A 288,358-nucleotide genomic window follows, 5' to 3' on the forward strand; every position below is an offset into this window, starting at 1 on the left:
AACACTAGAATAAAGTGTTATTCTTTGCCACCCTCTGCAGACTGATTTCCATTATCCCATAATTGATGCCCTTCATGCATTGTGTATTGAACTAAAATTTCCTCAAATCAGAAAAACAGCCCCTCTGTGCTCCCTACAGCAGGTGGAATATTTAAGCATGCCTTACATAAAGTTATGCTCCCTGAACCCATTCTTTCTCTGTTAAACTATAACAAGAAAACACAGTGTCTAAATGGTTAGCACTTCCACCTGGCAGTACTAGGGTCATTGGTTTGAATCCCAACCACAGCACCACCTGCCTGGAGTTTGCATGTGCCTGCATGGGTTCCTGCATGGGTTTCCTCCAGGTACTCTGGTTTTCTCCCACACTCCAAAGACATGCTGGTAAGTTAATTGGCTCCTATCTAAATTGGCCTTAGTATGTGTATGTATGAATGTACGTTAGGGACCTTAGATTGTATGCCCCTTGAGGGTTAGGGACTGATGTGAATGTACAATATATATGTAAAGCACTGCGTAAATTGATGGCGCTATATAAGTTCCTTTAATAAATAATAATAATAAATAGTAGGGAGTAATGAGTAGATCTAACGCATTTCACTTCCAAAATACACTAAAACCTTGATCAGAAGCACCAGAGTTTGATATACGTCACCTACCTATTGTGTAAATGACTACAGATTTACTTTGTAGTTGTGGCATTTGGGAGAAACCAGAACTTTAGATGCAGAGATTATATCTTGGGAGATTTAGGAATTCCCAACCTGTTTTCACCTATTGACATCAATCAAAAATGTTTCCCAAAAACTCTGATTCTAAATACTGTATGTGTTGGTATCCTCCATATAATTGTTTCTAAATGTAGTCTATAGGTTTTGTATTTATGAAGTTGTTGTTGCATACTTGGTGGTCCTGCCAGTTCTCTATGGTTCCTGCTTGAATATGACCATGCCAAGCTGCTGAAGTAGATCTGTTCTGGCTTGGTTAGTTTGCATCTCTGGGTTTGCTGCTCTGACGTATTGGATGCCATGCCATTGCCCAGCATGCCTGTACTATTGTAGTCAGTTTTGCAGCATTATATTGTAAATTTTTTATAGTCTATATACAAATACTTTAAAATGGTTCTAAAGGATGTTTTGCTACCTTCATGCATTCTATGAAGGTAAAAAACCTTCTGTGTGCAGCATCACTCCCAGCCCCCCCTAATACTCACATAAGCCCCTCTCAATCCAGCAAGGTGCACTGGAGTATCGGCTATCCCAGGACTCCCTCTTCTCATTGGCTGAGACAGAAGCGTGAGCCATTGGCTCCCATTGCTGTCAATCACAGCCAGTAAGCCAATGAGAAGAGCAAGGGGGCGGGGCTGAGCCATGGCTCCGTGTGTGAATGGATACACAGAGCAGCGGGTGCCCCCATAGCAAACTGCTTGCTGTGGGGCCACCCGACAGGAGGGCGGGGCCAGGAGAGCCTGCGAGGGACGCAAGAAGAGGAGGATCCAGGCTGCTCTGTGCAAAACCACTGCACACAGCAGGTAAGTATAGATATGTTTGTTATTTTTTCTTTAAAACAAATAAGCCTTTAGAATCAGTTTAGGTGGATTTATCCTTTATACTACAATATATTTATGTTTCCTTTATGTTGGGTACAAAAAACCTACTTTTAGGATCATAGAAAATATATTGGGTTCTGCCACAGATAAACTGAACAAGTGTAATCTGGAATAATGTCCTGCATGTACTTAATCTTATCCATGTGTCATGCTCAGTTCAGTCTCCCTGTCTGTCCCTGCCTATCCTATATGCAGCTCACGTCTACATACTTTGATATACATAATTGATTCATCTCTGCTTCTTTTTAACTTCCAGCTCTGAAGTCTTCCAGTATTTTCACTAGTTCTTTAGCTATATCATGTGCTTCTAAAATGACATTATCTACATGAGATCATCTGCCAGCTTACATTCTGTTTACTTCTCCTTTGAATGTGATCCTACTGGAATTCTGTCTTGTATGGTATCATCACTGTCCTGAAAACACTGGCTTCAATTGTATAATCCACTTATGAATTGATTCTAGGAGTCCCTAGTGCCTTCTGTGAAATAACATTCTTGGTACACAAGTGCTATTCTCAGGAGGGTTCTGGAGTAGGTTTGTCCTGCTACTGATCCTCTTTCTGACAGTGACTTTCCATAAAAAACATGTTTGTACAGCTGTAAAATATTACCACCAACCTGTTAAAGACGTACTCCAGGCTCCAAATATAAAGCCCCATGCTCAGCCCACTATATAAGCCTGAGGTAAGGCAAAATATCAATAAATTAGCAGTGGCTATAGTTTGCATGGAGGTGTTTGGAAGATTTGACCCTGCTTCGTCCACCATAGCATGGAAACATGGGCTCTGTTCTCTCATTGATGGGCAGTTTCCTCCATTCAAGAGACTGTTGGTGTGTGTGAAGGTATTTTGATTGTGCCAAATGGGAAGAAAGGGTCTCTTTTTAGTAGAGAGAAAGCAAACCAAGCTAGCATGTGAGTTTGCCATGATGCTTCCTGTTGGTGCACAGAGACAAGTACTATGCTATTTCAGGAGTCTTGAAGAGATTCTTGTGGACTTAGACTGTTAACCACTTCCAGACCGGACACTTTTACCCCCTTCCTGAACAGGGCAATTTTCAGCTTTCAGCGCTATCACACTTTGAATGACAATTGCGCGGTCATGCAACACTGTACCCAAATGAATTTTTTACAATTTTTTTGAGACAGATAAAGCTTTATTTTGGTGGTATTTATTCACCGCTGAGATTTTTATTTTTTTGCTATGTAAATGAAAATGTCCAAAAATTTTGAAAAAGTGTTTTTTTAATAAAATTTAGCAAATAAATATTATTTTATCATAAATCTTGGCCAAAATGTATTTTGTTATCTTTTTAGTAAAAAAAGAAAAATCCAACTTAGTTTATAACCAAAAATTATAATTTTTAAACATTTTTTTTTACATTTTTATTTTATTTTTTTTTTTTACATACTGTCACCCTAGCAGTACAGTGTCACCATGGTGACACTGTACTACTTGTGGGGGGTGATGAAGATTTTTTTTTTTTGTTATTACACTGATTGCTTTTACACCCATATAGAATGTAAAAGCAATCATCTCTCTTTCTCCCTGTCTGCATTCTTGCAGTCATTGAGAAGTACTGAGTGAGCTGTGATTGGTCACAGCTTGTCACATGGTACAAGGCTGTTGTGAATAGCCTTGTACCATGTGACCTCTGTGATCATTCATAGATTGCACACGTAGTAAGCAATGATGTCAGAAGTGACATCTTGCTTACTACTTTGCAGGTGATCACTGATTGGCCAATCAGTGATCACATGATCGGGACCTCGTACAGAGGTCCCATCCGACGATCGGTGTTTCACTGTGTCCGGAGGACACAGCGGGCACCGGATTGCGGTGCTGCGCGCTCCCAGGGAGCGCGCACAAGCAGGGGGCGGGGAGACCATTTATAAACGGCCACCCAACTCTGCACTGCCACCGTCGGGAAGTGGTTAAACAATAAGAAATGCATCAGTCAGTAATGAACAACTTTATTGCTGCTGTAAGTACCCTATCTGCAGAAGAGATGTTGTGTAATGCATTGAGAAGTCTTCAGTAACACGCAGACCAGTGAATATCCCAGCCTTTTTCAACCAGGGTGCCCAAGCACCCTGGGGTGCCTTTATGCTTCTTCAGGGGTGCTTGGCAATATGCCTACAAATTGGCCAAAAATTGTATACAAGCCAGCAGGTGGAACAAGCCTGCCTTTTAGTATACAAAGCCACAGGTTTTCATTGTGCAATTTTATGACCTTCTAGCTGCCGGCATCCCAACACCTGAAGATGTCATCATCTGCTAAGGAGGATGTCGGGTGCCTGCACGGCATCTTTTTTTCCCCTCTCCTGCCCCTCTATGTCATCACTGGGGTCACATAAGCTGAGTGAGGAAGAGAAATTAAAGGAGAAACATTGGAATTCCAGTCAGTACCAGTGTGCAAAGGTATATTTGCTTTGGAAGAATAAATTACTTCTAACATGGGATGTACTACGTGTGTAGATGCTGCTGCATTATGTAAAACTAGTAGACAAGTTTTTTAGAATGGTATGCTTTGAGATTGTGAAAAGGTGGCATAAATGTAGCCACATCTGAAGAAGGAAAAACATCTAAATTGGCTCTAGACCCCAGGTAGTATTCAGAAACGTTTTGATCTTCTGGGGTTGGATGTGGATTCACCTACAAGACCCAGAGGTAAAGATCAGTTAATGTCTCAGATGCGTTTCCTAGGATCCATTACCCAGAAAAGAGAGAATGAAGCTCAGTGCAATTAACACTTTACAGTTATATCCCACTATCCTTTTTAGTACAAAAGTACAAGGATAATAATGATCACCAGGAAGCTAGAATGTATAGAAGGAAGTCATCAATGGAAGCCTTTGTATTGTATAGCACCGGTTTCCTGTAAAGCAAATGTATCCCAGTCATAAGGCTTTATTTGAAGTATACCTACTGCATATACAATACTTTAATGCATTTCTATGACTGTATGAGAGTTTACTCCTGAGTAGTATATGTAACTAAAGCCTCTCTTAGACAAATGCCCCGTTTCTGTAGGACAGTCTACATGGAATTAAAGTGATACTAAACATGCACTATTTCATTGCCATTTTTTTTTATTTATGTATAAAGATCATGGAGGACATGGAGGAGGAGGAAGGAAGAGGGAGTGTAATTTAGCACTGTGTGAATGCAAGCAAGTGTGACTACAGTAAATAGTCACATGGGCCGCACAAATAAGAAAAAAAGAACAATTGAACAGCTTAGTAGTGATCTGAAACTGGAGCATGCTCCATAGAGGTCAACAGTTGGTCTACGCAATCTCAGGCTGCAGCGGGAACAGAGACAAGGAGGGAGGGACAGTTAACAGCAGGATCAACCAGGATTTTTGGATCTATAGAAAACAAATGCTCTGTTAGATGAGTGAGTATGAACACAATGTAATAAAGTAAGTATTGACAATTTTTGATGATTTGGGTTTATTGACACTTTAAGTAATTTAAATGTAAAATGCATTTTCCTGTGGCAAAACATAGGAATCCTTCTGCATATGAATTGAATAGACCAAAAGCAGAAATACCAGACAAAGAACAGTAACAAATGCAACAATTTGTCTACAAAGAAAAATAATGGCTTACATGGAGGAAAAAGAAAGAATAACTGCTTGAAAGGAGCTTTAATTTCTATGCTTTTTGAATGAAGGATCTCTGACTATGAGCACACAAGTGGCCTAACAACACCACATTGCTTGTATATTTTCTTGCAAAACAAAAGACAATAAGAAAATGTATGTTGGCGGAATGAATAGAAGATGTCAGTGCTGTTCACAAGCGTGCATTTACAAGATGACTCCTCCACCCTCTAGTCTAACTAAATAAATCATTCTAGGAGCTTGGTAATGATTGATTAATATTTGTTTGGAAGAGAGAACATTTAAGAACTTAGAAGTTATCAATTAATGACCTATACACATTACAAGCACTTTATATCTATAAATGTATTGTTTTATATCTTTAGCCCTTACACTCCTGTTTTCGAGAATTCACATTTCCACGCTTGAGATAGATCAGGTATCATTTAGCTCCAATATACAGATAAACTATAACAGAACATACAACCATACTGTAACTCTGGTGCCATCTTGTGATTAATCTTGTAGTTATTATCTAAAAATATCAGTGAGATGTTAAAAGATTCAATCTAGACATGTATTCACCAAAAATCATAAAATGCATTTTACATTCAACTACTATTGATACCTACATTTTGTCTTGATGTCAGTCTCCAAGCAACTCTCCATGTAGCATCACTCAGACTAGGAGAGGGAAGGACAGCTCTCTGGACGTATCATAGCTCATTTGTTTATGCATGCTAGTGTACGTTAGGCTATGGGTTAGATTTACTAAAGGCAAACAGGCTGTTCATTTGCAAAGGAAATTGCACTTTGCAAGGAAATTTTCCCCAAAGCTTAGTGAATGAGAAGTTCTGCTGACTTTCATCATCCAATCATATTAAGCAAAAATACAGGTTTTTTTTCCCATGCACATACACCACATACATTAAGCTCTGTGGAAAATTTCCTTTGCAAAATTAACAGCCTATTTTCCGTTAATACATCTACCCCTTATGACTTGGCTATGGAAACTAAGTAGCCAATATGTAGTCCTGTAGCCACCTGTGTTTTAGTACCATTACCATGATTTTAGTTGTAGGGATTGTTCAGGCAGCTATAAGCATGAGAAAGGATATATATTTTGGGGATATATTTGAGATCATGGTCATAGAGATTATGGGAAGGGAAGGGAATGGCTTTCCATAATATTAACATATTAGGCTGGCCATAAATGGATCGAATCTTGATTGGTCCAGCAGGGACCGGCTGAGATTCGATCCATCTATGGCGGGCAGGTTGTACAGAAGTCGATCCATCGATTGACTTCAGTACAACCAGCCTGTCGGATTTTCTGCATGTTATCACTGCCACCAGTAGTGATCATTGTGTTCTTCTGTCAAGGAAGGCTCCCTGCTGGCAGAACACAATAGAGAAATAGGAGGGATTATCCTATGATAATGATAATCTATGGCTTGCTTTAGACCCTACACTGTACCTTAGTTTGTGGAGCTGCTCTGGCAATTGATAACAATGAATATTTCTGATGCTGAGCTAGTTGACAAGCATAAACTAATAGCCTTCTATCTGAATGATTCAAGAATATCTAGCCCAACGTTTGATTAGACCAACAAGTACAGCACTCGTAGTTCTGCTTTAAAACTCTTAACTCTTAGCTACATGGAAATCCTGTAATTAATTGAGGTCCCCCCATGTAGTGATTGGAAAGGCTACCCCTCTTACCTTGCAAACAACAGCAGAGCCTTAATCTAGAACAGAGAAATATAGGGGTTTTGTATTTGTATTTCATGGTCGTATCGTAATACCACAGAAAAACCATAAACAAATATTATTGCCAATTTTAATGGAGATTTCTTTAAAATGAGCAGACCATTGCAATATCAGATAAACAAGCGTAAATAGGACAATGAGACTTTTAAAATGCAGAAAGTAATCTCCATTGATAGTGTATTTACAGCACATACTGACCTTTGCCTCATCCACTTCTACTTGGTTACTGCACTAATAAGCAACTGTCCGGGCAAGTGAAAGAGATGACCTTGCCCCTGTCAGCTTCCTGACAAATGTAATCACTAGGTCTACTGACAGTTTGATTCAATATACGGGTCAGATTGCAAATGAAACTGTTGACTGGAATTCTGTATCCTTTCCTGGCATTTCTGAGATCAGTGGAGGGAAAAAAAAACCTTACTTTAACCTCAAAGATACTCATTTACGAAGGCGCCTAATCAAATAGAGTGCAATTTAAATCATACCAATTTAAATATTTTGTATAAAATACTAGGGCAAAGGAAGGGTAAAAATGGATATAAGTATTATATATAAATACACACACAAATATATATGAAACTAAACCTATATTCAAAGGATAACTGTACTGTTACGGAAGACAGGCACAGGGAATTTTAAGTAGTAACATAGAATTTTGTAAAGAGAGCCAGGGGACCTTCTCACTGGGTTGATTTAACTAAATGATTTACCTTAATGATAAGAGATTGTTAAAGTGTTATTAAATCCTCAGTTTTTGAAGTACTTTCAGCAACTGATTCAATCGCATACTTTATCTTTTAACCACTTATTGACCGCGTTATAGCTGAATGACGGCTACAGCGCAGTTGTCCAGTTCTGGGAGGGCGTCATATGACATCCTACCAGAATGCCCCCCGCCTTGCACCCTCAGTGCGCATGCCTGGCACTCTCTGTGGTCGCTGTGTCCTTTGGACACAGATGATCACATGACATGGTTAAAAGGCCTTTCACAGTGGCCTTTTACCACATACGTGATCAGCTGTGTCCAATCACAGCCGATCACTGTGTAAATACACTTGCCGGTTATCGCCAGTACTTTCCTCATGCATGTCATGCCGATAACCAGCAATTGTCAAAGGATATTTCTGCGCTGATAATCAGGGCACTGATTATCAGTGTCCTGATTATCAGTGCAGCCCCAAAAGTGCCCAACAGTGCTGCCCATCAGTGTCCAGCAGTAATGCCCATCAGTACCCAACAGTGCTGCCCATCAGTGCTGCCAGTAAGTGCGGCCAGTCAGTACTGCCAGTCAGTGCCCTTCACTGCTGCCTATTAGTGCTCATCAGTGCCGCCTATCAGTGCCCATCATTGCTGCCTATCAGTGCCCATTGTCACGATCGTGGCATCAGACCCCGGACCTTCTCACCAAACTTGTGACCGAAGGACTGGCCAATCGGAAATCGCGATGTGACGTGTGTAACAATACCACACCCAGCTGCACCCTGCGCAGCGCTTTTCCAGCTAATGGACTACAATCTGTGCCTGCAGCCTGAATGCGCTAGTTACTGGGTCTGGTTAATCACACAATTAACGATTCACTGCCACCACCTCCTTTTTGGTACAGAGAAAGAGGAAATTCGGCTTCAGCTATGACACTATAATGGTCGATATAATCGTCTGTATAAAACGGTCATAATACAGGTCTTTTATAAAGAGGGTTAAACAAAAAGTAGCATCTCTTTAAAGGCAGGGATTCATAAATTGCAATTAAAAGCTATAGAACAGTTCAACACTTTCAGAAAGGAAGATTTAATACTAAAAGGTCAAACAGAGTGCAATAAAAATATTTACAGAAAAAAGATGTAACTAAGATATATATATATATATATATATATATACACACACAAAGAACCATAGCACAGCAAAGAGATATCAGAGAGAAAGGGAAGAGTTAAAGTACTTGCCAAAGCCCTGGGTCAGCAGATCCATGTTGCAGAGCAGAAGCGGGATTTGATCTCCATATGTTACGATGGAAAGATAGGAGATCTCTTCAACTTACGTCTTTAGGCCTGCTAGCCTGTTTTTTAAAGTCGCCCAGCAAGGGTGGAGGTTGTGAGTAAATGGACAATACTCCATTTAGGGAGGGATTGGCAGGCGGAACCCAAAATTAGAACCAGCATCTTTCATAATTCATATTCTGGCCTATAATTTCCCAGCTGCACAAGCGACAATCTCTCAGCGGGTATTTTATTATGCAGATAAGTCTAAGGATCATGTAGATATGAATTATGAAATTGTAAGTTACATAGTGTACGAGTTCTATGTTTTGGCTCCCCTGATGATCTGAGGTGGATGAGTCACCCATCAAAATGTTTGTCTGCGCATTGGCCATCTGACAAGGTTCCCGTTTTTTATGTAAGTGTTACATATTTTAAGATATGAAACATAGGGGAAAAACTGATTTTACCAGAAGTTATCTGATCCTGCCACCTACGCTGAGCTAGGTTTTATGAGGTTACAATTCTTTCAATTCCTGGGAGAGCTGCCTTATCTCCTTACGAGGTGTGAAATGTTACAGCTTCTGGGACAGTGAGTCTCCAATTCTCTTAGGACAGCTGAGTTATCCTGGCCTAGGTGAGAAAGGCTACACTTACACAGACTGCTAGGCACCGAACTAGGTGCCTTGGCCTGCCATTGACCCATAACCATTACACACACATCTGGCACTGTGCCTCTCAGGAAGGGAGGGGGAAGGAGAAGGATGAGGGAGAATTGGATACCCTTAGCAAGATGGAGTCTGAAACCAAAATGGTTGAACCGCGTCCATCTCGGATGCGTGTGTTTGCGACACCCATCAGTGTCGAATATCAGTGAAACTTCATCAGTGCCTCCTCATCAATGCCCACCAGTGTTGCCTCATCAGTGCAGCCTATCAGTGCCCATCAATGCTGCCTATCAGAGGAAATTTTTCTGTTTGCAATATTTTATAATAGGAACAAAGAAAAACTTTTATTTTCTTCATTTTTAGTGCAAAAAGTAAAAACCCCAGTGGTGATTAAATACCACCAAAAGAAAGCTCAATTTGTGTGAAAAAAATGATAAAAGTTTCATAAGGGTACAGTGTTGCATAACTGCGCAATTGTCATTCAAAGTGCAACAGCACTGAAAGCTGAAAATTGGCCTGGGCAGGAAGGGGGTAAAAGTGCCCAGTAGGCAAGTGGTTAACTCAAACGCTGGGCTTACTTCTTGTCTGTACTGAAACAAATTGTTGGGATGTTTCTGAGTCATTCACAGGTAGCTCTGTATTTTTATAAATAAATACAAAGTTTCCTCTGACTGGCTGAGGTGGAGAGGTGGTCCGATGCTGTCACATTCTCTACCTCAGCCAATCCTAGGAAGCCTTGTATTCATTGATAAAAAGCTCCCAGGAGCAGGGCCCTCCTAACCCTCTTGTATTGAACTGTATCATTGCTGTATTGTCTCCCGTTATATTGTAAAGCGCTGAGCAAACTGTTGGCGCTATATAAATCCTGTATAATAATAATAATAATAATAACTAGAAAAGCTACAATTTCTGGGGAAATTGTGTGAAGTGTTCTTGTGTTCAGCTCCCACTCTAGCTTTTGTCAGCTCCCACTCTAGTTTTGAACATTCCGCCTTTCATTCCTATGGGACTAATTTCACCACAAAAACGCCGAGATTTTGTGAACCATTAGGCAAAACGTTCCACAAAGTAATAGCACACCAATCGGGAACAATCCACACGTTTCGGTATATTACTGTCTATGTAGTGTAAAAACTGTGGGAGGAGTTAGGGTGGTAAATTTGGCTATAATAATAAGAACATATATGTGAGATAACAGTAAGTGGTCTTGCCATGCAAGAACACTTAATAAAAATACAGAGCTACCAATGAATAGATGGGAGGCACTGACAATTTTATGCTGGCAGCAGGTGGGAAGTCCCAGTACCATTGCCCGCAGCGCTGTATATTGTATGTAGCTGATGGTACATGCAGTTGATACAGTGCTGACAGCAGCTGCATAAGTTAGAAAAGTAAATAATTGACTTGGGCCAGCTTGGAAACCTTGAGTTTGGCTTTTCTTCCTTGCCTATGCTCCTGTTTAAGCTGATGGCATGACCACTGCCCCAGGTCTGCTTTTTCAGGGTGGTTCCTTTCTCTTGCAGCATCCTAGGAGCCACTCTTTCATGGAGGGACTAGAGTTGTGTCTACCTATACTGTATGCATCAATAGAAACACACAGCCTTGTAGGATGACAAGATACTGCCCTGCTCCACCCTCCTCCTCCCCTCTCGTCTCCAAACTAAGAGACTGGCTTGAGACAGCACTATCCATTGTAAACTCTTTCCTGTGAAGATTGGAATTTCAGGGAATCAGCTCTGAGAGAGTAGGAGCCATCAGCCTTGAAAGTTGCAAACTGCAAGCGCTGGGGTAAGAATTGTAACCAATAGTTTACTGGGGGATGTTTACTTTATTGTGCTCAATGTGGTAAGCTAAAACTCAGTGAGGGATAATACTACTTTAATTTAGTAAAGTGAATAAGATGTGTTGTTTATCAACCAGTTATGTACTGCCAAATGTCACTGGCCAAGAAGGTCTTGACTGAACAGATGGCAGAATGGTGAGCTGCAGGTAGACCGAGACCTGCTGTGAAGAAATGTGAGAGACACTCCTGACATAAAAGGACTGGGGGTATATTTGCAGTTTATACAGTGTCTAAGCTTGGGCTCTATTTACCCAAGCCCATTATTCTTTACATTGTAGCTACGTCAACTTTTTTGCTGCAGCACACTGTGTGCACTCCATTTTGTCCCATCATTGAGGTTTCCCACATTCTCCAATTATTAGGTTGCTGAACCTGTACATGTTTCTCTCTCTCTCTCATATATATATATACAGTGTATATATATATATATATATATATATATATATATACATATATATGTGTGTGTGTGTGTGTGTGTGTGTTTTAAATGCGTTAGGTAGCTTGTGTGTTTTAGGTTAAGTGGCTATATTGGTAGAACAATAAAATAAGCAGATTCAGTTAAGCAAATTTAGCAGCAGTCTCTGTACATTTAGCCTTTTATACATTGTCCTCTTTACATAAAATCCATCTACTTAAAACACTATGTGCCCAAGGGAGACCTGTGTTTCTGTTAATTCACTTTACAATATCTATTTTAAAAAGATGAAAGTGCAAGTCACTCACACAACAAAGGATACATTTGTATGTTGTTTCCTGAACTTATATAAAAGGATATGCATACAGGGATATGGTAACATAATTGATTTTTGCTGCAGTGTTTAATTTAAGTGAAATGCTTTGGCGTGCACATTTTAATAACAGAGGGAATATAGATATGTTAGTGTTCAGGAAACTGAGCCTGTTCCTGTCAGGAGGCAATGTGAGATCTGTTTTAGGATTCACCCTCTAGGGTCAATATGAGAAGAGCTTATCACCTCACAGTCTTTAAGCTGCTTTATGCTTCCATGGACACTAAAGGCTTGCACACATGGTATTTGAAGTCCCACTCTTGGGAACCTAAAAATGATCCCTTGCAAAACCTACAAATGATCCCATGCAGTTGGTCTGAGCCTTCATTGCAAGGGTTAATTGCTCACTTAGTTCCAGGGGACTTGCTAAAGTATATTTACTTACCTGATTCTCCACACTGCTAGACTCATCAGTGCAGCATCTTCTCCCCTACAGGTCCTGACATCAATAAGACCAACGTAAGGTCCATAACCTTTCATTGGAAGTGATGACACTGAAGGACAGTCCACTGCCAGAGTGTGGGGGGAGTGCCATCTGCTGGAGGAGCAGAGGATCATGAAGGTTAAATCACTTCTCCTCTCTCTTAGACTCCCCTATTCAATTTCAGATTTCCCAAAGTTGAGCTTGAAAGCAGAACTACATTGGGGGGCATACTTGTACCTTATAGCAATCTTAGGCTGGCCATACATTCTACAATTGTCTTGTACAATTTTCCTTTAGATTTAAAAAAACCATATAATATGAGGTCAACCCTATACACTTTCAATTTGTATGTAGTCAGACAAGCCCTTGCACTTCATAATTGAAGTTAAATCTAAAGGAAATTGAACAAGACAATTGCATAATGTATGGCATGTCTAACATCTAGTTTACCCTATCTAAACACTCCATTGCAACTCCACAACAATACCTGCCATCCTCTGTGAACCTTCTGCCTCCTTTAGCTATAGAATGCCCAATGATGATGCACCATCTCAGTACTGGGCTCAACTCTTCAACTTCCTACAGACTGCTCTATCAAGAAACTTTGCCTACTAGCAATTATATTATATTTGACTTTATTTGTACTTAAAGAAACAATCATTCCTGACCTCCTCCACACACCCTCAAACACCAGGCTAGGCATGGGGTATCAAGTTCAACACCAAAATAGCTTAGAAAAGCTTTGATCTGCAGCACATTAAAATCAAGGTGGCCAGCAGCATTAAGCTGAAACTGTTACTGAAGCATCAGTCACAGCCTTTGAATTCCAAGGTAGTGGACCAACCTGGCAATCTGAACATGTCAACATTGCACATAGAAGTCAACAAGAGCCTGTGTTGATGAGATTTGGGCTGGTATTGATGGGAAAATGCAGCTTACTTTGAGGTGTATTCTGCTTGCACCTCACCTACGTTTTTGATACCCCTGAAATCATTAGCAGTTCATTAACAGATACAACTGACCTTCTTCTAACCTGATCAAACTGCTTTTGCATTCCCATTGACTTGTATGGGGAGAGAAGCAGTTCTGTTGTGAACAAATCCTACCAACACAGGGCCCATATATGTCAAGGAGGCAACATATTAAAGTTGTTGTCTAGAATTTACTTTTTACAAGATATTTCACTGTAAGGTGTTACAATCATAAACAACTTATTAAGAAAATCAAACTTTTTTTGTACAAATAAAAAAACAAAGAAAACCATTCCCAATCTGGAACATGATATTGCTACAGTTTATATTGTAGTGCATGCTAAAATGCATATCAGCTAATACAATTATTCTTCAATTACAATTATAGTTTGCTTTCCTTTAGATTATACTTGAATATATATCTAATGTTATATAATTTTACAGTGGTAAATTATCTGAAGCACTGCATTTCTGATAAGCGTACTTATCATCTACTCACAACAGAGACAGACATTTTTAAAGCCAACATGATAAACAGCAGCTGAAAAACATTAGTATTGAATGTCCCATTTGTATAATTGACTTCTTTAAATCAGGGGTTCAAACATCTTCCCAGAGTCCTGGTTTATTCTTTAGAAAGGCATACCTAGATACTACAGTGTCTCTTTATAATGGATAACGTGTTCCTTAATACGGCTTCCCTTGAAGCACTGGCATCAATAACTACACATCCAGGATTCTCCATTCTTCTGTATGCTTCTTCAACTCTACAAGATAATTGTTGAAAGTACGTTGAGAAAGGTCAAAATGGAAACAGTGGGTACACAATACTCATGATTACTGGCTTAACTTTGTGGGTGGGTGCAGTGTGGTGCGATGGCAATAAAACACACACAGTCCAGGAGCAATTTAAAAAACTTGTACTGAAGTAAAGCAAAGACAGTTCACAACAAACTCTGTGGGAGAAGGTCCAGCCGGGAACACATGAATTCCAACAGCATGTAGTGAAGCATGTTTCATCTGAACTGACAGTGCCTGTTTGGGGGAGCAAAATTCAGTCTGGCTGTCAAGTGTCCAAATGGGAAGATGTCTACAGAAGTTGCAAACCCTACGCTTACCCTCCTCGACTAGAACTTTTCCCTGCCTCCAATACTGTCCCTTATGGATGGGTTACCTGTCCCTACACTACCCACTCACAAATGCACGCCAACCTGGGGACTTAAAAAGACTCAATGGTCACCTGGATGCAGCACAGCCAACCAGAATGCTGCCTCCAGGAACCAGGAAGCCATAGAGAAAACGAGTTGCCCCTGACTTTCTCTCCAGGCTGCATTGCCACTCCAGTCAGGCACCCCCTACAGTGGAGGAAGCTGACTGCACCTGCCTACAACATGCTCATATGAAACTGTTCCAAGCAGTAAATCATAGTGCAGATCTATTTGGTGCCTGCTTACCTTTTGAACCCAGTCAAAATTATTAAGCCCTGATGAAGAGTTTGGACCCAAAATCCACTGGATTTTTTTGCTATGGACCAATTTTATCATTAAAAATGTTGTACTCTTGGAAGTTTGCATCTCTCTTTGGGCTGTATGTGCAGGAAATAAAAAACAGACAGGTTGTAACCCTTCTCTACCCTATCCAAGACTAGAAAAAAAAATGTTTGCAGAGTTGACTCTACTAATACCGAAACAAAAAACATGTAGCGGGATGACTGTAAGTGAAATGAGCCTATTATTGTTCCCTATTAGTGTTTTCACCCACCTTTGGGTGCTCTCATTCTTTCTGGTACATTCTTCATTTAAAATAAATTACAGATCAAAAAAGGAGCGTGGACCCACCTACTATGGTGTGCAAACCTGGAAGATAAATGTAGAAATCTGTCCACGAAAGTCCCCAAGAAATATTAGAAGCTTTAGGAAGTTTAATGCACCAGTGTTTACCAAATACTGAAATATCTTTTGGGGTGGACAAACACTTTACAAAAAGAACTACTGTAAAATGATAGCTAGACTCTGTAAGTGCCAGCTGTTCATTTAAAGCTGAACCCTAGGTGGATATAAAAGACACACATTTAAATAAAGCTCCATATTTTTTAAAGGAGAACTATACTCAAAGCTTCCTTGGCTGTACTTTTCCTATGGATGCAATAGGAACAAGGGTCAGCCGCACACCGGAGGATAGATTAATATAGTGTGTATTTATTGATCCATAGGACACACAAAACACCAGGACATGTATTCATGTCCTGGTGTTTTGTGTGTCCTATGGATCAATAAATACACACTATATTTATCTATCCTCCGATGTGCGGCTGACCCTTCTTCCTATATTCCCTTCTTGCATCGTGTGTGGTGGCGAGACAGAGCCTGCACCTGTTGTGGATTGATCTGGATTGTTTGCCTGAGCGGTATACCTTTGTTCTTTGGCTTCTCCTATGGATCACAGGAGTGCAGTTCATTCTGCACTTCTGTGACCTGTTTTTAGCTAAAGCCCACTGTCCGGTGATGTCACAGAACCGGTCCAGGCATGGACTGGCAGCTGGCTTAATTGCTCAGCCTGAGCTAGCCGCTCCCACCCTCTCCACAGCCCAGTGCTGGAGGGGCAGAGCAGAGAGCAGGTGACAGTCACCGGCTCTCTGTTCACTGAAGACTGAGAACTGAGTGATCAACGGCCTTTGATCTCCCAGTTCTCAGTCTTAGAAGTGCTAGGAGACACATGTAGCATCAGAACGATGCTGCATCCACCTAGGTGAGTTTTTTTTCCTGAAACCCAAACTTCTCTGTTAATACATCCTTAGCAGTGTAAGTTCCTAAATTTGGCTTGTTATCAGCCTCTTGTAGTCCTTGTACAGAATAACTCAGAAAAGTGGAAAGAGAAGTGGCACAAGGAGCCAAGGAGTAGAGCTTTCAAACTGGCTTTCTTTGTAAGAACAAATAAAAACAAAATATAATAGAGACACTGTATTAGGACACCTAGAAGGATGGGACAAAGGATCACTTGTGCTTTGTCCCATCAAAAGCTAAATAATGTAAAAAATTGTTATACTTCTTCTTTAGGGTTTTCCAGGTTCATCTCTAGCATCCTTCTAATCTGCTATAGAGGGTGTTACATTCTTGAAATATGCACTTACTTCTGTCGGAACATACTATTGGCCTCAAGCTCCTTTTCTTCCTGAGTTTCCTGAAGACCCCTCTTGCGAATACGATGGATCCGCTCCTCATCGCTGACAGTCAACAAAATGATGAGGTCAGGTTTAAGGAGATCTTCTGGCCAATGGTAAACAACATGCTGATGGTCCGGCAGATTCTGAAGGTTACCTCCGATTTCTGTGGCTATAGCATAAGCAGCTGTGCTGTGCCAAAATCTAAAAGGATCATAAAGAGATGAGCTGAGCATGAATTAAAGCAGTATTAAGCCCCAAAGCAAACATTTATTATATTGCAGCTTACCAATAATTGCAGTTAGATCCCTATATATTTGGACACAGGCACAATTTTAGATTTTTTCAGGTATTTACCAAAACATATTCAAGCTATAGTTATATAATGGATACGGGCTGAATGTTTACACTCTAAGGTTTAATTTGAGGGTACATCCAAATTGGAGGAATGGTTTAGGAATTACAGCTCTTAACCATTAGCCGCCCGGCCAATGGCCGTTTGGCGGCTTGAAAAGCGCTGCAGCTTTCCGGGTGCACGCTATTTGGCGTGCTCCCGCACATGCGCAGTTTGCGCGGTTGCAGAGCGACGCAGCAGTGCGATCTGTCACCGCCCGTGCACCTCGGACACGGCCGATGACAGATCCGAGTACCGGCTCCCGTTGCCGGTACCATGTGACCTGATGTGACCAATCACAGCAGGTCACATGACAGTTGTATACAATGGATGGCTTCATTCATGATGCCATCCATTGTATACTAGTGCCTAGCTGTGAATGGTCACAGCTAATCACATGCACATGTCATGTGATTAGCTGTGACCAAATCACAGCTAAGCACAAAAAAAAAAAAAAAAAAAAAAAAAGCTGAATGAATCGATTTCATTCAGGTAAATGCTTGCTTATAGCAAAGTAATTCTTTGCTATAAGCAAATTGTGTAAAAAAAAAAAAAAATAAAAAAATACTGATCACTTCCCCAAAGTAGTACAGTGTTACTATGGTAACATTGTACTATTTTGGTCATAGTAAAATATGAAAAAAAATCTTAAAAAAAATAAAAAAAAATGTAATAAAAAATTAAATATAATAAAAAAATAAAAAAAAATTAAAAAAAATATATATATTTTTTTTTTTCATACTGTCACCAGTCAGTGTCGCTGTTCACCGCCATGCCAGTTATATGATGACGCTGTACTGCACTGGTGACAGTATGTAAAAAAAAAAATTGTGAAAAAAATTTTTTTAATTTTTTCATTTTCCGAAAAATTATGACAAAAAAATACAACTTCAAAAAACTCGCCATGCCTCTTATGAAGTACGTCGGACTGTCTACTCTGCAAAATGGGGTCATTTGGGGGATATCTGTACTGTTCTGACATTCTTGGACCTCAAGATATTAGATTGGCTGTCAGTACTTCAGGAATGATCAATATTCAGATCTATACCATAGTTTGTGAACTCTATAACTTTCCTACAAACTAAAAAATACATCCTAATTTGGGTTATTTTCACCAAAGACATGTAGCAGAATACATCTCGGCCTAAATTTATGAAGAACAATTATTTATTTGTAAACTTTTATAACAGAAACAAAGAAAAATGTGTTTTTTTTTCAAAATTTTTGGTCTTTTTTTGTTATTTTAGCAAAAAATAAAAACCCCAGCGGTGATTAAATACCACCAAAAGAAAGCTCTAGTTGTGTGAAGAAAATGATCAAATTTTAGTTTGGGTACAATGTTGTATGACCGCGCAATTGTCATTCAAAGTTTGAGAGCGCTGAAACCTGAAAACTGGCCTGGGCAGGAAGGTGTAAAATTGCACGGTATTGAAACGGTTAAGGGTAGCCATCCCCCTTTTTCAAGGGACCAAAAGTAATTGGACAATTGACTCAAAAGCTGTTTCAAGGCAAGGTGTGGGCTGCTCCATTATTTCTTCATCATTTAAGCAGGTAAAAGGTGTGGAGTTGATTTTAAGTGTGGTATTTGCATTTGGAATCTATTGCTGTGTACCTACTGTACATCATGCATTCAAAGGAGCTGTCCATGCAAGTGAAACAGACCATTGTAAAGCTTAAAAAATGAAACAAATCCATCAGAGAGATAGCAGCAACGTTAGGAGTGTCCAAATCAACAGTTTGGTACATTCTGAGGAAAGAAGAACGCACTGGTGAGCTCAACAACATAAAAAGGCATGGACAGGTCAGCTCACCAGGTGTACAGGGGCTCCCTCTCTGGAGACTAGATACTAGGTTATCTGCAAATTAATCCTCCCCAGGGGAGTTAAAGTAGAGAAATCCCCATAGTGTAGTAAGGCTTGTTTATTAAAGGTAAAAGCATCCAGGTAATGATAACAGGTATTCAGGTAAAGTAGTATAACTCAGAGTTAAAATGACTGTGTGTAGCATAGATAATGGGACTAACCGTCCTGAATCAAAGATGGCCGCCAGAGCTCCACGTTGCTCCGGTGGCGTGACGTCACGGCGTCTTTGGCTCCTCCATTGGCTCCTCCAGAGAGGGAGTCCCTATACACCTGGTGAGCTGATCCGTCCATCCCTTAAAGGGATCTCATTTTATTATGCGTTCCGGTGACTGCGCATTTCTCCCACACCTGATTGCACAAGTACCGAATCTTAGATGAACACAGGATTGCTATTTGCATTAACAGTCACTTTATGAACTATTTAGATTTTAATTTATTTTTACATTTGATTGATTTTGATGCTTTTATACACCTAATTTTAGCGCTGCACTTTATTTTATCTTGAAGAATAGAAAAGCCAGATTAAACTTTGCCAAAAACATCTAAAAAAGCCAGACCAGTTCTGGAAAAGCATTCTTTGGACGGATGAAACTAAAATTAATCTGCACCAGAATGACGGGAAGAAAAAAAGCGTGTAGAAGGCTTGGAACAGCTCATGATCCGAAGCTCACAACGTCATCTGTAAAACATGGTGGAGGCAGTGTGATGGCATGGGCATGCATGGCTTCCACTGGCAATGGGTCATTGGTGTTTATAGATGATGTGACAGAAGACAGAAGCAGCCAGATTAATTCTGCAGTGTTTAGAGATATGCTGTCAGCTCAGATTCATCCAAATGCAGCAAAGTTGATTGGACGACACTTCACAGTATAGATGGACAATGATCCAAAACACACTGCAAAAGCAACCCAGGAGCTTTTGAAGGAAAAGAAGTGGAATATTCTGCAATGGCCGAGTCAATCACCTGATCTCATCCCAATTGAGCATGCACTTCACTTGCTGAAGGCAAAACTAAAGGCAGAAAGACCCACAAACAAACAACAACTGAAGACAGCTGCAGTTAGATCTTGAAAAAGCATCAGAAAGGAGGAAACCCAGTCTTTGGTAATGTCCATGGGTTCCAGACTTCAGGCAGTCATTGCCAGTAAAGGATTCTCAACAAAATATTAAAAATGAACATTTTATTTATGATTATATTCATTTGTCCAATTACTTTTGATCCCTTAAAAAAGAGGGTATGACTACTCTTAAGAGCTGTAATTCCTAAACCCTTCCTCCAATTTGGATGTACATACCCTCAAATTAAACCTGAGGGTGTGCATATGCAGCCCATATCCATTACATAACTATAGCTTGAATATGTTTTGGTAAATACCTGAAAGAAAATCTAAAATTGTGCCTGTGTCCAAATATACTGTATATGGACCAAACTATAGATATGATGGCTGTAATAGTTTCCTTTTTTAAGCTTTCTTTCTTCTATTTTCATCTGGTGATTCAGTCAGTAAGTCTGTTTATCAGACGTTCATGCTCTCCAGCAGAACGTATCAGCTTACATGGATGAGACCATCCACTTACCACTGGCAGGGGTGAATAAAGTGATCAGCTTTTATTTATTAGTGTAAAACCTTTATCCCAAAAGGAAAAAAAATGTTTGTGTTAACTGAATATAAAGTGTGAGATGGAGTTTGGCATCAATTTATTATTTGTGTTTGAATCTGCTAATACATTTAACACTCTCCCCCCCCCCCCCCCCTTCAGATTGACAATGCTGCTGTCTGCGGTGTCCTGTGCTCATTCCTCCAGAGTTATGTCTCACTAATATAAAAGGTGTGTTAGTGGCCAGATCACCAGGTGACAACAGAGGAAAAAAGCGTCCCCTTCTTCTCTTGGTTCTCCTGCCTGTGCTCTCCACTCCCCCTCTTCTGTGAGTGCCAACCAGCCGATATGGGGGCAACTGTGCAGGCATGCTCCCAAGTCAGGCTATGTGCATCTATAGACACACAAAGTGTGACTCAGCCCCGTCCCCTGATCCCCCTCACAAATTTTGATTGACAGAATTAGGAGCCTGTGGTTGCCTCTGTATCCTGTGAGAAGAAGAGGGGAGAGCGTTTCTGCAGATAGGCACAGCTATGGATCGAGAGGGGAGTAAGTGTTCAGGGAGGTGAGGGGGAAATACAACTACTGGAACATGTTTTACCTTAATTCAGGGAATGCATTTAGGTTAAAAAAAGTATTGACTTTAGAACCACTTTAAAGTAATGCCAGTTAAACAGATATTTCTACCTAATGTGTATGGTAACTCCCACAATAAACTTCTCTTGCTTCCTGCTAGTCTGGAAAATACGCAATTAAAGATATACTAAAAACTTAATTAAAAAAAAAAAAATAACAAACTTATCTGCTCTGTGTAGTGGTTTTGCACAGAGCAGTCAGGATCCTCCTCTTCTCAAGTCCCCCACGGCACTCCTGGTCCCTCCCTCCTGTCAGGTGCCCCCACACCAAGCAGCTAGCTACGGGGCACCCGTTGCTTAACTCACATGGAGCCATGGCTAGATCCCGCCCCTAGGCCCCGCCCCACCCCCTCTCTCTTCTCATTGGCTCACTGGCTCTGATTGACAGCAGCGGGAGCCAATGACTCCCGCTGTTGTCTCAGCCAATAAGGACAGGGAGTCCCAGCATAGCTGAGACTCCAGTGCTCATCGCTGGGTCGAGAGGGGGCTTAGGTGAGTATTAGGGGGGTTCTGTAGTCTTTTATCCCTTCCCAGTGCTGGCTCCTGGCCCTCTAAGTGGATCGAAATGCAGGGAGGTGGAGGTTGGCATTCTGATCATGTGACTGCTGTGATTGGCTGTCATGCAAGTATGGCAAGTATGTATTGTGAGTTTTCTGGTACCCGTTCATTACTGCGCTAGGACCGGGCTTTCTGCACAGTAAAGTGCTTACCTTGGGACACATACAGTATATACAGCCAGTTGGCATTAAAGCCCACCCACCAAGAGACCACATGTATATACTGTATATGTGCCAAGTCTGCGGGAAGTGACAATTCATCTCCTCTATAGATACAATTCAGTCACAAATTATTGTCACCCTAGGAAGCGTGTTATCAGAAGGACCACTGGGTGAAAACAAGGGGATAAAAGCCTGAAGAAGAAAACAAATGCTGTCACTATGTTGTAGGACTGGTAAGCTGTGATATACCAAATTTTTTGTCCTTAGGTTTAGAAATGCTTTAAATATTACTCAACCTGTCCACAATCACTGGAGACACTTCAGATGCTTTTGCGATGTCCACTGCTGCAACATAATTACTTAATGCATAGTATGCTCTTTTTATGAGTGATGTCTCTTCGTCAAAGGTTTTCCTCCACCGACTAATGGAATCTGGTGGTGATCTAAGTAGTGCTGCTTTCAGATGTTGTTTCAGAGATTCCGTCAAAGTGGATTTTCCTTAGAGGAAAAGAACATAGGATTATATTTTTTTGGATGGCCAGATCAACACTTAAGCCTAAAGTTGGGTTTTAAAAACACTTGTGTATATCTAGAGCTGTCATATACAGTACATGAGGCTTTGCCATGTTTGTTCATTGCATATTTCCTGTGCAATTCAGTGCAGTGTGATTTTCAGACCATTCATTTGATACGGTACCATACATTCTAGGGCAGGCAAATAGTTGTTTGCAATCTGCGTTTGGGGTTTCGTTAAGAATACACTGATACGACAAAATGCACAACCAGTGCATTTTGAATGCAGTGTGGGCAACGTGAGCGGAATGTGCCTTTCCCACACCACATTCTGGTGTGAAACAAACCATGTATATTCAGTTTTTTAGAATTATGCATCAAAGTCATATGGACTCAGCAATATAAGGTTCAAATAATTACAAGGCTGAAACATTTAAAAAGTGACAGTTATTTTCAGCTGTGTACTCTGAGATTTGACATTAATTGTCACATGACTAAAATAAAGATTCCTATTCATGTGTTAAAGCTTTGTGAATTGGGCCTGTTTCCAATGTATTGAATCATCAATTGGTGGTCATAGCAGAAAAAGCATGAAAAGGGGGGACATAACTGAAATTTGACCATAGCTTTAGTCCTACTTAAGGTCCTTAGACATCCCAAGACAGCAGTGGTTTTTACTAAGACTGGAGAGTGCAAAATCTGGTGCAGTTCTGCATAGAAGCCAATCAGCTTCCAGGTTTTGTTGAACAAGCTGAATTTAGAAGCGGATTGGCTACCATGCACAGCTGCACCAGCTTCTGTGTGTGCCAGTTTTAGTAAATCTCCCCTTATATTTAACAGGATAGCAAAATCCTGAACTACCACACACAATAAAGTGTAAGCTCATTTAACCCTGCCTAACATCTGCCATTTATTTATATGCCACCTTTAAGATACCCCAAAGAAAAATGTATACCACTTGCTAAGGATCACACACTGCCTATATCTCCTGCAAGCCATTCAAAGGGTTATGATGGGAATATGGGAATACATTACAATAGAGGAGACTTTGGGTGGGATTGTTCATGTCCTCTTCACCATCAGGTGATCCTTTTTTGGTTCTGGTGCACGCATTGGACCTTATGAAATAGGTTATTGTGTTAAGACCTGTGTATATGGGCTATTGCTCATGTCAGAACTGTTCTCTCCCCATACAAATTAATGGGAATACAAAAGAAGCTTGAAGCATATTGATGCAGCTTAGAAGAAGGTGAAAGAAATCAACCGCAAGTCAAATGAACCTTTCAATGAAATCTAAGAAGAGTTTACAACTGATCTCAAATACAAGCCCAAATATTGATTTGCAAAGTGCCATCATCCAATCAGATATCATTTCTTGAAGAATTTCAGGAAGCATCATACTGCAGTAATTGTGGAGGTAAGTGTAATGGGCAGTACAGTGGCTAAGTGGTTAGCACTTCCGCATAGCAGCACTGCCTGGAGTTTGCATGTGTGGGTTACCAGCATGGTAGGTTAATTGTGTAGCTCTACCCCCGAAGGAGCTGTTGCACAGCCAGGCAACATGAATTTTCCACCTTGAATTCTCAGTCAATAACCAGTCCTCGGGCTTGTTTTTATGTTTTATTGGGGGAATATAAACTTGGATGGGGATATGGGGTTATTGGATGCCCTAACTGAATTCAACCACAACTTGGAGGATGGCTTCTCTATGTACAACTTGCAGCAAAAATGATCCTAGACTGTATTCCCTACAGAATAATGCAAGTCCTTAATCGATAAGTAGCAAATATCCCATCTGCATTCATGAGCTCTATGTCCCCTTAATAGAAAATAGCAAAGTCCCAACTGTATGCAGGAGTTCTATGTCCCCTTAGTAGAAGTAACAAAGTCCCAACTATATGCACAAGCTGAATGTTTCCTTACTAGAAAATACCAGCACACCAGGCTTCTATGAGAAGAATCCCAGAGCAAGGTATGGATTAAGGTAAGTTGTGGCACTGTCCATTTTTAGACTTGATAAATATTGCATCTGTCTGTCATCTTGATTTGTTGGCTCTGGGGGTGGTAAGTTGAGGTACTCACATTGTTTCTTGAAATCCTGCTTTTCAGACCTCCTGCTGTACAAGTCCTCTTTGGAAAACAGGGTGTCTCCTGGATGAGACTGAAGGGTAGTGAACATCCCTCAGGTCAAACTGCTCATTTCCTCCATTCCCCAGCTTCTGCCTGGAGGCCTCCAGGCCTCATGATCCTCGACTCATAACTCCATGCTCCAACCAACAACGAATGACCTCTACTGTCCAGGTTATTCAATATTTATGGGCAAATTCACCTGCCTCATTAGTCCAGCCTACAGCCAGCTTGGCTCGTTTCCTCCTTGCCCTTGCGTGGTGTATGATCTCCAGTGTGTTCCTGTGTTCAACTCAGTCCGACTGACTTCTCTTCTAATTCCTGTTCCTGATTTTTGGTTCTTGACTACGCTTACTTTTAGTTTCCTGACTCTGGCTCACCTGCTCTGACATCCAAATCCTGGCTTCTGTTTTGATTGTGTTCCTGATCTATGTTATATTTACTTTTTTATAAAAGGTGTGATGTTAACTGTACTTTGTGTCTCTGCATGGTTCATGGTTCATGGTTCCTGACAGATCCCTGCCCACTAGCTTCTAGAAGATTCTGGAAAATTCCAGAACCAGGGAGGAGCGAACAGGGCCTGACCTGCACAGCCCTCCAGCCTGACCTGACCTTGAACACAGATATGCTCACTTTAGCTACTTGTGAACCAAACTAAATTTACCTATGTACACTAGAGGATTCTACAACTGGATTCTGTCTAAACTGATCCTATTATGTGTATGTATGAATGTGAGTTAGGGACCTTAGACTGTAGGTTCCTGTTAGGAAGAGGCTGAGTAGCAGTATGGGGATGAGTCAGCCTGTGAGTGAGACAGGAGTTCACCTCAGGACAGGCTGGGAGGCTCATACAGGTCAGGGCTTCTGGAGCACTTCCGCCCTTCCAGAAACTTAGAGAACTTTCTGGAAGAAAGGGCAGAGGAGGAGAGGAGGCCCAGATTTGCATGTTTGAGGGACCTTGGCCAAACCCCTGGCAGCAGGCTGGGCATGGTGACCAAGGTAACCCTGAAAAGTGGCAGAGCTAGTGCAGCAGGAGTGAGTGGTGGGTGGAAGTTGGAGTGAAGGCTGCAGTGTGGAGTCTGGGGCTACCTACAGGCAGGTGCTGGAGAAGAGGATCTCCATTGTACTACCGTCTCCAAGGGAGGACATCCTGAGCAGTAGGGAGGGAGCCAGACCAGAGAAAGGCCTGAAGGCCGCCACCAACCCATTAATCTATCAGGAGAGGACAGTGTGAGTACTCTTACACCCCCTGGGCCTGATAAGGGGAGAGTGTAATCAGGTGGAAAACCCAACAAGCTTCTCATCTGGGGCTGCTGTGTTGAATTGGCAGTTTATGGGCTCCCTTGTCCAGGAAATACCCTCAGTGCAGCTGGGTGGAGAGAAGAATTTATCTGGAGGTCTGAAGAAGTACACCAGAGAGCTTTAATGCTCTTAAAGGAGAGACTATATTTTTTTGTCCACATCTGTACATAGTTGCTAAGGAGTTTGTCCTCAAGTTTGCAGTTTCCTTGGCAAATCATACATCCCTCAATCCCATCCAAGTTATTAACGTCTTAATAAATTCACAAAACCAAGCTCAAGTACTGTTTACTGACTCGAAGTGCGAAGTGTGGAAGAAAATTTGTGTTGCCTGGCTGTGCAGAGCTTTAGGGGGATCCAAGTGGGGTAGTGCAGAACTGTTCTCATAAAATTGTAACACAAGTATATTTATTATGAAAATCATATGAAGATCGTTTAAAATAGAAGATGAAAACTTCCAACAGTTTTTGTTTGCTGCCTGGTGATAATTTTACCTCAATAGGAAAGAAAATCAGGGCAAATTAAAGTCTAACTCCAGGTTTCTTATGACTTTAAATATTTTGTTTGGACCAGGCTGGTCCAAACAATTTGCTTCAGTAAGACCCCTTTCAAATAGGGCAGATTCTCTTCCAATCAGCTCAAAGATCCCCTACTGATCAGAGCAGAGTTGGCGGATGCCATATCTATGTCTGCTCAGTTTCTGCATAACAGACACAGACAGAGCCCGCTCTGCTTTATGAGCAGTTGGGAGTGAACAGACTCCATTGTCCAGTAACACACAACTATCCTCCAATCTGATCCACCTAAACGGAAGGGGACAGATCTCCTGCTTAGGTTTTTTTTTTTTTTGTGGACTGGATCGGACCTAGAGATAGAGATAGGTGGGTGTAAATGGGCGCAAGTCCATTTACACCTGATTGTCCATAGGAATAACATACAAAATAGAAGGTGCACTGGCCTAGTGCAATATCCTCAAAATGTGGCTTTATTGTGTAAAACGGTAAGTACCCCGTTTCCCCTAAAATAAGACCTACCCCAAAAATAAGACCTAGTTGTGATCGGTGCTTTTTTTCAGCTAGAATATGGCGGAACGCCATTCCACCACCTCCGGCACTGGCCCTGCGCACACCCACATCTACTGTCTCTTATAAACACAGAAGCGTGGCTGAAGTGACAGCACCATCCGCTTCCACAGAACCTACCTACCTCTGTACTCACTGTGGGACAGGGAAGGAACAGATATCTGCGGGTGCAGTATGCAGTGTGTTTAGGGACGGGGCATCTCTTCCTGCAGCCTAATGCATGGAAGCTGATGCCCCAGGGGTGATCACCGGCCAGTGGGGAAGAGGCGGAGTGGTAAGTGCGCTTGGTGCACTGTGTGGGAAGATAGGACCCGAAATGGGGATTACTATAGAGAGAGGCCGGCTGCTGACCACTGTGTTTTGCAAAGGTAGCTAACCATATGAGGGCAGTGGAGGGGGAGGGGGGGATGTGCAAAGGTGAGCTGCAGTCAGGTGTTGCAGAGGTAAATTGAGTCACGTGAGTTGCAGACAGGGTTCATAGGTGAGCTGTGGCTGGGGGGTGCAGAGGTGAGCTGAGTTGCAACCCATCTTTGCACCCCTCAGCCACAGCTGAGCTCTGCACCCCCCAGCCACAGCTCAGCTCTGCACCCCCCGGCCACAGCTCAGCTCTGCACCCCCCGGCCACAGCTCAGCTCTGCATCCCACATCTGCAACTAACCCCTGTGTGGCTCATATCTGCACCCTGTCTGAAACTCACCTGTCAAGTCTCCCCTGCAACACCTGACTGCAGCTCACAACTGTCATAGCCGGCCCTCTCCATAGTAACCCTCATCCACAACTGCCTGCAGCTCACCTCTGCACCACCTGTCCACACCTGGACATTTAAAAAATAAGACCTACCCCGAAAATAAGACCTAGTATGTTTTTTTGGGCCAAAAAAAATATAAGACAGTGTTTTATTTTTGGGGAAACACGGTATTATACTCACAAAATCAGCTAAAAGTACAGGCGAATTGCATGGAAACAGCACAGTTCAATCATATTGTAACAGAACAATGGAATCTCAACAGGCTGACGCATTTTGAGGACTTATCCTCTTCCTCCTCCTCTCACTCTCCCTGATGCATGCATTCTATGCATGAAGGTAAAAAAAAACTGTTTGCAGCAGCTCCCTGCCCCCCCCAATACTTGCCTGAGGCCCATCGCAATCCAGTGATATGCATACGAGCCTTGGGGGGCGAGGCAGAATTGCAGCTCTGAGTGTGAATGGACATGCAGAGCAACAGCTCGGGAGCAAACCTGCTTGGGTGCCCCCATAGCAAGCTGCCTGCTCTGGGGGCACCAGGCAGGAGGAAGGGGCCAGGAGTGCCAACAGGGGACCCAAGAAGAGGAGGATCAGGGCTGCTCTGTGCAAAACCATTGCCTATTACAGATAATATAACATGTTTGTTATTTAAAAAAAAAAAAAAAGAATTGCCTTTAACCACTTGCCGCCCTGCCACTGTAGAAATACGGCAGCAGGGCGGCACAGGCAGGCAAAACCACGTTTTAAAACGTGTGTATTGTAAACAGGTAGGGGGCGCGCGCGAGGCGCGCCGCCGCCCTACCTGTCCCGCCGATCACAGCCGCGGATGTCAGTTGCCGGGTCACAGCCGGTCCTTACCGGCTATTTCCCAGCGATCGGCGGCAATCAGTGACAGAGAGCACAGCTGCAGTAGCTGTGCTTTCTGTCACTTCCCTGACAGCTCCAGGACACGGTGATCGGGACAGAAGAGTTTCACTCTCCCGATCAGCCGTGTCCCCTGCAGTACACACCCCCGCCCCCTAGTAAAACACTTCCCCTCACACAGATAACCCTTCCCTGCAAAATAAACTTAACCCCTTCCTCCCCAGTGCCATTAGTACAGTGTCAGTGGTTTTTTTTTTACACTGATCACTGTATAGGTGTCACTGGGGATGTGGGATGCAGTGACCCCAAGTCAGTACCCCCCCAGTGTCAGAATGTCCGCCGCAGTCCCGCCATAAGTCGCTGATCGCTGCCATAAGTCCCTGATCGCCGCCATAAGTCGCTGATCGCCGCCATTATTAGTATAAAAAAAAAACTAAAAATCCCAGTATCTTTCCCGCCATTTGTAAACGCTATAACTTTCACGTAAACCAATTAATTTACACGTATTGGGTTTTTTTTTTAGCAAAGACATGTTGCAGAATGCATTTTGGCAGAAATTTATGACTAAATTTGATTTTTAAATTTTTTTTTACTGGACATGTTTTATAGCAAAAAGTCCAAAATATTGTTTTTTTTCCTCAAAATTGTCAGCCTTTTTTTTTATAGCGCAAAAAATAAAAACCGCACAGGCAATCAAATACCACCAAAAGAAGGCTCAATTTGTGGGGAAAAAAAAGGATGTAAATTTCATTTATGTACCGTATTGCATGACCGCGCAATTGTCCGTTAAACTAGCGCAGCGCTGTATAGCAAAAAAAAGGCGTAAATTGCAGTATCTATACCATAGTTTGTAGACGCTATAACTTTCACACAAAGCAATTAATATACACTTATTGGGATTTTTTTTACCAAAAACATGTAGCAGAATACATTTTGGCCTAAATTTATAACCAACTTTGAGTTTACTATATATTTTTTATAGCTGAAAGTAAAAAATATTGTTTTTCTTCAAAATTTTTGGCCTTTTTTTGTTTATAGAGTGAAAAATAAAAAGCGCACAGGTGATCAAATACCACCGAAAGAAAGCTCTATTTGTGTGAAAAAAAGAACGTAAATTTCATTTGGGTGCAGCATTGCATGACCGCGCAATTATCAGTTGAATTAGTGCAGCGCCGAGTAGCAAAAAGAGGCCTGGTCATTAAGGGGGGTAAATCCTCAGGAGGGCAAGTGGTTAATAACACTTTAAACAATGTATTGTAATATGTTCTGTTTCATTTACTTCCATTGTGTCATACCTGTGGCATCAAGTCCTTCTATTACAATGACAGGATAGGATCCCTTTTCTGGAATAGTACCAAAATCTATACAGTCTAAAAGTTTTTCAGCTTCTGGGATCACTTTGGCACTCTACAAAGGTAAAAAAAAGTGTTAATTAACATTAATGTTTTTCTGTGTTTTTTTTTTTTACCTTTAAGTTTTACACATGAACAGTAATAAACCTGTATCTTCTATCTCTATTAAGTTCTCCACCTTGGTATGCCAACTCCCACCATCGCACCCAATCTATTTTTTTACCATACCAAATAAAGTGGATGCTATTATATACTTCACTGTTTCACTGCCCACATCAAGCAAGAAGATAATTTAAAGCTGAAGTTTGGATTCCATTTTATTGGATTGTTCAGCTTTGTTAAATCTAAAAAATGTACAGTCAGACTGTAATGTGTATGGTAAGATTAGGGCACCATTCATATCTAATAGTTCTGTAAACGCATGAAAAAAACGTGTCGTACTTGCTGTGCCATTTATTGTTAATGGCATCCTAAATGCACCAAAAAATGTACAAAGTTCAAAAAGATTTGGTGCATTTGTCATTCAAATGAATGGGCTTCCCTATGCCTATAGAACAACCCCCCCCCCCAAAAAAAAAAAACAAAGTGTGACAAATGCACATTCAAGTGACACTTTGGTCTGAATGCAACTTAAAAGTCTAACTCAGGCAGTGTGTATAAAATATGTGCATGTCAGCGTGAATGTGTGATACTGAATCCTGTCTTCTTTGCAATCCAATTCTCTGGCAGTCCACAGAGACAATAAAATAACAATAGATAATGTGCATATTGTATCTCACCTCATGCAGCACAGACAGTACATCTTGCAGGTTGGAAAACACAGCAGAACTTCTCAAAATTTCCACAAATGGAGAAGGCATTGGGCCATTCACTGTTACTACCTCTGACCTGTCCATCTCCTTCACTTGACCATTGACTTCCCAGTGGCTCTGCCAGACCCGGCTCCCTTCTCCTATATAGGTGCACAGTTGGATGTCGTGCTGGTTCTCCCTGAGTAGACTCTCCAATTTATCCTGTAAGTCACAACGATGCTGTGGATCCAGAATTAGGAACCCCCTCTGTAGAGACTCATGAAGGTTTCCCGGAATATATGAGAGGAGTTTTACAACCTGAATCCCAGGCACCATCGCAGACAGTTCTTTTCCTACTGACTTCTGTAGCCTCGCTGCATGTACCCGATGGCTGGTAGTTACACACAGTGAATGAGCATACCCCCCTTGTGCTAGGAATGGCCAGACATTGGAGATCCCACAGGGCACTGAGCTTACAATGTCCTTGGATGTGAAATAGAAGGGAGAACTACAGACAGATTCCACAGCATACAGTCGGGATTTGACTCTGTCCTGACTGGCAGCACTGGCCATCCTTGTGCAGGTTCTCAGCACAGACCTGGTGTGGAGGCAGAGCTGGAGGCAAAGGCTATGAGAGGTTATACAGCCTGCCATCACTCTGGGGAAACTGAAACAGCAGCAGCTTGTTATGGTATTGCTGCAAAGAAGAGAAAGTGAAACTGGGAGCTCAGGGGAGAATAGAAACTAATCCGCACTGCTGCCTGTTTACTGAGCTAGTTTCTGTTTCCTAGGCAGGGCATGGAGAAGGAATGTATGTTGTCAGGAGGAAATATGAGTTATTATTTGAATTTACAGAGACTGTTGAGAAATGCTTTGACTAATGACTTAGTGCTTTTATTATTATGAAGGTGAAAGGTTTGTTCTGTGATATTGAGGCTTTCCGCTTATGCTGCATGGAAGTTTATCGACCCAGAGCAGATATTTAGAGAGCTAGTTTCTGTTTCCTAGGGAGGCCACAGAGAGTATTTATCAGGAGGAAGCAGACATGATACAGCCCAGCCCTGTCCATCACACTGAACTGTTGATGTGGGCAATTGTCACCATGTAGTTGTGTGACTGGCATAATTATATAGGAGACTGAAGGCAATTATTAAAGCAGAATTCCAGGAAAATCATTTTTTGTTTGCCCTTGCAGTGGGGCTGTGCTGGCACTGCACAGGTTAACTGCTCGTTTTATTCTAGGGGAGAGGACAGGGAAGATATACTCACCTTACCTGTCGATCCACCCCTTGGATCGTAAATAGACTGTTCCTAACGTCCACACGCTCAGTGCATACTTCATGGGCAGGAACGTTATACTGCAGAACCATGGGGGAGTGCGATTTGTTTTGTAGGAAAAGCGAGCAGCTGATCCATTGCAGTGGAGTCACAAATAAAAAACAAGTTTGACAGGAGTTCTGCTTTAAGTAAAACAGATTTAGGGATTATTTTCATGGGCATCTAAAACGCTACAATTAGATACCTAAAATATCACCATATCAGTGCAGGCAGAAAAAAAATCCATGATATGCCTATAAATGTAGCGCTCCTTATTACCACAATAACAAAATAATATATCCCTCCTGTGATATAACACACCATAAATTTGAACTAAAAAATCAATTATAACAAGTGACAGTGTTACATAATCAAAATATTGTGACACAAAACAATTTGAAATTTTAAATAATAGTCCCATGAATCAATATAGTCCAATATTAGTGATAAGGTGATCATTAATCATCAATTTGTGACTTTCCGTGAATCCTCCAACTGATAAAGATGTATGCTCACCTCCTTTAATGCCTAAAATTAGGCTATACACACTTGTGGTTCACCCTCCTTGGAACCTGCCAGAATTATTTCTATATAGAATAGTAGTAAGGTCCTTCCTTATGGATTAATGCAGTTATCCTGTGACTATTATTTCAAATTTCAAATTCTTTTGTGTCACAATATTTTGATTATATAACATTGTCACTTGTTATAATTGATTTTTTAGTTCAAATTTATGGTGTGTTATATCACAGGAGGGATATATTATTTTGTTATTGTGGTAATAAGGAGCGCTACATTTATAGGTATATCATTTAATTTGCACAGTTGAAGTTATGTGTTTAATATTGGCGATCCATTGAAGTAATTTAGTAGGTTTGGCTCGCAAGTCACACATATATTTTTTTCACAGAAAAAATCCATGGCAGTGTCAACAGAGCCAGTGCAGCCATTTATAGTGTCCCTGGTCGCTGTCACATCAGTACAGACTCAACAGAGCCAGTGCAGCCATCAATAGTGTCCCCGGTCGCTCTCACATCAGTACAATCTCAACAGAGCCAGTGCAGCCATCAATAGTGTCCCCGGTCGCTGTCACATCAGTACAGACACAACAGAGCCAGTGCAGCCATCAATAGTGTCCCCTGTCGCTGTCACATCAGTACAGACACAACAGAGCCAGTGCAGCCATCAATAGTGTCCCCGGTCGCTGACACAACAGAGCCAGTGCAGCCATCAATAGTGTCCCCGGTCGCTGTCACATCAGTACAGACTCAACAGAGCCAGTGCAGCCATCAATAGTGTCCCCGGTCGCTGTCACATCAGTACAGTCCCAACAGAGCCAGTGCAGCCATCAATAGTGTCCCCGGTCGCTGTCACATCAGTACAGTCCCAACAGAGCCAGTGCAGCCATCAATAGTGTCCCCGGTCGCTGTCACATCAGTACAGTCTCAACAGAGCCAGTGCAGCCATCAATAGCATCCCCCATTGCTGTCAAATCAGTACAGTCTCAACAGAGCCAGTGCAGTCATCAATAGTGTCCCCGGTCGCTGTCACATCAGTACAGACACAACAGAGCCAGTGCAGCCATCAATAGTGTCCCCGGTCGCTGTCACATCAGTACAGACACAACAGAGCCAGTGCAGCCATCAATAGTGTCCCCGGTCGCTGTCACATCAGTACAGACACAACAGAGCCAGTGCAGACATCAATAGTGTCCCCGGTCGCTGTCACATCAGTACAGTCCCAACAGAGCCAGTGCAGCCATCAATAGTGTCCCCGGTCGCTGTAACATCAGTAGTCTCAGCAGAGCCAGTGCAGTCATCAATAGTGTCCCCGGTCGCTGTCACATCAGTACAGACACAACAGAGCCAGGGCAGCCATCAATAGTGTTCCTGATCACTGCCAAACCAGTGCAGTGTTACCTTTGCCTGCTGCCTGGCCCAATCCATTTCCTGTTGACCACAGATGACCCTTCTGTGCATCTCACGTCCTATGTTCCTGTGAGACACCAGTCCCAACCATTCCCTGCAGACACCTGCACTCCTGGAATCACAGGTACTCTTTTGTTCTAGGGCAGCGCAGTGGCTAAATGATTAGCACTTCCAGCTGCCAGTACTAGGCTTGTTGGTTCAAACCCCAACCCTGGCACCACCTGCCGGGAGTTTGCATGTTCTCCAGTTTCCTCCCAGACTCCAAAGACATGCTGGTAGGTTAACCTCTTGCCGACCGCGCATAGCCGAATGACGGCTTCACCGCGGCCGGCCAGTTCTGAGTGGACGTCATATGACGTCCTCCCAGAACGCGCTCTCCCCGGCGATCTCCGTGATCGCTGTGTCCTACGGACACAGCTGATCACGTGATGTGGTGAAAGGCCGATCCCACCGGCCTTTTACCACGTGATCAGCGGTGTCCAATGACACGCTGATCACAGGGAAATGCAAGTGCCGGTTCTCGGCTGCACTTTCCTCACGCTGTCAGATCGTGAGGAAAGTACTGCCGAGAACCGGCAGTTGTCAGAGCGGGGATCGGCACCGATCATCAGGGCACTGATGATCAGTGCCCTGATGATCGGTGCCCAGCAGTGACACCCGCAAGTTCCGCCCAGCAGTGCGCCCACTAGCCCCGCCCACCTGTGCCCAGCAGTGCCCCCACCTGTGCCCAGCAGTGCCCCCACCTGTGCCACTCTGCCTGTGCCCAGAAGTGCCACCTACATGTGCCCAGCAGTGCCACCCACCTGTGCCCACCCACCTGTGCCCACCAGTGCCACCCACCTGTGCCCACCAGTGCCACCCACCTGTGCCCGCCCACCAGTGCCGCCCAGCAGTGCTGCCAGTCAGTGCCACCAGTCAGTGCCCAGGGGTTGTGCCAGTCAGTGCCGCCAGTCAGTGCCCAGAAGTGATGCCAGTCAGTGCCGTCTATCAGTACCCATCATCAGTGTCACCTATCAGTGCCGCCTATCAGTGCTGCATATCAGTGCCGCCTATCCGTGACCCCTAATTAGTGCTGTCTATCAGTGCCGCCTATCCGTGCCACCTCATTAGTACTGCCTATCAGTGCCCTTTAGTGCTGCCTATCAGTGCCCATCAGTGCCGCCTATCAGTGCCCATCAGTGCCGCCTCATCAACGCAAATCAGTGAAGGAGAAAAAATACCTGTTTGAAAAATTTTAAAAAAGAAACAAATAAACTTTTTTTTTTTTTTTCAAATTTTTTGCACATTTTTTAATTTATAGCGCAAAAAGTAAAGCGCCCAGTGGCGATTAAATACCACCAAAAGAAAGCTCTATTTGTGAGAAAAAAATGATCAAAATTTCATTTGGGTACAATGTTGCATGACCGCGCAATTGTCAATCAAAGTGCGGCAGCGCTGAAAGCTGAAAATTGGCCTGGTAAGGAAGGGGGTATAAGTGCCTGGTAGGCAAGTGGTTAATTGGATCCTGTCTAAATTGGCTTTAATATGTGTATGTATGAATGTAAGTTAGGGACCTTAGATTGTACACCCCTTGAGACTGATGTGAATGTACAATATTTATGTAAAAGTGCTGTGTAAATTGACAGTGCTATATAAGTACCATAAATAAATAATGTTCTTCCTTTCTTCAGCCTCCTGTAGTTCCTGGCTAGTGAACATAGTATTCCTGGAGGCATGGATATAGGTATGGGACTACACTAAACTACATTCCTTGAGCACTCTTACAGAGATGAGCATTCATTACACTGCCCTGTTTTTGATACAATGGTGCTTGATTGTTGTGATACACAAGATACAATGTCCAGTACATAATCAGGCCAAACACTGAAAAAGTCTCACACATGTGGTATCCCCATAGCAGAATGCGTTTGGTGTGCAATTAAGTATGCCTGCTCCACGCGTGAGAAAAATCTTATTACATTGACAATTTTGCTTGAAAAAAGATACAATTTAATTTTCTTTTTGCATTTTTCAAAAACGTATTGCAAAAAAATGAAGTCTTGAAAAGGCTCACAACTGTGCCAACAGGCCCAGCAACAGCAAGGGTCAGAAATACCCATTTTCAAAGTGCCCCTGCAAGAGCCTTGAGGCCTAAGGGCTGGTTCACACCAGAGAAATGCAGTCCAGATGTGTTCCGTATGCATTTCTGCTTGAGTGTTTTTGACACGTTTTTGGCGCATTGCAGTGTGTTTTTGATGCGTTTTCCTGCGTGGCTCCAAAATTTTGCTTATGCTGTAACTATGTGATTGCCGATTAAAGGTTTGGACCCTTCACAGAGATCCTTGGTGTGCTGGTGACATTCTTCACACATTGATTTATCTTGGTTCCAGCCAATGGTTGCTACAGCACTCATTTACTCATACAGCCATCCATTGACGCAGGGACGTGTGCATTGGCATAATCCAATTTTGCAGCATTTTTTACATGTTTCAGTGCGTTTCTGTTGCATTCTGGTTCATTTTTCCCCTCTTCAATTTAAATAGGGACATGGGCATTCCAGTAAGTTTTTTGTGCATTCCGGTATGTTTTTGATGAGTTTTACCACGTTCCAGTATAGTTCTGTGCAGGAAAAATGCAGCCTGTTCTACTTTTTTCTGCCTCCTCACACCTGATTTAAACCTCTAATTGCAGTATTACCGTATCACAATCATGTGCAGTACATAGCAATCATGCGTTTTAAACAAGGTGGTGAGGAGGCAAAATATCACCTCCTCACCACCTGTCAAACACACTCAGATCACTTTTCAGAGGAGCAGCAGTGCCTGCTGCACTTGTGAATGAGCCCTTAGTTGCATTTGGCAGTGGCACCCTTAGGGCTCATTCATATGTAAAGTTGGGGGGGGGGTAAATCCCTGCAGGTGAGTTGTGGTTTTACCACCCCAATCGCTACCCCTTTAGCTGCTGAGGCAGCAGCAATATATGTACACAGGCCACAGCAGGAATTAAACCCCCTGTTGCTTTTGGTGGGTGCTACCGCCTATCAATCATTACCCATTCAAGTTAATGGGACCACTCTGCAGGCAACCCACAACTGCATGCTTCTGTGGGGTCCAAGGAGTTAAAGCAGGTGGTGAGAAAGCAACAAGCAACACAACACTGCCTGCTTCAACCCTGTGTTTACTGTACTGCACAAGGTTGCAGGGCATTTGCAGAGCGGCCTCATTCACTTGAATGGGTCATGCTTGGCAGGTGCTACACCCACCAACCATGACAGGGCGTATAATTCCTGATGTGGCTGCGACATGTGTACACACCTGGCCATTGAAGCTAAAGGGTGCGCAGTTGGGATGGGGTGGTAAAAACATGTCTTAACTATGGGGTTTTACCACCCCTCAAAATGCAAATGTAAATGAGCCCTTACTGTTCTGAGCCCCCTATAAGGCTGCTTTCATACTGATGTGCTGCGGTTCACCTGCACTGGGCGTGCAGCGCAGTGCATCTGCGACTTTCCTGAGTTAGCTGCGCTTTGCCATAGACTTTTATATCCTGCAGGTGTGGTGCACTTTCTGAAAGTGCACCAAATTTCCTGCATTCAGGAGTTTTGGTTCACTTTTGTAAATTTAAGCACTAAGTGCAGCAATGCCGCAGGAAAGCTGCAGGTGTGGGTAAACCACAGAGCATCAGTGTGAAAGCAGCCCTATTCTATTATGCCCAGTGTATTGCTTCACACTGACCTGCAGATCTCTTCTTTCCTCTGCTGGCACCACTCTGGAGACCACTAGCAGGGATAAGAGGTGGAGTGCAGTTGGTATCACTCAGCATGGGACAGGAGCCAGAACTACAAAGGAGGCATCGGCTTATGCGGCTCTTGCTCCCTACTACAGCTCCAACTTTACAAGTAGTCCCTCTGCATTGCACTGTTTGATGCTCTGGGATGACAGGTCAGCAAGCCCAGACTGTGATATACCAGTCACCTGACCACGATCTATTTCCTTTGGATTTTTGGAGCAGGGCATAAGGATGGTAGGACTATGTCCTCTTTGAGATAGAAGACTGATACCACCATAGAAAGAAAGGGTGGTCCTGGGTGTAAGATGACCTTGTCTTTGTAAAGTATGAGGAATTGCTTCTTATAAAAGACTGCGATATACCAGTCACCTGACCACGATCTATTTCCTTTGGATTTTTGGAGCAGGGCATAAGGATGGTAGGGCTATGTCCTCTTTGAGATAGAAGACTGATACCACCTTAGAAAGAAAGGGTGGTCCTGGGTGTAAGATGACCTTGTCTTTGTAAAGTATGAGGAATTGCTTCTTATAAAAGAGAGCCACGGACTCAGAGACATGTCTGACAGACTTTATAGAAGCCAAAAATGATACTTTGAAGGAGAGATCCTCTAAAGCAATATCCCTGATGGGTCCAACGTGTGGTTTCTGCAGGGCAGAAAGAACCAAGCTGGGATCTCAAGGCAGCACATTGTGCTGCACGGGGGGCTTAATGAGGGAATGAGCATGCTTGTTCCAGGTTGACAAGATGTTGTGTTGAAGAGTTCTTGAATGAAATTAGGCTAATGATACAATCACGAAGGAGACCACCATGAGGCCTAGAACTCCCATTGAAAATCTCATTGTGGCATGTTTCTTTGATCTCAATTCTTGAGCATGGGATGTGTCCAGGATCATACCCAAGTATTCCAGGCAAAGAGAAGGCTGGAGAACAGATTTTTTTTAGCTGCTCACCAAGCCGTAAGACTGGAGCATTTGAATTGCCCTGTGGATGTTGTTGACCACTGGAAGGGTGATGAGTCCTACAAGAGAAGGTCGTCTAGATAGCCTCTGACCTGGATGCCTTGAGTTCTGAAAAGGGCAACAAAAAAGGTGCTAGGACCTCTTGAATCATATAGGAGCATAGGATAGGCCAAAGGGTAGTGTAACAGCCTGGAAGTGATTGTCTGCTACTGCAAAGCACAGAAATCACTGATGAGGTGGATAAATAGAAACATCTCGGATGCCTATGGATGCCATGTATTCCCCTTGTCTCAGAGAGGCAGATACTGACCTTGCAGATTCTGTGTTAAATCTAAGGAATTTGATGGTATTTTAAGTCCGTAATAGGAAAAATACCTTGTTGGACTTTGTTACGGTGAACATATTTGAATAAAATCATTTTAACATGTCTTGTGGAGGTACTGATTAAACGGGGATGTGTTGGGCCAATACAAAGAGATCAATACTTCACTACAGATCCATTCTGCAAACTGTAATACATTGATCACATTGTGTTTTGATGTACCTGGTTTTGAGGATTTAAAGTGTTATTAAACCCAGGACACTGCATTCACTATATCTGGTCTCCCACGGTGCACAAAACATGGAAATGCAATTATTTTAATAAATATAAACTGCTAAATACCTTTTCTCATCAGCAGTAAATAGCTGTCTTGTGACCTCTATTATTTTCCAGCTGAGCACTGGTAAAAGCTTGTAGGAGGGGTTTTCATGCTGCTCTGACTGTCCTATGAGACTGTTTGACCCCTGACCCTCTGTCTGGCCCTGTGCTGCTAACACAGTACTCACCACCCCCACTGTCCTAGACACTTATTTTTTTCTCTCCTCTATAAAATCGTCTGTGCATTAATATATAGGGTCAAGTTAACTGCTACCATGGGTTCACAGTGAATTTCCAAGAATCGCAAAGTTTGTGAATTGCAGACTTTTGGCTGATCACTGAAGGCTTCCCTTTCGCACAGAATATAAAAAATATGTGTTTTGTAAATATTTCTTACCTTTTTAGCTGTTTGCTTGGGGCAGGCCTTAGGTAGACTGCAAGCTACTTTGAACAATTTGCAATGAGACAAACTCAATCTGTCTCCACTGACAAAGAGTGACATGCTGAGGTTAACTTCATTAGCATACAATGTAGAAGACAGCTTTTGTTCAAATCTAGTTTATAACTAATAATAAGATCTGCCAGCACAGTATAGACGCGGTTAATTTCGGTAATCATTTACTACCCAGTCCCCTATGCATAGGAGAGAAAAACTTCAGCTTTGGGGTTTTCAGAAAAGAGCAAGCAAAATGTAGGCATAGTTGTGCTATGTGAATGTACCAAATAAAGTAGAGGCTATCCCAGTTTGGCTGCAAAAGTGGAAATACATTTATTAATAGATAACCCAGCCCCTTTTCTATAAAAGGGTGGTCTCGCAGCAGTGATTATCAGTAAGTATAGGAACATTTTGAGAGAGCTGACACTTGTAAGTTGGGGTTAACTTATTTCATAGTTATTCATGTAAAGACCCTCCCTTTTCTGACTCTTTTTGTTTAACATTTAAAAATCAACATTTTATGATAGAAAATTACCTAGAACCTGCAAACATTATATATTTTATTTTAGAAGAGGCCCTAGGGAATAAAATGGTGTTTTTTTTAATGCAAATTTTTTGGGAAAAAAATACATTTTCGGGAATTTTAACACAAATACAATATACGGTAATATCCCGATTTTTAGTAAAATCTAAAATATGATGCGATGCCAAGTAAATAAATACCAAACATGTCACACTTTAAAATTGTGCATGCTTGTGACATGGTGCCAAATTAAGGTATTTAAAAATCTCCATAGTCGTCGCTCTATAAGCCTTTGCACACGAGCATGGGGGGACGGGGGTGCTGTAAATTGTTTATTATTTTTTTTTACACTACCCCCTATCAAACCTTCTGCACTCCTCACCTGCACATACTACCCCCTATCAAACCCTCCGCACTCCTCTCCTGCACATACTGCCTCCTATCAAACCCTCCGCACTCCTCTCCTGCACATACTGCCTCCTATCAAACCCTCCATACTCCTCTCCTGCACATACTGCTCCCTATCAAACCCTCCACACTCCCCTCCTGCACATACTGCCTCCTATCAAACCCTCCGCACTCCTCTCCTGCACATACTGCTCCCTATCAAACCCTCCGTACTCCTCTCCTGCACACACTGCCCTCTATCAAACCCTTCGCACTCCTCTCCTGCACATACTGCCTCCTATCAAACCCTGCGTACTCCTCTCCTGCACACACTGCTCCCTATCAAACCCTCCACACTCCTCTCCTGCACATACTTCCTCCTATCAAACCCTCCGTACTCCTCTCCTGCACATACTGCTCCCTATCAAACCCTCCGTACTCCTCTCCTGCACACACTACCCTCTATCAAACCCTCCGCACTCCTCTCCTGCACATACTGCTCCCTATCAAACCCTCCGCACTCCTCTCCTGCACATACTGCTCCCAATCAAACCCTCTGTACTCCTCTCCTGCACATACTGCTCCCTATCAAACCCTCCGTACTCCTCTCCTGCACATACTGCTCCCAATCAAACCCTCCGTACTCCTCTCCTGCACATACTGCTCCCTATCAAACCCTCCGTACTCCTCTCCTGCACACACTACCCTCTATCAAACCATCCGCACTCCTCTCCTGCACATACTGCTCCCTATCAAACCCTCCACACTCGTCTCCTGTACATACTGCTTCCTAGCAAACCCTCCGCACTCCTCTTCTGCATATACTGCCCCCTATCAAACCCTCCATACTCCTCTCCTGCACATTCTGTTCCCTATCAAACCCTCCACACTCCTCTCCTGTACATACTGCTCCCTATCAAACCCTCCGTACTCCTCTCCTGCACATTCTGTTCCCTATCAGACTCTCCACACTCCTCTCCTGCACATTCTGTTTCCTTTCAAACCCTCCACACTCCTCTCCTGCACATACTGCTCCCTATCAAACCCTCCGTACTCCTCTCCTGCACATTCTGCTCCCTATCAAACCCTCCACACTCCTCTCCTGCACATTCTGTTTTCTATCAAACCCTCCGCACTCCTCTCCTGCACATACTGCTTCCTATCAAACCCTCCACACTCCTCTCCTGCACATACTGCTTCCTATCAAACCCTCCACACTCCTCTCCTGCACATACTGCTTCCTATCAAACCCTCTGCACTCCTCTCCTGCACATACTGCTCCCTACCAAACCCTCCGTACTCCTCTCCTGCACATACCCTCTCACATCATACCTTCTGCACTTATCTTCTACATACATTGCCCCACAAACCCTATACACTCCATTACTGCACATACTGCTTACTTAGACACTTCTTTAACAAAAATGCCTAACCTTGGCTGTTCTGTTTTCATAATAAAAATAATAAATTTATTTAAAAAAAATTAAAATAAATTAAGATACATTTTTTATATATATATACATTCCACAAAACACATGAAGAGGAAATTAAGGGCCACCACACACCTGCACAAGACCCATCATACTCAATTCAAAGACAGCACTTTTCAGCGCAGTATGTTTATATTTAATTTCCATTTAAATGTTTGCTAGAAAAACAGATGAAAAAACATCTGACAGGCTTCTTACTAAACTCACATAAAATATGTTCTTGTTAGTAGGTGAATGTGTTATATTCATCATCACTCAGTGCCAGAGTACCTTGCAAAGTTTCACCACTAGAGGTACTAATGAGCAGAAACAAAACTCGGGTGTGTATAGTGCTTGCTGCAGGTTTCTATTCCGTGTTCTGTGAATAGAATGTGAAACTCTCTGACTTGTGATCACCAGCCAGCTGAGACTATATAAACAGTGCAGTTATGAGATCAGCTCAGTTACTCCCTAGCTGTCAGACAGTCACTCTTTAGCTGTCAGATAAAACTCATCCTACAAGATGCTGTCCCTGAGCTTTCTGCCTGTAGTGGAGATACTTGTCTTCATCTGGAAGAATATGAGCTCCCTGCTGCATGGCCTGAAGATGATCTCCTCTAGGTGCTGGTTCCTTGCTGCACCAGAAGCCCCTTCTGTCCCAAGCAGACAGGTCCAGGATCCAGAGAGTGTTATACCCACCAGTGTCAATTATCACTTCACCCGGCAGTGCAACTACAAGTGTGGATTCTGCTTCCACACCGCCAAGACCTCCTTCGTCCTACCGATAGAGGAAGCCAAGAATGGACTGGCCATGCTGAAGGCTGCAGGTACTGGCTACATCTCTTGTTTGCTATGCTAGCTAAAGATTTTGCCATTTCCTATTGGTAAAAAAGTGGATATGTCCATTCCTATAGCCTGGACTGTTCTCCATGGTCCTGAGACAGGTATTACCTATAGCAGTGTTTCTCAACCTTTTTTCAGTAAAGGCACCCTTAAAAATTATGGACAGTCCCAAGGCACCCTTAAAAGTTATGGACAGTCCCAAGGCACCCTTGAAATGTATGGACAGTCCCGAGGCACCCTTAAAAATTATGGACAGTCCCGAGGCACCCTTAAAAATTATGGACAGTCCCGAGGCACCCTTAAAAATTATGGACAGTCCCGAGGCACCCTTTAAAATTATGGGCAGTCCTGAGGCACCCTTAAAAATTATGGACAGTCCCGAGGCACCCTTTAAAATTATGGGCAGTCCTGAGGCACCCTTAAAAATTATGGGCAGTCCTGAGGCACCCTTTAAAATTATGGACATTATGAGGCACCCCATTCTAAAATGGGGTGCCTCAAGGCTGTCCATCATTCTAAAAGGGCACGCCATTCTAAATGTTTTATATAACGCAGCAACATCCACACATATAGGACACCCAACATTATAGGTGATTTATTCTTTCATTTTCTTTTATTTTGTATTCTATTTTATTATATTCTGTTCATTCTATTTGGTTTTCTTTTATCCTATTCTTTCTGAAATTTGAATTTCAGAAAACAGCTATATTCTTTCTATTTTATTCCCTTCTATTTTGTTATATTCTATTATTTTATTTTCTAATCTATACTATTTTTATATTTTCTTCTATTATTTTATTTTCTATTCTATTCTGTTTTATTCTATTCTATTCTTTTCTAAATTAAAAATTCGGAACACGGCTATATTTTTTCTTTTCTATTCTAATCTATTTTGTTTTTTTCTATTCTGTTCTTTTCCTTTCTATTCTGTTCATCCTTTTCTATTCTATTCCTTTATTTTCTATTCTATGCTTTTATTTTCTGTTCTATTCTATTCTGTTTTAATCTATTCTATTCTTTTTGAAATTTGACCTTCTGGAGATGGATATATTCTTTCTATTTTATCCTATTCTATTCTATTCTATTCTATTTTAATGTATTCTATTTTTTCTATTCTATTTTATTCTATTCTATTCTATCCTATCATATTCTTTTATTTTCTATTCTATCCTTTTCTATTCTTTTGCTTTATTTTCTACTCTATTCTTTTCTTTTTCTATTCTATTCTATTCTTTTCAAAATTTGAATTTTGGAAGACAGCTATATTCTAATACACAGTCTTTGAGAGAAATCAGCAATAGCCAGCAATATGTTTACATTTTTGGGGCATGTTAGGGAGTTAAAAAAACGCCCTAAAAATGCCTCTTTCCATTGAAATCAATGGAAAACGCCAGAAAAATTCCTGAAAAGTGTCTCAAAAATGCCTCTGAGAAGTGTTTTTGGTGCAGTTTTTAAGTTACATGTCCTTCAAAAACGCTCAGAAAGCGCTTCAAAAGTGAGATAAAAACGCCTACGCAGCTGATCAGTGTGAAAGTAGCCTTAATATTTTTATTTGGAAATTCAAATCTCCGAATAACAAAAATTTTGTCTGCATTTCGACACACATGTCTACTCATCGTTGTGATTGTGTGGAGAGGTTGAGAACAGCCATGTTTTGGTATTACCTACAGTGCTGCCTAAAGCTGGCCATTTACCAGCAAACGTTTATTTGAACGTTCGTACAGAGATGCAGGAAAATTGTTGGTCAATGTTTATGATAGTACCATTATGGACACAACAAATTTTGTAATTTTCAAAAATTGATTTGGATTGCTATGTCAATATTTTTAAAAAGCCATGGAAATTTCAGCAAATTTAAAAAATTATTCTGAGCTTTGGCATTTTTTACATAGCTACATTGGTCCAGCTTGGCTAATGTAACTATTTAGGCAACCCATTGATTTAATTTATAATTAATTCATATATGTATTAATTCAGTCACTAAATAATATTTTCACTTTTTATTTTTACTTGATTAGATAATTTAATTACACCATAGTAGCTCACAAGAATCACACATATATTTACAGTATCTGACATACCTGACCAATGCCCCTGGAAGCTGGAAATCACTGAAGAAGACAGCGCTACTCCAGAGACCTCCACTTCCTTCAGAGCTCCATGTTTAGCAGCCAGCCTGATGCCTTGTGAACACTGGAGGTCAGCCGTTCAGGCTCCATTTGGAGAATGCTTGCATTTTCTAAATGCATGCAAAACATTCACTGATTAAATGAGGTGGTGAGCGTGACATCACCACCCCACCTCTCCACCTCATCCAATCAAACAATGATTTGCATTTATTCAGGCAAGGCAAAACATTTTCTTAATGGCGCCTATGTCAAGCAGCTGACCTCCTGTGTTTACAATACAGAAGAGCAGTCATTTAAGCAGCAAGGGGGATCACTAGAGTAGCAGTCTCTACTTCAATGTTTTCCAGCTTCCAGGGGAATCAGCCAGGTATGGTATATACATAGTCACATTGATCCAAGTTGTACTTGATCACAGCATGAAAGAGGAGGAGAAGTCACTGCAGCAGGAGAGGCTGTGTGACAGCCAGAGTTGTGTGACTGCTGTGACAAGGGCTGCTGATAGAAACCAGAGGGCCCCATATAGCCAACCTGACTGGGTCCTCCCCCACCAAAAAAAAAAAAACAGGTTACTATGCTTCAGTTATGAATGAACACAGTGAGTGATTGGTACCGGTCACTCATTGTGTTAATTCAGGAAAGGAAAGGGATGATAAATGTGACATATTTACTAGACCTTCCCCCCACTCTCCATCCTGAACAATCCTAATATGTGATTGCAGCTGCTGGTGGTAAGGAGAGGAGGGAAGCCAAGAGCACTGCGGGGGAGGGGGCACACAGAGGGGCCTGGGCAGCAAGGGGAAACATATGGTTCACAGGGAGGGTGATAGGTGCGCTGGGGGGCAGTTACTGGAACTGATCCTCTGTCTGGTTTTCTCTGCAGTAGCTGAAAGCCAGCAGGAGGGAGAGGAGAGGAGAAAAAGCCAGCTTTCAGCTGCTGCAGAGAGGGCCATACAGGGGATCAGTTCTAAAAATTGCCCCCCCCCTGTGCCGATCACCCTCCCTGCCCACATCAAATTCACCCTGCTCCCCCCAGCTGGCCTGGGCCCCGTACAGGAGGACTGGTGGTACCCCTTATCCACAGCCCTGGCTGTGACAGCGGCACCATAGCTGGGCTACAAGCACATCGTATACAAATCATTAGTAATACCTCATCTGGAATACGCAATTCAGTTTTGGGCACCAATTCACAAAGTGTTTATTGCCGGAAGTTATAGTACACCTTTTATAAATGGAGCAGGGGGGCACAAAGGGTGGGCATAGTCAACACTGTTTGATGAGTGCCTGTCACAGGTGAAGCCACTTGTATTAACCCCCGCAGTGCCAGAAGGTCACCGCTGTAGGGCTATCCAGGAGGGTAAAGGATTTCACAGAAAAGGGGCCTCGCCAACAGATAGGACTCATTTTTCAGGTACGTATCATCCCTTGTGCTGATTAAAAAAAAAAAGTCACAAAATTTCAGTTTTATTGGTTTGATTTCTGGTAGCGTGATTGCAAAGCACAGCCAAACAATGAAGCAAACAGGAATTTATTAGTTAATATATGGTCTTTTTAAAGGTATTTAAATACATCTGAATATTATCAGCTTAAAACCATTGCCTCACCTTAAAAAATATGAGCTGCAGCACTTACAGTTTTCTCTTAGTCCCCCTGCAAAGTCCCGCAAATACTTGTTAAGCTTGCTAGTCCATCTAATGCAGCTTTCTATGATTGGGTGTCAATGATGCTGCACTGCTCCTGAATTCAGAGCAGAGTTGTCACTCTCATGTATGCTGTGCTACCTTTTGTCTCTGTATTGGGAATTGTACACACAGACTTTTGTCCAATTCAGAACTGCCCTTCATCAAATATAAGTGATAGGGAGTGCAAAAGTGCATTACGTACGTAAAATCTCAAATGAATTAAAGGTGGAACTCGGAAGCATGTTGAGCTGATCTCAAACCCGAACTAAATGTGTCTATGAAGCTTCATAGATTAGAGGCTTGCTATATGTTTTGTGACTTGACCCCATAAAGCCTCCTTTATGTCTTCCAGGTATGGAGAAGATTAACTTTTCTGGAGGTGAACCATTCTTGCAGGACAGAGGGAACTTTGTTGGAAAGCTGGTGGAGTATTGCAAGAAAGAGCTGAGGTTGCCCAGTGTCAGCATTGTGAGCAATGGCAGTCTGATCACAGAAAAGTGGTTTCAGATTTATGGTGAGTCATATGGACGGTGCTCTAACATGGATTTCTATTGTCGCAGAAAGGATTAATTGTTTCTTTTCTTTATCTTACTATTGTAAAGCTGGCCATACACTTGATGAATATTGTTTGAAAATACTTCAAAATGGTGTCTTCTTAGTTAGAAGCTGATCAACCCATTGCAGTAAAATTTGTTTTGAGCAGAATGTCAACGTTACAAACCCCCAGGCAGGAGAGCAATGCTTAGGAAAATAACTCACAGTTCAATGCAACCAAGATGTGGCTGAGGAGAGGTGCGGGAAGCATCTGTTTCAGAGGGTGAAATGCAGCCTGGCCAGTGTGTCCTTCCTCATCAGGAATCTTTCTCTACTGCTAGTTACCTTTTCTAACAAGCAGGGTCTCTCTCCCTACACTAGCCACTCACAAAATGTGCACTAAAACCTGGGGGCGGGGACTTATATAGACCTTGCTGACCCAACTTGGCCACCAAGAGTCACATGGCCGAAGCGTAGCCAACGGGAACACTTGACCCAGGAAGCCATACAGAAACTGTGTCTCCCCTGGACTTCCTCTCCAGACTTTAGTACCACCCATGTGGTCCCTGAAAACAGCATTTCTGTTGGCTACGCTGCATCCAGGTGACCCGTGGTGGCCACCTTGGTCCTTAGTCCAGTTTTTAGTGCACTTCCACATAGTGGTTAGAGTAGGGAAAGAGCACCTATCTGCAAGGGAAAATACTAGTGGCATGGAAAGATTCCTGAGGAGTAGGGACAGGCAAGGGACTTGCAATCCTGCTATGGAAGCCTCCCCTTTGGGACCTGACCAGCCAGGCTGCATTCCATCCTCTGAAGACAAATGCTGTCGGTGCATCTTTACCCGCTGCATCTTTACCCTCTACATCTCTACATTGCACAGAACTGTGAGTGTTTTCCTGGCGAGGTGTTCTCCCGCTGGTTTGCCTGTTGAGCATTTCCTTCAATACAAGTTCCTGCTCCTGCAACTGGACTCTGTCATTACTTCCTGCACCACACTGCACCTAATACACACTGTTAGCAATTTGTTCATTCGTTGTTTGCTTCTTTTGATCTTTCTCGTCACCTTGGTCAATAACATATGTTGATTTGACCATACTAATGCTTTGAAAATCAGGCTAATGTTCTTAAAATGAAAAACTTTGAACAAACTTCTACTAGCGTATGGCCAGGTTAAAGCCTAGCACCATGTTTTGTTTTTTTTTTAAGACCATTTTTTAATGAGTTTAAAATAGTTAGGACCAAGCTGATCTAAGCAAACTATTTCCTTCACTAAGACATACAGTGGCTGTTGGCACTGTGTGAACAGTATGTATCCTCAGCTACATACAGTATATATTTCTGTGTTCCTGGGGCAGCAAGTCAGGGACTTCCCATCCCATTCCTGGAGCAAAATAGAATCAGGTTGAGCGTTGCTCAACCATTTACAAGGAGCTTTGTATTCTATGAAGGAACACAAAACTTCCTCAGATTGACTGAGGTGGAAATCGTGACCTCATCCGGGCACCCAAAAGTGCCAGAGATTTTAAACCTCTGTACACAGGACCTAGTAAGAGTCCATGTTCATTAGGCCTGTTAATTAATTTAGGAAAAAGCGTGAGCTGAGCTTTAGTATAAGCTAATAAATACATGAACTCTGTCATATTATTTCCCTAAATGGAGATCTGTTTATGTCCCAGGAGAACACCTGGATATCCTTGCTGTGTCCTGTGACAGCTTTGAAGAAGAAGTGAACAAGCTCATTGGTCGGGGACAAGGAAAGAAAAACCATGTGGAGAAACTGATGAAGATCAGAAAATGGTGTCGGGATTATAACGTGGCTTTCAAAATAAATTCTGTCATCAACCATTACAATGTGGATGAGGACATGACAAAGGAGATTGAGATGATAAGCCCAATACGCTGGAAGGTAGGTTACTCTTTTGTTACTCTCAGCTAAAGCTTTGTTCACATATGTGGCCAGGGGGTGGTAAAACCAAGCGTCCGAACACCCATTTTATCACCCATCTGAACACAGACATGCAACTGCTGAAGGCACTACATATGTTGCACCCGCAATCCTGTGCTTCACAGCCATGGCAAAAATGAAACGGCATATCATATTCAGTGGGCATTACCACTGCCAAAAGTGACCCATGTAAGTCTATGGGGCTGTGCCACAACTGCCTCACAACCATATGCAAAGCAATTGCAGCGTGGTGATGTGGCATTTATAGGGATACATCAGGTGGTGAGGAGGTGACATTTCACCTTCTCACCACCTGTCAATTGATGGAAAATTCTACATTTTTGAGCTGTCACCAGAGTAAGAGGCAAGCATAAATCATCCAATAGAGACAAATGTTCTAGTGACAACTCTCAAGGACAGGACTACCTCACTTTGTTGAGATTTCCTATCATATTCTGTTGTGTCTCTAGGACAGGAGGAGAAGGGAAATCTCCCCAGTGGGATACAACAAACATAACCTGATAGGTATTTTAACCCTTCCCTATGCTATACATACCTTTTAAGTTTGGCTGGGACACCTCTTATTTAGCCATTCAGCTCCATATGACACAGCAACTACACTGGCCATTGGACAGTGTTCAACAGCTGTGAGGAATTCCAAACACCTTTTATCGTGTGTACAGATCATAACAACCTAAATCCTGTACTCTATTCAACTTGGCTTGGTCGCCTCAGCATCTCCTTCTGAAAAGTGGTCTGAGGTGGGTCATTTTTCAGAGGCATTTGACAGACATCTTTAAGATGGTATCTCTCCTCCTGAAAGCCTTTTTTAACCACTTAAAGCCTGTGGCACTGTGCCACAACTGCATGTATTATACACTGTTGTAGGGCGGTATTGCCATGGCCATGATCTTGCTGCTGGTCATGTTAACTTGTGACTTGGCAGTTGGTATGGTAAAACTGCAGCTGAACTTTCTGTTATAACATCTCCTCTATGCCTTTTGGGCTCTCCTAGTCTGTTTAGGGGTAACAGTTCCACACTTGCCTCAAGCACTCACTGACCAATCAGCAGAAATCAATAGATGAACCTCCACTCCATCTGTCTATACTCCATGAGAATTTATTTGAGCAACTCTGGGGGAGTGAGGGTTATAGTGCGCAGGATATACGGTAGCTTCCGAACATTCCTTTCTCACAAATGAACAAAAGGAAAGAAAATTGACCTTAAACCAGACTTATACAGTTCAAATCTCTTCAGCAGGGACCTGCCAAGATTTGAACCATGTCAGGGCAGGCTGAATGTACCCAAGTTCATTGCTAAATCATCTTGGGTACAACCACCCTGTAGCCGCTAGCAGTAATTACTGTGTTCTCCCAGTGGGGATGGCTCCCCCCTTGCCAGGAGAACACAATGGAGGGATTCTCCCATCAACACTGACTGTGTTGATGGGGAAATCAAGTGTATATCTTTCCTGCAATCGGTGGTTGCAGAAAAGAAAATCGCTCCATCTATGGCTGGCATTTGTCTCTCTCCCAGACTGGTTTGGTGTGCCATTATGCTAAGACCAATAATATTTGTTTGTAAGCTGAGACCAGCATTATTCAATTACAATATAAGCAATTCAGGTTCTGTGCGAGGTCTACTGGCAGCAACTTTTGTCTAGCTCTCCAGAACTTTTTTCTGCAGGATGCTCCTAACTGGCAATCATCCTTCTACTCCCATTCTCCTGGAGTCACCTTTTAGGACGTCAGCATCAAACTTCAAGCCCATGAACTTGGGCCTCTCTGTTAGCAGAAGTCCTCCTTGCCCAAATAAGCAGAGTCTGGGAGGCATAGCAGCTTCCTGGAAAGTCCCTCAAAATGTCTAGTCTTCCCCAACATCCACCATTGGCCCTTTTGGTGGTTGACCAGGAGAAATAAAAATATTCTTAACTCATTGTTTCATCACCTCCCTACTCTATTGCTGGGGACACTTCCCAGCAGCAGGAGCTGCTCAATAGGCTGTGGTTTGGGGAACCTAGAGAACGCAGAATACAGCCTGGCAATGCTAAAATTAAAGGCTTTACTGCATATGGCAGGGTTGCTATACAAGCATGCACATTTCAACAAACAGTTGGACATTGGGAGTCTTACCATTTACAAACAAATCTCCGGAGCAATTTAAAAGTTTTGCTAATTACTTTGCCCTGATCTGATCTTTGCAAACTCATGTAGTGGAACCTGTAGTGGTCCAAATGCACAGAAGTGCCTAATGATAAAATATATGACAATGAAAGGAAACATTTGTATCAAATCAATGCTGTTTCTGTTCCCCAGGTATTCCAGTGTCTCATTATCGATGGGGAAAATTGTGGTGATGATGCATTAAGACAGGCTGAAAAATTTGTCATCAGTGATGAAGAGTTCAGAGGTTTTCTGAATCGTCATAAGAACATGAAATGTTTGGTTCCAGAATCTAATCAGCAGGTATTTTACTTAAACATAATTACCATGATAATTTTACACAATCACAGAATTGAATTAGAATTGATTAGGTTTATTTTAGTAAATGAAAGTAAGCTCTGAGGGCTCATTTTCATGTTGGCTCTCTTTTCAGGCAGCGTTTGACAGGTAGTGAGGAGGTCTAGCATTCCTCTAGAGGTTGCTAGGGGTTCCTTGACCATTTGATGGTGAATGGATAGCCCCAGGACAAATGCTACTTGGCAAAGCCAAATACCAGTTATCTTTTTAGCTGTCTGTAAAGGTGGCAATCTGATCACCGCACCACTGTGAGGGTTGAATTCTTCCTACTGACCACCAATGTAAGGGGCATTTTGTCATTGACTTCTTATGAATTGGCTTCAGTAAAGTTTCTCTGATACCTGAAAGTTATAGCAGGGGTTCTGCTTAGGTTTACATTGAGAAAGGCTGCTATAGAGCATCACTTATCACAGCTCTGAGTCTGCTAGGGCTGCTGACATCATAACCATTATGGGAGGCCTATACAGGTAAAACATGCAAAAAATAAACTAAATGCACATATAATCTTATAGGATGACTGTTGCTGAAATGAATGGTCTGGAAAAAGGGTCTCTTTAAGTTTCTATACGGCACTCAGCAAAGCAGATGAATAAAAGATCAGGTTGGTTGTCAGATATCTACAAATGTACTGGGACTCAAATGAAAAACTAGGAGTAGAAATGCCAATTATAGTATATTTTCTATGGAGTACCTGTCTACCATCTCACTCCTAATTTTATTCTGTGGGAATTTCTGCTAAGTTAGCTAAAAGAGTTTTTGTGAGGCCAGGAGGTGTTAGAAGACCTAGTTTACAGACACTGTTTTAGTTTATCCCAAATAATTTTAATAGGGTTGAGATCAGAGCTTTGTGCAGCCCACTCAAGTTGAGTTCCCCCACATCAATCCATGTCTTTATCGAACTCGGTTTGTGCACAGGTGTACACTCAAGCTGGAACAGAAAAAAGTCCCAAACTAATGCTCCAAGGTTGGAAGCACACAGTAGTCTAAAATGTTTTTGTTTACTATAGCATTAATAGCACCCTTCACTGGAAAAATTCAAACTCAATAATTTGGGCTGTTTCACATAATTTTGCTATATAGCGTATGCTTGTGTGTCCAGAGCCCTAATCCTTCTGATCCTTTAAGCAAAAAAGGTAAAGCTTTCTGTACAGGGGTAGGTGGGGCAGTAAAGAGCCCCCAGCACCAGTGAGGTCACAATCTAAAACCCCTTTCATGCAAGAACTATTTTTATTGGTACCAGTCCTATGTCACATCTGTATCTTAAATATTGCTGTTTACCTTTTTTCAGATGCGGGATTCGTATCTTATACTGGATGAATATGTAAGTTTATCAAGTGAAATTGAATGCATTTTCATGTTTCTTGGTTTATTCTAAATAGTTTGTCCACTGCAGAACCCCCATCAGGCTATGCTCACAATACCCCATAACTACTTGTAGTGCCACTCAAGGTGCTATACTAGATCTGGTGTCTTACAGCAATGTAAGGGCGCAGGCCTTCTTGTGCTTGATTTACTTGCGGTGCAGCTCAACCCCTATCAGTCTATGATTCAGACAGACTGAGGGTCCATTTACACTATTGCTCATTATCACATGTTCATTACTGTGTATTATGCCGCTCATTAATGTGCATTGCATTAAAACAGCTCATTACCGTGTTTTGAATCAGCAAGGTGCCTTTTAGAATAAATTCTGTTACCACATTGCAGTTGTGTGAATGGACCCTTAAGGAAAAGCTGGTCCTGGCTTCCTTCTGATAATGTTAGTTGCAAACATGGTTATCCTTTGTCTTCAGTCCTTTCTAAATCACTACAAGTATGCAGCAAGTAAAGTAAAATCCCAATATGCACTTGTATTTCATTAAAAGTAATAAAGGCAGAGGCTTAGTTATAACTGCTAGCTCTTCAGTAGCAGATCAGAAATGGAAGCCTATGTACAGGGGGGGACTGACCATTTGGAAACTCGGGCACTGCCCGAGGGCCCGAGGTCAGTAGGGGGCCGCATGAGATGCTCCTGGTACCTTTTTCATAGGCTTTTTTGAGTTTGAGCAAGGACACAGGGGCCCCATGATCCCCTATTGCCCGGGGGCTCCATGAGTTGTCAGTCCGCCCCTGCCTATGTACTTTTCTTATAACAACTTCACTAAAGTAAAGACTTTCAACAAAGGCTGTGAAAGAACTTTACTTTCCTGATGCATGGGCTAATGAACGCTACTCTGATGCCAAGAAATCTTCTGCTGGAGTTCACATTGAAAGTGACTCATTCAGTTGTTCCTCCTGCTGACCTCCATGTCACTAGTATCCTGGAACGAGTGGAGGTCAGAGGGGGGAACCAGTGGGAGACCCAGAAGATTGACACTCCCATCAGACTTCAGACTTCAGCAGAAAATTTCTGAGTATCTGAGCAACATTCTAAGGCACAGACAGCAGGAAATGCAGGTATTTCCAGACTTCTTTGACAGGTGTGTTTTAAGTAAAAGTCTTTGCTATAGCAACAGGGTTGTTTTGACCCAGAACATATCATTTATTCTTTATCAGTGTATAATTAAATAACTATTTCATTTACTTTTAAACCACATAATCCTCTTGTTTATGTTGGGGAAGTAGACTGAACAGATCTATGCAGGCTTCCTTTTCCAAATTACAGACCCCATCTCTGCATTTTTCCCAGGCCATTTGAACAATATAATTCTGCCAGCATACTGTGGGCCTGGCCATTGCTTCCTTACATTTGGATTTCCTTCCACTGGTACAACTACCTAGGGAGCCTCCTAAGGGGTTTTATAATTCATGGTTGTTTTTAGTGAGGGAACTTTTCTTATATGAACTGTTGATGTCACCTTACTACAGGAGCTTGTGAACACTACTGTAAAGTGACCTTAGAGACAAAACTGATTGTTATTCTTCCTCCTAGATGCGTTTCCTGGACTGCAGAAATGGACGGAAAGATCCTTCCAGATCTATCTTGGATGTTGGTGTTGAAAATGCCATCAAGTTTAGTGGATTTGATGAAAAAATGTTCTTTAAACGAGGTGGGAAGTATGTGTGGAGCAAAGCAGACCTGAAGTTGGATTGGTGATGACATTATATGGTCATATGATGAACTTTACTGACAAGCATTGTATGCAAGAAGCACATTCACTGCAGTTTGTGGTAAACCTTCCAACCCTCATATATCATGGTTCTCAGTCACTATGACATCCAAGACATGTTTGCCATGCTCAGCCAATACTAGCGACAGTCCTCCCACTTGATTAACTATACACCAGCGTGAATTGATGTAAAAATATGTAAATAGGTAAACTTACAGTATTTCTGAACTTTTTATGGCACACGTAAGAGTGGTAAACCTCAGGTAACTTGTAAGAAGTGATCTTTAGTAAATGTTACTAAAAGCTGGATTACCTAACAACATTTTGTCTTTAAATTTTGCCTTGGCAGTGGGGCCTTGGGTGTAAAACAGTCCTAAGATGACAGTATCCTATACCAATGCCTGAGACAAACTTATAAAGCTGTCCAAGACATTTTTCAAGGGATGTGACCATTCCATTATTTTCTTTGTTGTATTCCATGATTGTGTACTTTGTTCTTTTGCAGCAGCTGCCAAGCCAGTCAAAAGCTTGTAAGTTGTGTATCAGATTGTTTTTCATTACTGACCTTAGGGCTTGTAATATTAAGCACTGAATGCTATCTTCAAGCATTGAGTTTACAGGGGAATTTGAGGTATATACACTTTTCTTCACTGTTTGATATTTAAGATGAAAAAAATCCCTCCTTCACCTCACTTCACTCTTTTAGAAAACTGATCACTCTGCCTGGCCACAAAAAGATGTTACCACCATTTGGCAGAGGAAAAACTCAGAGGGTTGCAATATTAGCCCCATTCACATTTATGTGATTGGTCAATGCATCGGGCATTGATATATGTTTTTATGCTTTTTTTTACCTATTGGGCCCCTTATTGGGCTGCCAAACACACAGAAATTGCACTAAAGACACACATGCAATTTTGCGCACATTCCCAAAGCACACAAATGTAAATGGGGAATTAAGCCGGTTATAGATGGATCAAATCTCGGCTGGTTCAGCAGGGACCAGCCAAGATTCAGTCCATCTCTGGGAAGGCTGACTGAACCCAAGTTGATCCATTGAACGAGTTAGGTACAACCAGCATGTCAGATTTTTAGCATGCTATAGCCACTAGCAGTAATCACTGTGTTCTCCTGGCAAGAACAGCTCCCCATGCCTACCCCCTCCCCCCTTGCTGGGACATCACAATAGCTCCATGGGAGGGATTCCCCCATCTATACTGACTGTGTTGATGGGGGAATCAAGAGATTTTCATTCATGCAACCTGCATAATCTATAGCCAGCCTTAGGGGGGCCATACATAACTCCTGCTCTGCTATTGTATTCTGCCACTGGCAGAATACAATGATCATTGTTGCCAGCTATAGCTGATGGCACTGATCATTCATGAAAAAAAAAAACAGGCTGGTTGTACACCAGTGCGCTGGTTGTCATTGGATAGATCAACTTATGTACAACTAGTTTGCCCATACATAGATCAAAATTTGTCTGGACCCTTCTGAACCGTTCAACTTTCAATCCATGTATAGCTGGCTTTACATGTTCAGTACCAGCTTTTATAAGCTATATTTTGCATATGACAGGTGAGAGTATTAAAATATGTTTCTAGTATATCTGTTATGCATTATAAGTAAATATTTAATTTATTGTCTGTACAGGAAGCTTCATAAGCAAAAATATGTCTGTTATTTTATGCATGTTGTGTTTAAATTAAGACTTAAAACGGAGCTCCACCAAAAATGGAAAGTTCCGCTTTAAGTACTGGACTCCATTCCCCGTGAGGAATTGGCACCATTGGGAAGTGGGTACCCAATTTTGACAGGTACCCGCTCCCACTTCCTCTGCGTTCACCTAGGTGATCAGAAGCAGAAGTTCTCTCCTCCCCTCCCTCCCCAGAGTCCCACGGGACATATCCCAGAAGACTACGGGACCATTCACAAGGTGCAGTGCTACTCGCCCATGCGCCGTGAGCACCCGACTGTGAAGCCACAAACTGTCACAGGTACATAAACCTAGAATCATAAAATTTTGCTTCTCTGCTCAATGCAACTCCTTAAATTGCATGGCATTGAGAAGCCAGAACCTAAAGATTATGTGACATATATAGCTTTCTCTTTTGATTTCCAGAGGTAATCAGAACCAGTATAATTAATTAATGTATCTCTTTAAAAGAGAAGTATTGGTTTGTAAAAAAAAAAAATTTTAATTATACTCACCTAGGTGGATACAGCATCGGTCCGATATGGTCTAAAACTGAGAACTGAGTGATCAAAAACTAATGATCGCCTAGTTCTCAGCTTTCAGTGACCAGAGAGCCGGTGACTGTCAATCACCCACTCTCTGCTCTGCCTCTCCAGCACTCATTGGAGCACCAGGATGTAGAGCAGGCGACTGGCTCAGGATCTCAGCAGCTCACTGATAGGCTGAGCCAGATGCCAGTCCAGGCATCTGGATGGATCCTGATCATATGATTGAGATCTTTTCAGAGACTGGAGTGAGTGACATCAGCCGACAGCAGGCTAAAGTCTGGAAACGAACTGCACTCCTGTAATCCATAGTAGAAGTACAGCCAACAGTGCTTTGGCCATACTTCTCCTTTAAAGTGGTAATAACCCCCAAACAAAAATGTAATATATATATTCGTTTATCAATCCTTAAATGTGGTGATTCGGCATTAATAATTGGATTAAGTCAGCAGTATATGCATATTCCCCACCTTGCTTTTCTGCATACACTTTGAAAACATCCATGTCTGCGATGCAGCCAATCTTTATTGGATGTGTCTTGTTATGTCTCCCTATTAGATTGTAAGCTCTCATGAGCAGGGCCCTCTGAACCCTCTTGTATTGAATTGTACTGTTACTGCTCTGTCTCACTTTATAAAGCACTACAAATTGTTGGTGCTATCCTGCATTATATTAAATGGATTCTAAAGGTTCCTTTTTGTTTTTTTAAATAACAAACATGTTATACGTACCTGCTGTGTGCAGTGGTTTTTCACAGATCAGCCTGGATCCTCCTCTTCTCAGGTCCTTTTCAGGCTCTCCTGTTCCTTCCCTCCTGTCAGGTGCCCCCACAGCTAGTAGCTTGTTGCGGGGCACCCGCTGATCCGTGTGTCCATTCACACACGGAGCCGCAGCTTGGTCCCACCCCCCTTCTCCTCATTGGCTGACTGGCTGTGATTGACAGCAGCTGGAGCCAATAGCTCCTGCTTGCTGTCTCAGCCAATGAGGAGGCAGAGACGCGCAACAGCCAAGGCTGTCGTGCACATTGCTGGATCGCGATGGGGCTCCATTAGGTATTGAGGGGGCTGGGGGGGATGCTGCACACATAGAATGCATGACGGTAAAAAACCTTGAGCATTTACAATCACATTGTAATAATAATAATTTGAGCATTAAATGCAATTTAAATACCAGATCCATTTATGTTGTTAATTCAGATTTCAATTAATAGATGCGTATTTGATATTGTGTACTGTGTATTCATATGTTTACATGTTGGAAATAATCTATATTTTTGTATTTTGCTTTTTTGTTAGTTTTCCGTTATCATTCTTAGATATTGATACAATAATAAAATGATATTCTAATACCATTTACTTTTGTGCCTGCCTTTAATGATTTCTAGATTTAAAAGTCAGTGAAAACATCTGCTTGAAAGTGTATTTAATGGGCTATAGAGCCAAAAAAGGAAAGAGGGGAGGCCTTACTCGCCAATATCTAATTTATGTAAATAAATAAGCTGTGGCAGATGTATACACTGTGCTTGAATGAGACAACAAAGACTGGCAGAAAAAACAATAAGTGAGTGCAGAAACAGATGTAGCACTACCCCTCTGAGGAGTAGTGGAGTTGCAATAGATTTGGGTCCCACTATAGTCCTGCACAGCCAGCTAACACGCATTTCCTTCACTCAGACTTGCAACAGGAGACAGTAACCAATCCTTGAGCTTTGTTTTGAAGTTTTATTAGGGAATTTGGAACATGGACAGGGTTAGGGGTGTATAGAATGCTCAAGGGAATGGCAACTGAGGACAAACTCCTTAGCAACTATGTACAAGTCTTTACAGCAAACTTTCTCTTCTGGAGATCTAGCCAGCATCTCCTGTAGTGTCACCCCAGACCCCAGATGACTCCTCTCCTCATCCAGCTGTACTGGGTGAATCCCTGGGCAGGGGATCCAGTGCCTACCACTGCAGTGTAAACAGTCCTGGGTAAGATAGCAAATCCAGCTCCCCACTAAAGTGCTCCTTTCCCCTTAGTAGCCCAGGGGGTGCAGGTGTATTCACTTTGTCCCTGTCCCATGCTGCTGGTGGGTTGGTGGATGCTACCAGGCCTTCTAGCTGGGTCGCTCCTTCCCTGCCACACAGGTGGTCCTCTCTCAGGGGGCCAGCAAAGTTCCAAGTTTTCAGCCTTCCAAGGTCCTCAGCCTGCAGGTGAGCTCCTCTCTATCTGGGCCCCCTCACAGGCTCCTGCCTCCAGCCTCACATCCTTCTCTCTCTCTTCCACCCGAATTCTCCTGCTGCTGAGCATGCTCAGCCACTCTTAAAGGTTGTCGTGGCCCCTTACCAAGCCTCCTGTTGGGGATTGGCCAGGATCCCCTAAGAGTACAAACCAGCCACCCTTCAGATCTGCACACTGTTAATAAACCTTTCTCCAAAGTTTTAGAGCAGAGGGAAATTCCAGAGGGGCTGGTCTGCAGAGCTTCTCAGCCCTGACCACAATTTGACCTCCCTCTGACTGCAGGCTACTACTCAGCCTCTGTCTAACAATTAGGATCTAGCTCCGCCTAGCTATCTAGGTGGAAAATAAATTTAATATTGAGTGAAAGCTTTGGTAATGACAAAAGAGAAAAAGCCAAGCTAGCTGGAAAATAGAGGTTTCCATGTCTGCACTCCACACAAGACACCTCCACAGTTTTGTTAACACATGAGTTCAAAGTTGCAAAATTGTGCTTAGGCTTTAAGATTTGTTTTAACCTTAGGCGTGAAGGATTAAGGCAAAAAACATATTTCTACATTTACATGAAGGCCAGGGTAATACGGTATAACCCAGCACAGAGTTTCCCCTTACATCTGAGTCTGCAGGGTTCCCCTTTGCAATGCAAGGGAGAACTCTGCAGACCTTGATGTAAAATGTACAGTAACTCGATGGACCCTGATGTAACAGAGAACTCTGAGGAATGATGTAAGGAGAAATGCTGCAGACTCATGTTAAAGAGAACTCTGATGTAAGGGGGTCTCTGATCACCAGACCCCCACCCTTACATAAGAGTTTACAGAGCTCCCCTTAACATCAGACTCCCCAGAGTTCCCCTTTACATCGCAGTCCACAAAGTTTTACCTTACATCAGAGTCCACAGAGCTCCCCCCATGCACTGTAAGGGGGAATCCTGCAGACTCTGATGTAAGTGTATAAAGTAAGGGACTGCGTCACAATCAATCAAGTGCCTCCAAAAACGGGTCTAATCCCTCACAGCAGCTGCTATTCTCTATGATGCAACCATCAAGAATCTCAAAGAAATAAATATGGAGCGCTACCTGCACTCAAAAACAAACCCAGCTATCTGTTCTATCTAGCTATCTGTTCTATCTACCCTACCCTTATAAAAGTGCAATGTGCCAACAAAGTGCAAAATCAGACATATACTGTATTATATACCATCTACTCATGTATAGTGCAAAAAGATCATCACATACAAAGTGCACAAAGTCAATACTGTATATAATCAACACCATGTACCCTCTAAATAGTTAATAAAACCCACAAACAATCCCTTGTTTCAAATATCCCTCTACTGTGAAAGTTAACTTTATTCAATCCCCCTTACATCAGTGCAGTCAGGCACAGTCCTCCGGGCGGCACCTCTTATTACCCCCTCTGTGTCACAGTCCCGGCTCGGGCAGGCAGACCTTATTCCCCATTCCATCACTCATCTCTGCACCCCCCCCCCATTTCATCACTCATTTCTGTATCCACCCCAATTCCACCACTCATCTCTGTACTCCCCCCATTCACCACTTACCTCTGTACTCACCCATCCCCTATTCCAACATTCACCTCTGGAGGCATCTTCCTGTCAGTGGGGGTCTGACTCCCCCTCCATTTACTTTCACTGCCCTCCTTACTTTTTGTCCCTCCCATCTCATGTCAGCAAAGAGTACAGAAGGAGACACAATTATTAAAATTCCCCAAAATACCTCCCAAAACCCAAACCACCCTCATACAGTACAGCCGATATATTCCATCATCTCCATCCTCTGTATTCTACTATAATCTCCATCCTCTGTGTGTATTCTGCCATCATCTCCATTCTCTGTATTCTACCATCATCTCCATCCTATGTGTGTATTCTACCATAATCTAAATCCTCTGTATTCTACCATCATCTCTGTCCTGTGTGTATTCTGCCATCATCTCCATTCTCTGTATTCTACCATCATCTCCATCCTATGTGTGTATTCTACCATAATCTAAATCCTCTGCATTCTACCATCATCTCTGTCCTGTGTGTATTCTACCATAATCTAAATCCTCTGTATTCTACCATCATCGTTATTCTCTGTTTGTATTCTGCCATCATCTCTATCCTCTGTATTCTACCATCATCTCCATTCTCAGTGTAAATTCTGCCACATCTCCACCCTCTATATTCTACCATCATCTCTGTTCTCCCTGTGTATTCTATCATCATGTCCACCCTCTATATTCTACTATCATCTCCATTCTCTTTGTATATTCTACCCTTATCTCCACCCTCTTTATTTTACCATCATCTCCATCCTCTGTATTTACTCTATCATCACCTCCATTCTCTGTGTGTATTTTACTATCATCTCCAACCTTTGTGTGTATTCTACCATCATCTATATCTTCTGTTTGTATTCTACCATCATCTCCACTCCATCCTCTGTATTCTTCCTTGACTTCTTTCTCATTCATAAAATGCGCCTAGAAGGGCCATGACATCACGCCCACACACTTCCCCTCCATCCCATCTGAGCGTGGCTGAAGCCGGCCTGTGGCCATATTTTTTTATAGGCAGCCGCTGTCCGTATCGGACATTTATGGACAATTTGTAAATCAGCCAAAATTTACAACATGTCCATAAATTTACCAGGAGGTTGGCAACCCCGAATATGATTTTAGTACAGTTCTGGTATGACAGTACTGCATGCTACTGATTCTGGATTCAATGGAATCAATTTCATTCTTATACAGACATTGATCAATGGTGAACACAACAGAAGAAAAGTGTAGAAGGGAAACATACATACTGTATATATGCAGGGGCGGACTGACAACTCATGGGGCCCTCGGGCAAGAGGGGATCATGGGGCCCCTGTGTCCTTGCCCAAACTCAAAAAACCCTATGAAAAAGGTACCAGGGGCATTTCATGGGGCCCCCTACTGACCCTGGGCCCTCGGGCAGTGCCCGAGTTTCCAAATGGTCAGTCCGCCCCTGTATATATGCATTTCATTAGTAACTATTCAACTCTCTAACCCTCATGGGTCACACCTAAAAGTCTGCCTAAATGTAATGTCTATTTTGTAACTCTTACCTATGATGTATGTATTTTTTTTTTCACAATAGAATGGAGTATATGATGGTTCAGAAACGGGGGTGACGTTACAGGTTTTTTTTGTTTTATTTTTTTAAGTATGGATGTCTCTTATTCTGTTTTCTTCATTTTAACCACTAGATGGCAGAATCAGTTCAAATAAAGGACAAATAACGTGCTAGAAAACTGCATGCTAAAGTAAAAAAATAAAAAACAATACTTTGAATTTTCTCACTGTAAACCTGCACCCAGTATTTATTATAGGCACCCATTACATCTCATAAAAGAAATATGCAAGGTAATATGCCTGGAAAACAGCAGTCGTTTCTGGTCTTACCTCTTTTTATAAAGGGTGTAGTTATACACAAAACTGTGTTTGCAAAACAAAACTCTACAGACAGCACATATAAATCAGATAAACTAAAACAGAACAAAATGACCTTGTAACGCTTGGATTCGATCTGTGCATGCAGGGAACGCACACAAAATAGCAGCTTGATTTTTTTACAAAGAGTTGAGACTTTTCTCCCTATGTTTCTTGCTGATATTGTAAGCCCATTGAAATAAATGAGCTTCCCTACACGTGATGTGCGTGCACAACTGCATACACAAAGGTCTAAATCAAGCCTTAGGACCATTTCAGAAGTGTGACAACCTTTGCCGCTAAGGCTGACAGGTGCCTATTTTGACTCTCAAAAGGCTGAACCACCATGTGGCATTTGCTGCAGGGCAGTTGCAGCGTGGCCCTATTGACTTGAATGCGTCATTTTTGGTGGCAGTACTACCCACTGAATGCAACAGGAGGTTTAAAAGAGAAGTGTGGGATTTTTTTATCCCCAATTATACTTACTTAGGTGGATGCAGCATTGTGCAGCAGCATCTGTCCCTTGCCGGCTCTAAGGGTGAGAACTCAGTGATCACATGATCACTGATTGCTAAGTTCTCACAGCAGTTCTGAGCAGAGAGCGGTGACTGTCAGTCACCGCTCTCTGCTCTGCCCCCCTCCCCCCCCCCCAGCTCAGCACAAGACATCAGCTCAACACAACCCCCTCCATGTAATTGCTGTAACCATTATAAAAAAGTCCAAAATACATGGGCCGGGTTCCAAGTCTTCACTATTCCTCACTACAGAGCAGGAGGACCCTTCTTTAAGTATCAATGTCACTGCTTGGATGTGGTGGAGACTTCTGCTGTCCAATGGTGGGGTCCTCTTAGGCTCCAGAAGACAACAGAGGCATTATAATGTCATTCAAGGAGCAATAACAAAAATTGGGTTGTAGGGATGCATCAATACCAGTTTTTTAAGTCTGAGCACAAGTACCAAGTACCAATTACTGATGCTTTTTTTGCCCTTGGATGCATTTATTATTTATGGTTCACAACAGTGCAATTTGTCATGCGATTTGACAGTTCAAAATCACATGAAAAGTTGCATCCCATTTGTGATTTCATTGCGACCTGCATTGACTTCTGTTAAATGAAGTCGCAAGCTGCAATGAAATTGGAGGTCCAAATCGCACTGATCTATGGCTTTGAAATCGTGCTTAAGCATCAGAATTTCAAAGCACTGATCTGCGGCTTTAAAATCGCACTTAAGTAGCATGAGCTCCAAGCCACACTGTGTGATTTCAAAGCCTCAGATCAGTGCAATTTGGTCCTCCGATTTAATTGTGGCTTGTGGCTTTATTCAACAGAAGTCGCAATGAAATTGCAAAAAATAGTATTGGTTTTAGTATTGTATGAGTACAAGTACTCATGCAAATGCTTAGTATTGGCACCAATACCGGTATGGGTACCAGTGCAACCCTAATGGGTTGGCATTGAGCCTGCACTGCAGTGTTGGATAACTGGTCATCACCAGAGGAGCCAGCAAGGAACATGTGACAGTGGGCTCATATAGGTGAACAATTGCTTTGGAAAATTAGCAGTGAGCCTAATCCTAACCATAGCTATATGGAAATTTTCATTTTGGGTATAGTGGAGAAGGGTTAGAACCTCTGTCATGTTTTTATTGCTGTTTGTGTTCACATTGGGAAGATTCATCCTCATTTAGTGTCTTCACAACTACTATCACCAGCATAAAAACAAGTGAAAATCCCAAAGTTTATATCTGTCACATGAATAGTGAGCGGAAAACTAATATAGACATCTGTCATTGTGACACTTGCACTGACATTAACATTTTTTTTTCTACCTCAAACATACTGACTCTAACACTGATTCTAATGCTAACACTGATGATAGTGTTGGGCTCAATGTTCTAGTCAAACGTAACGCGGTAAGGGCATTCGGCTGGCTATGCACCTGCCGAGCATCCCACAATGCACTGCGCTCTCACAGAGCATTCTGAGAGCTATGATTGGCTAAAGCAATGCACCTAACTACAGGTCAGGTGCAATGCTTTGGCCAATCACAGCACAATGCACTGTGAGAGCCATGATTGGCCAAAGTGTTGCTGGACACTGCCAAAGACAGAGGAAAGAATAAAAAAAATACGATAAATAATAATAAAACTCATGTAAAAAAAAAAACAAATAAAAATAAAACAATAAATACATAAAAAAAGACCTGGTAGGATATTTAAGAGGACCCCACCTCACAAAAATGGGGGCAAAACGTGTGGGGTTTCTCTTTTGAAATGCTATACCAGACCCTTTAGGCTTGGTAGGAATTTTAAGGGGAACCCCACCCCCCAAAAAAGCATGGGGTCCCCCCTAAATTCCTACCAGACCCTTGATCTGAGCACAGGCCTGGCAGGTCAAGAAATGGGGAGGAGATCAAGTGGCCCCCTCCCTGTGGCTCACCAGCCCACGTTCCGTCGGCATTGGGATGGTGTTCCCATGCTGATGGAGACAAGGACCTCTTCCCCACAACCCTGGCCCGGTGGTTGTGGGGGTCTGTGGAAAGGGGGTTCATTAGCATCAGGGTACCCCTTTAAATAAGGAGGCACCCTGATGCTGCCCACCCCCTTGTGAATGAGTAAGGGAAACCCATTCACTAAAGGGGTTATATTTAGAAAAAATAAAGACGCCAGACTTTTGAAAAATTCCTTTAACTGGACAAAAAAACAAAACAACATTTTTTGACCTAAAGGGCCTGGTATGGATTTTAGGGGGGAACCCCATGCACTTTTTAAACATTTTTCACTGTGGGGTCCTGGGGTCCCTCATAACCTTCCTACCAGACCTAAAGGGTCTGATATGGATAAGGGGGGACCCCACTCTGTTTTGTTTTTGTGGGGGTTTTTTTATAAAAAATGTCAGTCCTGCAGCAGGTTCTATACATTGTACAGATGTACAACTTTGCAGGTAGTTTAAGGGGACCCCCAGGCATGATATTTAAAGGAATTTTTTTTCTTGTTAAATAATGCCCCTTTCAAAACGATACTTTTTCCAATTTGTTTTTCACTGATTCATGTCCCTCAGGGCAGTACCCAAGTCCCCATAACCCTCTTATGGCCAATAACTTGCATATAATCTTTTAAAATGGGCACTTTTGATTCTACAAGTTCGAGCACCATAGACTTGCATTGAGTTCGAAGTTCGCAGTCGAATGTTCATTAGGTTTGAACGTTCGACCGAACACGGGGGGTGTTCAGCCAAACACCAACTGATACTAATGCAAACCTAGATCTAACTATTTTATTTATTTTTTACAGTGTATCTTTTTCTTCTCACAGGGGAGAAACAGTACAGGGATAGGTTTTAAGGCATGACTGCGTACATTCCCGACCCACAAAAAGAAGCACTACCTTTTAGTAGATGCTCGGGGTGCCATTCATTTTAATAGCATCCCCACATATCAGTGCCCATGGCAGGATTTTGTGCATACCAAACCACATGGTTAGGCGCTGCGCGATTTGAAAAAAAGGGTCGGGGACTTCTTTCCCTGCATTTCTCGCAGGTACAACAGATCATTCATATAAATGTGCTACTGTACCCATGACATGCGTGCATAAAAAATGCACCATACATACAGTATGTAAACAGAGGCCTAGACTTACCAAAACCATGTAATATAAGGACAAATCTAGGATTTGTATAGTGGCGGCCATACACACTACAATAAATTATCAATTTATTTTTTAATCGATCTCTTTCAATAGGAAATATCAATCTATAGTCATCAACTTACTCAATCGATATGCCGCGCATTGGGAAGTGGATTTCGATTGATAGTTAAGATATGATCATAACTTATGGTAGTAAATTATCGATCACATTTCTGTTTCCACCATATAACCGCATAATCTGATCGATCGAAATACAATCATTTTTATGACAAAGTATCTCAGTGCTCTCAATTAATGCAAAAGGATCAATAATATTCCACCTTGGTCATTCAACTCATTTTGATCAAATCCAAGCCAAACTGAGTTAAAGTCAGACAAGGGAAGTTATGGCTATTCAATTGCTTAAAATTGTTTTGATCAAATTGTGCATCATTCAGATTTTTAAAAAAGTCTGATCCTATAATCTCCAAAGTCTCCATGCTGTAACGAGCAATAATGCACACTCACAGCACAAACAATAATGCAGTGCCACAGAAGAAAGTTGAAGCCTTATGGATGTGTTTTGACAGCACCCCTGAAGAACCGAGATAGCACCCCAGTTGAGGAAAGCTTTGTTGGATTATAGTGTGCATGAGAAAATGCGGTCAGACTCTGGTTCATATTAGACTCTGCAGTCATATTAAATGCACTAGGCAACTACTGTGAGGTTGTTGGTACACTGACAATCTAACTGAATAAATCTTTAAAAAACAGACAGAGGTTCTAGCCCTTTTAATTAATGTCAACTCCTACAAGTTCTACGTTAGCCATAACTGTTTGCTGAGATCTTTTTGCCTGAAACTATTCTGCAGATCCACATCTACTGTTTTTTGTAAATTCATTTTATTTTCAAAAGGCAGAACCTCTCCACATCCTAATATTACATCACAAACAATATGATTCATGTTCATTAACCACAACTTACTTTTGCTCCCTCGGTGCTGTACTTTCCACATATTGCCTGTTGCACAGAAAATAATGGCAGTCCGCCCAGTGCATGAGATGAAAACAGGGATTTTCCAGAGCCCAGTGCCCCATCATGTATGGAAAATTCATCAAGATCTGAAGTATGCTGTTACATAATGATTATTGAGGCAGAGCCCAGGATGAAAGCAGGGAGAAGAGAAGTGCTGGCCACAAGTGCAGATCAAGTCATCCAAAATCTCCTGTTCTCAGTTGCAGTTTGCTTCACACAGGCCTCAAAAGGGAATGTCTGCAATGTATGTAGTTTCAGCACTTGGAAAATGCCACCGAATTCTAAGTGACACCTTGGTCCTCACCAGAGCACCCCGCAAGGAGTAATATTTTGGTTACCCTAGTGGCCCCCAGGGTCAGATCACGACCTTCAGGTCACAGGTCACATGAGCAGGATGGCGACTACGTGGAGGTAGGTAGAATTCACTATAACTAGTTGAGTTTCAGGCTGAGGTCTCGGAAAGCAAGAGTGGTCAAAGTCCAGGTGAAGGCTGAGGCAGAAGCAGGCAGCATGTTCTAAATTCAGGCAGAAGTCAAGGCAGGCAGGCAGCAAGCAAGTATAGTAAAGGTCCAAGCAGAAGTGGAAGGCAAGAATAGGTAGAAGCTGACAAGGTCAGCAACAAAGCAGATGATATGGCAGGGTTATGCAATCTGGGCCAGCAAGGAGCAAGGCAGAGCAATGATAATCTAATGCAAAAATGCTTGCAGTGCTGGTCAAGCAGTCTAGAAAATATGGGTGTTGGATGTTCTTCAGCATCAGTACCTTTATGATAGTATCCTAAATTTGGCAAAGGATGTGTTTTTTTTTTTCTTCATTCAGCTAGCAGACTGAACTAAAAAGAAGAAAAGATTCCTCCTTTCAGACATTCAAGGTGGATGGAAGAATCCCCCTGCTGAGGCATTCTATTCTGACAGTGGGAATTTCCACTGTCAGAATACACGAATCAGCGCCTGCAGCTGATTGGCTGCAGCCGCTGATTGACAAAAGTTTTCCAGCTTGTCATTTTTGACAGAAGTCGATCTTACGATTGACTTTTGTCAAACAGGGATGCCCACACTTGGATCAAAGTTCAGCTGGTCCCTGCTAAACCTGCCAAATTTCAGTCCATCTATGGCCATCTTGAAGCCGAAGGCTGGATCCCCATGTTGATGGTGAAATCCAAACTAAGTGATACAGCCGGAGACAGCTGCCTATACTATAATTGGGATAATGGAGAAATTGCATATTTCATATTTATTAGTTAGCTCACAATATCTAATAATGAATTCCAAGCCTTGGTTAAGGGGCCATACAAGGACAAAGTCTGGTTGCCTTAGCTGACTCATACCAAAGGAATATCACTGAAAACTGACCAAGTCCTTAAAAGGTCATATTGTTGTTTGCAGTGGGGGGGTTGCCCATTCCTTACACAAAAATCCTATATAACAAAGCTAGAACTTGCAATAATTATCTCCTCTCCTGAGCTGCATCATACTTCAAGCAAGCGGCTGGTCTGATTATCTCGCGGGAGAGACCTGTGGCGGAAAGAGTATCTTTAGTTAAGTATTCTTGTTATATTTTCTATAATTTCTATAATCTGTCATTACTCAATTAAATGTTATACTTAGAAATATTTGTGTGATCTCTCTTTGCACATATCAAATACAAGCCCAAAAACATAAACTATCACATGATAAACTATGGGATAATAAGAACGATCATTTAATACAGTATATTCCATTCTTGGTATTCCATATATGAGTAGTTTATCTTTTAGCACTTAGAGACTATTGCCTTCATACATATAATTATTAGCAAAGAAGGTATATAGTTGTTTTTTAAGCCCAAGCTCTGCAAACCTAAACTGATTCCAGCATTACAGTACATGTGTAGGGTTGACCATCAAAAGCACTTGTTATCACGTACAGAGATCATGCAACATTCTCCGATTATCCATTTCTCTAGTTAGGCAACAAGATTAATAACACATGTATTCAGCCAAATTGAGGAAGACCAAGGTGGAACCAGTAAGCTATTAGAAATGGTCAGTTTTTGAGCTAGACATAAGACAGCGCTCATCAGACTTGTGACTGATCTGCAATAAAAATATTATATTTTATAAAATACACATGCTCCAATTTCAGATTATACCAAATTGAAACTTACAGGTTCAGGAAATGAATGTGCAGGCAAATGATCATCACTCATCATCTCAAGATAGATGGACTTTTAAAATGATTGTTCATTAAATAAAAGATGACTGAGAAATTCCAGCTATAGAAATTCTTTTACATGAACTATCTTTTTCTTAAGAAAGGTCTTAGGAAAATGCCTACAAAAATTCTCAGAAAATTCTGTTGCCTTTAATATCTGATTTTGGAACAAATGGACGTTACCGAATGAAAGCCATGTACAGTTAGAAATGTGTTTGTTCCAGAAAAAAATTCTATCCTGCTCCTTTGAATTTTCTCATAACTGGTCTAAAATGAACTTAGAAAAATGAACAAACATTTTAAGAGCCTTCTCTTCCCAAGTGTTTGCATTCAAAATTCTACTCATCTATGGCCAGCTTTAAAGGTTTCAACTGTCCTATGTCTAATGGTAGCTATACTGTAGAATGATGGGCAGTGAGACATCCCCAATACTTGCCAGCATTTCCGCCTATGGCTAACCTAAAATATTCCTTATCTACAGGTTATTTACACTTGAATGGGCAAAGCATGGCTCTTCTAAAAACTTCCAGATTTCCTTTGACATTTGCATACAAAAGTACTAGTGAAGTCAGCCATCAAATAGTATTTTAAATACAATGGGAATGTTTACCTACTTCATAACTATGATTTATCTGACTCTGTCTGATATAAACAGGTAAAGATCAACAATCTTTCCTTTGAAGAAGACCTAGTATAGTAACTGGTAGTTCTGATAACTGATTGCTGTCTTTTAATCATTAACAATTCCCTAAGATAAAGGAGTCAAAGTGTCAGTGTTGTCCTAAAAAAAAAAAGAACTGAGAAAGTAGACATTGGTGGGAAAAGCAGAAGATATAAAGATGACTTTGTGAAAGATTTAAAACATTGGGGAATCTGAGGCTGCAAGAGGAAGGCAAGGTATGAAGAATAATGGGTACCAATCCTGTGTGAAATAAGGAATACACATTGATTTATTCATTTATTTATTCCATTTTATTCATGTAGTGCTGACAAATTCTGCGGTGCTTTACAGAGTTGTTATCAGTCATTGCCCCCAGAAGACCTTACAGTCTAATGCTTCCACCAAAGTCTTATAGGGACACACACAGCATACACTAGAGTCAATATTGGGTGGAAAACAAAGATTTTTTACTGTTCAAAAGATTTTTGATCAGGTTTTTGGAAATTCACAGGGAACAGGTAGTCATGACTGGGCATAATGACTGTATACATTAGACTAAGGCCATCTAGGCAGGGCCAGATAAGCATACAACATAGCTAGAGATCATTAATCAATGAAATCAGCTATAATGGTGTAGCGCCCTCCTAGTCAGGTGCTAGGATTTGTGCAGTTAGGTTAAGAATAGCTGTGTTTTTCTGCTTAACAGAGAGACTGTTAGGAAAATCTAATTGAGCTCTCTGCTTAAGAGTGCTGTGATTGATTAGTTAGGTCTGCTCACGATGCTCTGGTGCTGTTGAGTTTTGCACACCTTCAGGAAGTTATGAGAGCCTTCCAGAACATGGGTATAGGCTAAGCAAAAGAACAGCATGAATATGGATACAGCCCTTGCCAATTGCAAAGGAGGACAGTCCCGTTGCATGCTGGGAGTGGTATTTATGTTCTGTGCGCACATGGGTTCAGCGCCTTTCTGAGAGAGGATGACACCAAGCCAGGCTGGAGGCAGGCTACCTCGCCTCGCACTGGCTGCCATGCAGCCTCAGGTGGGTCAACCTGAGGGCCTGGAGCTAGAGAGAGTGACCCTGGTTCTACAGTAAGCTGACTGAGGAGAGCTGTCTGCCAAAGATGTTTCTGGTATCACTGGAGAGAGAGTCACTTGGAAGATTAGAAGGAGGCAACCATTCTGTCCTTGGACTTGTGAGTACAAACACTGAGAGATCCTAGGGACTCTGTGTGCTTTGCTACCCCTCTGGTGCTTGATAGTCAGCATGGGTCTGCAAAAAGGGAACATTGGCTAGTGTGTTGCAGAGCTTATTGAATAGTTGCTACTGCAAAAGACTTTGCTCAGTTACGTTACCTTTGGGCTGTTGCAGTCTGTCGTAACTGGTTTGTTCCTGAGGAGCTCAGCCCTGTAACAACTTCTACTGCAAAAATGGACTTTGCTCACTCCTAAACTACTTGATGCTACATTTTAAAGAGAAGTCTGCTATCTGCTTTCAATCAGGACTTCAATACTGCTCAATTAGGAGATAAGTTCAGATGTATTCAGTGTGCAAAGTTCTAATTTTTTATCCAACTACATTCCTTATCCCTATCCCCAGTTCTATAATAAAATTCCAAAAACAAACATTCCCTAGACTGGTCATTGAAGACGAGTGGAAGTGTGTGTGTATTTGGCTGAAGAAATACAATGTGCCTTTCTGTGGGGCGAAAAAAGGGGAAACCGGGGCAGACATACAAGCTGCCCTCACAAGGGTAGCACTACAATAGCTTATGTAAAGAACAAGGTAGCTCTTATGTAATGACAAAAGAGTAAGGCTGGCCATACATTAGTAATTTTGAACAACGTGTTGAACAAAGAAAAATTACCCAATTCCATCAAATGTGTTGATGGGAGAATCACTCCCACTGAGTTATTGTAGTTTGACAGCGGGGACACTTTCCCATTGTCAGAATACCCTGATCAGTACTGACAACTATACCCGATGGCACGGATCAATTGGGAAAAAAAACAACAGAGCGACTGTACAGAAATCAGTTGATGAATCGGTAAATCTATATATATTCGATAGAGATCTTTATATGTTTGGCTGTGTTCAGCATTGCTTTGTATTTTTATTAAGTTTTTATCTTCATTAGCTAATCTACCTCAGTACCATTTAAATAATCTGAAAGTCCATGTGTCTTGACACCTGTCATGTAGCCATGAGGAAGGAAGAGATCTTTCTGCCTCCCAAAATGCATTGACTGTTTGTTGTTCTTTAGATAGTCACTAAACTGAACTAATAAATACATTTTGGACTCTTGGATCATTTGTTTGGTGCAACTGTATATAGACTACACAATCTGGGTGACTTATACTTTTGAGGGTCCACTGTTTTGTGGGGAGCTTCCAAACCAAATCATAAGTACTTAATTTTTACTGGCAGAGGATTCATATTCAGGGTGTTGCCCCCACCTTGGATGAGCTGTCCATTTGTTGTCAGATGTTGGGAAGTGATTCGTCCCCTAGTGGTCACTGTTCCCGTTGTAAGCCATTGCAGTAGCACTCTAACATCTTGTTCCTTGCAGGCTTTAACACCATCAGGCCAGAGTCCTCCTTTACACCTTTGCCCACAAACACACACAAACTTACAGAAGGACTGCGTCCCATCTCCTCTTCAGCTGGTGGATAAGTTTGTTCCTACCTGCCCCAACAATGGACTCCGTAGTGTTTAGAGCAAGTAATACTGAGTATGCCTAAACTCCACCAGTCCATTTGCATCTTCACAGTACACTTGACATGACACTGCACGCTCTAGGGCACACAGGGAAGCCACCTTACTTCTGATTAGAAAGGCCTTGCACTCATGACCCCAGGCTAGGTTCCTAGGATAGTCCTGTACCACACCTAGCTCCAAGAGGGAGAACAAGCCATCAGGTGGGGAGCATGATGTACACCTGTTCCCTCACCACTAGGGATCCCATCACCTATCACTTTCACCCACTTCCACTGCTGGTTAGCCCTTCTTTACTTTCTACTCTCAAACCCAAGATGGTTGTTTGAGACGTTCACCCACATGAATTTAACTTCAAGAGTTAACTTGGTACACTTGCTACCACAAAACACTGTGCTTCTGAACCCAGAGGGTTAACATGGCTTTGACTCCCAGAATAAAATTATTTTCTATATAGCATAGTTACACTACACAGACTATTGCATCTTAAGTACTCTTTCACAATAAAAATGACACCAATACTTCTCCTAGTAACTAAAATGTCTCTATTACTTGCAAATTAACAGTTGTACATTGAATTCAGAATAAACACATAATACTCTTTATACACACCCTTTCACACAAGAGTTAGTTGGCTAAATTATTTAGCTATACTGTTTGGCTGTGCTGCTGTTTAATTACATGGTCCCTAGTGGTGCATACAGATAATGGTGCATCTGTACATGGTACTGCCCATATCTTAAGAAGTAGTAGTCAATAGGAACAAGTCCATAAAGAACAAGTCCTAATGGAGGGTGCTTCTGAAATACAGATCCTCTTTGACTGCTTCCCACTCCAGACTTTCCTCCATAAGGTTGTCTCCCCCTGCATTTATGCCCTTTACAATGTGAAGTGACATACCTGCAGGGAAAACTGTCACAAAATGACCTGGCCTCTACAGCATTAGCAAAAACCTTAAAGTAACAGCAACACATTGCAGAATAAATACACATACCAAGAACTTAAAGTAGGCACCTGCCTACAAGTTTAATGTTCCAGGCCTGCACAGTGCAGAAGATAGCTGGGTGATGTGGAGGCAGGACCGGCTCCGGCCTCAGTTGGGCACTGCCCATCCCTAACACAATGCCTGGGACAGTTGGCTCTCCTGTCTTGGACCAGCCCAGGCATCATTTACTAAAACTTAAATATCAGTTTGGGTAGATTGACCCTTTAAACCAGCCTTTTTCAAACCTTGAACCATGGGGGAGCCTTTACAACAATTTTTAGGTCTTAGGGAACCCTACTAAAATAATTTCAAGGGTCATTGAGAAAATGCTGCTTACATTGAGTCAGAATGCTACCAATGCTAACTTCTAAAAGATCATTGGTGTCATGCCGGAGGCTCTGCCAAGTAGTGTTAGATACAGAATTATGAATGCATCATGGGAGGTCAATCATCCACAGTTCAAGGAATCCCTAACAGCCTCTGCAGGAAACCTATGGCTCCACAGAAGCCTGGTTGAAAATGGCACACCTTTAACATCAGTCCCTGGCCTTGAAGAGCTTACAACTGAATTCAGAATCCAAATCTGTGCAATTTAATTTAGCAACCACATGGATAAAATCACAGCTTCGGTTTCTTGTTTTATCCTCACTGTTTTTATATCTGTGTTTGAAAGAGTTTTCTGATGAGTCACAGCTACGGTGTTCTGAAAACTCCTCAATCCTGCCATAAAGTCTAACCGCTATAAGTCTGCGATTATTACAATGCCCTATTTTCAGCCTTGTGTTGTTCTAAGATCACAGGGACACTTAGACCTCTTTTGCCAGTAATTACAGAGGGAGGGGAATGCTGCTGAATGCTGTTTATAGCAAACCAGTTATTTTTGTAATATGTCCAGCACTGTGGTCTCTTTCATCTTCAGCAGAATCTGTTATTTGCCTCAAGGCCAATGCTCACAGAAATAGAGGTGAAGGCTGAACATCGCCTACTGCTTTACTTAGGTGAATGTCTCATGCCTCTTACTGAACAATATTTCACTATGTGATTGATCAAATATGTTCCACTTGTGCTTATTTGTGGCAATGGACCAGATATTAAAGCCCTGTACAAACTTGGGCGAAGCTACCATGTAACGTTTTTGTGTGTTTTTGAAGCAGCACCATTAATTTGAATGAACCTTTCTCCGCTCCAAACAAACACATGTACCAGATTTTGGCTTTAAGCCAGGTGTGCATGTTTATTGCTACTAGCTTTTTTGGTGCCATTAAGAAATAATGCCACCACAAGCGCATCACATGTTTTAACACTTTTTTTTACTTTTGCAGTTTCTGCTATGCCCAGGTGTGAATGGGGCCTTAAGGATAAATCTAGGCATATTTCAGATATTTTTATAAACATTGTGTGCTGTATACTGTCTTATATAAGATACATGATGTTCTTATTGGTCTATTTTGTCCTTGGTGATTTTACCCCATGTACACATTACAATTACAGAAGTGCAAGTAAGTAACCAAGCAAACCTGATTCTGACCTCGAACACAATTGTAGATTTTAACTGGACACAACTTTCTTGTTGTTGCTCTAAACATCAGCTAATTTCAGGTAGACCAAGTTGCTCAGTACGCTTGTCCAAAGGACAATTTACTAGACCACACAAGCAAAGCAAAGGGTACAGCAGAGTCTAAGGGCCCATTTAGATCTGTTATGATAGTGTGCAGTAACATTATGCCTACTGGAAAATAGTGTGTGTTTGATTTTCCAGGGGAGATATCACTAATTACACATGTACTGTGGAACTGGCAGTGTCTGGTTGTCTACTGTAATCCCAGGGACTGAACTAGCCTGGTGAAGACAATGGAACCTCAATTAAACTTCCCAATTGTCTAGGATGGGAAAAAGCATGTAGGCAAATGCCTCCTGTTGAAGGGGCAGTGAAGAATTACCCAACAAATGCAATAATTCATTGATGTATTTACATGTAGCGCCCTCCAGTTTAGGTAGAATTTTTGGTCTGCTAGTCAGAGGCTTGTTAGAAGCCTGGGATGAGTCAGCCTGGAAGTGAGGCAGCGAGGTTGCCACAGGCTAGGCTGGGAGACTCTACAGGTCAGGGCTTATGGAGCCCTCCCACCCTTCTAGAAACTGCTGGAACTTTCTAAAAGAATGCTGGAGGAGGGGAGGAGGCCTGGATTTGCATTTTTGAGGGAACCTGGCAAATCCCCAGGCAGGAGCTCTGACATGATGGCTAGCACAACCATTAAATGTAGGAGAGCCTGATCAGCAAGGGAGTTGAAGTTGTGTGCAAGATGTAGTGAGGAAGGTACTGCTGGTGTGGAGCCTGGAAGGGGGACCCAGAGGAGGGAGGCCTGTAGGCTGAAGCTGGATAGAAGGACCTCCACTGTCGCACAGTCTACTCAGGACAGACAGTCTGTCAGTAGGGAAGGAGCCAGCCCAGTGTAAGGCCTGAAAGCAGCTGCAACCCATTAAGCTACAGGAACAGAAGAGTGTGAGTAATTCTACACCCCTCGGGCCAAAGAAGGGAGAGGGCGGTCAGGGGCAATAACCAACTAGTTAACTCTTGGACTACTTTGCTCTAGATCTCAGAATCCCTTGCTCAGGGACACCCTCAGGACAGCCGTGAATGAGGAGATTTTCATCTGGAGTCTGAGGAGGATCACAAAAGAGGACTCAGTTATCCTTACAGAGATTGTTTGATTTTTGTCCATTTTTGCTAAGAAGTTTGTCCTCAAAGTTTTAAAGTTCCCCGGACATCCCATATACCTCTAGACCCCATCCATGTTGTTAACCCCTAATAAAAACAACAAAACCAAGCTCAAGGACTGTTTTACTGAATTTGAATGAGAGTGCTGGAAAACGTGTGTTGCCTGGCTGTGCAGAGCTTAGGGGACCCAAAAAGTCAGCAGCCCTCGAGAGTGTAGCACTACATATAAAAAAACTTGCATAGTTGATCACTAATGGGAATTGCATGTAAATCATCTCTATGTGAACAGGGAAAAGTTTAATGTTTTCAGGCTTTAATATCTGTTCTTTGAATGTTATTCATTTAAAAAAAAGTATGATTTGAAAAACAATACTGTACTATGGCCACTGGATAGAGCAGAAGAGCATACCTATCTCCTATGATACTCAACACCATCTAGAGGCCATAATACCGTGTTTTCTACATTCATGCTGCATGTTTTCCAACACATAACATTTTATCCACAGAGAATATAGCCTGGAAGCATGTGATTTTACACAGAACAATTTACATATTGTTTAGATGGGTAAACAGGTATGATGTGTTTTTATAAATACAACCCTCACTGTAGTAAAACATAGTTGCTAGATAAATAGTGTGTAGCGCTATTTGCACACTCTTTGCAGCTACTAGGGTATGATGGCGCCACCTGTATAGTATTTAGGAGCAGAGTCTTTATAATCTGTGTGACCAGGACAAGATCTCTAACAAGCACTAGTGCCTCCACTCAACTGGGGCTTGTGGATAACAAGTGAAATCCCAACTGAGAAATGTATCATCCACATAGACAGTAATCCATACAGCATTGTATATGAAAGTCCATGTATTGAAGAAATAACATTCAGTGAAACATCCAACATAAAGTATCTTCCAAACAGTCACATTAAAGAATTAACAGTCTTTTTTGCATGCCTCAGTGAGGGGAGGCTGCAACACTTACAGCCTGAGCTCTCTCTCTCAGGAAATCCCCACTTCCCTCTTTTCCACAAGTGCTCTCTCTGATGATCTCATCCTCAGTGCCCAGAGAACATAGTAGCCGTATTGGAAAAGGGCAAAACAAATGCTACATAACAGAAGTATACACTGGAAAATGGGCAAAGAAATTATCACATCACTACAAGGGTATTTTTATAGAGATTAATACATAAAATCAAAAAGAGTAAAAATTGAGGAGGAAAGAAAGACGGGGGCTTGATTGTAAAACAAGGATGGTGTCAGGGCTCCCGATATGACCAGAGGTGTGTGGACTGACACAGGGAAATGCAGGCTTCAGGTATAGTGTAAATAAAACAATTTATTAAGACTAAACAACACAAACGCAGTGCAAGGTAAACATAACACAGTGCAAACAACCCAACCTCCAACAGATAACCATATATACATTCAAACGTAATCAGGCAGGCCGGGTCGGTAGCAAACGGGCAAACAGGGTACCAAGAGCGAGCGGAAGAGTGGTCAGGAATAGCCGAGGTCAGGACAGGCAGAGTTCGTTCAGAGTCAGGATCACAGCAGAGTCAGGATCAGGCAGGAAGCAGACAGGATGCAAGTACAGGGGCTCATGGGAAACATACACCAAAGCACTGACTGCAGGTCTGGCCATTCCTTAAATACACCTCCTGCAATCAGCCTCAGGTGATGGCTGACTGCAGGAGCGAGCTTCTGGTCGCTGACAGCACCCGCTGGCCAGCCCTGGTACTGCAGCCCACGGCACATGAGTCCCACCACTAATGCTGAGTCCATTCCTGACAGTTGGTGTCCCCAAATGAAGGACAGTTGTGAGCTATGCCTCAGCTATACTTAAACAGCTTGACTTCAAGAAACTTGCTACCTTGTGGACTGTGTATGTGGCTGTTGAATTTGCTGTCTTATCATCTGTAGGCTTGTGAGATGCAAACATGTAGGAGGGGCCCAGTGGTGGCACCCAATATAGAATAATGGCACTCAGACCAGGTGTAATGGCACAATTTTATTAGAATAAACAGCAGTAACAGTGTCATGTGGAGCAGGGAGCCGCAAAGGTCTGTTTGACGATCCCAGCGATGTAGTAGCAGAGTCTTAGTAATGCAACAGTTCAGCTTGTATCAGAGTCAGAAGCACTGTAACACAGCCCAGAAATTGGTAACCGCATTAATAGTGCTTACTGTACTGATGACAACATCTGGGTGAAGAGGGTGGCTGATATAGCGGTGCAGCACACTTTCAGACTCACAGTCCCAATTCCAAGTCCCAGGATGGAGAAATATTGGAGGCAACCCTACTCACCAGAAAACCTTTCCTACACTAGTACACTTTCCCTAGCCAGAGGAGTTTCTGTCCCTACAGTATCCACATCTTTTTATAAGCACATCCCTCACTGAAGATGGCCTCCAGGGGCATTCATGGATCCAATCAGACAACTGCTCCTCCATTCTCTTCCCATAGCAAGCCTGCAAAACAGCACCACCTACAGCTAGGAGGCTGCACTGCACCTGCTTACAAACACGGTGCTGTTGTTGCTGTGTTTCTATATGCCAGAGATCTCGAGTGTAGAAAGGTTAAACCCCCTGGTTGTTTTTGTGTGTGTCTCTAGTACAGTGTCCCATCACTTTTTTGTTGGGTGAAAGTTTGAAGATGTTGCAATCAGAACAGGAAGTGAGGTGAAATCTCTTCAAAAAAAGCTATGGATAGCAAAAAAACAAGAGGGGTTCTGATTTAACCCATTCTACCCAATGCTAAAACTTTTTTGGCTGGACTTACATATTAAAGTAATGGCCCCCAAACTGCAGGCCAAAGGTGGCCCTATGCTTGTCTTTGCCCTTGTGGCACTATACCCCCTGACACAAATGAAAAGGCATTGTTCCTTCCGCTGACAGAAATAATGAAGCATAATTACTCCCACTGACACCAACAATGAGCCATTTCTACCCACTGACTATAGATGTGAAACTATTCCTTCCATTGACACCAAAGATACACACCAGAGATATGTGCCTGCAGCCGGCAGAGCATCATCTTGTGTAGCCCTCATTTTTCCCATTCAGTTTTTTATTTTTTTTGCAACAAATTTTTCAAATGTTATTAAAGTGACTGGCACCCTTTTGTTTTGTCTTACTGCAGGGTCAGGATCACCTTAAGATGGGAAGAGGACCTTTAGATCTCTCGTTAAAGTCAGCTGAGAGCATGCTGAAGTATAATTTACTGCGACCGCAGTGGACACCGTGTTATATAATGTAACATTGGGACTGGAGCTCTGATATGATTAAAATCTATGACTTATCTCATTGCACCATAATTTCACTTTGATTAGCTGTAGTGCTGCCCCCTCTTACCATGCTGCCCTAGGTCTTGTTCCATAAGAACATAATGGTGCATATAACCCCGAGGGGACATCATTTATGCAATAATGACATGCTTATAAGAATGATAAAATAAAAATTTTTGGACATTGAAATGCTGGCTATCTATAAATGGCAATATGAAAAAAAAATCCATGGAATATTAATGAATGAAAAGAAAATGAATCGGAGAGTGCGCATGCGCAGCCGGCGGGACGGACATGTCCCGATGAGGCTCCGTCTCCCCGTCGCGGGACGGCGCCTTACAGCAGCAGGTCCCGGCCCGCAATTCATTCAAGGGGGATCCGATCCCCATGGCAACCATCCCGGGGTCTGATCCGCCCGGGTCTGAGGCGGATCCTCCGCAACAGGTCGGAGAAATCCGACAGGGGACTGGGTTCCCTCAGTGAGCCGTCCATAGGCCCGCCCACCGCTGCACACAGCATACCGCAGTTGCGGTGAAGAGAAAGAGTGCAGGGGGGGCTGAGTACAGTATAACAGCCCCCCCTAGCAAACGGCAAAATGGTCAAAGGGGCACCCCGACATCAGGTCCCCCCATCGACCAAAACTATTAAGGAGGCCTTGGCAAAGGCCTCCACAAAGATGGCTGCCGCTCCAACACGTGGAAGCAAGCAAGCAGCAGGGGCATATGCAGCCCTGCAGGATCTGCAGCCCAGCCATCCCTGCACGTCTGAGGGTGAGTCCGACAATGAGACAGATGTCCCTGCACAAGCTCTGACGTCTGACCTTACACCCACTGACCTATTATCACTATTTGAAAAAATGCTACACAAAGCTTTGAAGCAAACCTCGGACCGCATCACTGCCACACTTTCTAGGGAAATCCGTGAGCTAGGACAGCGCACTGCGGACCTAGAACAGGGGGTAGATGGTCTTGACGCTACGCTTCAGACGCTTACGGATGACCTTGATCTTCTGCGTGACGAAAACGCAACATTATTAACACGACTGGAGGACTTTGAAAACCGAGCACGGCGCTCAAACCTGTGTATCCGTGGCCTTCCGGAAACGATTGTTGATGTCCAATCTACGAGAACAGCTCTGTTCCAAGAGCTTGCTCCAGCTATCCCAATCGACAGATTAGAATTGGATAGAGTTCACAGGGCGTTAGCACCACGATGCGCGGATGGTCCACCACGCGATATTATAGCCAAGCTCCACCAGGCAGCAACTCCTGCAGGCTGCCCGTAGCGCAGAATCTCTACAGTTCCAAGGTCATACCTACCAATTGTTCCAAGATCTATGCCTTGCAACTATCTCCAAGCGCAGGGCAATGAAACCCCACCTACAAGTACTCCAACAACACGCTATACAATATAGGTGGAGCTTCCCCTTCGCAGTGCGATTCCGATACCAGTCCCGAGATTACACCTGTAAGACTCCAGAGGACCTTTTAGACACCCTACGGATCTTGCAACTACATTCCCCAGCGACGCCTACAGAAAGCGCCAAGCGGAGGTCCACATCTTGCTCGCCGCGGAAGTCCCTCCCCACACGTGCAACTGAAGGTCAACTCAATTTCCACAAGCGGGGACGTTTTTCGTCTCCGGGCCTACCTTCGCAAGATACCATGGACTGAACAATATTCCACGTTTATTTTTCTTTTTCCTTTTTTCGCCACATACATCGTAAGGTGTACTCGTTTGGTTATCACCATGGCGGTTACCATCGTAGTTATCCACCCTCCCTCTACCTGTTAAATTTTGGTTGCCCCAATACCTGGGGATTGTTCTACACCCCCCCTCCTGAGCTCCACTGTAGTTTATATTAGGGATCCTGGGTTTTGGCGGCATGAGATACCACACCCTTGCACTGACGTTGTCCAACTAGCACTACTAGTGCCGCCTGAGTCTAGGATTCCTGAGTTTCTCGAATGTTCTTTTTATGCACCTGCTTTTTTCTATCGGGACCTAGCCACCATTCATTAAATACGGTGCTGTCACCCTCACGGTCCGCGTACCTGCACACTCCACCCTAGCCCCTGTGTTATTGGTTATTTAATAACACTTGGGCTATTGTTGTTCCCTGGCCAACCCTGATTCAGGGTGTCCTTCGGGAACCCACCTTTTAGGCCACGAATGGCCTTCTACACCCCTTTTCACCTGTTACCTTTCTCATACCGTACCCCTCCTCCTTCCTTCCAACATGACTCAATGACTTCGCACAACACCATTCGTAACGCTCTCATCCCCTGCAGTAATCGTCAGGCTAAATCCCGAGTGGGAGTGCCACGCTATACAAACCGCTTTGCACTTTATCCATGGGCTTGTTAAATATCCTCACCCTGAATGTACAGGGTCTCAATATTCCACAGAAACGGGATAAGGCTTTCCAAACCTTTGCTACACTTAAAGCTCACGTGGTCTGTCTGCAGGAAACGCATTTCACTCCCAAATCCACTCCTAAGTTTTTTGGTCCTCGATATACTCGATATACTCCTCCCTGTCCCAGTGCCTCCTCATTACCTCCGCACACTGCAGCGTCGCATCTTTTCCTATGTATGGGGCAATACTCGTCCTCGTATACCTCGCTCCACCCTCTATCGCCCTAAGCTCAGTGGAGGTCTGGGCCTACCCGATATTAGCAAATATTATCAGGCAGCGCATTTAGCCCAGTTGCCTAAATACCATGCAACTTTTTAAATCCCTCAATGGGTTGCGCTTGAATCGATAGAATGTGACCCCTTATCTACCGCAAACTTACTCTGGTTGAGGCCGATGGACCGCCGCTCTATAACCAACCCCATCACTTCTCACTTTCTATCCTTATGGGACAAACTGAAAACCCGTTATCTTCTCCTATCACCACATAATCCTATGCTCTCGTTCCTGCGAAACCCAGCTTTCCCCCCAGCTTGGCAGACACCCCTTTTATTTAAAGCCTGGTCCTCTGCTAATTTACTCCGTACACATCATTTCCTACAGAGGAATAAGTTTAAATCCTTTGCCTCGCTGCGGGAAACGCATAGCCTCCCAGCCTCCGAGATATTCCGATACTTGCAGCTACAACACTCCCTATACCACAATAACCAATCGGCCAGACACCATGTCTTTCTTTGAATGGGCATGCTACAAAGACCCCCATAGACGTGGGCTTATCTCCTGCTTATATTCACTCTTCACTACTTCGATTACCACGTCCCCCCCTTTATATACCCATAAGTGGGAAGCGGATATGGGAAAGACATTTGACCCGTCTGAATGGGACCACATTTGGGCCAACACAAAATCATCCTCACAGAACATTGTAGCATTGGAAACGAATTATAAAGTCTTAACCCGATGGTACTTAGTCCCGGCGAGAATCGCAAAATTTACCCCTAATTATTCACCCAACTGTTTTAGAGGCTGTACGGACCCAGGAACGCATTACCATATGTGGTGGGACTGTCCAATAGCCCGAACCTTTTGGGGTGAAATCTTCACCATGATATCTACACTTAGCACTATCACCCTACAACCCGACCCATCAATAGCAATACTCAATCAATGCCCCCCTGGCATCTCTAATTCGCAATTTAAGCTCATCATGCAAGTTACGACGGCGGCTAAGCAGGTTATAGCAAAATCCTGGAAATCCCCCACCTTGAGTACCGCAGCCGTCAAAACTAGAATAACACAAGCCATGATACATGCAAAGGTGGAAGCCACAATTCTTGACACGATTCCTAAATTCTTGCGCATATGGAGCCCCTGGGTAGAGCGCTTCCTCCCCCCTAACTTTGACAAATCACTCCTTCTCCCCTGATTTGTATACTATGCGCTTTGGATATAATCAATAGCCCTTTGTATGTAGCATGCAGAGGCTGTTGTAAACTTGTTGAACGCTCATGGAGTCATGGTTGTTGTTCCACTTTCCCTCTTCCCCCTTCCACCCCGGTCTGACCTCCCCTTCAAACTTTCCCCTATTTCTTTAATGCACTCGGGAGACATTATCTTGATCGGCTGGAACAATATTGTCTTTTATTGTCAAATTTTATCTACCTGTTTATGCTAGTAGCATATAGACATTTGTATTGTGAATGTCATTCATTTTTTTATATCCTATTGCCACTTCCATGTCCATTGTACTTTAGCAATGTCTCCTTGTTTGTTCCATTCTGCTTTATTGTTAATAAATTGTTTGAACAAGAAAAGAAAATGAATCTAGCAATGCAGAAAAAAACAAATGGCACCTGTATTCAGTTCTGAAAAGCATGAGCAAAACATAACCTACTTCAAGATGTGAATCCTGACACATTATAATGAGAGTTATCTTAAAGTATAGTACACTGTGCTTTGTGATTAAAGATTATTGTACCCCAATGCACATCTACAATGCATTGCAACGCACCTGCATTATAGTGAAAAGCAATGCACAGATTCATATACCCTGTGCATTGCAATGGACTTACAATAATAATACAAGACCCTTTTTTTATGTGTTAAAGTGCATTGACAACCTATTCAAAATTAACTAAATGGCTGTCATGCTAATCCAATGGTTTTACTTTTTTCTGAGTCACTGAACTGGAGCAACATATGCTGATCAGGAGTTTCTGACTTGTAATCTGCTTGCCTGTTCTGGGTCAGTGACTCAAAGTATTACAGACAGAAGACACAGGTAATTAACAGTTTTAGAAGAGGGGTCAGCAATGGAACTTTAGATGGTAGTTAAGCCCAAGTTACTATGTCTTTATGCTTGTCGTAGAAAATACAAATTCTAGAAGAAATGTGATACTTATAGTATATAGTAGACCATATCGAAGGCATGACAGTCAGAGCCTCAATAACTAGGCACATTCTATATGTAGTCAGTACTGACGTCAATGATGAGAGTCCTGTTTCTAAGGTAATGTACAGCAGACGAGCACCCCGAGCCATTTGAGTGCTAAACATGTATTTATACCTGCCAGCTGTGCAGAGCTAATTGTTGTGGAGATAGGAACATCATCTTTTGACCATCTACATTAATTGAAAAAGTGCTCAAATCATAATAAGATAGTGAAAGATGTAAATCCGTCTAGTTAACCTGTGCCCTTTGCTTATAAAGTAATGAGCTTATTTGCTGTAATATACATGTATGATATGCTAAATGTGTCCATACACAGAGGAACCTGATTATTACAAAGAACATAATCAGATACTTGAATGATCCTCCTTCACCCGGTAAGCATATGGACCATGGATGATGAGCAGAATCTATTTCTTGTGATGTTTTCCTAGCCGAGTGGTAATACAAGTATATGAAGGGTGCAAAATTTGGCTGTTGATTGTCAAGTTACATGTTGTCAAGCCCATCTGTAATCTTTAAACCGACCCAGGCAACCAACTGACATTGTGCATGTTTGGCATCCTTTGGTTATCACAGATATGGAATGTAGAGCTACTCCCGTAGGAGCCACAGGAATACTGCCAATGTCTTCGCCACAAGCTTTACCATGCAGCCAGGCACACAAGTTTATTCACACGTTTCTTCAATGACCAGTCTTGGGGTGTTTTTTTTTTTTTTTTTTTACTGTATATTTGGAGAACTTGGATAGGTTTGAGGGAAGGTGGGATTCTCCAAAAACAAGAACTTATGTACAAAGAATATAACAGAATATTAAAAAAGGAAATAAAGGCCGCAAGAATTGAATGGGTGACTGGGGACAAAGAGAAGGCAAATTTATTAAATACCTTCTTCAGTCCTGTGCATACAAAGGAGCATGGGGGAGCTCTTGTCCATAATGGTCATGGTATTGACACAGCTCCAGATGATCCACATTGGCTCACAATTGATATGATCCAAAAATATTTAGACAGAATAAAGGTTAATAAAGCACCTGGACCAGATAGTATAGACCCACGGGTCCTTAAAGGATTGAGCTCTGTCATTTCAAAGCCATATTATCTAATTTTTAGGGACTCTTTAATGACTGGCATAGTTTTACTGGATTGGTGTAAAGCCAATGTGGTGCCAATATTTAAAAAGGGGTCAAAATCTTTACCAGGTAATTATAGACCTGTTAGTTTAACTTCTGTAGTTGGGAAGATACTGGAGAGTTTAATAAAAGACCACATAGATGAGTTCTTGCTGTAAAAATATTTTAAGCAACAGACGGCATGGATTCATGAAAGACAGAAATTGTCAAACAAATCTGATTTCTTTTTATGAGGAGGTGAGCAAAACCTTGGACAGAGGGGTGGCGGTGGACGTGGTATACTCGGATTTTGCAAAAGCGTTTGACACAGTTCCCCACACCTGACTAATGTGTAAGGTAAAGTCTACAGGCTTGGAAAAATCTGTATGTAAATGGATAGAAAACTGGCTAAAAGATCGTATTCAGAGAGTAGTGGTTAATGATTCATACTCTGAATGGTCTAGGGTTGTCAGTGGTGTACCACAAAAGTTCAGTATTGGGACCCTTACTTTTTAATATATTTATAAATTATATAGAGTCTGGGATTAAAAATACCATTTCAGTCTTTGCAGATGACACCAAGCTGTGCAGTCAAATAACGTCCTTACAGGATGTCTTCAACTTACAAGCCGACCTCAATGCACTGTTTAATTGGGCAACTATGTGGCAAATGAGGTTTAATGTTGATAAATGTAAGGTTATGCACTTGGGGGCTAAGAATATGCATGCATCATACATACTGGGGGTACAACTGGAGGAATCAATGGTGGAGAAGGATCTGGGAGTTCTGGTAGATCACAAGCTTAATAATGGCATACAATGCCAAGCTGCAGTTTCTAAAGCGAGCAAAATCCTCTCTTGTATTAAAAGAGTTATAGACTCCAGAGAGAGATATCATTCCTGTACAAATCATTAGTAAGACCTCATCTGGAATATGCAGTTCAGTTTTGAGCACCAATTCACAAAAAGAACATTGGGGAACTGGAGAAAGTACAGAGAAGGGCAACCAAACTGATAAGAGGCACGGAGGAGCTCAGCTATGAGGAAAGATTAGAGAAACTGAATTTATTCTCTCTTGAGAAGAGGAGATTAAAGGGGGATATGATCAACATGTATAAATACATCAGTGGTTCATATAGTGAACTCGTTGTAGAGTTATTCACCCTGAGGTCATCACAGAGGACAAGGGGGCACTCTTTACGTCTGGAGGAAAAGAGATTTAGTCTCCAAATACAGAAAAGGTTTTTCACAGTGAGAGCTGTGAAAATGTGGAATAGACTCCCTCAAAAGTTGGTTCTGGCCAGCTCAGTGGATTGCTTTAAAAAAGGCCTGGATTCTTTCTTGGATACACAGAATATAACTGGATACTAACATTTAGGTAAAGTTGATCCAGGGAATATCTGATTGCCTCTCGGGGGATCAGGAGGGAATTTGTTCCCCTGCAGGAGCAAATTGGATAATGCTTTGCTGGGGTTTTTTTGCCTTCTTCTGGATCAACTGTGGGTGTAGGATTATAACTTTTCTTTTAGTGGTTGAACTTGATGGACTTTAGTCTTTTTTCATCCAGACTAACTATGTAACTATATAAGCTACATTAAGATTCATGTAGACTTCAGCTTTAAGGTAGTAGCAGTAGTAGCAATGGCAGTTAGCTCTAAATCTCTTTCTAAGAGCCTTAAGAGCAGAGTCCCTTCAAGTAGGAGATTAAGTAGACAAAGCTCTTCAGGACACCAGCTAGTGTCCTCTTTAACTAGACTCGCAGCTGAATCTCTAACACCAGAGGGGCATAAGCCGCACAAAGTCTCTAAGATCCTTCAGAAGTTCTATACTAACAAGGCCCAAGGACAGCTGGTTGCCTTCTTCCATGATATCAGACCAGATCTTCAGTGGACGGCCCCTCAGTCAGCTTTTAGCAGTATCTGTGTTTCAGCATTCGGGCCTTCAGGTCACCCACCTGAGACCTCATGACAATAGATATAGCAGAATTACCTGGAACAGCAGCATGCTCCCTCCAGGCTGGAATAATCCTATCCAGGAAAACATTCAGAAATCAGTGTGCTAACTGAATATATACAGTCTCCCAGTATACCATCAAAGCCTGCCTCTCTGGAATAGGTCAGGGCTGTATAAATATTCATGCTGCCATCTGCATAGCTCCACACCTATCATCCAGAAACTTCTCAAGTTCTCTGGATGCAGAGGGAGCTATCAGACTAGTAGAAGTTGAACATACCGAGCAGACCTGACTAGCAGAAGGCAGCTTCATGAGTACAGTGAGCAAACTCCCTAACAAAACAATCACAACAATCAAACAAATCAACCCTAAAAAACAAACACAGCCACAATGACTACAGTGTGGTAACTAAATTTACCTATCAAAACACATACTAAATGTATCTATCTAAAGCTAGCACTTACCTAGGCGGGTGCTACAGGAACAAGAAGGAGGTCTTAGATTTTGATCCTAATAAAATTACAAGCAATGTATTATCTGGTTGTTACTGGTCAAGTCACATGTTGTCAAGACCATCTGTAATCTTTACCGCAAACCCAGGCCACAAACTGATATTACAAATTTTTTTCACACTTTGGTTAGCACAGATTTGGAACAACAAGGGAGTTCTAGATTTTGATCCTATAGTAATTGTGTGCAATAGAAAATCTGGCTGTTGCTGTTCAAGTTGCATGCTGTCAAGACCACTTGTAATCTTCATGCCGGCTCAGGCTACAAACCGATATTGTGCATGTTTTGCATCTTTTGTTTGGTGGATATGGAACCAGGGGATCCTAGATTTTGATCCTACCAATAATAAATAATCTTGTTTTACTGCATTAAAACCTTTATTCTGTGTATAGTTTTTGATTACATACATTATGTCCGTGATGATTGTCATATTTGTTTGTTACATTTGCAGATTATACTTGCAGAAGGTTTGGAGTTTAAGCGATACCTGTTATTGGCTAACTTGATTTTTCAAGCTTTTGGGATAACTTAGATTTCTCTATATGCTTTCTATGATCCTGAAAATGGCTCTGAAACCCACATCCAGTATTTGTGCACAGAGTGAAAAGAAGGAGCAATGAATGTTTTTGTAGGGGTTCTGACACTTCCACACTTTATATGGTCCTTGTGTCACTATTCTTCCCATTGACACTGACTGATGACATTGAGGCACTATTCCATCCACTTGAAGACAGGGGTTAATAGGTTGCCCCTTTACGTTGGTTTTCCCTTAAAAATAGAAGGTGAAGCTAAGTACAGGGGAGTGGTACTGATTGGAGCCAGAAGATGTAGTAGTGAGGCAAAGTTTGTATCTTCCTCCTTCCCCTTAGTGGGCCTTCCCTAGAAAAGGGCACCCCTGGATGTGGGCCTAGCAGTACACCCCTGACTATAGGCCAAGGGATTTATGTTTTACCATGGAAGCTGGGTACAGTTTGCTGCACTTATTCTCTTCTACAGTATTGCCTGTGAAGTAGAATAGCTTCCTTTGAATTGTAATTTACAATCCCTTAATAAAAGCCATGGACTTTGACTCTGTCTGGAGTGATATCATTCAAGAGGATGAATGATACCTGTGTGGAAGTGTGTAAGAAAGGCCAGTACTCAGTCAGGCTGCTGGCGGCTGGACATGTAAAGTCCATGTTTATTGCACAAGTGTTAGTGTGCAGAATTCTGAATAGAAGTTGTGCAGTGTAAACCTGGTCGGGTGAACAGGTGAAGAAGTCATATTCTAGGCAGTGAGGAGCAGACCCCTCTACGGAACACACGTCAAGTGACCTGTGCCCCCATATCCCATTGGACCCCAGATGTTCGGATGGACTGTTGGAGTCCTACTCTGGAACCATGGAAAAGACAGGGGGAACTACCTACACTCTGGCATCAACGAAAAGGCACTATTCTATTCCATCCCCTGACACCAATGAAAAAGCATCATTCCTTTCACTGACTGCAACGAAAAGACACTATTCCTTCCACTGACAGAATGATGGAGCATAATTCCTCTTAATGACACCAAAGATGGGGCTTAATTCCTCTGGCTGACAACAACAGTTAAACTCTGTTCCTCCTACTTACACCAATGATGGGACACTATTCCTCCCTCTGACACCAACAATATGGCACTTATATTTTTACTGACACCATTGATAGAGCGCTGTCCCCATCCCAACACCAGTGATGAAACACTATTCCTTGTACTGATACCAACGATGGGGTATTATTCCTCCCACTGACACCAATGATGGGGCACTATTCCTCCCACTGACCCTAATGATGGGGCACAATTCCTCCCACTGACACCAATGATGGGGCACTATTCCTCCCACTGACACCAATGATGGGGCACTATTCCTCCCACTGATACTAATGATGGGGCACTATTCCTCCCAATGACAACAATGATACGGCAACCTATGTCCAGAGGAAACTACATCTGCAATCTCTTAAGCTGGCCATACACTGTGAAATTCAATTAGACAGTGTCTCTGTTGGCACAACTCCACTCAACATTTATTGATTAAGAAATTGAAAGAGCCAGGCAGAAAATTGTCAGCCGAACAGCACCTGCTTCCAATTAGATGCATCTACTCTTTGGGTATTCTGGCAGCTGGCGGCACCATAGCAGTGGATTTGTCCATCTGTGCTCTTTAGTGTGGATTAAAAAATCTGTTAGATTTATTTCATTCAGTTGTCAGGCTAAGCGAAAGAAATCTATGGGTTTATATCCAGCTTTAATTCTTAATAAGAGATTGATGAAAAAACTGGCCAGCAGCAGGAGAGTTTTGCATCAGAGCCAACATGGACAGCCTCAGTGAACCACTGGCCAATTTCTATCCTGCCGTCAAAGTAGGCCTAATACTGTTGATGAAAATGCATATGTCACTTTGTATTTACAGCAATGAATCGCATTAGGGTGCTACCATTGTATGTAATCCAAGCTAGCGGTAGAAAAATAAATAAATAAAATCAATAGCCAAATATGTGCTATGCTGTCACTGAACCTATTTTTTGTTTTTTGTATTTTTTGGGGTTTTTTCTTCAACCAGCCCCAAGCATGTTATTTAAAGGATTTGTGTATTTTCAAGTCATTCTTGAAGTCCTCCCTACCGTAGGATATATATATTTTTTTTTTATTACTATATGTCTTTCCCCTGGCCACGTGGGATCTCCTGCATGATAGGAGTTGGGGAAAGACCTGGCAACCTACCCTGTAAAATAATAGCTAAGAGAATTCATGGAAAAAGTCACTTACAAGTGACAGTCCATCGCCAAGGGACGGATACAACTGAATGGATAGAGAGAGAGAGAGATATGTCTTTCATGGCATTGCCCAGCTTCCCATACCTTTTTATTTTGAACAGATTGCTTATTAGCCCTAAAAATAGCCAAAATGTTGAAAAAGGTTTTGCTAAACATGCGGCAAATTAAACACCATTTCCCTAAATGTGGGTTGTTATACATACACAACGCCATTCACCACAATACACTACCCATCAAGCACTGTGTTACACTCAGCACATCAAACCATGCACACCATTCAGTGTACCAAACCCAAACCACAGGGACACCATTTCTACTACATATTGATACAGGGGCACCATTTCCATTGATCACTGATGCAGGGGTACCATTTGCACTTACACAGGGGTATCATTGTGACCACTGACAAGGTATATATATATATATATATATATATATATATATATATATATATATATATATATATATTGTATCACTCTCACTAGCACAGGGGTCCCTATTATTCCCACTCATCACTGATACAGGGGTATTTTTAGGTATTTTTACTTCCATAGATGGATTTAATACTCTTACTGACTGTAACCTGCATGTCCCAGAGGCTCTCCTGCTCTTGGATCCCCCATTACACTCAGCACACCATATTATGCACACCATTACACATAGCACACCATACCATGCACACCATTACACTCAGCACACCATACCATGCACACCATTATACCCAGCACACCATATTATGTACACCATTACACTCAGCACACCATATTATGTACACCATTACACTCAGCACACCATACCATGCACACCATTACACTCAGCACACCATACCATGCACACCATTATACCCAGCACACCATATTATGTACACCATTACACTCAGCACACCATATTATGTACACCATTACACTCAGCACACCATACCATGCACATCATTACACTCAGCACACCATACCATGCACACCATTATAACCAGCATACCTTATTATGTACACCATTACACTCAGCACACCATACCATGCACAACATTGCACTCAGCATACTATATTATGCACACCATTACACTCAACACACCATACCATGCACTCCATTGCACTCAGCACACCATACCATGCACACGATTGTACGCAGCATACCATACTATGCACACCTTTATATTTAGCCATGCATGCCATTAAACTCGCCACACCATACCATGCATACCATTACACTCAGCACACCATGCCATGCACGCCATTAAACTCACCACACCATACCATGCACTGCATTACACTCAGCACACCATCATACACTGCTCAAAAAATTAAAGGAACACTTTGAAAACAATGGGGAAAAATATCATGCTGGATATCTATACTGATATGGACTGGGTAATGTGTTAGGAATGTAAGGATGCCCCATGTTTGATAGAAATGAAAATTATCAACCTACAGAGGACTGAATTCAAAGACACCCCGAAAATCAAAGTGGAAAAAATGATGCAGCAGGTTAGTCCATTTTGCTGAAATTTCATTGCAGTAACTCAAAATGCAACTCAATAGTTTGTATGGCCCTCACGTGCTTGAATGCATGCCTGACAACATTGGGGCATGCTCCTAATGAGACGACGGATGGTGTCCTGGGGTATTTCCTCCCAGATCTGGACCAGGGCATCATTGAGCTCCTGGATAGTCTGATGTGCAACCTGGCAATGTCAGATTGACCGAAACATAATATCTCAGAGGTGTTCTATTGAATTTAGGTCAGGAAAGCATGGGGCCATTCAATGGTATTGATTCCTTCATCCTCCAGGAACTGCCTGCCTACTCTCGCCACATGAGGCTGGGTATTGTCGTGCACCAGGAGGAACCCAGGACCCACTGTACCAGAGTAGGGTCTGACAATGAGTCCAAGGAGTTCATCCTGATACCTAATGGCAGTCAAGGTGCCATTGTCTAGCCTGTAGAGGTCTGTACATCCCTCCATGGAAATGCCTCCCCAGACCATCACTGACCCACCAGCAACACGGTCATGCTGAATGATGTTATAGGCAGTATAACATTCTCCACTGTTTCTCCAGACCCTTTCACATCTGTCACATGTGCTCAGGGTGAACCTGCTCTCATCTATGAAAAGCACAGGGCGCCAGTGGTGGACCAGCCAATTCTGGTGTTCAATGGCAAAGGCCAATCGAGCTCTAGGGTGCCGGGCAGTGAGCACAGGGCCCGCTAGAGGATGTTGAGCCCTCAGGCCACCCTCATGAAGTCTGTTTCTGATTGTTGGATCAGAGACAGTCACACCAGTGGCCTGCTGGAGGTCATTTTGTAGGGCTCTGGCAGTGCTCATGCTGTTCCTCCTTGCACAAAAGAGCAGATACCAGTCCTGCTGATGGGTTAAAAATCTTCTACGGCCCTGTCCAGCTCTCCTAGAGTAACTGCCTGTCTCCTAGATTCTCCTCCATGCTCTTGAGACTGTGCTAGGAGACACAGCAAACTTTCTGGCAATGGCATATATTGATGTGCCATCCTGGAGGAGTTGGACTGCCTGTGCAACCTGTGTAGGGTCCAGATATCGCCTCATGCTACCAGCAGTGACACTGACCCTAGCCAAATGCAAAACTAGTGAAAAATAGTCAGAAAAGATGAGTAGGGAAAGAAAAAATGTCAGTGGCCTCCACCTGTGAAACCATTCCTGTTTTGGGGGTTGTTTCATTGTTGCCCATCTAGTGCACCTGTTGGTAATTTCAAAAACACCAAAGCAGCTGAAACTGATTAACAACCCCCTCTGCTACTTAACTGACCAGATCAATATCCCAGGAGTTTAATTGACTTGATTCTATACTCTAATTAAAAAGTGTTCCTTTAATTTGTTTGAGCAGTGTATTATGCACACTATCATGCTCAGCACACCATACCATGCACACCATTACACACAACAGACCATGCCATGCACACCATTATACTAAGCACACCCCAACAGGTACATAGCTTGATTTTTGATTTGGAACATAGTAATATCAGGCATTTTATAAAGCAGTTACTCTGGTAAACAAAAGAAGAAATGACATGTAACGCACCTTCTGTCGCAAGGTCACATACTAAAAGAACAGTCGTCTCTGGATGGTGCGTCCATTTTAATCAAATTTAATGTATTATAAAGGGTGCCTTAATAAAAGATGAACAGATGTACAGAATATGTTTTTTCTTCTAATGATTACCAACTTTGTTGCTTAGAGACACGAGCCGTGTCCTCAACATTCTTTTCTCACTGCAGTTTGTGTTTATTATGCAGATCCATTGAAGTTGACTAAAGTACAAAAAACAAAGGAGCCTCTACATCAGCACTGCTCCAGAAAATGCGGTCATTGCAGATGTTAAAGACCCTGATCTCAGCGGCCAGTTCATTATCACAGTGTTGATGATTTAAACCTAAGTGACTCTATGATTAGCTTTCTGCTTGGTTAAATGTGTATTCTATGGAAAGAGTCCACAAATAACAACAAAAAATATTATTTCTCAATTTATATAGAATCAACACTTTATATAGCTTTTCCAGAGTATGGTACATCTCAGTCTCTGCCCAATAGAAGCATACGGTTTAATGTCCCTACCACAGCCACACAGGCATTAACACACTATGGGGCAATTTAGGTAGATGCCAATTAACTCAACAGTATGTTTTTATGTGTTTCTTGAACATGAGTGAACAAGTCCCTGGGGGGAATGGAACACAGATCCCCAGTGCAGCACTGGATAGATAAATAGACCGAATGATTAGAAGAAAATCAAATTTGGGATGGCAATTGTCTAATGTTTAGGGGGTACTCTTGATCTGTGTGTGGTGCATCCATAAATGTATGTGGGTGCAGCTCCTACATTGTCTGGTGACATCCTTGAAATCCCATGTATAATATAACTTTACCTTTTATAGCTAAGCTAACTTTGATATAAGTTCCAAATGTGTGTGTTGGTGAGCTCATGAGTCTGTGTTGGCACTCTGGACAAGTGCACAGTAACAATTGAATTTCCAAAGTAACAAAGTAGTAGATGATTTGCCTTGAAGAAAAACTCTTCTCAATCAGTTCACTTCACTCAACAGACACTACTGTAAAGCAAATGTCTATCTATGTCCTCAGTAAGACAGTCTCTTTTTGACCATGCAATAAAATCTATCACACTATCTCCAGATGAGATGAACAAACAGCTGGAGAAATGTTGTAGCAAAATAATGCAATTTCAGCAATCTGATGAACAGTCAGTGTAGTACAAGGAGTTTATTTCTGAAAACCATGTGACACTTCAACCCAGTAGTCATCTCACATCAGTCCTTTTAGGCAAACAGAAGGTAAGATTGCTTATGTGCTCTCCTTTACAACAGTGAGCAGAAAATCCAGCAGTATGTCTCTTTTAAGTCTCTCTGGGCTGCCTAAGTCCCAAACATTCTCTCACCGATCTTTTCCTTGCAAGACTGTGATGGAGAACATTCCTTCCTCTTGCAGACATGCACTCTCCAGGTTTGCATGTGTCCCTTATCCCTATCCCATAGAAATAGACTGTAGTGGCCATTTTGGGCTAGTCTGAAATCCATAGCTGTTTGGAAAGAAATGGCCTCTACTGGGAGAAAATGGACTCTGTGGAATAATAAACAATTCTGCCACTTAACAGGTGAATACGTCTGCATTGTAAAATAAACAGCTCTGCAATACATTTTCACAATAGGTAGTATAGCCACTGAAGTGGCTACATGTGTGAAGCTGGCCATAGACCTGAGATGACTGTTGAACTACCCAATGTCTGTGGTAGCAGCAGGTATCCATGAACTGGTCATTTAGAGGGAAGGAGATTAAAGAGATTTGTAAAACTAGCATGGAAAGTAATCAGTGGTATAGAAAGCAGAAATGAGAGGACGTTACAAAGCAAGGGCTTTAGAAAACACACTCCTGTTGACCCTGTGAGGTGCTGTCTGGATTTTGGCCACAATAGATTACTCATATTTGACTTGAAGGGAAATTGAGTACACTTTGTAAGATTAATACAGATGTTATATTTGGTAAATAGCATTTCTTGGTCTTTTCATCTGCACAGTTAGGTGGAATCAGCAGCTGATTGCAGTAGTGCCTATTCAACAGCGATTTACATTTAATAGACATCATGCATATCTAAACTAATACACACAGCTTTACCTAAATGTGACCAGCACAGACAACAAACAAAATGCTGAATGTGTTTGTAATCTAGATCACACTGCATAGCATAAGACCCTAGCCTGAGATTCTCTTCTGTAATTCTGGATGCGTCTGAATAAGTATATAACTCAACACACATTACTACTTAATATATGTAATTCAGCACTACTGACTAAGAAATGACATTGCAGTCACACATAAGGAGCAATGGGCCATCTTGGAGCAATGCATCCCTCACGGCATTTTAGTGCACCCAAGACAGTGAGATGCAGAATCCAGCTCCTCTGCACAAAGCCTGTCAAAGTCTGTGACAATCAGCAGCTGGATGGGGCTGAAAGCTGTACTGAGTGGTATCTGCATTTAGGGCTCTGTGTGTTCAGGGGAACAAGGTCCAGAATACAGAAGAATGCTGCACCAGTCCTTCCTGGGCGCACCAAAATGCCAGGAAGGACGTACTGCTTCTAGACTGCCCTGTATGCAAGAGACATTAACTACAGTGACTGAGTTCTAGAAATCAGTGTGCTTCTCATTCAGTTGAGACTGGCTCTAAAAAGTTGTATGCACCACATAGAACACAGCAACAATGATTGACACCTCTTGAAGCCCAGAGGGCATGTCTAAGGATGGCCATAGAGGCTTAATTTTTTAAGCAGCCATAGGAGACCTCCCTGCTGTGCCATTGTATTCTGACAGTGGAACTAGCTGATTTCAGAATACACTGCTAATAGACAAATGTTTTCCAACAGTCCCGTTCCACAGACTTTGATTGTTAGAGATTGTTCCATCCTGCTGAAACATCCAAGTTTGAATCCATGTATGGGCAGCTTAGGACTGTCAGTACAGGGGGGTGGAGCCTAATCATGGCGGTTGACGAGAGCCCGATGTAGGAGCTCTCGGATAAGCTTCTTCACCCACCTCCCCAAACCCCTACCTGTGATGTGGAGCTGCGGTGTGGTGGTCCCCCTTGGATCGATGGAGGAACCCTGTGGGAGAGCTGATCTCTGAGAAGGGATTCGGCTCCGGTGCTCGGGGTGAAGGTGTGCCGGGCAGATAAGGTGGAGCGGTGCAGTCACGTGGCCGGCCGCTAAGCACCACTGGGAAACCAGGAAGCCGGCCGGTGTTTGATGCAGAGAGAGAGGAGCTGATCGGCTTGTGAATTTTCCCCTGGGAGCACGGCTGCCGACCTAATACCTGGTCCCTTGTTTTAGCACCGATAGTCTGGTGCTCTGCTGGTAGGCTCACTGCGCGGAGCTCTGCATCCTAGCCCAGTGCTCAGAACCCTGTCAGCCGGTATCTGCCCGGAGCTCTGACTGCCGACTTGCTGGCTGAGACCTTAATTGTTGCAGGACTGCTGGGGGTCGTGCTGGTCGGTCCGTTGTTTGGGGCCCTGTTGGTTGGCCCATTGCTCTGAGTCCTGCTTCTGAAGGAGGAGAGACACGGGGGATTGGAGAGAGAAAGGAGGAAGATTATGCTGGAGGAACCCCTGAAACGGACACACTGCCCAGCCGAAGGACGGAGAGAAATGCTGGTCGGGCCCCGAGAAGAAGAGAGATACGAGCAGGGTGAGTGACTCTGACCGAGTCTCAATAAAAGTACATGCTTCTTGTGGGCTGGTGGGAGAGGCAGTGTGTGAGAGAAGAGAGGGGATCCCCTTGAGTGGGAATTATAAAGCAGTGAAAAGGAGAAGAGGAAAGACGAATGATAAGCTTGAAAACCAAATGAATGGATAAGTTGTGCTGTATATATTATTAGTTATCTCTCCTTAACCCCTGAGCTTATAAAGAAGAAAAAGAGCAATAGAAGAATGAAAAATAAAAGCGCAAAAGGAAGTGGGCTAAAAGGGACTCAGACTGGTTCTATTAAAAAATACACTTCCCAGGGAAATATAACCCCAGAAAGGACTCAGGGCAAAAGTGGAAAAGGTGAAGTAGATCTAAGCCTGGAAAGCAGCCCTAGACTATCACTAGGCCTTGATATTAGCAGCCAACAAATATCGGCTAATACAGAGATGGAGACAGAGCTACAAATACCAAACAAAAAAGAAATGGCAGAAATGTTCAAAGATCTAGAGAAAACAATAAAACAAGAAATTGTAAATATTCGAAATGATTTGGGACACCTTTTGGTGAGAGTGGAAGAAACGGAGGAAAAAGTCAAAAATCAGTCCCAAATTATTGCCGAATTGGAAAAAGAAATAATTAACATGGGGAAAGCCCAAGAAAAACTGCTTTATAAGGCTGAGATACAAGAAAATAGGAACAGGAGGAGAAATATTAGGATACGTGGAGTCCCAGAGAATTCTAAAGGAGAAAATTTGCAAGAGATGGTCTGTAAAATATTAAATTCCATAATGGACAGCACTAGTATGGAAAAAACTAAAATAGAAGGAATCTCTAGACAAGGAAAATTCCAAGGAAATTCGGGAAAGGACAGGCCACGAGATATACTTGTCAAATTTTGTGAATTCCTAGATAAAGATAAAATTTGGAAGAGGATAAAGGGAAAAGCAGTAATTATGTACGAAGGAAAGGACTTACAGATATATGCGGACTTGTCACCAGAGACTTTATGGAGAAGGAGAACCCTTAGACCTCTATTGGAAAGATTGAAAGAACAAAAGGTGCAATATAGATGGGGGACCCCTGAGTGCCTAATAGGATGGAGAAGTGGAAATACAGCATATCTTAGGTTCCCAGAAGATTTGAAAAATTTTTGCGACAGACTCAATCTACAAAGAATGGAGATTCCTGGCTGGGAAGAAGAACACTGGGAAATTAGAACGAAAAGAAAAGAGGACTGGCAATTGGTTGATGGGGGGGGGCGGGGGGGGGAGGGAGAGAGAGAGAGAAATAGTGTTTTTTTTTTTTTTTTTGTCTCTCTCTCTCGCCCTCCTGTCTCCCTCCGCCTTGTCCCTGCCGCCCTCAAACCACTGTTATTGAGATATTTTGGTAGGATTTAGGGGTTAAAGGGGAGGGGGGGAAGGGTGGAAAGCTGTCCAGGGCTGGAGTTTTGCCCCTATAGATTAAATCAAAAGTGGATAGTATTACCACAAATGATCGGTAGGCAATCAATAGGCCTAAAAAGAGGGGAGGGGGAGGAAGGGGGGTGGGATGGGAAAATGGGTGGGAGGGGGGAGGGGATGGGAGTTGGGTGGGACGGGAGTTGGGAGGGAGGGTGGGGAGGAGGTATTGGGTTAATACTCTGCAGGACAGAAGGGACAAAGAGGAAGAGGCATCTGGAAGAGAGACGGAGTTAAGTGGGAAAGATGGAAGAAATACAGTTTATAACTTATAATGTGAATGGGCTGAGTTGTCCAGGGAAGAGGTTTAGGTTGTTTAATGAGTTACATCATAGGGCGACGTCAGTGGTATTTTTACAGGAGAAGCATTTTGAGATAGAGGCAAATGTGAAATTGAAATCTAAACACTACCCAATATGGTACTATGCAGATTCTCCAATTAAAAGAGCAAAAGGGGTTGCAATAGGTTTGGCAAAGAATATGAGATTTGAGCTGGAGGATAGAAGAACCGACCCGGAGGGGAGGTTTTTATTCTTAAAAGGTAGACTTCAGGGGATAGAGTGTACTTTAGCCAATATATACTGCCCTAATAAAAACCCGGAGATATATATGAAGGGCCTGTTGAAAAAATTAATGGAATTCAAAAAAGGGCGCTTGATAGTAGCTGGAGACCTAAATTTCTGTATGGATCCACAAAGGGATAATACCTCTTCTGTGCAGAGAGAGGGGAGTAGGTCCCTGAGAGCTTTGAAGAAAGCGATGTATGAATGTCAACTAGTGGATACCTGGAGAATAACGCATATGAAAGACAGAGACTATACCTTCTTCTCTAATGCACATGAGATATACTCGAGATTAGATTACATCTTAATAGACCATCAACTTATAGATCACCTGGTTAAAATTGACATAGAGACAAGGACGTTCTCGGACCATGCTCCGGTCGTAATGAAAATGGGATGGGGAAGAAGGTGGACTGGAGGATTAGGGTGGAGGTTAAATGAGGTTCTTCTTCTAGATGAGGAGGTAGTTCAGAAAATCGAGGAAGAGATTAAGGTATACTTTAAGGAGAACGAAACAGAGGAAGTATCGATAGCCACAGTCTGGGAAAGCCATAAGGTATTCATAAGAGGAATCTTGATTGCGGCAGGAGCAAGGAAAAAAAAGGAAAGAAGAGAGAGGGTCAGTGGGCTATTAAAAGAAATATTGGATTTAGAGCAGATACATAAAAAGAAAATAACAAATGATACGAGACAGAAGTTATTGGATAAAAAAGATGAACTAGAGAGGTTGATGGATGAGGAGAAGAGAAGAGTATACAACAGGGTTATGAACGAGAGATATAGATGGGGGGACAGACCAGGAAGATATCTAATGAGAGCTTTGAATAAAAAGAAAAATAGGAACTATATAGAAAAGATAAAAAGCTCAAAGGGGGAGTTGGTCCACTCAAATAAAGAGATTATTAAAGTGTTTACGGAGTATTATAAAAAGTTATATAATATTAGTCCCCAAGGCCCTCTAAAAGAAACTCAAGAGGGAATTAAGAAAAAAAAGATGACATACTTAAAAAATGCGGGATTACCAAAACTAAGTGAAGCAAAGTTGAATTCCTTAGACGCAGAAATTTCCCAGGAAGAAATTAAAACAGCATTAAAAAGCACAGGGGGGGGAAAAAGCCTAGGCCCGGATGGTTATACAGTTAAGTACTATAAGAAATTTAGTGAAGTACTGTTACCCAAGCTGGAGAAATATATGAATGCTCTGGGAGGTGGGATGGAAGTGAGGAGAGAATCCCTACAGGCCCATGTAGTGCTTATTCACAAGGAGGGAAAAGATCCATCTCAGTGCTCCAGCTATAGACCTATCTCATTATTGAACACTGACACTAAACTATATGCAAAGGTGTTAGCAAACAGGTTGAGGGACTTGATGCCTGAATGGATACATGGAGATCAGGTGGGCTTTGTACCGGGGAGAGAAGGTAGAGATAACGGCTTGAGAACCCTCATGCTTATCCAGAAAAGTAGAAAAGGGAAAGCCCCGGTGGTGCTCTTGTCGATTGACGCAGAGAAGGCATTCGATAGAGTGGACTGGGGCTTTATGATGGACAACTTAAAAGTCCTGGGGATAGGCGATAGAATGCGAGAGTGGATAAGTAAATTATATAGGGAGCCTACTGCAATCATCACGGTAAATGGGGAGAGATCAGAACCCATTGGAATGTCTAATGGTACAAGACAAGGTTGCCCACTATCCCCCCTGCTATATGTATTGTCACTCGAACCCTTGTTGTCAATAATAAGAAATAGTGGATCGGTAAAGGGAATTCAGATAGAATCCATAGAGCATAGAGTAGCGGCCTTTGCGGACGACTTATTGTTCTATGTGGGGAACCCCCGAATAACTCTCCCAAATATAATGAAGATTCTGAAGGAGTACGGTGAACTATCAAATTTAAAAATTAATCCAACGAAAACAGAGATCCTGAATATTAATATATCAAAGAACGAAAAAGAAAAACTACAAAAAGAATTCCCCTTTATATGGAGAGAAAAAGAGATAAAATACCTAGGAATAAAACTCACTGCCTCATCCAAGCATCTGTATAGATTAAACTATATCTCTTTGATAAATGAGATCAGGGAAGATTTAAAAAGATTGGAAGGAGGAAATCCATCCTGGATAGGACGTATAAACTTAGTCAAAATGGTAATTATGCCTAAAATACTGTATAGATTTCAAATGGTACCAATTAAAATCCCAGAAGCCTTCTTTAAGATAATGAAAAAAACGCTAACAAGATACATATGGAAGAATAAAAAACCCAGAATAGCATATGAAACATTGAGTAGGACTAAAGAGAAAGGGGGATTGGGTCTACCAGATGTCAAGAGATACTATAAAGCAGTGGTTTTAGCAAGAATATATGACTGGACATTTAACCATAAGGGGAAAAGTTGGGTAACAATTGAAAATGATCTAAGTGGCATTAGATTGAACCAGATGATATGGGTTCCACCACAGTTTAGGGGAATCAAAGAAAGCACAAGTATCTACACTCTAAATGTTCTTAGGATATGGGACAATTTACACAAAAATATGAAATGGGAATTTAATTCTATATTAATGCCTCTCATAAATACTGATTACTTTCCTCCGGGAAAAAATAAGATATCAGGGAGATGGTTTAGAAAAGAGGATACCCAACTGAGAGAAGTTTTGGTGGAGGGGGAATTGAGACCACTTAAAGATTTGATAGAGAATAAGGGAGATATTTTTATTAGAATAGATGAATGGAAATATCATCAATTGAAATGTTTTATTGGAAATCTACCGAAACCCCTGAGAGTAAAACAGGAGTGGAATATGTTTGAAAGGTTGTTAGAGACACGAAGGGATGGGAAGCACGGTATTTCAAAAGTGTATAGAATACTCACAGAATTGGATACAAACACAAAGTCAATTTTTATCACAAAATGGGAAAGAGATATGGGAGTGGGGTTTGATGAAGATAGACAGAGAAAGATGTTTAGACTGATACACGATAATGTGAGTATGAGAGAGGTTGAGGTTAATTATAAGTGTGTAACACGATGGCACATTACACCGAGTGTAGAGCACAAGATGAATGGGGAGAACTCAAATAAGTGTTGGAGAGGGTGTGGAGGGATGGGCACGGTGTTTCACATATGGTGGGAATGTCCGAAAATCCAGGCTTTTTGGAAGATAATAGTCAAATTGATCAAAGAAATAACTGAAATTGACATAGGGTTAGACCCAACGACGTGCCTCCTACACAATGTGGAGACATCAGTAAATAAATATAAAGACTCAGGTATTTGGTATTTCTTGAATGCGGCGAAAGGGTTGATACCTAAGTTTTGGCGGAAGGCTGAGGTACCGAAGGAGGAAGACTGGATTAATAGAGTAAACCAGATAGGTAGAATGGAAAGATCATACCATATACAGGAAGATAAGATGAGAGTTTATTTCAGGAGATGGGAAAAATGGGAAAGAGCAGGATTGAAAGAGAAATATAGGAAAATATGAACTAGGATGTTAGCAAAAAATTAATAAGCCTCAAGAAAGTAGAATGGGCTGGAGCCTGCAGAGGGGGAGGAGGGGGGATGAGGGGTGGGAAGGGGGGGTAGTGGGATGGGAATGAAAAGAGATTTTAGTAAGGGAAAGATAGAAATGTTATAAATGTTTATTTGTTTGAGAATTTTTTCCCTTTTTGGGTTTTTGTATTAATATGAAAAATTTAATAAATATTTAAATTTAAAAAAAAAAAAAAAAAAAAAGGACTGTCAGTAGACATGGCCATCAGTAGACTGGTCATATAGTTAGTCTGGCTGAAAAAAGACAAACGTCCATCCAGTTCAACCACAAAAACAAAAGTTATAATTCTATACCCACAGTTGATCCAGAGGAAGGCAAAAAAACCAGCAAAGCATTATCCAATTTGCTTCTGAAGGGGAAAAAAATTCCTTCCTGATCCCTGATATCAGATATTTCCTGGATCAACTTTACCTATAAATATTAGTATCCAGTTATATTCTGTGTATCCAAGAAAGAATCCAGGCCTCTTTTAAAGCAACCACTGAGCTGGCCAGAACCAACTCTTGAGGGAGTCTATTCCACATTTTCACAGCTCTTACTGTGAAGAAACCTTGTTTGGTGTTTAAACTTCTTTCCCTCCAGATGTAAAGAATAACCCCTTGTCCTCTGTGATGACCTCAGGGTGAATAACTCTACACCAAGTTCACTATATGAACTGCTGATGTATTTATACATGTTGATCATATCCCCCTTAATCTCCTCTTCTCAAGAGCGAATAAATTCAGTTCCTCTAATCTTTCCCCATAGCTGAGCTCCTCCATGCCTCTTATCAGTTTGGTTGCCCTTCTCTGTACTTTTTCCAGTTCCCTAATGTTCTTTTTGTGAATTGGTGCCCAAAACTGAACTGCATATTCCAGATGAGGTGTTACTAATGATTTGTACAGGGGTAATATGATATCTCTCTCTCTGTAGTCTATACCTCTTTTAGCACAAGAGAGTATTTTGCTCGCTTTAGAAACCGCAGCTTGGCATTGCATGCTATTATTAAGCTTGTGATATACCAGAACTACCAGATCCTTCTCCACCATTGATTCCCCCAGTTGTACTCCCCCTAGTATGTATGATGCATGCATATTCTTAGCCCCCAAGTGCATAACTTTACATTTATCAACATTAAACCTCATTTGCCACATAGTTGCCCAATTAAACAGTGCATTGAGGTCAGCTTGTAAGTTGAAGACATCCTGTAATGACGTTATTTGACTGCACAGCTTGGTGTCATCTGCAAAGACTGAAATGGGATTTTTAATCCCAGATCCTATATTGTTATAAATATATTAAAAAGTAAGGGTCCCAACACTGAACCTTGGGGTACACCACTGACGACCCTAGACCATTCAGAGTATGAATCATTAACCACTACTCTCTGAATACCATCTTTTAGCCAGTTTTCTATCCATTTACATACAGATTTTTCAAAGCCTGTAGACTTTACCTTACACATTAGCCGTGTGTGGGGAACTGTGTCAAACACTTTTGAAAAATCCAAGTATACCACGTCTACCGCCACCCCTCTGTCCAAAGGTTTTGCTCACCTCCTCATAAAAACAAATCAGATTTGTTTGACAGCTTCTGTCTTTCATGAATCCATGCTGTCTGTTGTTTAAAATATTTTTTCCAGCAAGAACTCATCTATGTGGTCTTTTATTAAACTCTCCAATATCTTCCCAACTATAGAAGTTAAACTAATAGGTCTATAATTATTTGGTAACAATTTTGACCCCTTTTTAAATAGTGGCACCATATTGAGCCTTACTCCAATCCAGTGGTACTATGCCAGTCATTAAAGAGTCCCTAAAAATTAGAAACAATGGGTTTGAAATGACAGAGCTCAATTCTTTTAAGGACATGTGGGTGTATGCCATCCGGTCCAGGTGCTTTATTAAACTTTATTCTGTCTAAATATTTTTGGATCATATCAATTGTGAGCCAATGTGGATCATCTGGAGCTGTGTCAATACCATGCCCATTATGGACAAGAGCTCTCCCATGCTCCTTTGTATACACAGAGCTGAAGAAGGTATTTAATACATTTGCCTTCTCTTTGTCCCCAGTCACCCACTCTAGATTATTTTGTAAAGGGCCTTCATGCTCAGACCTGACCTTTTTACTATTAATATATTTGAAGAATTTTGGGGGGTTGGTCCTGCTATCTTTTGCAATCTTTAGTTCATTTTCAATTTTTGCGGCCTTTATGGTCATAAAGAAAGAAGAACCTTGCCTGCTGCAATGCTCTTAACTGAAATTGTTGGGGAGGGGAAGAGCAGCAAAGCTTCCCACCATGCATCAGAGGCAGAAGGCACAGAAACAAAAAAAAAGCGTTTTGGTATGCTAACCATCATTGTATTTGTCTCAACTTAATCATACGTGGAATGGCTGTCTTTGCTGTAATTGTATTACTCTCAAATGTAATTTGGTTTTAAAAGTTTTCAAAATAGCAGCAAGACAAATTAGGTTGCCCTACACTTCAATTTATCAAAGGCACAAATGGATAAATAGGAATAGGAACATAGAGGTGATTGGCTCATTAGCAACTTCAAAATGTCATGTTTGAAAACAAACAATCCTAGTCCAATTTTGCTCTACAGGAAAAAGTTGAATGATTTTCTGATTATCTGGGCCATCTCTAAATTTAATCACGATTGATTGGGATATATATCAGCATTTTACACATTTATCTTGATGACACATCTTTGATTACACAAAGCAAATTAAATCCTTGGTTTTACAAATGAAAGGTGACTTTGAAAAAAAAAGGACTAAAAACAGGTAGTCAGAGATGCACCTACAATGGGCTACCAACTGCTGTTGCAGCACTCTTGGGTACACAAGTATGCAACCCAACCCCATTCCATAATGCAATTGTCAGAGGATCCGACGACAACTGGCCTGTCATCTGGCAAAATAATTTTTACTTGGATGTGTGGATATACATATGCAAATACTGAACTTTATAAAGTCACTATTTGCTCATTAATTCCTGGAAAGCTCAAGATTACCATGGAGTTGAAGGTGTATAAATATTATGCTGCATATATGGAATTTTCATATTCAAATATTTTATTGAATTGAGTAACACAAAGGCCATTGCATGCAAAGTAACAGCTATCAGAAGTAAAGAGTGACTTTGCACAGGGAGAGGAGCAAAATCAAGTTCCGTTAACATGTCAGTGCAAATAACAACCCAACACAAAAGGTCAAGCAACATATGAGCAAATTTATTCCAACAAATAATGGCATTTAGAAACATAATAGTGTAGAGATATAAAAAGGTAGAGAACTGACAGTCAGATGGCCCACCCTAGCCATGACCCTGGGAAGAACTAGGACCAAGCAAAGTCAGTGAATTATACAACAATGTTCTACTAAACAAAATATAAAATTAGAAAAGTAAGGAGAGAAAAAATGGGGGGGGGGGAATGTTAAGGGGAAAAAGGGTGGTTAATGGAATGAATGGTCAGAGGGAGCACAATCAAAGACGAAGATAACAAGTCAGCTAAGGCTCCATGAGGGAGGTGTTAAAATCAGAGGCCAAAGATCTATTAACCAAAGGTTGCCAAATTTTAGTGTATTGTCTCACCTTGTCCTGGAACATTGCCTCTGTCAGGAATGGACTCAGCACTGGTGGTGGGACTCACCTGCCGTGTGGGCTGCAGTACCAGAGCTGACCAGCGGGTGCTCTCAGCAGCCAGAAGCTCACACGTGCAATCAGCCAAACCTGGGGCTGATTGCAGAAAGGTGTATTTAAGGCATGACCAGGCCTGTGCTCTGGGCCTTGGTGTATGTTTTCCCATGAGCCTCTGTACCTGGTATCCTGTGTTCCTGCTTCGTTGCTGACCCGGCTTGATCCTGACCTCTGCTGACCATCTCCTGTTGAACCCCTGGCTTGCCTGACCATCCTTCTGCCTGATCCCCTGTACCGCGCTGCCCGTGAGTCACTGAACCCGGCTTGTGACCTTGACCATTCTCTGCCTGCTCCTTTGGTACCTTGCTGCCCGCACGTTGCTGACTTGGCCCGTCTGACCACGCTAACTACTCTGCCATCCATCCATCCTGCACGGATCCAGCCGTACCTGCACATACCTCTGGCGGATCCCTCTACCACTAGCAGGTGTACTCAGGGGCCGCGACCTGGTTCCTGTCTGCTCCAAGTCCATCCCCACCATCAGGGGCCCTGGTGAATAAGCAGACTGGGACTTAGACTCCGTGCCCTGGGGAATCCTGTCCTGGGGACCACTAGAGGTACCACCAAATGGTCATTACAGAACCCTACGGCCGGCCTGACCGTTCCACCTCTCCAGCCCTGACTACGCCTGTGTTCCTGCACCTACTAAGATTAGTGGAAGGTTGGTTTGTTCACTGTGCATTTATATATATACAGTCAGGTCCATAAATATTGGGACATCAACACAATTCTAACATTTTTGGCTCTATACACCACCACAATGGATTTGAAATGAAACGAACAAGATGTGCTTTAACTGCAGACTGTCAGCTTTAATTTGAGGGTATTTACATCCAAATCAGGTGAACGGTGTAGGAATTACAACAGTTTGCATATGTGCCTCTCACTTTTTAAGGGACCAAAAGTAATGGGACAATTGGCTTCTCAGCTGTTCCATGGCCAGGTGTGTGTTATTCCCTCATTATCCCAATTACAATGAGCAGATAAAAGGTCCAGAGTTCATTTCAAGTGTGCTATTTGCATTTGGAATCTGTTTCTGTCAACTCTCAAGATGAGATCCAAAGAGCTGTCACTATCAGTGAAGCAAGCCATCATTAGGCTGAAAAAACAAAACAAACCCATCAGAGAGATAGCAAAAACATTAGGCGTGGCCAAAACAACTGTTTGGAACATTCTTAAAAAGAAGGAACGCACCGCTGAGCTCAGCAACACCAAAAGACCCGGAAGACCACGGAAAACAACTGTGGTGGATGACCAAAGAATTTTTTCCCTGGTGAAGAAAACACCGTTCACAACAGTTGGCCAGATCAAGAACACTCTCCAGGAGGTAGGTGTATGTGTGTCAAAGTCACCAATCAAGAGAAGACTTCACCAGAGTGAATACAAAGGGCTCACCACAAGATGGAAACTATTGGTGAGCCTCAAAAACAGGAAGGCCAGATTAGAGTTTGCCAAACGACATGCAAAAAAGCCTTCACAGTTCTGGAACAACATCCTATGGACAGATGAGACCAAGATCAACTTGTACCAGAGTGATGGGAAGAGAAGAGTATGGAGAAGGAAAGGAACTGCTCATGATCCTAAGCATACCACCTCATCAGTGAAGCATGGTGGTGGTAGTGTCATGGCGTGGGCATGTATGGCTGCCAATGGAACTGGTTCTCTTGTATTTATTGATGATGTGACTGCTGACAAAAGCAGCAGGATGAATTCTGAAGTGTTTCAGGCAATATTATCTGCTCATATTCAGCCAAATGCTTCAGAACTCATTGGACACTGCTTCACAGTGCAGATGGACAATGACCCAAAGCATACTGCAAAAGCAACCAAAGAGTTTTTTAAGGGAAAGAAGTGGAATGTTCTGCAATGGCCAAGTCAATCACCTGACCTGAATCCGATTGAGCATGCATTTCACTTGCTGCAGACAAAACTGAAGGGAAAATGCCCCAAGAACAAGCAGGAACTGAAGACAGTTGCAGTAGAGGCCTGGCAGAGCATCACCAGGGATGAAACCCAGCGTCTGGTGATGTCTATGCGTTCCACACTTCAGGCTGTAATTGACTGCAAAGGATTTGCAACCAAGTATTAAAAAGTAAAAGTTTGATTTATGATTATTATTCTGTCCCATTACTTTTGGTCCCTTAATAAGTGGGAGGCACATATGCAAACTGTTGTAATTCCTACACCGATCACCTGATTTGGATGTAAATACCCTCAAATTAAAGCTGACAGTCTGCAGTTAAAGCATATCTTGTTCGTTTCATTTCAAATCCATTGTGGTGGTGTATAGAGCCAATAATTTTAGAATTGTGTCCATGTCCCAATATTTATGGACCTGACTGTATATATATATCTGGGTGGCTAATAATAAACTGTATTATACTATACCTGAAACCTGCGTTTCCGTGTCAGTCCACACCTTTCTGGTCATTCCTAGATTCCTGACAGCCTCTATCTTGACGTGGTTCACCAACTGGGTAGCAACCACACAAAGTACCTGCATCTTCCAGGCTTTGGCTATCATATGTTTTGCGTCAGTCATGATGGAGAAGAAGAGGCAACATTGGTTCCTGTTCAGCGCCATGGGTTTAAAGTTTAATAGGCTGGGCTATTCATGGAGTGGGCTTAATGGACTTTCAAAAGATTGAAAAAATGTCTTCCCAATAGGACTGTGCAATGGAAAAAGGCCATCGTGTGTATAAATGTGCCAGGCTGCCCGCATCCCCGAAACAGGTGGATGGGTAGCCCAGGACATATTTGACTATCCTATGTGGCACTGGATACCAGAGCATATATGACATTATCAACCTCTCATAGAGTCACTTTAAGGCTGGCCATAGACGGGCTGTTTATCAGCCGAATTGTCGTACTATAAATGAAAAATTGGTCGCTGCTGTTGCCCATGCCGATGCTACCACCAATGTCTACGAAAAATGGCCATTTTTTTTGGATTTTCCAGTCCTGACCTCAACCTGATACAACACTTTTGGGATGAATTAGAGTGGAGACTGCGAGCCAGGCCTTGTTGTCGGACATCAGTACCTGACCTCATAAAAGCGTTTCTGGAAAAAATAACCAAACATTCCCATAGACACACTCCTAAACCTTGTGGACAGCCTTCCCAGAAGAGATGAAGCTGTTATAGCTGCAAAGGGTGGACCAACTCAATATTGAACCCTACATACTAAGACTGGGATTCCATTAAAGTTCATGTGTGTGTAAGGGCAGGCGTCCCAATACGTTTGTCAATATAGTGTATGTAAGCAAAATATGAACACATAGCTCACCATCATTAAATGGAATATACTGTATGCACAGTATATATTACATCTGTATATACACCAGTCAGTCATAATGTTATGACCACTGACAGGCCAAATGAATAACATTGATTATCTAGTGAACATGTTGTTCCTGAAGTTGATATGTTTAAAGCAGAAAAAATGGGCATCCCAATTTGTTGTGCACGGGGGAAGAAGATGACCTGATCAGATGAATCATATTTTCCTTTACATCATGAGGATGGCTGATGGTGTGTGCATTGCTTACCTAGGGAAGAGATGGCACCAGAATGCAGTATGGGAAGAAGGCAAGCTGGTGGAGGCAGTGTAATGCTTTGGGTAATGTTCTGCTGAGAAACCTTTGTACTGCCATTCATGTGAATGTTAACTGATATGTACCACCTACCTAAATATCGTCGGTGACCAAGTACATTCCTTCATGAAAACGTTATTCCCTGATGGCAGTGGCCTCTTTCAGCAGGATAACGCATTCTGACACACTACAAAATTAGCTCAAAAATTGTTTGAGGAACACAACGAGTTTAAAGTGTTGATTTGGCCTCCAACTTCTCCAGATCTCAATCCAATCAAGAATCTGTGGGATGTGCTGGAAAAACAAGTTTGATCCATGGATGTCCCACCTCACAACGTACAGGACTTAAACGATCTGCTACTGACAGCTTGGTGCCAAATAGCACAATATACCTTCAGAGGTCTAGTTGAGTCCATGTCTCAATGGGTCAAGGCTGTTTTGGCAGCAAAAGGAGGAAGTTGATGTGTTTAATGCAGAAACCCAGAGAAGATAACAAAAACATGAGGCTGCACTGATGGGCACTGATGTAGGCGCACTGATAAGGCTGCACTGATGGAGGTGCACTGATGGTCACTGATGAAGGTGCACTGATGGGCACTGATGAGGCTCAGCAACCATGCCTCACCTATCCATAGCCTTCAGCTGGCACCCTCCTCCCACTCATCCACAGTTGTCACCCCTGAAACTGGAGTCTTCCCAAATACACAGTTGTTACCTTTGCACCCAGCCCCTAGCAATCTACAGCTCTCACTTCTAAACCCAGTAGCCCTTCTTCCCTCCTATCCACAGCTTCCCCCACTGCATGCTCCTTTCAAAGGCTCACCTTCCATCCCCCTTATAGCAACCAACACTGCTCTATTAGCAGCCAGCATGGACACAGTACACTCACTGCTCTGCCTGTCTCACACTGCAGCATGGACGGCGGGCGGTATAGGCTCCCGGGACTGGGATGATTGAGACCAGATAGCACTGGATAGATAACGCTGGAGGGGAATGTGATGGAAGGAGACATGTAGCACTGGACAGTTAGCACTGGATTGGAATAGCAGAAGTGACTGCTGCGGGAGGAGAAGAACATAATTCGGTGTTTTTTACTTGCAACACTGGGCCACTGGGATAGGGGAGGCTGGACAGAGCCAGAGTGTTCAGCCTCCATGGGCAGTACAGACCGTGAGTCTCAGAGTCCCAGTCTGCCCACTACAGCAAACAGGGACGGAATTACATCCCTGCTTGCTGTAGATAGAACTACAGATGGGAAGTGCTAAGACCAGTGGCTGGGGGAATAGCTGAGGGACTAGGAGGAATTGCAGCCAACAGTCTTACAAACAGGAAACCACATGGAATAAATTGGTTCTAAAGGCTCAAGGTTTTTTACTATGCATGAAGGTAAAAAAGCTTCTGCTTGCAGCGCCCCTCCCTCCTCTCCCCTCAATCCTTACCTGAGCCTGCTCTGATCCAGCAATGTTCTCGACAGATTCTGCTGTCTAGGGACTCTTCCTCATTGGCTGAGACAGCAACGGGAGCCCATTGGCTCCAACTTATGTCAATCACAACCAGCGAGCCAATGAAGAGAGTGGGGGGTGGGTCCGAGCCACGGCTCTATGGAGGCATAGAGCAGCAGCTCTGGGATGAGCATGCAGAGGTGCCCCCAGGGGGAATTGCTCGAGAAGGAGATGCCAGGAGTGTCGGTGGGTACCCAAAAAGCAGAGGATCGGGGCTGCTCAATGCAAAATCACTGCACAGAGCAGGTAAGTATAGACATGTTTCTTATTTTAGAAAAAAAACAAGCTTTAGTGTCACTTTAACAGTTTTGTTTAAAAATCATCAGCCGATTTCAGAGCAACTACTAAAAAGATGTATGACATATTCAGTGAAGTTAGGAAATCAGCAAAAAGAACATGTTAAAAAGTTTTTGCCCAGAGTTCTGCTTTAAGCTTTTTTTTTTTAATGAAAAGCATGACATACTTACCTCCTCCTATTCTGGGGTAACCCACTGGCACTTCTGGCTCCTCCTGCCTTCTGAGTAACCTCCCAGCAAGCCGCTTGTTCAGGGGGGTACTCTTGAGGGCTAGCTCCACAGCCCCGCTGTCTGTGTCCTTAGACACAGACAGTAGGCTTTGCGCCTCCCCCCACTCCCTTGTCATAGGATTTGATTGACAACAACAGGAGCCAATGGCAATATTAATCAGAGTGGACAGAGCCTCTGCTCCTGTGCACAACGCTGGATTGAGATCAGGCTCAGCTAAGTATAAGAGGGGACTGGGGGGGGCTTGGATCTTGGACACAGAAGGGTTTTTCTTTACCTTAAGCCTGGGTTCACATTGTGCAGTGTGGGACACCACGTTCCTGTGCAAAATACATACAAATGTCTGTGCACTGCAAATGGAGCCATGCACGTTGTATGGCTCAAATCATATCACATCAGCGCCAAAAAGTTGCAGGACCCTTTTTTAAATCCGCACCTGAATTTTTGGCAATTGCATTGTGTTTTGCAATCTGTTCCGGGGCGTCATTAATTTATCATTAAACAAGACATACCTGTGCTCCAATCCCAATAGCTAGTATATGCATTGTATCAACAGTAGCATAGACAGAGCAGAGTAGGACTGGCCATAGAATGATTACTTTGACACAGCTGGCCGTCTTAAACATGAATTGCAATATGTGTGAACTAAATATCCCTATTGTTTATTGCAAAGTTTGCTGGACAGGGTATATACCAGTGTGCCGAGGGTCCTTCAGAATTTCTAGTATTAGTTTATCATTGTCACCCGCACCAGATCGCATGAATGCGATTGCAATGTGCTATGGGAAAGGCACAGGCATCTCCTGCACCGCATTGCTGTGAACTGGATCTAATACAGAGGATTCATTAGGGTTAAAAAAAAGCCCTTAAGACTTTAGACTTACTTTAATTATTATTATTATAATTAGCATATAATAGGATTTATATAGTTTACAGTTTTTGCAGTGCTTCACATTATAAAGAGAGACAGTACAGTTACAGTACAATTCAAGAAGGTTAGGAGGACCCTGCTCCAGTGAGCTTACAATCTAATAGATTAGAGAGCAGTCGATAAAAGAATTGACTTCAGGACTGCCACCCACTGATCACTATGCTAGCTTGCCCACTGCCAAACCAGCTGTATTTCCATCAGTGTGTGATCAGGGCATGGACTGATCTGAATATACTATATTAATATTATTATACAGGATTTATATAGCACCAACAGTTTGCACAGTGCTTTACAACATGAGGGCAGACAGTACAGTTACAATGCAATGAATGTTTTATATATACAGTCATGGCCGAAATTGTTGGCACCCTTGATATTTCTCCAGGAAATCATGTATTTCTCACGAAACGTATTGCATTAACACATGTTTTGCTATACACATGTTTATTCCCTTTGTGTGTATTGGGACAAAACAAAAAAAGGGAGGAAAGAAAGCAAATTCGACATAATGTCACACAAACCTCCAAAAATGGGCTGGACAAAAGTATTGGCACCCTTTCACAACTGCGGATAAATAAGAATGTTACAAGCATGTGATGCTCCTGTAAACTCACCTGGGGCAAGTAACAGGTGTGGGCAATATAGAAATCACACCTGAAAGCAGATAAAAAGGAGAGACGTTCACTTAACCTTTGCATTGTGTGTCTGTCTGTGCCACACTAAGCATGGACAACAGAAAGAGGAGACGAGAACTGTCTGAGGACCTGAGAACCAAAATTGTGGCAAAATATCAACAATCTCAAGGTTACAAGTCCATCTCCAGAGAACTAGATTTGCCTTTGTCCACAGTGCGCAACATTATCAAGAAGTTTGCAACCCATGGCACTGTAGCTAATCTCCCTGGTCGTGGACGGATGAGGAAAATTGATGAAAGATTGCAACGCAGAATAGTCCGGATGGTGGATAAGCAGCCCCAAACATGTTCCAAAGACATTCAAGCTGTCCTGCAGGCTCAGGGAGCATCAGTGTCAGCGCGAACTATCCGTCGACATTTAAATGAAATGAAACGCTATGGCAGGAGACCCAGGAGGACCCCACTGCTGACACAGAGACATAAAAAAGCAAGACTACAGTTTGCCAAAATGTACTTGAGTAAGCCAAAAGCCTTCTGGGAAAACGTCTTGTGGACAGATGAGACCAAGATAGAGCTTTTCGGTAAAGCACATCATTCTACTGTTTACCGAAAACGGAATGAGGCCTACAAAGAACAAAACACAGTACCTACGGTAAAATATGGTGGAGGTTCAATGATGTTTTGGGGTTGTTTTGCTGCCTCTGGCACTGGGTGCCTTGACTGTGTGCAAGGCATCATGAAATCTGAGGATTACCAAAGGATTTTGGGTCGCACTGTAGGGCCCAGTGTCAGAAAGCTGGGTTTGCGTCCAAGATCCTGGGTCTTCCAGCAGGACAATGACCCCAAACATACGTCAAAAAGCACTCAGAAATGGATGGCAAAGAAGCGCTGGAGAGTTCTGAAGTGGCCAGCAATGAGCCCAGATCTAAATCCCATTGAACACCTGTGGAGAGATCTTAAAATTGCTGTTGGGAAAAGGTGTCCTTCCAATAAGAGAGACCTGGAGCTGTTTGCAAAGGAAGAGTGGTCCAAAATTCCGGGTGAGAGGTGTCAGAAGCTTATTGATGGTTATAGGAAGCGACTGATTTCAGTTATGTTTTCCAAAGGGTGTGCAACCAAATATTAAGTTAAGGGTGCCAATACTTTTGTCCAGCCCATTTTTGGGGTTTTGTGTGACATTATGTCATATTTGCTTTTCTGCCTCTGTTTTATATTTGTTCCAATACATACAAAGGGAATAAACATGTGTATAGCAAAACATGTGTTAATGCAATACCTTTTTTGTGTGAAATACTTGATTTTCAGGAAAAATATCAAGGGTGCCAACAATTTCGGCCATGACTGTATATATATATATATATATATATATATAAACTATATTGCCAAAAGTATTGGGACACCCCTCCAAATCCTTGGATTCAGGTGTTCCTATCACCTCCATGGCCACAGGTGTATAAAATCAAGCACCTAGGCATACAGACTGCTTCTACAAACATTTGTGAAAGAATGGGTCACTCTCAGGAGCTCAGTGAATTCAAGCGTGGTACCACGATAGGTTGCCACCTGTGCAATAAGTCCATCCATGGAATTTCCTTGCTACTAAATATTCCACGGCCAACTGTTAGTGGTATTATAACAAAGTGGAAGAAAATGCGGACAACAACACCTCAGCCACGAAATGGTAGGCCATGTAAAATGACAGAGTGGGGTCAGTTCATGCTGGAGCACACAGTACGCAGAAGTCGCCAACTGTCTGAAGAGTCAATAGCTAAAGACCTCCAAACTTCATGTGGCCTTCAGATTAGCACAACAGCAGTACGTAGAGAGCTTCATGGAATGGGTTTCCATGGCTGAGCAGCTGCATCCAAGCCTGACATCACCGCCACTGGACTCTAGAGCAATGAAGACGTGTTCTCTGGAGTGATGAATCACACTTCTCTGTCTGGACATGTCTGGATTTGGTGGTTGCCAGGAGAACAATACTTGCCTAACTGGATTGTTCCAATTGTAAAGTTTGATGGAAGGGAAATTATGGTTGTTTTTCAAGGGTTGGGCTTGGCCCCTTAGTTCCAGTGAAGGGAACTCTTAAGGCATCAGCATACCAAGACATTTTGGACAATTTCATGCTTCCAACTTTGTGGGAACAGTCTGGGGATGCCCCCTTCCTGTTCCAACATGACTGCACACCAGTGCACAAAGCAAGGTCCATAAAGACATGGATGAGTGAGTTTGGGGTGGACGAACTTGACTGGCCTGCAGAGTCAATAACTAAAGACCTCCAAACTTCCTGTGGCCTTCAGATTTGCACAACAGTGCGTAGAGAGCTTTATGGAATGGGTTTCCATGGCTGAGCAGCTGCATCCAACGTATCTGAGTTTGGCGGTTGCCAGGAGAACGGTAACTTTGTGGGAACAGTTTGGGGATGGCCTCTTTCTGTTCCAACAAGACTGTGCACCAGTGCACAAAGCAAGGCCTGATCTCAACCCTATAGAACACATTTGGAATGAATTAGAGCAGAGACTGTAAGCCAGGCCTCCTCATTCGACATCCGTGCCTGACCTTACAAATGCGCTTCTGGAAGAATGGTCAAACATTCCCATAGACACACTCCTAAACCTTGTGGACAGCCTTCCCAGAAGAGGTGAAGCTGTTATAGCTGCAAAGGGTGGGCCAACTCAATATTGAACAGACTAAGACTGGGATGCCATTAAAGTTCATGTGTGTGTAAGGGCAGGCGTCCCAATACTTTTGTCAATATAGTGTATGTAAGCAAAATATGAACACATAGCTCACCATCATTAAACGGAATATACTGTATGCACAGTATATATTACATCTGTATATACACCAGTCAGTCATAATGTTATGACCACTGACAGGCCAAATGAATAACATTGATTATCTGGTTACAATGGCATCTGAAAGTTGGTGGGAAATATTAGACAGCAAGTGAACATGTTGTCCCTGAAGTTGATATGTTTAAAGCAGAAAAAATGGGCATCACATTCATATGCATATGGGATTTTTTAAATTTAGCTGCTTCCTGACTGCCCTATAGCAGATATACTACTACAGGGTGGCACGGGTGTGCAAAATCATATATATATATATATATATATATATATATATATATATACACGTTCGTGGCCATGGCTGTCAATCCTGGCTGGTGATTACTCGCCAGCGCCCCGTGATTGCCAAGCATCTCTGATGGAGAGAACTGTTTGTAAACAAAACATTTCTCCTCCCTCTCAGCTCATGCACACAGCTTTGGATGGCTGTGCACAGCACAGCCATGCAAAGCAGTGTGCTTACAGTGAAGCACACAGACACAGTACCTAGTAAAACAGCACACAGCACACAGTTAACCCTTTGGACGCCCCTCATGTTAACCCCTTCCTGCCCAGTGCCAATAGTATAGTGCCAATTCTTTAGCACTGGTCACTGTATTGGTGTCACTGGGGATGTCAGTGACACCAAGTCAGTTCCCCCCCCAGTGTCAGAATGCCCGCCGCAGTCCCACAATAAATCGCTGATCATCATCATTACTAGTAAAAATAATAATGAAAAAAAAATCCCAGTATATATACGGCCATTTGGAAAGCTATAACTTTCACATAAACCAATTAATTTACATGTATTGGGATTTGTTCTTAGCAGTCATGTAGCAGAATACATTTTTGCCTAAATTTATGACGAAATTTGATTTTTGTTTATTTTTTACTGGACGTGTTTAATAGCAAAAAGTCAAAAATATAGTTTTTTTCTCCAAATTCGTGGGAAAAAAAGGACATACATTTCAATTGGGTGGAGCGTGGCATGACCGCACAATTGTCAGTTAAAGTAACGCAGCGCAGTATCGCAAAAAAAGGCCTGGTCAGGAAGGGGTGTAAATCCTCTGGAGGGCAAGTGGTTAAAGGTGGTGGGGTGGGGTTGAAGTTCCTCTCCCATATAATGTGACCTGTAAACTACATTTGATTATTTTTGCCATCCTAACGAATCCTCCGGAAATGATGAGAATAATAACATGTAAAACGAGGGACAGGTGTCCATGAAGCGGGCACGGAGCTGTCACGGTATGAGTGTCTCTGGACACGTGTGGTGAGGATGTGTGATGACACTTTGTATGGGTGGAAGGAGAAATGTTGTAATGATCCTCCAGTGACAGCTCACACACACAGCCCCGCCCCCTCCTTCGGGGCTCCTCCTCTAAGGCTCAACCTCTTCCATCTTCTGGGAGCATCATCGGCTCCGCTCATTATCCCAGCATCAGCCTGCACTGCGCATGTGCGGAGCGGACACTGCATCAAGCTGATGGGGGCTCTTCTTGTTCTGCTGGTGCCCGTAAGTAGACGTGGAGGCTGATCGGGCCAGGAATTGCCCCGATCTGCCGTGTGTGTGTCCTCTGTGGGTAGGGATCGCATGGTCTCCATGGTGTCCTGAGCTGGATGTGGACCTCCATCTTTACCCCAGCAGGCTGCAAGTGAAAGGGGGTCGTTGTTGTGATGATGGGGGTACGATGTAGCCCCCTCTATAGACCGGACTCTTCCCCCTCCTTCAGAGGCTGCGCTGCTGAGGTCACCAGATAAGGAGGAAGAGGGAGGGCAGGCCCCCAGGAGCTCATAGGGCTAGGATCATCACAAAGCCTGCCATTGTCCAGGGAGGTGACACCAGGCACAGGCAGGGGACACACTGGGAACATGCCTGGAACATCTGGGGGGCACAGGATGGGGGGCTTTGCTCAGGGATCCATAGTAGAAGGACAGAGCAGGAACTGCAATAGGCTTAGGATCAGAGCGCTTAGGGTTCAGGTTACTGTCAGGAGGCTGAACTCCAAAGAAGAGGAAAAATCCTCCCTTGCAGTGAGGCTGCCCAGGCACTGCAAGGGTTAAATACTGGTTTAGCTCCAGGGGGGGGTGAAAAAATCAGTTTTACTTACCCAATCCTCTGCTCCTGTAAACTGCCTCCGGGCTGTAGGAAAGGTCCCCGCAGTCTCTTCTCACCCTCTTCCAGACCAGTGCAGAGACCATAGACCTCCGATGGACAGGAGACCACCAAGGGACAGTCCACTGCTGGAGCCTAGGGGAGAAGAAGAGAGTGTCTACTACCATCTGTTCCCAGTCTCCTGGACCCAAACAAGGGGCTCCCACACTATAAGGGCAACAATCCAGGATCTTTCCACTTCTGGTATTGTTCTGGTTTTTACCTAAGCTACAGAGCAGTCGTTCTCAACCTTTTTACACCAGAGGAACCCTGAAATAATGCTGAGGTTCTTTGGGAACCACTGCCTAAAAAAAATTGTATACTGATTGTGATACAGTTGGTAGAAAATGAGAGATGCTCACCTTAGGCTAATGGTCAGTGGAAAGAATTCCCTGTTACTCTAGTGGTCTTCAAGAAGAATGTACATTACACTGATGCAGGGGCAGACTGAACATTGGGGAACTCAGGCACTGCCCGAGGGCCTGGGGTCAGTAGGGGGCCCTATGAGATGTCCCTGGTACCTTTCATAGGCTTTTTTGGGTGTGGTTTGAATGTGGGCGAGGACAGAGGGGCCCCATGATCCCCTATTGCCCGGGGGCCCCATGAGTTGTCAGTCTGCCCCTGCACTGGTGGTCCATGTGGTGCCTTCATACACTGGGGAACAGCGGTAAAAATGCTCCTTACATTGGTGGACAGCCGGAAGAATGCTTCTTATTTGGGTGATTAGTGGGGAGAATGCCCCTTACATTGATGGTCAGTGGGAGGAATGCTCCTTAAGCCAGTCATACATGGATCAATATTCACCTGGAAGTCTGTCAGAATACAAAAGCACACCCATGCATGCCTCATTTTCCGTTTCCTGGGCTTTAATCCACAAACCTCCTCGAATGTGTGGATAGGGGCATTTAGGTTTATTTATTTATTTTTTTTTAATATTTGTTCAACCCACTGGTTGAACAAAAAATAAATGACTAAGCTATGGCCAGCTTCATATTGATGGTCAGTGAGAGTAATACTTCTTACATTGGTGGCCAATGGAAGGATTGCTCCTTACATTGGTGGCCGGAAGGGGGATGTTCTTTACATTGGTGGCCAGTAGGGAGAATACTTCTCACATTGCTGGCCAGTGGAAGGAATGCTCCCTACATTGATGGTTAGTGGGAAGAATATTCATTACATGTGGTCAGTGGAAGAATGCTCCTAACGTTGGTGGTCAGTGGGAGGAATGCTTCTTATACATTGTTGGTCAGTGGGAGGAATGCTTCTTATACATTGTTGGTCAGTGGAGAAATGCTGCTTACACGGTGGTCAGTGGAAGAATGCGCCTAACGTTGGTGGTCAGTGGGAGGAATGCTCCTTACATTGTTGGTCAGTGCGAGGAATGCTCCTTTTTACATTGACGGTTATCAAAAATAATATTCCTTACATGTGGTCAGTGGAGAAATGCTTCTTATGTTGGTGGTCAGTGGGACTAACGCTCCTTTTGTTGTCAGTGAGAGGAATGCTCCTTTCATTGGTGGTCAGTGGAAGAATGCTCCTTATGTTGGTGGTCAGTGGGAGGAATGCTCCTTATGTTGGTGGTCAGTGGGAGGAATACTCCTTACATTGTTGGTCAGTGGGAGGAATACTCCTTACAATGTTGGTCAGTGGGAGCAATGCTCCTTACATTGTTGGTCAGTGGGAGCAATGCTCCTTACATTGTTGGTCAGTGGGAGCAATGCTCCTTACATTGGTGGTGCCAGAACTGTGCAAGCAGTGCACCATCAGGTGGGATTTTAATCCATTGTTGCTCAAGGAACCCTGGTTAAGAGAGGCTTCCATGGACAATGCTCACTAAACTCAGGAAAGATCTTTTGTAAGTATACTCTTCTGTACGAAAAATATTTGCATTAAGAGTAACTTTCTTTCTTGGCACAAAAAATGTTTGTTAAAAGTTATAAAACAAACATACAAACAAACAACTTTGTCAGATAATAGTCAAATGATGCTTGTAGGGACAGTTCATGTGTGTTCTGTACAATCATTTGGAAATTTAAAGATAGAAAAATAGACATGGGAAAAAATTATTTGTCTGAGGAGAAGTGGATCCAAGTGAATACTGAAGAAAAACAGGCTTCAAAGCTGTAGTAAACTTGCCCTAAAGAAAAAAAAATATTTTCCCTGCAAGGTAATGTCACAATGTGTCAGTATGCATTGCATACTAGCACATTATGAAAGGCTAAGTGCCAGTTCACATATATGCAGATTGGATGTGGTTTGAACTGCATCCAATCCACATGACATATGAAAAAACATTGCTTCCTATGTGCATGTTCACAAATATCTGGTGCATTGTTGGTGTGGATTTAGTGGTGTTTGAAAGAGTCCTGTACAATTTCTGAGCAGTGCCTACAGGTTCAGGTGCCGATTACAGGCTATTGACTTCTATGAGAACCATTTTTAAACCGTATATGTGTGAACAGGATAAATCTAATCCTCTCCTGATCCTGAGGTAAACCTGATATGAACAGCTGAACAACTGCTGTATCAATTACCTATGAAACCTGAGCTTCAGTCCGCACCGCACATGTGTGAATCAGCACTTACCTTAGAACGAAGTCCTCCAGTAGCACGGTGTCACCACTTTCGGGGCTTCCATCTTCACCTGGGCTTCTTCCCGGCTTCAACGGCTCTAGCCACCTGTAGCTGCTGACTTTTAAATACATCCACTTACCTGTCCCTTGGTCCATGGGTGTCACCAGCCGTCTTCTGTCCCTGGCGCCAGCATCTTCAGTGTGGGCACCCAGCTGTGACAGCTTGTGGCTTCACAGCTGGGTGCCCACTGCGCTTTGTGAATGGCCCCGTAGTCTTCTGGGACCTGTCATGTGTCCCAGAAGACTATGGGGAGGGAGGGGGGGGGAGAGGATAACTTCCTCTTCCGATCGCCTAGGCGATCGCAGCGAAAGTGGTAACGGGTACCTGCCAAATTGGGTACCCGCTCCCCAAAGGTGCTAATCCGTAATGGTGAGTGGGGGACAAAGGCTTAAAGCGGTGGAGCTCCGCTTTAAGATACCCGTGACAGAATGAGGGTTATTTACTAAAACCGAAGAGTGCAAAATCTGGTGCAGCTCTACATAGAAACCAATCAACTTCCAGGTTTTATTGCCAAAGCTTAACTGAACAAGCCGAATGGCTACCGTGCACAACTGCACCAGATTCTGAGTGCACCAGTTATAGTAAATTTTCCCTAATATTACCTAAAGCACCTCAATACCATACGCTCTCCTGCTGATCTTAGAAATGATATATGTGAAATTATTCAATGGCATATTCAGGTTATCAATTATTTTATTTTTACAGATAGTTATATAGCACCATTAATTTATGCAGCACTTTACATATATCATACATTCACATCAGTCCTTTACCCTCAAGGGGCATACAATCTAAAGTCCCTAACTTAATTTCATACACATACTAGGGTCAATTTAGAGAGGATCCAATTAACCTACCAGCATGTCTTTGGAGTGTGGGAGAAAACTGGAGTACCTGGAGGAAACCCACACAGGCACAAGGAGAACATGCAAACTCCAGGCAGGTGGTGCCGTAGGTGGGATTTGAACCAAGAATCCTGGTACTGCCAGGTGGAAGTGCTAACCATTTAGCCACTGAGCTACTTTTAATCATTCTATATGCAGCAGCTTACAGTGATACACAAAGCAGATGGTTAGGTGGGGACATATGGAACTGAGGGCGTGTAAAGTATGAATTAGATATGCCACTCGATGTATAATTTTTAACTGAATATTTAATACAAATCTGAATATTTTTTACTACTTTTGTTCTGTCATGTGTACAATAAAAGCCCGTTTTCTTTAAATTTCTCCTGGATCTAAGTAGTGTGGATGTGGTACCCTTTATCACATACTTACCTGAGCTTGCACCTAGTTTGATGGAAAAGGGTAACATTTTTCAATTCCTAAGATTTATATTTTTGGCTATGTCCATGTAAGAAAGATCTTTTGAATGAGTGTTTGGTTTTTTTTAGGGTGAAGGCAGGTTTATTTGTTCAGACTCCTTGTTCAGACTCCTATCTAATGGCTGTGTGTAGCTTAGGAGTACTGAGGGCAGATAAGGACTTAGTGCTCCAACTTGCCCACATCTTTAGTGAGTTTTATTGATTCTTGTATCTTAAGATCAATGAGTGCTTTCCCAGCCTTGTGTACATTGCCTATTGTTGAATGTCCCACTGTAGGTGATTTAAAGTTGATTCTGAGTGTCTTTAGATCTTTTGTAATACAGTCTAGTAATACATGTGATGATGTTCCCTGGACGTAGGACTTGAAAACACTTAACATTTACAGTGTTCTAGTACCCATACTTGTACATGGCATTCCTCCAATAGACTGCTGAAAGGCAAAGAATGGGGCTCTGTAAAGCTGGCCATCCATGGTTAGATTTTTGTCATTCAGCCCATTGGCTGAAAGGAAAAAAAAAAATCTTACAGAGTTCTCCATACATAGATAGCTGCACCCTTGCAGTCAGAACACACTAATTGGCTCCAACTGCTAATGAAGAAAAGGTTTCCAACATGTCCCTTCAACAGAAGTCAATCAAAGGATCGACTTCTGATGAGTGATTGAAATTCAGCCAGTGTCTTCTGAACTGGTTGGTCAGTGTATGTCCAATTTAAGTGGCGGTTCACACTAGAATCACAGGAACGCACTCCACATGATTCAGAGCAATGCAATTTACAGATCATTCATCTAAATGTGGTGAAATTGCTCTGAGTTCCTCTACTTTTAAAAATGCACTGCAACCAGATTGCACGGTACTGTGGCACCATGCGATCCAGTGCAGGCAGACACACTGCGTTTGCGAACTGCGTGTTAGGTGTAATTGAGAATCTGTTGACACTTGCAACAGACCGCACACCCAGTACATTTGGAACGTGGTGCAGGAAACAAGCATGGAACAAATGTTCCAGTGTGAACGGGCACTACAAGTAAGGCTAGCCATACACATATAGATTTCTCTCCTTCAACTTGTGGGTTGATTGAGAGAAGTTTAAAAGATTCCTCGGTTTTCCTCCCACACTCCAAAGACATGCTGGTAGGTTAATTGATTCCTGTCTAAATTGGCCCTTGTATGTGTATATATGAATGTAAGTTAGGGACCTTAGATTGTACACCCCTTGGGGTTAGGGATTGATGTGAATGTAAAATATATATGTAAAGTGCTGCGTAAATTGATGGCAGTAAATAAGTACCTGAAATACATAAATAAATTCCTCCATCCATGCTAAAGATGGATGAATCTCTACTGTCGGCTATTGTCTTGTGACCACTGGCACCCACGGCTGTCAGAATACCTACAGTGAAGGAAATAAGTATTTGACCCCCTGCTGATTTTGAATGTTTGCCCACTCACAAAGAAATGATCAGTCTAAAAATCGAATGGTAGTTGTATTGTAACACTGAGAGACAGAATAGCAACAAAGATTCAAAAGAAATGCATGTCTAACAAATTATGCACTGATTTGCATGTTCATGAGGGAAATACGTATTTGATCCCCTATCATTCTGCAGGATTTCTGGCTACCAGGTGTCTTTCATACAGGTAACAAGATGAGATTAGAAGTAGTCTCTTAAAGGGAGTGCTGCTAATCTCATTTTGTTACCTGTAATAAAGACACCTGTCCACAGGAGCAATCAAACAATCAGATTTCAAACTCTCCACCATTGCAAAGACCAAAGAGCTCTCCAAGGATGTCAGGGAGAAGATTGTAGACCTACATAAGGCTGGACTGGGCTACCAAACTATCGCCAAGCAGCTTGGTGGGAAGGGGACAACAGTTGGTGCAATCATTTGCAAATGGAAGAAACACAAAACAACTGTCAGTCTCCCTAGGTCTGGTGCACCATGCAAGTTCTCACCTTGTGGAGTGTCAATGATCATGAGAACAGTGAGGAATCATCCCAAAACTACACGTGAGGATCTTGTCTATGATCTACAGGCAGCTGGGACCACAGTCACCAAGAAAACAATTGGTAACACACTACACCAACAAGGATTGAAATCCTGCAGTGCCCGCAAGGTCCCTCTGCTCAAGAAAGCACATGTCCAGGCCCGTCTGAAATTTGCCACTGAACATCTGAATGATGCAGAGGAGGACTGGTTGGAAGTGTTGTGGTCAGATTAGACCAAAATCAAGCTCTTTGGCATCAACTCAACTCGCCGTGTTTCGAGGATGAATACTGCCTATGACCCCAAGAACACCATCCCAACTGTCAAACATAGTGGTGGAAACATTCTGCTTTGTGGGTGTTTTTCTGCTAAGGGGACAGGACAACTGCACTGCATCAAAGGGACAATGGACTGGGCAATGTAAGGTCAAATCCTGGGTGAGAACCTTTTTCCCTCAGCCAGGGCATTGAAAATGGGTCGTGGATGGGTGTTCCAGCATGACAATGACCCAAAACACACGGCCAAGGCAACAAAGGAGTGGCTCAAGAAGAAGCACATTAAGGTCCTGGAGTAGCCTAGCCAGTCTGCAGACCTTAATCCGATTGAAAATCTGTGAAGGGAGCTGAAAGTTCGAGTTTCCAAACGTCAGCCACCAAACCTTAATGACTTGGAGAGGATCTGCCAAGTGGAGTGGGCCAAAATCCCCCCCGAGATGTGTGCAAACCTGGTGGCCAACTACAGGAAACGTCTGACCTCTGTGATTGCCAACAAGGGATTTGCCACCAAGTACTAAGTCATGTTTTGTGAAGGGGATCAAATACGTATTTCCCTCATGAACATGCAAATCAGTGCATCATTTGTTAGACATGCTTTTCTTTTGAATTTTTTGTTGCTATTCTGTGTCTCAGTACTACAAAACACAGAACATTCGATTTTTAGACTGATCACTTCTTTGTGAGTGGGCAAACATTCAAAATCAGCAGGGGATCAAATACTTATTTCCTTCACTGTAAATAGTGTCTGCATTTGTTTGGATGCAGTCATTGTTCAGCTGATAATTTTCCACTCAACGCCTTCAAAGAAGTCAATTAAAGAATCAACTTGTGATGATCTGGGTGCGCCAGCAGGAACACTCATGGGTTGAATTTTGGCCAATTCATCATGAATCTGCTAAAATTTGATTTATGAATGGCAGACTTATGGTGGCCATACAGGCTTTGATAAATGAATGCTTTACTTTTCCAAATGAGCTCTTCCATTAGGAATAATCAATCTATAGCTGATAACCCATTTGATATGCCACACACAGTGAAGTGAATTTCAGTGGATAGTTAGGATACAATCATAAATTATTGATTCCATCTCTGTTCCCACCATGTAATCTCATAATCTGATTGATCTAAATACGATTGTATTTATGATCAAAATATGTTGGCGCTGCAAAGTGACGCAAAATACTTGATAATATTCCGCCCTGGCTGCTCAACAGTTTGATTGAATCTAGTTGAAATGGAGTCGAAATCAATTGGAAGGGAATTTATAGTTATTCGATTGTTTGCTGATTCAGTTCTTCAATAGCTCAGTGGGGAGATTGCTGTGCTAATTTCGCATCATTAGTACAGCAGCCTCCTGGCAAACTCCACATTTTGTTTTTCATTCAGCCCACCCAAACTGCAACTAACCCTTTATAAGCAGTTACAGCAACTGTTTTTCCTTTTGGGATAAAGGTTTTAATCAGGGGTCTCCAATCTTTTTAAGCAAAGGGCCAGTTTACTGTCCTTCATGCTTTAGGAGGGCCGGACTGTGGTCAGTGGAAGTAGATAATGTATAAGTGTTTCATCGTTGATTGGAAGGAGTAGTGCCCCATTGTTGGTATCAATGGGCAGAACAGTGCCCCATTTATGGTGTCAGAAGGTGGCCTGGTGCCCCATCTGTTGTGTCAGTTGGTGGAATGGTGGCCCAAGGGCCAGATAAAGCCAAGCAAAGGGCCACATCTGGCCCCGGGCCTCAATTTGGAGACCCCTGCTGTAAATTAATAAAAGCTGATCATTGTAAGCACCCCGTCAGTGTTTGTTTCAGGGGTTTGTCTCAACCGCTACATGTGCTACATCTGCAGGACAACTTGTTCAGTTGAAAAATAAGACTTAATAGCTGGATCACCAGGTGAAAATAAAGGAAAGAAAGCCTAAAAAAAAAGAAAACTAACGCAGCCACCACATCTAAGAATTGGCAAGCTGCAATATACAGTAATATATGTTTGGTTTTGGGTTTAATACTGCTTCAAAGGCCCTGGAAGTACACAAATAAATGTATACTCAGCTCTTAATTTCTTCTTGGTTTTCAACACCAGGGGTGGACTGACCATTCAAGTACTCGGGCACTGCCCAAGGGCTGGGGTCAGTAGGGGGCCCCATGAGATGCCCCTGGTACTTTTCATAGGCTTTTTTTGGGTGTGGTTTGAGTGTGGGCGAGGACACAGGGGCCCCATGATCCCCTATTGCCCAGGGGCCCCATAAGTTGTCAGTCCGCCCCTGGTCAACACACAGCATTTTGTGGAGTGCATGTTGAGTTGCCATCCTTGTTCAGTTTTCTTTTTCTAAACTATGGAATCCCTGCCACTGTCTTCATCTACATAATCAAGGAATTCATAGTTTTGTAGTCTCAAGATTAGAACTAGGAGGTGTAATTCCACTCTTGGAGATGGCACAGAAAGTGAGCACAGGACACGGGACAGCTCTGAACTTCTGATCAACAGGTATTTTTTTAGGCTTATTGAACAGATAAAAAAAAAACCTTTCAATTGTTTATTTATCAGACCAAAGGGAGCAGATAAGAGAAGTTGATTGTGAGGGGTCACATACACTTTCATTCCAGCTTTTCCCTGTTGTGTAGCTGTCTCTTGCAGGACAAATCTGTGACCTTATGCAGCCATTTATTAGCTGTGTTGATGGCGTGAAGTACACTTACATTGTAGCTGAATCCTCAGATATGTAAAAGTGTCACTCCTGTCACTTGTGTCACTCCTGTCAGTTGTGTCACTCCTATCACTTGTGTCACTCCTTGCCCACAACAGTAAACACCAAATTCCTACACTAGGGGTTTTATATGTGTCTAGAAGTACATGCCTTTTTATCCTCCAGTGCTTAATAGAGGGGTTTGCTATTGTGCCAAAGGACTCAATTAAATTTTTGAGTAATGGTAAACACTTTTGGCTTCATGCACACTCTGTGCCTGAACAAATGCCCAAAAAACTGGCATAAAAATGTGCATAATGGAGCGTATTGCACAAAGGTGTATGCGTGTTTGCATATATAAGCTTTTTTTTCCAAAACATTCCCCTCTGCTCTTTTTTTTTTTTTTTATTTAAGATTTTATTTTGAAGAGATTTTTTCTTTTTTTCCCCAACGCATAAACATATACGCAAAATTGAAATATCACAAAAATATTGAAAGCAGAGCTCCACCCAAAAGGCTGGTCCACCGATCCCCATTAAGGATTGGCACCTTTGGGGAGCGGATAGCCCGAAATTGACAGGTACCCTCACTTCCACTGTGATCGCCTAGGCCAGGGGTCTCCAAACTTTTTAAACAAAGGGCCAGTGTATTGTCCTTAAGAATTAAGAGGGGCCACACTGTGACCAACGGGATTAGAAAATGTCCCAGCATCAGTTGGAGTAAACAATGCCCCATCCTTGGTATCATTGGGAGGAATTGTGCTCCATCATTGGTAGGAATAGTGCCCCATTATTTGTAGAAATAGTGTCCCATCATTGGTGTGATTGGGAGGAATTGTGCCCCATCATTAGTGTCACTGGGCCCCATTGTTGGTGTCATTGGGAGGAACTGTGCCCCATTGTTGGTGTCTTTGGGAGGATCTGTGCCTCATCATTGGGAGAAGTTGTGCCCCATCATTTGCGTCATTGGTAGGAATTGTGCTCTATCATTAGTGTAATTGGGCCCCATTGTTGGTGTCATTGAGAGGAACTATGCCCCATCATTGGTGTCAGTGGGAGGAACTGTGCCCCATTGTTGGTGTCTTTGGGAGGATCTGTGCCTCATCATTGGGAGAAGTTGTGCCCCATCATTTGCGTCATTGGTAGGAATTGTGCTCTATCATTAGTGTAATTGGGCCCCATTGTTGGTGTCATTGAGAGGAACTATGCCCCATCATTGGTGTCAGTGGGAGGAACTGTGCCCCATTATTGGTGTTTTTATAGTACATGCTAGAAAAAAGCCGTTAGGAGTGTTTTGCTAGCGTTTAGGAGCATTTACAGTTTTTTTCTGCTGGAAAAACACTCCAAAAAAATCTACAAAAACAATTTTTTTTCTGTTTCTAGACGCTGAAGCTCCAAAACTGCTTATAGACTAAAGTAGTGTGCATGGACACGCAGGGTAACACTGATAAGCTTCTAAAAACAGAAAAAAATGCCAATTACAGCTTCTAGGAGCTTAAAAAAATGCTAGTGTGCATGGAGCCTAAAAGTGGAACCTAAGGTTCCATGCACACTAACTTTTTTTAAGCTTCTAGAAGCTATTATCAACATAATTATTTCTGCTCCTAGAAGCTAAATAGTGTTAATAGTGTTATTTAATATGCTGTCTCACCCTGCTCTGCACATTCTCAGTTGCTCTCTATATTTGGGAGCTCTGCCAAAAATGTAAAGGCCGATCTGCTGACTGTCTAAAGATTTACTGCTGCTCAGGGGCTCTGGGCTTCATCAAAATGGCAGCCTCCAGCATAAATAAATAGGAGCAATGCTGGAGGCAATTTACAACATGCACTCATTTTGGTAGCTTAATTATTCATGTGGAATGTGCATTCCTTGCTCAAGAACATTATTTTTTATCAAGTTGTTATGAGTAAAGTTCCACTTTAAGCTGGCCATAGATGGATCATTTTTTTTTTTATCAGCTCTATCCACACATTCAAGGTGGATAGGGGAATCCTTCCTTCTGAACTATCGTATTCTGAGAGTGGGTCTCCTCCGCTGTCAGAATACACTGATCAGCACTGCAGCTGATTGGCTTATCCAATAAAAAAATTTCCATTCCTATTTATAAGCAGCTGATCGTTATGTTGACTTATTTCTAGTGGTAATGGCCATAGAAGGATTGAAATTTCAATCCATCTATGGGCAACTTTAGCCCTTTTTTCCTCTGCCCATTTTGTCATTATCTGTACATGAGGCTGAACACCCTCTGCTCAGGGAGGTCTGGCTGGAGATATCTATGGGGGAGCCAGTACCTCTGTCCTCTGAGCATTGCTGATGTGTCCAAGAATCCCAGCAGCTCCCTGAATACAGTGTTACTGCCCCTCTAAATGAGTCCAGTTTGGTATATGTGGGATGTTTGGTGAGGTTACTATGTATGCCATGTGACAGCTGCATTTCCCTGTTTGTCTGTTATTATAATGAAATAGCATAGGATTCATGGCAGGGCATTGTCTGGACACAATTAGCGGTTTTGTGTTACAGGAGGGGGGGTTCCATCCCATCCCTTCCCTTGCACAGAGCTGCCCAGTGTATATTGTTCCAGGAGCTGTGTGCTTTTAACACATTCCTGCAGACCATCTACTTCACCATCACACTGCCCCTGGTCTGATGTCTCCAGAGCAGGGGCAGACTGACAACTCATGGGGCCCCCGGGCAATAGGGGATCATGGGGCCCCCGTGTCCTTGCCCAAACTCAAAAAAGCTTATGAAAAAGGTACCAGGGGCATCTCATGGGGCCCCCTACTGACCCCGGGCCCTTGGGCAGTGCCCGAGTTTCCAAATGGTCAGTTGGCCCCTGCTCCAGAGGCAGGAGCATGGGCTGATCTGGACATTTGTATAGGCTAGCTGTAGACACTGAAGACAATGCAGATGTTTGCTGGCTGATTATTCGAAATAAACATCAAGGAATGGACTGTATGTTTTATCATGTAGGGCTTTGTAAACAGAAAAATAAAAAAAAATGATAACTTTTGTATAATTTTCTAATTAATCTAAATCATATTTTATCTGATTATCTAATTCAAGTTCCTATATATATATGTTTAGAAAAAGTACCCATTTTTTCAGACACCTCTCTCCAGCCTCCTCCTTCCTACACATTCTTTTGTTTTAAAAATGTTCTTTTAAAAAGCAAAAATTTTTTTTTTAACTTTCTAAATCCTAGCCTAGGCTAAGATGACGGAGCGCAGGGAACTGGCAAAGACCCATGGTGTGTGTTCAGGGCTGTGGATAAGGGGGTATTATTATTATTATTATTATACAGGGTTTATATAGCGCCAACAGTTTGCTCAGCGCTTTACAATATAACAGGAGACAATACAGCAACAATACAGTTCAATACAAGAGGGATAGGAGGGCCCTGCTCCTTGGAGCTTACAATCTAGGAGGGAGGGGCTAGTGGTACAAAAGGTACTAACTGTGGGGGATGGACTGGTTGGAAGAGTAGAAGATTCCAGTATTAGCTGAGGGCAGGATAGGCTTCCCTGAAGCGATAGGTTTTCAGAGATTGCCTAAAAGTGAGCAGAGTAGGCGATAGTCTGATAAATTGGGGTAGAGAGTTCCAGAGGATGGGGGAAGCTCTGGAGAAGTCCTGGAGATGAGCATGGGAGGAGGAGACAAGGGAGGAGGTCTTGCGAGGAGCAGAGAGTACGGTTTGGGAGATATTTAGAGACAAGATCGGTGATGTAATTTGGTGCAGTGTTATAAATGGCTTTATACGTTATTGTTAATGTTTTGAATTTTATACGTTGGGCAACGGGAAGCCAGTGGAGGGATTGGCAGAGAGGGGTGGCAGATACAGAATGGTTAGTAAGGTGGATGAGTCTGGCAGCAGCATTCATGATAGACTGAAGAGGGGATAGCCTGCGATGAGGTAGGCCAATGAGAAGGGAGTTACAGTAGTCAAGGCGAGATATAACAAGGGAGTGAATAAGTAGCTTAGTGGGTAGAACCAGATCTCCTGTATGAGGCCCACAGGGGGGCCTAGGCAGATGGATGAATCAGATGTGGGCAGGGAAGGTGATCAACACATCGGGGGGGGGGGGGGCAATTACTGGAACCAATCCCCTCTATTTGCTCTCTCTGAAGCAGCTGAAAGCTTGCTTCTTCTTCTCTCCCTCCCGCCGGTTTTCAGCTGCCGCAGAGAAAACCATACAGGGGATCAGTTCCAGCAATTGCCCCCGCTGCACCCATCACCCTCCCTGTGCATTTCCCCCTGCTGCCAAGACTGCAAAAACACAATAGAACCCTTCAGGATCGTTCAGGATGGAGACTGGGGGGAAGGGTCCAGTAAATTTGTCATATTTACCAGCCCTTTCTTTTTCTGTATGAACACAATGAGTGATCATTACCAGTCACTCACTGTGTTCATTTATAACTGAAGCATAGTAAACTTTTTTTTGGGGGGAGGGGGTGCTGTCAGGTTGGCTGTATTGGGCCCCGTGGTTTCTAACAGCAGCCCTGAGTGTGATGCATGTTCACACATGCCACAAGCTTTTCTGCCAGGTCCCATAGACCTGACAGAGACTCACGGCATATTTTTGTGGTGGCACCATCTCGCTTATTCAAGTCAATGGGGCTGTTCCACAACTTCCAGAAAAATTCATGGCTCTAAGTTACGGTGCATTAGTCCTGTTATAAATTGCCTTTCGGCAAAAAAAAAAAATAGATAAGTGTAATGTGGAGCCATCAGGCTCTGATTGCTTTCAGTGGGGTTTCCACCCTCAGCTAATCGCCAGGAAATAGCCCCATTTGCAGGAGTGAACAGGGCCTTAGAGGATTTGTGCATCAAACGTGGACACATTTATATAGCATTTAAAGTGGTTCTAAAGGCAGAAGGTTCTTTACTTTCATGCATTCTCTGCATTAAGATAAAAAACCTTCAGGGAACAGCTCCCCCTTATACTTGCCTGAGCCCGATCTCAATCCAGTGATGTGCACGGGAGCCTCAGCTGTCTCTCCTCATCTGTTCATGCAGCAGCAGGAGTCATTGGCTCCTGCTGCTGTCAATCATAGCCAATGAGGAGAGAGTGGGCAGTGGTGCCGAGCTGCACTTTGTGTGTGAATGGACAATGTCCATTCACAGGAGAGTGGCTCGGGAGCAAGCCTGCACAAGTGCCCCCAAAGCAAGAGGCTTGCTATCTGGGATACTCAGCCGGGGGAGGAGCCAGGACTGCTGGCAGAGGACCCAAAAAGAGGAGGAATGGGGCTGCTGTGTAAAAAACCATTGCATAGAGCAGGTAAGTATGACATGTTTGCTATTTTATTTTTTTTTTTACCGTTAGATTCACTTTAAGACCCAGCAAGTCATGACCCATACATGTTCAGATTTCTCTTGATTTCCCCCACCCACACTAAACAACATGGACAGAAGAGATTTCTATGCCGGCTATGGTATTCAGGCAGCCACAACATATGCTGTTGTCTGAGTACTTGAACAGTGACTACATCTGATAGGATGCGGTCACTGATTGGCAAAGAATTTTTCACTCAGATCATTCAATTTTAAAATCAACATTTGTTGAGCCGGGTGGTGCTGACATGGCCACCTGTGGCTCCAATCACTCAGAATCTGAGGCTGGTATGGCCAGCTTTAGTCTTCTTTAAGACAGCTGTGCTCCATTCAGATCAGAGAAGAATCCATGAACATGTTTAATCAGAGCTGAATGGAGTTGATGTCACTTTTGTCACATACATCATTTTACCTCTGATCCATCATGTTTAGGTCCCCAAAAGTAGACTCAAACCTTTACTGTTTTTGTTTTTGGACCTAGACGGGCTTGAAGGTAATCGGATGTAATTGTTGTTTCAATTGGTTGAGCTAGATGTCTTTTTTCACCCTGACTAAGGCTCCTTTCAGAAAAGTGTTCCTGCCAGATCCTCCTGTCAGTTTTTCAGGTGGACCTGATCAGAAGGTCCAGTTATCCCTTTGGATAGATGAGTGTAAACGGATTTGTGTCTGTTTACACCCACCTACATCTGGGTCCAATCAGGCCCACCAAAAAAGCAGGAGAGGACTCTGTCCACTTCTGTTTAGGCATAGTGGAGGTAAACAGACAGTGGAGTCTGATTACTCCTAGCCGCCCATAGAGCATGCCCTGTCCATGTCGACTCTGCAGAAACTGATGGGTGTCATCTGCACAATCTGCTCCAATCAGCAGGGCACCAGCTCACAGCTCCCCTGCTGATCGCAACAAAATCCACTCCATGTGAAAGGGGCCTGACTCTTGCCTGCCCATAGAGCTTCTGACCAAATCCATATGAACAACTTGACAGGTTGACCTGATAGGATCACTTGTGTGAAAGACCCTTAGGAGCCCATAGCCCATCTCCAGTCAAGTTGTTCACCCCTCCCCCCACCCATCTGGAGAAAGGCCTTTTGGCTTACCTTTCTCTGAAGCTGAACAATCTTCATGGGTTGGTGGTATCACCACCTGGCTCTGTAGTTCTGTAATTGTTTGTTTGTATTTTTCAGCCTTTTGGTTCTTACACCTTTTTCTCAAATGAAGCTTCAGCAATATTTATTATATATTATATTTATTATGTAGATACAATGTATTATGTAGTACAATTAGACTTATACATGCTTGGCAGCTGTGGATAACCATAGTTTTTGTTCATATATAGACTTGTAAATAGTATTTGGTCTTTGATGTTATGCCCATGACACACAATACCCTTAAGTGTTTTTCTGTCACTGCTCCCTCACTGGCAAGCGAGGTTCTGCAGTTGGAACGATGCCCTAGAACAGTGGTGGAAAACCTACGGCACGTGTGCCGCAGCGGGCAAGCCAAGTTGGCCCAGCATCGCCCCAGCACCCAAGCATCGAAAAACAGCGCACATAAGGGCCATGCGCATGCTCAAAAAGGAGTAGCGGTGTCAGGTGATAACGTCACGAGCCGCTACTCATTAGCTGCAAATTGTCCGAGCTTTCGCATGGGCGGTCAGTGCGCTGCCAAGGATATATATATTGGACTGGCTGTGAGTTTTAATACATTCACAAGATTTTAGCTTGTGGTGGTAGCCAGTGGAACTTTGCCCCCTAGTGCTGGTGGTCAGTGGAACTTTGTCCCCTTGTGCTGGTGGTCAGTGGAACTTTGCTCCCTTGTGCTGGTTGTCAGTGGAACTTTGCTCCCTTGTGCTGGTTGTCAGTGGAACTTTGCCTCCTTGTGCTGGTGGTCAGTGGAACTTTGCTCCCTTGTGCTGGTAGTCTGTGGAACTTTGCCCCCTTGTGCTGGTGGTCAGTGGAACTTTGCTCCCTTCTGCTGGAGCTCTGTTATTGCTCCCTGGAGCTCTGTTACTGTGTTTTTCTTTTAAGACAAAAGATGTTGATGTATGGGTTGTTTTTTTTATAAACTAAAACCTCAGTATTCAGGTTTAATTGCAGTGTTGGCACTTTGCAATAAATAAGTGGGTTTTGGGTTGCAGTTTGGGCACTCGGTCTCTATAAGGTTCGCCATCACTGCCCTAGGAGTAGGTAAATAGTATCTTTAGTAATTGGGTTGCTGGCAATTTTCCACCAGTGAAAGGTCCTTTAGAGGACCATGGGCCTTACTGTGTTAAGCTCACCGCACATTTTACTATCTGATTGTACAATCTCCTTTACATCTACCAACAATTATGTTTTGCAAGGGCCTACCTGATTGGATATAAATTGATGGCATAGATTAGGTAAATCCTTACATTATATAGTTTTAGTAAATCTAAAGTTGTGCATTCAAATATTGTAATGTGTAAGGGACCCATAGGGCTCTCTCACACAGAGGGGGGTCTACATTATTAAGCAGGGGATCCATGAGCAGATCTGCTGAATCAAATGAGACGGGTGTCAGGTTTTTTACATCCTTGCTCATTCAGTTTGTGTCCAGTTGACATGGGCAGACCTGTGATGGCTCTATGGACGGTTGGATGTAAACAGGCTAGCTCTGATCCATCACGTCTAGGTCCAGAAAAAACAAGCATGCAGTCTTTTTGCCTTTTCTTTCCAGACCTGGACAGGCTAAGTGGTAGGCAGGTGTAAATGGACACAAGTCTATCCATAGAACTGTATGGAGCTTCTGATCAGGTCCGCCTGAAAAAGGGACAGGTGGACCTGATAGGAAAGCCCATGTGAAAGGGCCCTTAAGATGGTTGTATACTTGCATATTCATTTAAAGAAGACCTTAAATGAATACATTTTTGAAAAATCCTTTAGTCATTGTTCTATATCCAGGGATACCAAACACCTTTGCAAATATAACCTGTTAGCTCTGCCTTTCCTTTTCCCGTTCTTTGTGCACATACCGTTGTAGAGATTGTACAGTTTACCATCAGCCTGTGTCTGCACCGTAATGCCAGGCATGGAATGACAACAGAGAAGATGTTTGCTCTGCGTACCCGCTTGATTCAACATCTTGACTGCCAGTAGATATGGATGATGATCTCTGTGCTGCAGTGCACTCATGCAGGAACTGAAGATCACAAACTGCTAGGAGCAAGCAGTCCATGAATGAGCTTAGCTAAGCTTTGCTTATTCCCAACTTAATGGCATTTTAGACTGGATACCTGATGCCTTGCCTTGCTCTCATACTTATGCAGGAGTTTGTGGTTCCCTGTGATTTCAGCATATGAATCATGATTTAGGACTTAAGGCTTTTGGCAGTGAATATATTAAAGGTGAACTCCAGGATAAGTAAATATCGTCTAAAACAAGAGGTATGTTTATTCTTGGTGTGTTGTATGTATTTCTTCCAGATCCGTGTAGTAATCCAGTGTGAAACTTTGCCTGCGTGCAGGAGCTTCCTGTAATAAAGACCGGTCACTGCTGCTCTCTCTTCCTGTACAAGGTGACTGGTCTTGTCTTCGCCCCCTCATGTAGTTTTCTGCAGGCAGCCTGGAGTCCCTCCCACAGCTTTGCTCTGTGTACAGCACAGGGAGGATGTCATCACTACTTTTACAAGATAATATCTGCATTTGCAAAGGCATTTGGTGCACACAAAGTGAATTTATATCCCTTGTGGCTATTGAGAAATATATTTAAATGGAATCTCCTGTGTCTGGAGTTTAGCTTTAAATCATACAGGTATGTGAGGCAAATTCAAATATTTATACAGCGTTGACAGCTGTTGAAGAACAGGGAAAGAAAAGGCCAAGGTAGTTATTTATATATGTCCCTTCCTATATGAAAGGAGATGTTATCCTTTACAATTCACACTTCACATGAATCAAAAGGCTACCTTAGCATTATCAAACCACTTTATTATTTTGAGTAAACAAAGTTCCTCCGTTTCACCCTGAAGAAAGAAAAGCTTCTCCCAGTTATTATATCACCTAACTCCTAGACAGCAGAAGTCACATGATTTGCGGCCACCAGAAGCAATTTGGATGCTTTACATCATTTAAACTGCTGAGGGTATGAGGTTTTTTTTTTCTTTTTTCTTTTATTTTAACATTCAGTATGAACAAAGTAATGTGCCATATTCCAAAGAAACATAAAAATATATTGTTGATTACAATGTATCAGCCTAGCTGGCCATACATTATATAATTATCTTGTACCATTTCTGTACAATCTCCTTTAGATTTACCTTCAACTGTGTAGTGCAACAGCTTGCCTGATTGGATACAAATTGAAAGTGTTTTTAGGCTTGACCTCATATTTTATGTTTTTTTGTAAATCTAATGGAAAATTGTACAATAAGATTTCATAATGTATGAACAGATGTTTACCACTACAAAGAGAGGAGTGCATTGATTGTAGTCTGCATATGTAATGAGAAAATCTGGTCCGCCCCCCCCATATACAGTACATATGGTAATCGCACACTATACAAAGAAACACAGGAACTGTACCTCCATGCAATGTACAAAACAATGTGTACAGGGAGCAGGACGATGTAACATATAACAATGCATATACAGTGCAATGGTAAGGGATGTGCAATGCACAAACAATGTATACAGGCCAGGGACCAGGACTATGTATCATATAACATTGCATATACAGTGCAATGGTAAGGGATGTGCAATGTACAAACAATGTATACAGGCCAGGGTCCAGGACTATGTAACCTATAACGTATCATATAAAGTGTGGTCAGGGTCATGCAGTGTACAAACAATGTATACAGGCCAGGGACCAGGACTATGTAACGTATAACATAACATATACAGTGTAGTGGTCAGGGTCATGCAGTGTACAAACAATGTATACAGGCCAGGGACCAGGACTATGTAACGTATAACATAACATATACAGTGTAGTGGTCAGGACCATGCAATGTACAAACAATGTATACAGGCGAGGGACTAGGACTATGTAACGTATAACATAACATATCCAATGCAGTGGTCAGGGCCATGCAATGTACAAACAATGTATACAGGCCCGGGACCAGTACTATGTAACGTATAACATATACAGTGCAGTGATCAGGGCCATGCAATATAGAAAATAATGTATACAGCCCACGGACTAGGACTATGTAACTTATAACATAGCATATAGAGTGCAGTGGTCAGGGCCATGCAATGTACTAACAATGTATACAGGCCAATGACCAGCACTTTGTAACGTATAACATAATATATACAGTGCAGTGATCAGGGCCATGCAATATAGAAAAGAATGTATACAGTGCAGGGACTAGGACTATGTAACGTATAACATAGCATATAGAGTGCAGTGGTCAGGGCCATGCAATGTAGAAACAATGGTGTAGATCTACTTAATTTGGTGCACTCAGAATATGGTTCAACTCTGCATGGTAGCCAATCAACTTCTAAATTCAGCTTGTTCAGTTAAGCTTTAGCGATAAAACCTGGCAGCTAATTGGTTTCTATGCAGAGTTGCACCAGAATTTGATCTCTTCAGCTTTAGTAAATAACCCCCAATGTATACAGGCCAGGAACTATATAACATATAACATAACATATAGAGTGCAGTGGTCAGGGCCATGCAATGTGTAAACAATGTATACAGGCCAAGGACCAGGAATATGTAACATATAACAACATATACAATGCAGTGGTCAGGGCCATGCAATGTGCAAACAATATATACAGGCCAGGGACCAGGAATATGTAACATATAACATCACATATACAATGCAGTGGTCAGGGACATGCAATGTACAAACAATGTATACAGGCCAGGGACCAGGAATATGTAACATATAACAACATATACAATGCAGTGGTCAGGGCCATGCAATGTACAAACAATGTATACAGGCCAGGGACCAGGAATTTGTAACATATAACAACATATACAATGCAGTGGTCAGGGCCATGCAATGTATAAACAATGTATACAGGCCAGGGACCAGGAATATGTAACATATAACATAACATATACAATGCAGTGGTCAGGGACATGCAATGTACAAAACAATGCATACAGTTCAGGGACCAGGACTATGTAATGTACAGCATATCATTTACAGAGCCACCATCAGGAGTATGCAAAATTTCATATAGAGTGTAAATGTAACATTCAACAGACCATGGAAAGAACAGTCAAGAGCATGTAGCAAACGTGTGTAAAGGGCAGCGAGTGTGTGATATACAGCACACTCAGTGCAGCAGTCAGTATATAACACACAGCACAGTGTGTAGAGTGCAGGATCCGTATGTAACCCAATGCTTCTCTCATAATTGGCCAATGGCAAGTCATTGGTATACAGTGACAATAAGACCTTCCCCTCACCCCATGCAAAATTATTTGTGATCAGCAACAATAAAAATCCCCCCCCCAATACCGATTTAACAGAGATTAATCCTTATTCCACGCCACTGCCTGTGTGGTGACATATTAGCAAAACTATGCAGATATATTGTTGGGCAGGAAATCTCTTCACCTAACAATGGTGTCATAGATCTGGAGCTGGGTGCTTGAACTAGCATTCCAGCAAGCGGATCTGAAAAATGTCCTGGATTCCTGGGAATTTCAGGAAAGTCCAGATGAGAAATGGGAGGAGAACATTCTCTATTTCCTAGGCTGCAATATGGGAAAATGTCAGGTCACTAACTTGTATGTACAGGGAATTGCTTAGTCAGTTTTTCTAGCAAGTTAACAGGTACATGGATAGGGAATAAAAACTTCATGGGAAAGAAGATATTAAAGCAGAATATAGATTATGCAAAATCACTCTATTCCCCTATAAACACAGTCAGAGTTGATGGGGGAATGCCATCCGGAGAGCTACTGTCTTCTGCTGGTGTGGAGCCTTCCTGGGGGACAGAACACAATGATCACTGCTAGCGGCTATAGCCACCAGCAGTAATTTCATGCAAAAAGATCCGACAGGCTGGTTGTATTTATGTCGATCGATGGATCTACTTGGGTACAACCAGCCTGCCCATAGATTGGTCAAAACTCGGCCAGTCTTTGCTGAACTGGTCCAAATTCGATTAATCTATGGCAGGTTTAAGGCTGCATTAACATTTGGCATTGTGTGAATGCACACAAAATTGCACCAATTTTGGGTGCGTGTACACATTTTTGCATAAGGCAGCCCATTTCAATAATGTCATTTCAAAGTGCATTTTTTAACCACTTGCCCTTCTGAGGATTTACCCCCCTTAATGACCAGGCCTCTTTTTGCTACTCGGCGCTGCACTAATTCAATGGATAATTGCGCGGTCATGCAATGCTGCACCCAAATGAAATTTACATCCTTTTTTCACACAAATAGAGCTTTCTTTCGGTGGTATTTGCTCACCTGTGCACTTTTTATTTTTCACGCTATAAACAAAAAAGACCAAAAATTTTGAAGAAAAACAATATTTTTTACTTTCAGCTATAAAAAATATATAGTAAACTCAAAGTTAGTTATAAATTTAGGCCAAAATGTACTCTGCTACATGTTTTTGGTAAAAAAAATCCCAATAAGTGTATATTGATTGCTTTGTGTGAAAGTTATAGCGTCTACAAACTATGGTATAAATACTGCAATTTACGCCATTTTTTTGCTATACGGAGCTGCGCTAGTTTAACGGACAATTGTGCGGTCATGCAATACGGTACATAAATGAAATTTACGTCCTTTTTTCCCCACAAATTGAGCTTTCTTTTGGTGGTGTTTGATCGCCTGTGCGTTTTTTATTTTTTGCGCTATAAAAAAAAAGGCTGACAATTTTGAGGGAAAAAAACAATATTTTGGACTTTTTGCTATAAAACATGTCCAGTAAAAAAAAATAAAAAAATCAAATTTAGTCATAAATTTCTGCCAAAATGCATTCTGCAACATGTCTTTGCTAAATAAAAATCCCAATACGTGTAAATTAATTGGTTTACATGAAAGTTATAGCGTTTACAAATGGCGGGAAAGATACTGGAATTTGTAAATTTTTTTTTTATACTAATAATGGCGGCGATCAGAGACTTATGGGGGCGATCAGTGACTTATGGCGGCGATCAGCGACTTTGGCGGACTGCGGCGGACATTCTGACACTGGGGGGGAACTTACTTGGGGTCACTGACATCCCCAGTGACACCAATACAGTGATCAGTGCAAAAAAAAACACTGACACTGTACTAATGGCACTGGGGAGGAAGGGGTTAACTTTTGTATTTACTGAAAGGGTTAACTGTGTGAGGGGAGTGTTTTACTAGGGGGCGGGGGTGTGTATTGCAAGGGGACACGCTGATCGGGAGAGATAAACTGTTCTCTCCGGATCAGCGTGTCAGGAGCTGACGGGACTGACAGGAAGCAGAGCTACTGCAGCCCTGCTCTCTGTCAGTGATTGCCGCTAATCGGTGGGACATGGCTGGTAATGACCAACCGTGACCCGGCGACTGACACCCGCGGCTATGATCGGCGGGACGGGTAGGGCGGGCACGCGCCTCACGCGCGCCCCCTATCTGTTTTGCAAACGCACGTTTTAAAACATGGTTTTGCCCAGCCGTGCCGACCTGCCACCGTATTTCTACAGTGGCTGGTCGGCAAAAAGTTAACCATGCACTTTGCTGCATTTGTCGAATGGTGTTTTTTACATGACAGGTGTGGTTTTTTTTTTTTTTGCTGCATTATTATTAATACTATTATTATAACACAGGACTTGTATAGCGCCAACAGTTTGTGCAGTGTTTTACAAAATAAAGGGAGACAGTACAACTACAATACAATACAATCAAAACAGAGGATTGAGAGGGCCCTACTCCTAAGAGCTTACAATCTAATAGGGTGGGGCAAGTGGTACAAAAGGTTATAACTGTGGGGGATGAGCTGATGGAAGTGATAAATGTCTGTTTGGAGGTGTGATAGGCTTCCCTGAAGAGATAGGTTTTCAGGGATCACCTAGGCAGCCAGAGTAGGGGATAGCTGCAGAGATTGAGGTGAGAGATTCCAGAGGATGGGAGAGGCTCTGGCAAAGTCCTGGAGACGAGCCTGGGAAGAGGAGACAAGGGAGCTTGAGAGCAGGAGGTCATGGAAGGAGAGGATAGTTTGGGTGATACTTGGAGACAAGATTGGTGATGTAACTCAATGTCTTTGCATGTTGAATTTAATTTGCTGGGCAATCAGAAGCCAGTGCAAGGGATTGGCAGAGAAGGGGTGGCAAACACTGAGCAGTTGGTAAGATGGTCCTGGCAGCAGCATTCATGATAGACTAAAGAGGGGATAGCCTATGGAGAGGTAGGCCTATGAGAAGGGAGTTGAAATAGTCAAGGCGAGAGATAACAAGGGAGTGAAGGAGAGGCGTGGTGGTTTCATTGGTTAAAAATGGGTGAATTTTAGAGATGTTACAGAGGTGAAGTCTACAAGCTTAACAATGAATGACAACACAAGTGTGAAAGGCAGTTTTTCTTCGATTAATAAATACATGTGAAATTGCATTCTTTTATAAGCACTGACAAAACACTATTATTATTTCAGGTACTTATATAACGCTGTCAATTTATGGAGTGTTTTACATATATTATTATTATTATACAGTATTTATATAGCGCCAAAAGGTTTGCTCAGCGCTGTACATTATAGTGGGGGACGGTACATGAGACAATATAGTAACAATACAATACAGGAGGGGTTCGAGGGCCCTGCTCTTTTGAGCTTACAATCTAGGAGGGAGGGGATAGTGGTACCGGAGGAAGTGGCTGTGGGGGATGGAGTGGTAGGAGGAGTGGAGGAGATCAGCTGTTAGGTGAGGGTGGGGTAGGCTTCCCTGAAGAGATGGGTTTTCAGGGTGCGCCTAAAGGTGAGGAGGTTTGGTGACAGTCTGATGGATTGGGGTAGTGAGTTCCAGAGGATGGGGGAAGTCCTGGAGAAGTCCTGCAGTCCGGCATGAGAGGAGGAGACCAGGGAGCTAGAAAGTAGGAGGTCTTGTGAGGAGAGAAGAGTATGGGTTGGGTGTATATAGTACATTCACATCAGTCCCTAACCCTCAAGGGGTATACAATCTAAGGTTCCTAACTTAAATTCATACATACACATACTAGGGACAATTTAGGCAGGATCCAATTAACCTACCAGCATGTCTTTGGAGTGTGGGAGGAAACTGGTGTACCTGGAGGAAACCCACGCAGGCACAGGGAGAACATGCAAGCTCCAGGCCGGTGGTGCCATGTTTGGGATTTGAACCAACGACCCTAGTACTGCCAGGCGGAAGTGCTAACCATTTAGCCACTGTGCTGCCCACTAAAATGTGAATTCAGCCAGAAAACTCTTAAGTAATCTCATATTTAAAATACAGTAGTTGAATTTTCTTTATTTTTACCTGCATTTTTTAAAATTTGGTGACGGTCGCTTTAGGCTGCAATCACACCATGCAGGTGTGACAAAGCAGGTGAGCCCTTCCATGCATCAACATGTCATGTGTAGGGCAGCCTATTCATTTCAATGGTCTACCCCGTGCACAGGTAAAGAAGTCCCTGGAACTTTTGCACAATTGTGCTACACTGCAGTACCATGTATTTTGGCATGCGCAAAAACGCACACGTGTGGGAGTGCCATCAAGAATTAATAGCAGTGCCGTGCGTCTGCTAAAGGGCAGCGCATTTCTGCATGTGTCGGGAAAGTGTGTGATTTTGCGTGTGTTTCCGACACACACGTAGCCTTACAGCAGCAAGCACAGACAGCAGATTATTCTAGCAGTGTTTATATCAGCTAATTAACAAATCTGGGACAAAACTGTAGACAAATATGTTTCCAGGTCTTAAAGTCTGTCATTAGAAATGTCTCTTCTGTATATAGAGGTGCTTTTATGAAGAACAAAAAAAAAAAACCTTGTTCTTTGAGGTTATTGCTGATCTGTAGTCTCAGTTTATCGGAGTGTTGATCTGCTTAGTCTGGCTGTTGGAAGAACTGACATCCTGACAGGTTGGCTAGACTGGGTCTGTACTGGCCTTACAAGTTGGAGAAATCAGTTCTAAGTATGGATCTGGTCTTCAGAAATGCTCACCGATGTATAACTAAACATTCCATCTAAACCTGTAGCGGGGTCCAATATCATAATCTGCGGGTCAATAACTCTTGGCGCTCACAGCCAACACTGATGTCCTTCAGCACTGCTGCACCGGGCGCAGGACGAGGTCAGTATATACAGTGAGGAACAGAAGTATTTGAACACCCTGCGATTTTGCAAGTTCTCCCACTTAGAAATCATGGAGGGGTCCGAAATTCACATTGTAGGTGCATTCCCACTCTGAAAAATTCAGGAAATTACATTGTATGATTTTTAAAGAATTTTTTTGTCTTGCACAGTATTTGAACACCTGAGAAAATCAGTGTTAATATTTGGTACAGAAGCCTTTGTTTGCAATTACAGAGGTCAAACGTTTCCTGTAGTTCTTGACCAGGTTTGCACACACTGCAACAGGGATTTTGGCCCACTCCTCCACACAGATCTCCTCTAGATCTGTCAGGTTTCGGGACTGTCGCTGAGCAACACGGAGTTTCAGCTCCCGCCAAAGATGTTCTATTGGATTTAGGTCTGGAGACTGGCTAGGCCACTCCAGAATCTTGATATGCTTCTTACGGAGCCACTCCTTGGTTATCCTGGCTGTGTGCTTTGAGTCGTTGTCATGTTGGAAGACCCAGCCACGACCCATCTTCAGTGCTCTGACTGAGGGAAGGAAATTGCATGTGATTTGCACAGGAATGCGGTGCAGTTCCTGTGCAAATCACATGTGATGTGTCGCACTGCATCAGTGTTTACCCAGGCTAAATCTGCTGCTTTCATTAGAATAATATTTGGTGATCCTGCAATTTATGTCCTTGTTCAGGCACTTCCTGTTATAGGTGACAACACTCTGTCCCTGTCTTCTTATTATGCTCCTGCATTGTCACATTGTTACATGAGCTTCCACTGGAGACTAAGGGCTCATTTACACATGCATCAGCCCTTGGTGCCCCTCTGAGAAGCGATCTGCAGGAGATTGCTTCTCAGAAGGCAGTTGACAGGAAGCTGGGAGGTGATATGTCGCCTCCTTGTCTACTCACTACCTTTCTTAACCTCCTGGCACCGGCCAAACGCAAATGTGCGGCTTCCCTGTGTCTGGGCCTAGACGACGAGCAGCCGCACATTTGCGTTCTATTAAAAAAACCATACGTGCTCCCAGCACACACTTTCGGTACTCATAGAAAGGTCCTGATCTCCCGTGGTGTCACCCCTTCGAGAAGAAGGAGCGGTGCCGGTATAGCGGTAAAATGACTATCCCTTGAAGGTATGTATCCCCTGAAGCAACTGCGCATGTGCCGGTTTCAGGCTGAAGAAGCGGATCTCCGACTTTAGCACAGAGCCTGCGATTGGCTTCTTCGTCCTGAAACCGGCACATGCGCAGTTGCTTCAGGGGATACTCATTTTACCGCTACACCGGGGCGGGGGAAGCTGTCACTGTGCCGGCATCTTGCTCCTGCACCCTCTATGATGATGTCACCTGGTGCGCCCCGCACCCCCGTAGGGACGCCACTGCATATATAGACTGATTTTAGTAACATTTTAAAGTAGCACAGTGCTGAATAGCAAACATAGCCTGGTCATGAAGGGGGTAAAACCATCTGGAGCATAAGTGAGTAAATAAGCTTTTAAATGGCAATTTCTGAAACTTGCAAAGCCTGAAAATCAAACCTCAATTTCGACACGGTAGGTGATTCAGTACTTGGCTTTGACTTTGATAGATTTGCATCTCCCCTGCTCTACTGACTAGCCAGACAAGTCCGCTGTAGGTGCCATAGCAGGAAGAGAAATTGATTTCAGCTGTCTTCTATTCCAGGAGGTCCTGAAATGCCTGCTAACATCACGGTGAATATTATTTTCTCCATTATATAAACCATGTTTTAAAGATTAGGAATTTAGATCTAGAAGCGTTAAAATGGCAGGGGAGAGAAGTGCTTGTGAGGTGAAGATAAGCCAGGAATGTGGGGCCTGCGGGGGCGCAAACCGTCCTCACTCCACCTGGTCCGATAAAGCATGAAAAATTGAACATATGAAAGCTGCATAAGCTGCACCACACTCATCTTTCACATAAATGTTTCTATGACTACAATTTACTTCTCTGATGAGACACCAGAAGAATGGAATTTTGCAGATGCAGAAGGACAATTTGTTTACTTGTAAAAGCACATTTCATTCAAGAAGTCTGTGCACTCAATATGGACGCTATATATTGTGGTCAGAAAGGCGCTACAAAGACGATGGCAGAAAAGATCACTGCCATTATTATGGTGTTAAACAAATAAATGAAAATTACAGTATATATACCATAGTTCATAGACGCTATAACTTTTACGCAAAATATTATGGCCAAAGGGGTTCAAATCCCTCACCATTTCTTCCAAAACTAAAATCTTTACGGCGTATCTTTAACCACCTCCCACCCGCCATATAAGGAAATGATGGATGGCGGCGGTTCTATCGTCATATGACATCCTCCCACTCTAACTGCGCATGACATAGGCTCTATCATGTGATCAGCTGTGTCCAATCACAGCTGATCGCATGTAAATAGGAAATGTTGGTTATCGGCAGTCCTCTCCTCACGCTGACAGCTCGTGAGCAGAGGGGAGCCGGTAAGCGGGATATGTACACTGATCATCAGGGCACTAATCATCAGTGCCCTGATGATCAGTGCAGCTCCATCAGTGCCCATCAATGCCTCATACCAGTGCACATCAATGCCACATATCAGTGCACTCGATGCCACATATCAGTACTCATCAGAGCTGCCTTTCAGTTCTGCCTATCAGTGCCAGTCAGTGCTGCCTATCAGTGCCAGTCAGTGCCACCTATCAATGCCAGCCAGTGCTACCTATCAGTGCCTCCTATCAATGCCCATCATTGCCGCCTAACAGTTCCAATCAGTGCCACCTATCCGTGCCATATATGGGTGCTGCCTTTCAGTGCCCCTCAGTGATGCCTGTCAGTGCCCATCAGTGCCTTCTCATCAGTGATACCTATCAGTGCCATTTATGCGTGCTGCCTTTCAGTGCCCATCAGTGATGCCTGTCAGTGCCCATCAGTGCCTTCTCATCAGTGATGCCTATCAGTGCCATTTATGAGTGCTGCCTTTCAGTGTCCATGAGTGATGTCTGTCAGTGCCTTCTCATCAGTGCTGCCTATCAGAGCCATATATGAGTGCTGCCTTTCAGTGCCCATCAGTGATGCCTGTCAGTGCCCATCAGTGCCTTCTTATCAGTGCCCTTCACTTCAGCTTCGTCAGTGAAGGAGAAAAATTACTTATTTACATTTTATAACAGAAACTAAGGAAAATTTTTAGTTTTTTTTGTAGTTTGTTTAGCAAAAAATAAAAACCCCAGTGGTGATTAAATACCACCAAAAGAAATCTCTTTCTGTCTGAAATAAATGATACAAATTTCATATATGTACAATGTTGCATAATTGCTCAATTGTCATTCAAAGTGCCACAGCACTGATAGCTGAAAAGTGGCCTGGGCAGGAAGGGGGTAAAAGTGCCCGGTAGGCAAGTGGTTATTCCCTAGATTTGTCAAGCATTGATAGACAGAGTTGCAATTTGCATTGTGAGATTGCCAAAGTCAGGAATCCTCAGAAGATAGTTTCAAAGTGATATTTAGAGATTTGAATTAATTGCAGGCTATATTTCTATGTACATTGAGGGTAGCAGAGACTTCTTCAGAGTTTTTGTACTGATATATGCGGTACAGTTCTATAACTTCTCATTAATTATCATACTCGCAAACTAAGTGCAGTTGGATGTAGACCAGTCAAATCATGTAATGCTCTAGGAGACACGATTCAGAAACAGAGTTATTTAGAAGAAATGGAATCCAATTTACTGTTAGGGGACAGTTACATCATGGCCGATGACATCAAGGACACACATTGTATTGAGTAAAAGACATTCTGTGTCTTCTCAGAGAGTGAAGGCCATGTGCGTCATGAGATGAAAGGCAATACCATCATTCAAGGACGGTTAGAATTGAATTATTTTATCTGAAAGAGACACTGTCGTCATCCCTATAGGATTTTCTTGAAGAGGCGCTTGCCATTTCTGACATGTTTTTAAGGTGTTATTTTTATTGACATTTTTTCATTAGTTTTCAAAAGGGGGAGGCAGCAAAATAGTTGCCCATCCATGAGCTACATAAGAACATCATAAGTGCTTTGTAAATCCCAGCTGTGACCTCTATAGGACACTTTCTGCAATCTTGTGTGAATCTTTGCATCCCTTCAAAGCAGGGTTCTCCAAGCTTTTTAAACAAAGGGCCAGTTTCCTGTCCTTCAGGATTTAGGGGGGCCGGACTGTGGCCAGTGTGAGTAGAAAATGTCTGGGCATCAGTGGGAGTAAACAATACCCCATTGTTGGTTATAGCAGAAGGAATGGTGCCCCATTGTTGGTATCAATGGGTGGCATATTGCCCCATCTGTGGTGTCAGTGAGAGGAGTAGCGCCCCATCATTGGTCTTAGTGGGAGGAATAATGCCCCATTGATGGTGTCATTGGGAGGAATGGTGTCCCATTATTGGTGGGAAGAATGGTGCCTCATCATTGGTGTCAATTCCAGAAATAGTGTCCCAAGGGCCAAATAGAGTCAAGCCGCATCTGGCCCCTGGGCCACAGTTTGGAGACCACTGGTCTAAAGCCTTGTACACACGGGCCGAATGTCTGCCGGTTTTTATTGAACCGTCTGATGCCTACCGACATTCGGCCTGTGTGTACTAGGTGTTAGAGGGATGCAGAGATCCGCACGAGATTTAAGAAAGTGTCCTATATAATTCACAGCTGGGATTTACAAAGGACTCATGATAAGAAAGCTGAAAATTCCATACCAAATTCCATTTGGAGTACGCCAAAGCATACGGGAGATGTGGCATTTGGTCGGCTTCTGTTGAAGGGGCATGACTGAAACAGGTCTGCTGATCAGCTCCCGATCAGCGCTCTCAACCAATGGCTGAATTGAGTGTTCTGGCAGAAGGCCATCCCTCTTGTCAAAACACAATAGCACGGCAGGGGAGATTGCTGTACTAACATCGGATAGTTAGTTCAGCGGCTCCTCCTGAGCTGTCAGGTTTTTTTTCGTTCGGCCAGCTGTTGAACAAAAAAAAACTAGTAGTGTGTGCTAGGCTTTAGAGCAGTGGTCTAAAAAAACGTGGCCGGGGGGCCAGATGTGGCACCTTGCTTGTCTTTATCTGGCCCTTGGGGCACTATTTCATCCACTGATACCAACAATTGGGCATAATCCCCCCCCCCACACAAATGAAGGGGGCACAACGTCTTCCAATGACACCAGTGATGGAGCACAATTCCTCCCAATAACACTAATGATGGGGCACAATTCCTCTGACTGACACAAACAATAGGGCATTATTTTTTCCCACTGATGTTGGGACGTCTACATTAGTTTTCTTTTTTTTTTAGGCTTTCTTTCCTTTATTTTCACCTGGTGATCCAGCTATTAAGTCTTATTTTTCAACAGAACAAGTTGTCCTGCGATGTAGCACATGTAGAAGTTGAGACAAACCCCTGAAACAAACACTGCTTACAATGATCAGCTTTTATTCATTTACAGCAGGGGTCTCCAAACTTCGGCCCAGGGGGCAGATGTGGCCCTTTGCTTGGCTTTATCTGGCTCTTGGGCCACCATTCCACCAACTGACACCAAAGATGGGGCACCATGCCACCTTCTGACACCATAAATGGGGCACTGTTCTTCCCATTGATACCAACAATGGGGCACTATTCCTTCCAATCAACGATGAGACACATGTACATTTTCTACTCCCACTGGCCACAGTCCGGCCCTCCTAAAGTCTAAAGGACAGTAAACTGGCCATTTGTGTAGAAAGTTTGGAGACCTCTGCTTTAGAGTTTCTATTGGCCTTACGTTTTCTTCTTTGACTGATGACCTCCTAACCTAGGTAATGTGCTTTGGTCATTATTTTAAATCATGATTTAAATGTTCTCCAGGGAATATACAAATATCATATTTTTTTTAAATCAAACCCTGATTAATGTTTCTCTATCACATACAGTATCTGACAGGGCATTTGTTGGAAAACCTGTTTTTTTAATCTGAATTGTAAAAGGGAATATCTTAGTCATTGGGAAGGCTGCCAGCTGATGATAAAATGACACTCCTGTCTCCCAGAACAGGACCGGCCCTGTAAACTGGTCATGCAGCTTATACAGTTCACCATAGCCTGTATTTAGCTTCCGCCTTCTCTGGAGCTCTTCCTGCCAGTAGAAGAACACATCGTTTCAGGTAGTTCTCGGGAATATTAACCATTTTCTGGGTTTTTTCATCTTCAGAATAACTCTGTATCCACCGTTGCAGTTTATACTTGTTAAAAGGAATTTATCATGTTTTTATGTATTATTTTTAGTATGTCTCTATACATAGTTTGTAATCATAAATGTACAGTGCTGTTGTCATGACTTCATTGTTACACAATGGTTGTGGTTTATTGCTCCTTTTCACAATACAAGTCCATGTGTTGGACTCATTGAAAAAACTGTATGGCAGCAGGGGTGTGGAAATGTAAAAAAAACCCCTATTTGTCCAAGAGACTAAATCGGGGTCCCAATCTACTTGTCCCTCATGACAATCTACTTGTCCTGATAAAAAAGAATGATTTTAAGAAAAACCATATTTAAAGGATAAGTTCACCTTTGGGAACATGTTACATGTTCCGCCTGTTTATAGGGTGGAACATGTAACATGTTTGCATACTGTAGCTGCAGCCGCCGCACCCCCTTCCTTTGACAGATAGTATAGGGACGAGTCTCCCCGTACTATCTGTCAAACTTGAAAACAGCGCGGCCCTGCGGGGCTCCGCCCACTGTGGAGCACCGTGGTAGTTCATTGAAGCTTCATGTCAGAATATCTACTTGACCATACATCCCATACGGCAAGCAGATATTCTGACAGTTCTGCAGGAGACCTGCATGACACCAGTGATCTACTGATCGCTGGTGCTATGCTATCCAGGCTAGTTTGGACAAAAATAATAAATGAACATTTTTTTACCTGGATTTATTATTTTTGTCTAAAAGGTGACCTTATCCTTTAAATAATGTTTATCTCTCCCTCCCCACCTGTCTCCAGCACCGCGCATGGGGACTAGCAGGGAGGGAAGAGGACTTGCAGTGCGACAAGCACCGATTGGGTGCTCAACAGGAAAGGGGAGTGTCGGGCTCTCTTAACGCTCAGCAGAAGCACATCTGCCTAAGCGAGTAAATGAGGCGCAGTTCTCAATTATGAGAAAAACTTTCCTTCAGGTTACCCTTGCACATGGATGCACTTGGGTGCTCAGTTCAAACATATACTGAGCAGCCAAGCCCGTGAGTCCAAACCGTGAGGCTCCATTCATACCTGAGCATTTTGGGATTGAGGCAGAATTGCTGCGATTCTACTTGTGATCTCAAAGTACACTAGAATCGCAAAACGCAGGTTCAGCTGCTATTATTTTCAATGGCACCTAAAATGTGGTGTGGTTTTGCCACAATTCGCTCTGCAGATGCTGCAAATCGCATCTTGTGAAGCTTGTTGCTCAAAAGAAGCTCCTTCTCCTTTTTGAGGGACAAACTTCACACAATGCGATTTGTGGCGATTTCCACGTGATAAAATGTGCCACAATTGTGGCAAATCCACACTGCGTTTTAGGTGCCATTGAAAATAATGGCACCTGAACCTACTTTTTGAGATTGTAGTGTGTTTGAGATCGTGGGCAAAATCGCAGTGATTCTGCCTTAATCCAATCCCAAGGTGTGAATGGAGCCTTAGTCCCGGTTCACACTGATGCGGATCAGACTCAAAAGGCATAGATTCACGTGGCATCTGAAAATACATTGTTTGCTATTAGGGACGTTCAGTGGTGTGATTCTGTGCAAGATTGGAGTGATGCATTCCAAACTCACACAGCATAGAGTGTAGTGGCATTCTGAGATAATTGTTGACATAGGATGCAATTCTTAGCTGGGTTTTCATAGAAGTGGCTGGAAGGCAGTTTTGTAGAGAAGAGGATGGCATTTCTGGCATATGAAGGCAGATTGAAAATTGCAGCAGTACTAAATTCTTATTGAACAAAATGGTATTCATAATCACATCCCTGAATCATATCAGAATCGCACGTGAATTGCACCTGAACCGCTGAACAATTACCTTTGAAAATCGTACTGAAAACTGACATGAAAATCGCACTGCACAAAGTAAACTAAATATTTAAAAAAAAATACACCTGGAATTGCATGTCCCGGGCGTTGGACAATATGATTTGCGAATCTCTGCATGTCATCTACAAATCATTAGTAATACCTCATCTGGAATATGCAGTTCAGTTTTGGGCACCAGTTCACAAAATGAACATTGGGGAACTGGAGAAAGTGCAGAGAAGGGCAACCAAACTGATAAGAGGCATGGAGGAAATCAGCTATGAGGAAAGATTGGAGGAACTGAATTTATTCTCATTTGATAAGAGTAGATTAAGAGGGGATATAATCAACATGTATAATACATCAGTGGTTCATATAGTGAACTCGGTGTAGAGCTATTCACCCTGAGGTCATCACAGAGGACAAGAGGGCACTCTTTTTTGGAGGAAAAGAAATTTAATCTCCAAATACGGAAAGCTTTCTTCACAGTGAGAGCTGTGAAAATGTGGAATAGACTCCCTCAAGCGTTGGTTCTGGCCAGCTCAGTGGATTGCTTTAAAAAAATCCTGGATTGTTTCTTAGATACACAGAATATAACTGGATACTAACATGTATAGATAAAGTTGATCCAGGGATCCGATTGCCTCTCGGGGGATCAGGAAGGATTTTTTCTCCGCTGCAGGAGAAAATTGGATCATGCTATGCTGGTCCATTTTGCCTTCCTCTGGATCAACTGTGGATGTAGGATAACTTTTTTTTTTTTTATGGTGGAACTAAATGGACTTTTGTCTTTATTCAGCCAGTAACTATGTAACTTTGTCAGTAGCGGTTAAATTCAAAGCTAGAATTTACTAAGCTTAAAATTGCTCCCTTCTAACTACTATACTAACTACCCTGTAGAAAGAAAATGTAGATACTTACCTATTCTCAGGGTGCTCCAGTCCGGCAATCTGGTCATGTGATCTCCCTAGCAGCCAGACGGGACAGGAGAGATCACCGAAAACTAATGGAATGCCTGGCCGGTGACATCACCCAGAGGCTTACTGTAGGACATCTGCTGTTGGCTGTCCCTCCTCTGCCCTGAAGTCGGCCGCTAGGAACTGATCATATGACCAGACCGGAGCGCTCTTTGAGAATAGGTAAGTATAAGCATTTACCTTTTACAGGGTAGTTTGTGTAGGTGTTAGAAGGGAGGAGGGAACAGTTTTAAAGTGGAAGTAAAGTCAATTAACAAAAAGTTGCTGAGATGCAGGGTGTTTATGATAGAAGAGACCCTATTGGTCTCTTCTGCCATAAATGTATCCTCCTGCCTGTCAACTGCCATGTACACTAAGCCGCGCATGTGCAGCTCAGTGAACATTTACGGCCCTGATCTGTGCCGCGGCGATGTGACTCCCATGTGCATGTGCAGGAATGAAATCATTGCGGCCCATCGTATCACAAGGCCGAAGGCACGGAAACCGGATGGAAGACTGGGTGAAGATGGAAGATTCCCAGAATACTAGGTATTTTTGAATGGCTCCAGCTGGCAAACAGAGGATGAGGGAGCGTAGGGATGAGTAGCAAAGGAAGTGGACTACAAAGGAAACCTGTAACGTGGCTCTAAATGGACAAAGCGACAAGTTTTCTTGAAGCTAATTTATATTATACTTTTACCCAGTGCTCAAGGCTTGGTTATACCAGGTGGTCATGTTATTCATCTGAGCCTCAGTCCTCTTGGCATTTGACTGTGCTTGTTAAACCATGCCTTTGATAAATAAGGATTGTATTCTTCTTTACTCAAACAGAATTAACAAGAAAATAAAGTTCTTCTTTAGTTCCTGCCCATCCCCGGTATCCCTTTTAGTGGGTCTTTACTCTTGAGTGGCAGGACCGATCATGTGATCACTGTGATTGTCGGTCAAAGTGGTCATATGACCAGGAGTCCGTCCTTGCTCCTGATTATTACTAGAGACCAGGAGCTGTCACTGGAGCTACTTTGAACTATCTGGCCTCTTGGGGCGTCTTTTTATAATTGTTTTCACTCAAAATTCACACAACCTTTTCACAGGATTCACAAATTTTCCCAGTTTAATTCATTTAGAAAAATGTGTGAATCGTGCGTAAAGTTGTGTTATGGTGTGAAAAAAAATATATAAATGGAACCTATTGTGTCTCTCAGCGCTAAGTCTGGCTATAGATGGAATATAATTTGGCCGGTTCAGCATAGACTAGCCACATTTAATTCCATGTGTGACCTTCCCTGTTTGACAGAAGCTGATCTTTAGATCGTTTTTTGTCGATTGGGAAAGTTGGAAAACGTTTGTCAGCAGCCAGTCACCTGCATCCACTGATCAGTGTAATCTAACAGTGGAGAGTCCCCACTGTCAAAATACAATGGGGTGAATTTACTAAAGGCAACTAGACCATGCCCTTTGCAAGTACAGTTGCACTTGCTTTCCGCAGAGCTTAGTGAATGTGATTACTGCTGATTCCCATCATCCAATCTGACGCAATCAAAACTGCTGTGTTTTTATTCTCCTTGCATCTGATTCTTTACAAAGTGAAGCTTTACCACATTCACGAAGCAAAAATGAGTGCAACACAGTCTATTTGCCTTTAGTAAATCAAACCTAATATCTTAGTGGGGAGAATTCCTCCATGCGCCTTGTTGGTGTGAATGAAGGAATCCATTTATTATTGTTTTTATTTTTTGTTCAGCTTTCTTGCTGAAAAAAAAAAAAAGAAGCATCTATGGTCAGCTTTAACTTCGAGAGTCAGCTACAGACAACTGAATAGTCAGACAAAGGGAAAACATGGGGGAAAAAAATCAATGTTTTGTAAGTAAGCTTGGACAATCATAATAATTTAGCAGTGAATATTCAGATTCTTGTAAATCCTTTGTGGCTCGTTTATCTTGAAGTGCTGTGCCGGGCATACTGTCCTTTATTTCCTTGATTTTTGCTGAACATTATTACAGCAATAAAAGGAGCATGTTTTTAATAAACTGAGCATTATTCCCTTTTAGGCCAGATCATTGCTGCTTGTAACCTTTATTTTTTTTCCAACATCATCATTCCTACAATCATTGTCAGACACAGGAATTGGAAGGCGCAGATGGAAAATAGCAGCTGTACTTCTCTTACTGACACAAATAATAATACTGCATTCTGTATTTGTTAGGTGCTTCAATTTGCCTCATTTTCAGGTGTAAAAATAGAGCAACACTGAGACGTGTTTTCTTTCTCAAAAGGAAAAACTGGTGGCAAATATTCTGTATATTAATTTTTCTCTTTTGTATTTATGAAAAAATTAATAAAATACAACAATTGGAAATATTAACAAATCATCTAGATTCTAGAATCTAGATTTATATTTAATTTCAATTATCTATACATCAGAAATAAGGCAGGGGGAGAATGTGCTATAAGTTGAGGCTGCCCATAATACTTTTTGACTAGTTGGATCCATGGGAGGCAAGAGGGAGCCAGCTGTTCAGAATCAGAATAATTAAGCACTTTGGTGTATAAACACCTGATGCATATTGAAAAGTGTGCACAATGTTTTTTTTCCTCCACTATGCTTCACAGTTGAGCCAATGTTTAGATGTATAATGCAATTTTTTTTTCAGATATAATGCTGTGGTCATGTACCAAAAATCAGATTTTTGTTTCATGTCTTAAAACCGCTGGTTCCTTCTTCTGTTACAAGTTCTGCAAGCCATTAATCACAAAAAGATATCCCCCATACTGAGTTATAGAAATGAATGGACTGTTGCTTGGGTGGTGGATGTGGCCTCTGTGTTGTTTGGGGAGAACCAGTTAAAACCAGCAGCCCCTGTGGGGTAGCATTACATATACTGTATATATAATGGTGCGCGACGTGCGCTGCCTATCGGTAATAGAACAAACTTGCCACTTACTACTACATGTAGTACTGCCACACTAGCATCCCTTTTTTTACCTGTAAAATTAAAAGTCCTGATTTGACTTGAACTCCCGTGTGTGTGTGTGTGTGTGTGTGTGTGTGTGTGTGTGTGTGTGTGTATGTATGTGTATGTGTGTGTGTATATATATATGTGTGTATATATATATATATACAGTCATGGCCGAAATTGTTGGCACCCTTGATATTTCTCCAGGAAATCATGTATTTCTCACGAAACGTATTGCATTAACACATGTTTTGCTATACACATGTTTATTCCCTTTGTGTGTATTGGGACAAAACAAAAAAAGGGAGGAAAGAAAGCAAATTCGACATAATGTCACACAAACCTCCAAAAATGGGCTGGACAAAAGTATTGGCACCCTTTCACAACTGCGGATAAATAAGAATGTTACAAGCATGTGATGCTCCTGTAAACTCACCTGGGGCAAGTAACAGGTGTGGGCAATATAGAAATCACACCTGAAAGCAGATAAAAAGGAGAGACGTTCACTTAACCTTTGCATTGTGTGTCTGTCTGTGCCACACTAAGCATGGACAACAGAAAGAGGAGACGAGAACTGTCTGAGGACCTGAGAACCAAAATTGTGGCAAAATATCAACAATCTCAAGGTTACAAGTCCATCTCCAGAGAACTAGATTTGCCTTTGTCCACAGTGCGCAACATTATCAAGAAGTTTGCAACCCATGGCACTGTAGCTAATCTCCCTGGTCGTGGACGGATGAGGAAAATTGATGAAAGATTGCAACGCAGAATAGTCCGGATGGTGGATAAGCAGCCCCAAACATGTTCCAAAGACATTCAAGCTGTCCTGCAGGCTCAGGGAGCATCAGTGTCAGCGCGAACTATCCGTCGACATTTAAATGAAATGAAACGCTATGGCAGGAGACCCAGGAGGACCCCACTGCTGACACAGAGACATAAAAAAGCAAGACTACAGTTTGCCAAAATGTACTTGAGTAAGCCAAAAGCCTTCTGGGAAAACGTCTTGTGGACAGATGAGACCAAGATAGAGCTTTTCGGTAAAGCACATCATTCTACTGTTTACCGAAAACGGAATGAGGCCTACAAAGAACAAAACACAGTACCTACGGTAAAATATGGTGGAGGTTCAATGATGTTTTGGGGTTGTTTTGCTGCCTCTGGCACTGGGTGCCTTGACTGTGTGCAAGGCATCATGAAATCTGAGGATTACCAAAGGATTTTGGGTCGCACTGTAGGGCCCAGTGTCAGAAAGCTGGGTTTGCGTCCAAGATCCTGGGTCTTCCAGCAGGACAATGACCCCAAACATACGTCAAAAAGCACTCAGAAATGGATGGCAAAGAAGCGCTGGAGAGTTCTGAAGTGGCCAGCAATGAGCCCAGATCTAAATCCCATTGAACACCTGTGGAGAGATCTTAAAATTGCTGTTGGGAAAAGGTGTCCTTCCAATAAGAGAGACCTGGAGCTGTTTGCAAAGGAAGAGTGGTCCAAAATTCCGGGTGAGAGGTGTCAGAAGCTTATTGATGGTTATAGGAAGCGACTGATTTCAGTTATGTTTTCCAAAGGGTGTGCAACCAAATATTAAGTTAAGGGTGCCAATACTTTTGTCCAGCCCATTTTTGGGGTTTTGTGTGACATTATGTCATATTTGCTTTTCTGCCTCTGTTTTATATTTGTTCCAATACATACAAAGGGAATAAACATGTGTATAGCAAAACATGTGTTAATGCAATACCTTTTTTGTGTGAAATACTTGATTTTCAGGAAAAATATCAAGGGTGCCAACAATTTCGGCCATGACTGTATATATATATATATATATATATATATATATATATATTTATTTCTCTAAAAATGCCATTGCTGTCAATGTTTCACGGTTTGTTCTTCAATTAAATGCTTGCCATTTACAATTATACTTACATACAATTTTTGCTTCTCTTGCTAACTCTAGGAGCATAGGTAGTCATATAAATAAATCCTAAGGGTGTAATCTGGTTATCATGGGAAGCACTAAGTATAGAGATGAAAAGGTTCAAAAAAACTTGCGAACAACAAAACAAACTAAGTTTAAAAGGGATTTAGATGATTGGGCAAGTGGGGAAATATTTGACTTACTGATCAACATGGACGGAGCGGATCCTGGCGACGCCATTACCGCTCACGTACACTATCAAGAAACAGGCCCATGTCATCTGAAAGTGATGAGGAAGAGTCTAGAATGGTTAGTTTTTTCGAAGACAATTCAATAGGAGGTGGTACCGCAGGGCGGGGAATTCTCAGGACAGCTGGGAGGGGGAGAGGTATAGACGTAGGTGGCTGCGGAGGAGGAGAAAGCGGCTGAAAAAAGGTATCCTTGGTAGAAACATCGAAAGCAATCACCAGGAGTCAGAAGCGGAAATAAGTAATCGGTGTCATCATACAGATCTTCCACATAGGGAATTGACAGATATGAAAGTGATTAACCTTTAACAGCTGTTAACACTCTGCTTTTGGCCTCTATCCACCATCCACATTTCTTGATACAGGGAATCCCTACTGGACAGTTCCTACATATCCGCAGGAAATGTACCAGTGGGAATGACTACAGACAGGAGGCAGAGGACCTCATTGCGATATTTCGTGAGAGGGGATAATCCCATGGGATCATCAGACAATCCCACAAAAGGTCCTCGATGCGGAAACATGAGGAACTCTTGAATGCATATACTGAGGACTTGTCCCTCCAGGGCAGTTCTCCTGTAGGTATCATTACTTGTTTTGGCACCCAGTGGGAGGAGGTACGGGCTATTTTGGACAAGTACTGGCATATATTGACACAGTCTCCGGAGTTATCTGGAATTTTGGGCCCTAGACCCCTAATGGTTGCCAAAAGAGCTATGAATCTAAAGGATAACTTAGTGCAATCAGAATTTAGACGAACACCTGTGAAAAATTGGTTAACGGATTTACCTCCACTCAAGGGTATGTACTCTTGTGGATGGTGCAATATCTGCAGGTTTGTTGACCGTACAGATAGATTCACAGATGCAGATATTCAGAAGGTCTACCACATCAAGCAGTTTATGAACTGTGCAACGATACGAGTATTATATATGCTTGAATGTCCTTGCAATAAAATATATATTGGTAAGACCAAGCATCAGTTACAGGTACATATAGGTGAACACCTTGGCAGTATCAGCAACAAGCAGGACAGGACTCCAGTTGCAGAACATTTTGCCAAGTTTCACAACTCATTTCCTAAGGAACTTAGGGTTAAGGCAATCTATGCTCTGAACCTCTCGAATCACAAGGGGGATTATGAAACGATTCTCCTGCGGAAGGAGAAGGAGTGGATATTCAGACTTGGGTCCTTGGTACCCAAGGAACTCAATACTGAATTGAGCCTACAGGTTTTTCTAGAATCCTAATCTGTACGGTCTTATTTTATTATTGGTTAATTACTTTGATGTTTATTGATTACTTTTCAATCTGTATGGATAACACTCGATATATATTATCCAATATTAGCCATTCTTTATGGCAATATGGTTCACTGGTATAAGGTGGAAATTAGGGAATGCCCAATCTAGTGTGGGTTGTGTATAATTGGAACTGGTCCACTTATTGGTTGGGTGCAACTGATATTATAGCAGTATGCGATGTTTCAAGTGACAATAAGGCTGCGGCTGTTTGTGGGCAAATCCAGGAAGTGACGTGTTGGTCTCTATATAAGCCCCTGACACTATGGCCGCTGCATCCTGAAGAAGCTTATGTGACTCAGTGGGCGAAATGCGTTGACGTCAAAACGTCATGACGCCTGTGCCCCAAGCACCTCCACGCAGCTTTTCCAACCAGCTGTGCGCACCAGACATACACTTAGCAGTCATATGCAACTTATCTCCACATGGAGTTTGATCTCAATAGCACAATACAGAGGGTCGAGATCTACTGATGTGAGCGATTGTATCTGGAGTGGTGAGCCTTACACACCTGGTACCACTGTTTTGCCTGTATGCAGTAAGCTGATGTGGTTATTTATGACCTTCATATATACATCTACTATTGAACTCCAGCCTGTTGCTCCAAGTTTGACCATAATTGCTGCATTTGCAAATTGTGACAATTTCAGATGTTGTCTCCATTGGAGCTATTGTGACAACTAGCACGTGTTGACTGCATGCGGGGACAATTCATCATAGGGTTGAATTGTTACAGTATTGATTGAAGATAATTCTTCAGGATTGATGGACTGTCATGAATAGATTATGTCATGCATGCTGTTCATATCTCCGGTACTAGCTCTTGAGGGGCCAGCATCTTTACATAATTCTACTGCACTATTGTTACTCATGACATTATTCATCCATTAATCCAGCACACTTGTTCACTACCCATTGGTTTTTGATCCCAGTGGTCCTATACCTGTGTTAGTGCGTGTCTTGGTGTGAGTGGTGAGCATGCCCGTGTGCCCGGGCGGGTGTTTTTATGTTATGACAACGTTGTCATCTGGCTTTTAAACTGTGTAGGGTGGAGGGGTAATTGTATCATTTATATTTTGATATTTTTCAATAAAATATATTTCTTAAGCCGCAGATTGGTTCTCTGTTGGGACTTTTTTTTGTGGGTTCTTTACTCACATAATCAGCTTGTTGTTGGATGCATGTGTACCCTTTGGATAGAAATTAGTAGGGCTGCCACTGTATATGTCTTGTTTATCCTTGTGCTGCTTGGTATGTGTTAACATATTAGACTAATAGGTATAATCAATATATGAAAAGATCATATAATTAAGCAACGCTGTAAAAGAATATTGACAGATTAATTTGGATAAAAGTAAAAGTCCTCCATTGCAATGGGGATGCATCTACACTGCAAGGGCTACATGCTCATTTAGTCTAGAACAGGGGTCTCCAAACTTTCTAAACAAAGGGCCAGTTTACTGTCCTTCAGAATTTAGGGGGGCTGGGCTGTGGCCAGTGTGAGTAGAAAAGGTCCTGACATCAATGGGGGAAAACACTGGCACTTTCTTTGTTGTCAGTGGGAGAAATAGTGTCCCATTGTTGGTGTCATTGGGAGAAATTGTGTCTCATCATTGGTGTCACTGGGATGAATTGAGACCCATCATTGTTGTTATTGAGTATTATTGTTGGTGACATTGGGAGAAATTGCATCCCATCATTGGTGTCATTGGAAGGAAATGTGCCCCTTCATTGGTGTCAGTGGGGGGAATTGGTATCAGTGGATGAAATAGTGCTTCAAGGGCTGGATAAAAGCAAGCAAAAGGCCGCATCTGGCCCCCAGGCCACAGTTTGGAGACTCCTGGTCTAAAAGATGGTAAAAGCAGTTTTACTTAGCTGATCCTCTGCTCGCATCGCAGACAGCACTTCTCTATGCTCTGTTAGTGGATGATCCTTCAGCCTCCTTGCTGCCAAGGCAGTGCTATAGTTCCTGAATCAATCTTGATGACCTTAGAGGCATCTGACCAGAATGCAGGGAAGATGAGGCTGTAGCAGCCAGTCTAATAATGTGAAGGAGCCTGTGTAAGTGGTGGATCAGATAAGTAAAAGTTATTTTACTGTCCCCTGGACTTAAATGAGTAGGTGGATTTTTGCTCTTCCCAGAGTCCAGTTTTAAAGGTCTGCCCCAGCTAGCTAAATATGTGAACTACTAGTGCTATATCCAGAGTCTAAAGTCAGACTATTGAACTGAGTTTGCAGGGCATACTCTACCCTGGTGGCTTGCTCTGAATAAAAGGGCATGTCCTCTGCTTAGTCATGTGACCTGTAATGTCATTTCCCACATGGAAACAATCTAAGTAGAATTTCCAGCTCCAAACCAATCTGCATCTGTGTTGAACCATTCCAAAGTCTGAAACCTTTTATATATTTGATTGAACCTCACTTCAAATGTCAGATACCCAACCGAATGCAGGGTTTTACAGGTGAAAACTACAGCGAAACATCAGACTATTCAAGGTAGATTGACAGTGTCTCCTGAGAGCTCCTCCTTAGAAATGAAAATTACCACATCCATGCTCCCTTGCCACCACCCCACCCTGAGTAAGCTCTGGTGACAGATGGGGGTTTATTTACTAAAGATGGAGAGTAAAAAATCGGCTCACATTTGCATAGTAACCAGTCGGCGTCCAGGTTTTATTGCCAAAACTTAATTGAACAAGCTTAGGTTAGAAACTGATTGGTTTCTATGCAGAAGTGAGCCTAAAATTTTCACTCTCCAGCTTTAGTAAATAAACCCCATGGTGTTACAGCTTAGCCAGGTGGATGACACGTCAGGACATATGTGTGTCTGTAGTTGTGAACATCATTTTGGTATGGAAATCTGTAAAAAAGTTATTGTTGAGTTAACAGTTGCATACCAAATCTTCAAAATTTGATGTGGTCACAGAGGTTATGATTACCCTGGGACATGAAAGGTTTAAAAAATGTTTCTTTTTTGTCCTCTCTATATTAAATAAAGCAATTATGTACAAAACTATTAAATACTCCATTTTAGGAATGGCTAGATAGCTTGTAGCTGCTGCTATTTGTTGAGCTGTTATGTCTCCCATACCCCAAGGATGGGGTATGGGAGACATAAATGGAATAAACTGATGAATCTTTCGTGAAATTCCTCTGGGCAGTGTGGAACTCAGAGACTAGTAATTATATTGCTTCCCAGCCTTTTGGCTAAGGTCAAGCGTAGTATCTGCTCTCATCAGTTTTTGGCAGGGAGAACATAGTATCCCTTGTGGCAAGGGGGACGCTGTCTAGTATTCATCTGATGTAATAAGGTGGGAATGGTGGGAAGGCCTTTTTCCTCAAAGGTCAATTCTGGCCTGGTGCACCAGGCTTCTCCCCAGTTAAAAGCAAGGCTCTCCCTAAATTCTAATGCCTTCTTGATTTGAATGGGGCTACATTTGTCTGGCCTGGGATTGGGGGGCACAAGGAGCTCTCAGTGATGTGCCCCTTGGGGGTAGCATCCCAGGGGTGCCGGGAAACACTTTTGGGTTGCACACCATGGGTGTTTCACTTTCACTAGGTCATGTTACTGTGTGATTTTCTAGCACTTCTCCTTTTGGTGGGCCTTTTGGCTAACCCAAGGGAATTTTTTTTATAATTGTGTGTTGTGTATTGCACATGGTACTTTTTTTGTTGTCACAGTATTATGTCATAAGCACTTACACTGCACGTGTGTTTTTTGTGTTTGTTTTGCATAGAGACAGAGGGTGTAGATCATTGGGGGATCTGCCCTGATGTGGGTGGAGGTTCTGTGGCCTTCGGGTCCTTTGCCTCTTCTCATATGGAGGTATCTCTCTTCTCACCAAGTACTTCATGGACTGGCCTCAGCTGGTCCATATGGAGTGGGGTCCACCTGGCTTTGGCCTTGCCTCTGTTGTGCCCCTGGAGGTTCAGTGTTAAACTCCTTCTCTTTGGAGGATTGGCCTCTGTTCACTGTTTTGTGTGTGCTGTGATTTCACGTTTAGCTTTTTTTTGTTCACAGAGGTTTCAACAAAGCACTGTACCGAGGAGCTTAAAAAAAAACTAGAAATTATTTAATGGCAACAACTTATTTAGGTGTATGGTGGTGCATGGCCATACACAGATTCTCTAGACGTGATTATGAGCATTTTCTATGTTTTCTATGTTTCCATTGTTGGAACATTTCATTGCGTCACAATGACCCTTTGGCTGCATTCTGAGATTACAATGTAGCCGGTCCTGGTGGCACTGTAAAAGGTCAAGCAGATTTCATTCATGGTAAAACATCTGCCCACAGATATTTTTATAACATTGTGGTAGCTTTGTATTGTTTGAAAATTAAATTTTATAAGGCAGACTTCTCTTTTACTATAAATGGAATAATAAAAAGACGTCGGTGAGGCTGATTTATGAAAACTGGATCATAAGGGGATCTGTTTCCCATCCTTTCATTTTCTGGGAAAATAAAACAAATACTATGACGGGGTAAAAATGATCCAGTTATTCTCCAGGTTTCATAACTCAGCTCATTTTGGCATTGTTTTCTAAGCCAAAGTGACCTTGCTGAGACAATTGCATACAGATAATAAAAAAACCACACCGTGTTCACTATTTCTGTCTTGGCAGACTCAATTTAAGTTGCGTTGTATTGGATTTGGGATGTGTGTTTGTCTTTTTTTTCTAATTAGAGGCGAACTCTAGGCAGACATAAAACATCAATTAATGCAGTCATGGATCAAGTAAACAAAAACATTAAATATATTTTTAGACACAAGCAACATGAGTACCTGTACCTGTGTTGGTATTAGCCTTCTGTATAGCTGCACTCATACTGAACGAGGTGGGGGTATCTCTTGGAGCCGGTTATACTCTGTACAGTGCATATGTTCTGACAATGAAGAGAGAGCAGACTGAGCAGAGGGATGTCTTTATCAGCGTGCTGCTTCTCTTTCATTGCCCAATCAGCAAGGAGAGGGGTTGTCTTGCTTATGCTGACTGCTGTAAAGGACCTGGCTGTACTGTCTGACAGGAGTGGGTCTCACAATTAGCCATTATTTGGCTGGTAAATTGTTTCATATACTAATTACTGTGTGTTTAGCTGCTTGCCTGGATTGCAGCTTTATAGGTTTAATTTGTAATTCATAGTTTTAAAATGTTAAAGTTTGTAATAAAAATACTAGATATTAGACTGGTTTGTACAGCTGTAGTCATGTACATTATTGTGAATATACAAGACTTCTGGTGCTGTTCCACCTGGATCTCAAATGCCTGATTATAGAACGTCAGTGGGCCTATGGTGTCTGATGCAGGCCAGACTTTGCAGTGACATGCAGACTTCAACTCCCAGGCAACCCTTCCTTACTCCATCCAAAAGAAAAAAAAATAACAGGTGTGGAATGTAAATCTTTTGCAGGTAAACCTAAAGCAGAATTCCACCCAAAAGTGGAAGCTCCACTTTTCTGCCTCCTCCCCTCCTCCGCTGCCACATTTAGCACCTTTTGGGGGAGGGGGTACCTGGTTTTGCTGCAGCAAACTGAGTCGGAAGTTTGCCCCCCTCTTCCAAGGTCCCAGAGGACTGCGGTCCATTCGCAAAGCGATGCATGCTTCGCGCATGCGCAGTAGGAACCTGGCGGTGGGGTGAGGACCCCTCTGGTTGCATGGACAGTTAAGTGTCCTAATATTAAGAGTCATCAGCTACAGTATTTGTAGCTGTTGACTTTTAATCTTTTTTTGAAGGTGGCAGGGGCCAGAACTCCATATTCTTGAAATGAATGCGCCTGCTGTAACATGTAATTTTATGAAAAAGTATTGTATTCTCTTTGTATCACTTCCTTTTTGTGAAATCCCTGGTGTTCCTGCCAGTCTCTCTGTTTTCCTAATAACTGACCACACCAGGCATTAGAGCACAGCATGGTCAGTGTTCTTGGCTGTGCTGAGAACTCAGCCTGCTCTCTTCCAACGATCAGGCTTGTGCTGCAAAGTCCCATCCCCTCTTCTCCCATCATTCACTGGGAAGATCAGTGTGCTGCTGTTAATCCTCCAGCTCCTTATGCAGCTGAGAACAGAGGGTATGTGATCACTTATGAAAAACGAGAAAAAAGGTATGTATTTAGAAAGTTATTGATATATGTATAAATATATATTTTATATATATATATATATATATATATATATATATATATATAGTACACAAATGTTTTTATTTCTATTTTAAACAGAATGGGTTGTTTTACAAGGTGAGGGTTTCCATATACTTTAAGTGGAAGCACCAATGGTGGGAGCAGCAGGCTTAGATCTATGAATAGATCAAATCAACATACAGTTTTTTTTACTACAATGGACTATATAATAGAATGACATCTGCACAATGTATGTAAGAAATGTAACTATCCATTTAATTTATGATGTCCTTATCTTGTCACTAAATTTTGACTCTTTGTTGATTGCAGAATTATTTGCCATGACTACAGCACGATACCGGCCTACATGGGACCTGGCCTTAGACCCCCTGGTTTCCTGCAAACTTTGCCTTGGAGAATATCCTGTAGAGCAGATGACCACCATATCACAATGCCAATGTATTTTTTGCACACTGGTATGTATGTCTGTAATGCCTGTTATCTTTCCACTATTGGTAGGAGCTGTATTTTTGCATCCTACTGGTTTACCATTTTGGGTAAAGCAGAATGCTTCATAACTCTGTCCTTACTATTCAGTTGTTGATGTGCCTTTGTATATTCATGCAACAAGCTCACTGCCATCCGTGACCTCTTTATCTCCCACTCCCTCAACCTCCTAGCGGTCACCGAAACCTGGATCCAAGCCACTGACTCCACCTCCCCTTTGGCACTCTCCTATGGAGGTCTCGTCTGGTCCCATTCACCCAGACCGAGCGGTCGTAGAGGTGGTGGGGTCTGCATGCTCTTGTCACCACTGAGCAACTTCCAGGTCCTCCCAAACCCCCCCTCTATCCTTCTCCTCCTTCGAGGTCCACTGCATCTGACTCTACTCCCCCACCCCTCTGAGGATTGCAGTTATCTATCGCCCCCCTGGACCTGTATCCCGCTTCCTTGACGACTTTTCTGCCTGGCTGCCCTTCTTCCTCTCCTCTGAGCTCCCCACCATCATCCTTGGTGACTTCAATATCCCTCTCAATGTCAACAACCCGGCTCCATCCAAACTCCTCCACTTAACCTCTTCATTTGCACTCACACAGTGCACACAGTCCTCCACCCACACCAACGGGAACACCCTGGACCTCGTTTTCTCCCATCTCTGCACCCCCCACAACCTCACTAACACCCCTTTCCCTTTCTCCGACCACAACCTCATTACCTTCTCCATCTCCTCATCCTCTAACACCTCCCCCCCAAACATCAAACCTTCACCAGCCGTAATCTCCGCAACCTGAAACCAGCCGCTCTCCACTCTACAGCTGACTGTCTGTACGACAGTATCCTTCCACTGTCCTGCCCTGACCTGGCCACTGCTGCGTATAACAACACGCTATCAGCTGCCTTAGACTCCTTAGCACCCCTAACCACACGTAGCATTAGACCTCGACCGCTTCAACCCTGGCAGAACGACCACGCTAAACATCTTAAACGACGCAGTCGCGCGCTGGAACGATTATGACACAAAACCAAATCCCCTTGAGCATTCCCCTCTACAAATCCGCCTTCCTCACCTACACCTCCTCCCTCCACGCCGCCAAACAAGCCTACTTCGTAACCCTCATCAACACCCTCTCCTCCAGTCCTCGCCGGCTCTTCTCCACTTTCACCTCCCTACTCCCCCCCCCCCTCCCACCCCCACCCAGTACCTCACTCACCGCCCACAAGATTGCCATTCACTTCCAAAATAACATCGACGCAATCCATAAGAACATTCTCCCCAACACTCTGCTCCTTCAGCCTTGCCACCACTGAGGAGGTCACCAAGGTCTTCTCAGAAGCCCGCCTCACCACTGGACCCGGTCCCCACACAACTCCTCCGGGCACCCTCCCCCTCCATCCTACGCTCCCTCACCCACATCTTCAATCTCTCCCTCTCTACTGGCGCATTCCCCTCCCTCCTAAAGCACGCGCACATCACCCCCATACTCAAAAAACCCTCCTAGGACCCCACTGACCTGAACACCTTAGACCCATCTCCCTGCTGCCATTCACTTCGAAGCTCCTTGAGCGCTTAGTCTACAATCGACTAAGCTCCCACCTCACTGACAACAACCTCCTCGATCCATTACAGTCTGGCTTCATCCCCTACACTCCACCGAAATCGCCCTACTCAAAACCACTAATGACCTGCTAACCGCCAAAGCTAATGGCCACTACTCAGTCCTCTTACTCCTTGACCTCTTTGCGGCCTTCAAAACAGTTGACCACCCCCTCCTCCTTGATAAACTACACTCCCTCGGCATCAGAGACTTTGCTCTCTCCTGGCTCTCCTCCTATCTCTCCCAATGCTCCTTCAGCTTTACCTATAGCACTACCACCTCCCCTTCTCTCCCCCTCTCTGTTGGGGTCCCCCAAGGTTCTGTTCTTGGGCCCCTTCTCTTCTCCATCTACACCTCCTCCCTTGGCAAACTGATACACTACCACAGCTTCAACTACCACCTCTACGCCGATGACACACACATTTACCTCTCCACCCCTCAACTCACCCCTTCAGTCTCCGCCCGTATCACCCACCTGCTGAACGACATATCAGACTGGATGTCACTCCATTTCCTCAAAATGAACCTTTCCAAAACCGAGCTCCTAATTTTCCTCCCAGCCTGCGCCCCCCCCCACCCTCTCCATTACGACCAACAACGCCACCATCAGTCCTACCCCGCAAGCCAAAGTCCTAGGTGTCACTCTAGATTCAACCCTGTCCTTCCAACCCCATGTCATCTCACGTCTGGACTACTGCAACTCCCTCCTCACCGGCCTACCTCATCACAGACTATCCCCGCTTCAGTCTATCCTGAACTCAGCGGCCAGACTCATCCACCTTACCAACCGCTCCTCTTCTGCCACCCCCCTCTGTCATTCCCTCCACTGGCTCCCGATTGCCGAACGCATCAAATTCAAACTACTAACACTGACATACAAAGCCATTCATAACGCTGCCCCAAGCTACCTCACCGACCTGATACCCAAATACCACCCAACCCGTAATCTTCGCTCCTCACAGGACCTCCTACTTTCTAGCTCCCTGGTCTCCACCTCCCACGCCCGACTGCAGGACTTCTCCAGGACTTCCCCCATCCTCTGGAACTCACTACCCCAATCCATCAGACTGTCACCTACCCTCCTCACCTTTAGGCGCACCCTGAGAATCCATCTCTTCAGAGAAGCCTACCCCGCCCTCACCTAACTGCCGATCTCCTCCACTCCTCCTACCACTCCATCCCCCACAGCCACTTCCTCCTGTGCCACTATCCCCTCCCTCCTAGATTGTAAGCTCAAAAGAGCAGGGCCCTCGAACCCCTCGTGTATTGTTTTGTTACTGTATTGTCTCATATACCGTCCCCCACTATAATGTACAGCGTTGAGCAAACATTTTGGCGCTATATAAATACTGTATAATAATAATAAAATTCATGCTCCTGCAATTCAACCTTCCTTTAGAAGGAGTATAGATTTGCTGCTGGGTAGTGTCAGGGTTGGTTGACATCCAGCTCCTTTCTCATTGGCCTGGTTTTTAAGGATAATCCCCCTGTACTCTAGAGATGATCTACTCCTGATGGCCATGTTGCCATAATGGTTGCAGAGTCATACATGGAATTTACATGTAGTAGTCTGTATGCAACCCAATCCATGGGGCCCCCATTCTTTGGGTCTGCTATCCTATCATCTCCCTATCAGCTGCTGTCATCTGCAGGCGCACATGCCTGCCCACAATGCCCTGAGGTTGGGTGATTATTTTATTGTGTGCCTGGAGTTGAGCTTAAGTAGTTAGTCAGGCCAACTGTATTCTCTAAATATACAGGTTTAAATGTTTTGGAGCAAACATCCATGGTGCTTTTAAGAGCCCACTTAGATCAAGGCATTGCAGTAAAGCAAGGTAAAATCACATATTCATTGTGACCGGCACACCAATACACTATGTGGTCAAAGCAAATGCATGGCAGTGCATCACAATATTAATACCTGACTCAATGCTTCTTGATGCACTACAATGGATGGAGTCAGGGTTGATTTACAAAAAACAAGAGTGCAGCGCTATCTATTAAAAACAATTAGTAAATGCATTGACATAAAGTGCATAAAAACAATCAGTTAATGCCTTAACATAATGAGCATATGGCAGTCCAAAAGAGTGGTGTGAATGAACTAGAGGAGAGCTGACAGTCCACTTAAATCTTCATTATGTAGATTGCGGTTGATGGTGCTCAAAGAAATGGGACATATGAAGGAAAAAACCTCCACCTCCAAACCAAACACACTGCCTCTTACCCTGTATTTTTACCGCACAACCAGGAACAGCCAAAGCAGGACATCCATCAGCTTCTTTCAGTAACACCGCTCTTTGTAATTGGAAATTCGCTCCAGTCAGCTGGACCGTAGCCAACATATAACAGTTAAAAAAAGCCATCTCATACTATAGTAAGACGGGAGTAAAACATTTATTCAAAGAAAAACACTTACATTTAAAAAAATAAAATGTCACATTTCAATATACCACATGATGTTTCCAATCAGCAAGATGGCTGCTGCGCCCCTGTGCGCGATGACGTCACATGCAGTAACTCTTTCCTATGCATTTTGTCATCAATGACGTTGTCATGGACGTAGGCTATTACCAACATCATGCTGTATATGTAGAGCAAGCCAAAACACCTCCCACTGGGTTAATTTAAGGGTATCGATTTTCCAAAGGTAAATAGAATGTGCACTTTGCAAGTACAGATGCTGCACTTTGCAAGGAATACAAAGAAAATGTATTATTTATTTATTATAGGTACTTATATAGCGCTGTCAATTTACGCAGCACTTTACATTGTACATTCACATCAGTCCCTAACCCTCAAGGGGCGTACAGTCGAAGGTCCCCAAGCCCTAACTCACATTCATACATACACATACTGGGGCCAATTTAGACAGGAGCCAATTCACCTCCCAGCATGTCTTTGGAGTGTGGGAGGAAACCAGAGTACCTGGAGGAAACCTACGCAGGCACAGGGAGAACTAAAAAATAAAAACAAACAGCATTTTTGATGGTACATGATTGCAGAGCTTCTCATTTTCTAAGCTCTGCAGCAACTGCACTTGCAGATTGCACAGTCTATTTACCTTTAGTAGATAATCCCCAAGAGGAATAAGATGTTGTAAGGCAGGATGATGTAACGTTCAGTAAGATGTATCAACTGCATTTCCATTTAATACATTAATACATATTGGTTGGTTGCTTTAGGTAGCTGCAAACTGAGCATTCCACTTTCTTTTAATAAACCCACCAATGTCCTGTTTATTTTTATTTCTGCAGTGACTCTGCTTTTAGAGCAGTTTCTGGTCAATCATTTTCTATACCACTAAGTAATGACATTTCAGTGGGGTAGCAGAGAGTCCTAACAAGGGAAGAGGTACTGTGCCTAAATGTTTTTATATATTTCCTATACAGTATATTAGATCTACCACATTATTATTATACAGGATTTATAAAGCACCAACAGTTTACGCAGCGCTTTACAATATATGGGGGGACAGTACAATTACAATGCAGAAGGAGTAGGGGGGTCCTGCTCATGGAGCTTACAATTTTTTGTCTTTTATTCATTTCATACATATTGGCTAATCTCCAGGGCTACATTTCTTATCATGCACATCACATTTTTACATTGCTTAAGAGTGATAAGCGTATCGTCATGCAGCAGGCAATATGTTGAGGTTGTTAAGGTCATCTCCGACACACTGTCACATATGATGTTGCTTAGCAATGGGATGATAATATAGTCACGGTGATCTCTGTGAAGTATCGTGAATACCGTCATAACATAAGGCAGACAGAAATATCTGGATTTACTGACTCTAATGTACTCGTCTGCAGTCATTTTTTTATTGCAATATACTATACTTATATATAAACCTGTTTAAACTGTAAATTGACTTTTGCGTATGAAACAGGGGCGGACTGACAACTCATGGGGCCCCCGGGCAATAGGAAATCATGGGGCCCCTGTGTCCTCGTCAACACTCAAACCACACCCAAAAAAGCCTATGAAAGCTATCAGGGGCATCTCATGGGGCCATTGTAATGGGGGTGGGTTTTTTATGGGGGAGGGAATAAAAATGTTGGTTTTATTTTTGTAAACCATGCCAAACTTTCAATAAAAAGTATTTGATTAAAAAAAGAGATGCATTGTATTTGCTGACACATTCTATTAGAATATACAGTGAAGGAAATAAGTATTTGATCCTCTGCTGATTTTGAATGTTTTCCCACTCACAAAGAAATGATCAGTCTAAAAATCGAATGGTAGGTGTATTGTAACACTGAGAGGCAGAATAGCAACAAATAATTCAAAAGAAATGCATGTCTAACAAATTATGCACTGATTTGCATGTTCATGAGGGAAATAAGTATTTGATCCCCTTTCATTCAGCAGGATTTCAGGCTACCAGGTGTCTTTCATACAGGTAACAAGCTGAGATTAGAAGCAGTCTCTTAAAGGGAGTGCTGCTAATCTCATTTTGTTACCTGTATAAAAGACACCTGTCCACAGGAGCAAACAAACAATTAGATTACAAACTCTCCACCATGGCAAAGACCAAAGAGCTGTCCAAGGATGTCAGGGACAAGATTGTAGACCTACACAAGGCTGGACTGGGCTACCAAACTATCTCCAAGCAGCTTGGTGAGAAGGTGACAACAGTTGGTGCAATCATTCATAAATAGAAGAAACACAAAACAACTGTCAGTCTCCCTAGGTCTGGTGCACCATGCAAGATCTCACCTCGTGGAGTGTTAATGATCATGAGAACAGTGAGGAATCATCCCAGAACTACACGTGAGGATCTTGTCAATGATCTCCAGGCAGCTGGGACCACAGTCACAAAGAAAACAATTGGTAACACACTACGCCGACAAGGATTGAAATCCTGCAGTGCCCACAAGGTCCCTCTGCTCAAGAAAGCACATGTCCGGGCCCGTCTGAAGTTTGCCACTGAACATCTGAATGATGCAGAGGAGGATTTGTTGAATGTGTTGTGGTCAGATGAGACCAAAATCGAGCTCTTTGGCATCAATGCAACTCGCCGTATTTGGAGGAGGAGGAATGCTGCCTATGACCCCAAGAACACCATCCCAACTGTAAATAATGGTGGTGGAAACATTCTGCTTCGGGGGTGTTTTTCTGCTAAGGGGACAGGACAACTGCACCGCATCAAAGGGACGATGGATGGGGCAATGTACCCTCAAAGTTTGGGTGAGAACCTTCTTCCCTCAGTCAGGGCACTGAATATGGGTCATGAATGGGTGTTCCAGCATGACAATGACCCAAAACACATGGCCAAGGCAACAAAGGAGTGGCTCAAGAAGAAGCACATTAAGGTCCTGGAGTGACCTTGCCAGTCTCCAGACCTTAATCCGATTGAAAATCTGTGGAGGGAGCAGAAAGTTCGAGTTGCCAAATGTCAGCCACCAAACCTTAATGACTTGGAGAGGATCTGCCAAGAGCAGTGGGCCAAAATCCCTCCTGAGATGTATGCAAACCTGGTGGCCAACTACAGGAAACGTCTGACCTCTGTGATTGCCAACAAGGGATCTGCCACCAAGTACTAAGTCATGTTTTGTGTAAGGGATCAAATACTTATTTCCCTTATGAACATGCAAATCAGTGCATCATTTGTTAGACATGCATTTCTTTTGCATTTTTGTTGATATTCTGTCTCTCAGTGTTACAAAACACATACCATTCGATTTTTAGACTGATCAATTTTTTGTGAGTGGGCAAACTTTCAAAATCTGCAGGGGATCAAATACTTATTTCCTTCACTGTATGCATCACTGCTAGTATTTGTTATACATCATGTTTTAAAGGGCTCCAAAGACAGAAGGTTAGTTCACACCAGATGTGGTGGGACTAAACTGGGTGGCTGTTCCAGCACAGTCCCATAGCATGGACAAGGCAAATGCCTTGTCTCCTATGTGCCTGTTCACACTACTGTGCTGCAATGGTGTGGGGGCACAGTGCACCAAGAAAAATGACTACACGCAGTTCTTTTTATCAGCACAGCGTGGTGAAAGGCAATCCACTGCCTCTCAGCTTGCAGCCTGCATTTGAACGTTATCAGATGTCGTTGTGACATTTCAATAAAATTAATTTAAAGAAAAAAAGGAAACAGCACGATATGCCATGCTCTGTGCATCATCACTGTGCTGAGCTCAGCCGGATCGCACTGCACCCCAGTCTCTGCATTGCAACGCAGTGGCTGATGTGAACCAACCCTGAATACTTAGGCATCATGCACACTGGGCATTTTTACAGCTGCTATTTTGGGCATCAGGCATTTTTTTTTCTACAGTCAGGAAACTCCCTGGCATGTTATCCTATGGATCCTTGCACAAATAGGCTTTTATCTGTGTTTTTTGGCAGGGACGTTTTCAGGCTGGAAAAAAACTCAGACATGGATGGATGGGGTAGTTTGCGTTAAATATTAAAAATAAATTAAATAGGGTTTTTCGTTTGTGGTTCTCAAATACCACTATAGCGGAGCTCCACCCAAAAGGGGAAGTCCGCTTTAAGCACTGATCCCCCGCTCCCTGTGAGGAATTGGTATCTTTGGGGAGCGGGTACCTGATTTTGACAGTTGTTCTCCCCCCTCCCTCTCTGCAGTCTTCTGGGACACTTGACAGGTCCCATAAGACTAGACATGACAGACATGCACAGTGGGCACCCGGATATAAATCCGCTAGCTGTCAGAGCTGGGTGCCCACACTTACGAAGCTGGTTCCGGGGAGAGAGGACAGCTGGTGAACCTGGTTGAAGTGAACTCACCACTGGATCAAGGGACAGGTGAGTGGCTGATTTTTAAAAGACTGTAGCTGCTGACTTTTCTTTTTTTCAGAGATGACTGAAGCTCTGCTTTAGGTTCCACTTTAACCACGTCAAAGCCGGACACTTTCACGCCCTTCAAGTCCAGGCCCATTTTCAGCTTCCAGCACTTTCACACTTTGAATGACAATTGCGCAGTCATGCAAACATACTGAAATTTTTGAAAAAAAACAAAACATTTTTTGGTTAGGCTTTGTTATAAAATTTTGCAAATAAATAATCTTTCTTCATAAATTTAGGCCAAAATGTATTCTGCTAAATTTTTTGGGTAAAACGAACCCAAAACAGTGTATATTATTTAGTCTGTGTGAAAGCTATAGAGTCTACAAATTAGTGATTATATATCTAAAAATTGATCAGTTGAGATCCTGAAATGCTGGACGCTGGTATGATGTATAGCAGTGATCAGGACGTTGGTAAGAGCTTTGGAGGTGAGCAGGACATTGGCATGAGGTATGGCGGTGATCAGAATGCTTGTATGGGGTATAGCATTAATCAGGATGCTGGTTCGGGGTATGGCGGTGATCAGGACATTAATACGGTGTATGGCAGTGATCCAGACACTGGTATGACATATGGGGTGATCAGAAAGCTGGTATGGGGTATGGTGGTAATCAGGATGCTGGTGTGGGGTATGGCGGTAATCAGGACACTAATATTGTGGGGTAATGAGAATGCTGGTATGGGATATGGGGGTGATCAGGGCGCTGGTATAGTGTAAGGTGGTGATCAGGACACTGGTATGGCATAAGGCGGTGATCAGGGTGCTGGTATGGTGTATGGTGGTGATCAGGACATTGTATGGTTTATAGTGGTGTTTTTGTGATCACTGGGACAGGTGACAGGGCTGGCTGCATTATTCATTACGGACTACACTGGGGCAGTGATCAGGGACACTGGGCTGGCTGGCACTGCAGTCTGTGAGTGTACAAGCAACCTGACAGCATGCCTGTACACTCATATGCTGCAGCATTGCTTCTATCTGCTCTCCAAGTGAGAGCAGAGAGAATCAATTTTTACTTTCCCTTGGTATTGTTTACTATATGATTGCTGTGATTGAACACAGTAATCACATGGTGCAATACCATGTGACCACCTGGACACAGCAGTAGATTCTGCTCTTTGTGAGCCACACAGGACCTTCTGATGCAGGCTGACATACAGGTATGTTAGCCCACATTGGTGCTGCTTCCTGTCCACCATCTATAGACTATGGCGGACAGGAAGCAGTTAAAAGGTATGTAGGGTACCCGTGCACACTCCTATTTCAGGGCGTGAATGGCCAATTGCCAGGCTTGACCCCTGTCACATGATGGGCAGGAGTATGCTTAGCAGAATGCAAATAACAGCCACTGAATATATTGGGAATTTTCATATAGGATCATTCAGCATAACATTTCCAAAATGGTGCTTGCTTCCAATACCCTTTATTGTGCAACTTCACCTTTCCATATCTGGTTTTGTCTTTAATATATTTTTCAACTGCAATGGACTCAAACCTGTGAGTACTGAATGCCTCCTTCTGCAGGGGACAGTTTACTGCAGTTTGTTTTAGCAAGAGTCACTTGTGGAACTTCACTCAAAAGGAGACGTTCCGCTATTCAGCCTCCTCCCTCGCTCCTCTACCCTTTTTGGACACTTATTTTTGGGGTGGAGCGGGTACTTAGTTTTGACAGGTACCTGCTCCCGCTTCATCCCGAATAACCTAGGCCATAGGTGTCAAACTGGCGGCCCTCCAGCTTTTGCCAAACTACAAGTCCCATGAGGCATTGCAAGATTGACAGTTACAAGCATGACTCCCAAAAGTAGAGGCATGATGGGACTTAAATATATTTTATAAATATTCTTCCCAAATATATTGCCATATATTTGAAATGCTACAATTTTGACCATATTCCATATATTTCAAAATATATTTCATATATATTTCAATAAATATATATATATATATACTGCATGTTGAAATGCGTTGTTGTTACAAGTCATTACAGTCATTATATGAATAATATTTTTTTCAAATACATTTCAAATATACTGTATGTCTTTAAAAATACAAATCTCCATTTTTGGAAGAATATTTTTAAAATATATTTCAAATATATTTTTCTTCAATATGGGCAGTTTGACACCCCTGACCTAGGCAATCCGAGTAGATGTTTGTGCTCCCCTCTCCTCCTTTGCCTGCAGCCTTCTGAGACAAATCACAGGTCCCATCACAGGGCTGCGGGAACATTCACAATGCATGGCTTATGCATGTACAATGGGAAGCCGGCTGTGAAGCTGCAAGGAGTCATATCCAACTTCCCTTAGTAAACATGCAATGAAGACTGTGAATAACCGGCCCCAGTGAGGACAGTGCTGGATTCCTGGACAGATAAATGTCTTTTTAAAAGACAGCAACTATAGTATTTAGAGTTGCTGACTTTTAATTTTTTTTTTTTTTTTGGGGGGACGGGACTGTAGCTCCTCTTTAAGTAGAAATGCTGTTACTAATCCTGCTGCAATCATTATTTTTAGAATAAAGCCATACTCCAGGCAGGCCCGGCAGACTAATGTACTCTCCAATACATTTTCTTTTCCTACTCTTGACTGTTAAGATGCATTAACATGTACATAAGTGTGAATGGAGCCTGATGGAAATCCATATTGTAGAATGGTATATAGGACACCCTTGCGCACTCTGCCTTCCTCCCATCTCTGTGCTCAGTGCCTAAGGCAGTCCATAGATAAATTGTTTTTTTTTGCTCATCCAGTGTGTTGAATGAAAAAAAAAGAAAAGGACTTAATCTCCCATCTACACATTGGATGTGGATGGGGGAATCCTCCCCGCTGACTCTCTGTATACCGACAGAAGGGAGACTTGCCCACTGTTAGGATACACTGATCCGCATTGCAGGCTATATCCAGTAGTGCTGTTCGAGCGGAAATTTTCCAACATTGTATTTGTACAGAAATCGATCAGTAGTTTGATCCATGTATGGCTGGCTTAAATGGCCAGTTACCAGGCTGACCATTGTTACATGAAGGACAGGGACACGCTTAGCAGAATGCTAGTATCAGCTATTGAAAATATTTGGAAATTCTATCAGTAGTTTAATCCAGCACTGGCGATTGCAATGGCTGACATGAGTGGAGAAGAACATTTGTTCTTTTTTATCAAAATAGGTTCTCTTCAAACTTTTAACAACTGAGTTGTATTGCATTGCTGTGACTAACTTCACATTATATGAATAACACGCTTCTGTACAATTTCACACATTTAGTTTGGGAGAAATAAAATGAAAAGATTGCACTTGTATTTCATGAACCAGATTGCCTTGGCAGAATATATTCCTTAGGGCCATGTACAGTATAGCCTTTGCTCTACTCTGCTCTTCTCTTTAACTTGTTAAATGTTCCAGTGTTATATGAAGTCACGTTCTTGTAGAAGAGAAAACTGATGTACAAACCAGCTAAATGTACAAAAATGTCATATGAGATGTAAAAATACATCAGGCTCATGTGTGCTTTCACTATATAACCTGCTCAGTTGCCACAGGCAACACCTCTACCGTCCTTCCAGTTTTTATATGGAATTATCACTTGCTTCTTTCAGCATAACATGTGACTATCAGTGCTTACCAGGGGCGGACTGACCATCTGGGAACTCAGGCACTGCGCGAGGGCCCGGGGTCAGTAGGGGGCCCCATGAGATGCCCCTGGTACCTTTCATAGGCTTTTTTGGGTGTGGTTTGAGTGTGGGTGAGGATACAGGGGTCCCATGATCCCCTATTGCCCGGGGGCCCCATGAGTTGTCAGTCCGCCCCTGGTGCTTATTTTCAATACCATTTATTATGCAGCTTCATCTTTTTATGTCTGGGTTTGTCTTTTTTTATCATTTCAGAGTGCATTGGACTGCAACCTGTGAATACTGAATGCCTTCTGTGCAGGGGACAGTTTAATGCACACATTTGTGTTAGCAAAAGAGTGGCTTTAGGCTCCATGCACACTAGTTTATTTTTAAGCTCCTAGCAGCTACTTGTGAGCATTTTTTTTTCTGCTCCTAAAAACAAATAGTTTTATCCTATGTATCCATGCACATTATTGTAGGCTAGAAGCGTTTTCAAGCTTCAGCTTCTAGGAGCAGAAAACATTTTTTTTGCTTTTTTGGGAATTATTTACATAGTTACTCTAGCTGAAAAAAGACAAAAGTCCATCCAGTTCAACCATTAAAAAAAAAAAGTTATAATCCTACACCCACAGTTTATCCAGAGGAAGGCAAAATAACACAGCAAAGCATGATCCAATGTGCTCCTGTCGGGAAAACAATTCCTTCCTGATCCCTCAAGAGGCAGTCGGATATTCCCTGGGTCAACTTTACCAACAATGTTTAGCATCCAGTTATATTCTGTGTATCTAGGAAAGAATCCAGGCTTTTTTTAAAGCAATCCACTGAGCTGGCCAGAACCAACTCTTGAGGGAGTCTATTCCACATTTTCACAGCTCTCACTGTGAAGAAACCTGTCCATGTTGGGAGATTAAATCTCTTTTCCTCCAGACGTAAAGAGTGCCCCCTTGTCCTCTGTGATGACCTCAGTGTGAATAACTCTACACCGAGTTCACTATATGAACCACTGATGTATATATACATGTTGATCATATCCCCCCTTAATCTCCTCTTCTCAAGAGAGAATAAATTCAGTTCCTCTAATCTTTCCTCATAGCTGAGCTCCTCCATGCCTCTTGCTAGCAGAAAAAAAAACTCTGAATGTGTTCTAAACGATACTAAAACACTCCTAACAGCTTTTTTCTAGCTTTTTTTGTTTTCCTTCCCTTCATGTACTGTAAAAACACGAATAAAATGCTAATGCTCCTGAACGCTACTAAAAGGCTATGAAAACGCTACTAAAAACACTATTACCAGGGTTTTTTTATCCAGCGTTTTTCAAGCAGTCCAGGGGCGGGTTGCTGTTCATAAACGGCACCCGCCATTTTGGACTGGGAGCACGCAGCACCGCAATCTGGTGGCCAATCAGTGATCACATGCAGAGTAGTAAACAATATCTCACTTGTGACATCATTGCTTACTACGTGTGAAATCTGTGAATGATAACAGAGGTCACATGGTACAAGACTATTCACAACAGCGTTAGAGCTTTTTTACAGCTAAAAAACTCCTCTAGAAGCCCACTAGTCCTGGGTTTTTTTCCAGCCAAAAAACATTGATTACAGTCTGTGTGCATGGACACATAGGATAACATGCTGGGGGTTTACTGGCGGTAGAAAAAGCCATCAAAAGCCAAAAACAGCAGCTGTAAAAATGTCCAGTGTGCATGAGGACTAATTGAACAAGTTGAAGTTAGAAGCTGATTAGCTACCACGTAGATCTGCACCAGATTTTGCACTCTCCAGTTTCAGCAAATCAACCCCATTGTGTCATGTCATCAGAATATTGCGAGATTTCATGAGATATCACAACTTTGTGCGGGATCTCCCTGAAGGCACTAGTGAGGTTGGCTTCCCAAGGTGCATCTGTGTGGTCAGAGCATCATCACTAGTGCCTTCAATGGAACAAGAACGTGCATGCAAAAATGTAAACCAGAATTTTTTTTTTTAACCACTTCCCGTCTGACCGTTGTGTATAAAGGGCCAGACGGTGGCAGTGCAGGGTTGGGTGGCCGTTTATAAACGGCCTCTCCACACCCTGCTTGTGCGCACTCCCTGGGAGCTCACAGCACGCGATCCGGTGCCTGCTGTGTCCTCCGGACACAGTGGAGCACCGATCGTCAGACGGGACCTCTATACGAGGTCCCGATCATGTGATCACTGATTGGCCAATCAGTGATCACATGCAGAGTAGTAAGCAAGATGTCATTTGTGACATCATTGCTTACTACGTGTGAAATCTGTGAATGTTTACAGAGGTCACATGGTACAAGGCTATTAACAACAACCTTGTACCATGTGACAAGTGTGACCAATCACAGCTCACTCAGTAGTTCTCAATGACTGCAAGAATGCAGCTAGAGAGAAGGAGAAGTGATTGCGTTTACATCCTTTATGGGTGTAAAAGCAATCAGTGTAAAAAAAAAAGAAAAATCTTCATCACCCCCCACAAGTAGTACAGTGTCACCATGGTGCACTGTACTGCTAGGGTGACAGTATGAAAAAAAAAAAAAAAAAGAAAGAAAAAATAAATTAAAAAAAATAAAACAAAATGTTTAAAAATTATAATTTTTGGTTATAAACTAATTTGGGTATTTTTTTTTTAGTAAAAAATATAACAGAAAAAATTTTGGCCAAGATTTATGATGAAATACTATTTATTTACAAAATTTTATAAGAAAAACACTTTTTTAAAAAAATTTTTGGACTTTTTAATTTACATAGCAGAAAAAATTTAAATCCCAGTGGTGAATAAATACCACCGAAATAAAGCTTTATCTGTCTCAAAAAAATGCTAAAAAATTCATATGGGTACAGTGTTGTATGACCACGCAATTGTCATTCAAAGTGTGATAGCGCTGAAAATTGGCCTGGACTGGAAGGGGGTGAAAGTGTCCGGACTGGAAGTGGTTAATTACATGTTAGATAATATCACATCAGCATACAATGAAGCATCAGAATCTGTCTTGATATCAGCCCTATGTCATTCCTTGCACAATGGCACTCAGAAATAAGAGCCTGAATGCTGTGCTGATAGGGAACACACTAACAGGAGAAGAGAGTAGAGTCAGTGACTTATTCAGGGTTATGGAAATTTTTCAAAAAACTAGTTGTCCAAGGGACTTAATCAGGGTCCCAATCTACTTGTCCCTCATGACAATCTACTTGTCCTGGTAAAAGAAAAATTCCCAGAATGGAAATTACAAAGGGTTGATGTTTTTTTGTTTTCTGGCAGAGGAGCTTTTAGGAATGTCTAGGGCTTTTAAAAATGAAAGTGGCTGTATGGCAACTTTTACTGTTTTTTATTTTTTGCTAGAACAATTGTTTTTAAAACAGAGGCCCTAAAGAATTAATTGGTGGGTTTTGCTATTTTTTATGTCACATTGCATTGCACAGCAGTTTTTCAAACACATTTTTTTTTAATAATTTTTTTTTATTTTAATGCAAAAAAACCAATAAAAAAACAATTTTTTTTTGTAAAATATAAAAGATGATTTTACATCAAGATAATAGATACCAACCATGTCATGCTTTAAAATTGCACACACCCGGGGGCGCATGCGCGGCCGGCTCCTGCATGGACGTGTAGTGTGAACCGCTCCGTCCAGCCGCCAGAACGATCGCGGCTCACACTGACCCCAGGGAATTCCGACAGCACAGAGAGCAGCATAAGCGGTGCCCGATCCTCCCCAGACATGCCCCGCAGGAGAAAAACCCCGGGACAGCCGGGGAAATTGACACATTTCTTCCCTGCCATCACGGCAGAAATCCAAGATGGCGCCGGCGGCAGTGACATGAGGGACAGCAGGCAGCAGGGGGACTACTCTGCCCAGCAACAAGATCCAAGGCTGAGATACACGCTATATCCAGGGGACCCTGGTGAGTTGTCTCCCCCTCTGTCCCCCACCACAAGAAGCCCAGCCAAGTCCAGAATTAGACTGGACCCTGAACAACAGCAGGCATCCCAGACCCTCAGTGATCCACCCTCACAATTATACACAGACCTCCCTGTCATAGAGGCATTCCCAGCAACAGATCAGCCAGTAACCGAAATATGCATGAAGAACATGCTATTATCCCTTAAGCAAACTCTGCATAATGATTTATCATCATCTTTGGTACACATCACTAATGTGGTCAAACACCAAGAGCAAAGAATACAACATATTGAAACCAAAATGGGCGACGTCATTTTAGCGCATAATGATTTGATTGACGCACATTCAGATCATACCTTGGACATCGAACAAATCAATTTGAAACTAGCCGATCTAGAAGATCGCTCAAGGCGTTATAATATCAAATTTAGGGGCATACCTGAAAGCGTCACTAATGAGACATTACTGTCCTATATACAACAGTATATAAAAGCCCTCATTCCATCCATCTCAGATCTAGAGCTGGCCATAGACCGAGCCCACCGCCTACCCAAACCAACATTCCTATCGGCCTCCATTCCTAGAGATGTTTTAGCCCCGATTCATTTCTATCATATAAAGGATAAAATCATGCTGGCAGCCAGAAATACATCTACACTACCACCGCCACATGCAAATATCCGGTTATTCGCAGATCTCTCAAAGGCCACGCTGCTTAACTGCAAAAAGATGATTACCATTACTAAAGCCTTGAGGAACCATAGTATACCATATCAATGGGGATTCCCCACGAAACTAACCGTGAAACAACATGGTAAAACCTTCACCATTAAAAATCTCGAAGCAGGCCTAGACCTGCTTAAAGCCTGGAAAATAATACCTGAAGATACACCACAAAACGCACCCTCTCATTCTCAGAGTATGGAAGCTGATTAAACGTGTCACTAATCGCACCCGCTATAACATCAACATAGCACCTCAAAGATGTCGTTTTCCCTCAACAATATCTGGCGATCGGCCGAGTTTTTGAAGTTTTATGTTATTAGAAACTGTTTGGCTTGACCTTTTTTACGGCCTAAGCCTGTTTGAACCCCCCACATCTGAAGTAGCAATGCAAGCTACTCAGACCACTTGCATTTTCCGCAAGTCTTTTTTACATCCCTCCTTTTTTCCTTCCACCTCCCTCCTTGGCACCATCACCAGTCGCTCAAATCCGTCTTATTACCAACAGATTAATGAAGAACTTTCATGGAAATTTCACCTCAATCCAGCAACCGAACCTAAATCAAATTCTCACTTTTGGTTACCTCCTCCCTCACATGGAACTGCTAGCACAACCTCACATCTATTCAATTACCACCTCAAATATATCGCTTAGCGCTTCAAGACCTGCACAATGATCAACATTACATCCCTTAATGTACGGGGTTTAAATTCTCCATTTAAAAGATCGATGCTTCATAAAGAAACTAAGAAATTTCAGACCGATATAGTTTTTATACAAGAATCCCACTTCGCTACAAACAAGATACCCAAATTCCACCTACACCATTTCCCAAACATCTTCATGGCCACGTACTTAAAAAAAAAAAATGGAGTCATTACAGCCATGAAAGACTCTATCCAGTTCCAACACATATCAGAAACCGTTGACCCTCAAGGCCGCTACCACATTCTAATATGCCAACTGAACAACAACCTCTACACTTTAGTGAACGTATATGGTCCCAATAAAAACCAGCTGCAATTCTTTAACAAACTTTACAGCACCATCTCTTCACTAAAACAAGGTAGAATTATCATTGGAGGAGACTTCAATATCATCGGAAATCCGCACCTAGACTCATCTTTTAATAAAAGATCGACTAAACTGGCCTTCAATCAATTCCTACATAACCATGACCTCTATGACATCTGGAGATGTCAACATAGCAACGAGAAAGACTTCACCTACTACTCCCATCCACATCTTTCATACTCCAGAATCGATTTTTTCCTCACGGACAAATGGACACTGCAACATATAACATCATCTACAATTGGCACGATAACATGGTCAGACCATGCTCCTATTCATATCTCAGTGGACGAAAACCAGCGCTCGGCAATCCCGCCAATCTGGAGATTAAACTCTGCAATCCTGAAGAACCCTGAATACCAGAAACATATTTTAGAAGCTCATAACTTGTTTTTTGAGACTAATGCAACTCCGAACATGCCTATAACCACGCTCCGGCCCACCTATAAGGCTTACATGAGAGGTATCCTCATACAATTAAATTCCCGCATTAAAAAACAAAGATCCCATCAAATAGATCAGATTCTCTCCTCCATTAAACGTAACGAAGAAATTAACAAAACCAATCCAAATGCCATCATAGCCGAGTCCCTGGCCTCTGATAGAAACAAACTACGAATACTTTTATTACATGAATATGACCTCAACCTACAGAGAGCTAAATCCAAATTTTACGCGCTTGGTAATAAAGCAAATGCACTCCTATCAAAAATGATTAAACAAAAGCGACTTAAAACTAAGATAGCCTCGATTAAACACCCCACTACCCAAGCATTGCTCACAAACCCTCGAGACATATCTGACGCGTTTGCGACATATTACCACACACTATACAACCTCAAAGATGATATTAATACGCCCCAACCCACCGCCAATACCATTCAACATTTCCTAGATAATACCAATTTACCCAGTCTCTCAGCGTCCCAACTTACCTCGCTATCGACACCAATCTGCCCTGCAGAAATTGACCGTAGCATAAAAACATTACCCCTAAACAAATCCCCAGGAAATGACGGTTTTACCAACGAATACTTCAAAATAATGGCATCCAACCTTACAACACATCTATCTGAATTATTTAACCATGTTGCCTCTACGGGGATATTCCCCGCTGAAATGTTACAGTCAGTAATTACAACCATTCCCAAACCAAACAAAGATCCCCAACTGGTACAAAACTATAGACCGATCTCGTTATTAAACACAGACATAAAGCTATATGCCAAAATAATTGCCCAAAGATTACTTCCTTACCTCCCCACGCTAATCCACCCTGACCAGGTAGGTTTTGTCCCCGGTAGACAAGCCCCGGACGCTACTAGAAGAATAATATCCCTCCTCCACAAGCTTGAAACCACCAAACAACCATCATTGTTACTATCTTTAGACGCTGAAAAAGCATTCGACCGAATCCATTGGCTTTTTATGAAACTCACACTCCAAAAATTTGGTCTTACAGACTGGATGTTGTCGGCAATACTCGCCCTCTACTCCAAACCTTCTGCTACAGTCTTAACTAATGGCACACTCTCCAAGCCCTTCCAAATCTCTAATGGCACTAGACAAGGCTGCCCCCTCTCTCCTATAATCTTCACTCTATTAATTGAACCCTTGGCCTCTAAACTCAGAGATGACCCAACATTCACAGGTATTACACATTCCAAAATGGACCATAAAATTAGCCTTTTTGCTGATGATATCATCCCAATGGTCACTAATCCCTACAAATCTCTTCAATCGATACGCATGCATCTTCACAATTACTCTGAAGTCTCCTACTACAAGCTCAATGAGCCAAAATCCTCCATTTTGAACCTATATACCCCTCCTAAGACCCAAAATATACTGAGCAAACAGTTCCCCTTCACATGGGAATCACACAGCATTCCATACCTGGGAATACAACTTACGCCCTCAACTAACCAACTATATGAAGCTAACTATAAACCTCTACTTGACTCCATTCCACGAGAGCTCAAACAACTCCATACTCCCACATTATCGACAATGGGTAAAATAGCATCTTTAAAAATGTGCATATTACCTAAAATACTTTATATTTTCCGTACCCTTCCTATTCCAGTTCCTAATACCTTTTTTAATAAACTCCAAACGATACTAAATAAATTTATGTGGAAAAACAAAAAGCCTAGATGCACGACAAATCTACTAATAAGACCTTCCTCCAGGGGCGGAGCAGGCCATCCTCATTTAAAATCTTACTACAACGCTGTGCTCCTAGACCAGCTCTTCTTTTGGTGGCATCCTACAAAAGACAAATTGTGGACTCACTTAGAAATTCCGTCACATCTCCCATATACTCCTGATAATCTATTATTCCTCCCTCTAAATAGCCAAACTCTTTCATTATCTAAACACCCATGTATAAAAGCCTCTTTACAAGCCTGGTTTGACCTCTTGTCCTCTCATTACCCAAGCAATGAAACAACAAAAATTCCTACTCCAATCTCTACATTGCACCTCATCATCCCCTCACTAAACCTCACACAATGGGAAAATCAAGGTATAACCCGTATCCGTGACTTATATACAGTTCATAAGCTAAAATCTTTTGTTACCCTCCAAACACAGTTTCACCTCCCTGACAATGAACAATTCTCATACATGAGAATTGCCCACGCCTTGCATACAATGGATATATCTCAAGAACGAATAATTCCCTCCAGAGCACACCTCTTTTTTCAGAGATCACATTACCCCAAAAAGGGAATCTCAACCTTCTACTCCATTATGAATGACTCTCAGTTTAATATTCACACTGCTTCCCTGATTAACTGGGGAAAAATATTCCGTCAATCAGTCTCTCCTTGCACTTGGTCGAAAACCTTCAATACCACATACAAGGCATCCAAATGTAACTCCCATTGGGAAGCATACATGAAAATCTTACATCAGTGGTATCTAACGCCTGTTAAGCTCAATCTCTATTACACACAACATTCGCCCAAGTGCTGGAGACACTGTGGAGAAATAGGAACGCTCCTCCATATACTTTGGTCTTGTAAATCTCTCACATCGTATTGGAACAAAGTATTTCAGCTGATCTCCACCATATCTACAGTTCCAACGACTCCAAACCCAGTTATAGCTCTCCTTCATATAGGAATAGATAATTTTCCTGTGGACTCTCGTACTATCATAATTCATATACTAGCAATAGCAAAAAACAATATTACTAAATTGTGGAAATCTACCACATCCCCTTTGTTCTCAACCCTCATTATAGAACTTAATCTCCATTGTGAGATGGAAAAGAGAACAGCAATTCAAAATTTTTCATACCACAAATTCTGCCTTCAATGGTCTCGGTGGCTCCAAGACCCTAATTGCTCTGTTAAGTGACAACTACGATAATATACTACCATACTGTAACCAACTCATTGGACTGGTGCCCCCCCCCCTTCCCCCCCCCCTCTATCTACCTTCTAGCCCTTCTCCCCTCTACGGTTTATCACATATTCATCCACACTAAGTTCACAATCTTCTGAGCATACCTCTCAAGTATCCGAGGCCCTGCTACATCATTCCCGGCTAAATAATGGAAAATTGTGTGTTTTCTCTAATAATTACCTGTTTTCTTGATTATACATTTTCTTATTGTGAACGTTGATCGTTTTATATATCTGTAATATGTTGTGGTAAATTGTTGAAAATTTCTTCAATAAAAATATTTGAACATAAAATTGCACACACCCATGCAATGGCAACAAACAGCGTAAATTTTACTATCCGTAGGTGACACTGTAAAAGCTTTTACAGGTTATCACTTTAGATTTACAGAGAAGGTCTGGTGCTAGAATTACTGCCCATGTTCTGACGTGCACAGTGATACCTCACATGTGTGTGACAATCGCTGTTTGCCTGCATGCAGGACTGATGCATTACATTAGTTTTTGCGCATGTGCACAGAGGGGACAGGGGTGCTTTTGATTTTGATTTTTTTTTTTAATCAATAATTTATTTATTTTGACACTGTCGCTTTACATTTTTTAAAATTGCTTTTATTGCTGTCACAAGGAATGTAAACTTCCCTTGTGAAAGCAATAGGCAGTGATAGGTACTCTTTTTATGGAGAGATCTGGGGTCAATAAGACTCCATATCCTTCCTCTGCCCTGAAAAGCATTTGACGACACCAAGATCGTTGTGATCAAATGCTTTCCATTTTTAAAAATGGCGCTGTTTCCATCTGGGAAAGTGATGTATTCTCATCACTTCCTGTTTCCTATATTATAGAGACAGATAGAATGGTGCTGGTCTTTGTCCGCCTTTATGATCAGTCAGCGAAGTAGTGGCTGTTGATTTGGGTGTCCTGGATCGGACAGGCTCTGTCTCCCCTCCCAGTGGATGGGACAGTACAAGGCTGCTGATAACAATAACTGAATTATAATATAAAAAATAAATAAAAATATAAAAAAAATGTAAATTAAAATACATAAAATGAGAAATATATAATAATCTGCACATAACAATAAGCAGATAATATTACCAACAAAAATAATAAGTATATAAAAAATGTAAATAAAATAATAAAATATATATATTTGCAGATAACAATAATCAGATTACAACAACAGAAATACAAATAAAAATAGACAAATAATAAAAATATCTGAAAAAATGCAAAAAGAATTAAAAATAGATATATGTTATAAAAATTTAATTAAAAAATAATCAATAAAAATAATGTAATACATAAAATAATCTGTAGAAAACAGTCAGAAATAACCAGATTAATGAAAAAATAAAATAATCAATAAAATAAAAGATATATAAATACACACACACATACACACACACATATATATATATATATATATATATATATATATATATATATATATACAGAAAGTGACTACAACAATAAATAAGAATATAGATAGAAATAGAAATAAATTATTATATTTATTAAATAAAAAAATAAAAAAAAGTCCTGCCTCTCTCTGGTCCAGTCTCTACCACCACCCCACCCCCCGGTGAGGCCAGGTGTTCTCTGTATGGCTGCCTGGCCCTAATTGCATTCTTATGGAGAGTTGCTGCACACAAAGAACACCTGGCTTTGACTGGCGGCGCTCTCTGCTAATGGGCAGCGGGGGGTTGGACTGGGATCGGAGCATGCCTATACCAAGTGGGAGGGGGGTTCCATAGACATCCAGTTAGCCTGCAGAAGGCAGTGGGAGGGACCGTGCCCCACCTCCCTGAAGCCGCTTGGATCGCTTTTACGAGAGGCTTGGCTCTAGACCCTGCTGCTTGCCCGTAGCAGGGCTAAATGTATTAAAAAAACTTCTTGCCTAGTGCGTCAGGCAGTAGGAATTCTTCATCCCTGTGTGCTGCTGCTCCTGTAGTGCCCAATCAGCAGGTTGGGGGCATGTAAGGGATACCACTGTATTTCTTAGCTCAAATACACTGAAGTTCTGCTTTAACAAGGGGGTGACAAAGGGGTTGATGTCCTAAAACTGGAAAGTGCAAAATCTGGTGCAACTCTGCTTAGAAACCAATCAGCTTCCAGGTTTAATCGGCAAATCTTAATTGAAAAAGCTGAAGTTAAAAGCTGATTGGCTACCGTGCACAGCTGCAGCAGATTTTGCACTCTCCAGCTTTAGTAACCCCAAAGTGTCATAAGAAGAGGGGTAGGTGATTGAACCACACCAACATTTATCGCCAACAAATATAACATCTTTGGGTGGACTGATCCTTTAAACACAAGTAGTTGTCCATGTGCTTATAGACTTGTAGCCACCCATATCCTCAAATATACGTTTGTTTTTTCCCACATGCCCATCTGTATCCAGCAGAACTACAATGGTCTATTCTCTGCTTTAAGAAATTCTCATTACATAAAAGGATTTCCAGGGAAACAAAATGTGGCAGCATTTCTTAATAAATGTGCATCTTCTGCCAGATGTCATGTCACTTATTGTGGCAATTATATCCTGAAATAATCTTTCTCTGTAAAGAAGGCAGTTGTGTTTTTCATGCAGGAAATCCCTCGCGCTGTACACTCCGGAGAGTTAGACAGCTGCAAGCACATAATAGCGATACCAGCCGCTTACATTTCATGGAGAACTTCTTGTCTATTGTGCGGAAGAGTGGCTACTGGAAAAATGACACTTCACAGACTTCAGTCAGCAGGCAGAGTCTAGCAAAGCTTTGATCTAGCTCTATGTTTTGTGTGTGTGTGACCCAGACTAGCAACCTGTGTGTTGAGACCGTTGTTGGGGCCCCACAATTGATTTTTATTGTCCCAAGTTTATTAATTAGAACTAATGTTTAACCATGATCTTGAAATAATAGCATATTGTTAGACCAATACTCAAGGGAATGTCTAATTGTGTTTCCCTTGTGTCATCTGCTTATCACAGCTTAGCTCCTGCCATTCTGTGGTCCTAGATAGACGGCATTTATTGCATGCAGTAGGCATTGACTTTGTGGCCCCAGTTCATATTTATCTTGGTTCCGCGTTTGCTTTTGTGGCAGTTATTGTGGCCGAGCTCTGGGTGTACTGTTGCTCCATTAATAAAAGGGTTGGCACTTATAATCTTTAACCACTTGCCCTCCTGAGGATTTATCCCCCTTCCTGACCAGGCAATTTGTTGTGTTACGGCACTGCAATACTTTAACTGACAACTGCGCGGTCATGCAACGCTGCACCCAAATTAAATTTACGATATTAAAGGCTGCCAATTTTGAGAAAAAAAACATATTTTTGACTTTTTGCTATTAAACATATCCAGACAAAAAATTTTAAAAATCAAATTTCATCATAAATTTAAGCCAAAATGTATTCTGCTGCTGTCTTTGCTAAAAAAAAAATCCCAATATGTGTAAATTAAATGGTTTAACACGAAAGTTTTAGCATTTACAAGTGGCAGTATAGATACTGGAATTTTTTTTTTTTTTACTAGTAATGGCAGCGATCAGTGACTTATAGCGGGTCTGCGGCGGGCTTTCTGACACTGGGGGGAACTGACTTGGTGTCAGTGACATCCACAGTGACACCAATACAGTGATCAGTGCTAAAAAAAAGCACTGACACTGTACTAATGGCACTGGGCAGGAAGGGGTTAACATGAAGGGTGATCAAAGGGTTAACTGTGTGCTGGGAGTGTTTTACTAGGGAGATGTGTCAGTGTGCTTTACTGTGCACAGCCATCCAAAGCAGTGTGCCTGAGCTGACAGGGAGGAGAACTGTTAGTAAACAAAACAGTTCTCCTCCCCGTTGGAGATCTTCAGAAATCACCAGATTCCGGCGAGTAATAACTGGCCGGGACCTGGTGATTGACAGCCGCGGAGACAAATGGCAGTGTGGGTAGGGTGCACACACAGCTCGCGCGCGCCCCCTACCCGCAAATGCAATATATATATATATATGATTTTGCACACCTGTGCCACCCTGTAGCAGTATATCTGCTATAGGGAGGATGAGAAGCGGTTATAGTGGTTGTAAACTCTTAGATATACCCAGTTAAGTGACTGGCCTCAGCTGATACACAGAGATGAAGCAAATCCTCCTACATAAGTTGTACCTGTTTATCTGTAGTTTTCTCTTCTCTACATCCGTTCAAAGTGCTGAATTTATAAAGCTTGTCTGAGAGTTCAGAAGAAACGGGGGGGAGGGGGGGGAGCTGAAGTTGTGATTTGCAGAGCTCAGTGAAGAGAGCTCCAATTGCTGATTGGAGTGAAGAGACACCCCCCCCTCCATACAGCACACAGGAACAGAGCTGAGGCTGTCAATCTGCTGGAGGTCCTTCCCCTAGCACCAATTTTCTCTTGGTGTCAGGAAAACCTGTCAGAAATGATTCATGCTGAAAGTAAAGGAATGAAGCAGCAGACAGAAATGACACTTAGTGCTCTTGAGATAAGTGCACGCTATAGAGGGATATGCTTTGTTCATATTTTATGTCTGAGGTTTACAACCAGTTTAAGGCATTTTTTATTTAATTGTCAAAATATAAAAAATGCTTTAAACTGGTTGTAAACGTACTTCCTTTTTGTCTTGTCCAGGCCAGTTTATGATGTATTTGTAGTATGCGTCTCTGTTATGAGAGCCTTGACCAGTGCTTGGACAGATTGTGCAGTATTCATGATTTTTCATTTGGTAATAACTACAATACAACGCCCAATTTATCAGGTCCATCTATGAGGCTTCATGCACACTAGCATTCCTAGAAGCTGTGATAAGCATTTTTTTCTGTTCCTAGAAGCTAATTAGTGTTGTCATATGTGTCCATGCACACTACTTTAGGCTATTAGCATTTTCTGAGCTTCAGTGTCTAGGACAGTGGTTCTCAACCTTTCTAATGCCGCGACCCCTTAATACAGTTCCTCATGTTGTGGTGACCCCCAACCATAAAATTATTTTCATTGCTACTTCATAACTGTAATTTTGCAGTGGGAGGAGTAGTGCCATGTCATTGGTGTCAGTGGAAGGAGTAGTGCCCCATCACTGATGTCAGTGGGATGAATAGTGCCCCATCGTTGGTATCAGTGGGAGGAATAGTGCCCCGTCGTTGGTATCAGTGGGAGGAATAGTGCCCCATCACTGATGTCAGTGGGAGGAATAGTGCCCCATCACTGGTGTCAGTGGGATGAATAGTGCCCCATCACTGGTGTCAGTGGGAGGAATAGTGCCCCATCACTGGTGTCAGTGGGAGGAATAGTGCCCCATCACTGGTGTCAGTGGGAGGAATAGTGCCCCATCACTGGTGTCAGTGGGATGAATAGTGCCCCATCACTGGTGTCAGTGGGAGGAATAGTGCCCCATCACTGGTGTCAGTGGGAGGAATAGTGCCCCATCACTGGTGTCAGTGGGAGGAATAGTGCCCCATCACTGGTGTCAGTGGGATGAATAGTGGCCCATCACTGGTGTCAGTGGGATGAATAGTGCCCCATCACTGGTGTCAGTGGGAGGAATAGTGCCCCATCGTTGGTGTCAGTGGGATGAATAGTGCCCCATCACTGGTGTCAGTGGGATGAATAGTGCCCCATCACTGGTGTCAGTGGGATGAATAGTGCCCCATCACTGGTGTCAGTGGGAGGAATAGTGCCCCATCGTTGGTGTCAGTGGGAGGAATAGTGCCCCATCGTTGGTGTCAGTGGGAGGAATAGTGCCCCATCGTTGGTGTCAGTGGGAGGAATAGTGCCCCATCGTTGGTGTCAGTGGGAGGAATAGTGCCCCATCGTTGGTGTCAGTGGGAGGAATAGTGCCCCATCGTTGGTGTCAGTGGGAGGAATAGTGCCCCATTGTTGGTGTCAGTGGGAGGAATAGTGCCCCATCGTTGGTGTCAGTGGGAGGAATAGTGCCCCATCGTTGGAGTCAGTGGGAGGAATAGTGCCCCATCATTGGTGTCAGTGGGAGGAATAGTGCCCCATCATTGGTGTCAGTGGGAGGAGTAGTGCCCCATCATTGGTGTCAGTGGGGGGAGTAGTGCCCCATCATTGGTGTCAGTGGGGGGAGTAGTGCCCCATCACTGGTGTCAGTGGGGGGAGTAGTGCCCCATCACTGGTGTCAGTGGGAGGAGTAGTGCCCCATCACTGGTGTCAGTGGGAGGAATAGTGCCACATCATTGGTGTCAGTGGGAGGAATAGTGCCCCATCATTGGTGTCAGTGGGAGGAATAGTGCCCCATCATTGGTGTCAGTGGGAGGAGTAGTGCCCCATCATTGGTGTCAGTGGGAGGAGTAGTGCCCCATCATTGGTGTCAGTGGGAGGAGTAGTGCCCCATCATTGGTGTCAGTGGGAGGAATAGTGCCCCATCATTGGTGTCAGTGGGAGGAATAGTGCCCCATCATTGGTGTCAGTGGGAGGAGTAGTGCCCCATCATTGGTGTCAGTGGGGGGAGTAGTGCCCCATCATTGGTGTCAGTGGGGGGAGTAGTGCTCCATCACTGGTGTCAGTGGGGGGAGTAGTGCCCCATCACTGGTGTCAGTGGAAGGAGTAGTGCTCCATCACTGGTGTCAGTGGGAGGAGTAGTGCCACATCATTGGTGTCAGTGGGGGGAGTAGTGCCCCATCATTGGTGTCAGTGGGGGGAGTAGTGCCCCATCATTGGTGTCAGTGGGGGGAGTAGTGCCCCATCATTGGTGTCAGTGGGGGGAGTAGTGCCCCATCACTGGTGTCAGTGGGGGGAGTAGTGCCCCATCACTGGTGTCAGTGGGAGTAGTGCCCCATCACTGGTGTCAGTGGGAGGAATAGTGCCACATCATTGGTGTCAGTGGGAGGAATAGTGCCCCATCATTGGTGTCAGTGGGAGGAATAGTGCCCCATCATTGATGTCAGTGTGGTGGAGGGGAGAATAGTGCCCCATCATTGGGGTCAGGGGGGGGGGGAAATAGTGCCCCATCGTTGGTGTCAGTGGGGGGAGGAATAGTGCCCCATTGTTGGTGTCAGTGGGGGGAGGAATAGTGCCCCATCGTTGGTGTCAGTGGGGGGAGGAAAAGTGCCCCATCGTTGGTGTCAGTGGGGGGAGGAATACTGCCCCATCGTTGGTGTCAGTGGGGGGAGGAATACTGCCCCATCGTTGGTGTCAGTGGGGGGAGGAATAGTGCCCCATCGTTGGTGTCAGTGGGGGGAGGAATAGTGCCCCATCTTTGGTGTCAGTGGGGGGAGGAATAGTGCCACATCGTTGGTGTCAGTGGGGGGAGGAATAGTGCCCCATCGTTGGTGTCAGTGGGGGGAGGAATAGTGCCACATCGTTGGTGTCAGTGGGGGGAGGAATAGTGCCCCATTGTTGGTGTCAGTTGGGGGAGGAATAGTGCCCCATCGTTGGTGTCAGTGGGGGGAGGAATAGTGCCCCATCGTTGGTGTCAGTGGGGGGAGGAATAGTGCCACATCGTTGGTGTCAGTGGGGGGAGGAATAGTGCCACATCGTTGGTGTCAGTGGGGGGAGGAATAGTGCCACATCGTTGGTGTCAGTGGGGGGAGGAATAGTGCCCCATCGTTGGTGTCAGTTGGGGGAGGAATAGTGCCCCATCGTTGGTGTCAGTGGGGGGAGGAATAGTGCCCCATCGTTGGTGTCAGTGGGGGGAGGAATAGTGCCCCATCGTTGGTATTAGTGACACAAATGATGGGGCACTATTCCTCCCACTGACACCAATGATACTTACTTTGCTGACCCCTGCTCCAGCCTGGGCTCGCTCTCTCACTTACCTGTCAGCTGTCTTCCTTCTCTGGCCGCTCTCCTCTTCACTCGCTCCGGCAGCTCCCTCGGTCTTCTTTGATGTACGCGCGCTGCCGCTCGGCTCCTCCTCTCCAAGCTCCACCTCCTCGCCGGTGATTGGCCGCCTGTGTGCCTCTCCTGAGCTACAGTTCCGGTGGCCAATCAGCGGCGAGGAGGCGGAGCTGCTGAGCGATCCCGGAGGTGTGGCCAGGTGACAGGAGCAGCGTATCATCCCGCCCACACATCGCCGGAGACAGCAGCGGTGTCTCGGTTCCTAAGACCATCGGAAATATGTGTTTTCCGATGGTCTTAGGCGACCCCTGGGAAATGGTCGTTCGACCCCCAAAGGGGTCGCGACCCCCAGGTTGAGAACCGCTGGTCTAGGAGCAGAAAAAAAAATTGCTTTTGTAGAGTTATTTGGAGTTTTTTTTTCCAGAGGAAACAGTGAACACTTCTAAACGCTGCTAAATGCTACTTAAACACTAACAGTTTTTTTCTAGCTTTTTAAATGTTGTTCCTCTACATGTACTGTAAAAACAGAATGCTACTAAAAAGCGCTATTACCACCATTTTTTATTCTGCATTTTTTCCAGCGTGTGCATGGAGCCTGAAGATGGATCTGTTAAACATCTTTTTTCCTAAGGTCTGATAATTAGTGTTATTTACTGAAGATATCCATAAATAAAATATCAACTGTGTGCTAAATACAAACATTCCTCAGGATTGGGGTAGGAAAACTGAGACCATAGCTTTTATTAAAGTTTTAGAGCACGTTTAATAAGGCCTTTTTTTGCTGGCTATGAGGTCTGAGTCTGCAGAAAGGTAAATCTGATATAAAGCTAATGCCCCCATTCCATTGTGCACCTTTCCAGTTAATTATAAATTGAGCAACCATTTTGCCTTTTTGTTACATACACATACATTCACAATAGGGATGCTTTGGTTAAAAAGAAACCGCATTGTACAGAGATTTGCAAATTTATGCATAAGGTCTCACGCACACAGGGTTTAAAAATGCCTAGTTTACAGGAGTTTGGCATTTTTTTTTCAGCCTCTAAAAGAACCTCTATGTCAGCCTTTGTGTCTCTTCATTTACAGGCCTATTAGAAAGAAGAGCTTTTACAGGCTGAAAAAAAAAACATCACAAGAACGTTCAGGAGAGGAACTTTTGAGCAGAAAAGCCACTTGACGCACCTAAATTCATGTAAACACTAGAAGCTTTTAGGTTCGCTTGAGCATTTGAGTGTTAATGCATTCCAATGGCCAGAATCAATTAGGGTCCTTTCACCTGGGTTTTCCGGTTTTTTTCTTCAGTTCAGTCACGTTTTTTCAAACAAAAACGGATGAGTTTACATCTGTTTTTTCATCCGTTTTCATCTGTTTTTTCATGTTTTTCATCTGTTTTTGGTCCGTTGACATCCGTTTTTCATCAGTTCCGTTTTTTTTGCAGAAGAAAAAATAGGGTTTTCTTCCATTCAAAAAAAAAACGGATGTTAATGGATGCAGACATTAACGGAAGTGAAAAAATGTTCATCCGTTTACATCCGCAAGCCCATAGAATTACATGGGGGTCCGTTTTTCATCCATAAACGGACAGATGAAAAACGGACATACGGAATGCCCATGTAAAAGGGGCCTTAATATTCTGGTCAATGGAATCCATTAATGCTCAGACACTTACTGGGCCTAAAATAGTGTGCAATATGAAGCTTTAGGTGTGTTTTTGTAAGCAGATTTTCTCCTTCCAGGAGTTCTGGGATTCAGAGGAGCAAAGCAAAAGTCCTGTGTGCATGGGGCCTTATGAAACCTTGCTGTTATTGAAATTGGAATAGGGTTGCTCATACCATAATGGGCAAGGTTGAGGATATTACAAACAACATTAAAGAAGTGTCTTAGTCTTAAGCAGTAGAGGAGTTTGGAGGGTATGACAGTGCAGGACAGGAGTGTGAAGGATATAACAGTAGGCAGTATGTGCAGGAGAGGGTTTCCGAGGGTATACAGAGGGCAGTAGGTGCAAAGGGTATGACAGTGGGCAGTATGTGCTGTAAGGGAGGGTAAAGGGTGTGACTGTGGGCAGTATGTACTGTAAGGGAGGATAAAGGGTATGACAGTGGGCAGTATATGCTGTAAGGGAGGGTAAAGGGTGTGACTGTGGGCAGTATGTACTGTAAGGGAGGATAAAGGGTATGACAGTGGGCAGTATGTTCTCTAAGGGAGGGTAAAGGGTGTCACAGTGGGCAGTATGTGCTGTAAGGGAGGGTGAAGGGTATGACAGTGGGCAGTAAGTGCAGGAGAGGAATGTGGAGGGTATCAGAGTGGGTAGTATGTGCAGAAAAGGCAGCAGGTAATATGCTTTTATTGAAATAGTAGCAGCAAATGTTTAATATGTACAAAATAGTTAATGGACCTTCCAAAGCAGCTGCCCATTGATTTAAAGTTTACTATTTATTTCTCACCTTGTAGACAAATACTGGATTATAGCTCCTGTTTCCCTCTTGATCAAAACATAGTTTCTTCCAAAACACCGGGGTTGGGGATTGATTAGAGTTAGTTTGTGAAGACACCATTTAAACAATATATTACAAATGAACTATGAAATACTGGAAGTAGTTAATAGTAGAATGTTGCTTATCAACAAATCTAGTTTCTTTAGACATTTTTCTCCAGTAAAAAAAAAAAACACATCCAGAAAATGAAAGTTTCTGACTGTGATATTTGATCTAGATCTTCTAGTCATACATCTAACAGTTACGTTCTGAAAACAGTCACTGTGAGAACGCAAAAATCTGCACATATGTCTAATGCAATCATTACTCTGGTTAGGTGAAAGATTGGAATGAAAGCAGTAGCAGTTAGTCTTTTACAGCAAAAACGACATTCCACTGGAATCCAAATATAAACCATATGTGTGGTGGCCACATCACTGTTTTTGTTACTAAGAAAAGCCAAGCTGGAGACCTGATGTGGATTTCAGCGAAGAGCACACAGTATGTAAATGAGTCGCCTTACTAATCTTCAGGAACGTGCCACTTGCCTGTGCCAAAATAAGCTGCCAAAGTCTTGGCTAAGTTGATCTTGGCATACAGCACTGCCCCAAGTTGATACAAACTTGTACTCTACTTTTATCTATGAATATGGACATTATCAGTTTTTTTGTATAGCATTAATTATTTCTTTATCATGAAGTAATATTTCCATGTCATGGAATCTGCATATACAGTTAGGTCCATATATATTTGGACACAGGCACAATTTTCATACTTTTGACTCTGTATGCCACTAGAATAAATTAAAATGAAACAATCCAAATGAATTTGAAGTGCAGACGTTTGGCTTTAATTCAAGGGGTTGAACATAAATATCAAGTACAAACTTTAGGAACTGCAGCTATTTTTATACACAGTCCCTCCATTTTCAAGGGCTCAGATGTAATTGGACAAACTAATATAATCATAAATAAAATGTTCATTTTTAATATTTTTTGAGAATCCTTTACTGGCAACGACTGCCGGAAGTCTGGAACCCATGGACATTATCAAAGACTGGGTTTCCTCCTTTCTGATGCTTTGTCAGGCTCTAACTGCAGCTGTTTTCAGTTGTTCTTTTTTTGTGGATCTTTCTGCCTTTAGTTTTGCCTTCAGCAAGTGAAATGCATGCACAATTGGGTTGAAATCGGGTGATTGACTCGGCCATTGCAGAATATTCCACTTCTTTCCCTTCAAAAGCTTCTGGGTTGCTTTTGCAGTGTGTTTTGGGTCATTGTTCATTTGTACTGTGAAGCGCCATCCAATCAACTTTGCTGCATTTGGCTGAATCTGGGCTGACAGTATATCTCTAAACACTGCAGAATTCATCCAGCTGCTTCTGTCTTCTGTCACATCAATAAACACCAATGACCCAGTGCCACTGGAAGCCATGCATGCCCATGCCATCACACTGCCTCCACCATGTGTTACAGATGACGTTGTGTGCTTTGGATCATGAGCTGTTCTATGCCTTCTCCAAACTTTTTTCTTCCCGTCATTCTGGTACAATATAATCTTAGTTTCATCCGTCCAAAGAATGCTTTTCCAGAACTGGTCTGGCTTTTTAGATGTTTTTTGGCAAAGTCTAATCTGGCTTTTCTACTCTTCAGGCTTATGAATGGTTTGCACTTTGTGGTGAACCCTCTGGATGGATTTTTTTTTCATTTTTTAAGCCTTACAATGGCCTGTTTTGCTTGCTTGGACAGCTCCTTTGAACACGTGATGTAGGTTCACAGCAGTAGATTTCAAATGCAAATACCACACTTACAGTATCTCACAGAAGTGTAAATATTTTTGTAAATAATTTATTATATCTTTTCATGTGACAACACTGAAGAAATGACACTTTGCTACAATGTAAAGTAGCGAGTGTACAGCTTGTATAACAGTGTAAATTTGCTTTCCCTTCAAAATAACTCAACACACAGCCATTAATGTCTAAACCGCTGGCAACAAAAGTGAGTACACCCCTAAGTAAAAATGTCCAAATTTGGCCCAAAGTGTCAATATTTTGTGTGGCCACTAGAGATGAGCGAATCGAACTTGGCGAAGTGGAATTCGTTTCGAATATTAGGAAAAATTCGATTCGCATCGAATCCGAATTTTAGCAAACTTCGGATGCACGAATCGAATTTTCCCCGATCAGCCGGCAAAAGTGTCACTGCAGAGAGCTCCGCTATTTCTGACAGTTCTCTGACAGTTCTGACAGTTCATTTACAGCGGTTGAAACATTGTATCTATTTGTTTCCATTTAGGATACAGATGTTTTTATTCGGAAATAAATAGATACAATGTTTCAACCGCTGTAAATGAACTGTCAGAACTGTCAGAGAACTGTCAGAAATAGCGGAGCTCTCTGCAGATACACTTTTTGCTGTACTGGAATTCTTCTTCTTTTCATTCTTCTTCTTCTTCTTTTCATTCTTCTTTTCATTCTTCTTCTTCTTCTTTTCATTCTTCTTCTTCTTCTTTTCATTCTTCTTTTCATTCTTCTTCTTCTTTTCATTCTTCTTCTTCTTCTTTTCATTCTTCTTTTCATTCTTCTTCTTTTCATTCTTCTTCTTCTTTTCATTCTTCTTTTCATTCTTCTTTTCATTCTTCTTCTTCTTCTTTTCATTCTTCTTTTTATTCTTCTTCTTCTTCTTTTCATTCTTCTTCTTCTTTTCATTCTTCTTTTCATTCTTCTTCTTCTTCTTTTCATTCTTCTTCTTCTTTTCATTCTTCTTTTCATTCTTCTTCTTTTCATTCTTCTTTTCATTCTTCTCATTCTTCTTTTAATTCTTCTTTTCATTCTTCTTCTTCTTCTTCTTTTCATTCTTCTTCTTCTTCTTTTTATTCTTCTTTTCATTCTTCTTCCTCTTCTTTTCATTCTTCTTCTTCTTCTTTTCATTTTTCTTCTTCTTTTCATTCTTCTTTTCATTCTTCTTCTTCTTCTTTTCATTCTTCTTCTTCTTCTTTTCATTCTTCTTTTCATTCTTCTTCTTCTTTTCATTCTTCTTCTTCTTCTTTTCATTCTTCTTCTTCTTCTTTTCATTCTTCTTTTCATTTTTCTCATTCTTCTTTTAATTCTTCTTTTCATTCTTCTTCTCATTCTTCTTCTTTTCATTCTTCTTCTTCTTTTCATTCTTCTTCTTTTCATTCTTCTTCTTCTTCTTTTCATTCTTCTTTTCATTCTTCTTCTTCTTTTCATTCTTCTCCTTCTTTTCATTCTTCTTCTTTTCATTCTTCTTTTCATTCATTCTTCTTCTTCTTCTTTTCATTCTTCTTCTTCTTCTTTTCATTCTTCTTCTTCTTCTTCTTTTCATTCTTCTTCTTCTTTTCATTCTTATTCTTCTTCTTTTCATTCTTCTTTTCATTCTTCTTCTTCTTCTTTTCATTCTTCTTCTTCTTCTTTTCATTCTTCTTTTCATTCTTCTTCTTCTTCTTTTCATTCTTCTTCTTTTCATTCTTCTTCTTCTTTTCATTCCTCTTCTTCTTCTTTTCATTCTTCTTTTCATTCTTCTTCTTCTTCTTTTCATTCTTCTTTTCATTCTTCTTCTTCTTCTTCTTTTCATTCTTCTTCTTCTTTTCATTCTTCTTTTCATTCTTCTTCTTTTCATTCTTCTTCTTCTTCTTTTCATTCCTCTTCTTCTTCTTTTCATTCTTCTTTTCATTCTTCTTCTTCTTCTTCTTCTTCTTCTTCGTCATGCCCCTTGACTGCCCAAATGAGTGAAGTGTGCGGTGATTCTAAGATCGACGGCACTCATCTGCATGTCATACTGACTGACAGTATTATTTCTCTTCCCCAGCACACTCCAAGGGCATTTAAATTAAAGGTACAGTGTTCTGCACTAATATAAAGGCTCTCTGAAGCCTAGAAACCCTTTAAATAAGTTAAATTTGCGGCGAATAAATTCACATCAAATTGAATTTATCCCGCAAATTCGGCGAATCAGCCGAATCGAATTTTTGAATAATTCGCTCATCTCTAGTGGCCACCATTATTTTCCAGAACTGCCTTAACCCTCTTTGGCATATAGTTCACCACAGCTTCACAGGTTGCCACTGGAGTCCACTTCCACTCCTCCATGTTGACATCACAGAGCTGGTGGATGTTAGAGACCTTGCGATCCTCCACCTTCCATTTGAAGATGCCCCACAGATGCTCAATAGGGTTTAGGTCTGGAGACATGCTTGGCCAGTCCTTCATCTTTACCCTCAGCTTCTTTAGCAAGGCAGTGTCGTCTTGGAGGTGTGTTTTGGGTGTCGTTATCATGTTGGAATACTGCCCTGTGGCCCAGTCTCCGAAGGGGGGGATCATGCTTTGCTTCAGTATGTCACAGTACATGTTGGCGTTCATGGTTCCCTCAATGAACTGTAGCTCCCCAGTGCCAGCAGCACTCATGCAGCCCAAGACCATGCCACTCCCAACACCATGCTTGACTGTAGGCAAGACACACTTGTATTTGTACTCCTCACCTGGTTGCCGCCACACATGCTTGACAACATCGGAACCAAATAAGTTTATCTTGATCTCCTCAGATCACAAGACATGGTTCCAGTAATCCATGTCCTTAGTCTGCTTGTCTTCAGCAAACTGTTTGCGGGCTTACTTGTGCATTATCTTTAGAAGAGGCTTCCTTCTGGGACGACAGCCATGCAGACCAATTTGATGCAGTGTGCGGGGTATGGTCTGAGCACTGACAGGCTGACCCCCCACCCCTTAAACAATGCTGGCAGTACTCATACGTCTATTTCCCAAAGATATCCTCTGGATATGACACTGAGCACATGCACTAAGCATTATTGGTCGACCATGACGAGGCCTGTTCTGAGTGGGACCTGTCCCGTTAAACCGCTGTATGGTCTTGGCCACCACGCTGCAGCTCAGTTTCAAGGTCTTGGAAATCTTCTTATAGCCTAGGCCACCTTTATGTACAGCAGCAATTCTTATTTTCAGTTCCTCAGAGAGTTCTTTGCCATGAGGTGCCTTGTTGAACTTCCAGTGACCAGTATGAGAGAGTGAGAGCGATAACACCAAATTTAACATACCTGCTCCCCATTCACACCTGAGACCTTGTAACACTAACAAGTCACATGACACCGGGGAGGGAAAATGGCTAATTGGGCCCAATTTGGACATTTTCACTTAGGGCTGTACTCACTTTTGTTGCCAGCGGTTTAGATATTAATGGCTGTGTGTTGAGTTATTTTGAGGGGACAGCAAATTTACACTGTTATACAAGCTGTATACTCACTACGTCACATTGTAGCAAAGTGTCATTTCTTCAGTGTTGTCACATGAAAAGATATAATAAAATATTTACTAAACTGTTAGGGGTGTACTCACTTCTGTGAGATACGGTAGAATCAACTCCAGACCCTTTTACCTGCTTAATTTATGAAGAAATAACAAAGGAGTAGCCCACACCTGGCCATGAAACAGCTTTGGATTCACTTGTCCAATTACTTTTGGTCCCTTGAAAAAAGGGGGGTGGCTACTCTTAAGAGCAGTAATTCCTAAACCCTTCCTCCAATTTGGATGTACTGTACATATCCTCAAATTAAACCTGAGAGTGTGCATTGTCAGCCTAAATCCATTATATAACTATAGCTGAAATATATGTTGGTAAATACTGAAAAAAACTAAAATTGAGCCTGTGTCCAAATATATGTGCACCTAACTGTTGGTTAAATGCACTTGCTGCAAGCTGCTGTAATTTATTATATTGCTACTTAGCAGTAAAACAGTAACATAAAAAAAGGGAATTTTGCATTAGCTTTTGAGGAATCTACTTAAAATGTTTTTCTTTAGCATACTGGATAATTTTTTTTTCTCTCCCTTCTTTTTACACATTTTTGATTTAATCCAAAATGTACGTACAACTATGAATATATAAAATAAAGTTTATTCTTCTCTATCTCTTAACAGTGTTTAAAACAGTATGTGGAACTTCTGATCAAAGAAGGTTTAGAAACTGCAATTAGTTGCCCTGATGCCAGTTGCCCAAAGAGAGGTCATTTGCAAGAAAATGAGGCAAGTATGACTCCAGTTAAAGGGAAACTATAATGGTTTTGAATCAGTGTTTTTGAATAATTTATGAGTTATTAAAGTTATTAACCCAATGCATGTATGCTTTACTATTTCACTAAAGGGTGCACCCATGATGCTGATGTTGCACATCATTATGGGTATTATCAAGAAACAGCTGAGAAGCTTCCAGAACCTGTTTTTCCTTCATACTATCTCTCTCTAAGTGAAACTTCATAGGGTCACTTGGAGAGCGGAGTGCGGCCTGGCTGGTCCAACCCAAAGGGGAGCTTTCTGAGATGCAGATGAAGGTCCTACACTTTCACTACTGACAGCCGGGTGCTCTGTCCCTACACTAACCAAATCCCTAGGGCAGGGACTTAAAAACATTCTACCTGACCCAAGATGGCCACCAAAGTCACCTGGATCCAACTTAGCCAACTGGAAACGCAGGTTCTCTTGACTTCCTCCTCCAGATGCCTTGTTATTCTGGACGAGCACCACCTGTAGTGGAGAATGTAGACTGCACCTACCTACACACTTCTCTTTAGCTTACACAGAGCAAAGAACCCCCCACCTTCATGTAACGTCACTCAGGTCTGGAAGTTGGCCACCCAAGCACACTGTGCTGCATTGTGGAAGTAGAGGAAGAGAGACACATACTTCTTTACGCAGAAAGTGCCAAGTATTTTACTTATCTGGCAGATCTATGGGGAAACGAATTAAAAAAAGTATAAAAGGGGAGGGGGTTAATACAACTAGGTTCACTTTTATTTACACCTGAATCCTTCTGTATGACAGTCTAAACAGGTTCTAAATCCATTTACTATGTGATGCAGAATCCTCAAAAAGTACAAAATTTCTTTATCTCCCCTTTTTTTTTGGTGCCTAGTACACTCCCCCCTCAGACACTGCAGCTCCCAGTGGGAGGATTTCAGCAGCAGACGCAGGGCTATCAATCCAGAAAACTACAGTCTTGTTAATCAGTAGTGATAAGCATATAGTATAAAGGATAATTGGCTAGGTGAGGGAATTGGATTTTATTTTTAAACAGAGTAACCATGATCTTGGTGATAACTGTGCATATTTGTAGTGTCAATACTATTCTTAAAGTGTTACTAAACCGACAACAGTAAAATCAGTCTGTATATGCAGTAAAGCATGCTTGTTATAATCACTTTGGAACCTAAGGGGTTAATCCTCTTCATTGTGTAAAAAGTCTGTTTGTTTGATCCTGACTTCTCTGCTCCTCCTCTTGTTCAAATGTCTACATCTTATTTCCTGATAAGACAGACTGAATTGTAGCCATTTTGCACATGCTCAGTTTAGTGTGCATTGCTAGAGAGTTTTTTTTTCTTTGGAGAGTGCATGTGATCAGCACAGGGCCAATCAACACTGTGCACACAGAGGTCAGGGGTTTTGTATCCTCCTAGAGCAGAATTAAAACTCTTCCTAAAAGCTTTAACCAGTGCTCTGTTGAACACTGATAGATGTCACAAGACTTCTCTAACTGCTGATGAGAAAAAGTATTTAGCAGTTTATATTTACTAAAATAATTGCACTTCCATGTTTTGTGTACTGTGGGAGACCAGGTATAGTGAATGCAGGGTCCTGGGTTTAGTGACACTTTAACCAAGTAGCAGAAAGGGTGTGAGAGGTTAGGACTAACTTCCTGTATAGAGTTTAGTTCCTTTTTATGTGCTGCTGCAGCTTGCAAAATCAGAGCTTCTGGGGAATTGGGGGAGAAAATATTTAAAAAAGTTTTGCCAGAAGACAAAAAATCTTGTTAAATCCCCAGGGGACTCTGTACACGTAGCACTTGTCCTCATTAAGGTCTGTGCAGAAGTTGCTGAGCAGTAATATCAGATACTGTAGCTGGCCCCTCTTCCCGTCCCTGCTATTTGACAGCACCAGACAACAGAGGCGGAGCTCAGAGTAGCAGCACCAAGGGGAGGGGGAGTGATAGGCAGTGCACACAGCGCCCGCACAACTACTACCCCCACCCCCTCCCAAGCTGCCAGATGGAATGTGTGGCTGTGCTTTGAAGCTCTCTGCCTCCTGTAGATTTTAAATAAAATGATTATTTTTTTACTGTCAGTGCTGGCTGAGCCCCGCCCCCTCTAACTTTCTGCAGCACTGTGTCTCTTCATCTCTCCCAGTGTTCCGTAGTACATACTCAGCCCAACCCTGCACCTATATAGGGCAGAGAGAGTGAAAATGGTCAGCCTGTGTTGTCATGAGTGATTGCAGTAAGAGAAGGGCGCTATCATTCACAAAAACACAAGCTGCCAGCAGCACACCTGAGCTACTGCACTAGTCTCTCTCGGACAAATGTATTAACTGGCTTGTGCGGTTGTCAGCTTTTATTTTTGTGAATGATATTGCTCTTCTTCTGCTGCAATCATTCATGACAACACAGGCTGACAATTTCCACTGTTTCTGCCCTGTATAACTGCAGGGTTGGGTTGAGTCTGCAGCTGTGCTGACTGTACCTCCCCCCATAGAAACAGAAATATCTGAGGTTTTAATGAGGAGTGATACAATAAAATAATCATTTTATTTAAAATCTACAGCATTCATTTGAATGGGGACAAACATTATGTGCACATTGATTCTTGGAGGATTTATTTGAGACTTGCATAACTGGCCCTTAAAGTATTACTAAACCCCGTCCCTGCATCCACTATATCTGGTCTCCCACAGTACACAGAACATAGAAGTGCAATTAATTTAGTAAATATAAACTGCTAAACACCTTTTCACATCAACAGTTAGAGCAGTCTTGTGACTTCTATCAGTGTGCAGCCCAGCACTAGCTAAAGCTTGTAGGAGGAGTTTTCTTTCTGCTCTAAGAGGATGCAAATCCCCTGACCTCTGTCTGGACAGTGCTGATTGGCCCTGTGCTGATCACATGCACTCTCCCAAGAAAAAAAAAAAACCTTTTCTAGCAATACACACTAAACTGAGCATGTGCATGCCTACGGTTCAGTCTGGGGATAAGAGGTGGCCGCTTGAAAAAGTGAGGAACAGAGAAGAAAGGATCAAACAGCCTTTTTACACAATGCAGAGGATTAACCCTGTAGGTTCCACAGTGAGTATAATAAGCATACTTTACTGCATATACAGGCTGATTTTACTGTTGTGGCTTTAGTAACACTTTAATAAATGCAGTCTTGGAATATATTAAACTTGAATGCTGTACGACTAGGAAATCTGAATACTATTTATGAGAATTTCCTTTTAAAAGTAAAGTTTCTTATTTATTTTTACAGATTGAATGCATGGTGGCTGCTGAAATAATGCAACAATATAAGAAATTACAGTTTGAAAGAGGTAAATAAGACTGGCTCTATTATTTATTTCTGGTACTTATATAGAACTGTCAATTTATGCAGCACTTTACATGTGTGTATATATACATATATATTGTACATTCACATCAGTCCCTAACCCTCAAGGGGTGTACAATCTAAGGTACCTAACTCACATTCATAGTTACATGTACTAGGGCCAATTTAGACAGGATTCAATTAACCTACCAGCATGTCTTTGGAGTGTGGGAGGAAACTGGAGTACCCGGAGGAAACCCACGCAGGCACAGGGAGAACATGCAAACTCCAGGCAGGTGGTGCCGTGGTTGGGATTTGAACCAATGACTCTAATACTGCCAGGCAGAAGTGATAACCATTTAGCCACATTTTTGTGGTGTTACTTAGTAGGCAGCTTGTGCATGCATTTTAGAGGTACATCAGTTAATTCCTAAAGAGCCCCTGTTGTGTCTCCACACACTAAAAAATGCACATAACCCTGAATGCACCACAACACATACGCCAGTGAACACCTGCATTGCATTGGGAAAATAAAGGTCCGCAGCATTTTTCAGTGTGTAGATGCTCTTTAAGGATCCAGAGGAAATAGATGGGCACAAGCAACAATTATTATTATTATTATTATACAGTATTTATAAAGCGCCAATAGTTCACTCAGCGCTGTACATTACAAAGGGGGACAGAACATGTGACAGAACAATACCAATACAATGCAAAACATGAGGGGATTGAGGGCCCTGCTCTTTCGAGCTTACAATCTAGAAACAATGCATGTTGTTCAACAATGTTCAATGTATCAGGAACCAGGTACAACATATGCTGTAACAGGCACATGTGAACTGACCGTTATCGGGTTTTCCAGTAAAAATGAAACAAACCTAGAGCAGTCTGTTCCCTTTGTCCTCACAGCCAAGTTTAAAGCAATAGTTGGACCTTCATGCTGCTGTCATGTCACATTACTTGGAAGTCTATGGGAAAAGATTTATTGATGATCTCAGATTCTACAGGAGGATTCTGCAGACTGCAATGCTCATTATTTGGAAAATGGAATTGCTGTAGATTGCAGGTACCCTTTCCTGTAGCAACATAAGTATTATTGGATTCTTCATATTCTCCATTCTTCTGGATGTTTCCTTCGCAGAAAAACATGATTGCCAGACTAATCCAATAAAATGGAGCAAAGAGCACAGTGCAGAGTGGGTAACAACCAATGGGAAGCCCTCAATTACTATAGATTTTGCAGTCACTTTGGGATTTGCTTCTTGCGTTGTTTATGGATGTATGTTTAATTTTTCATGAGGCTGTGCTTTCCATAGAAGCCTTCACAGATTATATATAGATTATGGGTCAGTTTTCAGGCTGTTAAAGCTAAGAAAGCACATTTAGTTTATTCACTAAGTCCGTACAAGGAGCAAAATCGGTGCAGTGAATTTTGAATGATGGCTGAGATTGAAGAGATGACATAGAATTAAAGCTAGCATTTTGATTGCTTTTTTATGATTTTTGCTCAGTAGACTATTACAGTGGACCACTGCAGCTTCTTTCTATTGAATGAACACAAAAAATAAAAGAAAAAGCAGAGGGCAGCACCGAGAAAAAGATTAGGACTACCTGCTCTTGGTTAATGCAAGACTTCCTTTATTATGTAGCTAGATGAAGAGATGTACAAAGTGATCTCAAACTGACCTTTAAAGCAGGGTAGAGGTACTAAATACTGCTGTAGGTGTGTGCAGGCACTTGTAGGTGTCTTCTCCCAATACCTAGAAAGCCATCATTAGCATCCAGTACCATGTTCATACACCCAATGCTGGAGTGTTTGGTTTACGGTAACACCGCATTACAGCTAAGTTCCAAGAAATAGACAGCACACTGTCCATGTACTGCAATAATTTATTCAAAATATAAAAGTGGTCACATAGAAGATAAGAAGGCAAACCAAGGTTGATTTATTAAAGGCAGATACGTTGTTCACTTTGCAAGGGAATTTGCACTTTACAAGAACTTACCCCTTAGCTTAGTGAATGTGGGGAAGCTGAGCAAACTTACACCATCCAATCACGTGCAAGCAAAAATACTGTTTTTTACATTTTTATTTTCCTTGCACTTAATTAAATGTTCTTGCATGGCAAGACCACCTAGAAAATCTAAAATTTCTGGGGAAATTGTGTGAAGTGTTCTTGCCTCCACCAGTAGTCTACAACTCACACTCTAGCTTTCGTCACTCTGCTGGCTGCTCACACATCTGGGTTCCTATGGCAACTCACTCTACAGCAAGGGCAGAGAAGAGCATTTTAAAACAAACTGCTCCAACTTGCTCACTTCACTGGCGGTTGCCATCTTCAAATGGTTGTAGTTTAAAAACTATAAATCCTAATTAACACTTAATTAAGTGTTCTTCCATGGCAAGACCACTTACTGTTATCTCACATATTTATTCTTATTCTTATAGCCAAATGTACCACCCCAACTCCTCCCACAGTTTTTCCACTACATAGACAGCAATATACCGAAACGTGTGGATTGTTCCCGATTGGTGTGCTATTACTTTGTGGAACCTTTCGCCGAATGGTTCACGAAATATCGGCGTTTTTGTGGTGAAATTGGTCCCATAGGAATGAATGGCGGAATGTTCAAAACTAGAGTGGGAGCTAACAAAAAGCTAGAGTGTGAGCTGAAGAATCAGGACATGATTTCTAAACTGCCATCACTCCCTCATTTTCAAGCCCACCTACACAAATCTTATATCAAAATGTTCAGCTATCCCTGTTGCCACTAAAAATGTCCACGGCTAAGCCATAGTCCTGATAGTTTTCACAATATAACCATTTGTTTGCAACTCACGCCGCCCATTGACATTTATTGAAACTCCACTCTAGCCACCTCAGATTTGAAGGGCAATTTCTCAACTGCGACTGTGCCTTCATTTTTAATATTTCAGAGACATACTATGCATCACAATGTAGGTCTGGGTCGTGTGATTCTCACAATATAAAGCTCTTCAGTGTAGGATTTACAATTTTTAAACTACAACCGTTTGAAGATGGCAACCACTAGTGAAGTGAGCAAGTTGGAGTAGTTTGTTTTTAACCATTCTTCTCTGCCTTTGCTGTAGAGTGTGTTGCCATAGGAACCCAGGTGTGTAAGCAGGCAGCAGAGTGACAAAAGCTAGAGTGTGAGCTGAAAATTAAGGACATGATTTCTAAACTGCCACCACTCCCTCATTTTCAAGCCCTAGACTACTGGTGGAGGCAAGAACACTTCACACAATTTCCCCAGAAATTGTAGCTTTTCAAGTTGGATATGCTTTGCAAAGTAAATTTTCACCACATAGTTACATAGTCTGGCTGAAAAAAGACAAAAGTCCATCCAGTTCAACCAATAAAAAAAAAAGTTATAATCCTATACCCACAGTTGATCCAGAAGAAGGCAAAAAAAACCCAGCAATGCATGATCCAATTTGCTCCTGCAGGGAAAAAATTATTTCCTGATCTCCCGAGAGGCAATCGGATACTTTACCTATAAATGTTAGTATCTAGTTATATTGTGCTAAGCAATAGAAAAATTCCCTTGCAAATGATCTTGCTGCATAAACAGTCTATTTGCCTTTAGTAAATCAAGCCCATAGTATCCACTGATCCATTTTTTTCTGTTTGTACCTGTCAGCAGCTGTCACTTTAACTAATCTCTAAGCCATGTGCACTAAAGCCTGTGGATCCCAAAAAAATTTAAATCTTGGCATATATATTACAATCGATTATATAATCTCCTCTAGACTTAAAAAACTTTGTAGTGCAGGGCCTACCTAAACAACCACTCAGGGATGTTGATTTACTAAAGTATTAGAGGTTTTGTACCTAAAGTGTAGGTAAAGGCATATTTTTTTCCTAGGTTTTTTTTTTGAAAGGTTATAACCCCTGTCAGGTTTTTATAGCTCCTATGAAGGAAAAAAAAACATCCAGGAGGTGCTGTAAATTTCATACAAAGTAGTGAGAGGACAAACACATTTGGAGAGCTCACTGCTCAGGTTACTCACAAGAGACAGGGCTACCCTCCTGCAGGAAGTCAGCAGGTTCCCAGAAAAAAAACTGCACCAATGGCAGGAGCATCAGACCAAATGATAAAAGAGTCCAAACTCATTTATTGGTTTGTTCAGAAAAAAAAGTCCATTGCGTATCAGGAGTCAAACACCCCCCATTTATCAGGGCTTCAGTTAAAATAGGAAACTGGATTGGACTCAAAATAGAGCATTATTGTGTAAATCTATGAAAGGGAGTTTATTGCTGGACTAGAATTACTAGCCAGCAGCCGTGTAAGCACTTATCCGTGTAAGCAATTAAGAAATCATGATTGCTCACATAGATTTTAATTAGGTGGAGGGCAGTTTTACATTTGACCAAAGTGAATGTTCACTGACCTTAAAGTGATTGTAAAAAGCATTTTAAAAAAATAAATAAACAGGTTTATACTTATATTAAATATATTAAAACAGTGCAGCACATGACATATATATATATGTAAATATGTGACCATTAAAATCAATCAATAAATTATTGTAAGTCAATATTATTATACAAATAGTGCTCATTAAAGTGCCACGTGCAATAATATGGCAAAAAGTCCTTCCAGTGACAGTCCAATAAGAATAATGGTGAAACCAATGATACCACAAAGCTCCAAACTCCCTGGTTATCTCTCGCCTCGACTACTGCAACTCCCTCCTCATTGACTTACCTTTACATAGGCTATCTCCCCTCCAGTCCATCGTGAATGCTGCTGCCAGACTCATCCACCTTACCAACCGTTCAGTGTCTCCTAATCCCTCCACTGGCTTCCACTCACTCAACAAATCAAATTCAAAGTACTAACAACTTACAAAGCCATCCACAACTCTGCCCCCAACTACATCACCAACCTGGTCTCAAAATACCAACCAAACCACTCTCTTCGAACCTCCCAAGACCTTCTGCTCTCTAGTTCTCATGTCACCTCCTCCCATGCTCACCTCCAGGTCTGCTCCCGAGCTTCTCCCATCCTATGGAACTCCCCCAATCTGTCCGGCTGTCTCCTAATCTATCCACCTTTAGATGATCCTTGAAAACCGTTCTCTTTAAAGAAGCCTATCCTGCTTCTACCTAGTAAACTGCCATGTATTTCCTCCATCAGTTCATCCCCCACAGCTATTACCTTTTGTATCACTCAACCCTTCCTCCTAGATTGTAAACTCTTAACAAGCCGGGCCCTCTGTTTCCGCTTGTACCAAATTGTATTGTAACTGTAATGTCTTCCTTCATTTTGTAAAGCGCTGAGCAAACTGTTGGCACTATATAAACCCTGAATAATAATAATAAATATTTCCAGACAGTGCTAATCAAAAAAGTGCTCCTCTCCTATGCAAGATCATATTACCTTACCGATTCCATTGCACAGAGCGGCTCCAAAACTCTTCTTCTTGGGCCCCTGCTGGCACTTCTGGCTCCTCCTCTCTGGCGAGTGCCTTCATAGAAAGCCACTTCCTATGGGGGCACTCATGCGGGCTCACTCCCAAGACCACTGCCTGCATCTGTAGACACAGATAACGGGACTCAGGCCACGCCCCCTCCTGCAAGAAGTGATGGGAGAGGGGAGCTGCAGATGTGCACAGTGCTTGAACAAATGAGGGCTTGGGTAAATAAAAGGGGGGGGGGGGACTGAGAGAGTGATACTAATGCCTCAACAATTTTAACTTGAATGCAATTATTACAATAGGGTAAAAAATGTTTAGGCATTATGACTATTTTGTTGGCAATGCATAATACAGATGTGAGCAGGCATCATTTACACAATGGCTAACTCTGTGTACATACATTGGTGTGGGTTAAAAATGAAATTGCCTGCATAGGCTTTCAATGAATAAATTGTTTTAACGCATTGTGTATCAGTGCACAAAAATGTATGCTGTACCCAAGTCCAGCTACAGGAAATTCTTTCTAAATACTCAGTTGCTTACAGTAAAACTTTAGGTGGTACATAAAAATGGGCGAACAAGCAGGATTTTTAATGCAGAAGATACATACTTTGCCTTTTGTTCAGTAAAATTACCCTCCTGCCTGTCTGCCCCTGTACAGTGAGCCACGCATGCGCAGCTCACTGTAAATATTCGGCAATGTCAAAGCCGAAAGGAACTCCCCTTTCCTTTCGCGGGAGTGAGGTCATCCACTCCCAGCCAATGAAAGTGACCAGCGTTCGAAACCCGGAAGCCTGCCACTGGAATATGTCAGTGGCCAGTGGGACATTGCATCGCTGGAGCCCGAAGTGAGTATAGTTCCACTTTAAAGCCTGACTGAACTTTCAATTGAAATAAGGAAAATTATTTAAAACTTTAGGTTGACAGTTTATTTTCTCAGAAAGAAGCCACATCTTGGGTAAAAAAAAGCCTGTCCCCGCTAGCATGCTGCAGAGAAGGACCCTTTCTCTCCCAGACTTTGCAGGGTGTGTTGAGCCACTGCAGAGAGACCTCTGCATCTACACAGTGAGTAAGGGTCCTTTTCTCCAGTTTGCTGGCAGAGGACAGGCTTTTCAACTCTGTGACTGTGGCTGATTTAGAAAGAAAACTGTAAAATATTACACATCTTTAGTTTTGATGCACCTGGAATATATTTCCATAGCTGATTTCAACTGAAGGTTCAGCTGACATTTCAATTTTGAGATGCCAGCAAGAGCATGACATTTTCAGAGTCTTAGCCTTTACCATAAATTGGCACCTAAACGCTATCTGAAGCATTTTGCAGAAATGCAGTACAGTCCATTTAACATAATTTCCTATGGGACAGGTTCACAGCTCTTTATTTTCACCCAGTGCGTTTTTGAGAGAGGGTCAGGGACTTTTTTGAACGCAAAACGTGGCGTCTTTGGTTCTATGAACTTCAATGGGAATGCTGCAGAAAAGCATGCATTGCGTTTCTGATGCGTTTACAATCTGCCTAGCAAGAAGAAAATTTTTTAAAAATTAAAGACAAAGCAGAACGCATCAAAAACGCAAGTGCAAAAACGCTAAACGCAATGCCAAAATGAATGAAACACAACCTGCATAGGTGTGAGCCTAGACTTATAGATTGTAAGCTCCAAGGAGCAGGGCCCTCAATCCCTCTTGTATTGAACTGTATTGTTGCTGTATTGTTTCCCACTATAATGTAAAGCGCTGAGCAAACCGTTGGCGCTATATAAATCCTGTATAATAATAATAATAGAATTGCAAAATCTGGGGGTGTGTAGGGTGCCTGCGCATGCTGTAAAGGTAGCCTTATATAATTTCTAAGGCAGCAGATCTGTCAATATTATAAATTAAACTTCCTCTTAAAAGGATTTTATAACTGCCTTTCAGTTTGGCTGAGATCAAAGATTGGAAATAAAAGCACCTAAATGTATCTTCTTAATCACCACACTAATCCTTCACTTTGCTGCCCTGTCCTTTTATCTTCATATGGAACCTGAATAATTAATTAAAACTCAGACTTTTTCTAGATCAAAACATCCCTAATTTAAATACCTTTATTTTAAAAAAAGGTTAAATAATTCACTGGGCAACTACTCTCACTATCCAGCTGCATTTATCATAAATGCTTTTCATTTGAAACTGTCAGCTTGCGAGCACAGTATATTCGCATTCAGAATCAACTATTTGATTTCATCTTTGACCCAGATGGAAAATTACTTTGCTGTCTGTAAAAAAGTTGATAGAGAGACATTGGGGTTGATATACTAAAACTGGAGCATGCAAAATCTGGTGCAGCTGCACATGGTAGCCAATCAGCTTCTAACTTCAGCTTGTTCAATTAAGCTTTGACAATAAAACCTGGAAGCTGATTGGTTCCTATGTAGAGCTGCAGCAGATTTTGCACTCTCCAGTTTTAGTAAATCAACCTAATTACTGAAAATGATAAAAACCCAATGGTGGTAAAATACACATTATTCTGTACTCTGGCACTGCTTTTCCAATAAATTACCATTCAAGTAAATTTTCAGTTTCATATCAATTTCATTAACATATCTGATTGCTGTCGAGTTATTTAGTAATAAAACTGGTACAAATGGCTTTTTTCTAGAGTCGGTTATGACTTTGCACAGGTGACACAGAAGGTCTCTTACTTTCAGCCTTAGTAACAGTCACCAGTTGTAGTCAGAATATAGAGTCCTTGCTCCTGTAATTGGTTCACCGTCTCTTCCAGAGGTCTGAGCTTTAGGTCAAGCTAAAGGCAGCACGCTACATGGAATATGTCCTTCCAGGCAAGACTTTCATTTACTGTACTGAGATTTTGCCACTTACATGAATTGTTAAAGTGGTTGAGAACCTATAAAAAGAAAAATGAACAAGACATATCCTTCTATAGTGTGGACTTGCCTCTATCTAAAGCACTGAGTGTGATTTATGTCTCCTCTCTCATTCTTCTGCTATCTGCATGAGTCACTTGTAATAGTCTATGCTGACACCAGACAATCCAGAGAGACGCCCGCTCTCCCTCCAGCAGACAGCAGGTGATTTACAGCCTCAGCTGTGCATGTGATGCATCAGATTACTGCCCCCTGCCTTCTGAAGCTCAGAAATGCTGTGTAAATTCTAGACTTTGAACTGATGTAGAGGAGATAGGGCTGAAGATAAACATTGGATATATGTAAGGGTTTACAACCACTTTAAGTCTTAAAGTGTTACTAAACCCACAACAGTAAAATCAGTCTGTATATGCAGTAAGCATGCTTGTTATACTCATTGTGGAACCTAAGGGGTTAATCCTCTGCATTGTGTAAAAACCCTGTTTGATCCTCTCTTCTCTGATCCATCCCTTCTTCCAGTGTCCCCCTCTTATCTCCTGATAAGACATATCATTTGGAGCCACTCTGCAAATGCTCAGTTTAGTTTGTATTACTAGAGACTAGTAATATTTTTTTTTAATTTGCCTGAACATTTGTGTAAAATCAATATAAATGCTGCCTGTGCTGTGTATATGAGAGACATTGGGGGACAGTAATGATCAGAAAAGGTTTCCTAACCTGTCTGATTGATGTTGTCACCTAGCTGTCAGGCATTTACTTGCCTGCAGAGAAATTAGAGCATTGTTTGATGTGGTCAGATTTTGTGACACTGTTATTATTAATGTTTGTTGGCTGCTTGATAGGTCCTCAGCTGGATATATGATTTCTAATTGATTAGTAGCATGTTGTTAATTCCAAATTAAGGCAGAAAAACAGTTTTTTCTTTTCAATAGAAATATGAAACTGTTGATCCCGGCTTTCTGTAATCTGTTGTACAGCAGCACTCAGACCAGGAGGCAGGGGAACACTCTGGAGGTTTATTTATTAAAGTGTTACTAAACCCACAACAGTAAAATCAGTCTGTATATGCAGTAAAGCATGCTTGTTATACTCACTGTGGAACCTAAGGGGTTAATCATCTGCATTGAGTAAAAAGGCTGTTTGATTCTGACTTCTCTGTTCCTCCTCTTTTTCAAGCAACCACCTCTTATCTCCTGGTAAGACAGACTAAACCATAGGCATTTTGCACATGCTCAGTTTGGTGTGTATTGCTAGAGAGGTTATTTTTTTTTCTTGGGAGAGTGCATGTGATCAGCACAGGGCCAACCAGCACTGTCCAGACAGAGGTCAGGGGATTTGCATCCTCCTAGAGCAGAAAGAAAACTCCTCCTACAAGGTTTAACCAGTGCTCTGTTAAACACTGATAGAACTTACAAGACTGCTCTAACTGCTCCCATGTACTGTGGGAGGCCAGATAAAGTGAATGCAGGGTCCTGGGTTTAGTAACACTTTAAAGCTGGAGAGTGCAAAATCAGGCTCACTTTTGCATACAAACCAATCAGCTTCCAGATGTTATTGCCAAAGCTTAATTGGACCAGCTGAGGTTAGAAGCTGATGTAGAAGTGAGCCTGATTTTGCACTCTCCAGCGTTAATAAATAAACCCCCATGTGTGGGATGCTGCTACGTTACTTTCCAATCACAGCAACCTTGGGGGGGGGGAGCTGGATGAAGTTAAACATCTTAAAGTGGAACTGAAGTTCTGCTGTGACAAACAGTGGGCAGGCAGGCTTTTATTGCTGATGAGATATTCAATGGCTCTTCTGTAATAAAATGCTCCTATCTGCCTGCTCGCTGTCTTCTTCAGCGATGCAAACTGAGCTGTGCATGTGCAGCTCAGCTTACAGCGCTGGCCCTCTGTGGTCCTCTGGTCTCTGTGTGTCAGAATATCAGCCTCCTACGCCAGCCAAGTAAAGACAGTCAAAGACTGGCACACAGGAGAAGCTGCTGGCGGGAAACATGGCTATTGGAAGAAAGGTACATTTTAGCTACCTTTAGTTCAGCTTTTAACTGCAGTGAAGTCTGTATTTTATCTTTATTTTGCAGGTTCTTTAAAAAAATATTTGTTGTTTTTGATTTTCTAGAAGTTCTTTTGGACCCGTGTAGGACTTGGTGTCCATCTTCTTCCTGCCAGGCAGTGTGCAAACTACAAGAGAAAGGGCCCCAGAATCCACAACTGGTACAGTGCACTTCCTGCGACATTGAGTTCTGCTCATCATGTAAAGCCAACTGGCACCCAGGACAAGTTTGTCAAGAAAACCTGCCAATCACTTTTCTTCCAGGAGAATCAAGGTACTTATTTTTTAAAAATCGCTAATAAATCATTCCTATGTAACATTACTATAGTCTGTCATGCAACAACATAAAATATTTATAATTTTACTATCTATCTATCTATCTATCTATCCTGCTCAAAAAAATTAAAGGAACTCTATAGCCTCCCTGGTGGTATTCCTGAGTGTAGCTCGGGGTAAAGTTTCAGTACCACAAGCGGTAACCCCGAGCTACACTCGGGAATACCATGCAGCGCTGCTCTGCGATCCGTCGATCACATACCTTGTCCTGCGCTCCCGCGATGTCCCTTCTGCAGTGTCCCCGGCAATGTAATCTGGCGGATGCCGGCATCTGTCATCTGGGTTCCGTCCCCTGCGAGCGTCGGGACGTACGGGGGAAGGAACGGCGGGAAATTTGAAAATGACAAAAAGTGACATTCACTAAAATCACTAAAATCACATAGTAAAACATTACTGTATCAAACCATTTCACATACATTTTGTCCCTAGTGCTTTGTCCTGTGCCCTGTCTGCATTTTTACTGTTCTTATTGCCTGGAAACTGAGAAACGTACATGGCGTCCAAAAAGCATCCCTTTAGGTCAAAAGCGGTTTTAGACCAGCTAGAGATCAGCGATAGTAAATTAGAACCACTTGCAGAATTGAGTGATAATGATTAGTGGGGAAATTCGTCATCAGACACTGAAAACGATTTTGCGACTTTGCTCAGTGATGTGCGAACTTGGCGCTCTATTTCAAATTTCAGTGTTTTTGGTTTGATTATATTATTGAATTAAATTTATTATTATTATATTATTATTTTTTATGATTATTTATTAAATTATAATTTATGATTTCATGTTTCAAGTTTTATCATACCCTGAATGTTTACTAGACTCTTGTTCGGACAGATTTCAGTGAGTTATTCCTAAGAATGACAGGCCTACAATATAAAACGCCAAATTTCCATGCAAAATAATGGTACCGCTTTCAGCACCAAAAATCTGAAATAATCATAACGCCAGGGAGGTTAAAACACATCATATCTCAATAGGAAAAATATCATGCTGGATATCAGTGCTGACATAAACTGGGTAATGTGTTAGGAACGTAAGGATGCTCCATCGTTTGATGGAAATGAAAATGATCAACCTACAGAGGACTGAATTCAGAGATGCCCCGAAAATCAAAGTGAAAAATGATGCAGCAGGCTAGTCCATTTTGCTGAAATTTCATTGCAGCAGCTAAAAATGGTACTCAGTAGTTTGTATGGCCCCCACGTGCATGTATGTATGGCTGACAATGTTGGGGCATGCTCCTAATGAGACGACGGATGGTATCCTGGGGTATTTCTTCCCAGATCTGGACTAGGGCATCACTGAGCTCCTGGACAGTCTGAAATGCAACCCGGCGGCATCTGATGGACCAAAACATGATATGCCAGAGGTGTTCTATAGGATTTAGGTCAGGCAAGCATGGGAGCTACAGTAGTACCATGCGATCTGGTGCAGGCATAAGTATGTTTGGGGTGTCATTAAGTTAACATTGACACCTGTTTTCAGATTGCAACTGCAGTGTGCTTTGAGCATGGTGGGGGAAATGTGCATGGAACATGGATTTCCCGCATCGTGTTCTGGTGTGAACAGGCCCTTAAGGAAGTTGTCCTTTAACGAATCTCTCCACCACTTCTGAGTGTAGTTGTCCATTAGGCCTCAAGCACACTGCCATATGAAAATACATCAACAGGATCTTGCTGGCAGAAGCTGACAACTGTTGTTGCTAATACAAAGATCACATCTGCTACGTAGCATCCTACTGTTGCTAGGATGCAGGTAACCTATCAAGGAAGCTGCCTAGCATCCTACGTTGCTAGGACGCAGGTGGCTTCTGTGACCTAGTGTCATACAATTGCTAGAAGGCAAATGGCTTTTCAAGGAATCTGCTTAGCGTCCTCCATTGCTAGGACACAGGTGACTCTTGTACCCCAACAAAATAAATTTATGCGGTACACATTTAAAGGTTAGCACAAATATCAATGGAAAAGGTCACTTACATAGGACCTCATATGCAGGTTTTTCTTCTTTTTTTTTTTTACAGATCTGAACGCAGCACAAGATTACTTACTTTTATGCAGCTGCATGCTTATGCACATAGAAAACAATACATCTACATTTAGGTCCATAAAAAAGTTCCTAATAAAATGCTGGTGGTGTGAGACCTAAATGTAGTTCCTAACATGTAACTGTGAATGAACTGTAATAGTGCTGGGCTTTACCTTTGTCACATTTATCTAGAAGTCACATACTGACAATGCTAAAGCTTCCCGCATTAGCAGCTCAACATTGATATGAACACTACGACCCGGACAAGGGGTGGGCAGGAAGGGCAGCTGCCCTGGGGGCAGCAAAGCAAGGGGGCAAGGAATGAACGCAGGGTGGTACACCCATTCTACAACATGCAACAGTGAGGGAGGAGGTGCAGTTCAGCATCCTTGCACTACATTGGAACAAGCAAACTGTCAGTTATGAAATATGATAGCAAGGCTACTTTCACACTGCTCTATTGCAAAAACGTGGTAAAAACGCAGATGCCTTTTTTTTGGTGCATTTCCAGTGCGTTTTGCACCTGTGAAAAAAGGATGTGTGACATTTTTTATGTGTTTTCTATCAATTTTAATGGGGAGGTGTGTTTTTGGTCCTTTTTTTATTGCACCAAACATGCGCCAAAAATGCTGCTTGGAGGACATTGAAAAACAAAACAGACCTGCAACTGACCAGTATGAAGAGTTCCATAGGATTTAATGGTCGTGCAACTTCCTTCTGCTTTTTTTAATGCAAAAATGGAAGAAAAACTGATCAGTGTGAAAGCAGCCTGGGTTAGCAAGGAGAGTCAATATGATTTATGTCAGGATTTCGGCAAGACTGTCTCCAATGTGTACAATGATCAATCAAATGTTTGTGTTTATGTTGGAACCAGCACTAGAAAATAGATAGCTGGGATCTAATTGGTTTCTATGGGCAACAACTTTGCTCTCATTATCTAAAACTCATCTCAGAGTTTCCAAGGAGACAGGGATGTCATGTAACAGAAGGTTAATGGGCTTCTCAGTCCTCTTTGTCATTTTATCCGAGAAGAAAAGCATATTGTTGACAATGTTACCCTTCCATACATTTGTGTACTATTTTTTTTTCTGAGAGATATTTTCATCCTACTATTAATAGATGATCTCTGAGTCTAAAGAGAGGGACTGAATACAAATCATACAGTTGATATAATCAACCTCTATACTGTATATGGCTCTCAAGGCTTCAGATGTGTCATAGAAACACAGAAACATACAAGAGTGACAGCAGATAAAGACTAAGTGGTTCATCAAATCTGCCCCATTTGTTTCCCTTTTTTATAGTATAGATCTTTTTTTTTGCTTTTTTACAGTATAGATCAATGTTTGTCCCATGTATGTTTATTTTTTAATAAACATTTTCAAAATACCATTTTCCATATACAAAAACTAAAAAAAAAAAAAAAACCATCAAATTATAATACTCATATTTATCTAACAATATATCCAAACATTGACATTACTCTTGGTATCCTTTTTTCCCATCTCCCTTCCCCTCCCTCCTACCCCATACCTCTTAAGCCTTTAAGCCCACCCCCGCAGCCCTGATTAATTTCTTTCCTTCTTGTTCTATTTCTCCTAAAAGAATATTACTTTTTTTAATATTATATTTATCCTCCATGACTTCTTTTCCCTAGTACATATATTCCAAGTATGAATCTGACTTTTTAAAACCTTCCCACTTTTCCCATCTTTTGCGAAAAATCTCCATCCTATCTTCCTCCATGTGGTAGAGTTCCTCCAATTTGTAAGTCCTCTCCACACTTTCTATCCATTCCTTTACTCTCGGTGCTTGTTGTTTCTTCCAAAATTTGGGTATCAAACCCTCGGCGGCATTCAAATAGTACACTAATCCAGTTTTTTTATATTTTTTTACTGGGAGCACAGAACCATAAGGAAGACAAGTCTCTGGTTTCTTTGAAATATTGACCTCCATTATTTCCTGTATTAAATGTACTATACCCCTCCAGTACTCTTGTATGTTTAAATCCACTTACTGTTGGCAAACTGACTACCTCTGCTGGAAGTCTGTTCCAAGCATCAACTACTCTTTTGGTAGAAGAATATATTCTAAGATTGGTTCTTAACTTTCCTTCTGCTAGTTTGAAGTTATGTCCCCGTGTTCTTGATCTTAGCTTGATATTGACATTGTCATTTTGTCATTTTATCCGAGAAGAAAAGCATATTGTTGACAATGTTACCCTTTCATACATTTGTGTATTATTTTTTTCTGAGAGATATTTTCATCCTACTATTAATAGATGATCGCTGAGTCTAAAGAGAGGGGCTGAATACATATCATACAGTTGATATAACCAACCTCTATACTGTATATGGCTCTCAAGGCTTCAGATGTGTCATAGAAACACAGAAACATATAAGAGTGACAGAAGATAAAGACTAAGTGGTTCATCAAATCTACCTCATTTTTTTTGGTTTTTTTTATAGTATAGATCTATGTTTGTCCCAAGTATGTTTGAATCCACTTACTGTTGACAAACTCACTACCTCTGCTGGAAGTCTGTTCCAAGCATCAACTACTCTTTTGGTAGAAGAATGTATTCTAAGATTGGTTCTTAACTTTCCTCCTGCTAGTTTAAAGTTATGTCCCGTGTTCTTGATCTTAGCTTGATATTGACAATACTGAAAGGCCCCAACCCCTGTGTGCTTTTATTGGCCTTGCTGTCTTTTCACAAAACTGAGGCATGCTGAGTAGAGGAGGGGTTATATCGGGGTTGGCTTACAGTTTTTCTATCTGCCAGTGTCTCAACCTCTGTAGTCAGCAGTATAGCCCACATGTTTCTGATTTCCTGTGTCCTACAATGAAAAAGAAAAAACAATATGTTAAAGTGACTGTAAACCTCAGACATGAAATATGAATAAATTATTATCCCTCCATAGCATGTACTTGTCACAATTAGGAGCCCTAAGTGTTATTTCTGTCTGCTGTTTCATTCATCTGTTATTAGCATGATTCAATTCTGACAAGTTTTCCTGAAACCAAGAGAAAATTGGTGACAGGGAAGGGACCTCCAGCTGATTTGGTGACAGGGGAGGGACCTCCAGCTGATTGGTGACAGAGGAGGGACCTCCAGCTGACAGTTCACATATATTGCAATACATGTTTAAGCTGGCCAACTGGGTCAAAGTAATTCCTTTTGGCCAGTCCTACTCTGACAACGTTCCTGTGAGCTGTGTGGAGGGGGGGTCTCTTCCTTCCAATCAGCTCTCAGAGCTCTCCTCACTGAGCTCTGCAGAGTGTACCATCAGCTCTCCACCCCCTTTTTTCTGAACACGAGCTTTGTAATTCAGCACTTTGAATGACTGTAGAAAAGAGAACACTGCAGATAAACAGGTACAACTTATGCAGGAGGATTTTTTTAATCTCTGTGTATCACTTGACATCAGTCACTTCACTGGGTATTGGTAAGGATTACAATTGCTTGACCTCCTGAAGATTTACCCCTCCTTCGTGATCAGGCCATTTTTGCGATACAGCACTGCGTTATTTAACTGACAATTGCGCAGTCATGCAAAACTGTGCATAAATTAATTTTATATCATTTTTCCCACAAATAGAGCTTTCTTTTGGTGGTATTTTATCACCTCTGGGTTTTTATTTGTGCTGAAAATGAAAGCATATAGAATATTTTTTTTTTAAAGAGCAATACTTTCTGCTATAAAACATATCCAATAACATTTAAAAAAAAAAAATCTAATTTCTTCATCAATTGCGCCTAGCCAGTGTTTTTGTGTTTACTATGTGCTGTTTTTACTAGGCAATCTGCTAGATTTTATTTGCAGGGACAGTCCCTGCTTTGCAGGGACAGTGTTCTGTCATTCACCGGTGGTGTACGTGCGCCCCCTATGGTGGAAGTGCAGAATCACATTTATACATGTGATTTTGCACAGAACTCCTGCCTGTAGCAGTAAATCTGCTATAGGGCAGACTGAGAGTGGTTAAGCACAAAAATGTTATTTTGCCAAAATCAAAAGTTCTAGCCTTACCCCAGTGTGTAGGCGATGGGAGATAATTTAATGAGTTTTAACACTGCTGATTACTGCATATTTGGATGTTCTTATACAGCATTTGTCTTTATTTGCTTCAGTCTGAGCCGTTGTTCTTTCAGCACCGCACAGAAAACTGTGGAAGATGATGTACCAATCAAACGTTGTCCTAAATGTAAAGTGTACATAGAACGGGATGAAGGCTGCGCACAAATGATGTGTAAGAACTGCAAGCACGCCTTCTGCTGGTACTGCCTGGAGTCACTGGATGTCAGTATACATTTCAATCTACAATTCTTACATCTCAGCGTAGCTATGAATAGAAATATGCAGAGCTTTTTGTTATGCTGTTTTATTCTTTTATACAGGATGACTTCCTGCTGATACATTACGATAAAGGACCATGTCGGAACAAATTAGGTCATTCTCGGGCATCCGTCATATGGCACAGAACACAGGTTTGTCAACAGGTTTTCTTGTCCTCATTTTTGAACTAATTTCAAGAATTTTGGATGGGCCAAATTAAGCAAAACGGTTGTAAGAATGGTAAAAGGTCACTCTACGTAAAACCAACATGCCAGTTTTAAGTGGATGCTGGTGGGCTGACTGTCAAGTTATCCATTGGACTTTTCTGTCTCTAGTTATCATACAGCCATACTTCACCTATTATATTAACTTTATAACGGCCATAGCCAGACCTTCATGTAATAACCATGAGAAGCCATTGGATGACTCGGTCCGCCAGCACCTATCCAAATACTTGGCTTTGATCCTTTAATGCAGGGGTCTCCAAGCTTTCTAAACAAAGGGACAGTTTTATGTCCTTCAGACTTTAAAGGGACCGGACCATAGCCAGTGGGTGTAGAAAATGCTCCAATGTCAGTGGGAGTAAACAGTGCTGCAGGCTTATTGGTCAGTGGGAGTAAATAAAAGTTACATAGAACTCGTGGTCATTAGGAGGAGGAATAGTGCCTCATCGTTGGTGTCAGAGGAAGGAATAGTGCTCCTTCATTGGTGTCAGTGGGAGGAATATTGCCTCATCGTTAGAGTCAGTGGAAGGAATAGTGCTGCAATGCCCCTTCTTTGGTGTCAGTGGGAAGAATAGTGTCCCTTCATTGGTGTCAGTGGGAAGAATAGTGTCCCATCATTGGTGTCAGTGGGAAGAATAGTGTCCCATCATTGGTGTCAGAGGGAAGAATAGTGCCCCTTCATTGGTGTCAGTGGAAGGAATTAAACCCCACTGTTGGTTTCAGTGGAATAAATGGTGCCTCATTGTTGGTGTCAGTGGGAGGAATAGTGCATTGTATCAGTGGAAGGAATAGTGTCTGAGGGCCAGATAAAGGTAAGCAAAGTTCTACATCTGGCCTGTGGGCCGCAGTTTGGAGACCACTGCTTTAGTGGGAAACTGTACTTGTTATATACCGTATATACTCGAGTATAAGCCGACCCGAATATAAGCCGAGGTACCTAATTTTACCACAAAAAACTGGGAAAAACTATTGACTCGAGTATAAGCCGGTGGTGTCAGTGGGGGGAGGAATAGTGCCCCATTGTTGGTGTCAGTGGGGGGAGGAATAGTGCCCCATCGTTGGTGTCAGTGGGGGAAGGAATAGTGCCCCATCGTTGGTGTCAGTGGGGGGAGGAATAGTGCTCCATCGTTGGTGTCAGTGGGGGGAGGAATAGTGCCCCATCATTGGTGTCAGTGGGGGGAGGACTAGTGCCCCATCGTTGGTGTCAGTGGGGGGAGGAATAGTGCCCCATCGTTGGTGTCAGTGGGGGGAGGAATAGTGCCCCATCGTTGGTGTCAGTGGGGGGAGGAATAGTGCCCCATCGTTGGTATTAGTGACACCAATGATTGGGCACAATTCCTCCCACTGACACCAATGATACTTACCTTGCTGACCCCTGCTCCAGCCTGGGCTCGCTCGCTCCCTCCCTCTCCCATGGTACACACTTACCGGTCAGATGTCTTCCTTCTCCGGCCGCTCTCCTCCTCTTCACTCGCTCGATCTTCGCGGTGCCGCTCGGCTCCTCCTCTCCAAGCTCCACCTCCTCGCCGGTGATTGGGCGCCTGTGTGCCTCTCCTGAGCTACAGTTCCGGCGGCCAATCACCGGCGAGGATTGATCCCGGGGGTGTGTCCAGATGACAGGGACGGCATGTCATCCCGCCCACACCTGGAGACGTTGACTCTAGTATAAGCCGAGGGGCCGTTTTTCAGCACAAAAAATGTGCTGAAAAACTCGGCTTATACTCGAGTATATACGGTAGTTGTTTTTTCCTATGTATGTGTATGGAAACAAAATCTGCTACAAAATAAATACTAATATCAGTATATTACCCATTTAAGGACCTGTAGTGTACCTGGTATGTCCTAGAGCTATTCCCATTGGTTGCGTACTCACAAATGGAAATGCTTAGACATATTGTCAGTTTTACAGATGAAATCACAATGTATAGCAGAACTACAGAAGCTCTCATCACTGATCTGTGTAAAGCACTATACATTCTGATCATACAATCTTCTTTAGCCCTGGTTCACATTGGTTCCGACTTTGAAGTAGTGCGACTTCACTTCAGGTGCGACTTGGCACACATCTGTGCGACTTCATGCAGAGATGTCTATGCAAGTCGCACCTGAAATCACAAAAAAATAGTGCAGGAACCTTTTTTTTAAATTGCTGCAGCCCTGCAAAGTCGGAGTCACACTGATTTGAATGGTTCCATTGCTGACAATAGGGTGACACTTGTCATGTGATTTGAAACTGTCAAATTGGATGGCAATTCACACCAGTGTGAACCAGGTCTTAGATTAACAAAACTATGCAAGGGAAGACTCACCTAAACAACCTAATTAGTTTGTATTAAGTCCGGCAGACCCTTGCACTACAGAGTTGCTGGTAGATCTAAAGGAGATTGTACAATCAGATTAGTAAGGATAGATCTACCATCACCTACGTGATATAATGCCTGCCTGATTTGATACTAATTAAAAGGATTCATATTATATAGTTTTGGCAGAGCTAAAGGCAATTGCCATAGGTTGTACAATCAAAATTGTATAGTGTATGGCCAGTTTGACAGGTGTTAGTGAAATCAGAGCAAAAAAAAAAAGATACATTGCCTGTCAGGCGCATCTAATTACAATGTATCTACTTTTATTTCTACATTATTATTTTTACACAGGAGTTGCTGAAGCAAACCTGAGAGCAGAATTTAAAAAGAAAGAAACAAAAAATAAGCATTTTGACTATACAACCCATGAATTGAACTTTCCCTAATTAAATACTCTCGCTTCCCCTTAGCTAGGTTTTGTTTTCTTTTATATTTCTTTATAAATTTATATCTATACTAACACTTGTTGTTTTAAAATGATCACTGGTCAAACAGAAGCTTTTTTTTCTATTTTTTTACTTTTTTGCCTTTAAATGTATAAATCAAAAGAACTCCCTGTTTCTTTTACCCCTCTTCCCTACTATGAAAACAATGAAAGTAAGCTTCATCTGTTTCACTTCTATATACAGTATCTCACGGAAGTGAGTACACTCCTTACATTTTTGTAAATAATTTATTATATCTTTTCATGTGACAACACTGAAGAAATGACACTTTGCTACAATGTAAAGTAGTGAGTGTACAGCTTGTATAACAGTGTAAATTTGCTGTCCCCTCAAAATAACACAACACACAGCCATTAATGTCTAAACCGCTGGCAACAAAAGTGAGTACACCTCTAAGTGAAAATGTCCAAATTGGGCCTAAAATGTCAATATTTTGTGTGGCCACCATTATTTTCCAGCACTGCCTTAACCCTCTTGGGCATGGAGTTCACCAGAGCTTCACAGGTTGCCACTGGAGTCCTCTTCCACTCCTCCATGACGACAGCACGGAGCTGGTGGATGTTAGAGACCTTGCACTCCTCCACCTTCCATTTGAGGATGCCCCACAGATGCTCAATAGGGTTTAGGTTTGGAGACATGCTTGGCCAGTCCATCACCTTTACCCTCAGCTTCTTTAGCAAGACAGTGGTCATCTTGGAGGTATGTTTGGGGTCGTTATGTTGGAATACAGCCCTGCTGCCCAGTCTCGGAAGGAAGGGGATCATGCTCTGCTTCAGTATGTCACAGTACATGTTGACATTCATGGTTCCCTCAGTGAACTGTAACTCCCCAGTGCTGGTAGCACTCATGCAGCCCCAGACCATGACACTCCCACCACCATGCTTGACTGTAGGGAAGACACACTTGTCTTTATACTCCTCGCCTGGTTGCCTCCACACACGCTTGACACCATCTGAACCATATACGTTTATCTTGGTCTCATCAGACCACAGGACACGGTTCCAGTAATCCATATCCTTAGTCTGCTTGTCTTCAGCAAACTGTTTGCAGGTTTTCTTGTGCATCATCTTTAGAAGAGGCTTTCTTCTGGGACAACAGCCATGCAGACCAATTTGATGCAGTGTGCGGCGTATGGTCTGAGTACTGATAGGCTGACCCCCCCCCCACCCCTTCAACCTCTGCAGCAATGCTGGCTGCACTCATATATCTATTTCCCAAAGACAACCTCTGGATATGACACTGAGCACGTGCACTCAACTTCTTTGGTCTACCATGGCGAGGCCTGTTCTGAGTGGGACCTGTCCTGTTAAACCGCTGTATGGTCTTTGGCCACCGTGCTGCAGCTCCGTTTCAGGGTCTTGGAAATCTTCTTATAGCCTAGGCCGGGTGTCGGCAACCCGCGGCTCCAGAGCCGCATGCGGCTCTTTTTCACCTTTGCTGCGGCTCCGGAGCACACTGCCCACCAGGTGACAGGCAATAGGGTTGCCGTAGCTCAGTGGTCGGCAAGCCGCGGCTCTTTTAACCTCCCTGGCGGTTTTCCCGAGTGTAGCTCGTGGTAGAATTTCTATACCACGAGCTACACTCAGGCTTACCATGCGGCGCTGCTCTGGGGGTCCCTGCAGCACTTACCTTGTCCTTCGTTCCCGCGATGTGTCCCCTGCAGCGTCCCCGGCCATCTCCTCCGGCCGATGCCGGCATCCGGCTTCTGTGTTCCGGTCCCCGTGACGTCGGGACATACGGGCGCCGCCGGCGGCGGGAAATTTAAAAAATTTAAAAAATGTCTTTTTTTTTTTTTTCAATTTTCAATAGTAAAACATTGCTGTTTCATCCCATTTCACATACATATTGTCCCTAGTGCTTTGTCCTGTGCCCTGCCTGCATTTTGTCTGTTCTTTCTGCCTGGAAACTTAGAAAAGTCCATGGCGTCCAAAAAGCGTCCCTTTAGGTCAAAAGCGGTTTTAGACCGGCTAGAGAACAGCTATAGTAAATCAGAACCACTTGCAGAATTGAGTGATAATGATTTGTGGGGAAACTTTCCTAAAAATTACAGCCTACAATAAAAAACTATTTCCATGCGAAAAAATGGTACCGCTTTCAGCACAAAAAATCGGAAGGAATCATACCGCCAGGGAGGTTAATGCAGCTCTTCTGTGTGCCGGGCGCCCGCTCCCCTCCCTCCTCTCGGGCGGCCGCCCCAAAAGTCAGGACTCTGCAGCTAGCCTAGCAATGGGCAAACTACGGCCCGGCGGACCTTATAATCCGGCCCGCGGAGCGTGGCAAACATTGGCTGTCAGGATGTAGGCGGGGCAGCGTGACGAACTCCTCTCCTCTCACAGTCCGCCCTGAAGACCAGAACTGCGCGGGAACACGGCGAGAGGAACGCGCGGAGTACAGGTAAGTGAATTGACACAATATGGGAATGAATTACTATAGGGGGGATGAATTACTATAGGGGGGATGAATTACTATAGGGGGGATGAATTACTATATGGGGGATGAATTGCTATAGGGGGGATGAATTACTATGGGGGATGAATTACTATAGGGGGGATGAATTACTATGGGGGATGAATTACTATATGGGGGATGTATTTTCAGTTTTAAAAATGTGGCTCTCAAAATAAATTTTAATCGTGGTTTTGGCGAGATTTGGCTCAGTTGAAAAAAAAGGTTGCCCACCACTGACCTAAGGCTATGATTGTGATTATGATGATACACTGTGGCCCTGATTAACCCTTTGCTTACTGGGCCCTTAAACCCCCTTCATGACCAGAGCGCTTTTTGCAATATATGCAGTGTCGGATTTGTTTTAAATGTTGCAATGGTTTTGCGGCTCCCAGTCTTTTTTTCCCTCTCGGAAACGGGTCCAAGTGGCTCTTTATGTCTTAAAGGTTGCAGACCCCTGGCCTAGGCCATCTTTATGTAGAGCAACAATTATTTTTTTCAGATCCTCAGAGAGTTCTTTGCCATGAGGTGTCATGTTGAACTTCTAGTGACCAGTATAAGAGAGTGAGAACACCAAATTTAACACACCTGCTCCCCATTCACACCTGAGACCTTGTAACAATAACAAGTCACATGACATCGGGGAGGGAAAATGGCTAATTGGGCCCAATTTGGACATTTTCACTTAGGGGTGTACTCACTTTTGTTGCCAGTGGTTGAGACATCAATGGCTGCGTGTTAAGTTATTTTGAGGGGACAGCAAATTTACACTGTTATACAAGCTGTACACTCACTACTTTACATTGTAGCAAAGTGTCATTTCTTCAGTGTTGTCACATGAAAAGATAGAATAAAATATTTACAAAAATGTGAGGGGTGTACTCACTTCTGTGAGATACTGTATACTCCTCCCTAAATGCATACTTACCTCCATGTCATGGCCCGCCATAGTGTTTCTATACTTCAGTAAGGCTTGTTTGCTGGTTGTGCCTACACTAAAAATCCCTATAGACTTCAACAGAACTGTCTGCTGAGGTCTGAGATGCTCAGGAGGTGCTCCTATAAACCAGACATGAGCAGCACAGAGAAATTCTTTCCTAAGGGATGTACACAATGTGGTAGGCTGAGGCTCAGGATGGGGGTTATGTATCTCGGGAGGAGGCAAAAATAAGCATTCATCCTTAAAAGCAATAGATTCTCTACAACGTCTAAGGACTTGAAACTACGGCTTCCAAATTAGTCTATTTAAAGTAACTGTATCTCTTTATCTTTAATTTTTTTCATAATTTGATTACAGGATCTTAATATCTGATTAGTTGACACTAAACAATTGTTCTTCTTCTATTAAAAGTAATCTATACATCTCCTTTAGTTAATGGCTCTTTAAGCTATTTTTCATTAAATTATTTCTTACTGTGTTTTTCTGTCTTCCTGTAATATCCTCCACGAGCTTCTGAACCTCTCCTTTTCCACCTCACTTACAATTTTTGGAATGATCAGTACAGTACTCTATGCAGAATCCTAGTCCATAATTCTAGTCTAGCAAGAGAGGGTGGCTACATTCCTACATATAGTGGGACCATGGAGAATTAATGTAGCCACCCTCTAACGAGAAGTCAGATCACAGTAGATTTAGAGGATGAGAGAAATAGAAGGGGCTTTTTTTTTTAGAATACATACTTGAATAGATTTTTTTAACCAGAGTTTAGCATCACTTTTAATAATCCTAGTGAATAAGGTTAGCCAGAGAGCTGGAAGAGCATGCTGGACATTCACACAGCTGCTGATTTGCTAGTTTCCTGTCACTGCACTGAACCAACCTAAGGTTTATTTAATGAGGTACTTCAAAGACTGTGGTAAAAATGCAGTAAGCATACCGATAAAGCTGATTTGTGTTGATTCTTAGTATATCAGTTGAGGGTGATCTCTGGTTAGTTGCTGTGGGACTCTTCACTTTGCTCATTGCCTAATGTGTTACAGGAGCAATGCTCACCCACTGTCATGCTGAGTCACATACAACAAGCTCTTTACTATCTGGGAGCGTAACATCAATTCATTTTGGAAGTCTGATAAAAAAAATGGTTGACACTAAAGATGGCCATAGACATCATTTTTTCAGCCTGAAAAAAACTGAATGGATTGAATAAATAGGAATTAAGGATAATTTCTGAAGGAACCCCCCCTGCTGGGACATTGTATTCTAATGATCTATTTATGTCAAACAGGGACAGCCACAAACTGATTGAAATTCATCCGGTCCTTGCTTTAACAGCTGAATTTCACTCTGTCTATGGCCAGCTTAAGGTGGGGGTAAACATAGCATTTTGCATTATTTCTAATCCACATCCATAATCTGCGTATGCTATGGGTTGTCTGTATAGCTGGCCATGCGTGCAGTGATTTTATTCCGGTTTCTGTTTATCAACCAAATATTTCTTCATCGATGGCCCTTTTGGTACCCTCCCACCCTATATTCTTCAAAGCATCAAAGAAGCCACACAGAAAATTGTCAGCCAAACAGCACCTGCATCCAATCAGGTCCAAGCACTGTTTGGGAATTTTGAAAGCTGATTGCTCCAACTGTCAAAATACAATAGCTGGGGTAGAGAATTCACTGTTTACCATTGATGAAGGAACAGAAAAAAAATTGAAAACTGAGTGGCCACAGACCTGTCAGCCGCCCCACCCTGCTTTGCTCAGAGGGGGATCAGCGCACAGATCCCCTGCTGAGAAAATCAGATTGTTCCCCATGTGAAAGAGGCATAAAGCTGGTCATAGAGACATAGGGGTTGATTTACCAAAACAGGAGAGTTCAAAATCTGGTGCAGCTCTGCATAGAAACCAATAAGCTTTCAGGTTTATTTGTCAAAGATTAATTGAACAAGCTGAAGTTAGAAGCTGATTGGCTACCATGCACAGCTGCACCAGATTTTGCACTCTCCAGTTTTGGTAAATTAACCCCTTTGTGTCTATGACCAGCTTTATGCCTCTTTCACATGGGGCAGAATCTGATTTGCTCAGCAGGGGATCTGTGCACTGATCCCCCTCTGATAAGAGCAGAGTGGGTGGATGACCAGTCTGTGTCCGCTCAGTTTATGCAGAGCGGACACGAATAGAGCCTGCTCTGCTCTATGGGCAGCTGAGTGTAAACAGAATGGCTGTCTGTTTACACCAGACTGCCCTCTGAAGGAGGGGGATAGATCCCCTTCCATTTTTTTTTTTTATCTGACCATATCGGATTGGAGGTAGGTGGGTATAAACAAGCACAAGACCATGTACACCCACCAGTCCATAGGGATACATGGACCATCTGATTAGGTCCGCCTGAATAACTGACAGGCGGACCTGTGTAAGGGGTCTACATCTCAGGACAGCTGGAAACCCTGCTTGATTCTCTCAATATACAAAGCAGAGCAAGAGTTTTAAACCTGACATATCCTGTAATTTGGGTCTGGTTAGTTCTAGGCTCCTCTGATATCTGAGAATCTAGCGTGATGTTTTACTTTAAAGGCCAATTAACCAAATTGTTTTACTAGTGTGTTGCAGCCAGGCCACCTAGAAAGTAAACTCTATGTCAGCTGTTTTTCTTTCTATGTTAGTACTGTAGCCCTATAGAAAAGTGACACCAAACTCTGGTTAAAAAAAAATCAATTATGTATTTTTAGCTCACAAAACTCCTTTCTATAGCTCTCAGCCTCCTCCAAATCTCCAAATTCCTTTTTTATTGCTGTTGTGATACAACTTCCTTTTAGAGGGTGGCTATGCTTGTTCTCATGCTCCTAAACTGTATGTAGGAATGTAACCGCCTTCTCCTGCTCTCTCCCAAGATGGACTAGGGACTATGGACTATAGGATGTTCAAGAGCAGTGCATATGACCACAGCTAATGTGCTTTGATTGTTTCAAACAAACAAACAGAGCGAAAAGGAAGAGGATCAGGAGCTCACAGAGCATGTTACAAGGAGACAGTAAAACACAGTAATAATTTATTTCATGAAAAATAGATCACAGGGCCATTAAGTATGGGTTGTGTGTGGATTACATTTGGAGAATAAGGATATAGTTTAGTGTCACTTTAAATTTCCTTGTGCCAGCAGCAAGCTTGAATACTACAGTCTGAATCTCCATCAGTCTGACGCCCCCCACAGTCATAACAGTAATGCTTCGATCATCAGCGCCTGCACTCCCGGAGCAACGTTGTTGATTGGGGCACTGTGCAGGAGGTGTCAGACTGCTGGAGATCAGACCGCTGTGCTCTGTGTGAGAGTCTTTTTGAGTGTGTATTTAAAGATCAGCTAATGCTACAGCCAAGATAAGTTTGATATAGAGCAGGATTCTCCAGGGGCTCCAAACAAAGTGCCAGTTTTCTTTCCTTCAGACTTTAGGGGGTTGGACTGTGGTCAGTGGGTGTAGTATTGCCTCAGCGTAAGTAGGAGTAAATAATGTCTCAGGTTTGCTGGTCAATGGGAGTAATTAATTAATTACATAGCGCCTGTGGTCAAGGAGGGGGAGGAATAGTGCCCCTCCATTGGTGTCCGTTAGCGGAATAGTGCCTGATCATTGGTGTTAGTTGGAGAAATAGTGCCCCATCATTGGTGTCAGTTGGAGGAATGGTGCTCCATTATTGGTGTCAATTGGAGGAATGGTGCTCCATCATTGGTATCAGTTGGAGGAATAGTGGGAGGAATAGTGTCCCATCATTGATATCATTTGGAGGAATAGTGCCCCATCACTGGTGTCAGTTGGAGGAATAGTGCCCCATCACTGGTGTCAGTTGGAGGAATAGTGCCCCATCATTGGTGTCAGTTGGAGGAATAGTGCCCCATCATTGGTATCAGTTGGAGGAATAGTTCCCCATCATTGGTATTAGTTGGAGGAAGAGTGCCCTATCATTGGTGTCAGCTGGAGGAAGAGTGCCCTATCATTGGTGTCAGCTGGAGGAAGAGTGCCCTATCATTGGTATCAGTTGGAGGAAGAGTGCCCCATCATTGGTATCAGTTGGAAGAATAGTGCCCCATCATTGGTATCAGATGGAGGAATAGTGGGAGGAATAGTGTCCCATCATTGATATCATTTGGAGGAATAGTGCCCCATCACTGGTGTCAGTTAGAGGAATAGTGCCCCATCACTGGTGTCAGTTGGAGGAAGAGTGCCCTATCATTGGTATCAGTTGGAGGAAGAGTGCCCCATCATTGGTATCACTTGGAGGAATAGTGTCCCATCACTGGTATCAGTTGGAGGAAGAGTGCCCCATCATTGGTATCAGTTGGAGGAATAGTGCCCCATCATTGGTATCAGATGGAGGAATAGTGTCCCATCATTGATATCATTTGGAGGAATAGTGCCCCATCACTGGTGTCAGTTGGAGGAATAGTGCCCCATCACTGGTGTCAGTTGGAGGAATAGTGCCCCATCATTGGTATCAGTTGGAGGAATAGTACCCCATCATTGGTATTAGTTGGAGGAAGAGTGCCATATCATTGGTGTCAGTTGGAGGAAGAGTGCCCATCATTGGTGTCAGTTGGAGGAATAGTGCCCATCATTGGTATCAGTTAGAAGAATAGTGCCCCATCATTGGTATCAGATGGAGGAATAGTGGGAGGAATAGTGTCCCATCATTGATATCATTTGGAGGAATAGTGCCCCATCACTGGTGTCAGTTAGAGGAATAGTGCCCCATCACTGGTGTCAGTTGGAGGAAGAGTGCCCTATCATTGGTATCAGTTGGAGGAAGAGTGCCCCATCATTGGTATCACTTGGAGGAATAGTGTCCCATCACTGGTATCAGTTGGAGGAAGAGTGCCCCATCATTAGTATCAGTTGGAGGAATAGTGCCCCATCATTGGTATCAGATGGAGGAATAGTGTCCCATCATTGATATCATTTGGAGGAATAGTGCCCCATCACTGGTGTCAGTTGGAGGAATAGTGCCCCATCACTGGTGTCAGTTGGAGGAATAGTGCCCCATCATTGGTATCAGTTGGAGGAATAGTACCCCATCATTGGTATTAGTTGGAGGAAGAGTGCCATATCATTGGTGTCAGTTGGAGGAAGAGTGCCCATCATTGGTGTCAGTTGGAGGAATAGTGCCCATCATTGGTATCAGTTGGAGGAATAGTACCCCATCATTGGTATCAGTTGGAGGAAGAGTGCCCTATCGTTGGTGTCAGTTGGAGGAAGAGTGCCCTATCATTGGTATTAGTTGGAGGAAGAGTGCCCCATCATTGGTGTCAGTTGGAGGAATAGTGCCCATCATTGGTGTCAGTTGGAGGAATAGTGCCCATCATTGGTATCAGTTGGAGGAATAGTACCCCATCATTGGTATCAGTTGGAGGAAGAGTGCCCTATCATTGGTGTCAGTTGGAGGAAGAGTGCCCCATCATTGGTGTCAGTTGGAGGAATAGTGCCCCATCATTGGTGTCAGTTGGAGGAATAGTGCCCCATCACTGGTGTCAGTTGGAGGAATAGTACCCCATCATTGGTATTAGTTGGAGGAAGAGTGCCCTATCATTGGTATTAGTTGGAGGAAGAGTGCCCCATCATTGGTGTCAGTTGGAGGAATAGTGCCCATCATTGGTGTCAGTTGGAGGAATAGTGCCCATCATTGGTATCAGTTGGAGGAATAGTACCCCATCATTGGTATCAGTTGGAGGAAGAGTGCCCTATCGTTGGTGTCAGTTGGAGGAAGAGTGCCCTATCATTGGTATTAGTTGGAGGAAGAGTGCCCCATCATTGGTGTCAGTTGGAGGAATAGTGCCCATCATTGGTGTCAGTTGGAGGAATAGTGCCCATCATTGGTATCAGTTGGAGGAATAGTACCCCATCATTGGTATCAGTTGGAGGAAGAGTGCCCTATCATTGGTGTCAGTTGGAGGAAGAGTGCCCCATCATTGGTGTCAGTTGGAGGAATAGTGCCCCATCATTGGTGTCAGTTGGAGGAATAGTGCCCCATCACTGGTGTCAGTTGGAGGAATAGTACCCCATCATTGGTATTAGTTGGAGGAAGAGTGCCCTATCGTTGGTGTCAGTTGGAGGAAGAGTGCCCTATCATTGGTATTAGTTGGAGGAAGAGTGCCCTATCGTTGGTGTCAGTTGGAGGAATAGTGCCCCATCATTGATATCAGTTGGAGGAAGAGTGCCCTATTGGTGATACCTGTGGAAGGAATAATGCCCCATTTTTGGTGTTAGTGGGGGAATAGTGTTTCATCGTCTATATCAATGGGAGGAATCTTACCCCATTGTTGGTGTCAGTGGAACTAACAGTGCCCCATCATTGGTGTCAGTGGGAGGAATTATACCCCACTGTTGGTGTCATTAAAAGCAATGGTGTCTCATCAGTGTCAATAGGTGGAATAGTGCCTCATATCAGTGGAAGGACTAGTTTCTGAGGGCCGGATAAAGGCAAAGGGCTGCAGTTTGGAGACCACTGATACAGAGCTACAGCACTAGAACACGTAGAGCTACCTGACTGTACCACACAACTAATACAGTAAGGTTCAGTTGGGCTTTACGCCAGCTGTATCTCTGTTGACCCAAACCTGCAATGTACAACATGGGTGCAGTACGGAAGTAAAGGAAGAAAATAGCCCACTTGTATTGTAGGAATTAGTGCCGGTACATTTCTTTTCTTGCCAGCCAGCGCCACCTTGTGTTAGATGCTCAGAATATGGGATTTAATAATTTTCCAATGTCCTTTGCACTTATCTTATTTTATATTTTTTCTTTTCGCAGGTGGTTGGAATATTTGCAGGATTTGGGCTTCTGCTATTAGTAGCCTCACCATTCCTCTTACTGGCCACTCCTTTTGTTCTGTGCTGCAAATGTAAATGCAGTAAAGGGGATGATGACCCCCTGCCTACTTAATGTTAAGGATATGAAGTGGGATAATACACCTTTCCTGTGCACTGCTGGAGGCTACGTTACAAGTGGGATACAGCGTTGTTTATCCGGCTCATGTGGCATTCAGAGACACTACGTGTGCCATTATACTAGGAACTTCTGTCTGTGTTTGTAATATCGAAGTCATGATAACTACATCATCTAGCAGATAGGAGGATCGGATCGCACAATGTACAGAAGACGTCATTCATCAACTTGTGTCATCCATATATGTTCAAAACGTTTATGCAAGTTGATCCATTTTTTTTTCTTTCCAGATTATCATCATCCATATACTTATTTTATGCCATTCCTTGTTTCTTAGAGGATTTTTTATATTTTTTCTTTTTCTTATAGAATGCTGTATATTTCTTATGCATTGTTCTGAAAGGGATTGTTTTTGCTGTAGATGTTCTTTTATATCAGAAGGGTACCACAGAGAACTGAGCCTCAACTTTGTTGCTGAAATAACAGTAGTCTGGATTGATTTAAAAAAAAAAAAGGAAAAACCGTAAACAGACGCTATGCTTAGTTTTTATTGTTTGCTGTTTATATGCATTTGTACATTATAAATGTTTAATACATACTGTTGATTACTCATTAATCTGTTCTCACACTTTGAAGTACCAATTTAGGGCCTGTGTTGACAGGCTTTGGGCTTGTACAGATGGCATTGGTTTGGAACACTTCTGAGGTCATTCAGAATTCATTGACTGATGCAGTTGATCTGCATCTGACTTACCTTTGACCTGCTTCCTGCTTGTTTTGCAGTCCATAGACTTGTATGGCAATGTAAAACCCACTCAAAGTAAACAAAAGCCCATTGAAACAGGCCACAATAATCACTGGGTAGAAATTTCAACAGATGTTTGTTTTCTTTAAGTCTACAATAGGATATTCTCTGATGTAGAGGGACCTCCCTCCCAGCACAACCTGACATGCTTGAATTTTTCAGCAAAGCTACTGCTGACACTGGTGGGTTTTTAGGCTTCTATAAAATACACTGAATGGCAGTTGACACAGCTTTATTTCTGTGTCCTGCAACCTCTAGGGAATTCTCTATAAGACAATATGAATAATTGTGTAGACCAATGACAAGTTGAGTATAGCAGCTCACAGCCTGCCTGGGGAGGAATTGATATATCTCCAAGGGGACCTGTATTGCATACAAACCAGAGAGTGGAGTTACTTTTGAAAGAAGAAATTATATGTGCTACAAATACATAAGACATCACTTAGAGCTGTGGTTCTCAACCACCAGGCCTTGGCCTTCATTCTTGCGGGCCTCCAGCCAGATGAAGATATGATAACATCCCACAGGACCTCCCAGCTCCTATAGTGCCCCATCAACCTCCCATAGTGGCCCACAATGCCCTCAGGCCACTTAAGAGACTTCAGCCTCAAAAGTGCCCCCCAACCTCCCACAGTGCCCTCTAGCTTGCTGCAGAACCTCAAGACCTTCATGGTGAAAACAACTTCTAATAGTGTCCCATAGAGCCCGCCAACCTTCCACAGTGCTCCCCAGCAGCCCACCCCCCCAAGAAGAAACCTCGCCCACTACTGGGCCACAAAGTCAGCTGTAGAGTCCCTAACCCACTTCACTGCCCCAGTGCCTCCCACAGAGACACCAAGCTCCAAGCCTTTTAGCATTGCAGTGCGTTTTGCATTCCCATACTTTTATTGTGTGAGTACAAACTTTATTACATACTGTTGTGGCATGGAAGGTTTTGGAAAAATGTATCAATCCCTGGCCTCAAAAAGGTTGAGATCCACTGGCCTAGGGGATCTTAGAATAACTTATAAAAACCAAGATTGTCCATAGTAAACTAAAGTTTTTTTCCACTTTCCAAGTGCAATCTGCTAGTTGTATTAAATAATATGTACAGTCTTGGTAAGCAATCCCCTGGCTCTATATGGGTATGCACAGATTTGTGGGTATAGTGTTCATAGCATTCACTGCACAGTGATGACCACTAACTAGATTTCCTGCAAACCTCATACATATAACAATTGAAGGGAAGCATGTTACAGCTTTAACATGCTAATGAAATTTTCAAACTAACTTTCAATATTTTTAAATTTGCAGCTTTCATTAAATTAATAACGGGTGCTCCTGCCATGAAGGTCTTGTTCAGGCAAATTCTATTATAGGATGACAACACTCTTTCTCTTTTCCAATTCTTCTAATTGTGCTCTTGCATTGTCACCCTGTCACACAGGCTTCCAATAGAGACTACAGTGGCTCAGAATGTATTGAAGCCAAAGGGTCAGCCTTATGGCGGGGTAGCAGTGTGAGCTATGGGAAGAGTTTTTCTATATTGGAAAGTAGAGATTTGCATACAGATGGCAGTGTAGTTTCTTAGCCTACATAGCATGGACTGCAAAAGATGTACTTCATGTACCTAGGTCTGCTTTTATCTTAATGAAGCCTCTACAATTTCACTTTAAAGAGATGCTGTCACCTTACCCATTCAGGAAAAAAGTGACCGTGCCCATGTAAATCCAATTTCTAGGACCTTATATCACGGTACTTACCTTTTTAGGTGATTTCCACACCCCTGCTAAAAGGATCAGCTATTTCTCTCTGCAGGCTATATTGCATTAGACCAATGCAGTCTGGCCCAGGACCCACCCCAGCCTAGGAAACACAGAAACAATAATATAATGATGGGGGTCATCCTTGGGATTTCTTCTCCTCTAAGTGTGTTCAGGATAGGAAAGTGACAACACTGCACCCCAGTGCTGAGAATGCTACCTCTCCCTCTTTCAGTCCTGTACTTCTGTGAAGGACATACCAAAAGGCTGCATTTAAAAATACTTGAAAAATTTATTTCAATTAATCAAAAACTGGTGGATAGACAGCAAGAGGGTCAAGAGGCATGATGTAATGCTTTTTGAAGATAAATTGAAAGAAAATAATAGCAGTTCCGACCAACCAGCCCCCCCTTGAAGCCTACTTATTTCAGCACTGCAAATGGACTTAAATTGGAAGTCCAACCAAAAACCATAATCTGAGGACCTGAATTACATGCCCCATATAGCCTCTGTACCTCCTATATAGTAACTGGGAATCTTATATGTTCACAGTCCAACATTGTTTCCCCCTAAAAGTGCAGCAGTGGTACTTACCGTTCTGGTCATTAAATAAAAGAACAAATATCTGCTGAAGTTTGGCCTCCTTATTCACTTTCCTTCTCCCCAACCTAATTGGACAATGAAGGAACAGCAACAAACTGAAAAGGCCATCCCATGTGATTGGTGTAAGGCTGACAAGTACTGTTCAATGTAATAGATGCCTGATGTGCTTTCTATGTAAAAATATATTTTATTCTTTTTAATGAATACTTCACTGTATTAAATGGTGTTTTCTAAATATTTGTCTGAAGTTTTGTTTTGGTGACGTACAGTATATTTACCAGGAGGTCCAGAGAAAGCCCAGCAATGTGTTCACATCTTGTGTTGGTTTTATGGTAATCATTGTGTATATTTAGACTTATTTTGCAGCTATCGACCATTAGGTAATGGTCCTGTAGTGATCAAACAACAAAAGGTTTTGTTGTATAAATAAAATACAAGCAAATGTAGTCACCAGCACACCATAATGCTCTTCATAAGCATGTTAGTTGTCACATAGAAACACAGCAATGTTTCAGAGCCCTCCTGACCTCTTCATCATGCAGTTGTCATTGTCAACAGTTATTGGTGTTCCTTGCCTTTGCTACAGGATTTTTCTTTTTTTTCCACATGGAACAGAATATGATAGAAGGAGTGGGACTCTGCTGGCTTTCCAATGGCTGCACAAAAGAGTCTCAATGTTGGATAACTGATTATGTAAAAAGTCAGCAGCAAGAGACCTAACCTACAGATTTGGATTACTTAAAAAGAATAAATGTCCATGAATAAGAAAAGTGGCAGGTTATCTTAAAAGAACAGCCTCTTCCACCTTCATTGTGTTTTCCTGTCCCTTTGTGGCTCCATCAGAGCCCCCAGGAGATAATCTGTGGTAAAGTGAAACATTTGACCTCCTTTTCTTCCTTCCAGGATGCAATGCAAGAATTTCATTGACCAAATGGTAGAAGGGAAATAAAGTAATTGATAAGTTCCAATATCTTACACTGAGATTAGACTTGCTCTCTGATGAATTAAGAGAGCAGCAAGGAAGCTGAACATCAATTATTTTGGTGCTGGTGGCAGGGTTGGATGGATCCATGATTTCATGTTATTAACACCAAATTCTGACCCTACCATCTGAATGTCGCAGCTGAAACCAAGACTCCTCAGATCAGGCAATATTTTTCCAATCTTCTATTTTGGTGAGCCTGTGCTTATTCTAGCCTCTGTTTCTTGTCCTTAGCTGACAGGAGTGGCACCCAGGTTGGTCTTCTGCAGCTGTAGCCCATCTGCTTCAAGGTTCAACGTGCTGTGCTTTCAGAGATGGTATTCTGCATAATTTGGTTGTAACAAGTGGTTATTTGAGTTAGTGGTGCCTATCTATCATCTTGAACCAGTCTGCCCATTCTCCTCTGGCCTTTGACATCAACAAAGCATTTTCGTCCACACAACTGCCGCTCACTGGATATTTTCTCTTTTTGGACAATTCTCTGTAAACCCTAGAGATGGTTGTGCGTGAAAATCCCAGGAGATCAGCAGTTTTTGAAATACTCAGACCAGCCTGTCTGGCACCAACAATCGTGCCACATTCAAAGTCTCTTAAATCCCCTTTCTTCCCCATTCTGATGCTTGGTTTGAACTTCAGCAATTCATCTTCACCACATCTAGATGTCTAAATGCATTGAGTTGTTGCCATGTGATTGGCTGAGTAGCAATTTGTGTTACCAAGCAATTGAACAGGTGTACATAATAAAGAGGCCATTGAGTATACCTGGCAGAGGTACAATGACCCCATGTGTATTCTTCCTCTAAAGGTTTGTCATTTTAGGGTTATGTAGACCTTTAAGTAGGACTTAAAGTGAACTTGTGGGAAGTTTTTAGCTTCCAAAACAGCTCCCGATCCATAAAACCGACAATTCCAATTAGTTGCCTTCTCACATGTTTAGATGGTCTTCACTGTGTCACGAGAAACCAAAAATCTGAGGCACCAATAGCTACCACAAATGGCACACCTTCTGCCACTCACTGTGGCTTTCTGTTGGTCCTCAAATAAGAAAGATGGCCTCACTGGCCAATAAAAAGGTGAAAGGAGGTAGGTCTGTAGCACAAACAAGTTGTGATTGCTATTTGTTCACCAGGTGAAGTACGCGTATTACAATGTAAATAGCTGAACTTGTGCTGCCTCATGTGACATCACTTTCTCAGCAATAGCCAGCTATCAGTGTCCCTAATAGACAAGGGCTTCTATCTAAATGCATTCTCTTCTGTATGTTCTACAGTAAAGCATTGCTAAGGATGACAAAAATGGAAAGTTAAATTGTTAAATTCATAACCTTTGGGTTGTTGGTAATTCAATTTAAAGTGTGCTGGGTACATTTCAAAGATGGGGTTCCTATGTTTTAATTTTAAAAACATTTTTAAATGATTTTCTTACTGAAACTGTATGCATGAGTAGGGAAGACAAGTAAAATTAATTGATCAGTACATTCTTTTGTTTTAAATGTAACATACGTGTGGTGCTAACACTGTGCTGTAAAAAGACTGGTTCAATGCCTTGTAATGTTGTCTTTAGTACTTCAAATGATAGAATGAGTCAGTCTGTCATTTAAATAGATACTTTTAGTCAGACAATATGAACTGTTTTTGTGGTTATTTGGGTTTGGCACTAGGTTATATTTAAAGAAACTGACTGACTGGAGTGAACTCTAGGAATATCTCTGGAAACAGATGAAGTTCATATGAAAACTGTATTGATGAAAGATTTGTATATCTCTCCATTCAATACACAGTGCCATACCACAGCTTAGCCAATTGGATAATACCTACAGTTAATGTACGCTTTAACTCTCCACACCATTCCCTAATATGAATCATCTTGTTACACAATTGTAAAACTGCAGTATCCTGCGACATTCACCTCATGCATCCCAGGAGGCTTCAGGTCAATCATTTGGAAATGGGCATGTGCCAAAGTGCATCAGGTGACCAGCTAACTCTTATTTTTTTGCAGTCGGTCCTTGATGATGGCCAAAGTGCATGTGTAGCATTAGGGGGCTAGCTGCGAAAACCAAGGAAGAGACAGCTGGCTCCCAAAGACATCAGAGAGGAAGATGGCGGGCTTGGACCTGGTATGCAGGAGCAGAGTGGTGGATTACTAGATTAGCTGGGGGTGCAAGTTTGTTTATTGAGCATAACCCAGCAAACCGGCTAAGAGTGAGTTGAAGAAAACAAAATGGGAATGCAGTGGTGTCCTGAGCCCCTCACTAAATAGCAGGAGGCTGATTTACAAAAATCTCCTAAGCTTGGATCAGAAGAGAATTGTGATGAAGCTAGTCATTACCAAATCCATAAATTACTTCAACCATTCTCAACCTGGGTTCCTCCCGAGGGCTGATTGACCTGCCATTTGATGGTACTTGCGTGGTTCTGGGGTCAATACTACTTAATCTCTTTAGTTTTCTGTAGTGGAATTTCTTCCACTGACGACCAATGAAAGGGGAATTTTTCCCACTGTACCCGAATGAATTGGTTTTAGCAGAGGTTCCCCAACACCTGAAAAACAAAGCGGAGAAGAAGACGTGAATGGGAGGGTGGCCGTAGGTATTTGGACCATGCAGAACTGGAAATTCTGAGGATCCAACAGGACGTGGTAAAATAAACTTCATCAAAGATAAATTATGTGAATGAAGCCAAACATTTTTTTTTATAAACTTTAGCTTTAACAATCCCCCTAGCCTAGCCAAACATTGAAAGTAACCCTTAACCTGCCCCATAACACATAACTTCAACACTTACTTTAAGATTTAGAGTTAATACTTAAAACATAACTAACCCCGAAACCAAAAATGTAATTTGTTGCAGCTTGCCAGTATGTAAGCGTGCCTGGTGGCTGCATTTGTTTTCTTTGTTTCAGGCTTTTTTCTCTTATTTTTTACCAAGCAATCCTTAAAGTGTTACTAAACCCACAACAGTAGAATCAGTCTGTATATGCAGTAAAGCATGCTTGTGTTTACTCACTGTGGAATCTAAGGGATTAATCCTCTGCATTCTGTAAAAGGGCTGTTTGATCTTTTCTTCTTTGCCCCTTCTCTTGTTCAAATGCCCACACTGATAAGACAGACTGAACCCTGCCCTTCTGCACACGCTCAGTTTAGTGTGTATTGCTAGAGAGGTTTTTTTTTTGGGGAGAGTGCATGTGATCAGCACAGAGCCAATCAGCACTGTCCAGACAAAGGTCAGGGGATTTCCATCCTCCTAGAGAAAACTCCTCCTACAAGCTTTAACCAGTGCTCAGCTGAAGTCACAAGACTACTCTAACTGCTGATGAGAAAAGGTATTTAGCAGTTTATATTTACTAAAATAATTGCATTTCCATGTTCTGTGTACTCTGGGAGACCAGATATAGTGAATGCAGGGTCCTGGGTTTAGTAACACTTTAATTAACACACTCCCTGCCCCTGGATGGCTACACTCGCTCTTCCACTGTATCTATGGAGGGATCAATGGTTGTCTGCTTTTGTTCATTTCCATTACATGGGAAAAGAGGGAAGGGCATGGGATTAATAATTTACAAAAGAAAAATAACAGTATTTTTGCTACCAGTTCATAAACAGAAAGTGACAAGGACACTACATTTCTGGCAGGATCAATAGAACATTTATTTCCTGCACTTACTGAAAACCAATGCAGCCAACAAATCTAAGGACTGCTAAGCTGCAATATATTACATTTCTGTTCTTTATTATACTTTAATACCTGAAGTGGAATGTCACCCAAAAGGGGAAGTTCCGCTCTCCCCCCCCCCCCTTAAAGTGGAGTTCCAGTCAGTTTGGTGTTTATTAAAAGTCAGCAGCTATAAAAACTGTAGCTGCTGACTTTTAATAAACTCACCTGTCCCAGGGTCTAGCAATGTGCTCACCCGTGCCGTCCCTTCTCTGCCACTTCTCTCCTCGGCACCAGCATCACAACTGTGGGCACCAGGATGTGACAGCTTGCAGCTTCATAGCCAGGTACCCACTGTGCATGTGTGAGTCATGCTGCATGTTCTGATTGGTCCTACAGTCTTCTGGGACCTGTGAAGGTTCCCAGGAGACTGCGGGAGGAAGGAGGGGGCCAAACCTCCGGCTCACTTTGCCACGGCAAACTGAGCCGGAAGTGGGAGCAGGTACCTGTCAAAAACAGGTATCTGCTCCCCCCAAAAGGTGCCACATATGGCAGTGGAGAGGGGGAGGAGGCAAACAAGCGGAGCTTCCACACCATTTGGGACATCTTTTTTTTTTTTTTAAACCTGGTTTTGACAGGTATCAAGTCCCCCACTTCCGGTCAGATCGCTGAAATGATCTAAGAGGAAGTTCTGCCCCCCTCTTCCCTTGCAACCTTCTTGGACATGTAGCAGGTATCAGAAAGCTGTGGGACCAATCAAATAGCGCAGCACGGCTCGTGCGTGTGCAGTGGGCAGTCGGCTGTGAAGCTGCAGGCAGTCACAGTCAGCTGCCCACAGAGAGTGTCTGCGCCAGGGACCGAAGCCCAGTGAAGAAACAGGCCGGGTGAGGACATTGCTGGATTCTGGGGCAGGTTTGAGCGTCTGACAGTTACTACAGTTTTTGTAGCTACTGACTTTTAATTTTTGAGCCTATGACTGCAATACTGCTTTATACTAAAACTTGGAAGAACAATTAATGTTGAAATTGTAACATGCACCCTAATCTATCACTGAATCCTTTAAACTTCATTACTACCAACCTTACTAGTAAACCCCAGCCATTAACCTTAACCCCTTATTGGTCATTTCTAATGACATTGTAGGCAACTGGCCCTTGTTGGTGTGGACAGAGATCCTGAAAAAGAAGCATTGCCTTAGCTTGGCAGCGCCATTACCAAGAGTTTATGTAATCAGTACAGTAGGTTCTTATTATTTGCAACCTCAATGCAGCTATACTAGGAAAATCCTACTAAAAGTGTTGTTGGGGGGGGGGGGGGATAATTCCTCTCACAAGGGAGAGAACCTATGGGGGAATCCAGGATGGACAAAGATCTGGGGGTCCTAGTACATGACAGACTCGGCAATGGCATGCAATGTCAAGCTGCAGCAAGCAGAGCTAGCAGACTATTAGAGTGCATAAAAAAGGGAATTTACTAAATTAATAAAACTATAATCCTGCCACTTTATAAAACTCTGGTTTGGCCACATCTGGAGTGTGCCGTCCAGTTCTGGTCACCAATCCTCAGAAGGGGGATGTGGGAACTGGAGAGAGTCCAGAGAAGGGCAACAAAGATAATAAGGGGATAATAATAACTAAAGGACCTCAGTTATGAGGAAAAATTACAAACATTAAGCTTGGGTTCACATTGAGGCGGTGCGGAATTCACACTGGTTTCTGTGCGAATTCCGAACCGCGTCACAATCGCACTCCATTTGTGTGAACTGCTGCTGGTGTGTATGCTAAGTTAACAACACCCCGAAATTGGTTCACAAAACATGGTGCAAAGTGCAGAAAAGGAATGCATAGGTGTGAATACCCATGTAATCTGATTCTAACGCCAACCAAAAAAAGGGTCCTGCACAAAATGTATGGCTGAAATCGCACCGCACAGAACTTGCATGTGATTTACACAGCAATGCGATGTGGTTCCTGTGCAGATCACATGCGATATGCCGCACCGCAGAAGTGTGAACCTAAGCTTAACTTATTCTCCCTGGAGAAGAGACCTGAAAGGAGATATGATAGCAATATACAAATATTTTATTGGTGATCCTAGCATAGGGAACAAACTATTCAGTCTCATGGAGTATACGAAGACACGAACACTCAATGAAATTGGAGGAGAAACGCTTTAACCTTGAACTGCATAGGGGGTGTTTCACTGTCAGGGCTGTAAGGATGTGGAACTCACTTCCACAATCAGTGGTGTCAGCTGGAAGTATTGATAGTTTAAAAAAACTCTTAGATGGACATCTTAGCTAACACAGTAAAAAGGAATATGTGATATGAATTTTGACATGAACACACACGCAGGTTGAACTGGATGGCATGGTGCCTTTATTCAAGCTTACCACTATGTAACTATGTATATGTAACAATGTAAGGCTTCATCAAGAGTGCTAGATCCTGGGTGATTTAAAGGAGTTCTGTTGTCACAGCATACACTTTTACTTTATAGCATCAGTATTGTAATAACAAAACAAAAAACAATCTTTATGTTTTATAATTCAATACTGTAAGCTTTCTTTAAACAATCTTTTGTATTGTGAGCTCTGCTTGTTGGCCATCTCTTATCACAACTTCATGGAATCCCTACACGCTTTGCTGCTTCTCCATTTCTAAGGACTACATATCCCATGGTACCGTGCTGTCTGCAAGCAGTGATTCCTGTACTGACTTTGCCTCCTGAAGCTCCTCCTCTCAGCACCTCTGTAGATCAGAAGTCAGGCTTTGTGAAAAGTGTGACACAGCAGTGCCTGCTCACAGGGCATAGTGACTACGTGTCACAGAATTCAGGTAAATGTGTGTGATTCTTTGCAATATAAGTTTACGTCTAAATCATTCAGATTAATAGAAATAGGCTAAAAATAATTGAAATACAGTATGGTAATTGCATTTTAAGGAGTATATCCATTATTAGGGTTAGAGGTGCCTACAAGTGAAAATGGGTGCATTGACACCACCGTGAAATCCCCAGATATGAAACACTGGGGTGAATCTATTAAAGGCGAATAGACTGTGCACTTTACAAGCTCAGTTGCTCCAAGAATTAGTAAATGAAGGTAAGCTCTACTGACTTTCATCATCCAATCATATGCAAGTAAAAATGCATTTGTTTATGTTTTTTACTTTTATTTTTCTTGCATGTGATTGGATATTCTTTGCAAAGTGAAGCTTTATCTCAATGGCTAAGCTCTGGAGCAACTTCACTTGTAGAGTGCACAGTCTATTTGCTTTTAGTAAATCCACCCCAAGCTTTCCTCCAAAACTCTATATTGATTGCAGTCATTAATTGTACCACTAGATGCCGCCAGAGCATAATGAGTTGACTGCAGGAAAGCTCTGAATCCTTTCAAGCTGTACAGCTGCTGGTATTTCAGATCATACTGCAAGGAAATCCAGGCAATCAAAAGTACCAACAACAATGCAAAGTGAGCCAGGCAATGAACAATATTTAGACCACGTTTTCTGACCCACTAGTTAAAATGTGGTGAATTCCTGATCATGGTGCCTCCTGCATGGAGTTTGCGTGTTCTCCCTGTGCTTGCGTGGGTTTCCTCTGGGTGCTCCGGTTTCCTCCCACACTCCAAAGACATGCTGGTAGGTTAATTGGCTCCTGTCTAAATTGGCCCTAGTATGTGTATGTATGAATGTGAGTTAGGGACCTTACATTGTACACCCCTTGAGGGTTAGGGACTGATGTGAATGTTCAATATATATATATGTGTGTAAAGTGCTGTGTAAATTGACAGCGCTATATAAGTACCTGAAATAAATAAATAAATATACTGTATATTCCATTTTTTATGGAAACCAGCGTTATTTTGTATACCTATAGACCAGGTAAAAGGAAACTCCGCTATCATATCCAGGTATTTCATGTCTGATTTTTCTAGGTGTCATCCCTTTCAAGATCTGAAAACTGAACTGAGACACCCCTGTAAAATTTAGAGCTTTTAGGGAGTACGAAAAGCATATCTTTCAATATTCTGAGAGGAGAAAAAGAGAACCGTTTCAGCGCAAAGGATGTAGGCAAAGGACACACATATACAAACACATAAAAAAAAGTGCACAAATGCCTAGTGCATTATCCACAGCACTTTATTAAAGGATAAAACAACTGCATGCTCACAAAGGTTAAAGCGATTATAGCGTTGTACATGAACCAAGAACCATGGGTCTGTCCTATGGTGGAACTAAGTTAGTTCAGATAGATGTCCTGTGACCAGCTGGTGAGGTTTCCGGGGACCATCCCCCTTTGCTTGGAGGAAGGGGGACAGTCCCTTGAAACGCATCAACCAGTTACAAGACATCTATCTAAACTAGAAGAGTTCCACCACAGGACAAACCCTTGATTCTTGGTTTGTGTACAACACTATAATCTATACATATAAAAGTGTACCACTAAAATATACAACAGTAATACAGTCCTAGCTGTCCGCCCATAAAGCTAGATATGAAAATGTTCTAAAGCAACATTTACATCATACAAATGATACACAAAATGATAAATTAGTAATGAGTCCCAATTACAAAAATTAAGTATATCAAAAGTGCAAATGTGAATCTTCAATTGTCAAGTGCAAATGTGAATCTTCAATTGTCAAGTGCAAATGTGAAACTTCAATTGTCAAGTGCAAATGTGAATCTTCAGTTGTCAAGTGCAAATGTGAATCTTCAGTTGTCAAGTGCAAATGTGAATCTTCAATTGTCAAGTGCAAATGTGAATCTTCAATTGTCAAGTGCAAATGTGAAACTTCAATTGTCAAGTGCAAATGTGAATCTTCAGTTGTCAAGTGCAAATGTGAATCTTCAGTTGTCAAGTGCAAATGTGAATCTTCAATTGTCAAGTGAAAATGTGAATCTTCAGTTGTCAAGTGCAAATGTGAATCTTTAGTTGTTAAGTGCAAATGTGAATCTTCAATTGTCAAGTGCAAATGTGAATCTTCAATTGTCAAGTGCAAATGTGAATCTTCAATTGTCAAGTGCAAATGTGAATCTTCAATTGTCAAGTGCAAATGTGAATCTACAACCAAACATTATCCGTGCAAACACATGTCACCCCACTCCGTGCACCAAGAAGGCTCATCAGATGTATTTGACCATCATGTTATAGAGTGGTCAAAATCAGCTCAAGAATGAGAATTAAGCAACTACTCCAGCCTCCTCCATAGCATCCAAATGTGGCTTACATATCATTCGCCCACTCCGCATTGACCATCAATGTATGCATTGTCAGGCATTAAAAGTGGCATGTTCACGAAATGAAAAAACTGTAATATCCGACGGTCACCTACACTTGCCACAAAGCAAACAGGAAGAACATTTGGAATGCTTTTTCAGAACATGTTTTTACTCCTGCGCTTGGGGATGGACTTAGCTGAGGCTATGGTAACAATTCAGATGTCTTGGAAAATGCACTCCTTGCTGCCCTCAACAGAGCAGGGTAGTCCAATGTCACTGGATACAAAGAAAAACAAATGGAGGGCGCACCAGCCTAGTGCATTATGGGAAAAAATATTTATTGGAAGGATAAAAAGTAAGTATCGTACTCACAATTGACATACAGGTCAAAGGCACATCACACTAAACAGCGGTGTCCAATCCACACTGCATATAAGTCCATAAATGGAACTCTGGACTTCCAACAGTCTAACGCGTTTCGATGACTCAGCCTCTTCCTCGGAGCCAACAAACTGAGAGTCTGTACCTTTCTGTTTGTTTTTCTTTGTATCCAGTGACATTAGACTACCATGGTCTGTTGAGGGCAGCAAGGAATGCATTTTCCAGGAAATCTGAATTGTTACCATAGCCTTACCTAAGTCCATCCCCAAACGCAGGAGTACAGAGTTTGCTGTATTTTCATCAAGAGCCTATGACTATGGTGTGAATGTATGATCCTTATCGCCAATAAATGCAAAGCGGAACCGGTTCCAGTAGAAACGCCAGACATTAAGGGCCTGAAGCTGTTGAGGACACTCATACACTCATTAGGCAGCTACGTGATGGGGAGCCTGAGGATCCGCTATTCCGCGCATGCGCCACATCCTTCCTCTGTCTAATCTGCCTGCAAGCTTAGCGCTGTGTGTTGGGCCCCACTACTAATTTATCATTTTGTATATCATTTTTATGATTTAAATATTGCATTGGAACATTTTCTTATCTAGCTTTACGGACGGACAGCTAGAATTTTATTATTACTCTTTAATTTTTTAGCGCTAAACTTTTATATATATTGTATGTTTTGAAAATTCTTTATCAAAATTTAGCGTTGGCAGATTGTGACTTATTTGAACCAGCGCAGATTTTTATAGTTTAATCACAAGGCTATAATCAGCTGTTTTATCCCTAAGGGTCCTTTCAAACAGGCGTTCTGTTTTTTTTCTTCAGTTCAGTCATGTTTTTTCAAAGAAAAAACGGATGAGTTTACAGCTGGTTTTTTATCAGTTTACATCTGTTTTTTCATCTGTTTCTTTCATCCGTTTGCATCAGTTTGTCATCCGTTTACATTGGTTTACATCCGTTTTCATCCGTTTAGATCCGTTTACATCCATTTTTCATCCGTTTACATCTTTTTTTGGTCCATTTACATCCATTTACATCCATTGACATCCGTTTTTCGTCCATCCTGAGTTTTTTTGCAGAAGAAAAATAGAGTTTTCTTTCATTCAAAAAAACGGATGTTAATGGATGCGGGCATTAACGGATGTAAATCCGTTTACATCTGAAAGTCCATAGAAATACATGGGGGTCCATTTTTCATCTGTAAATGGACAGATGAAAAAAGGACATACGGGACGCCCATGTGAAAGGGGCCTTAATAAGCTGCTGTGGATAATGTGTGAGATGGGGAAACAGCTCTCATTGTTTGAACACTGTTTATGTGCAGTAAATTATTGTGTGGAGTAAATTGATGTTTTGACTGACATTCTGCGGTTTAGCCACAAGATGTCAATGTTTTTCTAACACAGGCTCAGACTGCATAGATATTTGTATATTCATGAAGAGGTAGGGTTTTCGCATGGAGTTGAGGAAAACAGGAAGAGGAGACAGGAGCCATGTTTTGGACGATGCTGAATGCAGGGGCCGTGTGAGCTGAAAATCCAATGACATCCAGGTGTGAAAGCGTCCCTCACTAACCAGAGATTGCTGCCAGGAAGGCTGATGAGAGCAGAGGAACTAAGCAACATTTGTTCTGTTCAGAGTCACCAGCGGATGCAAAGCAGACGCGGGTCGGTAAGATTGTGCACGCACCTCATTTCAGTGTTGGCGCCCAGAGACTGAGTCCAGGCCGATAGTTAGGGTCTCTGTTTGTGTCAGGCCGCAAGTGTTGTTACTGATTATTGGAAGGACTCCACAACTTAAAGTGACATTTCACATTGGAGAACTGATAAAATCCTACAAACTCAAGCCAGACTGGTGCTTTGCTCAGAAGAAATACTCAGGCACGTGCTACAGGACCAGTTATGGGAGAGGGAATACTGTAGATTTGTGTAAGATTGTAAGCTGTTGTGCTGCACCGCGGGCTAGCCCATACCATACACCCATACACTGATTCCTGCTCTTTTAGGGTAATAACGGGTAAGATGTGGCAGCTTATTTGTGCCCGCCAGTAGGTAAATTACTTCACTTTCTACCTTCATCCATCAGAAGGCACCGTGCTGTGCAGCACAAGGGTCTCAGCCTTTGGGCTGGGTGTATGTAAATGTATTGTATGTTCCCAGCATTTATGGTTGTGTTTACTGGCCACATCTAAGTAAAATTCTGTTGTGGCAAAAGCTGGTGTTGGGGTTGCTTTCCTCATTCGTGACTACACTGTATCCTGGGGAGCCCACCCCGGTACACGGCTTAAGACTTGGCGTAGTCAGCAGGATACAGCGACCGTTATGGACTGGAATGCGGCAGGAGATCTTCCCCCGGCGCCAATGGCACCGGTCCAGGACCCAGCTCAGGGTGCGCCGGTGCAAGACCAAGTTGTCCCAACACCGCTGATACAGCTTGCCCCCGCCCTGCCCATACCAGTAGGGTACATTCCCGTGGGAGCGCTGTTGAGTCACCTGCCAAAATTTGATGGTAAAAATATGACGTTGCAGGACTGGACTGAAAGAGTGCAAAGTGCGGTTAGAATGTGTAACCTGACTTCCGAGCTGCAGGCAGAGGTTGCATTGGGGGCTCTAGAGGGTGACGTCAGACGGACAGTGATGGTAAGGCCCGAATCTGAGAGAGACACCCTAGAGAAAATATTCTTCCTGCTGGAGAGAGCCCAAGAGGGGCTTGCTAAAGTAGTGCAGCTGCTGAGTCACTTATTCAACCGACCACAGCAAGAGGGCGAGACCCTGATGAGGTACTCCAATGCCCTACAGGAGACGCTAAATGAAATACAGCGGCGAGATCCAGAGGCCATGGGAGCTTTCCAGGAGGTGGACTGGCTACTACGAGACCAGTTCATAGTGGGGCTCTCCAACAAGTTCTTACAGGACAAATTGCAAGAGATGACCCGGACGGCGCCCAACATGACATTCTACAGCATCTACTTAGCCGCCGTGGAGAGAGAGGAGGAGTGCATACCTGTGGCAGCGAGAATAGTGAGTAGTATCCATGCTACAAGAGGTCAGTCTGCATCTGAAGAATCCTTAAAGGATGTGGTCCAGGCCCTGCGGACAGAATTAAGAGAACTTCGTCTGGAAGTGTCCCAGATGAAGGCAGAATCTCCCCGGTCTCCGGAAATGACCCTCGCGCCACTCCACTCAGGATAACTCAGCTGCGGGGGCACGTCAAAAGGGGACCCCTCTGTTGGGCTTATCGACAGTATGGCCACATGGCCAGAGAGTGCCCAGAACAGATGAAGTCTGAGCAGACGTTAAACTTCCGACCGCCGCAGTAGCTGGGCGTCCTGCGGCGGTACACCAGAAGCTAAGTCCTAAGCATGAGGAACACGACCTGTATGCCAGCAGCCCCGTTATGGAAGCCGAGTTGGAAGGCCAGAAGGTACGCTGCCTAGTTGATACAGGGTCGGAGTGCACACTTATGCCTCTGGAGTTCTTCGAAAGACACTTTGGACATATGATGGAGCCGGAAGACGGGAGCGTCATCAAGCTGACGGCTGCCAATAACAGAGAGATGGATGTCCAAGGAATAGTCTGGATGCAGGTCCGGCTGCGTGGGCAAGACGTTGGCAAGAAGGGGGTCGTGCTGGTGGATCATTCATCAAGATTTGTTCTTGGTCAGAAGAGCGGGCTTGTCTGACTCCCGAGGGCCAAAAGTTGTTGAGGCAATGGGATAAGCTAACTGTTACCCAGGGCCTCCTGTGTCGGACCATATACTTGCAGTCAGAGTTGCAGTACCGGTGACAAATTGTCATCCCCATGTCATTGGGACCGGAGGCTGCCCGGGAGGCCCATGAGAGGGGTGCCCATTTTGGGAGCGATAAAACATTCAAATGGATCCAACGGCTCGTGTACTGTCCCGATTTGGCAAACATGGTGGCCGAGGCATGTCTTAAGTGTCGGCCCTGCGGGCTGAGTAAGAGTACTGAACAGCGGGCTCCTGTCCAGGCCATCCGGACATCAGCACCCCTAGAGCTCCTTATTATCGATCATGTACAGATTGTGTACTCTACCTCGGGACACTCGTACTGTCTAGTCATGACAGATCATTTCACAAAGTATGCGGTGGCTGTACCCACCAGAGACCAGAAGGCAGAGTCGGCCGCTGCAGCAGTCTGCAAACACTTTATACAGGTGTTCGGGTGCCCACAGAGAATACATTCGGACCAGGGGGCATATTTTCAGGGTACTCTAATGAATGAGTTGTACCAACTGCATGGGATCGAACGTTCCCACACCACCCCGTATCACCCCCAGGGAAACGGGGCATGCGAGCTACCTGAACTGATGTGGACCTATAATAACAGGGTACACAGTACCACCGGATACTCCCCACATATGCTCATGTTTGGGAGAGTCGGACGGGAGATTGAAGATCTCCACATGCCCGATCCGATGGAACCACTACCAAGAAATACTACCGCCTGGGCGCAAGAGCACTGCCGCCGGCTTAGAGCGATCCACAAGGTTGCGGGGGAGCGCCATAGACAGGTGGTATACCCCAATCCAAGACTGGTGCAGAAGGAGGGGTATGCCCCGGGTGATCGAGTGATAGTCAAATCCAAGCGGCCGTCTGGAAAGTTGGATGGGCGGTGGGAGGCGGTCCCATACACGGTAAAGAGGAGGGTAGACCCTGCCATCCCAGTCTGTCTATGAGGTAGAGCCAATAGGGACTGGGGGGCCCTCACGAAACTTGCACCGTAACATGTTGAGGCATTGTAATTTTGATGAACCAGTGTGCGTGGAGGCGATGGCTCCTCCTGCTCTGAGTACAGAGGAAATCCCCTTAGAGGAGGGGGAGGAGTGGTGGGTTGTCCCTTCCCCGGTACCCACAGAGACTCCAACCATAGCAAGTTAGCCACCAAGGGAAAATGTTGAGCGGTCAGCAGCTCAAGATCATCAGTGCCTGGTGATCAGTGCCCTGATGGTCAGTGCTGATCTCCTCTGTGACAGCTGCTGGTTATCAGCAGTACTTTCCTCACGCTGTGACAGTATTCACTCTGTGATCTGCTGTGTCATTGGACACAGCTAATCACGCGATAAAAGGCAGCTGTGATTGGCCTTTTACCTCATCATATGATTAGCTGTGTCCGTAAGAAACAACGATCACAGATTTCGCCAGGTGCGTGCCCCTAGGGGCCAGCAGGAGGGTGCGTTTTGGGAGGATATCGTATGACGCCCTCCCAGAACTAGGTAACCGCGCTATAGCCACCATTTGGCTATAGCGCGGTTACAAAGTGGTTAATAGAAGTTAATCAGCAGGGACAGCCACACCCTAATCCAAAGTCAGCCAGTCCCTGCTGAACCAGACAAATTTTGATCAGTGCATGATCAGCTTTACTTTAGTAGAGTGGGGAAGACTTAGAAACTCGCTGTGACATGTTAGCATTTGATGTACAGTACATAGCATGAATGCGTAGATTTCTACTGTCTTGTGTGAGATGGGGAAACAGCTCTCATTGTGTGAATACTGCTTGTGTGGAGTAAATTAAATGTTTGGACTGACATTCTGCAGTTTAGCCACAAGATGTCACTGTTTTTCTAACACAGCCTCAGACTGCATAGATATTTCTATATTCATGAAGAGGTGGAGTTTTCACACAGAGTTGAGGGAACAGGAAGAGGAGAGAGAGCAGCCATATTTAGAGGATGTTGAATGCAGGGGCCATGTGAGCTGAGAATCTGATGGCATCCAGGTGTGAGAACATCCCTCAGTAACCAGAGCTGCAGCTAAGTGAAGCTGATCGTGTCCAAGACCCTGATCCTGTTCAGAGAAAGGAAGATTGCTGCCAAGAATGCTGATGAGAGCAGAGGAACTAAGCAATATATACTGCGATACCGCATGCTTGTTGGAGAGACATTTGTTCTGTTCAGAGTCACCAGTGGATGAAGCAGACCTGGGTCGGTAAGATTGTGCACGCACCTCATTTCAGTGTTGGCGCCTAGAAACTAAGTCCAGGCCTATAGTTAGTTAGTTAGGGTCTCTGTTTGTGTCAGGCCACAAGTGTTTTTACTGATCATTGCAAGGACTTCATAACTTAAAGTGACATTTCACATTGGAGAGCTGATAACATCCTACAAACTCAAGCCAAACTGGCGTTTTGCTCAGAAGGAATACTCAGGCATGTGCTACAGGACCAGTTATGGGAGGAGGAATACTGTAGATTTGTGTAAGATTGTAAGCTGTTGTGCTGCACCGCAAGCTAGCCCATACCATACACCCATACACTGATTCCTGCTCTATTAGGGTAATAACGGGTAAGGTGGGGCAGCTTAGTTGTGCCTGCCAGTAGGTAATTTACTATACCTTCTACCTTCATCCATCAGGAGGCGCCATGCTGTGCAGCACAAGGGTCTCAGCCTTTGGGCTGGGTGTATGTTTATTGTAATGTTCATACAATAATTTATTGTATGTTCTTAGCATTTGTGGTTGTGTTTATTTGCCACATCTAAGTAAAATTCTGTTGTGGCAAAAGCTGGTGTTGGGGTTGCTCTCCTCATTCGTGACTTCACTGTATCCTGGGGAGCCCACCCTGGTACACGGCTTACACTTTTGTCAATGATTCAAGCAGGTGCTGGCAGTTATGATGGTGTAATGGTATAGCAAATGTTTTCTTGGTGCAAATCAGCCCCTTTAAGATAACTGAGAATCAAAGAGTAAGTCTGGCCATATGTGGATCCCTGCTGGACCATGGTCCCTGCTGGACTGGCTGATCCATGTATGGGCAGACTGGTTGTACGCAAGTCAATCTATCAATTCACTTGTGTACAACCAGCCTGTTGGGTTTATCCTGAATGATCAGTGCTGCTGGCTTTAACCAGCAACACTGATCATTGTATTCTGATGGTATGGAAAGCCCCATCAGAATGCAATAGCTCAACAGGAATGATTGCCCCATCCACATCAAGTGTGTGGATGTTGGCATCGGCTCATTTTTTTTTCATTCAATCTGCTGGTTGAAAGAAACTAAATGTATATGGACAGCTTAACTGAGTATCAGTGGTGACCCTGACCCTGTTGGATAAGTGCACCCAGTAAAGTGGCCACTGACTGTTCACTTGTAAATTTTTCATTATGTAGATCCACAGCTGTAAAAATAAACTGTGAAGCTTTGACTGAACTCTTCAGGTGAGGATGATGGTCGGGAAGATAGGGAAAATATGTGTTTAGTACATTTACCTAGTTACTGGTATTGAATCATGCTGTATCTCAGTGATTTATGGAAAATTGCCAGCTGTATTCACATATAAATTATCTCTGGAAAAAATGTCAGATGCTAAGTTTGACAAATCTTTCTGTTCACAGCTAAAATCAATCTGTATTTTGCTAATGAAAAATAGTGCATGTTATGGGAAAATATTTACCAAGGATAGGTCTTTTTACATTGTTTCACTTGCTGTTTGACATTTGATGAAAGATATTTATCTTCTATTCTCTAATACTCCGAGTTGTGGGCGACCCTCGGGATCCTCACTTGTAATGCACGACTGCTGATCCTTCATTGTACATGATACCATCAGAGAGCCTGCAACCAATGGAGGGCCAAAGAGAAGTGGCTCCAGGGGGCTAGCTGCATGGAAAGGAAGAAGCCTGCAGGAGCGAGGGATAAGATACGTTTTTTGGCTTTTTAGTAGTACCACGGACTAAAAAATTTGTGTTTGAGCCCACTGTAAGGGTAGTTTTGAATTTCCCCCAGAGTTCAGCTTTAAAGAGCACTGTGGTAATAAACATGATGCAAAGGAAAGGAATCAGCGGTGGAGAGAGTTCTTGGTTTCAACTATGATAACAAGGTTTTTTTATAATTTGGAAACAATCAGGGAATTAACTAAGCCTCCTGCACCATAAAACAAGCAGGAAACTGTCTGGAGTGGCGTGCACCACACTAACTAAGCATGTAGGCCTGTTTTAGGTCTATCTATGTCACCCATGCCATTTTCTATTTCAGAGTGAAATAGAAACGGGCATAGGTAATGCACCAAATTAACAGGGTTTACGGGAAGTATTTAGTATGGGAAACATCTGTAGATCCTTACCAGGTTGGACCCACTGTACAGGATGCGAACTGTTAGCAGACATCTCATATGCCTCTCTCTACTCACATGAGCAGAACGTGCACAGCTCTTCTCCTTCCTACCACACTCAACTGAGCCGATCAGTCCTAATTAACAAAGCATCTGCTCTGTTTTCTAAGTTTAGAAGACTGGTGCAAGAAAATGCTTTTATCACTGTCACGAGTTCAACCCACATGCCACGACCACAGCGACTAGCTAACCGAGGTGCGCACGTGCAGCCGTGACTTGGGGTAAGAGGGAATAAGGGGGACTTGACTTTGAATATAGCTACGTTTATAAGACCGGCCGTGATATACTTTCACAGCCCGCACTACCTCTTGGCCACCACCGGAGGGAGACTCCACTCCAATCCAGCTGGTTGACCACACACACTGGCAGATACAAATCTTACAATCTATACAATCTGGTGCACTAGTTAGAGTTGAGGAGCAGCTTAGCAATGACACCCTTCTAGGATCCCTCCTGTTATCCTACAAGCCAGAACCCCGGTGTTAATCACCCTTCCACTGTCCACAAACCCCCACACCAGACACACCACAAACGGTAGCTTGCCACCACCCAACAGCTTTACTGGCCTGCTGGGACACCACACACACACAGATCTCCTTCTGGCAGACCTGTTACCTTTACAATCTGCAGACAATCTGCCAACACACAGTGTAATTACATACAGACAGGCAATGAACTTGACCGAGCATATAAAGGCACTAAAATACAATACAATCTAATCTCTCTGAAGATTAGTCAATCGAACCAGCTCCATACGAATCCAAATGTCAGGGTTCTCAATTTATGGGGATATGGACGTAAGCTGGACATTAGTCCTTGGCCAATCGACTCTGGGGGGTGTTCCTGTACCCGCCCACAGACTGTTCTGGGTGCTGAACTGCCCAAAGTCAATTGGACTTGAATCACCAAGTCAGGGATTGAATTTCCGACACCAGCGCATCAGTCCGAACGCGACAGTACCAATCACTGTTCCGCTATCGCACTCCAGCGCCACATAACCATTTCCTGAATTTTTCTGGCATTCTATATTCTATATGCCGATGTAGCCTACAGAGTGCCCCATCAGAAGGAAGTATTTTCATCTCTCTGCAACTAATATTTTAGCTTGTATGAGGGATGAAACATACTCCTTTGATGTATGTATATACTTTAGAGCTCCCTAGACAGATCAGAGCCCCCCTGGTGTCATGAAACTGAAACGTCTGCGTTTCTCTTTTAAACTTCAGGAAGATGGCAAAGTCTGATTACATATAGGTGACAAAATCTTATTAGCACCCAGGCATCTCTTCAAGCCTGAGGAAGCTCTGTCTCTTTTTCAGATGCTAATTGGTGACCATCTGTCTCTGAGTACCTATGACTGAATATTTCTTTAATAACAAGGACTGAACTAAATTTACCATTACATATGCTACAGGTCACATTTCAGCTACTCAAATCTGTACATTTATGTCACAATCACTCTTTGTTAATTCCCCCAGTTATTTTTAAGGTCTTTTTCACTCCTGTGCGCATCCATGCAGTTTGTCATATGCCTTAGCAGTTTGAGAAAATCAAGCTGTAGAAGTGTAAAAAGCCTGTTTATATGGTCTTTTGTTTGCATCAGAACTTCTTCCCTCCCCATGCAAAAGTCAGTAGGAGGTCAACTCTAGGTCAAATGCACCTGTCAAAGAACTGTGGTTGATCTCAGAAGTACATGAAACTGATCTCAAATTCAAACCAAATGTACCTGAAAGCTGGTTCAATCAAACATGTTTGAGGACCTGACCTCACTATACACATCAGGAGTCAAAAGAAGGCTTATTTCTTAATAGCTAAATAGTTATTCTGTCTGAAAAAAAGACAAAAGTCCATCCTCTGTCCAAGGTTTTGCTCACCTCCTCATAAAAAGAAATCAGATTTGTTTGACAACTTCCGTCTTTCATGAATCCATTTTGTCTGTTGCTAAAAATATTTTTTCCAGCAAGAACTCATCTACAGGTGAAACTCAAAAAATTAGAATATCGTGCAAAAGGTCATTTATTTCAGTAATGCAACTTAAAAGGTGAAACTAATATATGAGATAGACTTATTACATGCAAAGCAAGATAGATCAAGCTTTGTCACAATTGTGATGAGTATGGCTTACAGCTCATGAAAACCCCAAATCCACAATCTCAGAAAATTAGAATATTGTGAAAAGGTACAATATTCTCGGCTCAAAGTGTCCCACTCTAATCAGCTAATTAAGCCATAACACATGCAAAGGGTTCCTAAGCCTTTAAATGGTCTCTCAGTCTGGTTCAGTAGGAATCACAATCATGGGAAAGACTGCTGACCTGACAGTTGTGCAGAAAATCATCATTAACACCCTCAATAAGGAGAGGAAGCCTCAGAAGGTAATTGCAAAAGAAGTTGGATGTTCCCAAAGTGCTGTATCAAAGCACATTAATAGAAAGTTATGTGGAAGGGAAAAGTGTGCAAGAAAAAGGTGCACAAGCAGCAGGGATGACCGTAGCCTGGAGAGGATTGTCAGGAGGCCATTGTTTGAAAGGATTGTTTGAAAGGCCATTCAAAAGTGCTGGGGACTTTCACAAGGAGTGGACTGAGGCTGGAGTCAGTGCATTAAGAGCCGCCACACACAGATGGATCCTGGACATGGGCTTCAAATACCGTATTCCTCTTGTCAAGCCGCTCCTGAACAACAAACAACATCAGAAGCGCTTTACCTGGGCTAAAAAAAAACAGACCTGGTCTGTTGCTCAGTGGTCCAAAAACCTCTTTTCTGATGAGAGCAACTTTTGCATCTCATTTGGAAACCAAGGACCCAGAGTATGGAGGAAGAATGGAGAGGCACACACTGTAAGATGCTTGAAGTCCAGTGTGAAGTTTCCACAGTCTGTGTTGATTTGGGGAGCCATGTCATCTGCTGGTGTTGATCCACTGTGCTTCATTAAGTCCAGGGTCAACGCAGCCGTCTACCAGGAGATTTTAGAGCACTTCATGCTTCCTTCCGCAGACGAGGTTTATGGGGATGCTGACTTCATTTTCCAGTAGGACTTGGCACCTGCCCACACTGCCAAAAGCACCAAAACCTGGTTCAATGACCGTGGGATTACTGTGCTTGATTGGCCAGCAAACTCGCCTGACCTGAACCCTGTAGAGAATCTATGGGGCATCGCCAAGAGAAAGATGAGAGGCATGAGACCGAACAATGCAGAAGACATAACACCTCAGCAGTACCACAGGCTGATAGCTTCCATGCCACGACGCATTGAGGCAGTAATTGTTGCAAAAGGGGCCCAAACCAAGTACTGAGTACATATGCATGCTTATACTTTTCAAGGTCCGATATTGTTCTATGTACAATCCTTGTTTTATTGATTGCATGTAATATTCTAATTTTCTGAGATTGTGGATTTGGGGTTTTCATGAGCTGTAAGCCATAACCATCACAATTATGACAAATCACGTCTTGAACTATCTTGCTTTGCATGTAATGAGTCTATCTCATATATTAGTTTCACCTTTTTAGTTGCATTACTGAAAAAAAAGAACTTTTGCGCGATATTCTCATTTTTCGAGTTTCACCTGTATGTGGTCTTTTATGAAACTCCCCAGCATCTTCCCAACTACAGAAATTAAACTAACAGGTCTATAATTACTTGGTAAAGATTTCGACCCCTTTTTAAATATTGGCACCACATTGGCCTTATGCCAATCCAGTGGTACTATGCCAGTCATTAGAGAGTCCCTAAAAATTAGAAACAATGGTTTTGAAATGACAGAGCTCAATTCTTTAAGGACCCGTGGGTGTATGCCATCCAGTCCAGGTGCTTTATTCACCTTTATTCTTTCTAAATATTTTTGGATCGTATCAGTTGTGAGCCAATGTGGATCATCTGGAGCTGTGTCAATACCATGCCCATTATGGACAAGAGCTCCCCCATGCTCCTTTGTATACACAGAGCTGAAGAAGGTATTTAACAAATTTGACTTCTCTTTGTCCCTGGTCACCAACTCTATATTAATGCCTGAACAATAATGTGTGTAGCACTACCCCCTTAGGAGTCTTACTGAGTTTTGGGTCTTCCTATAGTCCTGCACAGCCAGGCAACACACATTTTCCATTCAGACTTGCATCCAGGAGACAGTAACCAGTTCTTGAACTTGTTTTTTGGATTTCATTAGGGGCATTAGAACTTGGATAGGGTAAGGGGTGTATGAGATGCCCAAGGGTAATGGAAGCAGTGTGTGAGATATCTGCATGTTCACCAGAACATTAAAAATGTTGAGGAGTGAGACAAAGTCCCAGTTTGTGTACATTTACTGGACTATAGTACACTTGGTGAAAAAGCTGCAATGAAATGAACTTTTTCTATTATATGACTAATCCATACAATGGCCCCCCAGTCTGTTCTGACCGCACGTCTGCCAAATGATTTAATATTCCATTTTGAACCTGTCTCACCTAATCTGTGTCACCAGCCAGTCATCCTGGGGACCCCACTTCAGGAGTGGATATTTAAAAAAACTTTTTAAACTACCAGTTTCTTGATTGAGTTTCTGGGCCTGTACACCTGCTGTGTATGAGGGTTTCCCACTCTCCTTGTTGGATCTGTATTTATTTTATATATTGAGAACGCCACTGGAATAGCTGGAACGTCAAATGTAGAAGAGAGCACCCAAAACATTTAGGCGGACAGAAATTGAATCTTAAAAAAATACCAGGTAGTTATCACTGTTGTGGGGTATCTAGGATACACTCAGGGCTTTCTTTCAGCAGGAACCCGGGGGATTGCAGTTCTGGTGCTTCCAGCACTGAATGGATGCAAGGGGTGCTGTGGTGTGCTGGAGGGTCTATTGATGCTGGCTGCTGGGTGATTTATTGTCACTAGGCGGGTCTAATGTTGAGGGGGGGCTATTGCTGCTGGGGAGGTCTATTGTTGCTGGTGGGGATCTATTGTTGTTGAGGGGGTCTTATATTTCGGGGGGGGTCAAGTGTTGCTGGGAGTTATCTACTCTTGAGGGAGGAGTCTATTGAAGCTGGCAGGGGTCTATTGTTGTGTTGGGGGTATTTTGTTGCAGGGGGTATATTGTTGCTAGAGGGGTCTATTGTTGCTTGCTGCAGGGGATAAGTTTTACTGCTTTTCTTGTTATTATTAACAAATTCCATACAATACAGATTACACCATAAGATGATACTTGGTTCTTGTCTCTTAAAGGAATGGTACAGTAAGGTGGGCAGAGGGTGGAACCAAGGGACAGTGCTCGGGGGTGGGTAGGGGGCAGAGACAAGGGGTGACGCGGAAGGGGGGAGTACCTGCACCTATTCTCTGAGAAAAAAAGTCCTGGATATACTGTGTAACAAGCCAGTGCTTGTCTAAGTCTACCAGGTTCCATTTATAACTGAAATATCAATTTAAATTTATTTTCAGGTTTTTTTTTTTTCCAAGAAAAAAGCTTTTATTGATGAAGTGCATAAAGGTACAAACGATATGAAAGTGATACATGAAATTATTTTCAGTTTAGGGTGTGATACATAGTGATACTTTGATATAAAACTACCCCTTTATTTGCATCTTTTATTTAATCGAGCCCATGGATCCACTGTTGACTTTTTCACTTCTTCAGTATATTGGACGTGAAGAGATGGTAAAGGTTTTAAATTGGAAAACAGCTGTATAGCACCTGCTTTTTGATTCAGATTCATCCATTCCATGGAATATTTATCATGAAAATTCCAAGTATGTCATCACCTTGTTAAAGTGAACAGCTGTTTCCTACAATGTCATGCACTGACACAATACTGATACGGAAAGAAAAAGAAAACAAATTCCATGAACTACTCTATCACTTTGAATAAAATACAAAAAAGATTAATACTTTAGATATGACATAAAATTGAATGTAATTCATTGTTTTGTTATAATACCACTATGTTAGTGTTGCCAACCTATTTTAATTTTTCAAACAAATGGCTAAAAATTTCAGACTTTGTTTTAGCTTTGATGACACTTACTACCGAGCCGCACAATATTGGAAAAACTGTGAGGTCCAATAATGTTAGTAATTTGTGTATTCATTTTTTTATCAATTCACCCAGCAAATGGCACCAAAAGTATACATTGTATAAATTGTGAGTGTGGAGCTTTTCATGACTTCAATCTGTGAGGGTTGAGTATTTTTATGCTCACTTTCAATGACACAATTTTCTAATAATATAAATGGTATTTTAGAAAATGTCCCACTTGATACATCACCATATGACATAAATATAAAATAAAAGGGCTTAACCTCACTATGACTATAATGTATGAACTTCATGTAAGTGCTCACCAAGCCCTGCTCCCTAGAAGCAGTGGTACCAATATTCTACTTCCATGAGAACTAACATGCTTGATACAGCAGTGTGCAAGTTGAATCGGTGAGCTGTAAATAGTGTTGCCACCTGGTTTTGCTCTTCAGAGAGCATTTGACAGGCGGTAAAGTATTGTTATATTGCCTCCTAACAGCTTGCTTTAACCCCTTCCATTCCACACTAGCATGCCGCAACAGTGTGCAGGGGTACTTTCAGAGTGTTCATCAGAAGGGTATAATTCATGCCACAGCTTTGAAGAAAAGCATTAGGGTTGCAACATGTGTAAGGGGGTAGCAGTTGAGGTACTCAGCAGGTTGCAGATTGTCCCCTGCTGACCATCATAATTTAACCACACCCACTTTTTAACCACACTTACTTTTCACTGCTCCGTAGCTCACCGTCCTCCTGAAATGTCCCTCACTTGTAATGTCCGCGCCACCCTGCCATTAAGGCAGAATGGAGGTGGATGGAGCACCGAGGAGTTTTTAGGCAACTTTTGTGGGAAAAGTGCTGGAAAGGGGAACTAACCCTTTAAGTCTTACCTCTCTTGCCACCCGACATACTAAATTACACTGTAATGAAAAGATATTGTTGCCTGAAGACCTTTCAGAAACAACGACAGGCTGTGGTTGTTTCAAGGAGCACAATACAACGATACTTGAACAAAAATGAACTGCATGGTTGAGTTGCCAGAAAGAAGCCTTTACTACGTCAATGCCACAAAAAAGCCCAGTGAGGCGTGTTGAGGTGTTGTCAGGCATATTGTAACCTGTTTTTGTGTGGCATTGGCGCAATGATAGTAGATCATATGATTATGATTATGATAGTAGCTTCATATGATTAGTATCCTTAACAGCTTAAGGGCCGCCCTATAGCAGATATACAGCTATAGGGCAGCACCCGTGTGCAAAATTATGTATATATATATATATGTGATTTTGCATTTCAGGGTAGGGGGCGCTGCCCACGCCGCCATTCACAGCCGCGGATATCAATCACCGGGTCCCGGCCGGGAATTACTGCCGGCGCCCAGTGATTACCGAGCATCGCCGATGGGGAGGAAGATTGTTTTGTTTGTAAAAAATCTTCCTCCCTGTTAGCTCGAGCACACTGTTCGGAATGGCTGTGCACAGTACAGCCATCCCGATCAATGTGCTTACAGTAAAAGAACACACACCCCACCCCCTAATAAAACACACACAGCACACAGTTAACCCTTTGATTGCCCCTCACATTAACCCCTTCCTGTCCAGTGCCATTAGTACAGTGTCAGTGCTTTTTTTTTAGCACTGATCATTGTATTGGTGTCACTGGGGATGTCAGTGACACCAATTTAGTTCCCCTGCAGTGTCAGAATGTCCACCGCAGTCCTGCAGTCCCACTAAAAGTAGCGGATCACCACCATTACTACAGTAGTAGGAAAAAAAATCCCATTATCTATACCGCCATTTGTAAACGCTATAACTTTCATGTAAACCAATTAATTTACATGTATTGGGATTTTTTTTTTAGCAAAGACATGTCACAGAATACATTTTGGCCTAAATTTATGCCGAAATTTGATTTTTTTACATTTGTTTTACTGAACATGTTTAATAGCAAAAGGTCCAAAATATTGTTTTTTTCTCAAAATTGTTTCAAAAATAAAAAATGCACAGGCGATCAAATACCACCAAAAAAAAGCACAATTCGTGGAAAAAAAAGGATACAAATGTCATATGGATGCATGCCCACGCAATTGTCAGTTAAAGTAACGCAGCACCGTAATGCAAAAACATTGCCTGGTCATGAAGGGGCGTAAATCCTCAGGAGGGCAGGCGGTTAAATAAAAGACAGTTTTTGGCATGATCAGTCATATGTTCAATATAAATACCAAAATGTCATGATTTCTGTCGGGGTATGCAAACTTTTGAGCACAACTGTATCTCTCTCTCCATCAGGGAGGAGCACATCTGTTCGGACTCAGTTTGCTTGAAATCTGGAAGTACAGGGAGGTAAATCTTTCAACTGTCCCTAACACACACTGACAATATGGTTGTTGCGAGCCCAAACTTTTATAGTGGGGGATTAGGGAAAAGATAGGTTCAGTCTGAACTCAGTTCGTATTCAGATTAGCAGAACCTGTAGGAAGCTGTCACATGATCACATCCCCAATGGCCCAATCAGCTGCACTCAGAGCATTCCCCACTACAGAGCTGCATGTACAGAAAGGAGCAGGGAAGCTGATGACATCATTGACTTAATATGGTCACAATGCTATTGACCTAATTTGACTATTTGGCCATATTATTTCAATGATGTCACTAGCATCCCTGCCCTATTGCATGGCATGCCAGTGCTAAGCAATGTTTTTACACAAAATATGGTAGCAAATTAATTTTTTCTATTTCAATATTTTTATTAAGGAAGTTTTGTTTTGGTAATACAACAAGCTCAAGATACGCCCACACAGGGGCAGAGCTGAACAATAACATGCATAAACAAATACAAGTCAGCAGGATGTATTAGCCAAATAATGGAATGTCCAATGACATCAAGGAGGGACGGCAAAAAGCCAAACCAAATAGTAACAGCAGCAATCCATCATATTCCAAGAAAAAAAAAACTAATAGAAAAAAAGGAAAAAGAAAATATAAAAACATAGAAAGAAATAAGGAAGAAAGAAAGATTCAGAGAAAAAACAGGGAAGGAAAGAAGACTAGAAGAGTCATGGATCCAGGGCTAGCACAGGCAACGACTATAAGAGGCCATAACTAGTAGGAGGCAGGGATGACAAGGAATAACGTATCCAAGGTTCCCAACCTTAAGGAATCTTGGATGAGAATCTTGAAGAACGCTAGACATCTGTTCATTGATCAGCATAGCATTCATCCGGGTCTTCACCCCCTGGAAGACAACCGAAGGGGTTCTCCAAGCTTGAGCTATAGCACGTTTGGCCGAAATAAATAGGTAGGATGCAAGTTTCTGCTGAGACCTCATTTACATTTTTTCAATAAACACTTTTATTGTTTCATGCTTGTAATGCTGTAAAACAGGGGTGCTCAACCTTTTTGCAGTGCGGGGGCCAAGTGACTTGGTAACCAGTCACAGGCCACAATGAAATGAAATGGTTCAGAATTTCACATTTTTTATTTTTTATTGCATAATGAACATTTTTCTCCTGCAGTTGCTGAATGCTGATGGGGGAGAGAGAGGAGGAGAGGAGGAGAAGTTGGCTTTCAGCAGTTTCAGGAGGAAATGTTTGTGGAGAGGAAAATGGAGAGGACTGGTTCATGTACATGCAGCCCCCACCACCCCTCCTGTCCAAGTACAAAACAGAATGTGACAGGGAGGCTGCACGAGCCCCCTGGAGCATGGGGTGGGGGTAACCATTGCGACCCCTGATGCTACACCAGTGTTTGGGGGTGGTAAAAACACATCTCAACTATGGGATGTTACCTCCCCCAAAACTGCAACTGTAAATGAGCCCTTACTGTCCTAAGCCCCCTATAAGGCTACCTTCACAATGATGCACTGTGGTTTACCGGCAGGGCAGGTGCACCTGCTTTGCCATAGACTTCTATTGTATCTTGGAGATGTAGTGCACTTTATGAAAACGCACCAAAACTCCTGCGTTCAGGAGTTTTGGAGCGCTTTTAGAAAGCATACCAAACCCCTGGAATATAATGGAAGTCTGTGGCTCGGTGCTCTTAACCCGCAGGAACTGCTTTGCACCCGCTGATCAGTGTGAAAGTAGCCTAATAATTATTTTTAAAAGTGCTGATATGCCCATTGCAAAACTGTGATCTTTAATAAACTGACCTTTTTCTCTTCCAGCTTCTGCTGGCATCGCTAGGCTTATACAAAGGTCCCAGGCGAACTGCACTTGGTATCATTACTCCTGGGATAGGAGCCGGCGCTACAGAGGAAGCACCGGCTTATGCAGTTGCTGCTCCCTCCACGGCCACCTGCTTCCTTCACTTCCGGCACCAGCTCCGTGCACTCTTATAGTCTGGGATTGTTGGTCGGCAACCCACAATCTGGGCATGCCGACCCGTCATCCCAGAGCATGAAGTCGCAGGCCACATCAGAGGGTTCTGCAGGCCACATGTTGCCCACGGTCCGTGGGTTGAGCACTCCTGCTGTAAAACGTAATCCTTTAAGAATATAATTAAAATTATTTAGAATAAATAAGTAAGTTAAAATAAGTAAGATATTCCACTGTTACATAGCGAAGTTTAGATTAAATATTTTCACAAAAATATATGATAAAAATAGACAGCCATATAGATAGATAGATAGATAGATAGATAGATTAGATTTTCTTTTATATTTTGAGTTAAATATTCTTTAATACCATTTTCTTTTATTATTATCTTAAATTACAGTAAAAATTAGTTTGTAAAGTTTCTATATGGAAAGTTATAGGAAGCGGCAGAAGTAGTCCAGACTTATACTGTGAAGTCAGTGTGACAGACTGTCATTGCAAAGCCCATTGCTGAGGGTCAGTTTAAACTATTTTCTCTGCCAAAATGTCCATCTGTTCATGTATCTGAAAGGGAAATACATCTGCTTTTTCATTTTTTGTGCTCTATTATTTTGATGTTTTCTGCACTTTTCTGAACATGGATATTAGTAAAAAGAAATACTTTAATCCACATGACAGCACAACACACTAAAAGGAAAGGGGAAAAATATAACCTATTTTGCAATCTGCAGGCCAGGTGCAACTGCAAATTTAACAGCTTTTTGAGCAGATTCTGTCAGATATCTCTCATAATCCCACACATGTGGGAAAGAGCCGGTCAAGACATTTGCCGGAAGTTGTGCCAGATACACCTTAAATTTAATTCCGCACAAGAGCCAGATTGCCCATTGCAGCTGTTGTTTATTAGCAATGCTGCTCCAGTCCAGTATGTTGGCATGATGACGAGGCCAGTCTTCATTTTAGTACAGCAAAAAATAAACGATACATGCAAAAGCTTAAGAACCAGAAGAAAGACAATTTTGTACAAGAAATTTAAAGTGAATTTGTTGTAAGCTTTAAGTACTGTTTCATTAAAGAGGCCAAGGAAGTTAATTTTCTTAGTAACGAACTCACCCCATTTTGTTATGAGGCTACCATGTCTACTGGAATTAAGGAAGAACCAAACTCTCTAAATCATAATTAACTATTTTTAATCCTTATGCTGCTAGCATTAGTAAATAGATAGGTAGGTATATTGTGATTACTTGTTTTAAAAATTGTTTTTTACAATTCTTCAATTGCTTCCTGGTTTCTGCCCTAGGCCAAAATTATGTCATGCATCCCAGGAGTCTTCATGAGTATTTTTTTTCTTTCATCTGGAAGAGGGAAAGATGAGCTCTCTCAGCTAAGCACTCCCTCCTGTCTGCATGCCTGAGCTAAGGGCAGATGGATTCCAGGAGGTAAATGCTGCATGAATCATCTGCCACAAGATAGCCACAGCTAGAAATGCTAGGGGGCATTTTTCACAGTGATTTCTCAACAAAATAAAGCATGGAGATATGGAAGGATGGGTGAGTTTGCTTTGAGTATTAAAAATGAATTCAATAATGCTTTCAGCTTGTGGTGCTCACAGTTTAGTTCCACTTTACAATTTCCTAAATGCAATAAGCTGAAACCTCCTGATCTTGAAAATTGCACCTATTATGGACAATAGGGAAACTGCATCTATACACATTCCTTAGAGGAACCTTGCATCAAAATGCAAGATCTGATTAGTAGTTAGATAACTGCCCCTCCAAGTAAAATGCTACTTAAAAAAAAACAGATTAGGAGAAAAGTTAGAGAATAATCTTACCTAACTTCGCACATGGTGCATAGTGACAACACTGGGCCTTCTAGCGAAATCCTAGGAAAACCGATTGTTTACAAATCTCATGGGAAGACACACCCACACAGTGCTTGTGGTTTTCATACTGCTGGTATGTATATGTCACTATTAGGGATAAGGGAGCTTGGGGCTGGTCCAAACCCATGTTCAACTGAGTCTGGAAGGAAACTGTCACTGTCGACCCAACCAGCTACTCTGTGTACACAAAAGTAGCTGGAATGTTTGTTGTATCATTGACCTAATATAGCCACATGGCCATATTAGGTCAATGTCATTGACCTCATTTGACCATGTGACCATATTAGGTAAATAATGTCATGGATATGCCCAACCTTTCTGTATACATATCAAGAATGCCATGGCCACAGCTGCTAGGGCCAGCAGTGACAGCTACCTTCCATGTTCAGCCAAACATGGGTTGGACCGAACCCAAGCTCATCGCTAATCACCATTGTTGCATATATTGTTGATATACTTCGAAGGCTGCATGTGTTTTATAGATACCTGAACCTGTTAATAAAGCACTCCAAAACTAGAGGATACAACAAGATTGACGAGAGTGGCGAGAATGTCACTTCTAGCTCTACAGGAGTCTGCACCTTTTCACTCCCAGCACAAACACGAGTACACGTATATACTGCACCTAGGTTTACAGCCCACCTTCTAGACACAGCATTTATGTGTTACCTGGCCATAAGGGGTTAAAGAAGTTCTTGGAAAGTTATACTACAAATTTCTTACTTTTTTTTTTGTTTACAAATGTTTTTATTAAGGGATAGACTGCAAAAACAGCACAACTTCATGAGGTATAGTATACAATAAGAAAAAGGCCCATAAGTAATTAACAGTATTATAAAACACAATCATAGAAAAATAAAATTCAAGTACATGAGTGAGGTAGGCAGAAAGATATGCAGACAACCACACAACCAACAGAGATTCAATACCAGTACTTGAGTGAGGTAAGCAGAAAGATATGCAGAACAACCACACAACCAACACAGATTCAATACCAATCAATCTATGATAGTCTATCAGTCTAACAATAAATGCCAATGTGTTTTCCAACCATGCCATTTTCTGTTGAATATATGCATCCTATCCAGCAATATATATTGAATACGTTCCATGAGCATTACCATATCGACTCTCCGCAAAACAGAAGCTGACAGAAACACCGGTGACTTCCAATGGAAGGCAATAGCCCATAAGGTAGAGACACAGATAGTAAGAGTTCTTACATTTTTACAGAGTGACTAGACAGTTAACTACACAAGTATTACCAGCTGAACTACTACATGGCAGACAAGTGCACACTAAACTACATGCTGCAGGCACACAGCTCCCACTAAGTCCAGTGCTTCTGAAATCATCAGATGCTAAGACTGTTAGTCAACATGATAAAAATAAGGTATATGTATGTCGGAAACAAGGTGCAAAAGAATGAAACTTTTAAACAGGATCTCTAGTTAGATTTAAGAAACCTAGCTTAATGAAAGAGGAACAATCTAAATTTTCTAATATGAAGGACATTTTTCTATTGCTACTGAAAACAACCAAACTGGAGTCAAGGAAACCAAACCACCTAGACATACAGTACTTGAAGAATCAGAAGGCCGCCTGTGTAGACAGAGCATTTTATGATGTACTCAAAATACATAGTACTGTTTTGTGATATCATTCCTTACATTGTTGCCTGTATTTTAATACTGATGACAAGAATCTTTTTTATTATAAGAGAAATATGTGGTGTTCATACCTCTGGACTGTAGATGTCTCTATTTACAGTTGTTATATTTATTACACCTTCTATACTCTGTATAAGTTTGTTCCTGTTCCTGTAAGGTAGGTTAAACATGTTTTATGGATGTCTGAAATTGTTAATACATCCCTCTGTCTCTCAGACTACAGGATGCAATGGTACTGGAGTTGCTCTTTCACTGAGATGTAAAAACCTAAATATGACCAATATCTTGCTGGGAGGCAAGACATCACCCTTGCATATATGGTGCAAAGGGATAATAATTTTTTTTTCAACATTTCTCCTAATGTATGTTTTTTTCAAGGCAGCATTCTAACATGGGAGGGAGTGGGGGGCTGAGAGGGCCTAACTACTAAGAACACCTTGATGCAAGTTCCCCTTCAGTATAATAGTGAGAGTAAGCATCTCAGACAATGAGAAGAGATGAGAATCATGCTTTAAACTGCCCTTAAGGATGCTGTCTGAGAAGAGATTCTTTACTTGAATAAAGGTAGGTGTATGCATGACTGTGGGCCATCATTAATACTAATGGTATCCACTGGACACTGCTATATATATGCTTTGGTTTGATAATATGGAGCAGAGTACCACCCACTTTAATGTACATGTGTTTTACCCAGCCCATAAAAGTTCAATTTGCATTAAACTGATACTAAAGGTTCAGATGTTTTCTTTTAAAAATAACAAACATGATATACTTACCTGCTCTGTGTAATGATTTTGCACAGAGCAGCCCCAATCCTTCTCTTCTAGGGTCCCCCGATGGTTTTCCTGGCCCCTCCCCCATGCTGAGTGCCCCCAGAGCAAGCTGCTTGCTCTGGCGACACTCAAGCATGTTCGCTCCCAAGCCGCCTTTGTCTATAAGACACATAAAGAACACCTCAGCCCCTCCACCCACTCGCTCCTCACTGGCTTTGATTGACAGCAACGGGAACCATTGGCTCTCTCTGCTGTGTCTGTGCTAATAAGGAGGGAGAGCTGCTGTTCTCGTGCACATCGCTAGATCAAGATTGGGCTCAGGTAAGTATTAGGAGGGCTGAGAGGGGAGCTGCACACTGAAAGTTTTATACCTTCATTCATAAAATACATGAAGGTAAAAAAAACCTTCAGCCTTTAGAACCGCTTTAAGCAAATATATTATTTATAGCTGCCAAATAAATATAATATAAAATAAATAATAATAAAAAACTTCCTTGCACTGATGTACCAAGTTGGTGCAGACTTCCCAGATTTCCCAATGCTCTTATTTGGACTATTCCTAGAAGTCTGAGAGAGCTTGACTTAGCAGCATAGCGTGATGCATGATTTTTTACTGGGAATTTAATCTTTGGCTTACAAATTGCACATTTAAAGTGAACCTTTCTATCCTCAAGCATGTAAACGTAATGCCACCTTCATAATATGTTCCACCAGCTGTTTCAAACACATACTTTGCCAAAAAAATGGGCAGCACAGTGGCTAAATGGTTAGCACTTCCACCTGGCAGTACTAGGGTCGGTGGTTTGAATCCTAGACACAGCACCCCATGCCTGGAGTGTGCATGTTCTCCCTGTGCCTGTGTGGGTTTTCTCTGGGTTTCTTCCCACACTCCAAAGACATACTGGTAGGTTAATTGGATCCTGTCTATATTGGCCCTTGTATGTGTATGTATGAATGTACGTTAGGGACCTTAGATTGTACACCGCTTGAGGGTTAGGGACTGATGTGAATGTACAAAATATATATATATACAGTAAAGGAAATAAGTATTTGATCCCCTGCTGATTTTGAATGTTTGCCCACTGACAAAGAAATGATCAGTCTAAAAATCGAATGGTAGGTGTATTGTTACATAGAGAGACAGGATAGCATCAAAAAATTCAAAAGAAATTCATGTCTAACAAATTATGCACTGATTAACCCCCTATCATTCAGCAGGATTTCTGGCTACCAAGTGTCTTTCATATGGGTAACAAGCTGCGATTAGAAGCAGTCTCTTAAAGGGAGTGTTGCTAAGCTCATTTTGTTACCTGTACAAAAGACACCTGTCCACAGGTGCAATCAGATTCCAAACTCTCCACCATGGCAAAGACCAAAGAGCTGTCCAAGGATGTCAGGGACAAGATTGTAGACCTACACAAGACTGGACTGGACTACCAAACTATCGCCAAGCAGCTTGGTGAGACAGTTGGTGCAATCATTCGCAAATTTAGGAAACACAAAACAGCTGTCTCCCTAGGTCTGGTGCACCATGCAAGATCTCACCTCATGGAGTGTCAATGATCATGAGAACAGTGAGGAATCATCCCAGAACTACACGTGAGGATCTTGTCAATGATCTCCAGGCAGCTGGGACCACAGTCACCAAGAAAACAATTGATAACACACTACTCCAACAAAACACATGTTCAGGCTCATCTGAAGTTTGCCACTGAACATCTGAATGATGCAGAGGAGGACTGATTGAAAGTGTTGTGGTCAGATGAGACCAAAATTGAGCTCTTTGGCATCAAGTCAACTCGCCGCGTTTGGAGGAGGAGGAATGCTGCCTATGACCCCGAGAACACCATCCCAACTGTCAAACATGGTGGTGGAAACATTCTACTTTGGGGGTGTTTTTCTGCTAAGAGGACAGGACAACTTCACCTCATCAAAGGGACAATGAACGGGGCAATGTAGCGCCAACTCTTGGGTGAGAACCTTCTTCCCTCAGCCAGGGCATTGAAAATGAGTCGTGGATGGGTGTTCTAGCATGACAATGACCCAAAACGCACGGCCAAGGCAACAAAGAAGTGGCTCAAGGAGAAGCACATTAAGGTCCTGGAGTGGCCTATCCAGTCTCCAGACCTTAATCCAATTGAAAATCTGTGGAGGGAGCTGAAAGTTCAAGTTGCCAAACTTCAGCCACCAAACCTTAATAACTTAGAGAGGATCTGCCAAGAGGAGTGGGCCAAAATCCCTCCTGAGATGTGTGCAAACCTGGTGGCCAACTACAGGAAACGTCTGACCTCTGTGATTACCAAAAAGGGATTTGCCACCAAATACTAAGTCATGTTTTGTGAAGGGGATCAAATACTTATTTCCCTCATGAACATGCAAATCAGTGCATCATTTGTTAGAGATGCATTTCTTTTAAATTTTTTGTTGCTATTCTGCCTCTCAGTGTTACAAATCAAATATTTATTTCCTTCACTGTATAAAGTGCTGCGTAAATTGACAGCACTATATAAGTACCTGAAATAAATAAATAAATAAATAAAATAAGCAAGCTTAGCAGACTAAGCAGCTCTATTATTAATATTCAACTTTAGGGGCCCATTTACTCTATTATGTTGAAGTAATACTAAATGCGTTTGTGTGATGCAGTGCCACATATTCTGAATAGCCCTCCAATGCATCTTGTCTATTGACACTTGTTGTAGAGCAACACTACACACAACAATACACTGCCACTAATTATGGTGCACTGACGGAAATGGTTCATGAGCCATTTTGGGGGAGTTTTGGTGATTACAGCTTTGAGGCTGGCTCTTCATTTGTACTGTATGTGAAACGTGCATATTACATCATGTTATTGCATTGCACTTTGTGCGTTGTGGTGCTATTCATTTTGAAAGGCTCCTTAAGTCACATGTGTTAATATAATAACTGCCAAAGCATAAATCGTGTTGTGATGTATAGCATTTCTAAAAAGTCTCTAGGTGCAGTATTGGGGTGGTCTGTCTGCCCATTTAAAATAAATGGGCTGCCTTATCACAGAGTAACTCTACGTGAAGGGTCCTAATGGATTCTGGAGATAACTATTTTTATGATCATGTGATTATAATGAAGGCAGAGCCTTCAACCTAGCACTCCTAATACTAGAAGGACACTAAAATCTTAATGTCTATGAAAGAGATATAGGCACGAATCTGCCATAAACTTTTCTCAAATTCTTGCTATTTACAATATAGTTGACCTAGAATGGATTTTGAGTAAAAACTTTGCACTTAACCATTTAGACACGCAGTCTCTGAAGTTCTATAACCACTAAAATATTTAGAAGGACAAAAGAAAAATTATTCTATTTGCCAGCTATCATGATTTTGCAACCAGTAAGATAACAGTACCATAGAATTCAGTAAGAAACAATAAACAAATGCGTAAGAATAAGAATAATGCATGATCAAATATTTTTCCTTTAAGGCTCTGCTTCACACAGATGGGCTCTCATTTATTGAATTTCTAACAATGTCCTGTGTTTATCAGCCCCACTGCAGCAGCAACAGTTCATTGAAACAGAAGAAAACTTCCTAAAAACACATCACAAGAGGAGGTGAAAGATACAGTGTTCTCTGCAATCCAATGCAAATGTATGCAAATGTCCCCGTATTAGAATCATTGTCTACTTGTCATTGTCACATGGGGCACATCAAAGCCATATGACCTGATTTTGCACCTGCTGTTTAATTAAATTTACAACGCGCGCGCACTTGCAACTCCTGGTGATGTACAAATCAGTTTTTACTACCACAGCTTTCAATTTGCAAGACAGTTGACTGCTGCGCTCCATCAGAAGCTGCCCAACTGCTCCAGTTTAAAGTCGTCTTTTCGGCGGGGACAGGGAGATGATTACCCACTGCTCATATGGGGATTTGATAAGCTGAAAATGAGTTTTCATGAGAAAGTCTGCATTTTGGCATCCTGGACAGTCAAATGCATATCTTGTGGTTTCAGCAGTTCCAGTTATGCCCCATAGTCTTTTAAGTGACCTAGGACTATGTTATCATTAGGAGACAAGAAAATAATTTACCAATGTTATATCAAGGTCCTATATATGGATTACAGTATGAGTGTCAAATACCTAAAAATCTGCAGTTAAATGTAATAGATGGGTTGAGTTAAAAAAACAACAATATAGTATATAATGTTCAAGAATTAAAACAGATGTTTGGAAAATGAATAAACAAGCCCACATATTCACCTGGGTGGATGCAGCTTCAGTCCAATGTTCTAAAACTGAGAACTGCGTGATCAAAGACCTCTGATCACTCGGTTCTCAGTCTTCACTGTCAGTCACTGTCTCTCTGTTCTGTGTCTCCAGCACTCACTAGAGCACCAAACTATAGAGAGGACAGGAGCGGCTGGCTCAGGATCTCAGCGGCTGAGCCAGCTGCCAGTCAGGGATCTGGGTGGAATCTGATATTAAAGTGGGGATTTTTCCAGAGCCTGGATCGGCTTAGTGATGTCAGCAGACAGCGGGCTTTAGTGGGTCATAGTAGTGCAGAACTAAGTGCACTCCTGTGATCCATAGAAGAAGTAGGACCAAGAGACCTACTTCACCTTTAAAGTAGAAGTCAAGAAAGATATTTTCATCTAAAGAATTCCTTACCATTAATCTATCTCAGTGGTGTCCCAAGACAGGTGCGGGGGGACGACGATCCCCGCAGGATGGATCGGATCTGCGGAGTGGGGAGCATAATGGATCGGACTCCGATCCATTATGCTCAATCCTCAGATCTGATCCATTCTGCGGGGATCGTCGAAGGGGGTGTCACCAAGTGTTATCGCTCTGGGTGACACCAACCCTAGGGACACCCCTGATCAATATACCTTACCTTTTACAGTATTGCTTCTTAGCTAGAATTCTTGATATAACCTTCTGAAGGCATCAGCACCTCTCCATTTATTTTTCCCTAAATTTCAGCTTTCAGAAAAAAGTCACATTCTGCTAAATGCATTGGAGTCTATGGGAAAGGTATACTTTATGTGGTTTTTTTTATGGACTTTAAATGGCTTTTTAGAGCTACAGAAGCTCCTTTTGACTATCATGGACCTAATCTTGTGCCAAAAACTGCCCCTCATTTGCCTTATTTTTTTTTTTTTCAAAGAAAGAAAAAAAAAATGAAGGAAAAAAGTAAATTGATATATTAATAGACAAAAAAAATCACAAATACAAAGAATACTAAATAAAATAAACTAGACTACCCTAAATACAACCCTTAAAAACACACCCTTTAAAACTAACTAAAAAAAATTTGTATTAATTCAAGCAAGTTTCACCTAAGCAGCTCAGTAACGGAATTTCAACAACAATAAAATTTGAATTTTACTGTACAAAGTTTGATAAAATCACTACATTCATCCTTACTTTCCATCTCTCCCTTCATCTCTCTATTGGGGCTGACTGACAGAATAGCAACTCCCTCAACTTTTACTAATTACTCTAAAAGTGAAGGTTTCAATGCGTGTACCAAAGATTTGTCTACTGAACTTTGTCTTTGTAGGATTACCGCTTTGCAGCACATGATGTGTAGTATACTGGGACAAAGAGATTCAACTTAATTTTTGTTGCAATTTGGCTGTTTTTAAACTACTATCCTGGGTCCATCTATTTCTGGCAGCAAGCTTTGTGTTGAGACATTGCTACTCTATTACAGTGAATTCTTTGGTATATTTTGTCATTATTTTGATTCTGTTTGAGATTTTCAGTGTTTTTTGACCAATGCATTACAATGCAGCCACCAATTTAATTTTTCGTGTTCAAACAATTTTATTTTTTAACATGGAACAGTATAAAATAATAAGCAAAAGTATGGGTCATTGAAGGTGTACATTAATTGCACAGTAAGAAACCCAATAATACAAAGTCAGGCATCACTAATAAAGAGGACTATCAAATGGCAGTTAAGGCCTAACAAAATGGGGGGGGGGAAAGGATGGGAAGGGGCATACGGCTGCACAGTAGGGGGAGAAGGGGGAAACCCGCAGTATGGTTAAGGAATGGTACCATCAAACAAAAGATGCAGATTACGGATTGAGAAGGGAGTCATCAAAATTGGATGGGAGGAAATGCTCTACCCAGGGATTCCAAATCTTCTTGAACTTAGGGATGGAATCTAGGATAGTGGCTTCTATTTTTGCGTGAATCATTGCCTGAGTGACCCTATTCGAAACTGCAGTCATACTCAACGAGGGAGATTTCCATGATTTAGCGATAACCTGCTTGGCTGCGGTGGTGACTTGTAGAATAAGTTTGAAATGCGCCTTAGCGATGCCAGGTGGTCGCAGGTTAAGAAGCGCGATTAATGGATCGGGATAGAGGGTTACGGCACTGAGTGTAGATAATATTTTAAAAACCTCCACCCAAAATGCACGGACGATGGAGCAATCCCACTAAATATGGAAAAAAGTACCCAGGTCTGCGCAGCCCCTGAAACAAACTGAGGGGTAATCAGGGGTATATTTCGCAATTCTAGCCGGGATTAGGTACCAGCGGGTCAAAACTTTGTAATTGGTCTCCAGGGCCACAATATTCTGTGATGACTCCTTGGTATTGGACCAAATAAGGTCCCAATCTGAGGGGTCAATTTGCCGTCCTAAATCCACTTCCCATTTATTTGTATACGAGGGGAACGCTGGGGTAGTTGAAGTTGTGAAGAGGGAATATAAATAGGAGATGAGGCCCCGTCTATGGGGGTCCCTGAGGCAAGCTCGCTCAAAAGGTGACAAAGTAGGTGTTGGGTTATGTGCCGTTGTGTACGGAGCAAAGAAATGCTTCAGCTGCAGATACCTGAATATCTCAGAGGCAGGGAGGTTATGGGATTCACATAGTGAGGTGAAGGATTTGAATTTATTCCTGCATACGAAGTGTCGGGTCTGGGTGAGACCAGCCGTAGACCAGTGAGCAAAGATGTGTGGTGCGGACCAGGCTGGGGGGAAGGCTGGATTGCGAAGGTAGGAAAGGAGGGGATTATGTGGTGATTGTAGGAGATAACGGGACTTCAGTTTATTCCAGAGGGACAAAAAATGCGAGGTAATGGGATTCGCAATCGTGCGGCGATCAACACGTCTCAGCCAAAGAAGATTTCCTGTACTAAAGGGGTCGCACTCAATGGATTCCAGAATGACCCACTGCGGGGTTTTATTGGTAGCATGATACTTTGGCAATTGTGCTACATGCGCCGCTTGGTAATACTTGCTAATTTCAGGGAGGCCCAGACCACCATGAATTTTTGGTCGGTATAGAGTAGAGCAAGGAACACGGGGGCGGACCTTACCCCAAACATAGGAGGAAATACGGCGCTGCAATACGCGAAGGTAGTGAGAAGGTACTGGGATAGGGAGAACTCTGAAAAGGTAAAGGATTTTGGGGAGGATCGACATCTTCACAACAGCTATCCTGCCCAGCCAAGCCAACGGAAGGGAGGACCATTTGGTCATTAGTGCCGTTAGACGAGCTAGCATAGGAATGTAGTTAGCTGTATAGAGACCTGAAATATGTGGGGTGAATTTTATACCCAAAAAGGGAACAGAGTCTTGCGACCACGAGAATGGCAGGATCAATTTTAGATGGTTAAGTTCATTGGGTGGGAGCGAAATATTAAGTGCAAGTGACTTCTGGGGATTTATTTGGAGGCCCGAGAGCATCCCAAACCTATCAAGTAGCTGAAGAAGAGTAGGTGTGGATGTTAAGGGGGAGGTGAGAAAAAATAAGACATCATCTGCAAATAAGCACAGTTTATGTGTGGTGCCTCCTATCTCAAGTCCGTGGATATCCGGGTCAGTCCTAATCAATAGGGCCAGCGGTTCTATAGCTAATGCGAAAAGCAGAGGGGATAGGGGACAACCTTGTCTGGTGCCACGCATAATTGGGAAATGAGCAGATCGATGCCCTAAGTATTTGATCCTGGCCGAAGGGCCCTGGTAGAGAGAAAAGATCCAGGTTAAGAAATGCGGGCCAAAACCCCATCGGCGCAATATATAGTGTAGGTATGGCCACGAGACAGTGTCGAACGCTTTCCGTATGTCCAAGGACAAGAAGCAAGCAGGAATATTGCGAGTTTTGGCTAAGTGTGCTAAAAGGGATGCACGTCTGATGTTGTCCCCCGCTTGTCGGGTTGGTATGAAGCCGACCTGATCATTGTGGATTAGGGATCCAATACATGTATTGAGGCGAGTAGATAGAATTTTAGCTAGGAGTTTAACATCTACGTTAAGAAGGGAGATTGGTCTATAATTGGACCATTGCGTGTCATCTGAGTTTGGCTTGGGTATCATAGAAATGTTGGCTTGCACTGTATCTGAGTTAAAGGTATGGCATTAAACGCATTAATTATAACAGGCGTGAGAATGGGGGCAAACTTTTTATAATACGTGGCAGAAAAGCCGTCGGGTCCTGGGCGTTTACGGGGCTTTAGGGAATTGATAGCATTTAAGGTTTCAATTACTGAGATAGGTCGCTCCAGTGCTCCTAAGTGATTCTCAGCCAATTTCGGGAAAGGAAGGGAAGCAAAAAGGGCTTCAGCATGGGAAGAGTCAAAGGTGGTGGAGGCAGAGTAAAGGCGTGAGAGATGCTTGTGGAAGGTGTGCAGAATCCGTTCGGGGTTGCTAGAGAGATTCGCAGTTGAGGTCCGTAACCGTATGGGTCTAACAGTTTGGTCTAGTTTACGGAGAGAGAGAGCAAGGAAAGTGCCAGGTTTATTGGCTTTAGTGTAGAATTTGTGTCGAGATCTGCGGATGGAGAGCTCGGCTTGGTCAGTGAGGAAAAGATCCAGGGCTAGGCGGGAGTGCTCGAGAGCTTCTTTGTTAGCAGGGGTGGGGGAAGTTTGGAAGGCGGCATGGGATTGGTCATAAGCTTGTTCAAGGAGGAGGCGTTTCTGCCTCCTCTCTCTACTCAGGAAGGAGGCTTTGCTGATACAGAGTCCGCGAAGTACCGGTTTGTGTGCTTCCCATAGTAGAAGGGGGGAGATATCAGGGGTTTGATTTAAGGAGAGATAGTCCTTAAGCGCAGCTGCTATCTCTGAGCAATAAACTGGGTCAGCCAGCAGGTTTTCGTTAATGATCCAGGAGGGATCGGGGGGAGCTGGGGCCAAAGAAGCAATGGTAGTGACCACCGCACAGTGATCCGACCAAGGGATCGGTAGGATATCAGAAGCTAAGATGCGGGGGGAAGAACTGGCGGTCAAAAAAATATGATCTATTCTCGAAAAAACCTTATGTGGGTGGGAGTAAAAAGTATACTGGCATTTAGTGGGATTGAGTTCCCTCCAGGAATCGACCAATGAGTAATGTTGCAGTATGGATTGGAAGGAGTGGTTGGGGGTGCACGGAGAAGGTGATTGTGGGGATTTATCTAAGAAGGGGTATATTATATGGTTAGAGTCTCCACAGAGTATGAGCGTGCCTCGCTTATGATGATCTATAACCGAGAAGAGGTGGGAAAGGAACAGCAGAGGACCCTGGTTTGGAGTGTAATACATGGCTATGGTGACCTCAAAGTCCACCAACTGCCCAACCAGTATGATATAACGACCCTCAGGATCCTTAATCTCAGTTTGTAACTTAAAAGGAGTTGTACGGTGGAGGGCGACTAAAACCCCTCTACACTTAGTGGCAGCAGAGGCCGCGTAGACCTGTGGGTAACGAGGGCCAAAGAATTTGGGAATAGAGGTAGGAGTGAAGTGTGTTTCCTGAAGACAGACTATATGCGCATTATGCGACGCAAATGAGCGGAATGCTTTGTTGCGCTTCTGCGGGACGTTAAGACCCTGAACATTCAGGGTGAAAATATTCAAGGAACCCATGGGTAGAGCAAACAATGGGTAAGCGGACAGTGAGGTACCATCACGAGGAATGTTATGTCAATTTGGCGCCGGGAGGGTATGCAGTTACTCGAGCTAAGCTTTAACGTGCAGTCGTATGCGAGAGCAAGGGTGGGGATGAGGGGAGGGGAGGGTATTCTATGATAGACACTGAAGGACATAAGAACCCCCCCAAGAAAGAGGGAAAAAAAAAAAAAAAGAAAAGGGAAGAAAAAAAACGAAAAAAAAAAAAACAAAAAAAGAAAAAAACAACAAAAAAACAACGGTCCCCGGGAGCACCCAAAACCTGGTGGCCCGGGGAACAGATGTAGCCCAGGTGGTGTAAAAAAATGGAACACCAAGGGGGCTAGTGGTGAGTGCGCAGAAACGCAGGCGGCTAGGAAGACATTATGTAGACAAAGGCATATTAAAGTGATCCTGGTAGGAAGAAAGCATCAAAACCAACAAGCAAAAAGCCCGCAGAGCCCCGGCGCCGGTGGCCCCGGTCAACCTGGTCCGGCCCCAGAGAGGTCGGAGCCAAACCAACCGAAACGCCGGAACCGAGGGTCCGCCAGGCGAGGTAAAGGTGCAACAGCAGTCCAAACATGGCGAACATCAAACCAAACAATAGACCAATATGATTCCCAACCCGAGCAGCATGTATCCGGTGCTGGTCAGGCTTAGGTAAAAAAAACACAAAACACAAAAAACAACTGAAGCACAACAGACCAGTATAAGGATACAAAGTTGCAACGACGGCAGTCAGGTAGACAGTCAATTGACTAAACCCTGTGGGTGGCGACTGTGTGGGTGGTAACGGACCACCACATAAGGAGCAGGAATAAGGATCAAAGGTGGTCAACGGGATTCAGTCCATTGAATCTTGTGGTGAGGGAGCAGGAGAGGAAAAGCGTCCCCGCTTGTGTGCGTTTAGGTTAGGAATTTGTGATGGCTGGGATTTCTGCGGTGAGCATGACGCCGAACGCCTTCTGGAGGTCTCAATCTGTGCAGCGGGAGGGTGCAGCTGGAGGTTTCGTAGCGCGTCCTGAAGCTCGTCAGTAGTCTTGCATACGTGGTCACGGGCTTGATGGCGGAAGCGTACCACAAAGGGAAAGCACCATTTATATGGTATACTATGCTGTTGTAGCACTAGCAAGTGCGGTTTCATAGCTCTGCGTTTGGTAATGGTAGTAGGGCAAAGGTCCTGAAACAGCTGGTAATGGTGACCTTGAAACAGGAGGGACTCCGAATTGCGGGCAGCTTGTAGTAGTTGCTCCTTTGTGCGGAAAAAATTAAGTTTAGCTATGATGTCTCGCGGCGGGCCGTCAGTGCGCTTTGGAGCTAGTGCCCTGTGAACCCTATCCATCTCGAGGCGTTCTATTGGGATAGCGGGGGCGAGCTCTTGGAATAGCGCAGTAGCTGTAGATTGGACATCAATAATTGACTCGGGGAGGCCACGAATACGCACGTTGGAGCGTCTGGCCCGGTTCTCAAAGTCCTCTAAGCGCGCCTGAAGTATAGCGTTTTCGTCACGCAGCAGGTCTAGCTCATCCCCTTGCGTTTGGAGAGATGCATCAAGGTCGTCCACCCTCTGTTCTAGGTCCGCAGTGCGTTGCCCCAACTCCCGGATTTCCCTGGACAGCTGGTTAGTTATGCGGTCTGAGGTCTGTTTCAGGGCCTTATGTAGCATTATTTCAAAGCGAGCTAGAATGTCAGGGGTAGTAAGGTCAGGCGTCAAGGCATGTTTGGGGGTCGTAGTGTCATCATCTGACTCACCCTCTGAAGAGCTTGGGCGGCTTGGCTGCTCCGTTTGCAGGACTGCAGGGTTGGATAAGGCTGGCTGGCTCTTGTGGTGCTCCGATGCGGCGGCCATCTTGGAGGAGGCACGAGCAAGGGCCTCCTTTATTGGCTTATGCGGCGGCGCCGCTTGATGTTTATTTGCCCCCCTGACCATATTGACAGATGGCCGGGGGGTTGCGCTGCCGACCGGTGCCGCTCGTGGAGCGGTGCGGGGCCGGATCATGCAGCGGTGAGGCTGTCTTCCCTGCGGCGTGGAGGAGCCTCAGGGAGACATGTCCTGTGCCGTCAGCCGCGCATGCGCACTCCACCAATTGAATTTTTAAAAACTGACATTTCAAAGTGGTAATAGAAACTACTTCTATAAACTGACACATACTAGTAGGTAATGAATCTAATATGGCTCAGCTTTTAATATGTTTGTGATTTATTAGCTTCAAACTAAGCTTCTACAGGTGAAACTCGAAAAATTAGAATATCGAGCAAAAGTTCATTTATTTCAGTAATGCAACTTAAAAGGTGAAACTAATATATGAGATAGACTCATTACATGCAAAGCAAGATAGTTCAAGCCGTGATTTGTCATAATTGTGATGATTATGGCTTACAGCTCATGAAAACCCCAAATCCACAATCTCATAAAATTAGAATATTACATGCAATCAATATAACAAGGATTGTACATAGTACAATATCGGACCTCTGAAAAGTATAAGCATGCATATGTACTCAGTACTTGGTTTGGGCCCCTTTTGCAGCAATTACTGCCTCAATGCGGACTTTGGACCACTGAGCAACAGACCAGGTCTGTTTTTCTTTAGCCCAGGTAAGACGCTTCTGACGTTGTTTGTTGTTCAGGAGTGGCTTGACAAGAGGAATACGACATTTGAAGCCCATGTCCAGGATCCGTCTGTGTGTGGTGGCTCTTGATGCACTGACTCCAGCCTCACTCCACTGCTTGTGAAAGTCCCCAACACTTTTGAATGGCCTTTTCCTGACAATCCTCTCCAGGCTGCGGTCATCCCTGCTGCTTGTGCATCTTTTTCTTCCACACTTTTCCCTTCCACATAACTTTGTTCACTTTGGGAACATCCAACTTCTTTTGCAATTACCTTTGGAGGCTTTCCCTTCTTATGGAGGGTGTCAATGATGGTTTTCTGAACAACTGTCAGGTCAGCAGTCTTTCCCATGATTGTGATTCCTACTGAACCAGACTGAGAGACCATTTAAAGGCTCAGGAACCCTTTGCAGGTGTTATGGCTTAATTAACTGATTAGAGTGGGACACTTTGAGCCTAGAATATTGCACCTTTTCACAATATTCTAATTTTCTGAGTTTGTGAATTTTGGGGGGTTTCATGAGCTGTAAGCCATAATCATCACAATTATGACAAATCACGGCTTGAACTATCTTGCTTTGCATGTAATGAGTCTATTTCATATATTAGTTTCATCTTTTAAGTTGCATTACTGAAATAAATGAACTTTTGCACGATATTCTAATTTTTCGAGTTTCACCTGTATATTATGTGCCGTATTCATTATTTTGTCCACTGCTAAACTTTTTGTCTGAACTGGACCAAAAACCATGTTCCTGGTAAGTCCACCCACATATGGACTAATCACCACAGTGAAGAGTGTTTTATTGCATTTTGCTAGATCTAAAAAGTAGCTTGTACTTCCTTTTGTAATTTTTGAATTGCAAATGAGAAACAGAAAGCTGTTCTTGGTTTAAAGGTTTATATAGATTAACAGGGGTCTCAAACTGGAGGCCCTCCAGCTGTTACAAAACTACAAGTCCCATCATGCCTCTGCCTTTGGGAGTCATGCTTGTAACTGTCAATCTTGCAATGCCTCATGAAACTCGTAGTTTGGCAACAGCTGGAGGGCTGCCAGTTTGAGACCCGTGGATTAGCATATAGATATGAGTCAAAACTTTTGGTGACCTCCAATTAAAAAATCTATAGACTTTCCCAGAATCTGCATTCAATTTCTGTTATGACTAAACATGCTTAAAATTAAGGTGTTTTGTTGGTGATTATTGAAGTATTCAGTAGGCTTTTAATGGCTACTGAGTTACAAAAACTCATTCCAATAGTCCTGGACCTGTTCTTGCACCATAAAATGGCCCTCACTAGCTTTTTTATCTTTTGAAAAAAAAAAAGGAGAAAAAAAAGTAAAATAAATGTAAAGCAACAGTACAGAAATAGTAATAACACACAAAAAAGGAAGAAAACACATAAAAGAACACTAAATTAAATAGTGTGGTAGTTAGCTCAAGTTGATTTATAGTTTATATGTTCACTTGGTTTTCCCCCAGCTTAATGTTTCTGTTGTTCCTCTCACTGCCAGTAGGTGTCACTGGTACCTTTGACAATAGTATGAGATGCCACAGTGATCCTGAGTTATGAATATATATATTGCC

General features: G+C 42.6%; 3 protein-coding genes across 3 annotated transcripts; 2 read left to right on the forward strand and 1 right to left on the reverse strand.

The window, feature by feature from the left end:
• Positions 1–13,827: 13,827 nt before the first annotated feature.
• On the reverse strand, positions 13,828–31,484 carry CMPK2 (cytidine/uridine monophosphate kinase 2). Its single transcript, XM_089672064.1, has 5 exons — positions 30,787–31,484; positions 29,951–30,062; positions 22,322–22,523; positions 16,787–17,020; positions 13,828–14,423 (listed from the first exon to the last, which is right to left on the reverse strand). Exons 1-5 carry the CDS (start codon positions 31,450–31,452, stop codon positions 14,303–14,305), a joined length of 1,335 nt encoding a protein of 444 aa, XP_089528190.1. The 5' UTR covers positions 31,453–31,484; the 3' UTR covers positions 13,828–14,302.
• Positions 31,485–42,648: 11,164 nt separating this feature from the next.
• Positions 42,649–58,559, forward strand: RSAD2 (radical S-adenosyl methionine domain containing 2). Its single transcript, XM_089672011.1, has 6 exons — positions 42,649–43,052; positions 47,229–47,390; positions 49,087–49,316; positions 51,672–51,821; positions 53,164–53,196; positions 54,787–58,559. The coding sequence occupies exons 1-6, from the start codon at positions 42,749–42,751 to the stop codon at positions 54,949–54,951; spliced, it is 1,044 nt and encodes a 347-aa protein (XP_089528137.1). The 5' UTR covers positions 42,649–42,748; the 3' UTR covers positions 54,952–58,559.
• A 60,175-nt stretch (positions 58,560–118,734) lies between these two features.
• Positions 118,735–241,534, forward strand: RNF144A (ring finger protein 144A). Its single transcript, XM_089672012.1, has 8 exons — positions 118,735–118,852; positions 166,800–166,945; positions 204,327–204,431; positions 207,698–207,758; positions 218,183–218,390; positions 224,623–224,770; positions 224,869–224,958; positions 238,015–241,534. Exons 2-8 carry the CDS (start codon positions 166,811–166,813, stop codon positions 238,144–238,146), a joined length of 879 nt encoding a protein of 292 aa, XP_089528138.1. The 5' UTR covers positions 118,735–118,852; positions 166,800–166,810; the 3' UTR covers positions 238,147–241,534.
• Positions 241,535–288,358: the final 46,824 nt, after the last annotated feature.

Source organism: Staurois parvus, unplaced genomic scaffold (genome assembly GCF_062004578.1).
Source record: "Staurois parvus isolate SC_StPar_1 unplaced genomic scaffold, SC_StPar_1.0 ptg000118l, whole genome shotgun sequence".
Classification (NCBI taxonomy): domain Eukaryota; kingdom Metazoa; phylum Chordata; class Amphibia; order Anura; family Ranidae; genus Staurois; species Staurois parvus.

What these genes read in the sequence shown, in the direction of transcription:
- CMPK2 (XM_089672064.1), bottom strand. Translation starts at nt 31,452, where the DNA reads ATGGCAGGCTGTATAACCTCTCATAGCCTTTGCCTCCAGCTCTGCCTC. An exon ending in AGAAGGACTTGATGCCACAG is followed by an intron (nt 22,524 to 29,950) that starts GTATGACACAAT and finishes TTTTCCTCTAAG; the next exon opens with GAAAATCCACTTTGACGGAA. An exon ending in AATAGTATGTTCCGACAGAA is followed by an intron (nt 14,424 to 16,786) that starts GTAAGTGCATAT and finishes ATTATCTTGTAG; the next exon opens with AGTTGAAGAAGCATACAGAA.
- RSAD2 (XM_089672011.1), top strand. Translation starts at nt 42,749, where the DNA reads ATGCTGTCCCTGAGCTTTCTGCCTGTAGTGGAGATACTTGTCTTCATC. An exon ending in AAAGTGGTTTCAGATTTATG is followed by an intron (nt 47,391 to 49,086) that starts GTGAGTCATATG and finishes TTTATGTCCCAG; the next exon opens with GAGAACACCTGGATATCCTT. An exon ending in ATCTTATACTGGATGAATAT is followed by an intron (nt 53,197 to 54,786) that starts GTAAGTTTATCA and finishes TCTTCCTCCTAG; the next exon opens with ATGCGTTTCCTGGACTGCAG.
- RNF144A (XM_089672012.1), top strand. Translation starts at nt 166,811, where the DNA reads ATGACTACAGCACGATACCGGCCTACATGGGACCTGGCCTTAGACCCC. An exon ending in GTCATTTGCAAGAAAATGAG is followed by an intron (nt 204,432 to 207,697) that starts GCAAGTATGACT and finishes TTATTTTTACAG; the next exon opens with ATTGAATGCATGGTGGCTGC. An exon ending in ACTGCCTGGAGTCACTGGAT is followed by an intron (nt 224,771 to 224,868) that starts GTCAGTATACAT and finishes TCTTTTATACAG; the next exon opens with GATGACTTCCTGCTGATACA.